The 232,324-nt window shown below is 47.2% G+C and overlaps 13 protein-coding genes across 26 annotated transcripts; 8 read left to right on the forward strand and 5 right to left on the reverse strand.

Moving 5' to 3' along the window:
• Positions 1-315: 315 nt before the first annotated feature.
• Positions 316-9,635, forward strand: LOC129118248 (epoxide hydrolase 1-like). The gene is made up of 10 exons (XM_054629553.2): positions 316-359; positions 1,667-1,690; positions 2,593-2,806; positions 3,610-3,790; positions 4,591-4,821; positions 5,195-5,324; positions 5,646-5,860; positions 7,728-7,836; positions 8,176-8,295; positions 9,236-9,635. The coding sequence occupies exons 1-10, from the start codon at positions 331-333 to the stop codon at positions 9,435-9,437; spliced, it is 1,455 nt and encodes a 484-aa protein (XP_054485528.2). The 5' UTR covers positions 316-330; the 3' UTR covers positions 9,438-9,635.
• Positions 9,636-11,466: 1,831 nt separating this feature from the next.
• MAD2L1BP (MAD2L1 binding protein) lies at positions 11,467-13,797 on the reverse strand. The gene is made up of 2 exons (XM_054629554.2): positions 12,708-13,797; positions 11,467-12,087 (listed from the first exon to the last, which is right to left on the reverse strand). The coding sequence occupies exons 1-2, from the start codon at positions 12,891-12,893 to the stop codon at positions 11,557-11,559; spliced, it is 717 nt and encodes a 238-aa protein (XP_054485529.1). The 5' UTR covers positions 12,894-13,797; the 3' UTR covers positions 11,467-11,556.
• Positions 13,798-14,018: 221 nt separating this feature from the next.
• On the forward strand, positions 14,019-24,765 carry GTPBP2 (GTP binding protein 2). Its single transcript, XM_054629551.2, has 12 exons — positions 14,019-14,286; positions 16,522-16,548; positions 17,149-17,333; positions 17,644-17,752; positions 18,295-18,492; positions 18,769-18,943; positions 19,580-19,799; positions 20,225-20,360; positions 20,771-20,829; positions 21,563-21,734; positions 21,985-22,149; positions 22,533-24,765. Exons 1-12 carry the CDS (start codon positions 14,104-14,106, stop codon positions 22,728-22,730), a joined length of 1,827 nt encoding a protein of 608 aa, XP_054485526.1. The 5' UTR covers positions 14,019-14,103; the 3' UTR covers positions 22,731-24,765.
• Positions 24,766-26,839: 2,074 nt separating this feature from the next.
• POLH (DNA polymerase eta) lies at positions 26,840-36,428 on the reverse strand. 2 transcript variants are annotated; one of them, XM_054629550.2, is made up of 10 exons: positions 36,156-36,428; positions 35,923-36,057; positions 35,589-35,830; positions 35,176-35,345; positions 31,868-31,971; positions 30,906-31,025; positions 30,163-30,286; positions 29,467-29,532; positions 28,643-28,806; positions 26,840-27,857 (listed from the first exon to the last, which is right to left on the reverse strand). In XM_054629550.2, exons 1-10 carry the CDS (start codon positions 36,290-36,292, stop codon positions 26,990-26,992), a joined length of 2,130 nt encoding a protein of 709 aa, XP_054485525.2. In that variant the 5' UTR covers positions 36,293-36,428; the 3' UTR covers positions 26,840-26,989. The 2 variants fall into 2 exon arrangements, with proteins under 2 accessions (XP_054485525.2, XP_077031809.1); XM_077175694.1 differs by having other exon boundaries at positions 36,152-36,290.
• A 36-nt stretch (positions 36,429-36,464) lies between these two features.
• On the forward strand, positions 36,465-65,887 carry XPO5 (exportin 5). Of its 4 annotated transcripts, none has more exons than XM_054629543.2 (33): positions 36,465-36,703; positions 36,953-37,074; positions 37,696-37,768; positions 38,337-38,474; positions 38,784-38,966; positions 39,985-40,026; positions 40,867-40,893; positions 41,185-41,370; positions 42,052-42,128; positions 42,574-42,673; positions 44,080-44,163; positions 44,569-44,694; positions 44,917-45,007; positions 46,590-46,718; positions 47,453-47,568; positions 48,338-48,493; positions 48,905-48,946; positions 49,551-49,658; positions 50,922-51,121; positions 51,756-51,855; positions 52,723-52,904; positions 57,640-57,740; positions 58,659-58,755; positions 59,289-59,425; positions 59,984-60,081; positions 60,522-60,568; positions 60,745-60,839; positions 61,683-61,745; positions 62,233-62,315; positions 62,928-63,035; positions 63,216-63,353; positions 63,517-63,681; positions 64,186-65,887. In XM_054629543.2, exons 1-33 carry the CDS (start codon positions 36,599-36,601, stop codon positions 64,324-64,326), a joined length of 3,660 nt encoding a protein of 1,219 aa, XP_054485518.2. In that variant the 5' UTR covers positions 36,465-36,598; the 3' UTR covers positions 64,327-65,887. The 4 variants fall into 4 exon arrangements, with proteins under 4 accessions (XP_054485518.2, XP_077031807.1, XP_054485521.2 ...); XM_077175692.1 differs by having other exon boundaries at positions 49,569-49,658; XM_054629546.2 differs by lacking the exon at positions 39,985-40,026.
• Positions 65,888-67,106: 1,219 nt separating this feature from the next.
• Positions 67,107-70,627, reverse strand: POLR1C (RNA polymerase I and III subunit C). Its single transcript, XM_054628659.2, has 9 exons — positions 70,505-70,627; positions 70,351-70,422; positions 69,957-70,064; positions 69,290-69,422; positions 69,066-69,185; positions 68,710-68,862; positions 68,397-68,546; positions 67,748-67,864; positions 67,107-67,422 (listed from the first exon to the last, which is right to left on the reverse strand). The coding sequence occupies exons 1-9, from the start codon at positions 70,571-70,573 to the stop codon at positions 67,304-67,306; spliced, it is 1,041 nt and encodes a 346-aa protein (XP_054484634.1). The 5' UTR covers positions 70,574-70,627; the 3' UTR covers positions 67,107-67,303.
• Positions 70,627-75,865, forward strand: YIPF3 (Yip1 domain family member 3). Its single transcript, XM_054628660.2, has 9 exons — positions 70,627-70,758; positions 70,835-71,041; positions 71,118-71,224; positions 71,828-71,873; positions 72,169-72,261; positions 72,592-72,723; positions 73,240-73,353; positions 73,822-73,945; positions 75,360-75,865. Exons 1-9 carry the CDS (start codon positions 70,678-70,680, stop codon positions 75,479-75,481), a joined length of 1,026 nt encoding a protein of 341 aa, XP_054484635.1. The 5' UTR covers positions 70,627-70,677; the 3' UTR covers positions 75,482-75,865.
• Positions 75,866-80,404: 4,539 nt separating this feature from the next.
• Positions 80,405-86,817, forward strand: LRRC73 (leucine rich repeat containing 73). Its single transcript, XM_054628662.2, has 6 exons — positions 80,405-80,972; positions 81,442-81,602; positions 82,656-82,778; positions 83,963-84,063; positions 84,610-84,793; positions 86,380-86,817. The coding sequence occupies exons 1-6, from the start codon at positions 80,701-80,703 to the stop codon at positions 86,448-86,450; spliced, it is 912 nt and encodes a 303-aa protein (XP_054484637.1). The 5' UTR covers positions 80,405-80,700; the 3' UTR covers positions 86,451-86,817.
• A 1,281-nt stretch (positions 86,818-88,098) lies between these two features.
• Positions 88,099-128,326, reverse strand: TJAP1 (tight junction associated protein 1). 2 transcript variants are annotated; one of them, XM_077175695.1, is made up of 12 exons: positions 128,145-128,326; positions 127,095-127,169; positions 105,361-105,455; positions 103,208-103,261; positions 100,939-101,097; positions 97,878-97,906; positions 97,060-97,221; positions 96,383-96,449; positions 95,893-95,922; positions 94,554-94,661; positions 93,776-93,859; positions 88,099-92,098 (listed from the first exon to the last, which is right to left on the reverse strand). In XM_077175695.1, exons 5-12 carry the CDS (start codon positions 101,062-101,064, stop codon positions 90,782-90,784), a joined length of 1,923 nt encoding a protein of 640 aa, XP_077031810.1. In that variant the 5' UTR covers positions 101,065-101,097; positions 103,208-103,261; positions 105,361-105,455; positions 127,095-127,169; positions 128,145-128,326; the 3' UTR covers positions 88,099-90,781. The 2 variants fall into 2 exon arrangements, with proteins under 2 accessions (XP_077031810.1, XP_054484632.1); XM_054628657.2 differs by lacking the exon at positions 95,893-95,922.
• Positions 128,327-138,316: 9,990 nt separating this feature from the next.
• DLK2 (delta like non-canonical Notch ligand 2) lies at positions 138,317-148,826 on the forward strand. Of its 2 annotated transcripts, none has more exons than XM_077175700.1 (6): positions 138,317-138,612; positions 141,061-141,162; positions 142,712-142,775; positions 145,185-145,315; positions 145,899-146,043; positions 146,619-148,826. In XM_077175700.1, exons 2-6 carry the CDS (start codon positions 141,090-141,092, stop codon positions 147,394-147,396), a joined length of 1,191 nt encoding a protein of 396 aa, XP_077031815.1. In that variant the 5' UTR covers positions 138,317-138,612; positions 141,061-141,089; the 3' UTR covers positions 147,397-148,826. The 2 variants fall into 2 exon arrangements, with proteins under 2 accessions (XP_077031815.1, XP_077031814.1); XM_077175699.1 differs by lacking the exon at positions 138,317-138,612 and adding an exon at positions 138,755-138,911.
• Positions 148,827-149,479: 653 nt separating this feature from the next.
• On the reverse strand, positions 149,480-173,219 carry ABCC10 (ATP binding cassette subfamily C member 10). Of its 3 annotated transcripts, none has more exons than XM_077175698.1 (22): positions 173,088-173,219; positions 165,452-165,648; positions 163,168-164,536; positions 161,693-161,920; positions 161,338-161,494; positions 160,505-160,644; positions 159,973-160,052; positions 159,663-159,834; positions 158,579-158,677; positions 158,172-158,361; positions 157,716-157,793; positions 157,140-157,331; positions 156,705-156,840; positions 156,131-156,326; positions 155,061-155,404; positions 154,740-154,909; positions 154,298-154,458; positions 153,630-153,883; positions 152,790-152,935; positions 152,239-152,336; positions 151,935-152,047; positions 149,480-149,956 (listed from the first exon to the last, which is right to left on the reverse strand). In XM_077175698.1, exons 2-22 carry the CDS (start codon positions 165,610-165,612, stop codon positions 149,821-149,823), a joined length of 4,620 nt encoding a protein of 1,539 aa, XP_077031813.1. In that variant the 5' UTR covers positions 165,613-165,648; positions 173,088-173,219; the 3' UTR covers positions 149,480-149,820. The 3 variants fall into 3 exon arrangements, with proteins under 3 accessions (XP_077031813.1, XP_077031812.1, XP_054485204.2); XM_077175697.1 differs by lacking the exon at positions 173,088-173,219 and adding an exon at positions 166,726-166,862; XM_054629229.2 differs by lacking the exon at positions 173,088-173,219 and adding an exon at positions 166,207-166,371.
• ZNF318 (zinc finger protein 318) lies at positions 172,982-205,329 on the forward strand. Of its 5 annotated transcripts, none has more exons than XR_013181425.1 (11): positions 172,982-173,450; positions 178,481-178,626; positions 183,433-184,066; positions 185,263-186,687; positions 189,124-189,223; positions 189,976-190,262; positions 193,451-193,654; positions 194,127-194,226; positions 195,222-195,340; positions 195,738-204,076; positions 205,018-205,329. XR_013181425.1 is itself a non-coding variant. In XM_054630407.2 (10 exons), the coding sequence occupies exons 1-10, from the start codon at positions 173,082-173,084 to the stop codon at positions 198,480-198,482; spliced, it is 6,129 nt and encodes a 2,042-aa protein (XP_054486382.2). In that variant the 5' UTR covers positions 172,982-173,081; the 3' UTR covers positions 198,483-205,329. The 5 variants fall into 5 exon arrangements, 1 of the variants encoding a protein (XP_054486382.2); XR_013181426.1 differs by having other exon boundaries at positions 195,738-201,647; positions 203,932-205,329; XR_013181427.1 differs by having other exon boundaries at positions 195,738-201,647.
• A 5,819-nt stretch (positions 205,330-211,148) lies between these two features.
• FAM98A (family with sequence similarity 98 member A) lies at positions 211,149-228,282 on the forward strand. Of its 2 annotated transcripts, none has more exons than XM_054629753.2 (9): positions 211,149-211,411; positions 211,607-211,685; positions 214,603-214,751; positions 216,230-216,364; positions 219,229-219,413; positions 220,833-220,913; positions 222,221-222,337; positions 224,741-224,908; positions 226,411-228,282. In XM_054629753.2, the coding sequence occupies exons 2-9, from the start codon at positions 211,633-211,635 to the stop codon at positions 227,161-227,163; spliced, it is 1,641 nt and encodes a 546-aa protein (XP_054485728.2). In that variant the 5' UTR covers positions 211,149-211,411; positions 211,607-211,632; the 3' UTR covers positions 227,164-228,282. The 2 variants fall into 2 exon arrangements, with proteins under 2 accessions (XP_054485728.2, XP_054485729.2); XM_054629754.2 differs by lacking the exon at positions 211,149-211,411 and adding an exon at positions 211,433-211,501.
• The last annotated feature ends 4,042 nt before the right edge of the window (positions 228,283-232,324 follow it).

Consider the following 232,324-nt stretch of genomic DNA (forward strand, 5'->3'; position numbering starts at 1 on the left):
GGGCTCTGTACGGGCGGGTATAACCCAGCTGGCCTTGCTGTGGGGACGCGGTGCTGCCGCAGCCCGAGCCGAGGAGCTCAGGGCAGCCTCGGCAGGGCCGCTCTCGGTGTGTTCGGCATCCAGCGGCACCGGGGCACTCAGGGCTGTTCCTGCTGCATGCAGGGCTCGGCCTGGACGGAGCTCGGTTTGCAGCTGCACACTCGGGCCATAGGTGGCACTGAGGGACGATGTGGTTGCGTTGTCCCCGAGAAAACGTCACTGCGGAAGAGAAAGCCGGAGAGGAGAAGCTGGGAGTGTGTCGGAGCAGCGGCCAGGCAGGGAGCAGCAGACATGTGGCGGGAGAGCCTTCCAAACGCATGGTGAGATCTCCTCGGCACGGTTGCAGGGATCCAGACTGGGCTCCCCGCGCCCGGGGCTGCGTGAAAGCGCCGGGAGGGTCGTGGGAGAGTGGGAGGAGGAGCTGAGGTCTCCTGAGCTCGAGTGCGGAGAAGGTGCTGATCCACTGAGCCTTGTTTGTGTCAGAGAGCTGCTTCTGGCAGCTGGCTTTGTTAGAGCGGGGTTTAGTGCTGCTGCCTTGATAGCTGCTCTCACACCTCTGCTCACCGACCTCCCGGATGTAAGTGCAGGGGGATACTCCTACCTGTTGCATAAGCTGTTTGTTCTTAGGAGCCCTGGTCTTCCATGCCTGGAAGTGATTTAAGGGAAAAAAACCCACGCATAGGCTGTTTCAGCAAGTGTGAGCAAATTGCCTTGGAGGTTACTGAGATATCCAGTACAGGCTCCAGGTTCTGCACTTCAGACAGCAGAGGGAAACAATTCTAGGGGATAACAAACACTCAGTGAAGTTGGTTTTTCATGGATTAGCAAGTCTTTTTCTTTTTGGCATTTGTTTTGGTTTTTTTTCTCAAAGTATTATAATTATTGTACCAAAGAACTCCCTAATGTAGCTGCCTTCCGCAAGGCAGAGTAACAAGACTTGCTTCTATTGTTGCTAGATTTTAGATTGTGCTTTTGTACCAGAAGCTGCTAGGCTTAGTGAACCGAGGAGGATACTTTCTTTTCCTAGCAGACAGGGGAGACCTAAAGGCTTGATATCCAGTCAGGAGTAGCTAGAAGTGTCAAAGGTACAGCAGCTCCTTAAACTCTGGACAGGGAAGGGTCCACAAGCATCTGCTGGTGCCAGCCCTGCAGCACGATCAGCACCACGTGGCTGGGAGCAGAACAGCCCTGGAGCTCGGAATTGCCCTGCTGAGGCTGTGCACCTATTGCAACACAGCAGTCAAAGTAAAGGATTTTCTTGGCCGAAGTTACACAGCTGCACACAGGATGAAACACTGCAAGGACACCAATGCAGCTGTTTACTGCCTTTCATCTAAGTTGTGCTGAAGGAGGGAATATTATGGCAACAAATTATCTAGTTAAAGCACAGCCCAAAAACACTGTCTCTTTGTACAGAGGCAGTGCTTTGTGAGCCCCTCTCTGCCTATCCTATCCAAAGAGTACAAAAAATAATGGCAGATGTTGCCAGGTGGCTGAAGAGCTTGTGATCACATCCCTAGGAAATGAGTGGTGCTGGCAGGGGGCATTTTTTGCACCATCCAGAAGGGTTGGAATACGACAACACTATCAGACTGTAAAGATCTTTCTGTTTTTTCCTTTTTTATAGGGAGAGCATCATGTCCCGGATCAGGTGAGTGGAATAGCTGTTCTATGCTGCAGTCTCCTCTTTTGGTTACAGCCCTGACTGGGGCACAGTGTCATCTCTTCTGTACTCTGGATGACAACAACAACAAAATCTTCACTCACAGCCCCCTTGCAGCCCCCTGCAGGAGCCCCCAACACCTCTACTAATCCCCAAGGGAAGCTGGGGAACTTGAAACACAAGTCAGAGGGGTAGGAAGGTACACTACATTTAGGACTGCATGTCTGTCAACTCCAGCTCTGGCAGCTTGGCTCCCACACCTCAAGTGTGGCACCTTGCTGTTCAGAACAGAAACAGGGGCACCAGCAGACCTCCTTACTTGAGAGCTAGGGGGGAGAGCCAGGATTGCCCTAAGAGATGATTGACTCTGTAGGGCAGCTGTGTACAAAGCACTGGCAAGAGGAGCATGTCCAGCGCATCTAGCTTTCTTCAGCAGCTGAAGACTTCTGTTTCTCCTCCTGCTTCTCAGCCCACTCTGGGAATATACAAAATCAGTTTTTATTACTGGACTGTTACTGTCCAGTAATAAAAGTCCAGCTGTTACTGTCTCATTCACTGCAGCACCTGCCTCTAAGTAGCTTGGCCCATATCCTATTGAACTTTGTCCCCCTGGGCATCCTGGTTCACAAGGAAAGGGACAAAGTGGACTTGTAATCAGCAAGTCCTGATCAGCAAGGACTTGAGACCCCTAAGAAGCCTTGGTAGATAGAACCCTGCCCCAAATCTTACCTGTGATCTTCAAAAATAACAGAAATAACCAGTCCCTGCTGACTGCCTGGGATCTGGAGGTTTTTGTCCCTGCTCAGCCCCTATGGATGTGCAACCAAGCCTCAGCAAAAGTCCCTTTGACACTGCTGTTGTTGAACACAATCAATTTTGTGTCTCCCCAGGCCTTTTGACTACTCTCAGAAGAATGCAGTCCTGGTCCCTGTGGCCGCCCTGGGGGTTGGAGGGATGCTGCTCTACTGGCTCAGATCTGGACGCAAGATCAAGACTATTGACATGGGTGACGGGTGGTGGGGCGCAGGAGAAAGGCCCCCCAAAGGGAAAGAAGACACGAGCATCCGTCCCTTCAAGATTGAAACATCTGACAAAGAAATCGAGGTACAGCTGCCTGGGGGGTAAGGAGGGGCAGAAAGGGGAGGCAGTCCATCACCCACCCACCCCACTGCCTCAAGGTGATGCCTTGGGGCTGACAGCAGGGCACTTCCATGTGCCAGGGCAGCTGCCCGGCTCCATTAGATGATGCTCTGGCTCACCATTCTTTACAAAGGGGATTTGAGCTCTGGTACATTGCAATGTCCCCTAAAGACTTTCTGAGACAGCAGCCCCTCTGTGCAAGCTGGGGCTTCTCCTGCAGAAAGGCCATGCTTTGAGCAGCAGACTTCACAGTGGGTCTGTGGATGGTGGAGCAGGGAAGGAGGGCATTGGGACAGCAGTAGAACCAGTAGGAAGCCCCCAGGACTGAGGGGCTTCCACAGAGGAAAGGGCTGTAAGGCTGAAGAGGGATGGTGTCTTGACTGAGTCATAGCTCCTCCATCCCTGCATGCCTGTCTCTATCTCACCAAGCAGCAGCCAGCAGCTCAAGGTGAGATTCTTATTCTCCCAGCCAGCAGTGCTGCCAAGCTCATAGCACCAAAAACCCTGAAGTGAGTTAGCAGCAAGCCAAGAATAGGACCCAGTTCTCCTGGATGCCCATGGGGAACTTGTAACCTGTAGAAAATTGTATTCCACATACAAACAATTCAGATAGTCAATTAGAGTATGGCACTTCTGCAGGAGGGCTTGTGGTGTCCCAGAGAGCAATACAAAAGCCAGCAGAGCCAGGAGAGCCTGTCTGTGCCTGCCCTGGCACAGGGCACATGGCAGCAGCTGGCCAGCCTGGCAAGAAGGGCTCCCTTCCACAGGATCTGCACCAGCGCCTGGATCGGTTCCGCTTCACACCACACGTGGAAGGAGCCGCCTTCCACTACGGCTTCAACTCCAGCTACCTGCGGAAGGTGGTGGACTACTGGAGGAATCAGTTTGACTGGCGCAAGCAAGTGGAAGTGCTGAACAAATACCCCCACTTCCACACCACCATTGAAGGTGAGGGGGCCTCCGTGCCTTGAATGGGTCTCACTTGGAAATGCACAGCAAGACGGGGGAGATGTAAAAAGTGATGATATTTGAGATAACCTATGCATAACAGCTTTGTGATACAAGTGAAATACAACTAGTGGAAGGCTCTATTATTAATAACCTTATAGGGATTAAGTTCATTACACAGTGGGAATAAGATTAGGTCTGCTTCAAGATGGGCTTCATCTGGCTAACCCATGCTAACTAACGATGACGTGCTCTTCGGTGATTGCCTTGAAGCCACCTTTGAAAACTGTGAAATTTAGCCAGACTGAGGCTGGAATATCCCTCCCCACCACACAGTAGTTTACCTAGGTGAGCTTAGCCAGACCTTACATAAATTATCTCTAGATTAGGGTAGAAAGACTTTACATAATTGATCTCTATGTTAGGCTTCTATCATGCCCTTTTTCATGTTTCACCTTTAATTACTGTAATGTTTTTGCATGTATCTTACCCCCATTGTGCTGCGCATTCAAGTGCAGTTCTTACTTATATACTGTGAGTCCAGTTTCTCAGGAGATGGATGCTAATCTCCAGTGACCCCAATATCTGTGGCTGGGGTCAATATCTCTGTGTGTATGTAAAAAATAAGACAACCAATACTATGCCAGGCATCCCCTTTCAGCCAGGTATGTTCTTGCAGCGGGCTGATTGTGGAACTTCTGCTCTATATGCCACTTACAGTTTTGCCGCCCTCCTTCTACAGAATACCGAGCAGAAACTGGTCCCAGAGCTTTAATTTTTCTTTCTTGGATGTGTGGCAGGGATTGATATCCATTTTATCCATGTGAAGCCATCCTATGTTCCTCATGGTCAAGCTGTTCAACCTCTGCTGATGGTCCACGGCTGGCCCGGCTCCTTCTATGAGTTCTACAAGATCATCCCTCTGCTCACGGAGCCAGCCAAGCATGGCCTGAATGAGGGTGATGTGGTGTTTGAGGTCATCTGCCCCTCCATCCCAGGATATGCTTTCTCAGAGGCCTCTCACCAGAAAGGTAAGCAATGAAAAGGCTCTGTTGGAATTGCAGTTTTTGGAGTAACAAACACCTCAACTATCCCAGGCAGCTCTGGGCACTGCAGTTTGTAGTGCAAATGCCTGGCTCTTCACTAAGGCCCATGTGGCTGAGGCTCTGGGGCTGGCTGTGGAGATTTGCAACACAATGGTAACAGGAAGTCAGGTCTGATTTTGTTTTCCACTGAATTTCTTTCATCTTGTGTTCACTTTCTTTCCAAGGAGTGAGGCAGGGCAGCATTGCACACTGTCCCTTCCCACAGCCCCACACACACGTGCATCAGTCAGGTCACAGTCTTTGGCCAGGGGAGGAACACTAGGACCAACGGTTCTCCTGTGTTTCCCTTTACCTACAGAGTTTGACTCCATAGCAACTGCTCGGATATTCCATAAACTGATGAACAGATTGGGCTTCAAGGAATACTACCTACAGGGAGGGGACTGGGGATCTCGCATTACCACTAACATGGCCCAGATGCTGCCACAGTAAGTAGCAAAGGAAATCAGTGCAGAAAAGCTGCCTCCAATTCCTACCCTACCTTCTGGCTCTGTAGTCCTACCTTCTGTTTGCCCTGCTTCTCATTCTCTTCTGCTCTGTTTCCTTCAGGGACAACCCCATCCTGTATATTCAATTGCATTCATATGCTTTGTACTGATTTTTTTTTTAAATCATGATTAATCTGAAGGGCTTTGTGTATTTGATTCAGTCCAGTGTTTATCTCACAGCTGCAGTCAGACTTATTTTCTAGAAAACTTGGAGACAGAAAATTGTTTGATTTAACCCTCTATTCCTTAACTTACTTTTAGGTCTGTGAAAGGGCTTCATCTGAATCTTGTTTTCATCACCACACAAGGTTTGGGAAAGATGATTCGTACAATGCTTGGGGCTTATGTACCGTGGCTTGTAGGCTTCAGCAGGGAAGATGCTCGACGTTACTACCCTTTCATGCAGAAAAATGTATATGATGTCCTACGAGAGTCTGGGTACCTACACATCCAAGCCACCAAACCAGACACTGCAGGTAACATACCTTCTCTGTATCCCTGTGAACATGCTACACTAATCACCTGGGGTACATGAAAACAAAGGGCAGCCAAATTTGAGAAGCAATGACTTCTGGTGACATGAGTGCAAGACTCATGGCAGGAATGAGTTTATGGGGATGAGAACTGTATAAAATGAAGCTAAAAGAAACCACTCAAGAAAAGATGGAGATTTCAAGTATATCTTTTCAAGGTCTTTTAAATAGCACACCACTTTCTTTGAGAATGAGCCCATTTCCATAGAGTCCTTCAAAAGTAAAACACAGGGTTCTGAAATTGAAGCTTTGAGAAGTAAATGGGGGTGAAAACAAGAAAAATATCACAAGCAAAGAGGTGCAATGTGAAAGTTTCAAAAAGGTAGACAAAGCTCAAACACCTGAAAAGCCAGAATGCTGACGTCCTGGGGCCAGTGGATAAGGACTGTGAAGAAAGATACAGCTATTTCATAATGCTAAGAGGAACTCTTTGCATCAGTCCCCACTAGAGAGGATTCTGGGGTATTGCTTTATTGAAGTCATCTCTCATCAGGAAAGACAGCAGAGCTCTCTCAGGCTGGTGTCAGATTTGGACACCAGAGAACAAAGAGTCCCCCATCCCAGCAATTCACCAAAGGAGAAGCAGCTCAAACTGGAACATCAAAGAATGCCTAGACTATTGCTTGAAGTGATTGCAAACCCCAAGAAATAAAAGAAGATAAACAATATACCAAGTGGGAGGGAGTTGTTGTGGTGGTGGTGTTTCTGGTTGCTTGGGTGTTTTTAAGGGCCAAAAAGTAAAGGGATTCACAAAAAAAAAAAAAAAAAAAAAAAAAAAAAAGAACATTAGTATGTTTAGTCTCTCTCTGATCAGAAATCTGACAGAATTTTTTAAGCAAGGAGAATTGATTTACAGGGGATAATATCATAGGGAAATCGTGCTTCAAGAATCAGCTTTGGCAGAATCAAACAGCTGTAGATCCACTAACTTATATAAGTAATTTAAAATAATGTTTTGTGGAGGCTCCTTCCCCAGAATTCTTAAGAAATTGAACTGCCTTAAGAAAAGAATTAAAACTAGTCAACATGAGAATCCAAGCACAGGAATAAATCCACAGGTTCCAGGGGAGGGAGAGAATCACAAAAATCTGTGCTGACATCTGTACCCTTTAAGAAGATCCTAACTTCTCTATGAATAAGTTAATAATTAGATGTAAAACTGACAGTTATCCAAGCTTTGGTTTATAAGTGACTGGTTAATAAAACCAGCCAAAAAAAACTGATATCAACAAAGCTCAAAGGAGTTTAAGTGGGTTCAAGTTTGGCTGCTCCCATATGAGAGATTCCATGAGTCAAGGGTAGTGCTCTCAAAAATCAGCTGGATCAAAGATTAAGGCAGTTTTGCAAACTCTAAAAAAAAAAGAAAAGCAAAAACACAGAATCCATTATATTCGTGACACTCTGATGTATTCTTGTTAGCCCTGTTTCATAAATATATTTTAGAATCAGAATACATACCATACTAAGCAGGATAATGCTCCCAAATATTTTATCTGAAATTTCTTTTCAGACTGCCATCTCTTTACATCTGATTGTGCTCCTTCTGCCACACATCACCAAGAAGCCAAAGGAACTTCCCTAACTCCCAGCTTCTTTTGTATAGGAATTATCTGAATTTGTAGTGCCCTCAGATACAGCCAGAATTCCTCTGCAGGGAATTTGTCACGAATAAAGTACTATAAGGGACAGATAAATACAGACTCTCTGCTGAATTCTCTAGAAAACTCTGAACTCTTCATGAAAGTCTAGTTTAACTTGCACTGAAGTATTGCAATGCCAGGCAACTGCAACAGCTCTTCTCCTCACTTAGGTTGTGGACTGAATGACTCCCCAGTGGGGCTTGCTGCATATATTATGGAGAAATTCTCAACCTGGACAGACAAATCGTTTCTGAATAAAGATGATGGAGGCTTGGAAAGGTAAGATGTTAGGTTATGATGTTATTTTGTGAGAAGTCTCATTAAAAGAATGACTGGTGGGAACTAATATGAGGATACAGGTAAGATACTAGCCTGTCAAAGCTGAAATTTAGGGAAGAAAGGCTGACATGACAAGCACCAGTTTAAACTTAGGGCAGACTGCCTGCACACTACTGCTTCAGCACCAGGCGGTTTTGCTCTGAACACACAGGTGCCAGCTAATCTGCTGCTTCAAAATAAGTGGAGATTAAGAGGGACAGCAGTTCTTCAGGGCATGAGCCCAGCATAGAGCACTGAGGAACAGCTTCCAGTTAAATTTCATCCTCTCTCTCTCAACAGCAAATACTCTCTTGATGAGCTTTTGACCAACGTGATGATTTATTGGGTGACATCCTCCATTGTGTCCTCAATGCGATACTACAAGGAAAACTTTTCCAAGGACCCAAGAATTCATAACAGGTAATTATGTGGCAAGTTGCAAGGCAAATTTGCAAATGAGGTTGAAACATTTGCCTGTATCAACAGTTAGATCACTTACAACAGCACATTTAATTCTGAGAAAAATGAAAGTCCAAATTCTTACTTGCTTTTGATAAATATAGTTAAGGGTCACTTTTCTTTTGAACCTATAATGCACACAAGGTAGCTTGCAGCCAAGACAATGCAAAAGACTTAAAGCACCAAGCAAAGTCTTGTGTTCAAAATACAAGTCTATATACTTATTCACCAAACAAATGTGACTTGTAGCCCAGTTCAGTGAAAACAAAACAGAAGATCATGGGCACACCTAAGAGAGAAGTATAAACTGAATTAGGAAGGCTACTGCTTGCTGCAGAATAAGCTAAGAACTACAAGAGTTAAGCACAAACCTGGGGTAGCAACTTGAGCAGTACTTGAAACCCAGCACCTTGTGACAGCTGGTTCATTAAGATGATGCTAAGAGAGGCTGACCACAAAATGTTGCTGAGCAGACAAGTAACTGATCATCTGAACAAGAGGGGGGAGTCTTTTTCTTGGAGGACTGAACCAGCCCCTTTCCTCTCCAGGGAGTCATTTATTATGCATTTGGTATCATATTCTAAAGCAAACAGGAGCTGGCTCATTTCTCAAAGAGGTGTGGTATCTTGCCATGTAGCACAACACTTACGAAAGTTAAACTCAGAGATGGGGAACATTTCAAGATCAACCTGTATGCAAACTTGGCTCTACTTTGCACCTCTACAGATATCATCTTCTAAAACTCAGTGATACCTGAATAGAAATTAAGCTCCTCAGTGGAGTGCAGATCAGGGGGTGCACTGCACAAAGTGGGGAAACTTCAGTGAATGTGTTCCCAGAGACAGAGGTTTTTATAGACTTCCCCCAAGACTTGTTTCAGCAATTACCTTATGTCTTCCAGGGTTAGCGTATACGTTCCCACAGGGATTGCAGCTTTTCCTCAGGAGATTGTACATGTACCACGTGTCTGGGCAAAGGATGTCTACAAGAACATTGTCACTTACACTTACATGCCACGTGGAGGCCATTTTGCTGCCTTTGAGGAACCAAAGCTCCTGGCACAAGACATCATGCAGTTTGTCCGAAAAGTGGAACAGCTGTGAGCCTGCTGTTGAGATACATGCATAGAATGGAAACAAGTGGTTCTACCAGTGGCAGAACCTTTAGACTGGATTTGTTTAATCCCTCAAAATAATCACATATAGAAGCCAGCATTTTATTTTGATAATAATTACAGTCCTGATTTTTAAAATCAATTTGTAATGTTTTCATAAGAAAAAAAAACTTAACAAAAATCCAAAGAGCATCTTGTGTTCCTTAGTTCCCAGCACCCTATCATTGCTGCATTCATAGTTCAAGTATAACAGAATATGTAAACAGTTTATTGCAGTAACATTGCACTCAGCTGAGGAAGAGAGGTGAAAGGAACTGGCCAAGGCTTCTGTTAAACACTTGGGCACCTGCATTCTTAAACATGTGTTACAAGCAGCTTTGGTGGAAGCATAAAAGGTTTTGATCTCCTGAGCACAAACACTCCTACATTCAAGTTATATTTTTCCTTCAAGAGGCCTGAGATTCCATATTCAAGTGGGCAGCTGCACATAAGGCAGCTTTCATCACTCCAAGTTTTTCCCCTAGAACAAGCTTAAGAAGCAGCTACTGCACACTGTAAACATATATTAATGGATACTACAGCAGAGAGGGCACTCTAGTGTTCTCCAAGCTCAAAAATTCCAAATTAAGTTCCTACTACTTCTATCATCTCATTCCACCCAAAAGGTCAAAGTTAAAATATGCACCAAGTGTAGAGGTTTACTTCAACCTTCATCCTCTTCACAAAGGACTTTTACCACCCCATTGTGCATTTTTGACTAGTAACAGCAAGTACCCTCACTACCAAGTAGGCTCACCTTTCTCTTCAAGTGGGATGGAGTTATTTCAAGCTACTGAAAGCTCATTGCAGCACAGATAATAGCCCAGCTGACTGAAGACAATTCCAGCAGATATCTAGTTTAACACACTGCTCCCAGGGCTTTTCTCCCTGTCCTGTTCTGCAGTAGACACCAGCCCAGAAGAACAGACTCAAGTTCTGACTCTAGGTAATACAGTCTGACTAAGAACACGAATTTGGTAGGTAAAAATAGTGCTAAACTTGATCACATTCCCCTGATTTCTATGCATTTCAGAAACGTTTAAGTCGAAGTTTCTTCCTTGAGTGAGAGTAATCTTCCATTATTGCAGCAGCACTTCTAACTTTCTCTGAAGAAGGTTAGCAAAGAAACTGCTTACTTTTAATCTTATATCTAACCAAATTTCAGGGCTGTTAGGCAAAAATTAGTAAAAAAAAAATAAATTGTTTACTGCTACCCTGCCTCCACAGTACCAGTCTCTTTCCATCTCCAAGACAGCACTAGTTACAATATCTTTCAGTTGCTTACTTTGGAGTGTTAAGGAACAGAAAGTGAGTTATAGGAAAGTGTAATTTTACCAAATAGATGGACAAGCACTTGAGTACTCAAAGGAGGTGCACACCACGGCAGCTGAGGCAGCCTCGGGAGCTGCGGCTGTTGCTTGTAGAGTTGCCAGAGGGCCCCTTGAAGCGGCTCCGCCCATCTCCACAGCAGCCCGGGCAGCTCCAGCCCTTTGCAGAGGAACTGCCTTCATCCTGCCCCATTCTTTACTAGCTGGGAATAAATCCCTCTTCGGCAACAAGGTTACCTTTGTGTGCCGGTCCGGTTTTGCTCGCTGGTTTTCCTGCTGTGGGGAGCCTTTTAAGGACTGCAGGATTTCCTCCCAGAGTTATTTTTCAGGAAGTAACTTCACCTAAGACAGTCTATGGGTAACATGGCAAAGGCAGGGTCAGAAAAAACGGCTATATTAAAACTCAGGAGGAGATTGTATGGATCCATGTCAGCAAGCACTCAGCAGGGAAGTTTTACTCCCGACACATTAATTCATCCCGGGTCATAGATCAGGTCCCTAAAGAATTAATTGTTGGACCTCTGTGCAACTGTGCCTTAAAGTGGATTTGCCTTCAACAACAACTCAGGAAATAAGGACAATAGAGGAGCACAGCAAGATACAGGAAGGCAGTAGACACCATGAAGAAAAAAAAAATTCAGGCAGACATGGTTCAAAAATACATGGTTACATTTGCTAAAATTAACACCTAAAGAAAAAAAAAAGTATTCAATATTCCAGTTAAATTTCTATGGAAACCATTCATTCACTAAAGCCTTTGAGGGTCACTGGTGCTTGGAACCAGACATAGTCCTCCCAAGCAGGTGCTGTGTGCCGTGGAGGTGAGGCACTGACGTGGAGGTCTCCATCACAGGACAACTTAACAGTCAGCTTCCTCCCTCGGCTCGGCACTTGGTAGTTGAGCTTGGGCCGGAACCACTCAACACCACAGTCACGGTGGCCCTGGACCAGGACAAGAGTGCCTGTCACAGGGAGAGCCTTAAGTTCACTGAAGACATCAGCAACAAACAGGCGGTGAAAGAGCTGGCGAACACAGGGCGCGGTCTGGAGGCTCTCTTCAGCAGAGCCCTCACAGAACCCCTCCAAATTCAGCTCATAGAGCTCCTTGGGGTTCATGACGTTGCCTCCAAGTAGGAAAAGAACCCGAGGAACCAGCGTCAGACTAAACATGACTTCCAGGTGCTGGAACAATCCCTCCAGCTCCGTCAGCAACTGCTGGCACTTTCTGCTCGCTAGGCCCAGGGAATGTGGTTTCTCAATTCCATCTCCACCCTCGAAAATAAAAATTCACATTAACACATTCAGTTATGAACATATATTATACTCTGCAGAAAGCAGGGCCCATCCCAGAGAGTGAAGGAACAAGCAGTTTGTGTTCATTTTGAGAGCTACAAGTACCCAATTGAGGAAGACGCACATCTTTTCCCAAATCAGGAGATGCAAGAAGAACACAAAAGCACAATCCATAGCTACTCAGTTAGAATCTGAATCGCGCTACTGATGAATTCCAATAGAAAGTAGAAGCCCATCTTTCAAAGATCAGCTACCCCTGAAATCTCTTAACAGTGACTTGCTTGGTTTTTGCTTAGAGGTAACAAAGCAGCGACATGCTTTGAGCGAAAAAGCAGGAAACAATCAATTAAGAGCAATTTGTCGGCACTTTCAGCAGCCTGAACTTACCGCTGCTTTTGCCTCGTTTTGAAAAGAAGAGGTAACATTTAGAGATGCAGCCACAACAAGCGCTTTACTTTAAAATGAAAGCACGTTGCCGTGCGAATCCCCGAGCGAGACCAGGAGCTCACAAACAAACCTCAAACGCCACGGCCCTCCCAATCCCTGGCCCAGAGGCCGCCCCCGAGCAGGGGTCGGACCCCGCGGCCGCCGCGCCTCACCTGGGCCGCCCGCCGGCAGAAGTAGGCCAGCTGCTCATAGGGCAGCGGGAGCTGGTTCCGCTGGTGCAAGACGTGCTTCAGAAGCTCGCAGGCGAAGCGGTAGCCGCTGCCCCGGCACACAGCTCCCGGGAAGGCCACGGCCACAGCGGGGCTGCCCAGCACCGCCCTGTCCCCCCGAGGCCCCATGTCGCTGCCGCGATCCAGGCCCGCCAGCGCCGGGAGCGAAAAACCCGTGGCACACACACCGCCCCTAACGGCCGCCGCGGTTTAAATGCCGCCGCCGCCGCGCAGCCTCACGGGAGCGGCGCACGGGCCGCGCCGCGCGATGGGCGTGGTGGGAGGCGGGGTCTCTGACTAGCCCCGCCCCTCCGCTCCCCCGCCCGCTCCCGTCCCGGGAGCGCCCGGCTGAGGCTGTGCCGGGACCTCAGGCTGCTTCCTGCAGTGCTGTCCGGGGATGGCTGCAGGAAGCGGCTCCGCTGTCCTCCGCCCCGCTCCCAGCAGCCCTGGCGGCTCTGCTGTCGTGCAGAGGAGCCGCCTTCGTGCTGCCGCGGGGAGGCGGAGAGTGTGCAGGGAGTGCCGTGTTTGGAAACATTGTGCCTGCCGCCCCATTGGGTGCCGCCTCCAGCACACGGCGAGTGGAGGGCGGGATGGCGAGAGGAGCCGCTCCGAGGCTGCTTTACAGGAACCGCGGCCACCTGTGCGGAGCGCCACGGAGAGTGTCGGTTGTACACGAACAATGATCCAGAGTCGCTCACCCAGGGCATGCGGCGGGGAAAGGGAAGATGTAGTGGCCGTGGAACTGGAGACTGGGAATTGAGGGGATGCGGCGCATAGCTAGAGGTTCTTTTGCTGTTCCGGCCGCCCCCTCGGTTAGATCTTAATGTGTGTTTTGGGATCGCTCTGTGTCGGGCTGCTACCTCTGCGTAGTCATGAGGTACCTCCAATGCCAAACAGCTTCGAAAGTGCCCCAGTTTCCCGAATCCAAAATGACTGATCGCTCGATGTCAATAACCAGGGAACCCGGGGCTGTGAACTGCGAAAGGGATAATCCACGGGCGTTCGCAGATCCCGGCGAGCGGGGCCCGGGGAGCGGTGGCATCCCGCGCGTTGTCAGCCGCGGTCGAGAGGCGGCGCCCTCTCCCTTGGACTCCAACTCCCATCAGCCCCCGCGGATGGAACCCGTACGGGAGCGAGCTGGTTGCGCCGCGAGGCACGCCGGGAGATGTAGTTTCGAGCGGGAGGCGCGCGGAGCGTTCTCGGCGTTGTGGGCGGGCGGGACTCGCTTTCCCGGGGCGCCGCGCGGCGGTCGGTGACGCCGGGGCCGGAGCCGGGCCGGCGGGGCCGGGCGGGGAGCGGAGCGGGCGCTGCAGGGGGCGGCGGGGCCGCGGTGTCCGCCATGGACTCGCGGGTGTCAGAGCTGTTCGGGGGCTGCTGTCGACCGGCGGGCGGCGGGGCAAGCGCAGCGCTGCGCGGGCGCGGGGGGCCCGCGCCTGGCGGCGGCGGCGGCTCGAAGACGAAGAAGAAGAACGGGCGGAGCCGCGGAGGGAAGGCCAACAACCCCCCGTACCTGCCGCCCGAGGTGAGCTCCGGCAGCCGCCGCGTCCCGTCAGCCGCGGAGGGAGGGAGACCAGGCCCGGGGCCGGGGGCCGCTGCCGCTGAGGGGCGGGAGGGGCCGGAGGTCGGTGCCCCCCGGAGCGGGTCGGTGCCACGGCCGGACCCCACAGGTTGGTGGAGGGTCTGGCTGGAGGTGCCGGCAGTGCTGGTGCGGGGCCGTGCCGGAGTCGGTCGGGCTGACAGCAGCCCTAGGAGCTATCCTGCAGCCCCGGTGTGCCTGCCTGCCCCGGGCTCTCCTCCGGGCCCTTCTCGCGCCCCTGGTGCTAGCGAGGTCCCTGCGGGCTCCACCGGAGCCTGTCCGTCAGTCGTATCGCACTGCCTGGCATCTGTCTGTGGGCGCTTTGCCGCCTGCCATTGAAATAGCTTCGGAAAAAAAGCTTTGCTCGCCTCGTAGTTCCAAACATCCCGTTTGCATCTCTCCCTCCCCGAGAGACGGTCTGGTGGGTCTGAGCCCCTTTCCAGCTGCCAGACGGGTCCCGGTGACTCCCTTCCCAGCTAATTTGACAGCTGGTTCCTTCCATAGGGCTGCAGGTGCCATGGACAGAGGGTGCGGCACTTGTCTCTTGCAGCAGGAAGAAGTGGCATTGGTAGTACCGCGGATGTGTGCTCAGCTGGGGCAGTTGTCACCACTCTCATAGAACTGTCACTGTGGGCAGAATGACGTTGGCTCAGACTCAATTGCTTGGCCCCTGTCAGTGAACTTTCTGTAAAATATATAATAGCCTGTGCTGGGAGGGAGCAATTCCTCCACAAGGCAGGCCTGGGACTCTTGGGAAGATGTGAAAACAGCACTTTGCTACTGTTAGATCTTCTCCGCGGGCAGCACTGTGCCCTGTAGCCGCAGTTTAGTTCTTGTTCCTTTCAGCTGGAGGCTGTAGAGTCCCCTGTGGTTTCAACTCAGCTTCCTGTTTCTGGCTACCCTGTGCGGTGTGTGCCCCAGCAAGTCGAGGCTTGTTTGTTTTTCTAGTCTCAAGTGCCTTGGAGAAGACCCACTCCCTTATTTAGATGACAGTGCAGTAGGTGAATGGGTTTTGCTTAGAACTGGAAAGCTGGTAGATGGCAAGAGAGGAAAACCTGCTACAAGTACCTTCGTCTCACAGCACAGCTCTGCTGCCAGAGAACTGAGCTGACAGTTGAGAACTTATGTTGGCCTTTTGCCACTGTAAGCACCGCTGTGGTTAAGAGCTGAGCTGGAAGGCAAGGAGAGGGCTGTTGCCTCTCCTGACATGCAAATAGGTATCCAGAGGAAAAGGAAGTGCTTACTGTTGCCAGCCCCATTTAGTCTGACAGAGTATGTGGCTGCCTGCAGGCTCCAGCCCTTTCTTAGTGGTCCTTATACTGAATCACTGGGAAAAATTACTTAAATATTGTATATCTAATTGTAAAATTAGGTATTCTCTTTGATAAGCTGGAGCCTGTTTTGGTTGAATTGAGCTTGATGAGTACCCAGACCTTTCTGTTACAACCCGATCTGGCCTTCCCTGAGAAAGTACTTCTGAGCATATTGTGTACAGACAGTCCCAATCAGGTCTGGTTCTCCAGAACTTTGGCCAGTGACTAGCTGGCAGATGAGTCATTACTTTGCTTCTTTATGTCTTTAGTCCTTCCTTGCAGAGAGAAGATTCATAAAGTTGTAGAAGGAAATCAGTGAAAAACTAATTGAGTGAGGGAGAGTGTCATTGAGCAGGAGAGGAAGCAGAAGCTTTTGTTCTCAGGGCCCTGTTTATGTGCACATTGGATGGATGGAAGCTGCTGGATAGGGTGGGAGTGGGATGCTGTGTTTGACATTTTGTGGGTCATAGATGGGTGAGGGGGGAGACTTTAAATTATTTGCTGGCCTGTAACTTTTAAAACTGGAATTCTCTCTTTCTCTGTGACTCTTAGACTGGCCCTATTCTTTACTGTCCAGAAAAAAAAATTCCCCCTGGATAGTATTACCCTTGTGCCCCAATCTAGTTTTGTCCTTTGGTGTTCATGATGTGGGATACAAACAGCACAAACAAACAAACCATAAGGAAAGTTCTAGTTGAGTGTAGGAAAGAATGGCAGAAGGCTGGGACCTAACACAGTCTCCTTCTGCCACTTTCCCTCTCTTTGAAATCTTCAGCACCAGTTTCAGAATATATGGGCAGCTGGTGCCTGTAGAAGTCCCTGTGGGCATAGCATCTAACTCTTCTGTCTTGTTTCATTCTCTGACCAGGCAGAAGATGGGAACATCGAGTACAAGGTGAGTCCTTTGAGGTTGCAGAAGGAGGTCTTCCTCCCAGAGGATTATTTTGCAGTGAGTAACTTCACCAAAGACAGCCTATGGGTAACATGGCCAAGGAAGGGACGGAAGAGTGGACGCTACACTAAGGAACTACCATTCATCTTCTGTGTCTCTGTGCCAAGCTTTACCCAGTCTGTGAGCTGGAAAAGCTTGATCTCAGTACTGATTTTTAGGAATCTCTTCTAGTATGTGATGCTTATTGTATTGTTCTTGAGAGAGAGATGCAGATATCCCTGAAAATGATTTGCCACTTTCTTGTGGCTGCTCTGCCATTTGCACTTATTGGTTCCTGGATCACAGATTGGTCCTAGAGTGCTGTCTTTAACCCTGCAGCAGACAGGGTACAGATCCCTTTGTCAGGATGCAGGAAAATTCCTCTACCATATATTTGTACCTTTGTGAAACCCCTTCTCACCAGTCCCATGGCTTCTGTTCAGACACTGATACAGGCTGTGCTTTCTAGGGGTGGGTCAGAGTTGGGAACGTTGCTTCACAGAATTGGGCAATGGGATTGCCTCTGCATCCAGGCTGTGACTAGAACTGCCCTCTGTTAAACAGCTGAAGCTGGTGAACCCCTCGCAGTACCGCTTTGAGCACCTGGTGACCCAGATGAAGTGGCGGCTGCAGGAGGGCCGAGGGGAGGCCGTCTATCAGATCGGCGTGGAGGACAACGGGCTGCTGGTGGGCCTCTCGGAGGAGGAGATGCGAGCCTCGCTCAAGACGCTGCGCCGCATGGCAGAGAAGTACGTGCTCCTTTTGTCTGCAGGGCCACCAGCGTGACTCCCTGGGGTCCCCCGAGCAGCTGGCAGCTCCATCCTACAAAGCCCCTGTATGACTGACATTCCTTCAGTCCTGAGGCTCGTGAGGAAAGTTAGAGGGCTTCTGTCTAGAAGCTTGAGGCTCCTTCCCTGTTATCCCCAGCCTTCATCCCATTCACTTAGCTGTTATCCTAGAGGTGCAACTCAGCTATTATCCTAGTCAGCTGTTATTGCAGAGGTGTAAGAGCTGTTAAGTACAAATGTGTCTCACTCCTTCCTTATGTCTTTGTGGCAGGGTTGGGGCTGACATTACGGTGCTGCGGGAGAGGGAGGTTGATTACGACAGCGATGTTCCAAGGAAGATAACAGAGGTGCTTGTCCGAAAGGTGCCTGACAACCAGCAGGTAGGGACCTGTGGTTTGGCTGTCTTCTCCTGCTGGAGACCTAGAGGCTTTGTACGAGCAGTATGAGCAGCTTCCTTTTGGGATGGGAGCCCAAACCCTAGAGGCACTTTGTCATAGTTTGGGCCATAGCAGATGCTTTAAAGGGCTGCCAGAGGGAGGCTTGATGATAATGCTTCTTATCTCCAAGACTGTGATTGAGGCAGATGTCAGTGCAGAAGATTGCCTGGATCAGAGGTGAAAAATTATTTGGCTTCTATTGCAGTGGTTCTAATGCAGACCCATGTGCAAAAAAGGAAGGATTTAGAGATCTGCTGCAACAAATAGCCTTTTTTGTGATGTCAAAGCCTGATATGTCACATCTCAACTCTAGAGAGTGTATCATGACTGCTGGGCAGTGGTTTGCTGGGAGCAGAATCTGAGCAAGATTTAATTGCACATTGTCCCTGATGTAGGGAAGCTCTTTGAGCTGCATCTCCACTGCCCAGTAGTGCTTGTGCACTCAGTGGTTAAGTGTAATGATTTCTTTGTTCTTTTTCCTGTAGTTCCTAGACCTCCGAGTAGCTGTCCTAGGCAATGTGGACTCAGGGAAGTCAACACTGTTGGGTGTCCTAACACAAGGAGAGCTGGACAATGGGCGGGGCAGAGCACGCCTCAACCTCTTCCGGCATCTCCATGAAATCCAGTCAGGAAGAACATCAAGCATCAGCTTTGAGATCCTCGGCTTCAACAGCAAAGGAGAGGTAAGAGAGAGCGGGTTGCTGAACTCAGAAAGCTGGAGGAGACTAGGATTGCCCTCCTGTTAGACCTGTGAGTGGGACAGGAGGGAAGAGAGGTGGCACAGTTCTCTATATCTTAAGCTGAACCTGAGTGTTTGTTGTATGTTTGCAGCAGACACTGTTTCTTGCACCAATGGTGGATAATCTCTACTTAGTAATTCTGACATCAAAGTGGATAGATAAGGGTTTTCTTTACATGCCTGCTGGGGCTGCCTCTCTCAAAAGCTCCTTATCCCTTAGGTGGTAAATTACAGTGACTCCCGGACAGCAGAAGAGATCTGTGAGAGTTCTTCCAAAATGATCACTTTCATTGACCTGGCTGGCCACCACAAGTATCTGAAAACAACCATCTTTGGCCTCACCAGCTACTGCCCAGATTTTGCCATGCTGGTGGTTAGTGCCAACACTGGCATTGGTGAGTGTTGCCCTGCCTGCATGGATTGAGTGCAACATGTGAAGAGGAATGGAGAATGGGGGGCAATGGGTCCTTGTGAGCTGTGAATGGCTTTCAGAAAAGTTTATTAATTTGTAAGCTTCTACTGATACCTTGTAAGCCAGTGTCTATGAGTGCCTGAGAGGGGAGTAGATCTGGGATCCTCTTACCAGCTGTAGACCACATTAAACTGTACCCTGGACTGAGAGGATTTGTTTGGGATTTGGGGCAGTGTTTCTCAGAAAAGAAAACAACTTTGAATATTCTTAGGGATGCTGGATCCCAAAGTCTCGTAAAAAGGCATCTGGAATTCTCCCACATATATCTCAGACATTTTTGTAACTGTTCTCTGGCAAACTTTGGTCAAAGAATGCAAACAGCTGCATCTTTCTGAAGCAGACAGATCAGTCACAAAACTTCTTGGTAGTTTTTATTTTTCTGGACTGATGTTTAGTTTTGTTTAAAAGAATAACTGTGCTTTTTCAATGTATCATGAAGTAAGCAGTTACAGTGAAATCTCTAGAGTGGGCCCGTGGGATAGCCAGGAGACAGCTATCAGTATAAAGAAGCTACAGGGGTGACTGCTGCTGCACCTACACTCTCACTTGTCTCCTGCAGCGGGCACAACGCGAGAGCACTTGGGCTTGGCCATGGCCCTCAAGGTCCCCTTCTTCATTGTCATCAGCAAAGTCGACTTGTGTTCAAAAGCCACCGTGGAACGGACAGTGAAGCAGCTGGAACGAATCCTGAAGCAGCCAGGCTGCAACAAGCTCCCCCTGCTTGTGAATTCAGACGACGATGCAGTTACAGCAGCACAACAGTTTGCACAATCTCCCAAGTAAGGGACTGTTCCTTTCTTCTGTTGGGAGCAGGCAATTCAGGCTGGGCTGCCATGCGGAGCTGGGGAAGGGTGAACACAGGGAAGGTGACTACATCTTGAACATCTCTGCTCCTTGTCAGGTTTCCTACCTAGGCATTCTCCAAGAAGGCATTTTCTGCTCCCAAGCTTTTTTCTGGGCTCTGGGAGCAAAGGCTGCATTAGAGTTACTTCTTCATGAGTAAAGTGTGTGTTGACAAGGGATTGGTGCCTCAAACAAACATTGAGGCAGGGGTTACTGTGGAGTTGTATCTAGCCTTCCTGCTTTAGCCACTTTCTGGTACAGTATCCATCTTCCTGTGGGTCTCAGTAGATTCAGAATCCCAGAAACCTTCTGGAATTGTGCTGTGGCCTTCTGCTTATTTCTGTCTACTTGTGTCTGACAGCATCACCCCAATCTTCACACTGTCCAGTGTTTCTGGGGAGAACCTGGATCTCTTGAAAGTCTTCCTCAACATCCTCCCTCCACTGACCAACAGTAAAGAGCAGGAAGAGTTAATGCAGCAACATACAGAATTTCAGGTGGGTAAGGGTCATTTGTTTCTAGCACTGATACTGGACTTATTGCTGTGCCATGGGAGAGACTTTTGGGGAATTTGGACACCATGGGTAGAGATGTGGTGAACTCCTGGACTGTTGAGAGACATTAAAAAAAGGACTTGGTCCTTGATAAAAGCCTGATAGGCTGAATCTGTCGTAACCGTGAGATGTCTGTCTCAGGATACAATCATTTCTCTGGTTGATATTTAAAAGGAAGAGCTTTGTTCCTCTAATGGGTAGGTAGTGGGAGCTGGTGAAGCTCTGAGATGGTATCTGATGACCAGCAGAGAGATCACCTCCTTCCACCCAAGGGGCGGGCTCTTTGTCCTCATTCTGGAGTGCTGTTTCATAGCTGTCTATCTAAACAGCTTATTCTTGGTGCCTTGCTGCAGGTTGATGAAATTTATACGGTGCCAGAGGTGGGGACTGTTGTGGGAGGAACTCTGTCAAGGTAAGTGAGCCTAGGCAGATATGTGTGGATGTGAATGGTTGCTGGAGTTCCCACAAGGTTAGAATCACCTGCTGCAGAAGTGGAAGCCGTGTGAGGCTCAGTTCTGATTGTTGCCACTGACTCAAGTGAGAGTAGAGCCCTACAGGGTGTTGGGAAGTGACATGAGCAGACCATTGGTCATGTGGTGGCAAGCAGACAGTCTGCTCTAAAGTTGCTGGATAAGGAATGTGTCCTGAAGCAAGCTGAAAGAAGGCATGCTGGAATCTAGAGTTGGCAGAGGTTAGGCATGATCCCAAGGAGTTGCTTTCTTCCTTCCTCAGGTGGGGGGGAGGAAATGTAAAAGGTAGATCCTCTGATTCCAGCAGGGGTTAACTGCACACTACCTCATGAAAAGGCAGCTGTCCCTCCATGTTCGGGAGCAATCAGAGCAGTCTGGCCATCAGCACACCCACGCTGAAGGAGTGTCATCTGAGGTCTCTCCACCAGAAACAAAGCTGTGGCAGAGCACTGGGGGTACAATGGCCCCCCTCTGTACCTGGGATTCATAAGAGTGCTAGTGTGACTTTCACTCCTGCTGTAAGAAATCCTGATTCTCAGCAGCTTTGTCTCCCTGTTAGTTGGTCCAGGGTAAAGTCCAAAGACTTGGCCCTGGGGAATTTGTTCAGGTTGATCTTTGAGGGTGAAATGTCTTTGTCTCCCGATTAACTGTGTCCTGCTCTTCCACCCTGGGCAGTGGGATCTGCCGAGAAGGGGAGAACTTGGTGGTTGGTCCCACTGACGATGGGAAGTTCCTTCGGCTGAAAGTGTGCAGCATCCAGCGGAACCGCTCTGCCTGCCGTGTGCTGCGGGCCGGGCAGGCAGCCACCCTGGCCCTCGGACCCTTTGACCGCTCCCTGCTGCGCAAGGTTAGTCCTGCTCTTGCCGTGAGCAGGGCTGGAGGCTTCCCTAGGCATCCCCCAGTGGTAGGGTGGGAATGAAGTACAAATGTTTGCAGGAAACTTGCTGGAAGGGGAGGAAATGGCCAGGTTACAAATTACAGTGAGTACAAAGCTGAGAATGGGATGTAAGCCCAAGTCACAGAGTGGAGGTGTATTTGCGGTTTTGGGGGCTGTTCAGAAGCAAGGGGACTGGTCTAAGCCTTGGGTTTTTCTGCAGGGCATGGTGATGGTGAGCCCAGAAATGAACCCCACCATCTGCTCAGTGTTTGAAGCTGAGATCGTGCTGTTATTCCATGCCACAACTTTCCGGAAGGGGTTTCAGGTGACGGTGCACGTGGGGAATGTGCGACAGACAGCTATTGTAGAGAAGATCCATGGAAAGGTAGGCCATGGGAAGAAAGGGGAGGAAGATGGACCTCCCTGTGGGGTTTGTTGGGTTTGTTAAGATTCCACTAGACCCTCTAGTAAAGCTGGGGTCTGCTGGTATTTTGAGTAGCTGTGTCCCTTCCTAGAGCAGACTTTATCCCTTTATCCTGCCCATTTGGTTGCTTTTCCTCCAAACATGTTAAAGAAGAGAGGTGAACTCTATTCTTCAGGGCTTGTGTCTTCCTGTCTCTTCTTATGTATACAGTAATGGGAAGGGCTGAAGCCTTGCAATCTGAAGAAGGCTGCTCATTTGCCTCATCATCTTACCATCCACATGTACCTCTGCCTGCATGCATCAGCTTGGGAGATGGGTCTAAGCTCTCCTGTTTTTCTTTTCAGGACAAGCTGCGGACAGGAGAGAAGGCAGTTGTCTGTTTCAGGTTCATCAAGCATCCTGAATACTTGAAGATTGGAGCCAAACTACTTTTCCGTGAAGGAGTCACCAAAGGCATTGGGCATGTCACTAACCTCCAAGCCATCACCACCAAAGAAAACGGCCTGGAGGAGTCCCTGGGGCCTGGACAGCTGAGCTTCTGACTACCAGTAGGTCAGAGAAATCTCCACTCACCAGCACCTGGGGAGAAGGCTGGAAGCTCCTGTGGCTTTCTGAGCAATGCCTGGAGCTGCTGCTGTCCCGTTCTAGTGTGGATGTCCCTCCTCTGCACTGTGAGATGGAGCATGAGAGAATTTCTTCCATTCAGTGCCATACGTGGGACAAGTTAAGCATGTTCTCCACATCGCCTGCAGCTTTCATTTGGAATAGATTCCTTCAGAATAGATCAGAGGTACCTGCAGACCTGGGCAAGCAAGTATTGGCTTTGTTTACTGTTTGAAATTGCTGGTTGGGAGGTGCAGCAACCTTGAAGACAAGCAGCAAAGGGATGCTTTTCCATCTCTGACACAAGGTCTGGTCCCATTTTTGCTGTCTGAGCACTGAGTTGATAACAGCATTCTCTCAAATGATGCTTCAGTACATCCTTCTGGGCAGGGGATGGAACAGACCATGCTACCCACATCAGGGGCTTGGCTGAACCTCTCAGAATGTGTTCAGGACACTTTTTAACCGTTTGAATCTTGGTTGGCTTTAATCTGCTGTGCGTCCATTTGTGCATTGGTTTAGCGTTACTCCAATCTGAGTGTCTTACTGTTGGACAGATGTCCTGTTCCCCACTCACATGTACACATTTCTTCAGCATCCATCTTTATGACTTCCAGGAAGCTGTGGCTGCTCTGAGTGGCACAGCCTCCTGACATAACATCATGAAGAGAGAGTTTGTACTTGGATCTGTTCCTTGCAGCAGCTGGACAGGAGGCCATTCTGTGGAGCAGAGCAGGGCCCAGGCCTGTGCTGGTGTGAGCAGGTTGTTTCCATGGATGTTCACCTGAAGGTGCCATCTGCACATTGGTAGCAGTGGTTTGCCATGGGCTCCCTGGTGTGGCTGCTCCCAGCCCACCTTGTTCCTCACACGCTTGCCTTAATGTGTGAGGAGGACAGGCTGCTACCTACACAAAACCAGGTAACTTCTGTTTTGACAGTGGCATGGTTTTATTTCTCTTGGAGCAAGAATTCCTTTCTTTCCATTGCCACCAGTGTTTGTTGTCAGAGGGAAGCTGATGTTGCCAGCAAGGACTCTGTATGTAGAGTGGAGCACTCTGTATGTAGAGTGGAGCACAGGTCTCCCACTCTGTCTTGCAGCTCTGCTGTGCAGCCTGGAGGGTGCAGCAGGGTCTGTAAAGCTGTACATAGGCTTTTGGTTTTATTGTTGACTGTTAGACCAAATGTGTCTGCTGTGAGCAAAGGCCTTCAGCAAGCCCTGCTGGTTGTTTGGTGGCCTGCTAGCCCTGACTGAAGAGAAGGCTGAGGGCCTGTGACAGCACTTGGACACCCAAGTGGCCCTTGTGCCATGCTGAGAGCAGTTCTGCTGCTGGGCTGCTGGCACAGGTGCTGCTGTGTGGGGCCGGGGGTCTCTGCACTGGGCGAGGCTGTCATGGGGCAGGAAGACGGGGGCTGCACCCTGCCAAGAGCGTGCTGAGGTGGGGGAAGCCTGGCAAGTGGTGGCATAAATGAAGGAAAGGCAGCTTAATAGTTGCAGGAGTGACGTGTCCCTTGGAGGGAGCACCTATCCAGCTGAAAACTGCTGCATCCCCAGCAGAGAGAAAGGAGTTGCCTGCTCAAGCAGGATCCCTTTTTTCCCCATTCTGGCAGTGGGCTGGGTATTCCAATGACACAGTCTTTTCACTAATGCCTGCGAGAAGGACAGGCCCCAGCTGCCAGCAGGCTCTTCCCTTTGGTGCTAGTGTCACAAAGAGAGTTGGCTGGGGACGGGGGACTCCAGCTCTTTGTACTCTTCTGCACTGGTGTTTTCTGCCCCAAAGGGGGGTGCTGTGACCTTTTCTGAAACAGCTGATGGCTGGTCTCACCTCATCCCTGCCATCTGTGGCATGACAGCTGTTCTTGGTGCCATGCTCTTCATAATTGCTGTTTTGTTGTCTTGAATTTTTCTAATGCTGGGGATTGTCCCTGTTCTCCAAGCATCTATATAAATGTACAGAATAAAGATGTTTTATTGAGCTTGCTGGCTGAGTTGTACAATGAGTGAGGGTGGAGCTGGGCTCTTACCCTGCTGCCCTTGGAGCTGGGTCACAGTTGGAGCTGGCTACCCTTCACCCATTCCTAAGCTTCCTGCGTTCAGCCCTATAAATACCGCCGTGGTGTGGAAAGAATGCACGCGCTGCTGTTTACAACCCTGCGCTCCCGGCTTATCTGAGTAAGCCTGGGTGTGCAGCCTGAGGTGACAGCAGCCACGTCACCCTGAGCACAGCACTTTGGGCTGCCGTGGGCGGGACTTTGGGCTGTGGCAAGAGCCTCCTCACAGTCACAAATTCCCCCAGAGCCTAATTAAAGAGACGCTTTCTAGGGCACACATCTAACCGGTGATTTGTTTCTAAAATAGCTTCGACCTTATCAAGGGGTCATGACTGCCGTGTCTCCATGAGAACAGGTTGTTTCCTTGGGACAAGTAGAGGCAGAAAGGTTTCCCTGCGGAGATGACTTGTGACCAAAAGGATTTGCCTCTTCTAGACTTGTTTTTGTGTCACATAGTGGCATCTGCAGAGTCCAGTCCTGCCAGACACTTAGGAAATGAGATGTGCCACTGTCACAGGAGATGAGACAATCCTGCCAGACTGGTTCTCTTCACGTGAGGACTTTGGGAAATTTGTCACTTTGCAATGTTAGGACTGTCATTAGTGGGAGTGACTTCATAATTCCTTCCTCTACTTATTACCACAGCTGCACACACCAGAATGAATTTCTTGTTGTTCTTGAAATTTCATGACTGTGATGTCAAGTATTAGACTCCACTGACAATAATGCAGCAGCATCCCAGCACAGCATGTCTGCTGGAAGGAGAGAGCAGCTCAACAGCTGCATTTAGGATGATGCAGTTCAGAAAACAGCACATAGATACACAGCTGCAGTTTGCATCAATTATCTGCTGCCTGAAAGGCTCTCTCCCGCCTGCCCAAGGAAGGGAAGCCCGCAGCTGATGAAACTCCCTGAAATTCGATTCCTAACCCCACCCAGAGCTGCCTTGACGTGGCACATTCTTCCCCCCGCCCAAAGAGCCACGTTCAAATTATTGGCAGCAGAGCTTCTGGCGGGCTCCAGGCAGCTCGCAGTGTAGCAGAGCTGAGCCCTGCCAGGCAGCTGAGGGCACTTCTCTTGCCCTGGAGCCAGTCTCACCCTCTCAGTGCCTGCTCATACCCTCCATGATACTCTGCTTTGTTGGCTGTTGTAATCTGTGGAGCTCTGGAGTGGCCACTGTATTGTGGCCTGTGGCTCAAGGAGCTGAAAAGTCATTTGGCAGAGCCCAGTCAGAACAGGTACCTGTCAGCAAGTTGTGTCTAGTATCACTCAGAGTCTGGGAGGAGGAAAAATGTGGTTATGCACTCTACACCAAACAAAAGCTTTCACAGTGTTCTTTGTGACTCTTGGCATGTTTTCTCTCCCTTCTAGCAAGGGCTCTAACAGTAGACTTGTTTATGTCTCAATAGCAATTATTATGAATTAGTGCAGAGTTTTCAAAGAGCCCACCAAAAGGTGTGCCTCTGCAGCAACTACTTCCTTAAATCTTTTATGACAGGAGTAGTCTTCCTTGTGTACTCCTGAGCTGCTGATAAGCATAATGCAATGGACTGCTACACAGAGGGAATTGTTAAACCATCTATAAAATAAATCCTGGGGTGTGGGAAAGAGGGAATAAAAATCACTGTCTTCCAGATGGAGGGGAGAAGGAACAATTGGCCTAAGCTATCACATATAAATTACACAGTAAGGACAAGGCCTGCAACTGCAGCCAGAGTAGAACCACGAGTTGAAGGTTTTATACAGAGTGATTAGACAGGGGTTCAAGCCAAGGCTTAGCTGGAGATTCCCTGGGATAAGCTGCTGCACTTACAGTAGCTGCTTTTATAGGAAGAACAGAATTACTGTGCAGCGATGGCATGCAAATACCTATGATAAGAGGTGTAAGTGACAGTACTGTGCAGCTTCTAGTAGCACCAGGCAGGCAGAGGCAGGCTTAGCTGCCACCAGCTAAACAGGCTACATCTACACAATTCATGAGTTCCAGTTCCTCTTAGACTTGGGGTGAAGAAAATTTACTAGACTTTTTGGCATTAAAACCTGGCAGGCAGTATAAAAACTTTGAACTGTATTTAAAAGCACCGATTCTTTAAAAACACTGATTATTTAAAAATACTGATTCTTTAAAAACACTCAGTGTGGCTGAGAGTTAAGGAGGTGAGGGCTTAAAGAAAAAATCTAAAGTTCTTGTCACACCTTCTTTGGGTCGTTTTGTACTAGATCCTGCTGGAGTCTTGGGCTTGTTCTTTGCCTTGGCAGGAGACCTGGAAGCCACAGCCTTTGCATTGGGAGCTGCTTCTGGAGCCATGGGAGGGCTGGGCTCCAGGAAAGAGCTTTGCAGCTCCAGAGCAAAGTGGTAGTCCATGTGCTCTGGGAACTCCCACACCAGCACGAGCTGGCCACACTTCTCACAGCGCTGCTGGTCCCCTGGAGAGGCAGGAGGCAGCAGGGCGAGCTCAGGAGAGGGTGGCAAATTCTGCTCATTTCCCTCCACAGCTGGCTGGAATTTCAGAAGGGTCCTGGAGCTGGGTGGAGTTGAGGGTGTTTGTGTGGCATCTGATGGCAACTTCTCCCGGCGAAGCCTCTTGTACAGAGAAGTAGGGCTGGCATCGCTGGGATCCTGCTTCACAGGGGACTCCAGGTCACTCTGTACAGAGGCAAATCCAACAGGCAAGGCAACAGCAGCTCTCTCTTGCTGCTCTGGGGAGCTGGGCACAGCTGGCTCTGCAGTGGCAGCAGTGGGCAGGCTGGGTGCTGCCACTGCCTGTGACAGCTGCCGTTCTGCTGCCCTTTGGAAGAAGGACTCAATAGCACTAGCTGGCTTCTGCCGAAGCTCTTTGCTCGGGCTCCTAAAGAACTTGACCCTGGCCCTCCCACAGGACATGGAGTTTTGGCTGGTGGTGGCAGTGCCATCAGGCTGGGCATCACCCGTCAGGAATGTGGCAATGCCTGTAGAGAGGGTGACAGGCTCCGAGAACTTGCTTGCTGAGAGTTGCACTGAAATCAGCGGTGGAGACCTGCAAAGGACAGACCAACATCAGCTCAGACACCAGCCTGGAAAGCAAGAAATCTTTTGAGGTAAGACTTCAAACAACACAAAACATTCACAGACAGGGGAACTGTAGTATCTGGCAAGAGCTGGGACAGATGTTTGCTCGGACAAAGTTAGTATTGCTACCTCCAGAACAGACAAAGCGGGCTGTGCTGGGCAAAGCAGAACCCCTCTTTCCAAAGCAGCAATTCCCAAAGGAAGGGCACTGGAGCAGGAGCAGCCAACTGCCAGCCTGGACTTTCAGTCCACTACAGGCTGAAGCTGCTCTAAGATGAGAGCACGTTAAAGGAGCAGCAGCCTTGTCAGAGTTTAACAGACAGGACCTTCTTGTCTTCACTGCAGAGCAGAAGGAAGGAAAGAAGAAAATGCTGAAGGAGTTGTGCACTTTAATTTTTCTTCCTGCCCCAACGGCTTCCTCACAAAAGCTTTGTCCTTAGGATAGGACAACAAAGCTTAGCTTATTTCTTCAGTCCAGCAGGGCCAGGACAGCCTCACTTCAGCTGGACAAACCCCAGCCAGTGGCAATCCTAACTCCAAGTACAGAAGTGTCTCACCAGATGTGGGGCTCAGAAGAGGCCAGGCTGTCCTACTGCTTAAAGGTCTCTGCACTCTACTGTGAGGGTGCTGGGAATCACTTTTCCTGCCACTCAAATTAACTTGAGTTCCTTCCCAATAGGTCCCTGGCTTGTCCAGTACCTCCCACATCAGAACCAGTCCTGACAGAGGTGTCCCACATTGCCCCACACTCACCATGCTGCTTGGTGAGCCCCAGCCGCATTGCAGGTTTGGATGAGGGTGAAGGCGTCATTGCACATTTTCTGTGCGTCGTAGCGGGACAGGGCACACAGGCGTGACACGCGGGTGTCCCCTTGCTGGCGGATCACCACCATCAGCTGCCGGGCCACGCGGTGGTTCTGCCGGGAGAGCAGAGCTGTGCTTCCAGCGACTCCTGCAGGAAGGGGCAGGAACAGCCGAGGGGACTGTTCCCAGCCTGGAGCCCTGCCCAGCCCTCCGCCCCCTGCCATCTCCCGAGGGTGGGGTGGGACATGTCCTGCCCGGCCTGATTGCCAAGGGATGGGATACACAACAAAAGTGCTTGCACAGCTGTGCCACACAGGATGGGAAGCAGCTAGTCCTTGCTTTCCCTCAAAGGCAGCTCCACAGTTTTTTTGGCCCTGCTGCAGTGCCAAAGCTGGTGGATTGCTCCCACCCTGGCCTGCAGCCTACCGTCAGATAGCAGCACAGTGCTCCCTCTCACAGCCCATGGGCACACCTATGTCAGCAAAGGGCTTGCAAGGGAGCAGCAGTGCAGCAGAAGGAAGGTGCAGTGGCTTTCAGATCCCTTCGTCCTAAAGCATGGGACAAGGACTATTCTTAACCCTGGAGTGTCCTGGGGCAAAACCATCCTGCCTGGCCATGTTCCTGCACACCTCTCTTCTTGGGACACCTCAGCACACAGGCACACATCTGTGGGTGAGCAGACTTCCTCCCCTCCCACATACCACCCTCAGACTCCTGCAAACCACTCATGGTGCAAATGTGCCTCCTTGTGTCCCTGTGCCTCCCCTCCTTACCTGGCTCCTGTCCTTGTTTAGTCTGGACTCCAGCTCCAAGGCCAGCTGCAGGAGCCAGTGCTGCACCTGGGCAAAGTAGGGGTAACAGACAGGTCGGGCCTCTGCTCACAGCAGTACCACAGTACAAGGGGAATGCTGGGGGGGAATCAGACTGGAATGGACAGACTTTTGTAAGGCCCCATATCTGTAGTAGACCTTGACAAATCAGCCCAGCTGAGATTCAACACCGCAGGCAAGGACATTATAGATACCATACAAGCCCTGCATTACTACTAGACTTTGCCAAGTAACCTAGGTTCCCTGTCCTGGATTTCTCTTTCCATCTTCCTACATGGGAAGCATACCCCACCTAATAGCTAAAGTGCATCCTGCCTCTTTCTTTGGGCTAGTTACCTTCCTTCTAACATCCATGCTCTTGAAGCTTGGAACTGTGAATAACTTTCGAACAGCACAGGCCCAGTTTTGCTCATGGAAGTTACAACCAGGATGGACCTCTTTGTGCAAGAGTTTGTCAATGCATTTCTGTCAACAGGGACTTCCAGAGCTCAAACCACCTTCTCACACTGAGCCTCTAGTCTGAGTTTCAGGGTATAATTGTGCAGAAAAGCAGCAGTTTTGCAAGCTAGTCTGTTTTTAGTATTCTTATCTTCTCCAGTGTGAAAGCCAAGCCTTATGCTAGATGTAGGCTTCTCCTACCGCCTTCTGTGTGGCCAGGGCTGACTTCCCAGGGAAATTCTTGCTGCAGCCAATAGACTGGGGCAGGTACCGGTTTTTGACAGGTTCCTCTTCAATTCCTCTGCACAAGTCATAGAGCCAAGACCTGAAAGCCACAGGGAACCGATGAGGTTAAGGCAGCTACAGACAGGCAGGCATCAATGGGCAGCAAGTCAGTCTCCTGCTGAGCCCTGCTTTCAACTCAGTGCAAGCTGTCACTGTCTCTCATCCTCAACTCTAGAGTCACAGCCACAGCTGAACAGGCAGGAGTCTTTCAGGCCACAGCTGCCTGTCAGCACAACTCCTCCACCTCTTCTCCTCAAGTGGCAACAGTTCACCAGTCTGCAGGGCTGTCCAACTGTTCTGGGCCCAGAAATTGTGTTTCTGGCTCCAGCCTGGCCTTGTAATTTCCTCTATGATGAGACTGTCAAGACTGCCCTCTTTCCAGCCTGCAGAGAGCCAGCCCTTTGACCCCACCCTTGGATGCCGTAGAGGAAGGCTGAGGCACTGGCTGACAAGCAAAATATGATCCTGGGGAGGGTGCGTGCCTGGGAGCAGGCAAGACTGGAAACCTGCTGTGGGCCCAATAGATCAATGCTTCCCAAAGATATCACTGAAGTTTTACCTTCCAACCTTTCCTAATCACAGCAGAACAAGGTTCTGTGACTGAAAGGAAGTCTCAATTCCTGCCAAGAGCCAAGTTGTGGTGAGTGGTTCATCATTACCCAGTTTTGTCTCCAAAATGTGTCTGGAGCTCAGTCTCACTGAAATGTGTCAGCTCCCCGATGTACTCCACTCCCAGGATGTCTGTGATAGCAGTGCCAAGCTTGCCTCCCAGGTTACGGCTACGGCAGAGAAACAAAGGAAAAAACACACAGATGAAGCATCATGTGGACACTGTGACAAGTCTCATGGCAGCAGCTGTTCCTAGATAAGGACAGCTAGAAGCTGCTAGGAACTAGCAGGACAAAAGGAACACCTGGCTCTTCTGATCATAGTAAAAGGACACATAGGAGTTGATGTAGGAACTGCTCCTTAGGTCCCCCAATTTTAGTGCTTCTCCCTCAGCTCCATCTGATCCCAAACTATGCTCTGAAGAATGCCTCACATACAGCTTCCTTCTTCTTACAGAGACAGGACCCTTTCCCACACATATCCTTCTCCATCCCTTGCAAGACACAGAAAGCAGAGAGCAGCAGTGCAGGCCTGGAGAGCAGGATTAGGGATCCATTCCTCTGGAGCAGCAGTGCTGGTAACACTTCCCTACACCAGGAAAAGTACTTGTGCACAGTGTGGATGCTAAAAAGCAAACCATATCTGCTCTCTGTGAGGACAGCTGTCAGTCACACATAGTCAACAGCTATGGCCTCCTTGCTTACAGTTGCTTCTGGCTTACACCTAGGCACCCCAGCAGACATCCTGAGCACAGCCTTACCCTGGGAAAGGATGCCCACAGGCTGCTGGTGGGATTATGGACTGTGGTCCGTTCACCAGCAGGGCTGTACTTCCCAAGCACACTCCCCCTGAACTGTCACTCACAGCCACAAGAGATCACTGGCAGCATTCCCTCTGTTTGTTAGGAGCATTGCCAAGCAGTTAGTGTGGAGCTGAGAGCCTCTGCTGGCTGCTGTCAGTGAGCTCCCATTGCTGTGCTGAGGAGAAGCAGCAGCAGCTCCCTGGTACTTACATGCTGCTGACGGGCAGTTGGCTGAAGAGCTGCGGCACAAACCGTGCAGACACCAGCGTCTGCCGGTTGGGCTTGTTCAACCCACAGGCCAGCTTTGCCAGTGTCTGTAACACAGAAAAGGGTGGAAACTCTGTTATTATACACTGTGCACTGGCCTAATGTGACTCTACTTAACAGCTTGTGCTACATCACCTCTAAGAGCTTGGAATAGCTGCTAGGAATATGTGCAGGGTGCACCACTGCTTGCTCTTAGGCAGTATCCACCTCATGGTGTGACATGCATTAGCTGCTTCCAGGCTTTAGTTCTGTGAATTGCTGGACTCCTGCTCCAGGCAGATAAACATCTTTCATCTGTTGTGGTTGCTATAGTTTTCCATCAGGCAAGCATGCTAGAGCTTCCACAGCATGCCCATGGTCCTCCCCCAGGCTATGTCTCTCACTATGCCTTTTTCCTTCATCTTCTGTGTTTGTCTTGCTTTTTCTCTATGTCACTATTTTAATCTTCTCTCTGTGAGGTCTGCAACAGCATAGTGCTGCAAAAGGAAACCTTTAAAATGCAGAATTGCTAGCCTGGAAGGGCTGCTCTCCTATACAGCTTCCTTTCCCACTCTAAGCTACCACAGGGTCAAAAATACACAGAGCAGCTTGAAGTGCACTTAGCTGGGTGTTTGAGGTTTTATTGAACAACTCTAATAACTTTCTCTTTCAGTGCTTTGCCACACATCCTGTAACTAAGCAAAATTTCTTGCCTGCCTATTGAGCTATGGCCTTTATTGACAGCCCATTTTACAGGCTTACATACATTTGAAATCATTTCTAGACAAAGTAGATCCCTTTTCAGATGTCCAATCACTGTTTTTCTTGTCTGGCTGGAGACTTCCAAGTTTACCCACCTCATAAAGTGACGTGCTGCAAGCGAAACCAATCACTGAGACTTCATGGGGAGAAATCATTTACTCTTTCTGACACCTTCTGTAAACTGCACATGCTGAAACAGGATTTGGCATTTCTACAAGACCACTTATATTACTGACTCATCCTGCTGCTTGTCCACAACTCCCGGCTACTTCCTGACTTACTGTGACTCAGCCAAAATCCTGCTGGTTGCTTTTTTTCTATAAACCACAAAAACAGTCAATGAGCATAAGAGGAGCATAAGAAGTGCTGTTTGGTGATTTCAGACTGACTCTAAGCTTTTTCAAGCTCAGAATTTTCAACTCTAATTTCATCTCAGAACTTTCACAGCCCAGGCCCTGAGCCCCACCTGTGCAACACCTGAATTCATACAGCTGTTCCCTCTCTGTAGGCTTCAGTGAAAATGCTGGCTCTCAGCAGACCTTGGACAGATCCCCCCAGGATTCCACTCTGAACATCCCAATTTGAGGGCACCTCATTTAACAAAGTCATTATGGGAAACAGTAATGTTTTCTTCAGCTACATGCATGCCCTTCAGACAACTTCAGCCACGTTGTCTGCTACAGTGTCATCACCAGGTTACTCAGCTCAGGGTGAGGTGTGTTGGAAACTTTAAGGTTGACACCTCACATCTGTAGTCTTTCCTGCACATTTGGCCACTTAGGCTGTCAAGGAGGGCACATAAATGAATTGGCATGACTGGTTCTTGAGAAAGCCATGCTGTTGTCCTTCAGGTGCTTCCTAATTTTTTGGTCTCATTCATCATCTGAGTTCCTGGTGTACTCTAATAAGGTACCTCAATGGGAAAAGCAGTTCCTTGGGAGAGTTTTCTGTAGAAAAAACACAAGCATAAAGCAGATAATCTTCACCTTGAGTTTCAGGCAACAGTTGTTGTAGCTTGAGAATGGTTTTTACTGACACAAATTCCCAGCAACTCGGTGGCAGAAGACCAAATTGGGGCACTGAGGTGAGGGGGGTTGCTTTTCCTCTTTCTGGTGAGTCAGCGTTTACCCTGCTGGCCATGGGGATTTGGGTGATGCTCAGCCAGCTGCCGAGAGCAGCCACAGGAGCTCTTGGTGCATGACAGCAGCTGCAGAAACAAACGGACTTTGCTGACTTTGATGCTGTAGCTACAGAGGGTTTCCTGCTGGGTGGAAGGTGGGCTGGTTTGCTGAGAGCACTCTTCTGTTCTGCAGAAAAGGTTTGTACCCATTGAAGTGAGCTGGCTGTGGAAGCACAGCACAGTGTTCTGCACAGCCACAAGTACGCTGTGGTGATCTCTGCACTGTGCTTGCTGCTACAGATACACAGCTCTTCAGCGATAGCACAGTACATCACAATGTCCTTACTCTTTAAAAAAAAAACAACAAAACGCTGGCATAGGAAATGGAAGCTGGGAGAAGCTGCTAGGAATATCAGGAAAGTTCTCTGTTACTCTTGACTAAAGAAAGCAAAAAGGCAAATTGAACATAGCTTCCACTAGAAATTTCTGCACCAGTGACATTCCTCAGCTAGCTCATTTCTGCCTCACAGTCTCTGCTAGTTTCAGACTAAGCCAGTGCAGAACCAGTTCCAATCCCTGTGTACAGCTGGCAGTAGTACCAGCTGTTTCTGCAGCAGTCAATGAAATATATCTTCCTTGAACTCCAAAGCATCCATTTAGTCTTCATTTTCTTTCCTTTTTTTTTTTTTTTTAAGTCATAGCTTGCCTTTATAAAGTCATTACTGTATAATAAGCCCCTCTTTTGCAGAGCAAAAGGGATGCCTCAGCAAACCAGCCTGCATTTCACCCAGCAGGAAACCCTCTGTAGCTGCAGCATCAAAGTCCGTTTGTTTCTGCAGCTGCTGTCATGCACCAAGTGCTGCTGTGGCTGCTCTCGGCAGCTGGCTGAGCATCACCCAAATCCCCATGGCCAGCAGCGTAAACACTGATTCACCAGAAAGACAAAAAACAACCCAGCTCACCTCAGTGCCCCAATCTGGTGTTCTTCTGCCACTGAGTAAGTGGGAATTTGTGTCAGCGAAGCTGGCTACAGTGACTGTTGCCTGAAACTCAAGGTGAAGATTACCTGCTTTATGCTTCTGTTTTTTCTAGAGAAAACACCTCCAGAGGACTTAAACTCCTTTTATTCCTAGTGAGCTCTCTCATTAGGGTACACCAGGAATCCAGGCAGTAAATGAGGGGATTGCTGACTGCCCAGGCCACAGCTCTGGGGAAACAACTCCTCCCATTTCCAGATGTCTTATAATTTCTCTGAAGGTGTGATCACACATGGTTGCATTCCCAACTTGGTTCATCTTCTGTACAGGAGACTCCTAAGTATAAGAGACCATCTACAGTATGTTCTGACTCTGTAGCCCAGAAGATTCAGGCTGATGTGTTATGCACGTACCTTGTTGTGCGAGATGCCAGCTGAACACCGGAATCCCGTAGCTTCTTCCACTGCCACCCTAATTTCTTCCACAATTACTGCGCCCATGGTCAGCTGCAGGTCAGGACAATCTGGGTTATCGAAAGACAGCGACGCCAGCCACTCATCCAAACCACGCTGCCGCAGCTCCTCTAGAAAAGGGATACAAAAGGGATCTCAAGGGGACACGATATGGCACTTCTTGCTGAGCCCAGCAAAGGGACCCGCAGCAGCCGCAGGCTTCCGTAAGCGCATTCCAGCCACAGGGAGGAGAACGTGCACCTTAAAAGCCATTCACTGCGGAAAACGCAGACCCCATTTACAAGCTCTCAATTGGAAGGAGTCAGAGCAGGCAGAGCGGGCCCTTTCCGGGGGGGGCGGGGGTCGGTGCGTACCCTTCCCGCCGGGATCAGCTCGGTGCGCGCCCTTCCCGCCGGGCTCGGGGCCGGGCTCTGCGGGCAGTCCCTGCACGAAGGTGCTGGGCAGCAGCGCGGCCGCCAGGGGGCGCCCGCGCAACTCGCGCAGCCGGTGGCGCGCGCTGCCCGTCAGGTCCAGGTACGCCTCGTCGATGCTCGCGCGCTCGATGGCGGCGAAGCGCGACAGCACCTGCATCACCTCCGCGCTGGCCTCCCGGTACCTGCCGGGCGGCGGGCACGGGCTCAGCCGCCGCCCTGCGCCACCAGGGAGGCCCGCGCCGCCGCCGCCGCCGCCCCCGGCCCCCGCTCTCACCGTGTGAGGTCCGCCTTGCCCCGCGCCTGCGGCACCCGGGCCAGCGCCAGCTCGGGGCACAGAGCCCGGGCCTCCGACGCCCACATCCCGCGGGACACGCCGAAGGCGCGCGCCTCGTAGCTCACCGCGATGATCCTGCCAAGACACGGAGGTGAAGCGCAGGGCGGGCCCGGCCCCGCGGGGAGCGGGGTGGGACGAGGAGTCGGGGTCGCCAAGGCGGCTCGCCTACCTACCCGCCGCCCTGCCATTCGGTGTACTGCACCACGGCGCAAGGGCGGCCGCGCAGCTGCGGGTCGAGGCGCTGCTCCACCTGCATAAAGAAGCAGTCCATGTCTACCAGGGCCACCACGCGCTCCCGGCCCCGAGACATCCCGCCGCCGCCACCGGCTCCCGCCCGACTGAGTGAAGGATTGAATAACCGCTCGCTCTGTGGGGCGGAGAGCCCCGCCTTGGCCCGCCGCTTTGCGGCACCCGTACTTTCCGCGTGGGGCACGCCGGGAGTCGTAGTTCTCCAGGGTGCGGTGGGGCGTGCGCGTGTCCCCGCCGCGACGGTGCGCGGCGCCCGCGTTCTCTCCGTGTCCCCGTGTCCCCCAAGGCGCATGCGCGGAGCTGCGTCCCGGCCGCCCCGCTCGTCCCTCCCGTGGGTGGCCGGTGGCGCGCGCCCGCCGCCTCCGCCATGTCCGCCGAGCAGGTGAGCGGCCTCTGCGAGCAGCTGGTGAAGGCCGTGACCGTCATTATGGACCCGGCGTCCACGCAGCGGTACCGCCTGGAGGCCCTCAAGGTACGGCCCGGCCAGGGAGGGAGGGAGGGAGGGCGCCGGGCTCCGGCCACGCGGGCACCCCGTCCGCACGGCCCCAGGGCGGGCGAGAGCCTGGGTCGGTCCCGGGCGTCCCGTGAAGTGCCGGGCGCCGTCAGCAGGCGGCGGGGGTCGGGCGGCCGCGTGTGCCCGGCGTGCTCTGCCAGGGCTGGGGCTGCCACCTCCTGCCCCGGTGTGTAACTGCGTGTGCGCTTCCCGGCCCTCCTCCCCTAGTTCTGCGAAGAATTCAAGGAAAAGTGCCCCATCTGCGTGCCCTGCGGGCTGAAGCTGGCGGAGAAGACGCAGACGGCCATCGTCCGGCACTTCGGCCTGCAGATCCTGGAGCATGTGGTCAAGTAAGTCAGCTCGTCCCGTGCCGCCAAGCTTGGGAAGGATCCTAGCCTGCCGCCACCCAGCTCTGGCGTGGGATCTGTGCCCATTCCAGCACCTCCCACCCCCGGGAGGCACTTTCAGGACGCAGGGAGTTTGTTCTGCAGCAGAGGACAGTTGCAGTCCTGCTCTGGATTTTTTTCTTATTCTGTAAAAGAAAGAGAGACTTGCTTTCCGGCAGGTTGGGAAGGTGAATTCACTGAGCTGTAAGACACGTTAACATCAAAAGATGAAAACAAGCACTGAGTTTCCAGTAGGTCTTTGCAGAGGTCTGTCGCTGGCCTCCTGCTAACAAAGAGGCTTTGTATTAGTTCAGTCCTGAGATTCCTTTCTCTGCCGCCTCTACAGACCTGATGCTTTGTGCTTTTGCTGCTGGTTCTGGTGTCTGTTGACCTCGGTGGGGCATGCCCATTTGCCAGCAGCAGTTTTAACTCAGCCCTTTCATGAAGGGATTGGGTGCTGGCAGAGGCAGGGAGGTGGTAGTGTCTCTAGTTTAGGTAAAGAAGCAATGGTTCCTTGAGAATTAAGTCAGAGATCCTTACAGATGTTTTGACTTGGTTTCTTTTTTGTTTGTTTATTTTTAACAGATACCGTTGGAACAATATGCCTCGCCTAGAAAAAGTTTATCTAAAGAACAATGTTATGGGCCTCATATCCAGTGTAAGTACCTGCTCCCGCAGGCTGCCCTGAAATGTGAGAGCAAAAGTAAAAAATACTCCAGTTAATTAGCACAGAGGACCTGAATTCAGTTTTTCTTTTCACTGCTTTTTCACTTTGTGTCTCTAGTTGTTTCAGTGCTTTTCTCTGTCTTGTTAGGTGAACAGCTATGTTACCTCACATGGCAGGAAATTGTGAGGCTTGTATAACATATGTAAAGTATTTTTTCTTTTCTTAGAAGGAAATTCAGTAGCTACAAATGTTCTTATCCTTTGCAAAAATACTAAAGCCGTTATCTTAGTTGTGTTTTCTCTGTTGTTGTGATTGCTGTCATGACCAAGGGACCTTCTTTTGAGTCGAATCCGTCTGGTTCCCAGAGTTTATTAGCTATGGATACTTGGGAGCATAGGAGTATCATCTAAGGTAGTTGCAATGAAGAGCTGCCCAGTGTTGTGTTTTGCTTTGGTTTTAGTTTCTGTGGTTTAGAATGTTTGCAAACACTGTTTCCCAGGTCAGAGTTATAAATGCCTGATGCTTGCTGTTTTGTGTAACTGTCCCCTTTCTGTTACAGGGAACTCAAAGTATCCTGGAGGAGGAAAGTCACATTAAGGATGTGCTGTCTCGCATTGTGGTGGAGATGATCAAGCGGGAATGGCCTCAGCACTGGCCTGACATGCTAAAGGAGCTGGATACCCTTTCCAAGCAAGGGGTATGAAACACAGCTGTCTGGTCTCTTTTGCTTGCTCTTAGTGTGGGGTTCATTCTTCCATCATCCTGAGAAAAATCTAACTCACTCATGGTCAAGTGAGACAGGTTGGTGATGGACTCAAAAATCCCTGTGAGATTAATCTATCTCGAGATGACTAGCAGGGAGAGCAACATCCTTCTGTTTTACTTTCTCAACATGAGACCTCTATCTTCATGCATGCTTGCTTTCTCTCCACATCTTTGAGCTAGTCTCTAGAAATTTTAATGTTTGGACTGTGCTGATGGAGTGTATTTCACTTTGGGACATCAGGAAACTCAGACAGAACTGGTGATGTTCATCCTCCTACGTTTGGCAGAGGATGTGGTGACTTTTCAAACTCTACCTACCCAGCGGCGACGAGATATCCAGCAAACCCTCACCCAGAACATGGAAAAGATCTTCAGCTTCTTACTAACTGCCCTGCAGCAGAATGTCAACAAGTACAGACTCATGGTAAGAGTCTCCTTCCCTTGGGTTTAGTTTGTGCTGGAAGCATTTAGGAATTGGGATGCAGCTGGCAAATTGTTGGGGAAGCAAGTGCAGAAACTGAAATCTGTTGCTGCCGCTCTGAGGTAGGGATCTGCTGTGGCCTGGGAAACTGGTGCTGATCAGAGAGACTGAACACACAAGGCTGATAGCATTAGTGTTGATACTTTGATTTTGCTAGTGTAAATGGCTTGAGTGGATTCATGCTTCATCCATGCTGTTGGAATGTGCGCTGGCAGTAGGGGTGTACAGCTTAGCAAAATGAAGGTGTGGTTGTGGCAGAAACAGGTAATTTGGGATGGTTTATGTAACACACAGTGATTAAGAGATGCCATTCAGGAATTGCGTCTGCTCTCTCATGCTGCAGTCCTACATTTGAGGTGATGCACCAAAATGCATGAGTTTCTCATGTGTCAACATGTTTCTGGGCCTCTGGTCCTTTTCTCCAAGAGCTCAAGTCAGGAAGCCCTTTTTTTGCAAAGTTGCAGTGAAGAATGCTCTTTCTATTTTTGTGTAAACAGACTTCTTTCCTGAATTCTTACCTAGAATCAGAGATGTGCAGGTCAGTCACAATGGATGATGAAGGGGAGTCTCTACCCCCATCTGTTCCTGTGAAAAGGAAGTGGATTTGAGAGTGAAGCACAGTCGAGAAACCAAACTAGAAACTAGTTGCTTAGTCATATCTCATATTCTTTTTTTTCCATTAATTAAAATCCAGAGTTATACTAAATGTGAAACTGGGAAGCAATGAAACACCCTTTTTCTCCGTGTGTTCTGTACACCTTCCTGATGCACTGTCAGGCAGAGCAACCCCCTATCCTGTAGAGCAGCCAGTTTTCTGTGCAGTTCATGGTGATGGGAGGGTGACCCTTGTGTGTTTTGTAGTCTGGTTGAAATGCATTTCCAGGTAAGGTTTGCATTGCAATGCTTGAGGCTCTGAAGTGTGGCTGCTTCCGCTAACGGTGGAATCTTTCTGATTGGCAAGGTTGGAGCACCCCAGGAACAAGAAGTCCTCACCTCTCCACAGGTTAGCAGATCTTTGGGCTATTTGTGCACAGGGTCGTTTCTGAGGGTTGGGTGTTCACCTGTCTGCACACAGACTGGGGGAGATGATGGATAGGTCCCCAAGCCCATAATAGTGTGCACTGCTTATAAGTATGATGGATTAATAGATAAACATGTTTGTAAGGTGGGTCATATATGAGGTGTTTGGGACTCAAGCTGATTAAAAACATCACTGCAGTGAATAGGCCAGACCAAAAGCTTACAGTAGAAAGAAATGCTTGTGGTGTCTTTGCAACTGAAAACCAAATCAAACTGAGTATCTGAGGGACTAGTTTGCATTAGACAAAAAGATGGTACAGGCAGTGCATTGTAGCTGTTAAGTGTCCTAGGCCTCAGAGTCAGGCTGTAAGTTGCTGCTCCAGCTCTCTCCAGCTGCCTTTCTGACCATGAACAAAACACCTTTTCAGACTTGAATCTTAAAAGCCACCAGCATCTTTTCAGAGTCTGGCTTTTGGGTGTAAGATGCTCTTAAAAGGACAAAAGCTTCTTTCCTGGAAATCTCCAGGAAGTACCAAAATGCCTTTCCTCCTTGTCTCCTGTGTCTCCCTGGTGCCTGCTGACTGGAGTGTTACCTTTTGGATGAGAAGGGAATTGTGGCTTAACTTGGCAATTCAGAGTCCTCTTATCTTACCTAGCTGGTGGCTGCAGAGGTGACTGTTGGCTGCAGCAATGTTCTGAGTGGGAGACTGTGATGCAGCCTCTTTTTTGGCTGTGTCCTTGAGGATAAGCCTGTACAGCAGTGGCTGGGTGGAAAGTGGCTGTGCTGTAGCTGTTACTTACCCTCTCTTATTTTCTTTTTCAGAAAACTGATTTGGCTCAGGAACCAAAGGTGAGTGGAGCTACATGAGAGTTAGCTCATTAGTAATTCTTAAGATTTAGGTTACTTAGAACTAGACTTTTCCTAGGCTTTCGAGTTGTTGCCTGCAGTTTCACACAGATGGATTTGTTCACACTTAATACAAACCCCTTGAGAAGAGACAAGTGAGGAGTGGCAGAAGGGTCCAAATCTCTCACTTTCTCAGGGGGGTTCTTGGTACTGTTATTTCAGGGAGTGGGTGGCTTTAGATGGGAATTGCTGTTTTTCTCTGGCTCTGACCTTGTACCTGCTCTCTGTTCACAGGCCCAGGCAAACTGTCGTGTGGGGATAGCAGCACTCAACACTTTGGCGGGCTACATTGACTGGGTAGCCCTAAGCCATATTACAGCAGACAACTGCAAGCTCTTGGAGATGTTGTGTCTGCTCCTAAATGAGCCTGAACTCCAAGTTGGAGCAGCAGAGTGCCTCCTGATTGCTGTCAGCAGGAAAGTGAGTTCTTCCTCTCTGACTCTTCTGGCTCCCTTTTATTATTCTCCTATATAATTCTTTAGACTGAGCAAGGCTATCTTTGCCTTTTTATCTGAGAATCAAAATTCAAATTTAGCTGATTCTGTTAAAGATATTTGGTGTGAATGTCACGCCAGCACTATACACAGAGCAACCATTAGAACCCTCTCCAAATTCTGTGCTCACTTCTCCTTGCAGTTTGAACTTGGAGGTCTTCACTGACCTTTTACCCCCCCACTTCCTACAACTGTGAAGTGGAAAATAGTGTCATCAGCTGTGTCACCTGGCATCTCAGAGAAATGACAGCAGGATCTAAACAGGTGATTTTGACCCATTCATTCACAAGCAGCTGAGTGTCAAGGCTGAGTGTTTATCAGCTGCCTATAAATAACTAGCCAGTCTTCTGTGAATAAAAGATAATGTCTCAGGGTCAGTTTTGCCATTTAAAGTTCCTGTGGTGGGGTTGCTTGGAGACATTTTCTTAGATCAGATACCTTGGAATTTTAGAAAGTTTTTACTTCAATCATATGTGGACTGTAAGCCCCTCCCTAGATGGAAAGAAAATTGTGACTCTCCTAATTTTGCTTGCAGATGGAAATAAATATTTATGTAGATGAGAATAAATAAGTTCTAATTGAAGCATGTGTTGTGTTTTGTGTGTAGGGTAAGCTGGAGGATCGGAAGCCTCTGATGGTCTTGTTTGGAGATGTTGCCATGCACTGCATCCTCTCTGCTGCCCAGTGAGTACCCTAGTGCTGCTGTGATTTCACACAATACTGCATATAAATGGCTTTGTAGGTGCAAAAGATACTGCTGCTTAAGCAAAGGAAGCAGGGACTGGATAGGAGAGAACAAAACCACCATTTCTTTTGCAAAACCTGGAAAACCAGGGTTGTTTTTTTTTTCCAAACCCATAATTGAAAGACAAGGAGGTATAAATATCACAGCTCCCCGACTTTGTTTTAGCCTGAAGCTGATCCAGAGGAAGGACTCTTTCAAAGAGGCAATTTCAGAGGTTTTAGATGCCAATAAAGCAGTACTTCTTGATAATAGGAAAGAAAATCCCACTGTGATACAATCAAATTGCTCTCATCCTCTTTCTGTCTACAAGATAGACAGCAGTGTGGCTGTCAGCTACAGCATGAGTAACTGTGATCCTGTTTTTCCCCCTTCCCTCATTCCCAGGACAGCAGATGGAGAAGGCCTGGTGGAGAAGCACTATGTTTTCTTGAAGAGGCTTTGCCAAGTTTTGTGCGCGTTGGGCAGCCAGCTATGTGCGTTGCTAGTAAGTCTTTATTAATACCAACAGCAAACCTGGCAGGGCTAGTTTTTAGGGCTGGGGCTTGAGGCAACCCTGATCTAAGGTAGGACCAGGGTTCTCTCCCTGCATTTCCAAAAGGCAGAAATGGCTCTGCTTTTAAGTGGGTTAACTGTGTCCTACCAAGTCATAGGAATGTAGAATGGAGGGACCCTGATTGATGCTAGGGCTTTGCTGTCATCAAGAACCATTTCCTATAACCTCTGTAAAATGCTGAGCTTCACTGAAAATTGGTCAGGTTTTTAGCTGACTACTGCTACAGAAAATCTAGTCCAGGAAATTACTCTTCTATTGGAAGCCTTTTAAATTTCCCAATAAAAATAACTCAGAGAGTAGACCTGTCTGTTCTTCTACCAAGACTCTCTGAAGCTGAAGGAAGAAACAGGTTTTGTTCCTGCTGTTCATCTTTGTAATGCTTTGTGTCAATGTTGGGATGAAGATGCAAATTCATACTGTTCATGCCATGCTGGTGCTGAATTCCCACTCCCTCCATTCAGCTGAGTGCTTCTACAGTGAAGAGGGCAGGCTTGTTGAGAGATGTTATTTGTGAAGAGATTGAAGCAACCAGTCTGTAAAAGGGATAGAGCAAAGTAAAGTCTCATAGGGAGGGAAAGAAAAAAAACAAAAACAACCTTTGAGAATTCATCCCTAAAATGAATGGACAGCATACCGAGTGCATTACTGCTTGCAGTGACTCCACTTGCTGTTAGGCAGTAGGAGCTGTTAATCCATAATGAAGTAATGAGATGGAGCTTGCTAATTCGGATTCACTTGGGAGAGGCAGCACTGAGCTGTACAATTTCAGGGATCTTGAGGGCACCAGATCATGTTATAATTTCTGAGAAGCAAAACCTTGAGTTTATGGCTCTGGGCAAAACTTAATTTCCTGACAAACTTCCAAGAAAGTTACTGGTCATGGATACCCATATACTAAATACACAAAATGGAGAAAATTTGGAGAAATTTAGTGAAATTATCTGGGTGTATTTTCCTGTGAAAATCATTGGTTTGAATTGTACTACTTTGGTACTGCTGTGTGGGTTTGACCCGATAGAACTGAAATTGTGACTCATGACAGCAGCAGTGGTTGTAAAATTGGTTTTAATGGAGCTCCACTATGTGAGAAGTCACCTGTTACTCTTGAATGAGGGTGGTGGTGTCTCCAGCACCTCCAGGCTGGTCAACAGAACTTGATGTTCCTCGGGCTATACTGGTTTCAGAAAAAAATCAGTTGTTCAGTGTTTCTGTCTCTGCTCCTTTACAGTCTATGGCCTTGGATGTAGTGCTCCTGCTTTACCCTGAAACATACCATTTGTGAGCCCAGCCTGCCATAAAGTTAGTATTTTGTCTGAAATACTTCATGTTCCTCATAGGGCTCAGATTGTAATGTGGAAACGCCAGCCAACTTTGGGAAATACCTTGAGTCATTTTTAGCCTTCACAACCCATCCCAGCCAGGTATGTAAAGGGCTGAAAATTTCATGTGTGTCTGTGTGTGTGAATGCATAATTGAGCTAGCCTGTAGAAAACTACAGAACTTCAGCTGCTAAATATTGCTCTCTAGGCTTTCCATTTCAGCTGAAGGCCTGGAAGGCAGAGTGTTTTCTAGTCCATTACCACACCATCAGGAGCACTTCCTGACACAGAGAACTGAGTAGAAAATGCAAAATTTGCAACCAGCTCTAGTATTAAAGATTTTTGGCTTTCTGAGAATTTGCAGTGTGCCTTCAATGTGCCTTGGCCTCAACTTAATAGTCAGTATAATTTGCTGTTGCTTTCTGATAGCAACACTTAATGTTAGCAGTGGAAATTCCAGCACTGAAATCCTGTTCTGCTTCTCTCTTTCCTCTCTTCTTCCCCCAGTTTCTGCGCTCTTCCACCCAGATCACATGGGGAGCCCTCTTTCGGCATGAAGTTCTGTCTCGTGACCCTTTGTTGCTGGCTGTTGTTCCCAAGTATCTCCGTGCATCCATGACCAACCTGGTGAAGGTATGTGGAAATCACAGGTGGTTTTGGGAAGGTGCCTGGTGAACGTGGCCTGTGGTCATGGGGGAAGAAATGACATTTTTGTTGTGTTGTGGCCAAACATGAGCTCCAGACTGCTAAGCACAGTTGTTATCTTGCTCCTTGCCTCCAGCCTTTATTTCCTTGAAGCTGGTGTTAGCTGTGATGGTTGACTTTTTTTCCTGACCTTTTCCACTTTGTCTCCAGGTGGGCTTTCCTTCCAAAGCAGACAGCCCCAGCTGTGAATACTCCCGTTTTGATTTTGACAGTGATGAGGACTTCAATGCCTTCTTCAACTGTAAGTTGCCATGACCTTTTCTGCATTCTGTTGTCTGTCCGTCCTTCCTGCTTTTACTCACTGGCTGAGCTTGGAGCCTAGCAGATTGGCTTGGCAGCTTCTATTTGTTTCTCAACTTTTTAAGTCTGGATCTTGGAGTAAATTAAGTTAGGATTTTCCTGGAGCAGCTCATGTGTTTAATTTTAGTATTTGCTGTTTTGCTGGCTGGTCAGATAGATGGCCTAATAGCATACTGGTGTCAAAGCCCATGTGTCTTTTGGTCCCCTAGAGGAGGAAATTAAACAGCCTCAAGTCATGCTCAGGTTAGGAGATGAAGGCAGCTTACAAAAGACTTTAGATGTCATTCCAGAAAGAATCTGTCTTGGTCCTGGTAGGAAGCTTCTGGTTTAGTACCAATAGCTAGAGCTGAGCAATTGCAATAGCCTAATTTAATAAGGATCTTAAACTAGTGCTGGATATTAGTGATTTTACTTTTTCTTTCATCTTCCCAAAACTGAAGTTGGTTCTCACTGGCTGGTGTCATTTGGTACTAACTTGGTGGGTGGGAGGATCCACGGAAGAAATTACATAAATTTTTACATTTTACATTTATGTCTAAAGATTTTAAGCGTTTCATTTTTATTGCTTACTAGATAGTTTTACTTATTGTAAGAAATCCTTTTGGATAGAAAATATAAAGTAGCTAAATGCACAAAGCCAGAATCTGAAATAGTTTTAGAGGGTTAAGTTATATTGAAGACATTACATATATAAGAATATATAACTAATTTGAAACACAAAATAAAATTACTTGGCAACGCAACTTTAATTAACAATGCAAGTTGCATTTGTGTAGTTAGCAGAGCTGGTTCTTTTGTGTGATCTTACACTGGAATATTTTGGAACAAGTGAAATTCTTGTTCTGTACTTTGTTTTTAGTATCTTTGAAACTGAAAACAAGGCAACTGGGCTTTGAGATCAAGTTTGTTTGTCATTAGTTGAATAATCTAGGAAAGTGTTTAGCTAAAGGAAATAATAGTTATCTAATGGTGGCATTTAATCTCAGTATCTCCAGGTGCTCTGTAAGCAGCAATTGTTTATAGTTTGAAGCATATTTTAAATGAAGAATAGAGGCTTAATTGTAGTAAATTTGGTTGAGCATTGATGCCTTTTCCTGGTCTTAAAAAACTCAGAGCCAGACACTGTTAAGGGATAAGGGATTTTTACCTTGGCAAGGTAAAAGGTGCCACAATGCACCTTGGCAAAGTGGTGCACCAATAAGGATCCTTATTAAAACACCAAGGCAGAAACCCCTTATCCTTTAACCATGTCTGGCTCTCAATTTTTTAAGACCAGGAAAAGGCATCAGCATAGATTTTCATAATTCATACTGCATTTTAATTGTACTTTTTTTTAATGTTAGTATGTCATTTTTTAGTCCGCTTAAATCACTTCAAAAATTGCCCATCCTGTTGTACCTGCTTTACTGGTTGTGTATCTGTGCCCACTACACAGCTGTTGCCAAAGCAGAAGTCCATAATGTTCGTGGCTCTGCAAAATTTGCACATCAGCTGGTTTCTTGGTGTGTGCTTTTTCCCTGCAGCTTTCCGAGCCCAGCAAGGAGAGGTGATGAGGATGGCTTGTCGTCTGGACCCTCTAACTGGCTTCCAAATGGCTGGTGAATGGCTGAAGTACCAACTCACAGCTCCTGTTGATACTGGACCCACAAACTGTAGGTTACCTCAAACATATTAGGGATATGGGATTTGTTTTTGTAATTAAAGCCAAGAAGAAATTTCTTGGCCTTTTTTTATTGATGTTGTTGGAATATTTTAAGTGGTAGCCGAGACCCCATGGTAGATTTTAAGGATTTTAAGGTTTTTGCAAGTTAAAAGCAAAATGAAGTCAAACCCACCCCTTCCTTAATTTATCCCTTTGGAGTCTACATATGGAATAAGTAATGTAAAGCCTCCCCTTCTCCTTCCCCCAAATCTCTCTGCAGAACAGGTGCAGCTGTCCCTCTGATACAATTTTACAATTATTTGGGCCATTTTGTCTTTGTAACGTATTTATTACTTTTGTTAGGGAAATTATCTGGCAAATTCCTTGTCATTCTCTTTGCTTTCCCTGCTCTGAAGGAAGGCTGCTTGGTGCTCTGCAGAGTCACACCGAGGGCAGTCTTGCCTGCAGGGCTGAGTCTGGGCATGTGGTCTCCCTTCTTTTCCTTTCTGTGATCTGTTCATATTGCTCTGCACAGTACCTCCAAGATTTATGCCTCAGGAGCCTTCACTTGAATTAAGCAAATCACACGGGATTACCTTAATTGCTCCCAGTGCATCCCTGCCAGGCATCTGCAGGGAGAGCTGTGTGCTTAAAATACTTGAGAGTGCTAAGGTGTTGCAGCACAGGAACTTACCAGGCTGCTGTTGAGGAGCATGGTGAGAGCTCTGGTTCTCTTCCTTTCAGCTAAGACAGGCGAAGGTCTCTGCTCCATCTTCTCTCCATCCTTTGTGCAGTGGGATGCCATGACCTTCTTCTCGGAGAGCGTCATCAGCCAGATGTTTCGAACCATGGATAAAGATGTATGTGTATCCCATGCTCCTGCCTTCTCTCCTGCCTGCTTCTGGGTCGACACCAGTGGGGTTTTGCAGTTCTCTTATCCTTGAGCAATTTGTAGTAGCTGGTTACCTCCATGCAAAACCCAGAATGTTTGGTGAGCCGTTCTCATGAGGAATAATGACCCTTCTTTTGATGACAACAAACTCATACTGTCTTAGTTTTGGACACTGTGGGATGAGAAGTCACCGGAGAGTGCTCAGGTGACATGCTTTTACATAGTGCCTTGCTAGAGGAGAAGAGATTACTTAAGGAAAAATTTCTTGAGTTTATTTAATTATCCTCTTTTTATTTCTAAGTAAATGAGAGAAACTATGCCCAGAGAGTAGGAGATAATTTCCTCTCTCTTGTTCAACAGCAGACAAATCAGAAGGATCAGTTTGATGTAGACTGACTTGATTTTTTTTTTAGATTAAACTGCTCATATACTCATCAATCTAATCACAGTAGAGTAATTATATAGGTCAATACAGTTGGTTAAGCTTGAAATCTGTTGGACAATGTCAAGAGGAGAATTGGGAGACAGACTGAGAGAGGAAATTTGCCTTTCCTAGAGGTGTGAGCAATAGTATGGGGACTAGAGACTGATGTCTCCAGAGTGTCCTATCAACAGTGGCAATGCTGCTGTCTTTTTTGCCTTAGCCTTTTTCCTAGGTTTTGTAGGAAGTATGCTAGAGGTTGAAGTATTGAGTGTTGCCTCCCTTTTTCTTTCCTTTCTTTTTGCTATCTTTGTAGGAAATCCCTGTGAATGATGGCATAGATCTGCTGCAGCTTGTCCTTAATTTTGAAACAAAAGATCCTCTGATCCTGTCTTGTGTGCTCACCAATGTCTCTGCTCTCTTTCCGTTTGTCACTTACCGACCAGAATACCTCCCCCAAGTACTTTCCAAGGTAGGTACATGCAGACCCTGCTAAAATCATATCAGCATTTTGTGGTGTAGGGCTCTTGGACTAAACTGCAGGAGTCAATCCTCTTGATGCTGCTGTCAGGGAAGGACTGTTCTTCATGTTAAAGATGGGAGAAACCAAGACTGAGGCTTGTCACAAGAAGAGTAATGTCAATTAACCCAAATTTTGTAGGTTTTACCCTTAAATCTTAGTATTAATTACATGCTCTGGCCATGTTTTATTTCAAGGCATCACTGTATTGATTCATATTTCAGCTCACTCAGGGGTTCTTCACTGACTTCAATGAAATTGCATTAAAATCCTTATTACTTGTTCCTTGAGCTCAAAGAGACATGAGTTCTAAATATTAACAAATGATACAGTTTTTTTAATTTTTCCTCCCTTTTCTCACAGCTATTTGCTTCTGTTACCTTTGAAGTTGTAGAAGAAAGTAAGGTACGTCTGAATTATTATCTACTAATGAGTTGTAACAGTTGGATCAAATAATATTCTAGTGTAGAGAGCATCCTGAGTCTGAAGACTCTGCTGAAGTAGGCTTCTCAAGTATAGTTCTGCTCCTGAAAAAGCTGGGGGGTCTAGGTATTGCTGATCTCTGTGGTTGACATAGCCTACTAAGCTTTGGCTCACAAACTTAGAAGGGCACAGGTGTGCTCTAAGGCCAGTGCACTTAGTTCCCCAGTCAGTGCTGGCCTTCCTGAGAGTGAAATCCCTTCATTAGCTCTGGGTATTCTTTCAGTACTTGGCATAAATAGATGGCATTAAACCTGCCAGTTACCTAAGGAGTGCCTGGAGTCTTGAAGTAGTGAGTAAGAGCTATGGCATCCTCACTCCTGAAGTACAGCTTGTTTGAACATGGACTGCTTGAATTGACTACTGCTTCAGAGGAAATTTGGTTAGTGCATGATTGTTTGGAGGGAGCAGGGCAGGCATGGAGATGTTTTTTTGATCTATGCTCAACAGTGCAGAAATTTATATGTAATGAATTTGTCTCTTGAAGATACCCTGCATTTGGCTGAACTTTTGTTTTGTTGCATTGAAGTTTGTTGTGTCTGTCCAGGCTCCTAGAACTCGAGCAGTGAAGAATGTCAGAAGGCATGCGTGCTCCTCAATCATAAAGATGTGCCGGGATTACCCTCAGCTTGTCCTGGTATGTAAATGCAGCTGTCACAAAGAGTCTTGGCCTCAGTTTCAGTTGGATTTTGTGGGATCTTCAACTTCCTTGGCTACAGTCTCTGCTTTCTTTGCAGGAGACATTCCTCCTGCACAAATGGCAAAGTGGTTCATTCCCTGTACTTCTTTTCTTCCCCACTGAAAAATTTTCTGCCTGAGGAGTTGAATTGTAGATTGGTGGGTTAAATGTGAAAGGGGTGATACAAGCAGCACTGCATTGGTTTTATGGGAATGTTTGCTGAATGTCCATGATATCACCTGTGTTGGTCTCAGTTAATTCCTTAGCTGAAGACTCTAGCATAGCTAATCACTAGATTTTCTTCTGTTACTTAAAATAATATAGGAAAAAAAGGGGAGCATTTGTTTTCTGGACGAGCTTGAGGATATTAGAAGACAAATACGTTTAAATTCCATGAGCTGTTGTTTTGTTCATTTTTCTGAAGTAAACAGTCTTTGCATCCAACATTCTTTAGATGTGTTTCTGTGGAGTGGGACCTAGGATTATGGGAGGACCATAGGACATTGCTAGTTTAAACAAAGACATTTTTAAAGCATGTTAATTAAGGTAATTTAGAGGTTCCAGTCTGCATTCTGTAATTGGTGCTAAGAACTAATGGGTTGGTTTTTGTTCCACTTTATTGGTCCTTGAGCTATAACTATCTCTTTCCCAAACATCCTCAGTAGAAGAGCCAAGGACCCAGAGTTGCCCCAAAAGATGTTCAGAGGAGTTTGCTGAAGAGGATGATTGCTGATGTTTGTACAAAATTACGGATAGATATGGTGGCAACTGGAGAAGGAAGGGAAGAAGTGCAAGAATTCCTGTGGCACTCATTGTAACCATATGAGTTGTTACTTACCACAAGTAAAGAGATGGATGAATCCTGAGTCTGGCCAAAGAAGCAAGGTGCTTACTGTGAGCAAATAAAAGCATCAGAACTGTTTTGAGGTGTGACACTGCTGTAAGGGATAGAACTGCCTAGGGAGAGATTTCCTCTTATTTCAATCATTCTGGAGAGTTAAAGTAAAATAAATGCAGGATAATGATAGAGGGGTAGGGAAAAATGGAAGTTCTCTTAGACTGAATATGCAGAGAAATTTGAGTGTGAGGAGGAGATGGCTATGTTGAGAAAAGGTAACAGCCATTCTTCTCCAGCTGTACAGGACACCCCTTCTCTACCTCCCCCATGGCCCTCCTCCATACCAGATGCATGATGCTTTTCCACTTGGATGTGTTTTCTAGCCAAATTTTGAGATGTTGTACAACCACGTGAAACAGCTGCTGTCAAATGAGCTCCTTCTGACACAGATGGAAAAGTGTGCTCTTATGGAGGCCCTTGTCCTCATCAGCAACCAGTTTAAAGACTATGAGCGACAGAAGGCTTTCCTGGAGGAGCTCATGGCTCCTGTGGCTGGCTTATGGCTCTCCCCAGAGATGCAGAGGTATGGGTTACTTTTCTTTCTGTTGGTCATTTCTTCTCCAGCTTAGAGCTGCAGGTGTTGAAGAGGTAATGCCCTGCCCAGTAAGGAAATGCACAAACCATAGGAGGGTGGTGGGCTGCCTCTTGACCTCCTCTGCTAAGGGCAGTGATTGCGATAATAGTTCTGCAGTTCAGAAACTGCCAACAGACTAAATGCTGTTTGCTGAAAATTTCTGGGTAAGAGTTGCTTAAGGTAATGAAGGAACATTCCCCAGCATGCTCAAAGCATTTGCAGAAAATAAGAAATAAAAGACATCCTTGCTCATCACCAGGAGAAGTGAAGAAGCCGAGTTCTTACTAAAACTGAGATGTCTTGCAGCTCTGGGTAACTGGGCTTGCACAAGAGTTTTCCCAGAAGGGCTATCTTCATAAGAGATTTGAATCTTTTAGATGTCCACAGCCCAAGAGAACTGATAATGTTTGGAGAGTATACCCATCTCTGATGCTTTTCAGGCATGTTCCCATGTACAGGATGGAGTGCTACCTAGCCTCTCTAGCCTGCTCTGTATTTGTGAGGTGTTCATTGCCAGTGCAAAGCTCTGCTTAAATTGTCTGGTACAAACAATAATCCCATTGCTGTCTTCTGCTGCTGCCAGAGTCCTCTCAGATCCTGAAGCCTTTATATCCTACGTGGGTGCAGACAACAAAATTGCTGATCCAGTGTTGGAAGATCCTAGTGGCCTGAACCGGTCTAGAGTGAGTATCATTACCAGGAGAGGTGTAATCCTTAATGAAAGACCTGCCTCCTTCCATCCCCATTTCTCTTGTGATTGCACACAAGGTCTCCTGATCATGTACTTCTTTAGATTGCAGAACAACAGGCTGGCCTTTGCTCTTTTAACTACAATAAAGAGCATACAGGCCATGCAAAATGACATTATTTATCAGAGTGAAGCAGACTTTCCTGCTCTTTGCTTATAATAGAGTTTGGTTTTGGAGAAGCAATTCATTTGCATGATTTTTAGAAATATGGCACAGTGAATTGTGCTTTTTAAACCAGGCAGTATGGAAAACATTGTGCTCAGACTGGAGCACAGAATATAATTAAATTCATCTGAGGAGATTTGTGTTGAATTTTTAGTGTAAAGTCTTCACTTGAACAGCAAATGGAGTTGCTGTCCTCAGATCTGTAGAAGACACTGAAATGTAGTCCATAGAGTGATTTGGGGCTAATGCAGTTCTGTCATCTCAGAACCTGTATCTGTCCCAGCACTGCATCTTCCCTCATGAAGGACACGAGGAACTGATGGTCTAGACCCTTAATTTTAGCAGCCTGCCTTGCTTCTTGCATGCTCTTGAGATGGTATGCATTGGTGCTTTGTCTGATAGTGAATTCCTAGGCCATCCTGCCATGGCCAGGGCTCTCTGAAGGTGATGGAGTACAGCATGATCATTCGCTGCATTTTCCTGGCAGCAAACTCACCAGAGTTTGTTCCTATCACCCGGTTAGGCTCATTCTAGAACATTCCCTTTGAGATGGGACAATGGTGTGTTTCTTTGAAAGCCTGTTGATTCAGACTGTGATTTGGCTAAGAAATCCTTTCTCCACATCTCTTGCTGCAGATAAGCTTTTGTGTGTACACTATTCTGGGAGTCGTGAAACGAGCTCGTTGGCCTGCTGCTACTGAAGAGGCAAAAGCTGGAGGATTCTTTTTGGGATACCTGCCCAGTGGAACTCCAATGTACCGTAATCCCTGCACTGAGCAGGTCCTGAAGCTTTTTGACAATTTACTTGCTCTCATAAGGTGGGTCAAGTTGATTTGAAATCATTTCTGTTGGCTCTGAAAGCCAACCTGTGATAAATAAGTGGAATGCTCATGGTTTGCCCAGTGAAGCCAGTAGGAATAGTGCTGGTGCCAGTGCCCAAGTACTGTTCCTGACTGCTCACAGTGGGGAATGGCACTGTGCAAACTGGTGCCTTCTGAGTGTTCATTAGCCTGGCCTGCAGGAGGCCATCAAAGCTAATGGGAGCCACTGCTGTAATTCTACCCCCCAGTTAATGATTTCTCAGCTAACATCTCTGCTCTGCCCTCAGCCCCTACAAGGCCACCTCTCCCATCACCACCAGGGCAGTCCCAGCTCTCATCGCATCCACTCACGTTGTTCTCTCTTCAGTGTTAAATTAAGCTGGCTTGGCTGACCGTGAGCAGCAGCCTCCTGAAGCACTGTCTGCTCTTGGAATCAGTGGATGCATACTCTCAGGCTGTTGCTACCATGCAGTGCCTCTCTGCCTGTCACCAGTGGTGTGTCAGTCTGGGGCAGCAGAGAAGGCAGAAAAGGGAAATCCTGAAGAGTGTAGTTCCCAGAATTACAAAGGAGAAGTCTCTCTCAGGGCAACTCCTGACACTGGGAGTTTGCCAGACTTATGGGACAATTTTGTGAGATAACATGTTACATACTTGAAAACTCGCTGCTCTCTCCTTGGCAGGGGCCTTTTGAGAAAAAGTGTTTTCAGATCCACTTAGATTTTTCAACTCCTGGGTTTGTAAGGGAAGGGGCTCTGTTGCCTGAGCTCTGTCTAGTCAATTATGTTCAGTAGTCACTGAGCTCAGGAATGTGCTGCTTCCTGAAAGAAGCAACATGCTGGACTGTTGGGACAAGCACATGCTCTCTTGGCCCACACTGGCAGTGTTCCTCATCACTAAACTCTGTAGCACAGTGCGTGGTACTTTGGCCAGTGACCAGGTAGACCTACAGAATTGTGCTTGAAGTGTTTTTGCCTTTTATCCTGGAAGGCTGAAGATCCTATTGATGAGCTTTTGGGAGAGGTTAGGTAGAGTAGAGTTGTCCTGATTAGTGGTAGCCTCATGCCATTTCTTCCAGTGCCTGCCATGTGTCATATTGTGTGAGAGCAACTAAACCAGTGCCCAAGGTCTGAACAGGCTACAACAGACATTTTTTCCTTGTGCAGTCACTCTTCCTCTCAGAACTTGTGCCTCAGTAAAATCACTTGGGATCTCTGTTGCAACAAGCTTAGGAAACTGTCATCCAACTTCTGTCACCACTTCTGTGAAGAAGCAGAAACTCTGTGCCTGGATTTTAGCACCTCCAAAAGAACACAGGAGCTATGTTCTCTATCCAGGATATAAAGAGGCTCCATGGCTGGTTTGGGCTTTTTTTAAGATAATGCATCTGTGTTGTTCAAGCATCTCACCTGCAGACCAAAATATTTTCTGTATACATGATAGTAACCTGTACTTCACTCAGAGGCATCTGGGCTTTTCTTAAGCTGGATGCTCCAACAGTAACTAATGAGTGATGTATTCAGAACAGTGGATCTTTATGCTTCATATTTTTCCATTGCTGCTGTTGGATATATAGGCCTCTCTTTGACAACTGCAAGCTCCTAGTTGTTCAGTGCAAGTGTTGATGATGATGTTTAAATCTTTTTGGCAAAGCTGGATCTTGTGCTGTGGAGATCTTGTTGTGTTCTTTGCTGACTTCAGGTGTTTTTCCATGTATGTGGTCCTCAAGCCCTCTTTAATATGGATCACACAGGAGAATATGGAATCTGTAGCTGCCTGTCAGCAGGCAGGAGGTATGGGCATATGAGGAAGGCTGCCTGGCAGGAAAGCTGCCTGTTTTTAGGATGCTTCAGGGATGTAGTTACATTACTACCTGGGGATGGATGCTTCTCTGAGATCTGTGCCATGAGGCAACTTTCTGTATGGATAAGCAGCATCCAGTGTTGCCCAAGTGCAACCCTGGGACAGAGATATGGAAGTCCCTGCAGGCTGTGTTGGCTTCTGTGTGAGCAGATGTGCAAGTAGCAGTAGCATGGATCCTGCTGAGCAGCTGGACTGGGCACCAAGTCAGGCACCAGTGTGCTAACAGAGGGGGTTTCCAGGCTGAGCAGGTGCTCTCTGGGTAGTGTGTGGCATTCTGCTGCTGTGTTAGCAGACAGAGGCAGTGAAGCTGTTAAGCCATTGGGCCTTTGCCAGGGTGGTAAGTAGCCTGAAGGGAGGTCGTGGGTGAGATCAAACTGAGAAGAACGAGGTAGTCCAGGTAATGGAATAATAAAGTAGCTTTGAGTGGCATCTTATTGTGCCTACCTGTATTTGTATCTGTGTTGGTAGCTGTGTTAAATGAATTATTTTGAGGTTGCTTTATTAATCACTGCTTGCAGTTTTCAGAGTAAGATTCTCCTGTCCTCTGTGGCACCTCATTTCATTTAGGTGTTTTCTAGCTTCTGGCTTAAAATGTTCACTCCTGAATTTAAACCCAAATCATGATTTTCAGCCACCTTGGTGTATTTCTGCAGTCAGTAGCTGCATGACCCGATTGGTGCAGAGCCTTTATTGTGCTGGGATTTTGCTCATGTTTTGTTGCAAATTAAGTGCTCAGGCTCAGCAAATGCTTTACTTAGACAAAGGCTTTTTTGGAACTCCTGATGATGAAATGCTGACATTGCTAAAGCATTAATGCTGGTGAAAGAATTCTTGGGTAGACATGGATGCTGTAGGCATTTTCATTGTAGACAACTTTGGAAAAAGATTCTTCAGTCATGGACTGTCCTAAAGGACTCATCTTCTGGTTTAGAAGCTGTTCTCTCTAGGCATCAGATACTCTTTCTAGCAGAGCTGTCACCATCACTGAAAATTCCCCAAGTCCTGCCATATCCTTTGCTTGTCTTTTTTAAAGCATAAATGTCTCTTGAAATTAGTTTGTTGTCCTGTGTGTGGGGTGCCCAGGAGTGCTGATAAGTCTCAGCTGGAACATGCCTAGGGGCTACATCATCATACATGAGGGCTGTTGGATGCCTTTTTAACTCCCATAGGGAGTGGGTGGTTGGCCATTTTCTCTCCATTCCTACTGGGAACTTGCTAAAGTATTAAGAGAGCTTGCCCTGTAAGTGGGCATCTGCCTCCCAACTCTCCAACTTAAGAAAACGCTTCAAGGACTCTGAAACAACTAAGGACCATGACCTCCAGGATATGGCTGTCTGGCCTGTCCTGCTGGAGTTAGTGCTCTGTGATTTCAGGGTTCACCTTTGCAATTGCAGTCCCTGCATTTGCCCCACCTGCCTTCTGCCCAGCATGAGGCAAAGCCAACACTGACATGGAGTGGACAGGAGACATACAAGAGATTATTTTAGTGGATAGGTTTCAGGATAGCCTCAAGCAGAAATGTACAGCTTTTTGAGTCAGTGGGGCAGCATTAACCAGTGTGGAAGCTGGGCTGTTCCCTAGCCCTTCTTGGCAAAGCAGAATCAGCTTGTGCACCTTTGAGGCCTGTTGCATGGTATAAGATCCAGCCCAGAATGAGAGTATGAGTCATTAAGAAGTCATTTCTATAGCTCTTTCTCATGAAGTTCACATACTTGCCTTCCTCATGTGCAGTGAGCAGGGGAGTATTTAACACTTGCAGAGAGAAACAGGCTAGCTGTGGTTTTGGAGCTTTCTGCAAAGGCAGGCAGACATCACTGCATCACAGTTGCCAGAATGATGAACATAGACCTTTAAAAAAAACCCCAAAACCCAATAATTACTACATGAGTGAAAGCTGAGACTCTGGAGAACATCCTGAGGTCTGTCCACCCTCCCTTCCCCCAGCCATTCCCATGTACCCCCTGCTTTGGGAAACGCTGCTGAGGGGGAGATACTGAGTTGCCCTTGATCACCTCTAGCAGCAGGTACAATGGCATTGCAGTTTTGGAGGAGGCTGCAGGATTTGTGCTGTGTGCAGCTGGCGACACCCAGAGTGGAGGTCTGAGATCTCAAAGGAGAGAGGTAGGTGAGAGAGACACCCCTGCCGAGTCCAGCTCTGAGTGTCAGTACCCTGGCTGAGAGAGGGGACCCATTTTGGCCTGGATGGCAAGAAGCAGCCACCCATGGCTGAATTGGTGGCCCTTGCAGACAGCTGACAGTGGCCACTTCCTATGATTTGGAACTGTTCCCAGCTGGATGTGTTGTCCAGGGGGCAGGTGTGCCTGCCATGAGTAACATCTCATCAGACTGATGTTCTCACTGGAGTCTCTCCAATCCCACCTGCCATTCTGGGGGCTGTGACCCATCCCTGAGGGGCAGTGTGTGTATTTTGGAGCTGAAGCAACCCCTCCCTCTGCAGGGGCCTTAGGTGCAGAAGACCTTTTGAGATGACAGAATCCGTGTCTTGTCAGTTTTAAAAATACATTCTCGGATCCCTTTGGTCAAGCTAATAAGTTGTTCTCAGCATCATCTGGAGAATTGCTGGGAGTTTTTGCTGCCGGTGCTTGCAAGGGGTGGGATGAACTGAAATAAGTGGAAGGGGCAGCCAGGAGATTCAGGACATGAGGTGGTGTCACTCCATGTCTCTGTTGGGTCAGCTTCCCCAATATTTTTGCAGGTGGGGAAGGGGGATCCCATGCACATGTGCGTGGTCTCACCTTCCTCATCATCTGCCTCAGAAGAGCTGTCCACAAGCTGAAGGAGAGGATTCCACTGTCAAGGGCAAAAAGGGGTTGATTTACATGAGTATAAACCAAGTGCTCTTCTGTTTCAGGACTCACAACAGCCTCTACACGCCAGAGATGGTGGCCAGGCTGGGGGATACATTTGCAAAGGCCTTGGACATGCTGGAGGTGGAGAAGAATGCCATTCTAGGTAAGAGGTTTCTCTTCAGGAGGAATGTGTGGGCAGATTTTTAGAGATATTTGAGTTAGTGATCTGTCCATAACAGTGGAAGTGAAATAGGGCTGGAGCTTCTTCATAGTATTTGCAGCTCAGCTGTGATTTGAACCAGCTGAAACTAAGATATAAATAAGTTACTGGTCTCAGACACATTGGTTTCTTCTGCATGCATTGTAGGGTACACTACCAAACTGCTTATCCCATCTGTGGGGTGATGGTGGTCTCTGCAACATGGCATTTCAGGCTGCAGAGGCTGGAGGGTGCTGTAATTGTCTGCCTTTGAGCAGAATTATTGCTGAGAAGGAGCCCTGAGTGCTGCTGCAGAGACCTGTCCTGGAGGGCAAGAGCCAAGTTGTGCAGTGTGGCCCTGGCATTTGTTTCTAGACAGCATATTAGAAAGAGGCCTTTGGAGCCTTCTTAAAACAGGTTTGAGCTTGTGAACACAGGAGCCTTTGCAGCCAAGCAGAAGTGGGTGGCCCCTGCACATAAAGCAGCTGGGCCATGATCTCTGCTCTCAACTTTTTAATATCATAGTTCAACAGTAGCGTGTATCCTGGCAAAGAATACAAACCTGGAGAGATGAACTATTAGAGGAGCTGCAACAACTGTCAGCTTTGCTGCTGACTGGGTTCTGACAGCTCAAGTAAGTTCTACTTCAGAGAAACAAGGCAGCTGCAACAACCTCAGTGGAAACACCTCTGCTCTGGGTGCAACCATCCTGAACCTGGCTGACCTCTGACTTTCTGCCCCAGGGTTGCTGCACCACTTCGTATTTGGCTCTTGCCAAGAGCTTCCCTTGCTGTTGCCAAGCTGGCTGGGGCCTGCCCATCATGCTCTGAAGGTGCACCGTGCTCTCTCATCAATGTAACTGAAGCTTATTCCTTCCCACAGGTCTCCCTCAGCCTTTGTTGGAGCTTTATGACTCTCCTGTTTACAAAACAGTCTTAGAAAGGATGCAGGGCTTCTTTTGTACCCTCTATGACAACTGGTAAGAGCACCACATCTCAGCACAATGCAGCACTGCACAGCCAGAGCAGCAGGTTGTTGTGGGGTCCTAGCTTCCTTTAGAGTAGACCTTTGATGTGAGCTGTATCTTGCAATACCCAAGTACAAGCTGCAGTGGTGGCATATATACAGTGGTTGTAACCTGCCACACAGACATGGAACAGTCTGGAAAAAGTACCTCAAAATGGTGATCTGCTTTTAGCTCTTCTGCAGTTAGGTAGTCAGATTGGAGCGCTTACCTGATATCCTGATCTAGTTTGTCTCTTTTGCCACTCCTCATTATGTGTCAGGGTACATCAGCACTTGAAAGCAGCTTGTAGTACTTAAATGCTTAATTCATTGTCCCTCTGCAGGTATCCCAGAAAAAGAGATGCTGTGCTGAAATTCCTCTGTAGTATTTGTTTAGGAATGTGACAACTGTGTAGTCTCAAGATGATAGTACTTGTAGCCTTTGCAGATCAGAGACAGGATACTTGTTATCTGGCAGACGAGTAACTAACTTGTTTTTTGTTGAAGTTTTCACATCCTGGGAAATGCAGGCCCCTCCATGCAACAGGATTTCTACACTGTTGAGGGTCTTGCCACCCAGCTCCTCAGCTCTGCTTTCAACAACCTCAACAACATTCCTGATTACAGACTGCGGCCCATGCTCCGTATCCTTCCATCACTGTCTCAGGCCAGCTTGGGAGGCTCTGAAGACATAAATTTAAACCCTGCATTGTTTTCAGTATGGTCAAGACAAAGAAGGGTGATTGAGGAGGCAACCAAACAGGGATACACCTGGTGTGGGTGAGGTGTGATGCTAGGAGGGCACAAGCGGAATGAGCAGTGTGTGGGGTCAGAATAAATGCCAAGGATTTGTGTGGTTCTGGAGGCACTGTGAGAGGTGAGCAGTGCCTTCTGAGGGGCAAGGAGGCTTGGATAGTGAGGAGCTTGACATTAGGATGTGCTTCTCTGGGAGATCATGTGGGTTTCCCAACCTGCTTTCATTTCAGCTGGGAAGTGGGTGCTAAGCACCTTTAACTTTCTCAGCTGAACTCTCAGGGAAAGAGCTGAATAACTGATGTTCTTGCTGTTTAGAGAAGCCACTTGTTAATTCAGGGCTGTGAGAAGGTGGGCTTCTAAGTGCCTGTCCCTTGGCCTCCCAGTGGAATGGGCTGCCTTGGGCACAGCTGGCTGTGTTGGATCTCTTCCTTAACTGGTCTGTGCAGGTGTGTTTGTGAAGCCCTTGGTACTTTCCTGCCCTGCAGAATACTACGAAACCCTTGTCTGCCCCATGCTGGGACCACTCTTCACCTATCTGCACATGGTAAGAAATAGCTTGTTCAGTGCCTGTTCCTTGGCAGCCCTGACTCCTGTAGCAGCTGGCAGCAACGTGTGGGAATGTCTGTCCCTACAGAGCCAGCAGAGACGAGGGCAGAGCTTTGATGCTTAATGATTTTGATGATGTTTAGAGGGGCCTTTAAAGTGTATTGAGCCCTGGCTGTTGCACAGCATCCCATGCTGTCAGTTCAAACCTGTGGACATGAACTCCTCAACCTGCAGCCCTGATAGTTTTTGGGTTTGTTAATGGGGTTTTTTTGCATGTCCTCTCATTTTCATGACAGCTCATCCACATTCCAGCACACTTGGTACCAGTTCTCCTGCCGTTCAAAATGACATTTAAAGCTCTTGTGCTTCTGCCAGCAGATATTGCTTGGGTCTCTTTGCATTGTGTCCAGATTTAATCTTTCCTTCTGTCTTGAACAGAGGTTGTCCCAGAAATGGCAGGTGATCAACCAGCGAAGCATGCTCTGGTAAGCTTCTATCCCTTGGTACAAAGAGGGAAATGGGGTCTTTTATGTGGCCCTTTGCCCAGGGGCAGCCCTGCTAGCAAGGGCTGGAAGACACACTGGTGACTCCTTCCCTGTGTTAGGGTGGAGGGGTACTTAAAGACATTGGCTCCTGTCAAACTAAAACCTGTTCTCCTCAGTGAGGATGATGCTGCAGATGACAACCCTGAGTCTCAGGAGATGCTTGAGGAACAGCTGGTCAGGCTGCTGACTCGAGAAGTCATGGATCTTGCCAGTAAGTGAAATCAGATTAAGTCTCCTGAGATATTTGGGAAGTTTTCCCTGGAGTGGACAACAGGAATTCCTAATGTGCAGTAAACTTAATTAGAACCATCAGTAGAATGTAAAATAACCATGAGAATGCAGATGTGATACAGCCCTGCCAAAATCTTTGCTAAAACCTAGTTTTAGATAATTGAAAACCTTCAGAAGATATATTCTTCCATTTTTTAGCTTTTAGGGCTCCATGGTTTTGGCAACATTCCTGTAGGAATCCAGTCCTGCAGAGAATCGGGTTCTCCCATTCTGTGCTTTGGAACCCTGTATGGGACATGGATTTGTGGACAAGCCAAGTGTAGAGCAGTTTTGTTGCTGGCAGTTGCCATGTGTCTAACCAGACATAAGGGAGGAGTCTGTCCCCCAAAGCAGTCTTCCTTCTGTTCCCCTTCTCCAGCAGAATTTTTGTGTCAGCGTGGCTTTGTACAGGAAGGCTGGGGAAATTGATTCCATGGAGATTACAGATCTCAATCTTCTGTCTCCTTTCTTGACTGGCCTTTTTGCTTTAAGTCAGTGTTCTTCTTGGGTTATGGGTTTCAGATGGTTTTGCACATTCCTGGTTCTCAGTAGTAGGAAGCAAGCCCTCCCACTGTGGGGAGGTACTGTGGGTGGGGTGTTACAGCCTTCCAGGTAGTGCAGTACTGAGCTTTTATACTGGGGTTTCTGATTCTTCAGATTACCTGTAAGAGCTGGGGGAGCTTGAAGCAGCTGTGAGCCCATCAGAGTCTGTAGGATAATCTCTGCATGTTCTGCAGTACCATCTTCCCTTTTCTGCTCCTCTGACCTGCAACTGTTTTTGCAGCTGTTTGCTGTGTTTCTAAGAAAGGTGTTGAACAGAACACTACTGCTGCTGTAGATGGAGATGGTAAGTAAATGCCTACCTTTGCCTTTCCTGCCCTTGGTGTACACCAACACTGTTCCTTTCCTGTTTCTTGAGCGGGAGGCTGGGATGATGCTGGAAGTTTTGCGTCAGGGGTATAGGCTTGGAAAGAAGCCTTCAGCTCTGTCCTGCCCAGGATGCCTGGGAGCCATAGAAAAACCCAGTCTAGCCTTGAAAGGAATGTGCTGCAGGGTTCACAGGTGCCATATTGGAGCAGCTGGTTCTTAAGGTTCTGAGAAGTGGGCTGAGGAGCAGAGGGGGATGTGAACACTTCCCCAAGAGCTGAAGGTAGCCAGTTGCATGCCCCTCCTGCCCCACCAAGGGTGGGTGCTTTTTGCTTGAAAAGAGATGTCCTGGGTAAGCTGTGCCAGGACACTGATTCTGTGTGCTGTCTCCTGGCTCCCAGCTTAGTTCTTGCAGCCTCCCTCAGTCCTTTGGAGGCCACATTCACAGTGCAGCCTTTGCTCTGCAGATGATGAGGCGATGGCCACGGAGGTGACTCCCCCTGCCAACGCAGAGCTCACCGAGCTTGGCAAGTGTCTGATGAAGCAAGAGGTAAGAGGGTGTGCTCTGACTGCCACCATCCTTTCTCTGTACTCTTTGTCACACTTGTCTGCTCTGCAGCCAGACACTGCTGCAGAGATCTAGGCTGCTGGAGTGTTAGAAACATGTATGGTTTCTAAGGGCCTTGCAGAGGCCACAAAGCACATGGGGTTGGGATCCAGTTATAACACACAGCTACAGAGTTCCATCCCTTCTGGGGAAGAGGCCCTGGATATTCAGCCCTCAGGGTGCTCCCTGGCTCTGCCTTCATCCTGGGGCCCAGTTTTCATCCAGCTTTTTTTTTCCTGTACTCTCTGCTGTGGATGCCTCAGAAGCTCTTGTAGAAGCTTTTGTAGTGACTTGAGAGTAGCAGCTGATGGGAGTCCATGAGTGCTCCAGGGTCTTTCCCAGGGAGATGAAGGGAGCAGGTTAACTTAACACTGGTCCCTCATGGTTCTGATGGTGTACACTGGGTGAACACCTTTCACTAGAGCAACAGTAACATGCAGGATTCTCAGAAGCTCCTGCACATTCTCTGGATTGCTTCTTGGCTCCCATCAGGTTTGAATGCTGGAAGTAGAAAATAGTTCCTCTGACTGATTTTCCTCTCTGGCTCCTTTTCAGGATGTCTGCACTGCAGTGCTGATCACTGCCTACACATCCCTGTCCTGGAAGGACACCTTGTCCTGCCAAAGAACCACAACACAGCTTTGCTGGCCACTGCTCAAACAGGTACCTCTGGGAGGAAGAAGGGATTAGTTCTGGCAGGGTTGGAAGAGAAAGCTCTCAATGTTGTGAGAAGTGTGGCTGCTTCACCGCTGGGCGCCTTCTCCCTCAGGAAGAGCAAGCTGTTGCAGAAAGGTGGTTATGTACCAGTATCTTGCTTCAATGCTGACAGTGCTTCTTCCTCAGGTGCTTCCAGGAAACCTCCTTCCCGATGCTGTGTCCTGGTTTTTCACAAGTGTGCTCAAGGGCTTGCAGGTGCATGGGCAGCACGATGGCTGCATGGCAGCTCTTGTCCACTTGGCTTTCCAGATCTACGAGGCCTTGGTGAGAAATTCTGTTCTTCATCCAAATGTGAGGTTGAGGAATGTGAGGGGAATGGTGAAAAGTGATCCCATGCCTAGTGGGTAGGGGCAGAGGAGTTACTGGCCCCAGCGAGGGCCAGGCTGTTACTGTGGCAGAGCTGTGTTAATGGTACTTCTCCATGCAGCGCCCTCGCTATGGGGAGCTGAAGGCAGTGATGGAGCAGGTCCCAGACATCCAGCTGGACTCTTTGGAGCAGTTTGATTCAAAGCTTCTCAACCCAACACTGCAAAAAGTGGCAGACAAGCGCCGGAAGGATCACTTCAAGCGCCTCATCTCAGGTTGCATTGGGGTAAGTGATATCCTGGAGGAATATTTCACAGCTGTATGCTGCAGAAGTGATGGGGTAGCCAGCCTGCCTCCTCTCATCAACCACCCCCCTTCCCAGCCAGGAGGCTGTTGCAGCATGTTCTTAGTGCTTGTTCTCTTCACCCTGGAGGTCCTGAGCAGCCCCTCCAGCAATGGCCTCTCACTGAGAGGTAGCAGATGGGTACCTTGCGCAAGGGTGCCCGGGGAAACGGTGTTAAAATGTTTGGTTGAAGCTGCTGGGTGGACATTGGACTTCTGTGAGGATGGTGGTGATAGAGCCTTTGACATTGAATTAGAAGCTGGGGAGCTGGTATTCTAAAGGTTACCTCAGGCCAGGCCTGAAATTCCTCAAAATGCAAGCACAGGGTCCGGGCCTAGGGATTACTGAGAACCTGGGCTCTGCCTCTGATGTGCAAGCAAGCTGCCCCTGAGCTGTGTGGGGGTATGAAGACAGAAATGATTGATGCCTGCCTTCTGTCCTCTGCAGAAGCCCATTGGGGAGCAGTTCCGCAAGGAGGTTCATATCCGAAACCTTCCGTCTCTCTTCAAAAAGGTGAAGCCATCACTGGAGACAGATGTGCTAGAAAACGAGGATGGAGAGGGCTTCAATGTACTCTTTGAACCCTGAGCCTGGGATGCTGCAACCATCTCCTCCCCTACCTTTTAATTTGTCTCTCCTCATAGTAAGCACATTAGATTCTCCTTGTCACTGCCTCCACAAGCATTGTCTGAATAAAGCCCCTTACGGGTCCTGTTCCCTTCTCTTCCATACACTGGGATGGGGCCTGCAGTGGCATTTGAACCAGTCAATATTAAGCTCTTCCTGTGACTCCTTCCCTTCCATTGGATGAGCATCTTTAGACCTCTGCTTCTCTGCAAGGTGGGAGCTGAGTCCATAGACCTCTTCAGGGTAAAGCCTTCATCTTGTAGCCTCGGGTCACTCTTGCTCCACCTCTTCAGCCCTTGGGGTTTAGGATTAATGCAAAAGGCAGAGTAGTGTGCCATGTGAAAAGGGGCTACCCTAATCTAATCTTCCTCTGGGTGCTAGTAGCCAGGCTTTGTAGGGAACACGTTGGACACTCCTGTCATGCTTATCAGCACTTGTCCCTAGCGGACTGCAATTCTGCTGAATCCGTTTCGCTCCAGGATGCTGAGCCTTGGGCTGAGGGCTGCGTGCCAGGAAGCCTAGCAGTGCTCTAGGATCTCCTGTGAGATCAGCCTTTCTAAGGTGCAACTGCTCTCTAGAAAGAGGCAGACACTGTCATATATATACATATGTATGTATAGATATGATCATACAGCTTGTTCTACCCAGAGCCAAATGGAAGGCTTTTACTTTGTGCCAGCCTTTCTTGGACATCTCTCAGGGGGAGCAGGACATATTTTTTCTTAGTATTTTTTTTTTCATTTTTCCATGCCCTGTAGACTAGAACTTGGCCAGCACAGGGTAGATAAAATCTGGACCAATACCTGAAGTACCTGCAATCCAAAAGGGATCTCCTTGCCCTGTTGCAGTGGAGGTGACAGTAGCCCCTGTTTTTACCCAGTCTGGTACTTCCCAGAGAATTACATGGTGGGGCAGGAGGGGTGGGCTTGATACTGCAGTTTACAGGGGGGAGCCAGGTCAGAAACTGGGTTTTAGATTGTGGTGGGACTCTAATGAAGCCACTCCAGTCTGCAAAGCTGGTTCTTCTTACATGACAAATACTACACAATCTATCCTAGAATTAGCCCAGGAGCTAGGAGGGTCTGTCCAGAGCTAGCTGGCAGTTTTGCCATCCAGGAGACAGAACAAGTAATAAACTGTGGTAGGTGGAGAAGTGATGTCTCCACGTGGACAGACTGGACAAAAAGGCTAGTGTGGGGAGGTGTGGGAGTGCAGATAGGAAGAGCAGGCCTTGGCCATCCACTCACCCTCCTGCCCCTGCTGTTCCACCAGCACCCTCCACTTTCTTCCTAGCCTCAAACTTTTTTAACCTCTGAGCTAACATGGCTCCTGGCTCTAGCAAAGGCTGGGTGTATTTATTGTGTTGTGATATTTTTAACATTCTGTGACTTCATGCTAGACACAAAGGGGTTTTTGTAAAATGGATTTTAAACCTTTTTTGTAGGAATGTTTAAATCCGAAGCTGTCTCTGAACTGGTTGTGTTACACCTGAATGTCAGTAAAGCTATTCCAGTTTCATACACATGGTGTCATGTTTCATTTTTATTCTTTCATCTGTTTCAATAAGATCTGAGGCCTCTGGTCTGACCAGACTGCCTGCCTGGAGATTTCTCAGCATTCCTTATTCCAGTTACCAAAAAGTGGGCACCTTTGCTGGTGGTTAGTACACTGTCAGGGAGGGGGTGAACCATTCTGGACTATATAGTTTAATTAGGTGAGGGGGAAATTGCATTTTTAAAGTATTTATTTGTCACTGCTAGTTTATTTTAATTCTAGGTCCCAGCTTACAGCTTCAGGGGTATGTGCTGTCAAAGCAAAACCCTTTAGGCTTTTCAAGGGTCTGTCCCATAAGCATGTGAAGCAATAGCACAGAGAAATGATAGATAGATAGATAGATAGATAGATAGATAGATAGATAGATAGATAGATAGACAGATAGAGATAACGTGTGATAGGCACATGCAGCATATGCCTGGGTCTGTGGCATGGCATGGGACAGGTTGGGGTTGGAGCCAGGATGCCAAGTGTACCTGCTCCCTACAGCATGTTCACCCTAAAAGGATCTTTACACTCTAAGTAATTCTACCCCAAGGAAACAGAACTTTCATTCTACTTACCTGCTGAGGTCTAGCACTATGGTGTGCTTTGACTTCAGCAACTGGGACACACCAATACTCCAAGACATTTTCAACTCTTAATACTCAACCATGTTGCTCAGTGCCCCATCTAACCTGGCCTTAAACACTTCCAGGGATGGGGCATTCACAGCTCTGGGCAACCTGTGACAACTTGCCTCTATCCTCATTGTAAAAAATATCATGTTCAATATAAACCTACCTTCTCAAGTTCAAAACTGTTGACCCTTAGCCTGTCGGTACAGACCCTGGTAAAGTCGTTCCCCATGCCCCCTTGATATACTGAAAGGCCAGAATAGGGTCTCCCTGGAGCTTTCTTGTTCTCCAGCTTCTACAAGCTCTCTCGGTTTCTTCATAGGAGAGGTGTTCCAGTCCTCTGACAGTACAGCCTTTTCTCTGCCATATTAACTATCCCTGAGCTGGTCTGAAACACCCAGGAAACGGCCATGCTCTGTTCGCAGCTCGTTAAACCGCACTGACCTGCTGTGAAGTGCTTTACTATGCTGCCATCAGTCCTCCTCACTGCTGTTACTCATCTTTAGACATGCTGCCACTTTCTTCTCCATGTATTATGGTTTCACAATTGTGAATGGCACAGGAGACAGCTTTTAAAAAAATGAACCTTTATTTCAGTGCATCTTCTCACTGCGTTTCATTACCAATAGAAAAATCCGGAGATAGTCCTTGGACTCCTGGCAAGCTCCTAACAAGCCTCCTGCCTATGGAAGAGGAATTCCCCTGGAGGCAAGTGCAGGAAGCCCAGAACAGCAATTCAGGTTTCTGCTTTCCCAGCTACAGCCTGGTCACTCCATAGACACAGAGTCCAGCTCATTGAGGAAACGCTGACACTTTCCCATCAGGATCTTGATGGCTTCACTCACCAGCACATCTGGAGGCAAGATACCCGTCGACTCCACAGAAACTGCACAGAGACACAGACACAAGTCAGCAGAGCTATGAGGCAGCCTCAGTCTCCATGCACCTGGCTCCATGCTGCTGTCCTTCACCTTCCCTTACACCTCACAGCAACAAGCCAGATCTTCACAGCCAGAAGCAGCTACCTTTGCCAGCAGGAAGCACCAACAGATTCAATTTCCAGATTCCCAAAGCAAGCAGTTACCCATCGCATTCTGAATGTTTGGATGCTGGGGGTGGGAAGAGGCACAGAGCCAGCCATATACATGCTGGCCAGTCACTGCTTGTTCTCACAAGCCATGTCAGCACTCTGTGGAAAACGGGGCACTTACAGATGTAATGGTTCCGTACTCTTGCCAGGCGCACGAGGTTTTTCAGACCCTCGTGTCGGAAAACTTCTCTGCTGAATGTGTCCAGACGTGCATTGGCTACTCTTGCCACCTTTTTTCCTAAAGGGAAGATGAAACAAAATGGGCAAATTGCAGCAGGTGGGTGCCTTATGGATACACCACGTGCTTACCTCAAACAGGCACTCCCCCCTCACCAAAGGCTGGGAGACACCAATATCAAGAATTAGCATATACTCAACATGAAACTCCAACCTGCCAGGAAAACCCAAACACTAAGCCTACATGCACCCCCTGGAAGGACACAAGAAGTCTCCACACTCAGCTGCTTTTCCAGCTCACTAGCAAGCTCACTACCCAGTGTCACAACTGAACAGCACTGGAAGCTGCAGTCAGCAGCTGCAGAGCTCTGTGGACAGGTATCCAATTTATTTCAGGACATCCCTGTTCATCACCCAACACGTGTGCACATGGCAGCCACTCATCCATAAAACCAGGCTCAGAAGAGCATGAACCATTGATCAGCAAGGCAACATCATGATGTGGTTTTGTCTCTGCTAAGTTTGGCTCTAAGCTCCAATCCTCTCTACTAAAGCTTGCAAGGAACAAGGCACTTAGCACAGGAAAAAAGTACCATTGATATTCTGGATCTCAATGACCCCAGGGGAAAAGCACTTCTGCAACGTCTCAGCTGCCTCATCCTCAATAGGCTGCAGGAGAGTAATGTCAGGAAGCAGTCGATAGCTTGCTGTGGCCACAGGAGAAAACTTGGCATGATCCTTACCTGTATGAAGAGTTAAGAGTGAAGAATGAGAGCAGGCCTCAGGGAACAAGGATGCTGGGGCCTAAAGTTCCAGGGCAAAAGCCAGTTCTCCACCTTCCCCATCACACTGCAGTGCCCAAGCACTCCCATTCCTTGTCCCACTGCCCCAGGAGTCAGGACTCACCTATTCCCTTGACACAGTGCATAAGCACATCTATTTCCTGTCCGGGTCGCAACAGTGCAATGAGAATGTCATCGTGAACAGGTCGGAAGTCAGCATCTGGAAAAAGGTCTGTCTGATTCCCCAAGGGCACCCATGTCATGTGTTTACTGTACACTGCAAAGAGAAGTCAAAAGCATCAGCCAGCTGCTGCCTCAAAGCAGGTCACTCACTTGTACAAGACTGGAGATAGCAAAAAGTAAGTTTAGCAGAATGAAATCAACTCTCCCTGTGAGCACACAGGGCTGAGAAAACAGCCCAAGTCCTGTCTTCCAAGACCAAAAAGAAAAAACAGCACCTATTTTTAGGAGCAATCTCACCTTTATGATTGAAATAGAGTTCATCGGGATCAGATGATTCCTTGGCAGCCTGAGGGTTTCGTTTGCATTTGATTTTCAGCTGAAACTGCAGAGTATCAATTTCAGTGCCTTCCTGATCTCCTGGGAAGAAGCATAGGAAATCACACTTCTGCTCAGTTTACACGACCCTGATTTCCTACTTGGAGAGAAACCTTCAATATTTCTATTCTATTGAAGCTTCTCACCTTGATTTCTGTACTCAAAGAGCCGGGGGTCAGCTCGGATAGGGATGAGGCCCAACCGATGAGCCAGAATTTCATCCTGCACAATGGATGTGTTGTTGTACACAAAGACCTTCTCTACAGCCATCGTTGGCACCTCAGGGAGACAAGAGATCAAGTCAGCCTAAGACAATAGCTGAACTACATGCCAAGAGATTATCCAGCTCAAGTGTCTCTCCTCTCCCACAAATAACTGCCATGCAGACTATTTTGAGTGGTATGTCTGCCAAATCAGGCTATGCAATATACCCTTACACCCCATCTACACACAAACTCCCATCCCCGTTTTTTCACACAATCTATCGCAAGAGATGAAGGGCGGGAGAAAGGGCTTTGAGGCATCCTCAACCTTTTAGTACTTGGCAGCATTATGTGGCTTCTGTTGGGATGGCAACACAGCTTTGTGAAAAAGGCTGACCCGCAGCCACCACCAACAGCACCTAGGACCAGCAGGCGGTATCGCCCATGCTGCTAAAGCCCTAATTCTCTTTGGGCTCCTGGCACACACGCGGAATGAACGTGTGCTTCATTCCAAAACCCGCAGCTGTCCTCAGGGGCTGGCAAGGCTGGGCATTCCACGCTCCCTGTCAAGCAAGTCGTAGGCAGGCACCCCTCAGGTGAGCACGGGTACCTCGGCGAGCAGGATGCGGCGGAAGGCGTTGGCGATGGCGGCGTCGATGCCCACCATGTCGAACTCCAGGGTGTCCTCTTCCTCACGGATCACGTCCACGCGGAACGCCTGCGGGAGCCGCGCACCGCGGGTCAGCCGCCCGCAGGGCCCGACCCCGCACAGCCACAGAGAGCCCCGGCCGCAGGGCCCGACCCCGCACAGCCACAGGCAACCCCGGCCGCAGGGCCCGACCCCGCACAGCCACAGAGAGCCCCGGCCGCAGGGCCCGACCCCGCACAGCCACAGAGAGCCCCGGCCGCAGGGCGCGACCCCGCACAGCCACAGGCAGCCCCGGCCGCAGAGCCCGACCCCGCACAGCCACAGAGAGCCCCGGCCGCCGGCGCCGCTCACCCACCTCCTCGAAGCGCCGCTGGTCCCAGGCGTCATCGTAGCCGGGGTAGTTGCCGGGGAAGTCGGTGGTGTGGACCTGCGAGAACAGGGCACAGGCGGGGCCGTGAGGAGCTGCGGGCGCCGGCCGCCCCCCGTCCCGCCCCGCCGGGCTCGCTCACGTTGCGGACGCCGAACTCGCCCAGCACCACGCGGTCCCGCATCTCGTCCGTGGCCCGCCGGGCCGCCATGAGGGCGATGGGCGGCGCTCCTGGCCCTGCCCGCGGCTCCACGGCCGCCGTCACATCCGGCTCCCGCCCATCCGGGCCAGCGCGGCGGGGCCGGGACGGGCATCATGGCCGCGCCGGGGGCGGCGGGCGGTGGCAGGAGCGGTGCCCCCGCCGCCGAATGGGGCGGCTTCGAGGACAACATGCAGGTGGGGCCGGGCCGGGGGCGGCGGCGGGGCCTGGCGGGGCCGAGCGGGTGCTGACACCGTGTGTGCCCCGGCGCAGGGTGGCGGCTCCGCTGTCATCGACATGGAGAACATGGACGACACATCGGGCTCCAGCTTCGAGGATATGGGGGAGATGCACCAGCGCATGAAGGAGGAGGAGGAGGATGAGGCGGAGGGCGAGGCGGGCGCCGGCGAGGAGGAGGACGGGGAGTTCCTGGGCATGAAGGGGCTGCGGGGGCAGCTGGGCCGGCAGGTCGCTGACCAGGTGAGTGCTGTCCCCCGCCCGGCCCCGGGGCCCCTGCCTGCCCGCCCGGCCGCTGCCCGCTCCCTTCTCTCCGCAGATGTGGCAGGTGGGGAAGAGACAAGCCTCCAGGGCCTTCAGCCTCTACGCCAACATCGACATCCTCCGGCCCTACTTCGATGTGGAGCCCGTCCAAGTGCGAGCCAGGTGGGCAGCCCCGGCGCGGGGAGGCAGCGGCTCCGTGCCTGCAGGAGCCTGGCTGCCAGCTCCGAGCCAGCGAGCAGCAGAGGGCTGGCAGCCCTGCAGGAAGACTCACATATGGGCAAACACATTGTGCGTTGTCCTGCTCGCCTTAGTGAGGTCCCATGGCTGGGCTGGCAGCCCGGTCACCTGGCATTGCTGCTCAGGGCAGGAGAAGGGGCTCTTTTTCTACTTGGCTGCTTTATGTGGCTTCTGTTGGGTTTGCAACACAGTTGTGTTCAACAAGGCAAAGTTTTGTGAGCCTTGTTGAGGAAAGTTACCTTTCCTTCCTGCTGTTCTGTCAATGATCTCTCATCCCTGAGTGGGTTCCTAAACATTTTCATTGAATCTGCCCCTTCTCAGCAAAGTTAACCCACTGACAGTAAGGTTTTCTTTCTTTAATGACCTTGACTCACCCTTTAGAAAGAATCCTCTGTCCCTCAAGGCCTGTCAACACAATAGCAAGCACTGGTAAGGGGTATATGGCATCTTTTACTTATGAAGCATTTTGTTAACTATCCTGTTGTTCTTCCTGCTCCTGTTGTCATTCCCTGTTTTCCTGTGAGGCAGACTGCTGGAGTCCATGATTCCTGTGAAGATGATTAATTTCCCACAGGTGAGTTCCCTTTTGCTGAATCAGACTCCATGGCCAAGTGACTGTCCCACAGGCACCTTGTAAAACTTGCCATAATCCATATTATTAAGGACTGAGTTTCTTAGGTGTTCTTCTCCCTGAAAATGTTTGTAGCTCCCTTCCATGGTTGTTCCCAACCTCAGTGTGCTGTCACCTAACCTCAGGTGATAACCTGGGTGATAAACTCCATCCAGTGAACTTCTCACATTGCCTGTGGTGGGGACCATGATATTCAGAGGCTCTAACCAAACTTTCCCTCACCTGTCTCCTGCTGCAGAAGATTGCAGGCGAGCTGTATGGACCCCTCATGCTGGTTTTCACACTGGTGGCCATTCTTTTGCATGGAATGAAGACCTCAGACACCATCATTGTACGTCGAGGTTCAGTGATAAGTGGTGGTTTGACTGGGCTCTGGGTTGCTGTACTGACACTAGAAAAGGAGAGGAAACCTTTTCTATAACTGAATAAGCATCTTGCTGAAAAGCAGATTGATTTGAGGATGTTGGTTTGGGGGTGGGAGGAAAGATGTACCAGAAACTCTTGACACTGCTGCTGGGAGAGCTTGGAGTGTAGGTCCTGTGGCCCCCTGAATGCTGCTGGCCACCTATTTGATAATTCCTACAAAGTGTCTGGGACTCTCAGGGGTTAATTTGGGTGCTGGCAGGTCACTGTTCTCCCCATCTTGATACTGTCTCCACAGAGGGAAGGCACACTGATGGGCACAGCCATTGGAACCTGCTTCGGTTACTGGCTGGGCGTCTCATCTTTCATGTATTTCCTGGCATATCTGTGCAATGCCCAAATCACGATGGTGCAGATGCTGTCACTGCTGGTATGTACTCATGGAGCTACCCTTTGATGCACATTGGCTGTATGGTGTTCCAGAACAAGCTTTTCACAAAGAACAGGAAAAGTCTTTGTAAATTGCTGGTAACTGCAGGTAACTGCACTGTAATAACCCAGAATTCCAGGATGTTCTTCTGACCTGCCCCATCCCAGGCACAGCAGTAGTACAAAGAGGCAATTCCTTCATGCAGGTCTCCTGCTTTGCACTTCCTCATTTGAGAACCTGGTGGTTAAAAGCCAGGAGACTCCAGTTTCTCTGGGATTGGAGGATCTTTCCTCTGTTTCCCACCTTGTCGTAATCTCTCACATGCCTGTGAATCCTTCAGATCGATTATCTGTGTGTGAGATGCCATTGTTGTTCTGGTTGACTGTTGGGCAGTGAATGAGTGGTTTGTGAGGCTTTGCCATGGTGAAGTGTTGCAGGAATAGGCTGTTCTGCTCTTCATCAATGGCCCTTTGTGTGGGACTGGTGCTTGTAACATGGACATTTTTGTTTTGTCAGGGCTACGGTCTTTTTGGACACTGCATCACTCTCTTTGTCACCTACAACATCCACTTCCACTCCCTCTTCTATATCTTCTGGTTGGTCGTTGGTGGACTCTCTACACTACGAATGGTAAGGGACAGGCAGCCTGGGGTCCTCCTCTTCCTGGGACAGAAAAAGGGAGGGAAGTGGAGTTTGCTTTCTGTTCCTTGGCCTGGTGGTTCATTTCACAGCCAGGCAAACTGCTGTGGAGAAAACTATGCTCCTGCATAATTTGGCCACTGGTGTATGGAGGTGCTGCTTCCATTAATATCCTCACCCATTCTAACAGCTACAGGAGGTTTGTTTACTCCCTTACAGCCCTTGCTGCTGTGGAGAGCCATGCCTGAGCAGCCTGAACTCTCGGCAAGACTGGGCACATTTCACCTACACAAAACAGTGCCAAATTACTCCAAATTTGTTGATGAAAACTGCAAAAAAGACTTAGTGCAGTGTTCCTGCAGATTCTCGCTGCCTGACCTGTTCTTCCATGTGTTCCTGACTGCAGTGCCAGAGGCTCAGGTACAGGTGCCCTGTCTCTGATCAGCTCCTCTCTCCTAGGTTGCTGTGTTGGTGTCACGCACCGTGGGACATACCCAGCGGCTCATCCTGTGTGGGACTCTTGCTGCTCTGCATATGCTTTTCCTCCTCTATCTGCACTTTGCTTATCACAAGGTGGTAGAAGGTAAGCAAGGGAGATACAAAGACATCCTGTTAGATCTGGGGGAAGAGAAGTTGTTTTTTCTCTCTCTGAGAGAAAGGATGGACAGTTGAATCTGCCCTTAGGGCATCTGTGCCAGTTTCCAACTCTAAAATCACTACCACTGGCTTTTTAGAAGAAACTGTTCAAATAGGGCAGCAGGTAAACATTGGGGTAGTTACTGTGCACTGAGTTTTAGCACTTAAGACCCAATTTGTGAGGCAGGACCCTAATTATTTCCGCACAAGTGAAGTGTAACAGCACTGACTGTTCTTTCATGCAGATGTCCAGGCCTTTCCTGAATATTGTTGAAGTCAGGTTGCTTTTCTCTGATCAGGAAATATGTTATAAGTGTTTTTCCTTCTTTGTTTAACATCTTTCTGTATCTTCTACTATCTAGCAGATAGTAGAAGCTGTATCTTCCCCAGCTGATACTGTTAACCAGGCCATGCATGTTCACGTCCTCCTTCTATCTCTTCTTCTTTTCTCTTAACAAAGTCTCAACTTCCTTGAAAAAAAAAAAAAAACACCACAAAGCAAAATTCTTCTCCCACCCCATCTCTAGAGAGTTTCCAGATCCCTAAATATCCCTAAATATGCAATTCTGCAAGTCTCTTCTATGAGTTTAGGCAGCCAGACCCATTTGTGATATTTCTGATAAATCTTCATAATTAGCTTAATAGCATTACAAGTCCTTTTGGATATAAATCTTGTCTTTTCTGAATCTGTTCTTATGGCAAAGGTTCTGATCTGCAGCTTTTTGGCAGATTAAATAGAATAGAATATACTCCAAGCAATTTTCCTCAAAGCACTCCAAAACTGATTATCAGTCTTAAGAGGGTAATTGACAGAGACTTGAGGACAATTGCATTGGTCTGTGTATTTCCTGCCAAGCATGGTCTGTGCATTGCGGTGACAAAAATTCCACATTGCAGCACAGCTGCAGCTCCTGATGTGAGTCTGCAAGTGTATATCAGGATGAAAGTGACTCTTGGTCTAAGAGCGAGATCTGTGCTGGGATGAAGTACAAACAGGATTTTATCAATTTCCCTCAGCAGGGCAACATCTCTGGCAGTACCTGCATTCAGGTCAAATGGCAGGGGACTGGATCTGACACTCTCAAAGCAAAAGGGTCTGTGTTCCTTTTGGGAACATGCAGTTTTTCTGCCCTTTGCACAAGCTCTGATGTGTATGTACCCTGTGGTCTCTGGATGGAAGTGTTACTCCTGTTCAGTTTTTGGGGCTAGATGTCTCCTCCCATTGCCTGCAAGTGCTTTGCCTGTTCTGAGCCTTGCCACCCTCAACCCCTACCTGGACAGAGAGGAAAGCAAGAAGAAATGTGCTATCTATTATCATCTGAACTAACTCTTGCCTCTCTCCCCTTTTTTCTATTCTCCAGGTATCCTGGACACATTGGAAGGACCCAACATGCCGCCCTTCCAGAGAGTTGCCCGAGACATTCCAGTTGTTTCCAATGCTGTACTGAACACAACAGCCAAAGCCATTGCATTGACCCTCTAGTTTTACAGACTTGGACTTGCTTCCTTCACTACTTTTGGGGCTGCATAGGGCCACAGTAACCTGCTGCCTGTTAGGAACAGGACAGAACAGCAAGAAGACAACTTGGTTTTGTTTTCCTGGACCTGTCCTCTGCATTAAGGTTTTGGGCAGCTGAGTGGACTCAGCAGAGGCGAGTCACACCTCAGTGACTCAGAAGAGCTGTACTCTTCCCCCATCCAGGTGTGGGCTATCTTGAATAGAGTGGTTCTGTTGCCTGCATGTTTAGCTGGGATTTCCCAGCACAGTTTGTTCCTTAGCCCTCTTTCCGCTTGCTGATGTAACTCCAGGAGTATCTGCCCTGTTCCTGTCCTGAAGAGGGAAGAATTAAATTGATGTTGGTGCTGAGTGATGTCTTATGCTTGAGCCTGCTTGTCTAATTGGGAGCATGGTGTTTGGGTCTCTGTGCCTTCATCTGTCCTGTCCTAGACTCAAAGCAGGATTCTTTGCAATTTTCTGCTGTCCTTCTTCAAATGTTCTGTGAGACATGTCCTGTTTTGGGCACCTTTTTCAAAGGCATAGTAGTTCAAAAGGCACAGGAACTTCACTTTCTCTGGTGATTTTCAGGAACAGCACAGTGTTTAACCACATGCTATTTCTTGTCATACTCCCTATTGATCCCTCTCTCTTCACTTGGTCCGAGCTGCTATCTCACCTCAGCATCCCTTCTGATCTGGATGTCAGAAATGTATCTGTCCCCACGCTTTCACTATACCCTTTGTCCCTGCCACCCTTCTGCCATGTTGCTCTGTGGGACATGCAGGGCAGCACATTTGTGCATGGTTTTCAGTGGATATTTCTATTCAGAGGCCAGTTCAGCCCACCCTTGTGCTGCTGGCCCTCATGTCTCCCAGCCATGGGACTGTCACCTCTGGGCAGGAGTGGCATTCTGTTCCCCAGACACCCATTCTGCTGTGTGCTGCCTGGCTTTTCAAGCTGAGTCTAGGCCTTTGTTTAAAAGGACTCTTGGGGCCTTGAGAGTCTCTGGCAAGCTTTCCTCTGGTGTTTCCATTTAACAAAGGGAGAAGTAGCAGAGTGTGTAATGGAAATAGAGTGGCCATATTAATCTCCAGTGTATTGATACAGGAAATCTCCAGTAAGGATGGGTAAGCAGAGCAGCCCAGTCTAGGCTTACCTGCACTGCAGTAACTCACAACTGAGTAGTTCAGCCTTCCCTCACTGCTCAAACTTCTATTGGTCTGCTTTCATCTTTTCTCTCCCTGTGGTTCTGGATGTCTGGGGGAGGAAAGCCACCCCTCAGAGAAGGTCATCTTTACACTCAGACAGAAAAAAACCCAGGATATGGCCCTTTCCTGGTGTGCCCACAAGTGCACAAGGCAGTATGTCAGAACTGCACTGTTTGGTCCCTTGTTGATAGTAATGGGAGAGGATGCAGCTGTAGTGGCATTCAGACTAGTGCCAAGGTGCAATGAAAGAGAGGAAGACAGTGCCAGCTACTGTGATCAGGTTTTTCATCTGCTTCAGTTGAAAAAAATGTCACTGGACAGGACTTGATTATTTTCAGTCACAGACCTACTTTCCACTATTTGTTTATTCCCATATTCATAATTTGTCCCCCTTTCAAGAGCAAAAAGCTTCTCTGCTAACACTCACACGTATAACAGACAGGTTTCCTCACTCTCTTCTCCCCTGCTGACCCCCCTCCTTAGGAAACATTTTGTCTGAAGCACTCAGAGCAAGCTACTTGGAGGAATTGTTAATTATTTTGGCTAGTAGTCTCCATGGGGTTTTTTGGACCAATTGAACCACTTAAAGCTCCTAGAATTTCTATTACTTCAAAACTTGACAAAATGGAAATGTCAGTTTGTAATGCTGCTTCTGGTATTTCCCTCTTTATATCTCCGTGGGAGGTTTGTTTCTAATTCCAAGTTCTTGCCCTGGCAGCCTAGAATGGATCTATTTTTCTTGGTGCAAACTCTGGAAGTACTGGCAGGGGGGAAGGAAAGGAGAAGGAGACAATTGTCACTGGAGTAAGTTCAGCTGAGAAAAAAAAATCATTCTGCACCAATCTTGTACCATTGCTGATTTATGACACAATTGGAGAACAGCTGTGCTCCCTCCTGCACTGAGCCACTCAGCTGAACCAGAGGGGTGAAGCTGTGCCCTGTGTTTTCACTCAAAGCACAGAGAGCAGTGAGTAAACTCCTCATGCTTCCCCTGAGCAGCTTGTGTGTTGTGTCAGCTGGGGACATGATCAGGGTGACAACCAACCACCCTCTTGGAACCTGTGGGGCTTGCTCTGCTCCAGTTCTTCAGCCCTGATTAATTCTTTGTGCAGCAGCAGCTGGAAGCTGAACTGTTCTTTACTGCCAGAAATTCAGTGCTCGGCTGAGAGCTTCAGCATTGCCTTTCACTGACAGAGAAGGACATGTTTTTTCAGAGAAATGCATGCATGCTGCAGTTCCAGGGAGCATGCTGAGCACGCAGGCTTAATGAAGTCCTTGTGGGAGGGCATCTCAGTGCTTACTCAAGTCCTCTAGTTAGCAGAACATGCCTTACAACCCTATCGTGCAATACTATCTCTGTCTTTGTTTCCTGCCACAGCTCTTGCAGCAAATCTCAAATAATTTTTGCCCTTCTCCCTTGCAGCAAATCTGAAATAACCCACTCATCGTTTCCCCCTTTTGAATAAAGGTAGCTCTGTGTAAGCCCCTCTATTAAATATGGAACAAACATACAAAGCTGTCAGATTAGAAAGAGAAAGCTATATATTAAAGCTGAAAATTAATATTAAAGCATCTATGACCTCCTCTTCTCCTATGCAGTACCTGAGTGTCCAACTCTTCTTACAGTCTATCCTTGTACTAATGGTCGCCTTAGTTGTGATTTTGGGTTACAGGTGGGCTCTTTATTCTCCCATTTGTTTCCTATGTCTACTCTCACTGTAGTTGCTGTTCATCCACTGTTTTTCTCTGTTTATGTGTTAACTCTCAATGCCATCACTCTTTCTGCCCCTGGTAGGTAAACAATAAATGACCTTCCTCATACCTGCTGCTAACTGCACATGACAAGGAAGAAATACCTAGTTCTACACAAAATAGCATTGCCAAAGTCCCCTCTTCATAGCCCTGTATTAGGTTTGGTGAGCCAAAGCTTTGGACCATTAGCTCCTGTGCCACTTTTTCAATTAATTGAGCATAAAGTAGGTGGGATACTTGTCTCCTCAATGTGCTCTGGCTCCTGACAACAGGCAGTGAAGAGGCACTAGAGCATCTTCATCAATGTTTCAGGACTGCTGCTGCAATGGAAGTGGGACATGTCCCAGGGGCTCTCCTCTGAGCACCTCTCTAATAATAGTCTGTTTAAAAAAGCGTGGGTTGAGTAGTGCCTGGAGGTAATTGGGAGGTGAGTCTGAGTGTAGCCTTCTAGTTGACCTGCATGCAGTAGCAGCAGCTGGGATTTTCTTGCCTACCCCCTGGCTATAATTCTGGAAACTCTGTCCCTCACCATCCTGTAATATGGAGGATCGCATTCTCACCTGGGTCTTTTAATGTGACCTTAGAGATGAGCTGCTGCATTTCTGAAAGCCACAGTACCACAGCTGTACCACATCTGGATGCTTGCAGCTGCTGCTCATATTGCAGCAGAGATGAAGTGCGAGGCCAGTGGTCTGTTCTTGGTGTATCTTGCAGAACAGTATCAAGGTCATGCATCTCTGTGCAACAGAGAAAGAAAGAGGAGGCTGTGTAGGTACTCCAGAGAGCAGCCACAGGTTGCTCAAAGGGCATGGTGATACCCACATTGCGAGTTGAAGCCAAAGTCTTAAAGCTGCTGCTCCCCTTACCTCATCCAGGACCTAACATGCATCCTCAGCTCAGGTGATCTGCTCCTCCATTTCAATGGAGGAAAAGTACTCCATATCCCCCTCCACACCCTATTTTTCTCTTCCCTTTCCATCCCCTCTCCTGGGCCCTGGCCTGCAAACCAAGCAGAGGAGCCTGGTTTTGTCCCAGTGTTACCCACTGGGCTGGAATTCATTTGAGCACTGCTATATGCAGCAGCCAGATTAGTTACGTGCAGAAAGCTGCCTACTTAGGCGGTTTAACCTAATTTCCACATCACTGCCTTCCTTTTTCAGCTCAGTGAAGTTGAAAACGCAGGGGCCCTGCTTCCTATTTCTCTCCAAGTACAGGATTACTCAATGGGGAGAGAGGGGACAAATCCCTGTGATCCATACCTGTGAATTAGCAGGAGGTGGGGTGTGCCCCATATACCTCAGGTCAGGCTGAGGGCAGAGGCTGTGTGCTCAGGGATAAGGAAGTTTGTGGCCCTTCCCCAGCTCTCCAACTTTCACCTCCAGGCAGCTGCCTCCAAGCACTGGCTCTTGCACACTCTGGGCCATGAGGAGCAGATCTGACCTCACCACTAAGTCATGGGTCAAGGATTCAGGTTTAGTGAGTTTAAGTATTAAAGGCAACTGAAGCCATGGAACACCACAATTTCTCGGACCAAGCCCCCAGAGTGCACCAATGGCTTGGGCCCCTTTCCCCAGGTGGGAGTAGGGCTGGCATGGAGAGCCTTTCCCAGGTGCTTCTTACACACTCCCTCCCCTCCTGCACCCCCAGTGTCGGGGACCCAGCCGGGCCGGCCCTGGCCCCGCCGTCTCCTCAGGGCAGCGGGCAGGTGCCAGCGGGCGCGGCCGTCGCCCCTCGCAGGCTTTGAGCGGCGTCGGGGCCCGGAATGCCGGGCGGGATGCCGGGGTGGGATGAGGGATGCCGGACCCCCCTCCACGCCTGCTCCGTCGCGCGGGGAGGCGCTGGCCGGGCGGGGAGGAGGGCCCGGAGCCGGAGCGGCGGCCGCGGGAAGGCGGGGCGGCCCGGCAGGTGCGGGCGGAGCGGGGCGGGGACCCGCGGCGCTGCCCGGCCCCCGCCCGGCGCTGCGGGGCGGCGCGACCCTGCGTCCCGGTGCGGATCAGCCCCGCCGATGGCTGCCCTGGGTCACACCGCCCCGCCGGGCGGAGCGGGGCGGCACGGCGGCCGCCGGTGAGGCAGCGCGGTGCCGCCCCCGGGGCCGCGGTGGGCCGGGCCGGGACTGCCCGGCAGCGGCGGCGGCAGCAGCGGCGGCGTTGCCCGCCCCGGCCCGCAGCGCGCAGCGCGGCTCTCCCCCGGCTCTGCCCCGGGCTGCACGGCCCCGGGATCGGCGGCGCTCCGAGCCGGGGGAAGATGCTGCCGGGGTCTATCCAGATCTCCGGGGAGACGCTGTCGGGGGCGGAGATCCGAGACATCTGCGAGAGCCTGCGGGAGAACTCGGTGCGGCTGCTGTCGCTGCGGGGCTGCCAGCTCTCCGAGCGGGACTTCGGGCACGTCTGCCGCGGGGTGGCCGAGTCCCGCTCCCTCGCCCAGCTCAACCTCAACCTGGGCATCGTCTCCAACATCAACCGCGTCAAGCAGCTGGCCGAGGCCCTGAAGACGAACCGCTCCGTTCAGTCCCTCTTGTGAGTATAGTGCGGCGGGGGCTGCCGAGGGCGTCCCGGTCCTCTCCCGGGCGGGGACGGCTCTTTCGGGGGACTATCAGCTCGGGGCCAGTCCTTGAATTTGAGTCTTGTCGGAGGGAAAATGCCCTTGATGCTGCGGAGGATAAGCCCCTGCCCATCACCTGGCCGGGAGGGAGCCACCTCTGCCCCCGCCGGCTGGGCACGGCCCTGCCTCTCAGTCTCGGTCCTCCAGCCCCGTGGTGGGGCTGCCCCTACAACGCTGGCATCCCCTGCGCCCCTCGTCCCGGCCGGGAGAGAAGGGCCACCGTAGCGACCAGCCCACCCTAGCGACAGAGGCTTTCCAAAGCTTTTTGCCCACTTGGGGTTAGTATTTGTCATCCACCTCATTTTGTCTGCTTCTTCCTCCCTGTCAGGTTAGTTAGCCCCCAGGAAGAAGGCTCCGTAGTAATTTTCCCTTTTACCTGCACAGCCTCCATGGGAGTCCCCTGACAGATGCAGGCTTGGCCCTCCTCAACCCTGCTCTCTCCATCCACCCCTCGCTGGTGGCTCTGGATCTAGGAGACTGCATGCTGGGTGATGAAGGCATCAACCTTATCTGTGGGCTCCTGCCGCCTGATGGGGCCAAGTCTGGTAAGCACCAGGGGCTGTGGGCTGCTCAATGACTGGTGGAGCTTTCACATAGATCAGATGTATGCAGCACTAAATCCTCAGGCCTGGAGGAGGCAGGCTCTATGGTTTGCCAGGGCTAAGGATTTCTTTCCCCTAACTTAAGAAAAGCAGATAAGCCAAGCAATAGACGAGTGGTTCCCTTGGGCAGGTTTGGACTTTCTGCTACTGATCTGTCCTGCTGGCAATTTGGAGCTCAGGGACTAACAGGTTGCTTCTGGTTCATGTCAGCAGCATTTGAAACTGGAGGAGAGGATAGCTTGGACTTGGAATTTATTATTTTGCATTTGTGTGTTGATAATCACTGTAGATAAATATACTGTGCGCCCCTACCTCAGCACTTAGCTTTATTATCAGGGCCTGGGAGTTGTCCCTGTTTGTGGTGCATTCCATGAATGTGTAGTTGCATGGTCACAGCCTTCATGCCACGACTCAGGTCTTTCCAGGGAATGATCTTTGGTGGTGTGAGGCCAGTGACCCACTCAAGCTGAGAGCTGGCATGTGCTGAGGTAATACCACTCCTTCCTTCTGACTCTCCAAAGTGCTTTCCACCTTTTCCCAGCACCTCCTCCTCTGTGTGCGCACAATGCCACTGATGCTGTTATCTCTGCTGGCCACCCCTCTCAGGTGCAGGCTTTGGAGCCTACTGTCCCTGTTATCCTCTCTCCAGCCTGTCACCTCATGCCACCTTCTTTGCCCAATCAGTTGTCTCACACACCCCTTGGTTTCCATTGCGTTTTCCATTGTGTTTGCTATTTAGGGTAAGCAGGATGCAGGTTGGGAGGGCAGATAAATGGGGCAGTTGCAGCGCAGTTAGATGAAGGGCACAGCTGAAGGCAGTGAAATATTTCACTGATCACTGAAATATGTCGTGACAGTTGTCAGAGCAAACCAAGCCCTTAAGCCTTACAGAGTACAGAGGACACAACCCAAAGCTCTTCTGGTGAGCTGAACAAGTCCTCCTGTGACTGCTTTGGGGACCCTAAGGCTCTGGTTTGGCTTCTCTCTCTTCTCCAGGCCTCAAAGAGCTAACACTGAGCGCCAACCCAGGCATCACAAGTAAAGGCTGGGGACGCCTGGCCATTGCAGTGGCTCACAGCTCACAGCTCCGTGTGCTGAACCTGGACTACAACCCCCTAGGTAAGCTGGGGGCCAGGGAGGAGGAGCACTCCTGCCTCTCAGCGTTTGTGTGACCTGCACCAGTGGGGGGCCAGGGACCAAGCTCTGGAAAGGTGGTAGAGGAGGATGGGGAAGTTCCTTGCATAGGTGCCCTCCCTTCCCTAGCAGCAAGTTCACCCTGCCAGGCACCTTCAGCTCTAGGAGAAGCCACAGTCACTGCTCTGCTTGTGTGAGGTGGCCACATGCCCTGTGGGGAGGTGCAGAAAGGAGGCTGTGCCTTGCCTACTCCACTGCCTTTGTCGTCACGTTTGACCCTCCATGTCTCCCTTTTCCCTGAAGCCCTGGGCACTGAAGCTGGCTTGGCAGATGCAGTATGTCCCCGCGCTCCCCCCTTCATCTTCCTGGGGGAGCAGGGAGGAGGAGGAGGAGAGCCTGGCACTCGTTGCCATAGAAACAAACTCTCTCCTGCTCTGCTGCAAGGTGGTGAGGAGGAGATCCGGCCGTGCCTGAGCATCAGGATGACGCTCCCCTCCTCAACCTGTCTGCCAGCAGAGCCTCCCCCAGGCCCTCTTCTCTGACCAGGTACCTCCTCTTAGACAGGAAAAGTCCCAGGTGTTACTTGACAGCAGGCTGGGTTTTGTTCCAAGAGAAGGTGTCACGGTTGTGTGGCATCTTGACACTCGACAGAGAATGTCAGAACACATTCTGAGTCTTATCTCTTCACCAACATCAATTTTCAATGCTCCTCATCCTGCTGCATCCCCCATCAAAGTCTACCCCCTTTCCAGGGAGGCAGTCTGCCAGCTGGTGCAGAGTCCTCTGTCTGACTCCAGCCTTTCCCTAGACTGAAGTATTCAGCTCCTATTCTGTGTCTGGGATGCCCTTACAGGGACTGTTAAAGGCCCTTGCCTCCTTGAGTAGGAAGGAGATTTGGGGAGATATGGTTCTTTGGGGAATAAAACCAATCTCACAGTGTTCCCCTGATAATCAGTGACTGCTCCCATAACCACAAAATGGCGCACCTTTCCTTGTCTCTTTTCTCCTTTAACAGCTTTTTTCCCACCATGAGGTAACAGATTTGGAAGGTTGTCTGATGCAGAAATACTCAGAGGATGTTCCCATGGCAGCCTCAGGCGCATGAGGGCATGTGGCATTACAGAGGGAAGGCAGGCTCTGCTGACATCCCTGGTGTGCTCCTCCCACAGGTGACCAGGTAGCCGGGATGCTCGCTGTGGCTGTGGCCTCCAGCCGAACCCTCGAAGTGCTGGACTTGGAGGGAACAGGACTTACCAACCAGTCAGCTCAGGTGAGCAATTCACAATTACCCTACAGCATCACTGACAGCTCAAGGGCCCAGGGCTGGGGTGTCTGCAGAGGCCCCAGGACCCACACCTGCCTCCAACCACACCCTGGAGTCTACAAGCACCCCCTTCCCTCCCTGCACCCAGGGGGGTTCTTGCTTTCCCCTGGCTCTTTTCTTGGAAGAAATGAGGTTGGATTTTTGGCTGAGAATCAGAACTAAATCTCTGTGGACAAACACAGGCCAAGGTTCAGTTGCACAGACTCTCAGATCTCCAGCTTCTAGTGGTAAGAGGGAATGGACCTGGATGTGTGACAGCAACAGTGTAGAGCAGTCCCTTCTTCTTTAGATAGAGCCAGAAAATCCAAACTCAGCTCTTTCCACAGGAAGATGGGAAGTCTTCAGTCTCTCATAAAGCCTGATGAAGGGAGATCAAGGGAAGGCAGAAGCAAGGAGAGGGGGGCTGGAATTCACAGGTAGACAAAGCACTGACACTCTTTCTGCTCAGCCCTTGTGATGCTTGTCAGCCTTCTTATCTTACTCTCCCCCTAGACCTTGCTGGACATGGTAGAGAATTACCCCACAGCCCTACGGACACTCATCCTGGCAGAGAACAACATTAGTCCTGAGCTGCAGCAGCAGATCTCTGATCTTCTCTCAGAGGGCGAGGAAGAGGAGGAGACGGAGGTCCATGAAGTCACAGCCAGGGAGAAGAATCCCTGGATCTGCCAGAACAGTAAGAGCTCTGGGAGTGGGGGGTAGGAGCTGAGGGGCTCCTGAGGCGTTGGGTGTTTCCAGTGGCACTGACCTCTTGCAGTGGGGTTGGTGAATGCACCTGTCCCTTTTCCCCATGAACTGGAATACATAAAACCTCCATGGAATGCATACAACCTCCATGGAATACATACACCTCCAGGCATGACCTTCATGTTAAACAGCGTTGGCTGCGCCTCTCTTGGAAAGGCAGCCTCCAAGGACAATGCGGCTGCTGCAAAGAGACTAAACGGTACCTCTGAGGCTTTTTTCTGATGCTGCAGAACGAAATCTCAAAGTCTTAAAACTCAAGGGCAGGAATATTAAAGATCTTGGGAGCCTTTGCCAGATATCCTAGCCAAAACTTGTGTCATTCCTTACTGTTTCCAGAACCTCTTTGCAATCTGCACAGCATCAGCTGTTCCTATCTCTACATCCCAAACATGTGAAGGGTTAGCCAGGTGCCACTGTCTGTCTGTTGCGTGTAATGGAAAAAAGGTGTATTACAGAGATAGCTGTAGCCTGTTCTGTGTAGTTTGCATATATGATACTGTATTTTGTCATGCCTACCTTGTGATCCAGGTTTGAAGGTTTGCTTTTTTTTACCTTCATTTGTCCTTCACCCCTCACAGTTCTCATATCAGACTACCAGTAGACAAGCACAACCAATCCTTGAGCCTCAAAACATCTGGATCCTCATCTATTAAACCCAGAAAAATAATTTAGTGACAGTTTGGCCAAGTTTTGGATCTTGCTTACAGAAATTGATTCCTGAAATAGAGATGCCCCTGCAGCAGTTTTGAATGTGCAGAACTGCTACGAGAGATCTCCCTTCCACCCAGGAAAAAACAGGGGTTTTTTTTGGTTTCAAAAGGCTTCTGGATGGGAAACTGGTACCCTGCTAAGTTTCTTACTTGCTATGCAGGTCCATTCTCCTTGCAGTTGATTCACTTGCTGTGGGGAGAATCACAGTGTTCCTGGCTGTGGCTCTGAGCCATGGCAGAGCCAGCAAGCTGCCCTCACCTCCCCGAGGCAGGCAGGGGAGGGCTGCACAAACCCTCCATTCATGCAGTGCAGAAAGTCACTATTTCCAGGCCTCTGCTGCTGTAACATGGCTGATTGCCCACAGCATTCCCTGCTCTTGGGAAGGCAACACCACCACCCTGTGTGGCATTGGCTGGCTTGCAGCCTGCAGCCTGCCCCACCTGGACACTGTCTCTCTGCTGAGAAACACTCGATGAGTGCAGATTTAAAGGCCTGTGCAGGGTTGGGTAAGGGCACGGCTGGGCCAGTGCAACCAGGATCACCTGCATGTCAGGGGTAATCAGACCTGCAGTTCCTCTGGCCTTTTGCTGCTGTCTGTGCTTTCTCCCTCTCCCCAAAAATCACTTCTGTTCTGCTGTGTAGTCAGAGCAGGCCTAACTCCCACTTAATCTCCCACTTCTCTCAGCAGTTTTCTTCCCACCCTGCTGTGTTTTAATTCCTCATCCTCACCTCTGGATCTGGAGTACAGCCCAGCGCTCTCCAGCAGCCCGAACGGCTCATGGTTCTCTCCCTCTCTCCACACAGATTCCAGCTCCCAGATGGTCCTGATGACATCAGGCCTCGGTGACAGCCTCTTAGCAGAAACAGAAATGTAGCTGGGCTACCCTGCCTGCTTCTGCCGAGGAGAGCGCCGTGCTCCGCCAGCCCCAGCCTCGGCTGGGCTCCCCAGCCCTCTTGTCACACATCTCACCTCCTGCCGATGCCTCCCTGGGCACTGAGCGCAGGAGCCTGCTCCAAGCGAGTCTCTACACACGTCTCTGTGTCCTCACACGCCTCGTCGGCCGCTTGTGATTGTCCCCGTCGCCGCATGTGTAGCTCACGCCGCCCTGCCACCCCCACGCCCGGCTGCGCCCGCAGGGCGCTGGCTGTATTTATTCAGATGTGTATAAGAGATGTCCTTTCTATCGCTTGTACTGCTGTCGCGGTGAGACTTTTATAAAGGTCACAGATGTGGTGGCACCACTCGAAAGCGTCCGCCTCCGCCACTGTGCGACCCAGGGAGGGCGGGCGCCGGCAGGGACAGGCCGGGACCAGCTGGTAAGGGCAGAGAGCGGCAGGGTCTGGGGGGTGCTGACAGCTACCGGCAGGGACGGGCAGGGTCTGCGAGGTGCCGACAGCAACCGGCAGGTGCCAGGCGCGGGCAGACGCTGTGGGCCCGACCAGGCCAGGCCCGGCCAGGAGCCGCGGGCCCGGAGCGCCGGCAGGGGGCGCCAGCCCCTCGCCCGCCGCCTCACGGCTCTGCCGCGCCTCCCGACTCGGCGCCGGCCCTGGGGACAGGTCTGTGACAGCCCAATTTTCTGTCCTCCAGGCCCTCCCTCGGGCCAGGAGAAAGCGGGCTGGGCTAATTTAGCTCTGCAGGCAGCTTGACACCAGCCGTGCACACCCTGGTGAAGGCTTCAGCCCGCAGTAGCACCATGCATTGCAGTGCCTGTGCTTTGCCAGGCGTCCTTGCTGACAAGGAAGATCGTGTTTCAAGGCTCAGATTAGGCTGGAAGATTAAATTGTGGTAGCAGCTGCTACTCAAGGGAACAAGGAATAAAATCATTAATTACGGGGACAAAGAAACAAGACACTCTTTCTAGTGTTAGGCTTGCATGTAGCCAGCTCAGAAAGGCACAGGCAGCCTAACTTGGAAGATGGAGGAAAATTCATCACAGCCCTGTGACCTCTGCAGCACCCTTCAACGTGAAAAGGAAACACTTCCAATTGTCTGTATCAGCATCCTGCAGGAACTCTCTGCCTCGTGTTTGGAAGGCTTCCAGACAGGGGTATGTCCAGTCACCCCTGATCCTCCCTCCTCACACAATACTGAATCTAGAATTATAAACCTCTTAGGAACCCCAGCAAGGGGGTATGGTATTTGGTTTCTGAAGTGAAGTGGTACTCTCAGATGACTCCAAAAGCTGGGACTCCAAGAAAACCAACAGCTATTAAAAGGATTAGCTACACCTTATCCTATGCTAGATGAGAATGTAGAGGTCAGCCAAGGCAGATCAGCCAGTACAGCCAGCAAAATACGTGAAATGGGGTGGGCAGAATCTTACAAGTAACACTGAGGGCTGCTTACAGCACCAGCTCACAGATCACAGGATTGCTCTCTCTGGACAAGACAATGGGTGGCACGCACAGTTCAACAAACTTGGGACACTGTACCATGAGTAGCTAGCTCTACACCTTCACATGCTCAGGATCATTCCAGTCCAGGTCTTAGCCACTATCAAGTACAATATAGCCATTGCCATCTACTTTTAAAATAGTTTATTTCTGGTCTTAAAATATACATCAGTTTGAAAATCTCAGAAAAAACCCCCACATTAGTTACAGATTAACAGTCTGGAGTTGGGACACTGGAACTCAGATGGGCTCAAGGCCCCAGAGCCAATACTGCTGGAGGTGGGCAGGAGTGCAGAGGACACAATGCCCACAGGTCAAGAGAGGGCTCTGCTGCTGCTTGAGGCCACCAGTCCCCCTCAACCTCTGCCAGCATCCTAATGCTGCAAAGCACAAGTGTCTGGTGAGATGGTGGGCATATCTTTGCCACCCCTCCACTTCACTGTTTTGCTTTTCAGTCTACCTTGACCAAAAGCAGAGCAAAGCCAGCTCTGTTCAGCATCATCAGCACCAGCTACCTCAGCAAAAGAGTTCTGTCCACTGACCAGCATGCTAGGGTTCAGGGGAGATGGGGCTGAGCCCTGGTGGGCAATGCCTCCCCCACTGCAGGCCACCAGCAGCCTCAGAGCCAGAGCAACTCACTCAGTGAGCAGCCAACCCCAGGTGACATCTGTGAGGCAGGATCTGGCAGCTGCTGCAGATGCAAACCCTCAGCAGTGCTGCAGAAGAACAAAAGAAATGCAGCAGTGGAGTGGCTGATGGCAGCAAACACAAGGACAACCCCCTGCTCCTCCACAACTGGGACAGGGGAGATAAACACTCTGCAGGCTCAGAGGAGGCTCCCACTCTCAGCCTGTCTGCACAGCAAAACACTGCAGTGAAATACTGAGTCCCACTTCCCCACCAGAGGGTGGCATCCAACTCTACAACTGTTCCAGGTGGGAAACAAAGTGAGTGGGAAACAAGGCAGCAGCTCTGCCTAGGGTACATAAAACAACCTACACAGCTTGCCAGAGAGGCCTGCAGCTCCCCTTCACTGGCCCTGGAGCCTCCAGGCCCAAGCTGAAGCCCTGGCTGGCCCCAGCTACAAGCTGCAAGCCCTTTACAGACAGGGGTTTGGGGAGGGGAGCAGGCCCCCCAGACAGCTCTAGGCTGCAAATCTTGATGCAAGCATATGAACAGATGCTCCCTCCTGGAGAGAAGGATGCTCTTCTCCAGCCCAATGAAGAGCCCACATGGTGTAGGGTGAGAGGACAACACAAACCCAACTCAAAAACCAGACAGCAGGCTGAGGGCAGGGTTGAAGGGGCTATGGTGAAGGGAACTGGGCTGTTCTCTGCCCTGCACTCCCATGGAAGCCAAGAAACACCAGACAGACAAGGGCACAGGACAAAATTAAAACAGGAGGCCTGGGCTTTGTAAGCCCTCAAAAAAAATACCTACATCTACAGACCTCTCCCCTTCCCTCCCCCCCAACAAGACACTGAGCACACAAGACTGAGAGGAAAAGTCACACAGTATCACACTACGCTAGGAAAAACACGCAGAGAGCCCTACCCAGGAAGGGAGGCCCCAGAGAGGCCCCAGAGCCTGGAGCCCCCCAGAGAAGGGGCCGTGCAAGGAGACCCTGGTGAAGGGCTGCTGCCGAGCCATGAGGTAGTGCATCTGCAGGGAGCAGCTCCGCAGCACGCTGCCCTCGCATCCCTGCTGGCCCTGCACCAAGCCCTTCCCAGAAAATCCGGTAGCATCCTTCACACCTTGCTTGCCTGGGGCAAAACCTTGTTCTTAAATCTGCAGGGGTTTCTGCAGGCTGGAGGCCAGGATGAGAGGCAAGTGCAGCTCTGATAGCCGAGACTCCTCAACACACCCTCAGTGCAGGCATCAGACCGGCTGCCAACGGCTGTGTCTGTTTATGCGGGGTGGGGGAAAGAAAAAACAATACACCCCAAAACCAAAGGCTTGGAAAGAAGAAAGAAGCCCACCCAAGAGCAAAGCATCAGCACCGTTCAAACAAAACAACAGCACAGAGAACAGGGGAAGAGGTGTGAGGGAGGAGACACACAAACACAAACCCCAGAGCCCAGCAGGCACTGCCTCCCCAAACAACCTCAGCAAGCAGCGCCCATGCCCCACAGCACAGCACCAGCCCCTGTGCATTGCTTCAGTGGGGACCAGGTGCTGAGCCCAGCCATGGAGACACACGACAGTGACCTGCAGAGGCAGATTCTGAAGACCCACCCAGTGGGTGGCTGGGGAGAACAAAACCAGGAGGAAAATGAGACACCAGCAATCCCAGCTCATCCCCACGGCACACAGCCATCTGCTGGGAGAGTCCTCGTGCCCCACTCACAGCCACTGGGGCTCCCAGGGAATCAGACACCACCACACAGGCACTCTGCCCTGTTGGCACAAGTTAAAAAAGAGCAGAGCAGCTGTGGGGAAACAACAAGAGAGCACCCAGGGCCTCAGGTACCTGAGTGGGAAGGGGGATGAGAGCAAAAAGAGGCACAGGCACCAGGACAAGGGGTACCAAGAACTAGCTCTGGTACAGGCACCAGTGTGAGGCTGTGAAGAGAGCTGTGAGTGTGTCAGGGCAGTGGGTGTGCTTCTGCACACTGCGTGTGCTTGTACTGAGGGTTTGAGGTGCCAGGCAAGGGAGATCCCAGCTCTTCCAGGTAGCAAAAGAAGAGAATAAATATAAAACCTCAGAGCAGATTTCCCCTGGGAGGAGGGTACTAAGGGAGGCTTCTCCCTCAGGTGGACTGATGGGGGGCATCCCACAGCTCTGCTAAGCATGGCTGGTTCTTGCTGTGCCTCAGGTGAGAAGGTTGCCCTGTTCCTGGGCTTGTGTCAGACTGTCTTTGCGATGTAAGTGGTGCACCCCCATCCTCTTGGGGCTGCGGTGCGGCCGACTGAAAGGAGGCTTGACCCTGCCTTCTCCGCTTTCCTCTTGGACACCTCCTTGGCTGCTCTCCTTGTTTCCCTGGAGCAGCATTTCTCTCTCCTCAGCCGGGCTCTCAGGCAAGCCAAGGTCTACATAGTCCTTGTGCTTCTCTGGTGAGGGGCTTTCAGGCTCAGCAGTGCCTCCACCGCTTTCAAGCAACAGCTTCTGGGCTTCATCCTGGGAGAAATCTGTACCATAGTCTGAGGAGAAATGGCTCCTGCGGGCTCTGGACTCGGTGCTGTCTGTGTCCACGCTTGAATCCCGGCTCACGGTCCAGCTGCAGCTCTGAGCAGACTCCTCACCATCTGAGTAAGCTGAGGCTGCCCTACCCAGCTCCTGCATGGAGCGGCTGAACCTCTTCTGGAGCTCGGGGGCCGTATCACGGCTGAAAGCCGTGCGGTTCATCAGCACTCGCTCCGAGGTGGGGGGTGCCTTATCCACAAACATTCGCTGCCAGTTAGCCAGTAGGTCCTCCTCAGAGCTGGCAGAGCTGGCAAAGGCGCTCGGGATTTGGGGAGGGCTGCTGAACGGGCTGCTCTGGGAAGAGCCGTGAGCCCTGGCTGCTTTAGGGGACTGCTGGCAGGAACAGCTGGAGGCTGAACGGTGCCCTTCGGAAGCAGGGCTGCTGGGGAGTGTCCGGTGCCTGTCACAGCTCTCATCTTCGCTCTGCACCAGGCTGAGGGAGATGGCCTGGCGTGTAGCATATGTACAGTTGGGCAGGGGGCTGTTCTTTGGGATCCTTACCTTGTCCTCAGAGAACTCAATCACTTTGCGCCCTGGGTACATAGGATGGGGAGGTGAGGGAGTAGGGTATGGGCTTAGCTTCTCGAAGGCAGGCACCTCCTCAGGCACACTTTCCACACTACTCTGTGGCTTGCAGCCACCATTCTGCTGTTTCCCCGCATCTCCTCCCTCCTTCCCCATCTGCCCTGCACTGTTGCAGGCATCAGGAAGGGCTCCGCTCATGTCCACATGCACAAAGACATCCTCAGCCATGGGACAGCTGCCACTGCTAGACTTGGCTGAATTCAGAACCAGAGATTCTGGTTTCTCCAAGACTCTGGCGATGACTGAGGTGGGCACAACATCAGATGGAGCCAAGGTGTGGGCTGCCTCTTGGCCAGGGCCTGCAGACTCCTGCGCACTGTGCAAATGCTTATTCACCATGTCCTGCAGCTCATAGGGAAGCTAGGGAGAAGGAAAGTGACATTAGAAGGGGGCTGCTATGCAAGTAATTTAGTTTCATATAATCTACCTTTTCTAACCAACCTACATGTGTATTTTGTAGTCATTATCTTGACCCTAACATTCACCTACCTTGCCTTCAGAAGAGTATCTTTTTTCAAAGCAAACCTGCCCCATGAGTGACTAACAAGGCTCTCTAGCTGTCACAGCAGTCATGCTTCTAGGCCATGGTTCACAGGCCCCATGTGGCAAAGCAAACAGGTAAAGACAGCACATGGGCTCAGTCTCACATGCCTGTGAGCACAGAGAAAAGGCCCAGCCAGCACATGCACTAGGGGTCTATTGATCTGTGGAAAATCAGCGGGTGGTTGCACTGAAGTGACTGTACAGCCCCCACTGCTGAGATCCACAGTGCTCCCTGAATGCATAATTGCAGCCATGCTGCCTTGGCAGCCTGCCCACAGACCAGGATCGATGCCTTCCTGTGTTCTACCAACTCCAACACGTCACCCCGCTCCCTCACTCTCTCCATTTCAGAGAGACAAACATAGGGCTTATTACCAAAGTTGTTGGACTGGGGTCTCACCAGGGGGTAAGCACTACCCCTCATCCTGCAAATGGGCACTACTGCTCTCCCCACTGCCCTGCCAAGCTGCCCTCACCTGGGTCACCACAGGCAAGTGAAGCACGGAGAGCGGAGGTCCCCAAGCCACTCAGTGGCACAGCGAGGTCTGTCCCATCACAGCCAGAAGGAAACTGCACCCACATCTGGGTGTGCAGGGCACACCGCATAACAGCAGCTGGGTGTGAGGCAGGCTGTGTGCACAGCTGCTCAGCACCAAACTCCCTCCAGTGGCAGCCACGTGGAACACAGTGCTTTGGGGGGCAGAATTCAAAGCTCCAGAGAGGGGGGACAGCTGGGAGAGAGGTCAAGGTTACCTCAGCAGTAACTGATACACTGACCTCAAGAGTGCTAATTTGAGACACAATGGGGGAGGGTGACAAAGTGGTCACCTGCTAAGTTAAAAAAGACAAGCATGTAGTTTTGCTGAGAGGAACACAAGAAGGGACAGAGACTAGAGGTATGGCAAAGAGAGAGCTGGGCTAAGGGCCTGGACGATACTTTCAACTAAAGAATTGATGCTACTAATGTGAAAGGAGATGAGAGCAGGATGAGCTAAGCTGCCCACACCCTCATCCCTCCCCACAGGGGGCAGTGAGTTGAGTTGGCACCAGCTTCTCCTGCTCAGAAGGCCTAGAAAACCCTGAATGCTGCCTCACACATTTCTCCTCAGAGTAATAAGTGTCATCAGGTCAGACTACTGCTGCTTCTTATGAGCAGTATGGCCCTTGCATGTGGCCAGGAGAGGAAGGAAAAAGGATGGAGCAGAGTAAGAGAGAGGTCTGTCCTCCTGCCAGCTACCAGCATGCACCCAGCAGACTATCAAGTTCAAGGTTATTGTGCTCTTTATAACAGCTCCTGGCTGAACTGTGAAATGAAGCTCTCATGAAAGAGGAGCTGGCAGAAGCTCTGTGCTGCCTTCTCAGTAGGAGTGGGAATAGGAACCTCCCCCCACCTCTGAGACTGAAGGATGAGAGGCCAGCAGCCCTGTGGAGAAAGCAAAATGCAGTCAAAGCCCATGAGCCCTTCTTCCCCACCTCAGCAGGATTACTACTCACATCAGCAAACTTGTGGTTCCTGAAGTGCGACTTGTTACACTTGAGCAGCTGTACTGCAAGGTTACAGTCCTGTCGATAGCGTTCCTGCAAGAGAGGGCACAGGTGTGCAACACTGTCAGACTTGCCCAAACTCTTACCCAAAAAGGCACCAACTGACCAGATACTGTTTGAACAGAAGCCAGAAGAGGCATCTGATGAATCGTTCATGAGGGCACTGCCATTCCCTCTTCCCTATACTTTTATGTATTTTCTTACAACTCAGCCACGGTGTCCCTTTTAACTCCAGTCCTTGTTCCTGGCTTATCCTCTGTCAGTGTATCAAGCCCCACTCCCTCTGGGGATTTTAAACATCCCCAAAAATCACACCATTTCTCTCCCATCCCACAGTTCAGCTATATCTAATGATGCAAACAGACTGGAAGGAGTTGAGAGCAGTTAATAGAGACAAGCACTGGATCCAGGAACTTCTATATTAATAGTGTAGAAAAGGCATCAGCTCCCTCCCAGCTCTGGAGTGAATGACCCCTCCTTAGGTACAGCCCAGACTCAAGTCAAACCCTAAGCTCAAAAGAGCAAATACATCAAACTTGAAGATTCATTCTTCTCTGTTCAACCCCTCATACCCTCTTCTGTTTGTCTGTCCCTGCTATCCTGTACAGCTCCTGCACTTCCATACACACTGGAGTCATTCATGTGCTCCTTTACACTAATGACTTTGAACAAAAGGAAAAGCCCACACCTCACACAATTTCACAGCCATTTGCAGACTGACACTTACATTGAGTTCCTCCAGCTTATTGATGGTGGTTTTGGCATCAAGCAATTTATTAGTGAGCTCTACAATCTCCCAGTCCAGCGTCTTGCGGTCCATTTCCGCCTTTTTAATCTGAGATGCAAGAACACCAGGTTTAAAACTCCCTAGCACAGAACCTGGCTTTACCACCCACCTCAGCCCAAGCATAGCACAATGACATGTTCAGCTGGGACACAAAAAAACTTCCAGACAGACAGACAGACAAGGGAGACAACCCTCTTCAAAGGAAGGTGATTCCAAAAGCCAAATGGGACCAGCTGCTCTGCTAGCTACAGAGACAAGAGGTTGAGTCAGAATCTCCTTAACGCAGTATCTCTTCTTGCAGCACCAGCATGTTTCCTCTCCACCTCTGGTTCCCATGGTGCCTCACAAAAAGCTAGTGGTTTTGAGCAATCAATCTCAACCTGACACTGAAAGCAAAGACCTCTGAGATTGTGACACCCAGCCCTCCTTCCTGGGGGGGCTTTCCTAGAATACTGCCTGAAAAGATCCAGCAGTCAAAACTGAATGGACAAAAGGGGGGAGGAACCATCTCGCAAGAGTTTAAGCCTTGCTCTAGTAAGTTAAAGGACCTGTGGCTTCATTTGAAGTTCAGCTAATGTCCTCCATAAAGCAGGGAACCTTGCCTCTTCAGATTCCCTAACAGTTCAGGTACAGGGCTGCCAGAGACTCAGAGGTAACAGCAAAGAGGGACAGCAGCTCAGAACAACCAAGCTGTCGCTGTCTCAAGAAGTTCTTCCAAACTGCCCAAGGGTGCTGTGAGGCTGTGACCAGCAGGGCCAGCTGTGCATCACAGGTACAGCACAGCAACAGGCAAGTGGATAGGGGAGCCAGTACTTCACCAGTATGCAGTCTCTTCAGGCACCAGCACAACGAATAATTGGTAGTGAATATTAACCCAAGAAATTCAAGTTCTAGAACCAAAGAAATCTCATCCTGGGCTACACAGAGGCAATCAGCACCTCAGCTATTTGACTTGCCTGCTCACAGCTCAGAAAGGGAAGGAAAGGGAGCAAACAAGGCTCACAGCCATCCACACCTTATGCAGTGCTGCAGCTTATGGGCACCACTTCCCAACATGTCATGCTCCAGCTGGCTCAGAGTCAAACACTCTTAAGATGGAGCCCTGCAAGCTAGGACCTGCTGCATCTGCGGGCAGCTGCTGGATACCAGGTGAGCCCTTGGCTGGACGAGGGCTGGGGCCCCTCCATCTGAGATGGGGTATGTGGGATTGACAATGAGACCAACAGGCTGAGACACGTAAAGAGGAAAAAGGAAAAACACACAAACGAAAAGACGCAACTGCAAAAATCCAGCTTTGGCTGAGAGAGGCCTGAGAGGTGAGTGCGCCCAGAGTGTGCCAGCGGCAGCGTGGGGAGGAGAAAGAGAAAGAGAGGGGGAGGGAGAGAAAAGAAACAGCCATGAGTGTTATGAATGCACACAACAGACATACACGCACATTGGCTCTGCTCTGACTGCCCCCGTCCTCCCAGGATGACCACCCCGGACACATCCCTGGCACTTTGAGAGGGACTGAAGCAACATGACGGAATACCATGCAATTATGTTGTGAGGAACCAAAGCTCTCGTGCATGACCAAGTACAGGCTCAGTAAATCAAGAAAGCCACTCATGACACCAGCCAGAATGGGTAGTAGATGATCATGGCCAGAATCTCACCCCTCACCCACTGCCACATCTGCTGGGTAAGGACAGGACCCCTTCCCCCATCTGCTCCTAACACAGACTGGTCTCTTCCACCTCATCTCTCTAGTGACTTAATAGGGCACTCACCAGGGCATGCAGCTTCTCCTCCAGGTCTTGGTTGGTTCTCTGGGAAGCAGTGTAGCTGTTCTGCAACCTATAGAAACAAGTTTGTATGCTTGGGAATGGATTTCAGGCACCTACTCAAGTTGGCTCCATAGGTGCCAAGAAAACCACCAACTCCAGAGCTCAGAAAGACTGCTACTAAGACAACCAGGCATATTAACTATGCCTCTCCTCTGACACATGATGGCCTTCAGAACCCAAATTACTGGAGGCAAGATGAGGCTGGCAGGGTGAAAGGATCCTGCAGGAGGGGATGTAGATGACTTTGGAGGACTCCTCTGAGCTATGTCTATGCTCATGCCAGTGACTGGCACTGATTTTTAACTGAGGTACTTTTCAGGTGAAGCAATGATGTATTTTCTTGCAGCCACCAGTGGCTTTTTTTGCATGCATGCTTACATCCAACAGATGAAGAACTCCCTGTCATCAGCCTTTCATGCTGGCAGCATTCCTACCCTGTACCTGGGAAGAAATAATGGCTGCAGAGCCTTTATCTCCCCTAGAGTCTGGAGGTGCACCTTTTCAAGGATGCAGCACACCTTTGATTTGCACAACAGGGCACAAGCTGCTCACACCAGCTGAGGGAGTCTTTGGTGTGAGGGATCTTTCTAACTCTACCCCTCTCATTTTCTTTGTCGTACCTACGGAATTTGTCCTTGAACTTCTCCAGCTCCTCACGGTTCTGGCCCAGTTCCATCTCCAGGTAGTCCTGACCTGACTCCAGTTCCCTCTCCATTGCCTCCATTTTGTTAGTCACGTATGTCAGCCGTCGGCGAAGCTCCTCATTCTCATGCTGCAGTAGCCTGGGGCAGGAACCAGGAGCAAGGAACCACTGAGTGCACAGGGAGGATTCCACACCAGCACCCCCACCCCACTCCCCTGCACCAGGGCCCAAGAGCCCTCACAGGGGCCCCAAGAAGTCAGGAACTGAACACCTAGGAGACTCCAATGCATGAAGCAAGAGGTACATATTTGTCAGGACAGACAGACAAACACTCTTGGAGCAGGGGCAAAGAAGTACATGCCAGCCAGCCAGCCATGGCTCCCAGCTCCCTCTTGGGTTACAGTGCTTGCATAAAGACAGATGAGCTGCACAGCTCCAGTGTCCCTCACTGATGAATGAAAAGCAATCAATAATTTATCCCAGTCCAGGATGGATGAATAGAAGGGAAAAATCCTCTCTCCCTCTCTGTTAAAAACTTAATCTACTTTCTTTCACACCCACCAACTCCTCTGCCTGCACCTGCACTGGGGATCCATGTTCCCTCCTCCTCCAGCGGGAGGGACATGCAAGGCACAGACCAAAGCTCTGCCCACACGGCCCCAGGAAGATTGAAGATCTGAGAGGAGCCTGCAGGGCCAGTCAGCTTCACTGCACAGGTGGCACAAGCAGGATGTGAGGAATCAGCACCCACACAGTTGCAGTATGACAGGCATAAAGGGGGAGCAGGACACTTACTTCATCCTTTCTGCATCCGTCAAAGGTTCCTGCACAGGGAAAAAACAGCTGTGAGATTCTTTTAGAAGAGGAGTTGGTCTCTCACACCGTCCTAAAGGGCAGTCTTGGTTGCTAGACCCTAGCTGTGACTCCTTCTCCCCTGCTCTGACAGTTCATACTAGGCAAGCTTAGAACTACAAGGATTTGTACCCACTGCTCAGCTGTCTGATACCAAAACACGCTGTGTGCTCTGGTTCAGGGTAGAAGACTAGAAACCACCACACAAGTTAGGTAACTTTACCCTACCATGGTGCAATCTCAGCATCTCTTTGGTAACATCACCACCTTAGCAGGTCTTTCAGCTTCCTCCACATCCACAGCTGGTGGGCAGCAGGAATCTCACAGGCCAGCATACACAGGATTCACTAGTCACCACAGCAATCACTTGTGGGGCCCTGAAGCCCCACAAAAATCATGAGTGAGAATAATTTGGGAGCTGAAAAATGTGGCTACCAATTATATGACCCAGACTGTGCTGCAAAAAAAGGTTTCTTTCTGCAGACCTGAAACCAGCCACTGTAACTATACTGGGGTAGCAGAAGAAACACTAAAGGTCAGGAAAGCCTGTAAAAGAAAATGTTGTGGGCAAGATCCCCAGAGATAGCTGGAGCAGGGCCCTGCAGAACAAGAAGGCAGAGAGCAGTGACAAGAGCACACAGCTCAGCTATTCTGGACTCTCTGTGCTACCCCATGAGATGGCTGCTGCCTGCCAGGATGGCTGGGAGATAATTAATTAGCAGTAGAAACAACTTTTTTTTTTGTGAAAGCCAAGACTCTGACCATTCTAACAACGTCCAAACTGCCCATGGATTATTTCTGGTGGTTGATACCAGGAGCACTTCACAAACCCAAATGCAGCCACGCTTCAGACAGTCTATTAAGTGTCACAGTCAGCTCTGGGCTGAGAGACCATGTCAGACAGTCAAGCTGCTAACAATTCCATAAAGTACACCATCCCAGTTCTGGCCCTAAGACATCATGAGGCTGCTATCTTCATTAATTCACACTTTAAAAGAATGGTCTTTAACACCTGCATACACCCTCCTGTTCCTAAGGGCAAAGCATCAATCCATTCTTTTCTTACCTCCTGACTCCACATGGCAATCAGTTAATTCACACAGAATTATCAAGCAACTGCCTCCCCTGCCCCCACAAATACACAAACAGCAGATGATAGAGACAAGGCAAAGGGGATAATGTGATTCTTATTAATACAGGGTAATGGCATTGCCTCGAAGCAGGCTAGAGAAAAGAGGAGAAAGCTTAAAGGACCTGAAACAGCCATCATACAAAGATCAAGTACCCTGAGGCAGACAGGCACAGGGCACACACAAAGCACTAGGAACATCCCAGCACCTCCTGACAATGGAGCTGCCTGCACACACCTACTACTCAGCAGCCTGAAGGGCCTCCAACCAGCAAACAACTGGGAAGTTTGCAGTGGGGAGAAAGCACCAGTTTCTACCTTCCTTAATTCTTGGGGCCAAAGGGAAGCTGGTTACTCCTAGGAAGATATACCCAACCTCTAGCACAGCCATGAGTGGCACCCACAAGAGAGCAGCCTCTGGTGATTAAGCACCCACAACATGAGGCCTGCTCTCAGTCTCTGCCCTGGTATTCCAGACTAGATGAGATCCAGGTAGGGGTTTGGCCTTTGTGAGAGCCCTGCCTGCAAGTCGGTGACCCTGGCACCTACCTTGTTTAGTGCCAGGTTGAAGGAAGGGGAGGATCTAGATGGGGTAGGTCCCTCCTCCCGACTCCAGCATGTTGGAGTGGAGCAGGATCCTTTCTCTGGGTAGTTCGGCTCCACTGTACGCTTCTGCCCAAGCTTAGCACACTGATGGTGTGGCTGTATTAGCTGTGAACAGGGACTGCTTTCATCCCTTCTGCCCTCTGCACTGCTTTTCCATGAAGACAGTGAATGCTGCTGCCCAGAGGATGTCCCTGCCAGCCCCACGTCTGCCAGCTGCTGCAGCTCATACTGACATAGATCTACTACCCTTCTCTCCAAGGAAAGGGGTTTTCCCTTACTGTCCTTCCTCCCAAGGGCAGGTTTCTTTCTTAGTCTGGAAGCTCTCTCAGCTTCCTCAGCATATTTTCTCTGGCCCGAAGCCAGTCCCAGCCCCTCACTTTTCTTTTCTGCTTTTCTTCTGCTTGGGCAGGGGGATCTTTCAGTTGCATGCTTGGTTTTGACCCCTTTTAGGCGACCTTCCCCTTGGCCTTCTGGCACGGAGCTTCTGGGGAAACGGGGAGAGTTCTGGTCTTGTTCTGCTCCCCTGGTCTCTCCCAGTGAGCGCAAGCGGCTGGGACTCAGCACCCGCTGGGTAATCTCATCCAGGAATTTGGAGAACTGCAGTTTTTCCTCTGTGAGCTTCCCCCTGCGCTTGACAGAGCCAGCGGCCCTGCTGCTGCTTTGCTCCAGGGAGCGCTTCTCCCCAGGGCTGAGGCAGAGCTCAGGATCACTGTATTTGCGTGAGCCACGACCGTGGCAAAGCGTCTCTACTGAGCAGGACTTGCACAAGCTCTCAGGGCATGAGCCAGTCATGTTGGTCTGCTTCAGGATCCCTTTGAGAGGCAGGTGTGTAGAGGAGACACGAAACTTCCTCGGTGTCAGGACTTCAGGAGGCTCTTTAAATATAAGTGAGCGTTCCAGGCTTCTGCTCTTGAAGGAGCAAGTGGGATGGTGTCTTTCATCTCCAGACACCAGAACTGTCTCCATGCTACGGCTCACAAATTTGCTGCGGTGCCCACGACTGCGGTTCGGGCACCGCTTCCCACTTCGCTGCCCCATCTTCCCACCACGCTGAAGCGCTGGAGAGGCAGTCTGGCTCTTGATGTTCAACTCTGCTCTGCACCCTGCCACTTCCTTCTCACTGCTGGACTCCAGGGACCACGATGAGGAGAAGTTCAGGTTGCAAACCTCAAACCCCTCTGCCTGCTCGAGCTGGCCTGCCTCGGTGTAACTAAACCCTATTTGCTGGTGCAATGGTGTTAAGCCCTTTGTCACCCGGCAAGTTGTTACCTGACTCTGCTCAGCCAAGATCACTCCATCCTGGTCGTCACGAATGATGGGCACCTCATGTCGGATTTCGCGGTGCTGCGGGGGCGCCTTGCGGTAAGGCTTCTTTGACGGGGCCGTGCTCGACATCCTCCCACCTGCGTGGCTCCCAAAGCGGGTTACCTACCAACAGCAGAAAGGGCACACAAGACAGAGTCACGGCTGCTCCATCCAACCCTAGAAGTGACCCAGCAGGAATCTGGCTCCCCTGGAGTCCCAGAGCAGGTCCCCATGCAGAGTGCTAATAGAGCAGGTAAAGGATGTAGCCACAAGCCTTGAGCAGCAGCTGCAGGAGAGGGAGCAAAGTAAGAGGCAGCTGTGTCCTTCTCCCAGCTAGTGAGAGCAGAGGGCTGGCACATCCTCTCCCCCCTCTACACACGCTCACTCACGTAGCTGTGTGTCCAGATTATATATAGCAAATGAGAACAGACCTCACAGCAGCATATTGATTAGGCTCTTTAGGAAAGGCCTTTTTCAATATGGAAACTGCAAGCCTTACAGGCAGCACTGACAGCTGGAGCAGGAGTTATTGATCATGTCCTGTCACTGTCAGCAGGGACTATGTGGGAGGAGACTTTAGCCATTAAAGAGCCCAGAATTTTTTGGCTTACACTGGGACCAGTGCAGCAGACCACAGGAGATTTGTTAGAAGGAGAACTGATTACTCTGGCAGAAAAGACAAAGACAACCCCCAAGTCACAGGTGGCATCAAATTAGGGAGTAGCAGTTTTGACCCCTTGGTACTTAAGGCGAGATTCTGCAACACAGAATCACAGAATGGTTTGGATTGGAAAGGACCTTAAAGATCATCATATTCCAACCCCCCTGCCATGGACAGGGACATCTTCCACTAGACCAGGTTGCTCAGAGCCCCATCCAGCCTGGCCTCGAACCTTCAGGGATGAGGAGTTCACAACCTCTCCAGGCAACCTGTTCCAGTGCCTCACCACCCCTAGAGGGAATAAGTGCACATACGTAGACATGCAGCTGTACCACTAGTGGAAAGATTAGTTCCTTCACCCTAGCTATGCTGGGATTCTTCCTGCTGCAGGAACAGTACAAGAGCAAAAAATAGGGTAGAAGAAAAGCAGCTGTCTTGTATACAAGACAGCTTTCTTTCCATCTTCTAGGTCTGCAGTTGAGGACAGGAAGACTTCCCTACAAGCAGCCAAAATGTCAACCACTCTGTTGTACACAAGACAAGAAGTCTCAGAGCTATCAAGCAAGTGCTGCAGAGCCCAATTCCAGACTTTTCCCAGTGACAACATATGCATCATTCATAGCTGTCCTATATTTGGAGTAAGTGCCCAATTCTCATTCCCCTTGCAAGACCCTTACACCCAGCAAGCCCAGCATCTCTGCAACCCTCAGCACCTGACCTGCAGACCTTCAAAGTGCAGGCAGGACCTGTGTCCACTCAGATCATCTCCTCTCCCCACTTCCACAAGCAGGGCCACACAAGTCCCTTTTACATACCTGCAGTTGATGGCTGCCACGGGGCCCGTGACCCAGCAGACTTCATTTGCTTTGTATGTAGGACAGTGGAGTTAGACATGGTAATGGTCTAACAGAGCCTTGAGAATTCTCCCCAGTTCTTATCCTCAAGAATTCTCTCCAATTCTTATCTAGCTGCCTCTTTTGATACCCAGACTGAGTCCCCTGAGAGGAAGGCAAGTGGGAGGTGTCTGCACCAAGCACAGAGCAGTCCCAAGCCATAACAGGCTTTACACTTCACAGGTACAATTGCAAACCATCCTTCACTCTGCTATAAACACAAGCTCACAGAAGTTTCTCAAACCTTTCCACAAACACAAACAACTTCCTAGGACTAACCTGTAAATCTCTCCCATCAGAATGCTGGGAACTTCCCCTTGCTGCAGTCATTCCCTCAAAGTCCCTTCTCCTAAAAAGACTCAAGTAGATGCAGAGATCTCTAATATCTTAGAAAAATTACATCCATAATACTGAATGCACATTTCACTGCATCCCTAAGCGAAACAGATAGGTCTGTGTTGTGGTGTTAAACTGCATCAGGTCTGATTTGCTGGGAAGACATTTCTCTTTTTCAAAAAGAAAAGCCAGAAGAAGCTTTGTAAATGGCCCACTATCAAACAGGTGGTCTAGGGGACTCTTCTCTCAATTTCTGCCAGCCTAAGGACAGGAGATGTGCATGAAGATATGCCCAGCTGAAATCACAATCATTTCTCTAGTTCATAAGGACATGAGCACTTACCAGCCTGGGCTCAAATTCAAAGCCTCATGAAGCCAGGACACTCACTCAGATGACCTGAAGAAGAGAAACAAATAGCTGAGCATCCACCAAAATAGCCAGCTTGAAATCTCATCCCACAAATATGTAAGGCATAGGGAATATTTATAGCCAAGGACAACTGGGATGGCCACCTCATTCCAGGTACCTGCCTCAGCCCACATCAGATCTTCTGAAAGAAAATGAACTTAAAAATACCTGGCCACATGGCCCAGCAAGAGCTGGAAAGGCACATGGCAAGGAAATGTAAAGGCACTCAGGCAACTGGAATCACATAAACTCAAAATTCATGAAGCAATGGCTTCAAAGCAACACTGGTTGCAGAAACAACTAAACAAACCTCCTCTAGAATGGGACCCTCCCAGCTAATCTTCCCTGGCACTGCAGAGGGATGCTAACTGTGAAGCCTTCGGAACAGAAGTTTGGTGATGCTAATAATTATCTCACTCATCCTTTTAAGTCAGTGTTTTTCACCCACAAATGAGCTGGCAATTATCAGGCTTTTGTTTAAGCCAAAACATTTGTGCCTAGAGCTGTGATAACCCACACCTCCACAAGGGAGAGGAAGGCAAGCTACCCTCTGATTGCCATCAAGCAGCATATCATCCTCTACCTTGCTGTTAACAGGCTTCTGTAAAATATCCAGCCAACCATGGACACAAAACAGGTTCAGAAACAACATTCCTCTCTGGTCAAAGCCTGGGGTATTTAACTGGTTTTGCCTGGGATAGAGTTAATTTTCTTCCTAGTAGCTAGTAAGTGTTGTGCTTTGGATTTCAGATGAGAATAATGTTGATAACACACTGATGTTTTAAATGTTGCTAAGCAGTGTTTACATTAAGGCAAAGATTCTTCAGCTTCTCGCCCTATCAGTGAGTAGGCTGAGGGGCACAAGAAGCTGAGAGGTGACATGGCCAGGACAGCTGACCCCCACTGTCCAAAGGGATGTCCCACAGCATATGGTATCATGGTCAGGATACAAACCAGGGGGAAAGGTGGCCCACAGGCCACTGCTCAGGAATTGGCTGGGCATTGGTCAGCAGGTGGTGAGCAATTGCACTGTGCATCCCTTGTTTTGTCTATTCTACTTATTTTATTATGATCCCCTCCTTTTCTGTCCCATTTAACTGTCAGTATCTCAACCAACAAAATTTTACTTCTTTCCAAAATCTCTCCCCATCCCACAGAGGGGTAAGAAGTGAGTCAACAGCTGTGTGATGCTTAGTTGCCAGTGGAAATCAAACACAACAGGTACCCATCACTACAAGAACAGAATTGGGTTAATCTGGGTTAGTCAGCTGTAAGGGAGTAGCTTTGTAGCCATCACTCTGCCACTGGCATGAGTAAAGGCTTCAGTAAAGCCTTCCTTTCCCTGAAACACTACTGCTGCTATGTTACTTTTTCCATGTCAGTGGCATGAAGCCCTGGGAGGTGGGACAGGAGGCAGGGTGGAGCAGATATACACATGCAGGGAGAGTCAGACTGAAGGTGAAAGGAACAAGCAGGCAACCAGGACCATGCAAAATCAGGTTCTGCCAAAACAAACTGAAGAGGTGCCCCAGTGCTGGCCCTGCCCCAACAAGCTGTCTGGCTACTTTCCTTGCTACAATGCTGGAGTCGGGTCTCAACTAGCACACGGAAAAACAGCTTCACAACACTGCAACTGCTCTGTGGGGCAAACTGCAAAGTATGATGGGATAAGGAGGGAGAACGTGCACCTCCAGGAGGGATCAGATCAGCATAGTTTGAATCTGCTTTCCATCAACTCCCAGCAGAAGGTGGTTCAGCATCATTGCATAACCACCAGCCACATGGCAGACAGACAGAGGTTTCCAGGAACAGCTGCACCCATGGGTCCATGTATGTTTCCATTGCAGCTGTGCTCAGAACGAACTTGCCAGGGGCCTCCCTGTCTCTCAGCACACTGTTCCTCAGGCTCAAACAGAACTCTCCTGCTTCCTACCCTAGAGGCAGTAACTATGCTACCTGCCATCTCATTCCCACTTATCTGGAAAAAAACCCAGGATTTGAAATCTACCCTCATGATCTGAGAATTTCCATAGATAGTTAAAAACTCACAGGGCTGCCAGACAACTTTCCCTCAAACAAGGACTTACAGATCCAAAGTGACGACGTGTCCAAACATTTCTGGTCGTTTGTCTCCGAATCAGCTTTCTCCTGTCAGTATTCCGCAGCATCTGGCCAACAGCTCCTGAAACATGAGAAAGGAAACTTGGTGTCAGTCACCTATCAGCACAAAACATGGAAACAACCAGGCATGCTCAGAGCAACCCACAGCCAGGTGACAGGGCAGAAGTCAACAGCAAACTGCTGCACCATCAGACTACTATCTAATGCCAGGTAAAATGGCTTCACTGTAAAAGCTCCATGCCTTCACTGTATCCCAGAAAGCACAGCTCTTTTAGCCATCTCTCCACCGAGCAGGATGCCTGTGCAGACCAGTAACTGACATTGGAAAGGCAGCTGTTTTTTCTCCAGGGGTCCCTGCTTCCCCACCTGCATTCCTGTCCACCATCAAGAATCCAGTCACTGTCATTCTGCTCCATCCACTCTTCCACACCAACCTAATTTTGTTTTGCAGACAACCCTGCAGTGAACAGCACAGCAAAGGCCTCCTCATCTACAATACCTGAGCATCTCTTGCTAGCACAGTGAGAATCCCGAGGTGGTTCAATTCACCACACCTCTGTTCAGAGAGGAGCAGATACTCTCTGCAGAACAGATGGACCTTGTGCTCCAAGGCAGAAATGGATATAGGTAATATCCAGAAATAGAAGAAGGCACTAATTCTGCTCATCACACTATTCACAAGTGTCTCTCTGAAGGAGCTTGCTGTCAAGTCCACATTAAGACTACCCTGCAGAAGCTCAATTTTAGCCTGGAGCTACAGCAGGAGGCAGCTCTTCAGCTATTTTAATTAGCACTGTAATACAAGAGGAAACTTAAACTCGTGGTTCTTTTTATCCTTTCCACCTCTCATCAGTAATGCTCCTTAACATTTACAGTCCTCTTTCTACCAGTCTATTACCTGCAGTAGGTCCAATTCTATTGTCTTCTAGCTATTACCCACTGTTGTTCCAGTAGGATTTCTAAGATCACTGACAATAACAACTACACTGGATTGGCTTACAAAGGCCACAAGGCTCACACTGACAAAACACACACAAACTCTTTCTTCACAGGGACACCATGTCCTGGTTACAGCTGGCACAGAGTTAATTGTCTTCCTGGTAGCAGGTACAGAGCTGTGGTTGGGATTTGGGATGAGAATGATGTTGGTAACACACTGATGGTTTAGCTGTTACTATGCAGTGCTTACTCTAACTCAAGGAATTTTCAGTTTCTTGTGCCAGTGACAAGGTGCATGAGAAGCTGGGAGGAAGCATAGTCAGGACAGCTGACCAAGCTCAGAGGGAGCACAGTCAGGACAGCTGACTCAAACCAAGCAAAGGAATATTCCATACTTAATGGCATCATGCTCAGTACATAAACTGAGGGGAGCTGCTGGGAAGGGCCAACTGCTGCTTAGGAAGAGGCTGGGCATTGGTCAGCAGGTGGTGACCAATTGCATTGTGTATCCCTTGTTTTTCTTGGGTTTTATTCCTCTCTCCCTCTCTCCATTACAACCTCTCGCCATTATAATTGTTATTATATTTTACTTTATTTGAATTATTAAACAGCTCTAATCCCAACCCACAAGTTTTACTTTTTTCCAGTTCTCCCCCCCATCCCCCTGGGGGCAGAGGGGACAGTGACCAAGTGCCTGCATGGTACTTGGTTGCCAGCTGGGATTAACCACAACACAGTGACAGAGTGCAGCTGCACAGGCAGCACACAAACCTGACTCTAGCTGACTTTACCAGAGAGCATCCCTAAGTGTAAAATCCACTTACAGGGTAGCTCTGCTCTCTGTGTGATCTGAGAAAGGCAAAACCTTTACCACACACCACAAACAGATGTCATCTCGCACAGAATTGCTTAAGACAGTTCTGTGGGCCCTGTACAGAATAAACAGCCACTTGGCATGCATACAAAACCACACCACCACCCATGAGCATTGCTTTATCTTCAGTAACAAGACAGAGACAGAGGTCCCTGGCAGAGAAAGGAAGGTTCAAACAAGAATGCTTTGGACAAAAAGGGCAAGAACAAGAGAAATAAAAAAAGGCAACATTTATAGGCACCTAGTGTCTTCCTCATATTTGGAAAGCCCCTTGAGGCCTGAGGTAGCCAACACTTTGGTTCTAAGATGCACACAACTTCTGCCTGCTTGTAGTTGCAGCAGCTGAACACTCCCTTCAAAGAGGCAGAGGACTTTTAGGCTTTTCTTCATCATCACCTTTTCTTGTGTTGCCTTTTCTGACCTTATAAAACAGCCTTCTGACCAGTGCTGAGTGTCCCTTCCTCAAGGGAAATACAGTGATTATGATGCAGATGCAGTTTTTTATTTCAGGTGCTGTATCACCTTTCCAGCTTTTCCTCTTAACAGCAGCATTTCTTTAGCACTGCTTTTTATTGAGAAAGATAAACTTGCAATAATGAAAAAATACATTCCATAACACAATCACAGTCACATTTGTTTCTAATGCAACACCACAGAAAGATTTTTTTGTGGCTATCAGAGTCAGCACACTCCAAAAACTTGCAGGTACAATACCCACAAGTAACAAAACCAAATGTCCTGTGACACATATCTGATCACCACAGTTAACCTGGACTATTGCTCTCTGTGGGCCCACCTATATTCTGCATGCCTATCCAATACAGGATATTGGCACATCCTGCTTTAGGAGGTATCAGTATTTCCTGACTAGCTTCATGAAAAGCAAACACAAGAGAGTTTTGTCTAGTTGCCTTCCTGTGCTTATGGACAGAGGAAACCTTAGATTTCAGATGTCTCAAGCCAGACTACCTGAGAAGCTGCTGCAGAAAGCCTGGCCAAGACAACTAACCAGGGAGATGGACAATGCCATAGCTGCACCAAGGGATGTCTGTCCAGGACAGGAAAACAAGCTGTGTGAAATTAAAAACAGCACCTGTAGACTGCTGGTGCCAAGCACAATAGAAAAGGACTGCAAGGTTATTAAAGGGCCCTTTAACATTTAATGAGAAAGATCTTTTCATTCAGAGAAGGCATCTCAAAAGAATGTTCAGATCCATTCTACTGCTGGCTATGTTGAAGCTCATTTTAAAATAAAAGGATGACAGCTCCAAGTGCAGACTCGCATCTCAGTTCTGCCTGTATGTTAATGCTCAGGATTCAGAGCTGAGTAATAGCATTATAGTGACTCTTGGATTAAAATAGAATTTCAGGAGGATTATTGCTCATTCCTGCTTTTCCATACCAATTGACCTTGACTGTTAGGCAGAAACCTCTGTTCTCTGCATGGGAACAATTCCAAGAGCTATCAAGAAAAAGGGATCAGGCTAGATGTTGGACAACAGTCCATGTAACAAGCCCTACTTAACACCTAACACATTTCCAAAGAAAATGAAATCCCTGGACTCCAGTCATACATAGTTCCTGTTGAATGGAAATACCACAGGACATATCATGTATCAGTCACATCCACTGCACCATGCAGAATTCTCTTAAAAATTATCAGAATCACACTTTTCTTACAGTCCTGCTCTCTCCTTCCACAATACAAAGATCTCAGTCCCCATAATTCAGTTGCACTCCACACCCTTAAATGTGCATTTTATTATCTACTCTCTGCTGTGTTAAGAGTAGCTCAGCTTCCCTAATTCTTTTATAGAAGCGAGGACTGGTCAACATTGACCAAGAAATGCTAGCATCACTAACATGTAACTGGAATAGAATGCAACAGCTGATTAACATCTGAACAGGAACAGGACAGGAAGCAAAGGACCAGAATTCAATCCCCAGAAGGAATGTTAATGGAGAATAAAAATACCCAGGGGAGATTTTGACCAGGAAATGAGCACCAGCTTTTTAATACATATAAAACATAGAACCACCATTAATGGCTACACCTGAAATTGCACAAGAACCAGCTCAGCAAAAGGTAATTTACCAAGCTACCTTTAGCACAGACAGCTACACCAAGGGCTAATGACAGCTTCTCATTCAGAACTGCTGACACACCACAAGCGTGTTTAGTTTGTTCAGTGATCCTTCCAACTCTCACAAGGTACTTTAGGCTACAAACTTTCAGAGTCTCTTCATCTTAGCACCCTGGGCTTCATGTCCTTCCTCACTCTTTCTTTCCTGTTCTTTTAAGATTTCCCATGAGAAGACTTCTGGAGTACATTGCTCAGAAATTTAAAGAAATACCAGAACATTAGATAAAAACTCATGGAGATTAGGCGAACTCTCAAAAGTTTCTGGGAGTGTCTGGACCCAGCTAGAAAAAGTAAATCTTGATACTCTAACAACATGTATCTGGATAAAGCTGATACTTCACAAGAGGGAAATTTGGGAGTCATGGCCTTAAACTTTCTCTAACACAAGCAAGGGAATAGCTACCACAAGCAAACATTTGAAGAGAAGTGGAAGAGGGGGATTTCTGTCAAAAATCATAATGCAGGAATTCCTTTCCCAGACCTCTGTCATATCCTGTGCTGTGTAGGAGGGGAAGAAGAGGGGGAAAATTCATACATTGCCTTCCCAGAGCATAAAATCATAAGGCATTTAATTAGGACAAGGTAGAAGCAGCTTAACGTTTTCAACTAATGAAAGGCAGATTCTCAGCCCCTGTAAGTATTCCCTGAGTCCCACACAACCCCCAGCAATATCAGCAGTCCTCTTGTTTCAAACTTTAGTTCAGAAGCTCTGGGCAAACGGCAATCTCCACCTCTTCAGTGCCAGGAACTGAATGTCACTGAGCTGCCACTCTAGCACAGATACAGTAATGCCAGAGAATGCTCCATTGCTGGAGCATTCAATGCTACACTTGCCACAATCCACTCTCCAAAACGTGCCCTCTGTCCGAGGCTCTCAGTGATGCACAGATGGCTGACACACTACGCACTATCTACACAGTGGGACAATGGAGCAGAGCACATTATTTGCATTATTTACAGAGGACAGATGGACAAGTTGCTACAGTGACCTAGCCTACAGAGCATCTGCAATGCTGAGGAGGCGCTAAGTCCAGCCCTAATGCTTGCAGGTGCTGACAAAAACAAATTCAAGAAATAAAATGGCTGTTTACAGCAGTCAGCTTTATTCTGAAATGCTATCACTACAACCACACTTGCAGAGTAATTCACATGCCAGTTTTGTTCCCACAGAGCCTTTACCAGCAAGCAGAACACAAGATGTATTGACTAGATTTATCCTTTTCAACCAGAAAGAGAACTGACATCTGCAGTATTTACTTATTCCTTGGCCATAAGTTCTGTATGTGTGTAAGTCACCACAAATAGCAGGTGGCACATACTGTTGGGAGACAGACCAGGAAAGAAACAGCATCAAAATTGGGTGACATTTATTTCAAGCTATGGATGAAGAACAGTAGCAAAATTCGGCTCAAACCTGCTCAGCCATCTGAGTTTTTTCAAACATTAAACATTTGTGCCAGGTTTTAAGATGTTGCTTTTGCTGACTGAACAGACAGGACACTAACCACATTGCAGGTACTTTTATTGGTAGGCAGAGGACAAAACTTAACATTATAGGGGTCTCACATCTGCTCTAAATAGAAAAAGGCCTCACTTACAAGGAGGATCAACCTACTTTAATTGAACACTACAGCTAAGAATGACCGAGTTGTACAAAGGCTACAATGATCAGTTCACCCATCCTCCACCAACACGCACCACAACAGGCTCTTTCATTCCATGATCACATGGCTGCAGCCAAACATGACAGACTGTTCAGCAAGTAATAAAAAGGATCAGCTTTTTCCCCAAGGTCTTGTCTACATATACACTGTACTAAATTAAATTGACTTTGAAAATAATATAAAGCAGTATAACGCTCCTGGGCAAATGTTCTTAATTCAGTTTAAGAGCACTTTACATTGAAACAACTTAAGTTAAATAGATAGATACAAGACACAAACTAAATTAAGGATGCCTATACAGGAATGCTGCACTAATATAATCACAGCTGTCTCTAATCTGATTAAGTTAAATCAGTCCAACTTCCCTGCAATGGCAAAATCCTTACTGATATTGATGTTAACCCTTTTTTGCACTTTTCTACTCCCAAAGGTTTTGTTGGTTTTATGTTTGGTTTGGGGTTTTTTCTTCCAAAAAACCCCAAACCCACAACAGTGTGGCCTCTCTCACAATCAAAATAAGCTAACTACACTATACAAAGTATATTAAGACACTAAAGGTATTGACATATAAATGTCTTGAAAGTTTTATTAATCCTATGCCAAATAAACATAATAACAATGCTCAGACCAGTGCAGCTTAGTATTTTCTCTACTTTCCTCAAGCAAGATGGAAAAGGTGATCACAAATGCTCACACTGTACACTGTTTTCCATACTCCCACACAGCTTTTGCTTGCTGATGTCCAGCATCCCTGGGGCAGTTCTGGGAAGCCAATGGTCCCCACTTGCCCATTCCTAAGGGTATGGCTCACCAGCAGTTTATCTGAGTCAACTGGAGTGTGGAGTTAGAGCACGTTACCTAACTGCCCCAGGCACAGTCTCACTACTGACCCTCTTCTACCAACATGTTCTCCTGTTAACTGTGGGGCAAGCACAGACACAAACCAAGTCCCAGGTCACAGACCTAACATGCTACAAACTCACACTCTAACATCATCTCTCATCTCCTCAGTTCCCACAGCGTTTCCCCAGGAAACATATCTGTCAAAATTAAATTTCAACAATTCTAAAATTAGTAGTGTTCTTTCCATTCCTCATTAAAAACTATTCGAACTCTTCCCCCTGGATACCAAAATTAAATTTATCTTCACTCTCTTGGCACTCTTTCATCTCTACCTGCTTTTTCAATTGTGTCTCTTCGAGCTTTCCAGTCTTCTTCACATCCATACCAGCAACACAATCATTTCTCTCTCCTCAGGGCCACCTTCCACTGCTGCCTCTGAACTACTATGTGTACAACTAACTTCCTCTTCAGTGCAAATTTTCCAAGTTTAGCACAGAAAGACATCATCAAGAACCTCTCAGAAACCCTTGAAGGGAACTAAATCCCTCATTGGCCTTCAGAAACTAAATTGTGCCACAACTTCGAATAAAGTGGTGAACTGTCACTTGAGTACACAGAGCAGCCCTGAAATCAACCTGAATTGTAAGTTTTTTTTCTTTTTTTTCTTTTTTTAAAGAGCTGTTTTGAAACCCAGACCACATGGCATCAAAGATTGTAGGTATACAAAAGTTTGGCTGCTAACCTACACATTTTTGGTTTTATAAGATTTAAACTTCAATTCTCAAAGGGTTTCAGATATATTTTTGCAATAAACCGGTCTTAAGTCTCAGCTTCACGCTGATGTAACTATACAGTTATGTGGACCCACACCAAGTCTAGGATTCACTGTCACCATAAACACATGCAAAGAAGGTAGGAACAATTTCGTTTCCACAAGTAAGTAGAGGAATTGAGGCACTAGGACAAAAAACCAGTCTGCTGCACTGGTTTTTCATTAAGTTGCAAAGTTAAAGAAAAACAGATTCAGCTGTCATAAGAAAGATCTGCAAAAAAAAAAAAAAATCAGCAAGACAATCTTATTTCTTGCATTTAAAACAAGAATGATCTGGGATAGAAAATAGAGAGGAAAGTGTGCATGAGCTAAACACCTACCTGACAGCAAATGAGTTGAATAGCTGCAATTCTTTATAAGAACAAATAAAGCAGCAGCCCTGATCCAGTAGTAGAACAATATTTGTACTATACTCAATTTTTTCTGCTGCTGGGGTTTAATCCCAGCAAGAATCGTTTTGGTTTAATTAGCTTTTCCCTAGCAGATGGTCAGATATGAGAGGCAGAGAATGGTACAGGCTTAACTGTTGGGTGATTGTGCAGCTGCATCTGTAGCTGAACAGTTAAGCATGTCCAGGGGTCCAGCTGTAGCTTGCATGACACAGGCCATCTCTGCCATTAGCCAAATGTCAGCTTCCTCTTTTTCCAGATTATGTATCAGTCAGAGGCACATCCAAAGGCAGGCAAACAAATTATATGCAGCTTCACCACCATCCCTTTCTCAGACAAAATCCTCAAATCTTCATTATCTGGAAGTCCCCCTTTCTTTGATGACAGAAGCACATTCAGAAGCATTGCCATGGGAACTCGAGACATCCTCTGTGCTATTCATCAGAGAAGACCCAGCACAGAAATATTTTATGATCTCTGTGGCACTGAATACATACAGCAGTCAGCATAATGAAGTAGAACCAGTGACACCAGTGTTGTCTGAGTACAGCAGTGGGATGCTCTTCAACCAAGCTGCCTGAATCTTGCATCACCTACAACGAGCAGTAACTTGCTGTAAGCTGGCAGGGAAAAGCAGAGCAGCACTGAGAGATGCAAAGTGATGTCTGAGGAGTAAAACTATCCAGTCAAAGGGATAAAAGAGAAAAGGGGTTATCACAGCCCTTTCCCAAAGCTGATTATATCCTGGCCCTTTCTCTTCCCAGAGGTTACAAGTGGTATTGCTACTGACTCCTTGGCAAAGCAGGATTCCTACCAGGCACAGAGATCTCCCACTTAACCCATGTCACAGGCACTGCGTACTTTGGAGGCTAAAACAAGTATTCCTCATTGATTTCCACTCAGCCTCTGTATCCAGGCACAATGCTGAGTGTTAGAGCATCCACTCTTGTACACACTGGCAGTAGTCATCTCAACAGGCAACAAAGGCAGAACAAGGAGATGGCTTTCAAATCCATGCTTTTGGCCTAGCAGATTCAGAGCCTGAGCCAGGGGCAGGAACAGGAACAAAACTTTTCTCAACTCTGTCAACAATACAGCAGCATGGCTCCTGAAGCAGCATGTAACCCTGGAGCTTCTTCCCTCTTTTTTGTGGTGTGGTCCTGTAGTTAATCTGCCTCAGTTTGCCTCATTTGTTTCGTTTGGGTTTTTTTGTTTTGGTTGGGTTTTTTTAATGGTTCTCTTAGTCTTCAGCACCACTGAATTACTGAGAGATTTCATTCTGAGTTCAGTCACAGAAATACAACATGGCTTAATCCAGCTTAGGAAAAACAAACAGATCCACCCATCTATCTTTCACTGATGACCTGTGTAAAGCACGCAACTGACTGCAGCTCCTCTCTCCCTGCTCCCCTGGGCTTCAGTCACTCCTTTTAACAGCAGGACCCCAGCCACAGCAGAGGGGACTCACACCTCCACCCCCTGCCCTGCACAGGGAAGCTGCCGGTCACCAGTAGTCATGGCCTGCACTGCTTGTCCTTCTGTACATACTGTAGTGTACCTCCTAGTTCACCTTCCTCCCTTGGAGGGGGATAACCACAGATTCCCCACTTGTGACCAAGTTGGGTTGCTTCAGCTCTTTCCTCAGACGCAACTTCTCTTTGTGGCAGATGAGTCAGAGAGAGTTCCCATTAACTGCCTCCCTCCACATCTGTCATCATTGCTAGCACCAGTGCTGTTCTTCAGCTGAAGCTAATTATGAGCATTAATTGTCTCAGGGGGCAATTGCAGCAAAGGTCCATCACTTCAGTTTTACCACAAGGTCAGCTTCTCCAGTCTACTTCACATCCCCTGCCTGGCATTGCTCTTGTAAAACTGAAATGCCTTTACCACTGTTGTCCTTTGGGATAGCATAAGTCCATATACTATTCTAAGGTTAAGGAAAACCACTCCTTTTTAGTAATGCTAAACACACAATCTCCTCCCCTACCCAGGGCTCCCTCCTGTAGATCCCCCATAAATAAACCCTATGCAGCTCTTCAGAGAGCAAGCAGGGAATGAGAAACAGTTGAGCTACAAGTGAAATCACCTATCCTCAAAGGGGCTCTAACTGAGGACTAATAAACCCCAGATATCTTAAAGAAAGCAAGCCACCACATTCCAGGTACCTTTTTTTGTCAAGCGTCAGACAAGAACCCAAAGAGCCAGTAGCTCACTGCTAAGGTAAGGGCAAAGGCCACAGAGGAATGCCAGCACATAGCCAGGCAGATGTTGCACAGGCCAGGTGTTTGCTCAGTAGTGAGCTGTTCACTCACGCCTCAGCTTCGTGCAGCTGCACGAGCTCAGCTCTGCTGAGTCTGTGACTCTGGACTAAGGAATGTCTCAACTGGACACCACATCTGCTGCCGGCTCAAGGTGCCCAGGATCAGACCAATTCCCAGTTTTACCGTCCAGCCGTAGCAGTGCCTTCTGCTCTCTGTTCCACCAGGGGGAGATCTAGCTACTTGGGAGGGTTACAGCTCTAGCCAGAGCAACACACTGCCGGGATACAGGAGGCCTGGATTCCTACAGCCTTGCAGTCCAGAGCAGGGAAGCCAAAACGAGGACTTAGTGACTTTCTCTCACAACATATTAAAACTCACTGACAGGATGGAAAAAGGCAAATAATCATCTGTACTTCCTCCTTGGCCAACATCACATCTATTTCATTTTTGCTCCCTCACTCCTTTCCTGGCAACTGGAAAGTGTCAGCAGAAGCAGTATGTAAACAAGAGATCCATCTTTGAAGCCATAGCCTGTATTGCATGACAAAGCTGAAACAGGCAGTATGGCAATGATTATACACACTTACATGTTCTATCAGTAACCTGATTTTAGACTTATATTTTGCTACCACCTCCTGTTGCTGCAGGGCATACCGTCCAGCCTGCCACTACAGAACAGAGGAAGGAAAATGAAGATACAGACAACACACTCTCTCAGCATCCAAGCCCTAATAGTCACATATGGAGTCAATGGCAACTAGTTTGAAATGAAAAGCACAGTTTACATGAAACCAAAAGAGAAGAGATCCCAATGTGAATAATTTCCAACTGTTTCACAATGCTATGAGCCTTGGAACAAGTAACATTCCCTTAAACACCTATCACTGAGATTCTGCTTTGAAAAATGACACAGCCTTCTGGAGAGAGGGTGGCATGGACCTCTTTGCAGTGAGGTCTGTAGTGATTCATGGGGTGAGTGTGGCGACAGCTAAAAAGCAAAAACTAAGCTATACAGCCAGAGAACTTCTGAGAGCAAATTCTTTCATTCCTGCTACTACCTAAGGATGGCAGTAGGGAGGTCTTCTGCAGAAGACTAACTTTAATAAGGAAATGACTGGCAGGTCACAGAATTTCAGGCTACTAGAAATTGCCAAAAGGGAAACTGCAGAGGATCCAAGCAAATGGGGTAATGAACAGCCCAGGGCTTACCCAGAACACAGAAGATGATCTGCTAGTACTTCCACAAGCCTCTGTGCCAGGCAAATGAAAGACTTGCATAGAGGACAAGGACGGCTTGCATGATAGGTGCATAGCAAACTAGTGACCATTTGTCAAAACAGATATCATGTCAAGGATCCCAAAATAACAGCTACATCCTGATCTGCCATCCTTCAGCAAACTTCCTGTCCTCAGCTCTTGGGGTACCAGCTAGAAAAAGAAAGATTTTCCAGAAGAAGTTGGAACAGAAACAGAACATTTACCCACTGACTGGGGGAAGCACTCCTGCCTGGGTTAAATCCCAGAGCCATTCCATCTCCAGGCAGACATCTCGTGCACTGAGCAGCGAGCTGCATAGCACGAACCACTCAATCATCTACTGATTGCCAAGAGCACACTGGCTGCAGGGGGGACCAACCAACCTTAATTGGCCTTATCGGTGTAAATTAAACCCTACAACACACCCAAGCAAACAGTCAGTTCCTTTGGAGAAGCAGGCATGAGTTATTTTGCTGCAGCTATAAAGGAAACATTGCTGCTAGGACATGCCCCTGGAGTGACTGTGCCGCTCAGCTCTCCCGGTGCATTCCTGGGGTTGTTTAGCATGGATTCAGCTCCAGCCTTTCCACAAGCAAAAAGTCTGAACCCTGAATGCCATCTGCAAACACAGCCAGACTCCACCTCCTGCATGCCTGCAGGCCACCAGGTGTGGCCAGGAATGGCACAAGCTACACACAAAATACACCTTTGATGTGGAGCTGAAAGCATGTAGCCACGGGGCATGAACAGCACGCCGCCCGCCGCCGTGCTGACTCCCACTGCAGGAATGCGGCTGCAACCACAGGCCAAGGAAGGCAAACACATTGCATTCCTCATCAGGCAGAGAAGGAAAACAAGTAGCAAGCCCACACACCCACCCTGCTGACACCCGCCATGCTCCCTCCCCACACTGCCTGCACAGCCACTGTCAGGACCTCAAGGACAGCTTCAGCCCCGAATTCATTTGTGTGAGGGTGAAGTTCTGCAGGCAATTTCTTGAGCCAATGGGACAAGAGAAACAGAGCAAGGCAGGAGAGTTCTCAATTGGGCACGCAAGCCACAGGGAGAAGTGCTGTCACCCGGGCTGGAAAGTAGCCACAGTCCAGGGCAGGAACAGCTCTGTGCACTAGCCTGAGAAGGGAATTTCTCTGACTCTTCCTCTAAGACAAGGGACAAATATAACACTGAGACCTCTTGAGCTGAGGGGACGGGGCTGAATAAGAAGTTGACTTTGGGCAAAAGGGATGCTTGGAAGGATCCAGGTTTTTCTCTACCCCTAGAAAACCATTCTACCTTAAGTCAAGTAGCTTTTCTGGGATGGAGGCACTTCTTCATTACCCCAAAATCCTTCTGTAAATGCTTGTCTCCACTGCCCACACACACAGATTTGACCTTCACTGTACAACATTCTTCCACTACAGCACTGACACCGGGTCATTTCAGTGATCAAGAGAAGAAAAACTTAATGTACAAATATCCAAGACATCGGGTAACCTCTTATCTCAGAACCTCATCATTTTAGAGCTGCAAAGAGACTCTGTGCTCTAGTCAGAAAAAAACATTATTCCTCCTTCATATGGCACTCCTACAAATCCTAAAGCTTTCCAAAGAATTCACATTCTCAAATATGAAGTTACTCTGAAGGATGCCTCAGATGTGAAACTGTCAGCAGAATTCTCAAGACTATATTGTGAACTCCCCAGATTCACACTGTGAATCTGCACTTACTCCGTGCAACATAACTAAACAACCCACTCCTGAAAACCTTAAAAATTCATCCCAGTGCTAAGGACTAACTCTGAGACTCAATAGCCGGTGTTCTCACAGCACCAAACAGGAAAACCAACACTCTCAAGAGCACTGCAGCAGGAATACATCTGACTTGAACCTAACAGCCACGAAACAGTGTCAGGAAATTCAGAGAGAACCAATTAAGGGCTGAAACACTGTAACCTCTAGGGAACCTCAACGGGGAAAGATCAATGTAGCCATAAGCTCCACAGACATACCCATGCATCTAGCAGGCTGCTGGAGCAGGGATGATTTATAAGGCTTGCGGCCCAGCTGCTCCACACCCCACATGTGCATTTCAAGGCCCTCACAGAGGCAAATGATCTGATATTAAGTAACAAGACCAGACCAGACTGAGGTCCAGTAGACTTTTTCATGCCTGTTGAAATTCAAGGCCTCAGGCTACCTGTTCACTTCATAAACTGCAGTAGCTCCAGTACTTGGAAGAATGAGGCATGGAAGGCCAAATTTACCAATAGATTTATATCCAAAGATATAAATAGAAGCCCGGCAGGATTTACAGATTAGGTGTCTAAATCACTGCATGCAGGAGAATGGGCTTCTCCCCTTCTAACCACTCCATACCTCTCCAACCCCAGCCACCAAAAGAAAACACATTTCAAACAGGACAGAAGCCCCTGCTGTCCTACACATTGCCAAGGGCCATCCCTGTGCAATCCACTTCGATGGCGACGGCACCCGAACTCCACAAGTCTCAACAGTGCAACCTGCAATGGCTGCAGCTCTCACAGAATGTAGGTCTGCCTGTTTCCCAGAATAGGAGCTGCCTCTACAGCCTCTCCTCTCCCTTCCCCCACTACATCTTTGCTTTTCATAGACTCAATACTGTTTCAAGGTACCCTCATCCTGCCACCGGTGGGTGGGTGAGTGGGGGAAAGGGGCCCTTTATAATTGTAGTGTTGCAATCTGCCAGCCCGGCCAGGCAGCCTGTTCCCGCCTGCACTGTATTAAATACCTTATAACTGATTACACCCCCATGGGGCATGATTAGCAGTCTTCAGAGAACAAAGTCTACTTTCATAAGAATAAGAACAGACACGTACTGCTAACCTACTACACAGCTGGGCAGGTGAGGAAACAGGGAAGAAAGGAGGGTGTGGGGGGGGGGGGATGAGTTAACTGTACTAACTCTATTCCTCTCCTTCCCTATCGTGGCTGAGTTGAGATTTCCACTGCCCTGAACAGTAGTACCCCTCAGACCCACACCTAACAAAAGCTCATAAACAAACTGTTGCCCGTAGAAGTCAGGCAAAGTCCTAACCTGGAGGGGCAGGGCTCAAGGCAAAGAGGATTGAGCTTTCCTCTGGGTGACAGCAATTCCTTCACATCAGTTCCCGGGGAAAGGGAAGGGTGAATTCCAACTTCAGTATCAAAAACACAGAGAAGGAAGGAAAGCTCAAAATACGATCACATATCCACGCCCCTCTCTAACCTCTGTATACATCTGAAAGGTCTACATAAGTAACAGCAAAACATCTAATTCAATCTGGAGGTTAACAGCTCTCCAGGTGAGGATTTTTTTCTTGTGGGGAGGAGAGAAGGTAGCAAAGAGAAGGAAAGCCCTCTCCATCTGAGATAGGTAATAGGGATCCCCAAACATACACAGTTCATATGCATTGCCGCAACAAAGACCCAGCTCAATGGAAACTCAGCCAATCTGACATGAAATGACCTACAGCTCATTAGCAAAGTGCCTTCCAAATCTCAAAATGCCCACACAAACAGCCACAAATATATTTGGTGCTATCTGGCCTCCATCTCAGCAGATGACGCCTTTCACCAAGAGCAGTAAGAAATATAAGCCTAGGATCAGCCCTTCCAGCTACTCTCCCCAAACCTCCAACAGAAGCGAGCACAGCAGAAAGCTCCAGGAACATGGTCTTACTTGAGAGAGAAGCCCATGTAGAAGCTTCAATAAAATAGTAAGAAGTCTCCTAATTGTGTTGTATTGGAAACAAACACCTGCTTTACCCAGAGCCCACTGTCTTTGCCCATGGCCCCAAGGATGCTCATGGTACAGTCTGGAAGCACTCACGTTCAGCTGATGCATATAGAGGGGACACCCTGCTGACACATTCCACCTGGATTCTTACCAAACCCACCCAAGAAAGAATTCCTTAATGAGTAACCAACCCAGCTGAAAATGATCTACTCATATGTGCTTTACTCAGCAGCTGGTCCTTCAGCCAGCACACAGATCTCTGAACTGTACTGCCTAGTCCCATCTGTACAGCAAAGCCTCCATATTCTTTTTATTACAGCAAGACTTGAAGGTACCAATTGACTTTGGGCTCCAATGTACTTGCCATTGATATAAAGCATCAATTCATTTAGAGTTATATTACAAAACAGAACGTGCTTTCAGGGTTTGGATAAATGGAAGCTTTCACCATAAACATGAGTTAGTCATTAGAAGCTCCAGGAGGTAATTTAAATTATCGCAGCCAGCACAAAAATAGTTTTCCTTTGGGAGCTGAAGTTGCAAAGCTGTAGTAAATCCAAGTGGCACAGTAAAACTTCTTATAAAAGTTTAAAATTAGTTGTGAAGCCCCAAATGGCCTTGCATATCATTTGATTCTGCTACCGTGGGCTAGCAAAAGGGAAATCACTCTTCACACTGTAAAAAAAACCACTAAAAAACTCTATCATCCTTCAGCTCCTAGGAGACAGAAGAGGTAGGCTTACATTTTGTGTCTCTATATATATGTGTAAAATACGTAGAAATAATAAATCTATAAATAAAATGTTAAACCCACAGAACTAACAATGACTTGTTCAACCCCACACAGTGCTGGGCAGCTATCAATCAGGCTTCAGAGCTCAAATTGGAGCATTGCAATCCAACGCTCTCTCCTGGCTGCTGCACCCCCACAGATAGGCTGTACCCACCCCCATTCCCAGAGTAAATTGCCCTCCACTGCTGAGAAGCACTCCTGCTATTCCAACACTGGTATTCACCACCAAAGCAAGAGACCCTAATTTAGCCCCGCACGGGCCTTCTGCAAACTGCTAATCCCCCCTCCACAGCTGCTTCTCAAATGTACGGGCATGAGCAAACCATAAACGATTTATGGCGCGTGGCAGGAAGGCTCCTGGCTCCCTGCGTAGGCGGGGCTTTGGGACAAGATCATGCTTGGACTAATGTTTATATTGCGAGTTGTCAGTCAGGCAGTAAATCACCTCTGGAGCTGCACAATAATACAGCCCCATCCAGCTGGGGCCTTGATGACACTGAATTCTGTTCTAGCTATTTCACTTACACCTGGGAACCTATTTGCAAAGGCATCATCTAATCATGGAAAAAATAAATATGCTTATAAGTAGAATCTACCAAAATTCTGCAGCCCAGAAAGGGTGATTTGCTTTCAGGAATCAAACCAAACTGGTACGAGACGTGTGCCAAAAATGACTCTCCACATCAGTCATAGAAGAAATTGGATTGAGTGCCTACACAAACATCTAATAACAGAGTGTATCTCTAGCAAAATGCAGTTACCTGAGACAACCCTTCTGAGCAAAGTTTTCATCTCCCACTATCCACATAACTGTAGTGTAAGCGATGCTTAAATTTTAAAAGTGAAATAAAGATATTTTGCATACTTTAGTGCACAAGACACTTTCTGCTCAGAAAAATAAATGCACTTAAAAGCAGGATGTAAGCTTGAAGTCTATTCTCAAGAAAGGTTACTTAAAACAACTTAATTTTAAGCACAAACATCCTGTCATTTTCCACTTTTTTTCCCCCACTTGAAAATGCTTTTCATACAATACACTGAGTGAGAATCTCCCACCGATAAAAGAGAAGGGAGAAGAGTTCTCCATAATGAAAAAATTATAAATAAAATACTCAAGGGGAAAAAAACCCAGAACAGTAGCTTTAACTGCAATCACTATTCAGTTGTGAGAGACCAGATTTCAACTCATCTCCCTAGAATATTTTTAATCTTCCTGCTGGGCAGCAGCAGAGTCATCACTAATGAACACTAAAGCTGCAGGAAGAAATCTGATGCAGGAGACAGAGCAGCAAGGCATCTTTGAGAACTGCAGAGAGCTTGTGAAGTAAGACATATGCAGGTCCAAAACCAGTTACTCTAAGTAGCATATGCCAAAATAATGGTCAAAAACCTTACAGCCACAACAATTATCTAATTATTACCTTGGGAAAATAACTTATATTCTTTTGAAACAAATGCTATAAAGTAAAACTTGCCTAAGGTTTTTTTATGAGTCTATGTGTAATTCCTCAATAGTTAGAGAGACTACCTTATCTGTCCCTTTTGATTTCAGAACCAGTTGTGCATGAGTGTTACATTAACACAGCTGGACAACTGAGACTGTAACACAAGAGTAAGAAAATCCAGTTATAATTCCTATAACATTCCCAATACAAATACAGAACTCAACCAAAGACATAGAAGTTGCTGTGGGACTTCCAGGTCTGAATTTGCTAACCCTTAAAAAATCAAAAATTTAAACCAGTTCTCTCTTGCCACCAGAAGCTGGTCAGATGCTTTCTGCCTAAAAATCAGTCTAAGCCTTGCAGGAAAACTTACTTTCCAATCCTGACCATTTCACTTTAACAGCAATACAAAACTTCCGTGAAAGTCAGTAACTGTTTATTCTCAGCTGTTAGCCCTGCCACAAAAGGGTTAAGGTCATGTGCCCTAAAGCATATGTTGTTCCCAAAGAAGCCCATAGGGCCCATACCAGGATCTTGTGCTGCTGTCTTTGCAAATACACAGACTCTTTCCTTCAGCTCCCCTTGCATTTAGGCAAACATTACAAACACACAGCTTTTTCATATACATATTTTCATGCCACTGCCACCTATCTTTATTAGCCTATACATCAAATTGAATTTATACCTACTTGCAGCACTGATGATTCTCCTGATCCTCAACAGATTGGACATGAGCACAGGACACAAACTGTCTTCACAGACATTAGTACATTGAGGCTCATGCTACAACATACCAGAACTCACTTGAACAGCCTTAAAGCCCTGCCTTTCAGACACCTTACAGACCAAAGTCCACACCAAGACTGCAACGTGGAGAGGCCAAACTCCACACATTCTTTCCCCTCTTATAAACAAAGGGAAGAAGCAGCAAGTGCTCTGCCTGACCACTCAGCATGAAATGACAATAGCTGCAGTCTCCATGTTTATCATAAGACAGTCCTCCTCTAGGAACCACACTATCTTTCCACAGACCCTGCTCTTCACCAGCTTAAAATCCTCAACTACCAGGACTAATCAGAGCAGCTGCAGTGCTTTGTGGATTTGTTCTTTGGTTGGTGATTTGTTGGGCTTTTTTTTCCCCTAATGCAGTTACCACAAAAAGCAAGGTCAGTGAGCAACCTAACATAGCACGTAAGTGATTCAATACCTTGCCCCTGACATAGACCAATACATTAAGGTGGTTTAGTAGCTGGAGCAAGAAGCCTCAGTGACAATTATGGAACACACTGCCATTTCTTCAAAATGTTAAGAGATTGGATTAGGTCTGAAAAATATACCTTCTAAAACAAGTTCTTTAACTACAGCAAGTCTGAACATTTCCACTCCTAAGTGCTTGATCTTTCTGAATCCCGCTCAGCTCTTAGCCTCAGCGCTATTATGTGGTAGTGAATTTCCACAGATTAGACATCATGTGAAAATACTTTAAAATCATTATTCAGTTTGATGCCTATCAGTTTCACTGAATTGCATTCACCTCAACTGAAGAATACATTCCAGCTCCTTTACCCCTGCACAGCAGTCTTCCTTAGGCTTGGCACCCAGCATTGTTGAAAAGCAGAGGAAAACTGAGCCCACCCAAGTGATGCTTATACTGCATTCCAACCATTGCAAAGCTATTCTCACACTCCTACATGGTTTTCCACGCCATTTCCTTCCTAAGAGCAGCTTGTCCCAGGAGGACACTCCAGAGAGGCTGGCTCATGTCATTCCAACTACGAAACATCCTGCAAGCTGCTGCTTTTGGCCCTCTCTGGCTGAGCATACTTGGAATAAAACCATACATGAACATCCTGACAATGAAGAGCACGGTTTCTGAGAATGGAACAAACAACTAAGAGAAAACTATCCCAGAAGTCAAAAATATTCAGGCAAGGTTAGATGTGAGCAAAACAAGCAAACAGCTCCTGGGAAGGCAAAAACGTGAGGTCTCAGAGTGCCCACTTGCCTTGAACAAGGCAGGGCCTGACTTGCACTCCACAGCAACTTCACCATGCCACAGAATACACAGGACAATGGATCACACAGGGGTCTGCTTCATTCTGAAGTCAGAGCTTGAAATACCCTTCTCACTTCTCCTCCACTGAGCTTTACTAAAGCATTCAACACCACAGTATCTAAGCATCTACACACTTATGGGTTCATCCTCGAATCCCTAGTAAGACTGGTGATAGTCTTTTCCAAGCAAAGAATGAAGAGTAAGAAAAGTAATGATCTGAACACAATAAGTCTGTAGCAGAAATGAGGTATCTTTCTGACCATAACATCGCCCTTCCCCTCCAACCAGCTGTAAAGGTATTTCAACTTTAAAAAGTAACATTCTTCCTACTACAGTTACAGACTCAGCCAATCTAGATCTAAGGAAAAGCCCTCAGGTAGGGGAACTGGCAGGGAAACAGGATGGATGATTCCATGCCCTAAGGCATTTGTCCTGTTTGCATAGGTTACACACATAGTTCCTCTGCAGTCCTGCGTAAAAGAATCTCAGAGAGCATGGTATTTACCTGTGATCTGAAATACACACAGCTGGCTTGAATGCCAACAAGCACTCTCTCTCCACAGCTCAGGGTGTCATACAGAAAGGAGATACCTTGCCAACCAAAAACCCTCTAGCAAGGAGATGAATATACCCAGTTTCAGGACCTTAAATTTACTCTCAAAGCATTAATCAAGTCAAATGGTCAAGAAAATCTGCTCTATTATGAGAATTCCAGGTCCTGACAAGCCCAGTAAAAGAAGCAAGATGAATCAAAATGGTGTCAAGCCAGATCCTCATTTATTAGCAGAGGAATCCTACCCTCAATGTCCATCACATGCAGGCTCATTTGAGACCTCTACATGTTGCACTTCCCCCAGCAACACGTAAGGCATAGAGTTCTGTTGTCACTCTGTGCTGGAGAAGCGAGGCCCATGACAACAAATACATAATACAGTAAATTAGTCAGGACATAACCTCCAGAACTGCTTCTTGGGTCTACACTGTAGATGTGGTGACACATGGAAACCTCAGAATCCAGTTTTCAGTGGATTCTCCATAAAACATGGCAGACATTTTAAGAAGTTAGGGAGCTCACCTTCAGAAAAACCATCAGGCTCTAAGACTCACAAGCATCTAATCAACTACCAAAAAATACAGTTACATTTTACTAAAACTTGTTTTCTTTGCTACCTCTCAAATAGCTTGGCTTTCTTCGCCTTTTTAAAAAATTTTATATGCCACAGCAGCTGCCACAAGCCCTTTTTCCAAGCCAGCTCTGATATCATTCAGACCAGCAAGCCAAACAAAAATCATTTGTCCATCTGACTTGATTTGCTTTGCTCTGAGACAAGAAGCAGGCAGACTTGCAGAAGACTACACCTTCTTCAAGGCTTTAGCCTATCTCCCTGACAAGCTATACCATGACTGTATTTAGGGTGGATAGCAGAGATAAGAACTGAGGGTTTGTTGGCTGCAAAGCAAGCGACTTAGCAGCAGCCAACAAACAACTTGAAACAGAGTGGAAAAGCACGCAAGGTCATCTTTAGTTCAGAAAGCTGGTTTGGAGAGTGAAGAGGCAACAGGTCTTGGCAAGTAACTCATCCCCTCTTGACCCAGTGCCTTGTTAATATTAAAGATGAAGATAACCATGGGCTGCCCTTTGGAACTCCACTGGCCCTGCTGAAATGCATTCACAGGATTCCAAGAGCACTGGGTGCCTGGGAAGGAATGAAAAACTCCTCTTGATACCACAGCTAAGACCTGGTAGCTGAAGTGCTGATTTAACACCCAGAAGCTAAAACACACTGTATGCAAAGCACTGCTGGGATGGATATAGGTGCTTTCTGCAGTGATCCACTGGGAAGTGAAGAAGAGAGCAAGGAGTTGTTATAAAGGTGATCTGACAGTGTACAATCAAAAACCAGCTGCTGGGTACCAAACAGCTGCTCCTCTAAACTGGATCTCAACAGTGAGCTCAGGTACATCTGCACCACCCATCACAGGAACAGCTAAAATTTGTGTGGAAACAAATAACCTGACAGAACAGAGGGCCACCAGAACCACCTAACTTTGACACTGCCATTATTGCAAGAGCAGGATCACCAGAAAGGATTTCATCTGGATTATGGCTGGGCAGATCCCTTGTGAATGATACAGACAGCATGGCTACTTTGGCACTGATAGAGCACATTAAAGATTGCTTTCCCAGATGGCATGTCAAGAGCACTGGCTTACATCTTTAACTGAACCTTTCTTTCCAGAAGCTCTTGCTGAATTTCTCAGGGTCACTCCCATTTCACTGACACCCCTGGCCTCTCAATTCTGGCAATACAGGCCTACTATGATGCAGAGAACACCACAAAGAAGGCCACTGTTTCAGGTATGTGGTTTACATGTTCTCAAAAATTCAGGTAGTGATACAAAAAGAACACAGTCTGACTCAGCATTAGATCATTCCTGGCTTTCTTACCTGCTCTCTGAAGATTCAGTGAGGATTCATGGCTTCATTTTATATAGGCCCTTTATCCCAATTCCTTCTCCAAATCTGTAAAACAGAAATGCATAGCTCTGAAAAGTTTTCACTGGCACAGAACTATCTTCCTGTGATGGATGATTCTTTTCAGTGGACAAGATCCACCTGGCATCTCTCAGATCTAGGTCATTCTCAGCCTTGGCAGATTTGTGTATCATTTCCACACCCTGATGCCTACCAATGCAACCTCATGCACACCCAAAAATCTGTGTATTAGCACTCAGCCCTTTACTCTGCTCTAGGCAGAGTGCTCAAGCTCAGAGCCAGAAGCAGTACAGCATTTACTATTCATCTGTTTTCCTTTAAAGTCTCCCCATGTTCCCAGAGGCTGCACACTGGTTCTACAGGGGGAAGCACCCCTTGCACTAGAGAGGATGTCTAGGCTGGCAGAGAATTTCCCATTAACCCTTGCAGAGTCTGACACCAGAGGAATGCTGATTCTTCCCTTCCAACCCGGCCTCTGCCAGTTACACTCCGGCTCTTTAACACACCTGCTGGCCCAGACTTGTTCTGCTTTGCAGCTCCTACTCCCTGCAGAGATGTTGCTTTTTCATTCCCCACACCACCTAACTCTCCATCACTCAGAAACAGCTATACTCTGCATGCACCAGGTTCTGCCTGCCGATCCCGTGCTTGCGCTGCTCCCTGACACGGGTCTCTTCCCGGGAGGAAGGGCTCCGTAACGCCCTGATGGCTGAGGCAGTGGCATCACCACCCTTCCCCACGGAGCCCGTCCCTTCCCTGGGGCCTCGCCGTCCCCCCGCACCCGGCCCCCGCCCGGCCACGGTGCGACCCGCCCGAACCCGCTGTCTTCGGGGAACTCTACAATTCCTCGCCACACACGTGGACAGAAAGGCCCACCCCGCTCGCTGGGCACCGTCCGAAGCCCGCAGAGGCCCAGGAGCGCAGGGGGCCCCGCCCGGGGCTTCATCCCCAGCCGGTCGCGCTCCCCGCTCCCCGCCCCCGGAGCCCCAGCCCGGCTCTGACCCGGTCGGGCTCGGCTCCACCAGGGGTCCCAGTGACTTTGCGGCCGGTTCGGCCTCGGTTCGGCTCCGCCTCGGGCCCGCTCCAAACTTTGCCCCCGCCCGGCCCCGGCCCCGCTCTCTCGCCTCAGGCCGCCATTTTGCCGCGGGGCACGCCGGGTAATCCGGCGGAATCCCCACGTCGCGGCGCGGCTGCGTCATCGGACGGCACGCGCGGGGGGCGGGGCGGGGCGGGGCGGTCCTGGCAGCGCGAGGGGCGGTGGGACGGGACGGGACGGGACGGGAGCTGAGCTGAGCTGAGCTGAGCTGAGCTGAGCTGAGCTGAGCTGAGCTGTCGCCGTCAGTGCCGGGAGCCGGGAACCGCTCCTGCCCTTTCCCGCCTGCCCCGGGACCCGGGAACATCCTGAGAGGCGGCGGGATGGGAGCTGGGAACCGCTCCTGCCCCTTCCCGCCTGCCCCGAGAACTGGGAACACCCTGAGGGGCGGTGGGACGGGTACTGCTGCTGTCAGTGCCGGGGCCCGGGAACCGGGACCCGCTCCTGCCCCTTCCCACCTGCCCCGGGACCTGGGAACACTGAGGGGCGGCGGGATGGGAACCAGGACCCGCTCCTGCCTCTTCCCGCCTGCCCCGGGAACTGGGAACACCCTGAGGGGCGGCGGGACGGGAGCTGTCGCTGTCAGTGCCGGGGGCCGGGAACTGCTCCTGCCCCTTCCTAAGTGTCCCGAGAAACGACCCGACGGCCTGGGGCGTATCCCAGCCTGTCGCTAGGGAAATAGAAACCCAGTCTTGGGAGCAGGTGGAGAGGGAGGCAGAAAGGTGGAGTAGTAAATGGAGATACCCACCTGAAACGCCCCAAGGACAACTGCCTGCTTCTTAAAGGAGAGGTGCTGAGGACAGCGTGTGCCAGGCAAGAGCTAGTGACACAATTTGTGAATGTGCTTTGGAATTTATTTGCAAAATCTTCCACTGTGTTGTTCTAATCTTGGGTCTTTGAAAACTCAGTACATTTTAATTTCTAACCAAATCATCCCATTTATTCAACTCTGAGCGCAGACAGGTACTTTTTCCATTGCTTTTCATGCCCAGTCTGTAGACTTACTCACCCACTGCTTCCATTTCCTGTTATCCTTTCTTTCACAAACATCTCATGAATTGATGATTCACACAGTAAACAATGGAGCCTAGTTCTGAGGACATTTGCCCGGTTCAGAAAAGTCCTGATAGAACTTACATGATGTTCTTCAGGGTACTGCTACATTTACAAAGCCTTCAGATTTACATTCAGGTAGTACCAGGCTCACAGTACTGCAAACTCTGCCCAAATGGTCTCCTCTCTTACACAATAAAAGACAGGTGCTCAGCAGGACCCCAATTCCATGACCTTGGGAATATTGTCCAAAAACGTCTGCACCACACCGCGCGTCAGCCAGGGATATTTCAAGAGAGCCTTCGGTACTTGTGCCCCCATAAATTCTCCAAATCCTCCCTGTGCTGGAGTCAGATAACAAGCAGAAGGACAATGGCTCCAAGAATCCAGGCTGCCCATCTGCTCTGCACTTCCAGATTCTTGCTTCCACAGCGCCAGCTGATGAAATTTTCATAGCTGATGAGGTTTCTCATTTCCACCGGGCCTTGCTGCCCTGGAGCCTTCACAGCTGTGGTCTGTTCAGGTTTCCGTGGGTGAGCACTGATGGCAGCAATGATTAGAGTACTTTGCTCTCTTTTAGTGATTTGTCAGAGTAGGATCTTCAAACTTTTGGCAAGTCTAGGTGAAATAATCCCTGAATGATGAAGAGAGGCTGATTTTCAGATGGTCTTGTCATTGACTGCTTCCATTAAACTCAACTCTTCTCAAAATCAGATGTCAAGGTCAGACCACCAAAGGGAGACAGGAACTCGACTTGGGCAGGCTGAGCACCAGTCACCTGCTCTGAGCACCAAAAAACACTCTTCCCTCAGATCCCAAAGGCCTTGGTTCCCAGTCCTGCTTCCTCTGCACATACATCCGCCTTGCCTTTCCCCATTTCCGGTATGCCTGTGAGCTGGACTCAGCACTGCCCTGAGCCTAGAGCTGTGACATGATGCAGAAGCATGACGCTGGGTTACATTAGATTCATTTGTACAACACCATTAATACCAAAGTGCAGCTCCCTGCTAGAGCCAGTTGCTCGCTAAAGCCTCTGAAGTTCAATTAACAAGCACCAGGTAATCTAACACTTGACTCCCAATAATCCTTTTATTTTAAGGGGCCTCTGGCGGATGTAAAGCCCTCAGCAAACAGTCCTGGAAGTACATTTGAGATTCTCTCAAATACCAGCTGAATTTATGACCCTTAGTGAAGAGCAGGGAGGAATCTCTTCAAAATACTTTCCAGCTGGCAGCACTTTATATAGACCCTTGTAACTGAATAAAATGAACCCCTGGAGGGGCAGGTGCCACCCTGTGGAAGGACAAATCCCTCTGAAGTGCCTATGGTCTTGGCTAGTGAAAAAGGAGATGCCAGAAATAATGTCTCCCCACCAGAAGAAGGCAGTGCAGGCTTGGTCCTCTCAAGTTTTCCATCAAACCTGGTCAAGTGAGGAAGATGGCAGGTGCTGGACAGCCCCTTGGTGGCTGACTTGGAGGCTGTCACCTGCCTGAGAGTTGCAGTGGTGAAGGGACCCCTATGAAACACTTGCCTCCTCAGCTACTTCTCTAACTCCAGTTGCACAGAGGATTCCCCAGTAGACATCAGCTGGGAAAGCCTCATAGGCAAAAGATGTTTCTTGGATGGATGAGCCCACCAAAAGGCCAGAGACTTAGTTTAAGCAGAGTTTTCACTCTGGGATAGGCCAATACAAGAGGAGCTCAGCACCCAAAACTAACAGCATTTCAGGAACAATAAGATCAGTGAAATACTGCCAGCCTGTGACAGTCAAACAAGTCTGTGGATGCCGAATTGGACAGCCAAACACATTCTGCCAGTATGCCTGGAGCATACACCTACCAGACAAATACAGCCAACCCGCCAATAAAACAGTTGCTAAAAACATACCCACGTGTATAGTTCAGGCCATCCCACCACGTAAGAGTGAGGGCTGGGACTCAATTTTGAGTTTAATAGAGATTCAACCCTCAAAAAACCACTGGAGTCTTTTCACAAGCAAACACGTTCCCCAGCATCAGTGCCTGAAGAACAAAAGTGTGCTGACCCAACCCAACCCAAAATGCTGTTTGTCTTATGGGACTGCCCAAGGCACCCACTGTGGCTGGGATGTAGCTGTGCTGGGCACTGCACAGAAAGACAAGCAGACACAATATCCTGCCCTCAAGGCTTGAATCTCTGAATCTTTTGAATCTCTCTCAAAGCACCTCTGTGAATATGAAACGGAAGATGAAGGCAGAACTGGGGAGCAATGACAAAAATCCACCATTGCAGCACCCGGGTGCTTGGCACAGCTCAGTGGTTTCATGCCATCACAGGTTAGAGCAGAGCACGAAGCTCACACTGGTATTTCAGACATACATAGGGGCACTTTCCCCCAGCCTCTGTGCTTGAAGGATACGCTGCCCATCAACACTTGCCCATTACAATTGCTGCCTATGCAAGTCTTCTATATATTTATAAAGGCGTGTGTATAAAAATAGAATTAAATAAATATATATCAGTGACCCCTACTGGCCATTTCTAACTAGCCACAAGAAGCCTCAGTGAGCTCTTGCTGAGGTGCAGTATTTCAATGTGAGGCACAGAGCGCAGAGCCTGGCAGTGGTGTGTTCGTGCTCTCTGCACTCACTTTGTGCTGGCTGCATCACTCCTGGGGGCAGACAGCTGAAATTGGGATTTTCTGACCTCAAGTATTTGTTTGTGGCATCCCACTCATTTCTCTGCTCACCGCCAGCTCCATGCCACGATCCCAGCTCTCGCACCGAGACCTGTACAGGTGCCTCCAACTCTTACTCTGCACAGTTGCAGGGCTCTGCAAGGGAACAGGTATTGGGCTGTGACCTTATTCAGGGTATTTTTTCCAAAAAAACTCAGTTCCCAGCTGGAACCCACACCACAGCTCCTCGAGGTCAGCTCCCTACAGAAGGAGCTGCCCAACACTGCACAGTTTCTCCTCCTGGCAGCCTCACCTTAGCCTCACCAAAGCTCACTGTAAATTCTTCACCCCACTGGGTGCTAAATCCAGCATGAGTGCTGCTGTGCAGCAGAGACTGAAGGGCCCTCCTGGATCAGTGATTTACTTTGGTGAAGGAGTGGAGAGAATGTGCCTGACAGGCAGGATGGCTGCTCCAATGCAAGGCAAAACCCTGTGGGAAGCAAAGGCTGGAGTCACTGTGTCAGCCTCAGACCAAGACTCAAGGGGCTCTGCCTCCCTTCCCCTTCGTCAAAACTTGTTTAGCTTGTCATGCTAATAAAGTGTTTGAAATGAACTGAGTTAAAAGTATGTGGAGAGGAAGGGGGAGGATGCCTCCTGGAGCGTATGGGGAGGTGGCAGAGGGCTAGGTGTAACACCAGCTCTCCTTGGTGTGTGCAGGCAGACAGGGCTTCATCCAGGTTTGGGCACAGTGCTTGCCACGTGCAAGGGGAGGACACTCCACACAGGAGTGCAGAGGTTGGCACTTCACCACGGAACACAAATGGGGAGGGCTTGATCCCCCAAGCCCTCTGAGGCAGAGCAGGGACTCGTGGACTCTATCATGTAGACACACATGGCTGTGTGTTGTCTCTCAAAAAACCCTTCTGTGTGGCTAGCATGCGCCTCCAACTCACAGAGACTTTTTTTTTTTTCATGAAATCTGCAGCACTGCTCTCCCCGTGGAGCTCTTGCTGTTTATAGGGACGGGTCCAGGCAGGCCAGGGAGGAATTACCTTTCCCTAGGACACGCTTGGTGCTTGGCTGAGCACACCGCTTCTCGCTTCACGGGAGCTGCTGAAGGCCAAGGAGACAGTCAGTCTACAATTAGCCTCCCTCCCAACACTCGTCCACATCCCCTGGGGCTGCTAATTATGGACTCCTCTGCAGCCAGGGTTCAAGTCTTTCTAAGCACAGGCCACAGTTTCATGAAATGACCTTGACATTCTCTGCAACAGGCTCTCCTGCCAGGTTTCACTGCAAACACCAAGATATGCCATCCCCTGTAAACACCCAGGAGCAAGCTCAGGAGCAAGCACCAAGAAAGCACAAAAGATTTGCTTCAAGAGTCTTCCATTAAATGCTTGCGTGCTCCTGGTGAGATTAAGAGGTTTCATTGCTAGAGCTGCCAGCTGGAAAGGCAAAGGGAGACTGCATAGCTGGAGATGGGCTTTGAGGCACCCATGGGTGTGTGCCAGCAAAGGGAAAGCCTGGCAGACATCTCCTTCCCACTCCAGCCCTTCCAGAGCTCCTCCTGGCAGCAGGAGGCAGGTGGGGGGAACGTGTACACCCCCTGAATCAGTGCCCTTGGGAGAGCCCTGACATTACCTATTGTACATGCACCCAGAAGGAAGCCAGAAATCACAGGGCAAAACAAGATCCTATACCTTCTCATGAACTCCTGAGGGTTTTTTGAAGGGGGTTTACTCAGCCTTTTGAGCTGTGGGGACACAGGTAAAACCTCTTTTCTCTAACTGCCCGCCATACATACATCACTCTCCTTTCCCCCCTCTTCAAGTCTAGGTACTTTTCTTCTAGTATTTATTCTTTCTTTTAAATTTTTTTCCCCTGGTACCTTTATCTTGTCTTGGATTGAAGTACTGAGGGTGGATTTGAGGAATCTGTATCTCAAAATAATGTGTGACTTAAGCTTACTTTTGCTGCTCCTCACAGCAGGTTTGAAGGCTGTAGGGTACTGAACTCAGGTCCATCACAGTGACACATGCGTTCTCCCACATTCAGAGGATCTGTTTCAGTGGAGCAGTCCAGCAGGCAGTCAGATTTTAGTCAGTCCCAACAGAGCAGCTGCCTGGAGGCCAGTGGAGAGTGCAGACCACCCCTCAGGAAGCAGCAGCCCTGGTGATGAGAACTCCCTGCATCTGGCTCTGGGAGGAGGAGAAGCAAGCTGATGATCAGAAGCTTGGATGGAGGCTGACACTTGGCTTGGAGCAGCTGGGAATCACCTCTCCAGGACATCTCACAGGCACCACCAGGGCATCCACAGAGTTCATCCTGCCTCGGCCTTGCTAATGGTAAATGTGTGCACTGGGTATGTATGGATGATACCTACCCATGCCAGCATCCTTTGTCTCCCAGGACTGGGCCTGCATGGCTCAGGGAAAGGTACAAACATTGCCCTGCACAAAATTACTGCAGAATGTGCCCTTGTGGAAAGCTGCTCCTTATACCATCACCTAGAACTCGTCTTCAATGCCCTGGAGCAAGAGGGTTTATAGCTCTTTGGAGTTCATTCCTTTTTATTCTCATTGTCTATATAAATATCTAGTCAGGTTTTTTTAATGAATGCCTTTTCTTCTTACCCAGTGGCAATGAGTTCACTGGATCATCAGTGTTTAGGATGAAAGTAATTCTCCCTGTCATTCATTCAGATTGCACTTTTTTTCTCATTTTGCCTTATATCCTGGCAGGTCACAAAAGGAGGAAATAAAAGAAGCTCATGCCAAGTCTAGGCAGTGTTCCCAGATACTCTGGGGTCACAAAGACTGTGATATTGGACTTGGGCAGCATTTCTGGAGGCTTTGGGCAAATACAAAATACATCTTGGGGTAACCCAGGATGGCTACTCTTAGTGCAGTACTGGAACATAGGAAGGTGAAACCAAGGGCAGCTCCCATTCCCTGAGGCATCCCTTGCACAGCCACCAGGCCAGGGGAATTTGGTACCTCCTAATGGCATTTCTGGTGGTCTCAGCCTAGGAAGATTTGAAGAGTTTTTAGAGGCTTAAGAGCACTTTTGCCACCAGAGAGCAAAACTTGGGGCAAGGTAACACCAGGTAGAGTCACCAAGACCACAGCTTGTTCTTTTCTCCATCATTCCCCAGATATGCCATCAGTTCCACTGTTGAGTTCATGCATCACTGTCTGCCAGCCTGGCCATGCTCCACAGTGTGGCAGAGCATCAAGATGGTGCAAATAGCGAGAAAAGAGCCAGGAGGTTTTCTACCTTTAACTCCCACCCCCTCCCTGCTTCTCTTTTGCCTGCCCCCTCCACTTCCCCGCTGAAGGCACAAACACCTACTGCCCATGGAAGCTATTCCTAAGCAATCCCGGGCATCTGGGGAATGAGGCTCTGAACAAGTATCAGAGCGTGTGTGTGCAGAGAGTGCACACACATGCACACACACACACACATGCACAGCCACGGTGCTGCTGCAAAGTCAAATATAGACCTCGTGGAAGGGAAACAATGGCTGGGGTTGGGTTACATGGCTGTAGGGCCAGCGAGCTGCTGTTTGTTGTGGGCTGGGGTGGAATTGGAAAAGCAAGGGGGGTGGGATGGGGGAGAACATTTGTTTTAACCTAGAGACCCTGGGCTGGTGCTGTGCGTAGGGCGGAGAGGGTGACCCAGAGCAAGAGCTGAAGAGGATGATCATTTGAGTTGGCAGCTCAGAGGTGTTTGCAGTCTTTCTCCAGCTTCTTTGTGCTGTTTTTCTGCCTTTCTTGAGGAATTAAAGTGAGCAGGAAGGGGTGAATTTCTCTGGGCTTCTGCACAGGGAAGAGTTTCTGCTCTGGAGAAGGCTTCTTTGTGAAGAAGAGGCAACATTATCTGTTTTCTCAGCCCATCTGCTTCTTGTCCCTGATGTCTGGCTGCCTCCAAGGTGCAAGTTCCAGACTCCGGAAGAAAGGGAAGCAGCTTCAGCTGGTTTTGACAGGTAATTCCTCCCTCTGTCTGTGAGTGGTGACCGTGTGTTGGGATGATGGTGGGGGAGGGAGTCTTCATCTAGCATGCATTGGAGGGAAAACCATGACAAGAGGTTGCTCCAGTTCCCACTCCAGGTCCCTGCTTTGTGGGATTTCCTTCACTGGAGGGAAAAGCCATGGAGGGACTCTTATGGCTAGGAAAAAATCCTTCCTAATTCTGATCCAGCAGCTGTTCCATCTGAGACGCCTCTAGGGATGGCACGGCAGGGATCAGAGCCTAGTAGAGCAGGGTATAAGCCAACCACAGGAATCCCTTCAATGCCCACTTCTTGGGTCTGCAAATAGAGCTGCTCTGAATAAATAGTACTGGGCAGTCCACGGACTGACACAGCGAACCTGAGACACAGGATAGTGCCCGGGAATGGGACTGGAGCCCTTTGGTGTGGAGGAAGGAGTGCATCCAAGGTTCATATTGCATGAGTCTCTTCTCCCTCCTCTGTACTCCCCTTTTACTCCCATCCATCCCTGCCTGCTTCTGTCTGTGATACTCACATTCAAAGCCAAACCTCAAGCCACAAAACACATAATTTCCTCAGATATCCCACCTTCTGAAATCCCACCCTGGATTTTGTTCTTCATTCCCCTTCCTTGGAGCTCAGATCTTCAGCAACCAACTTTATCTCCTCAGCCTGGACAGCCCTGACTTGCTGGTACAGCTCTCACCTCCAAGAGAGGCAGCACAGGGAGAGCCAGGTGTCCCATTCTGCTGGCTGCACCCTAGCCCCATCTCCCTCTCTCACAGTGCTCGTGCTGCGGGCGCAGATGCTTACGGATATCAGCATGTGCCGGGGTCCCTCTGCAGGCCCCCTCCTCTCTGCCCATTCAAATGTACACACAGCATCCAGAGGGTTTTCTCAGGCATGTTTAAGCAAGTGAGGTTTAAGGGCACCGGGGCATGGCTGTGCAATGACATTGCAGTGCAGTGCGGTCAGGACCAGGGCAGATCCCAGCGAGGAATGCGGGAACAGATGAGGATGTTGCAGGAGGTGGTGCTCTATCTGACACAGTTAGTGAAGGTAGTAGGATGCCAAGGAGGAGGTGAGGGTGAGCAGCCTACACTCAGTGTTGAAGGTGTCACCAGTAAACCTTTGGCCTCCAACCATGACTGGCAAAGAGGCAGGATATTGTGGGTGTCAGAGCAGAAATGTGGATCATTCCAGGTCCTAGAGCTGTAGTGATGGAAGGAGAGGCTGTATGGTTTTAAACCAAGTACCAGAAGCTGTGCTTTGCCCTCAGCCTCCCCTCTCCTTTTTGCTGTAATCTCCAGACATGGTAGGAATCAGGGCTCAGAAGCAGGCTGAGTAGGGGATGAGAACGGATGTAGAATTACAGGAAGCATTTCAGGACAGAGCTGGTGCACATCTGTCTCGCAAATTTCCGAAGAGCTGATGGAGCAACCTAAGCAGGAGGTTTGGACTTCTCTGTCCCTCTGTCTATGGGGTTATAGAGACAGGAGGAGGAAGAGGGCAAGGAAAGTAACAGGGTTCCTGGCTGACAGGACAGAAGGAAGGAGGGAGGAAGGAGGCAGCTCCTGCAGAGGTAGGCAGGGTGGTAGGCCCCCATTTTATCGCTCAGTCAGGTTGTGTTGTCCAGGCATGCCAAGGATGAGCAAGGAGGGGTCCCTTCTCAGAGCTGGCAGAGACCTTGGCTTTGATGGGGTTGCACCTGGGCTCTTACTGGGTCCTGGGACCTGCAGAGCTACCCATGGCTGCCACAGGGTGCTGACAGGGCTGTCAGGAATTGCAGAGAGCTGGGGGGGACTAGAGAAGGCGAGAGCAGGGAGAGGTTAAGCTTTGTCTAATGAGATGAGATGAAGTGTGAAAGCATCCATTAAGTGCCTGTAGGATATGGTTCTTCCTTCCTGGTGAAAAAGAGCAAACCTTGTGGGATACAGGGGTAGAAAAGAGCTGAGTGATGTGAGCTTGTAATCTAATTAAGGATTGCTAGGACCTTTGAAGGTGACGGCTATGATCTTGTCAAGCAGCAGAAAGGCCATGCAAGGTGAGGAGGAGAGCAGGCAGCTGTTTCATCTGAAGATGTGGCAGCCCAGATCCTCTCCCACGGTTGCCTTATTGTTCCCTATTGTCCACTGAAGTGCTGATGTCCACATCTCGTGAGTGGCAGCGAGAAAAATGCTGGGGACCACAGCTTCTCTGGATGGCTTCTTTTTTGGGGGGTGACTACTACAAGCTGAACCTTTTTTTTAAGGATGGGGCTTCTTAATCCTACAGTGGAGGTGTTTTAGTGGACCCCGGGGACATCAGGGAGGGGCTGCAGGAGGTGGTTTTGGTTATTCGTATTATTTCACATAATCTGAGCGAGACGAAGGCTCGGATCATCGCGCACCTATTTCCGAGAGGGGCGCCAGGCTGAGAGGCTCCGTGCCCCGCGGGACCGCGCCCCAGCCCAGGCGAGGGCGGCGAGCGCTGCATCCCCCGAGCCCCGGCCGGGGGTACCCCAGCGAGGGCGCGCCCCTGCGGGATCGCCGGCCCGGGCACCTCTCGGTGCTCCGCGATCGCTGCTGGGGGCCGGGGCCGCTGAGCCCTCGCAGCCGCGGCTCCCCCGGGGCGGTGGGGGCGGGCGGGGCCGTGCCGGGGTCCCCCCGGCCCCGGCGGCGGGAGCAGGGCAGGGGTGAGCGGGCAGGGGTGAGCGGGCAGGGCGGGCCGGGCCGGGGGCTGCCTGCGGTTTGGGGCGGCGGGAGGCGGGATGTCCCGGGGAGGGAGCGGGGATGTGCAGGCACACGCAGCCGCTGGCAGGCGGCCGGGGCTGCACGGCGGCGGCGGCGGCGGCGGCGGGCGGAGCGGCGCGGCACACGCGGCGGCAGCTCCCTCCGCAGCCCCGCGCCTCCAGCCCCGCCGCCGCCGCACCGGGCATGGCCGCCCCCCGCCGCCGCGCCCCGCGATAGCCCCACGAGCCGCCGCGACGCCGAGGTGAGCAGGGGCCGGGGAGCCGCAGCGCCCCAGCCCCGCCGGGCCCCCTTTCCCCGCCGCCGCCCCGGCCGCAGGGGCACCGGCGGGGCTCCGCGGAGGGTCCCTCCGGGGCAGCCCTGGGGTGGGGTGGGGCTGGGGGAAAGGCGAACCCCCCGTGGCCGTGCCCCTCCGGGGGGCACCGGGACTTGGGGTGGTCCCGAAGCCCCGGGGGGAGGGGGTCGGGGGGACAGGCGCAGCGAGCCGCAGCGGCGCGGCATCCCCCGGGCTCCCAGCCCTGCCCCCGGAGCCCAGCCCGGAGGGGTCCCGGTAGCCTTCAGACTTGCAGCAGTGCCTGAGAGCCCGCGTCCTGGGGATGTCCCTGGTAGTCCCCAAGCGCACAGAGGTCCCTGATACCCTCGAAAGGGAGGTTAATGGACTCGGGGATCGTCCTCGCAGCACCCGGAGGTCTGGTAGCCCCCAGCCCGGCCAGGCAGAGGCGGACGAGTGGGAGACGGAGGGAGCTCCCTCGCCCGCGTTCGTGTGACCCAAAGCCAGGCCTGCCCAGGTGCAAGCTGCTCACTCCTCTCCCGGGCACCAGCTGCCAACCAGGATGCCGGGGTCCGGGTCGAGGTGCACCTCTGCCAAGGTGCCGCGGGAGCAGCACCCACGGGGTGACTAGGTCAGGAGGCCTGAGAGGCTGTGCCTCGAGTGGGGAGCTGTGGGGGAAAATCAGCCTTTGCAATGGGGAAAACACAGCCTTTGCAATGGCATATGATCGGAGCTTGTGCTTCTCACAGTCCTGAAGGAACATGATACCACTCTTGAGCCCTAAATTATTTTATAAGTTTCATAGCAATTGCTTCGCCCTCCCGTGAAATGCAGCAGCTGTTTGCCACTGCCCAGTATTTAGAGGCAGGAGGCAAAGGAGGGTCCTGCAAGCATGTTGTCAAAGGGACTGTGGGGAGGGAAGATGCAGCAATCCATGGTGGGATTTGGCTGGGGCAGTGGCAGTAACATCCTGTAGCCCCTCTGAAAATGCTGCATCCTTAGTTGGTGGTGGTTTGTTTGCTGGAGAGATGCTTCAAGCAACATCATTGCTTTTATGGGCTATTTTGTCCGGTCCAGGGAGGTGAAGCTCTTAGCAGGGACCCCAAAACCTCTTCCTGCAATGCATGTGTATGTGAGTGGGAGGACTTATGTCCCCATCTTAGAAGTCTCTCACACAACTATGGACCAAACATAACCTTCCAGAGCTGAAGAGTCAAGCTGAAAGTGGAATGGCCCCTGTTCATCACACCCACGCAGCTGGGTAGAGTCTGCTCCATACCTTCACCATTCTCTTAACAGAACTGTTTAACCCCTCCCATCTCATTACAGTAATATATTTATGATATCACCCTCGAATTTCCTGCCCTTAACAACCCCAGAAGGCTGGGAGGGAATGAAGCATTTTTGGAAAGTATTTAATGCTACTTCAAGAGGGCAGGAGGCGGTCGGAAAATAGATGGGTGCAGGAACCTTGGGCTGACGGGGCTCTCTGCAGGACAGCTGAGGAAAAGGACCACACCTAGTGAGAGATGTGTGTTCACATTTCCTGCCTGGGGCTGCAGCCCCGCTCTAGTGCCTGTTGATGCACTCTCTTGCTTGGACAGTGAAAGAGGGCTGCTGTTTTGTGCCTGCTCCTCTGCTAGATCCACTGGACTCCCTGCTCTGCTGCAGGGTTTGAAAAGCAGCCTGGACACCGTCAAGAACACTGAGCCCATCTATTCATGCAAATGTGCACAGGAGGACCTTATTTAACACAAAGCTGAAGTGTCCCAGATCTAGGGAGGGAAGGTGAAGGTCCCCACAGCTGGGTGGGTGTTTCTGGGTTTCTGATCTCCTGACAGCAGCTACTGGGGCAGATGCTCCAAGGTGTGCTGTAACAGCCTGACCTATTACACAGGATTGAGTCTGCACTCTAGGTTCTCCTGTACACACATTTTCAAAAGCTTTTTAATTCTTAGTGCCCCAATGCTGACTTAGAGGAAGGAGTCTGGATGGAACAGAGGGGAATGTGGTGACAAGGCTGTATAAAACTGGATGTTTCAACTCAAACTCCCAGGCAGTAGAGAGGACCTGTGGTGTTAGCCAAGGGATTTTCCTGAGCTTGCTCTTTTTCTCTCTGTAGGTGTTCATCTCGGTGGGGCCACACTGACCATGCTCAGGAGCTTCTGTCTCCAGCTCATGTCCTTGATTTGGATCCTCTTGGCCCATCACCAGCTTGTGCAAGGTGAGTCTCTGTAGACATGGGTTCTTCTCTTTCATATCCATTTTTCCAAACCTGTCCTTGGCATTCCTGAAGTCTCCTCAGTTTCCCATGCAAAATCGAGATGTTCTGACTTGGAAAAGCAGAAAAGGCTGCCTGGTTGTTAAATCACCCGGGGTGTGACACTGGAGGCACCTTAGAAACTCTCGCCCACAGGGGTGGAAGTGCCTGAGCAGACTGACAGAGACATCCCTGCTGCTCTCTCCCCATTTGGTTTGGGAACCCATTCACCCTATGAGCTTGCTCAGGGGAAAGAAGGTCCCAAAAGTGAACAGCTAACCCTGGATCCAGTGAGACAAAATCCTTTCCCAAAGATTAGTTTGCTCTATCCCTGCTCTAGATAAGCAGCGAATTCCCAAAGCCATGTGCCAGGAGAGATGGTTACAAATAGGAAAGGTGGCAATACCCAGGCTTGGGGCTGAGCAGTCCCAGGATGCTGCTCCAGCTCCATAGTGACTTGTTTAAAGGAGGTTCTGACCCTGTGCAGTGGGACCTGCTGCCTCACTGCAGCAAAATTGCATGCACAGGGGATTTCTTCCCCTGCTCATTTTCCCAGGCAGCACAAAATGCTGCTTGGGAAGCCTGAGCACATCTCAAGGCATGGGGGCTTTAATCTGTTTCAGTCCAGGCTGGAGGGGCTCAGGTAAGGACATTCACCTCCTGGGCCTGGCCTGCACAAGATTTGCACAAGTCTTCTGGAGAAACCCCCTGCTTCTTGACATCTGCTCTAGTTCTGCTGCTCATGGAGCCAGAGTGAACCAGCTCCTCTGTGGAGCTAAGATGCAAGCAAGTGATGGGGAAGAGGGGAAGGTGGAGATGAAAGGGAACACCTGCACAAAGGAGAGGATGAGAAGTGGCACAGAGAGGCCATGGCTCAGTTACAGCTTCTGTGGCTTTTAAATAAATAAACAGAACTGGATACCTGGCCCCATGTGAGGCCAAGTCCTGCTTCCCTGTGCTGGAAGGGGAGTGCTGGCAGCCAGGTCCCAGAAGAGGACAGGAGCCCCTGTCAGACTGCTCAGTGCCAATAGCTGTCCTTGGAGACAGCGACATCCTGGGAGGTGAAGAACCATTCTTTCCATTTCCATCCTTGGCCCCTTTGTGCCCCTTGCAGTACTTGGCCCTGAGCTTTCCCACCCCACTTACTGCAAGACCGGGGTCCCAGGTGGGTCAGTCCCTATTACACAGGTTGTCTTAATGCACAGGCAACCCCAGCTCTTGCCCAGAAGGGCCCAAAATTAAGGGAGGCAGCAGAGAAAAGGTGGGGAAGATAACCAGAGGCTGGGTAGTTTTAAAGCAGAGCCCCATTTCTCAATAAAGACAGAGTTATAGACAGTGGACTGTGAAATCTTCATTTCTTGTGTGACATCAGTGAGTGAAAGGAAGGTGCCCCACCTTACAGTTCTGGGGAAAGGTAGGGTGAGCACTTGAGGAAACACCCAGGGCCATGGAAAGATCTGGAATAATCTATAGTCTCTGCTTAACCCAAGTTCACATGTCTCTTGTCTTGTAGGGGATGACTGCAGTGAGCGCTGCAATCTTGCCCACGGCTGCTGTGACCAGGATGGGAAGTGCAGGTATGGCTTGTCTGGCTCTCTGCTGCTCCTGACCGTGACTGCTCCCCTTGATACTGTGTCCCTGGTGCCTACACCCCTGCCCAGAGCTGAAGCACCTCCTCCTCCACTCACCCACATCTGGAACCAATGACTCTGCTCTCTTCTTACCTGACACACTCAGGAGTGAGAGATTCCTCTAGCCTTTGCTCCAGTGCCTCCCTGCCCACCATCACACACAGAGCACTGTTATTCTGCTGAGCCCTTTCTGTCTAGAGGGAAGCCTAGGACAGCCTGGCCGTGCCTGGGTGATGGGAAGCAGCCTTTAGGCTCAGATATGATGAGGGAAAGTCATCAGGCAGCAGAGCAGGCATGAGGGTTGGCCAGAGATGGAGGGTTGACTGAGATGGAGGTGCTCTCCCTGGGGCATGGAAGAGAAGGCTTCCAGCCATGCATATAACTGAGGGCCTCAGGGGTCCCCTCTCAGAAGTCTGAGCTGTGGTGGAGATCTCTGGATGTTTTTCATAAAAGGTTTACCAGTAAGCTGTGAGCTACAGCAGCAGAAGTGCATATGTGGTACTTGGCATCCCAGCTCCAGCTGGTGCCCAGATCCTGCAGGGTCAAAGCTCAGAGCCTGAGCCTGCACTTCAGCTTGGGAAGCACCCATATAAGTGCTCTGGGCTGCCACAGACCCACTGCCTGTTGTCCCACTGCAGGGCCATCTGCAGCCCCTGCTCTACAAGTCAGCACCAGGGGGCAAAGGCTGGCTTTGGGCTGGCTGGGACACCTTGGGTGCAAGGGGACAGACTACTCAATGCCACCCCTTTCTCCTCACCAGAGCATGGTCAGTCCCCTTTCACAGGACAGCCCCTGGTGTCACACCACCACTTGTTCTTGCTGACTGCTGTAATGGGGAGTGTCCAGCTCTGGTTTGGCGGGGCCCCGTTTGCGCAGAGCTCTCCCTGAGCCCTTTCAGCAGCTGTGGCTGCCTGGGGGAGCAGGGTGCTGCAAACCCAGTGAGAAAGGCCACATGTCACCATGTGGCAGGTGTCCCAGCTGCAGACCTTTCTGCACGTGAGTTGCTGCTGCTGATTTCAGGCCTCCAGAGCATTTACTGAACCCTGTGGCTTGGCAGTACCTCAAATCACCTCAAACTCAAGGAGACTTAGCTGCTTGCCTTGCCCCCTTCCTGGCAATTTTTAGGTTGGCCAGCTCCCTTTTGGAGAAGTGGAAGAGTTGATAGCACCTGCTCCTTGCAGGTACTGGGGGGTAGGTGTATCCACATCCCTCTGCTCAGGGCTGTCCAGGTATGAATGTAATTCCCCAGAATATACCAGGCACATGGCATCACCTCCAGTCTCATAGAAAAGCCTCTAATTAATATATGTGTGTGTGTATATATATATATATATATATATATATATATAGACACACTTTTTTTTGACCATTTTCCTCACTCCTTATCTCTTTGGAACTACATACAAGTGACCACAGCCAGCCCAGGTTTGAAAGTGCAGCTGTGGCCCAGCCCAAAAAAATTGCAGTCACCACACTTTGTGCTGAAATGAGCCCCAGCCATGAAAATGAACCTCCTTCCTTACTCTAGAAACTGTTTTGTTTTTGTTGGGTTTCATTTTGTGCTGGTTTGAGTATATCTTTTGTTGTGGCTTGGTGCCACCTCCTCTCAGCTCTCATCTTGTTATCACTTGCTTTCTGCCTTGGAGCTGGCAGGTCTGAGGGATGCCTGCCACGGGAGCCATGCAGCTTGGCTTTACTTAGGCATTGCCACTGCCCTGCTCTTCTGGGGACAGAAGGCTCCTTGTGTGCTGCAGGTTTCCCCATTGTGCTGCCCCTGTGAGCTGGCTGAGGAGTCTGTTCTGTGCACCAGCCATAGCAAGCAAGGTTTCACTGCTGGCTTACAGTGCACTCCAGACAAAAAATGATACACATTATAATGCAGAGAGGAGCAGTGAAACACACAGACCTCAGCAGCCTCTTGTCCCTTTCCCTCAGGAAGCTCAGAGTTAGGAATGGGCTTCTCTCTGCCTGTCAGAGTGGCTGCCTGCTGTGGGAGGCACAGGAATTCCTGAGCAGGGGTGTATATAGAGTGGCTGGTTGGAGGAGAGCAGAGGGATGTGGGCAGTGAAAGTGAAGCTGCTGAGCTCTGCTGCTGGCCACTCACCCACCCTGGCTGCAGGGGGTGTCTGCTCCTGCTCTGTCTGCTTGCTTCTTTGGGCAGATGAGACATCAGTACTTACCTCTGGAGGAGGGAGCTAGGAGGTCCATGGGGCCTTTGGGAAGGTTTCCAAGCACTGCCGTACCCGTAGGAGCCCTGCACAACGCACAGACAGCTTTTGTGCAGCCCCTGCTTGGATTTGATTTGATTTGATTTGATTTGATTTGATTTTGGTGCTTTGCCCTGTCCTCGTGCAGGTGTGATCCAGGCTGGGAGGGGGAGTACTGCGAGGAGTGCGTGCGCATGCCAGGCTGTCTTCACGGCACGTGCCACCAGCCTTGGCAGTGCATCTGTCACTCTGGCTGGGCTGGCAAGTTCTGTGACAAAGGTGAGTCGTGGGCTTGACATCCCTTCCTCCGGTGCCCAGCACGCCCTCATGGATATGTCAGCCAGCGTAGCCAGAAGCCACCTGGGTGATGCCATTTTGGCTGCCTGGGAGATGGGATGTTGCCTGGCAGCCACAGCTGGGACCATTCCCTTCCTGCAAGAGGTCAGACTGCTGACACTTGTTCCCTGGCTGTATGGCAAGAGCTGGTGTGACACTGGCCAGCCTCGAGAAATGGAGCAGATGAACTCATTGCATTTCCTGTGCTGCATCAGGACTCCAAGCAGCATTCCCTGCTTTTCCCAAGGCTTCCTGCCTTCAGCAGGTGGCTGGAGGGCTCCCCTTCTCCAGCCCCAGGGACTTGTCTGTACCAGGGGGTCTCCACTGGTCAGACAGTTGGCATGCACTGCATCTTCACAACCACACAGGCACTGCACTTCTGTTGCTGCATGTGCCTATTGGAGGGGTGAAGAGAGAAGCTCCAGCCATTTCTCCATCCCCAGGGGGTTTGGTGGGTTGTGTTTGCATTGAGTTGGCCACATCAACCCTCTTGTCTCCCTAATTCACACCATTTTTTTCCCCTCAGACATACACATCTGTGAACACCAGTCCCCCTGCCAGAACGGGGCACAGTGCATCTACGATCGAGATGGGGAGTATTCCTGCTTGTGTCCAGAAGGTTTCCACGGGAAGGACTGTGAGATGAAGACAGGGCCATGTGAGAAGGCAGGGTGAGACACAGACACCATTAACTTTGGGTCACACACTGCCAAGTGGAGGCCCAGCTTGGCTTGTTACCTGTGAATTTCTGTACAGTTATGGAGTTAAGCCAAAATCACCTTTGGCTTTGGTTTAGCAGCGTGCAATGCACGGTCCCACCAGGAAAAGGGCTTTGTTGCAATCTGAACAGATTCCTGTCCCTTTTGTAGGAGGACAGGAATCTGTTCATCATGCGTGGGACATCCTATCTCCCAGGCAGCCAAACTGCTGTAGGCATGATGAGCTAACATCCATGATGCCTTTGGGGAGCATCAGGAGGGCATGTTTCCTCTTCAGGTCATTTGGCTGAAGACCTTCCCTGGTGGGTGGTGGGGCTGTGCACGGCCAGAGCCTTTGAGGAGCTTTGAGGAGTGAGGCCTCTCACTCAAGGAGACAGAAACTCCTACCCAGTCTTCTCCTAGAGATAGCTGCCCACACGGAGAGAGCTGGACACACTGACCATGCAAGCAGCTCTGTTTACCTGCCTGGGGTAGGGGAAGCTGCTTGGTCTCCAGGGCCGTGACCTATCCTTGCTCTCTCCACACAGGTCTCCATGCAAGAATGGTGGGCAATGCCAAGATGAAAATGGCTTTGCCAGTAACTTCACCTGCCGGTGTCTGGCTGGCTTTGTGGGGGCTCTCTGTGAGCACGACGTGGACGACTGCCTGATGCGCCCCTGTGCCAACGGGGCCACCTGCCACGACGGCGTCAACCGCTTCTCCTGCCAGTGCCAGGTGGGCTTTGAGGGGCGTTTCTGCACCATCAACATCAACGACTGCGCCAGCCAGCCCTGCAAAAATGGGGCAAAGTGCTATGACCGCATCAATGACTATGACTGCTTGTGTCCTGACCGTTTCACTGGCAAGACATGTGAGATCTCCGTCCCTGAGCCCACCTGGTCTCCTCCCTACCACCCTGCCAACCATGAGAATGCTGGAGGCGTGAAAAGCACCACAAGTGAGACGCCGGGAGTGACGCAGCCAGAGCCCATCAGGACTGTGGTCACAGGGCGGCGTGTGGCCAACCACAGTGAGAAGGAGCTGGGGGGAGGGTTGTTGAAAATCTCTGTGAAGGAGGTGGTGACCCAAAGGGACTCAGGGCTGAGTGAAGCCCAGCTGGTGACAGTGCTGGTGTTCGGGGTGCTGACAGCAGTGCTGGTCCTCATCACTGTCCTGCTAATGCTGAGGAACTGGCAGAGAGGCCGTCAAAGGTCGAACTGGTGCCAAAGCCCTTCTCAGGCTGCAAGAAAGCTCCAAGACCAGGAGTGTCAGGTGGGCATGCTCAACACCATCTTGATTGAGCCAAGGAAGACCACAGAGCTGTGAGCTGCGAGGACTCTGAACCAGGCCCTGGCAGGTCATCGTGCTGGCAAACCCCTTGAACTGTGCCCTGCGGAGCCACACCGGCACCCACTGGGCAGCAGGGAGGGGCTCCCAGGGCAGCAAACACGTCAACAAAACCCTGGGTGTTGAGCATTGGTGTGATGGCCCTGCCTGGGTCTGAGCTGTCTCCTGTCTGGCTGGCTCAGCTGGCACTCATGGCATTTGAAGGCAGGGCTGTGTTGGGCCAGCCAAGGCACCACTGTCATCTGATCCAGCTCTCAGAAACAGGACAGGTAGTGCTGAGGAGGGCACAGCCCTCCTGCAAGCCCAAATACTGCCAGACCCTTTGTAACTCCTCTCTGTGACTACGAGAAGGGGATTTATCCTCATTTCTGCTGGTGTTGGGATGCTTCTTCTGGGGCCTTTGATACAGTTGTGGCTGCATGGGTCTCCCTGCCACAGTACTGTATGGGGTAGTTCCTGGCTGTTTCTGGAGGCTGTCATTTCAGATGCCATGTCCCTAGGGAGTGAGCAAACACCCTTGCTCCCTGGCCTTGTGGTTCTGTGAGCCAGTTCAAAGAGACTTCAAAAATCATTGCAGGTCTCATGCCCTTCTTCTGCCCTGGCTGATGCACCCTCCTCTTGCTGTCAGACTTGGGGGTTACAAACACGTTCTGTACTTTCCTCCTGATAATCCAGGAGTCTCTCTGACTCACTTACTAAGCCGTCCTTTCTGGTATGGCCACAAATGACCAAGATCCTTTGCCTCTGCAGTGTGCACTTCTGCCTCACTATTTGCTCTCCTCTGGGCCTGAGCTGGTCCTTCTCATATGTCCTCATAGGTGAAGCTGGAGAGGGACATGGCTGTGCTGTGGCTGGTTCAGGAGCAATACAGGATCCAGGTCCTCCTTTCCTCTCCCATTCACTCTGAGGCAGGCAGCTGGCTCTAACCTCAAATCAGTCACTGCAGCGTTCCTCAATACACCAAAGGCTGAACTCCCCACAGTGGATGTGAGCCTGGGATGAACACAGGAAGCAGACACAAAACTGCCTTCTCCACCTTTGCTAAAGCATGGCTGAGAGGCAGCAGATGGTCAGGTCACTTAGCCTTTGTACAAGATCTGTTCCTGCCTGTGCTGGTCTGGTGTGCAGCATAAGGACCTGAATCTCTCTCCCAGGACCAGGGATTTCTGTGCCTCCTCATGGGCATGAATAGCTAAGCAGTGGGGCAAAACTCCCCACAACCCAAACCCTACTACTGGCTTGTAGGGTTGCAGAGCTGGGTCCAAGGTGGTGTGAAGTGAGCCAAGTGACTGCTCAGGCCAGGAGTGAGACCTGGGAGAGGGGACTGGGGCTTCATCAGAAAGATTATTTTTTTAATACATGGATGGATTATGTACCTTTATCAAATAAAACAAGTACAAGCTCAGAAACAGTGTATCAGAGAATCATAAAACAATTTAGGTTGCAAGGGACCTCTGAACACCAACCTCCTGCTCTCAGCAGATCCAAGTAGATCAGGTTGCTCAGCAACTTGCTGAGTATCTCCATCACTTCCCTCAAGAATGCAAACCCAGACTGTGGCACAGGAGTTGTCCTGCCTTATTCTCCATCTGCAGGGATGGGGATGGCTCCTACAGCTTCAGGGAAACGAATGGCACCTACCCCTGGACAGCATAGCAAGGGTGTGGGCTAGGCATTTCCTTAAGAGTGTTGGGAAGAAGGAGTCCCAGGTGCCTATGGCAAAAGCAAGATCCTAAAACTGAAAGCAGCTGTGGGTTTTGTGCAGCGGGGAGCAGGGCAGGAGGGATAGAGAATTTCCCTTGAGGGAGTGGTCTTCAAATAAACTAGCCTTAGAAGCCTTTAATGCAATTGCATTCTAGCCCCTCCAGGGAAAGGCCTTCTCCACTGAAAACCAGAGGAAAAGTAGCAAGGTCCCTGGGTGCAACCTTCTGGGCTTGGAAAGGTCTTCTGGGAATAGCAGAGGTAGGTAGGGCTGTCTTCATGTAGAGAGGGCACCACTCTTGTATCTCATAAGGAAATAAGTGTCTGGTGAGGAAAAGGGCCAAGGACCTGAATCAACAGCTTCACAAGGATATTACCACTTTATTTTACATTGCATACATCAGACTAAGTCTCAAACTAGGAGTTACTGATTCTTCAGTGAGTAGAAAATCCCTCTGTGATCTCAAAGGGAAGCCTTGGAGGGGAGCAGGATCCCACCAACCAGGCTTGCATAACACTGAACAGCAGGCCACATCTTCCCTATTAAAGGAAAGGCCACAGTGCCATGCTCCTGTCCCTGAGGACACACAACTGCTGCCTGCAGGCAGGAATAAGCCCCTCCCTCACCTCAGCAGCTCCTGGCCCTGAGGAATGCCAGGCACCCAGCTGGAAGGGCTGCCTGGGCCGAGCCCAGGAGGGAGATCATTGCTGCCTGCTGTGCAGGAGGTGCTGGAACAAGGAGCCATCTTTCTGGCTGAGGCGGGCGGGTGAATCCAGCTCTGCCACTCTCCCAGCCTGCATCACCAGCACACGGTCCGAGTCCAGGATGGTGTTCAGCCTGTGGACAACAAATGCCAGGACACACGTTGGTTGGATCTGAGGAGAAGCTCTGGATACTGCTTCCCCTGCTGTTAAGGGTGGCCCAAGACATGGCCAGCATCAGGAGCTGTGCAGGATCTCCCTCTGCGCTCAAGGCCACAGTGCAGTGCAGCTCCCCAGAGAGTCTCTGCTCACTGCTGAAGTGCAGCACCTCTTAGGAGAGCACAGTGATGCCTTCCAGCTGCTGGGTATGGCAGGGCACCAGAAGCACAGAGGGAAGTTCTGTGGGGGGAAGCTCAGGGCATGCCTGATTCTGGGGTTGCACAAAATGTCTCCATCCCCGCAGGGGTTAATGAGTTGCTTTATTTGCCCCAACATTTCCTCACCTGCCACCTCCCAAGGGCAGCAGAAATTGTGCATCAGCTGTTATTCCTCTGCAGTCTAGCACCTTTGCTTATACTACCACCACCACCAGATTTGTACTTGCCAGACAGCCAACCACAGGACCCACTGCACACATATGTGCCTAGGTCTGCCCAGACTGCCAGCAGAGCAGCAACCTCTGGCTCTGGATATGGAACACAGGACAGCAGGAATGTTTTTGCACAATCATGCATCATTCAGTGTGAAACTACAGCCCTGTGAAGCTGCAAATCACAAGGAAGACACTACACAGGATTTGAGCAGGTAAAAGGCATTATGGAGTTCAAGACTCTGGTTACACCTTCATCTCCAAGAGAGTGCAGGCTGCAGCACTGGAAATTACTTGGAGGGGAAAGAGACAAGTCCAGAGTCACCTCCCATCCTGGATTTTACCCAAAGCTGAATGGCATGGAAAAACCATGGATACAAAACAACCCCATCATCACCTCTCTCTCCTTACTGCTCTCCCCCATTGCTCTTCATCCCAGTGGAAAAGGGGCTGGGGCCATCTTCAACTCAGTCTTGCTGCTTTGCCTTCTGCCACTCCTTCCTCTGCTGTTTCTCCTCTTTAATTACTCCCCCATCAAAGGTGGCCTCCCCACACCCAACCCAAACATACACCTCAGCCCACAGTGCCCTTGCACTTCTACTTTATTTATGCCTAACATCCCTAGAGTAGGAACCACATTCCCTTCACACCCCTCCTGCCTCCCTCCTACACAATGTATTTAACAAGACCCACTTGATTCACTTGCCAGGCCCAGCCCACCCTGCCTGTCATCCATCACTCCCACTCCTGTGCAGCAGGACACCAGCCTCTGCCATCTGCTCATTTGATTTTTATTTTTGTGGTAACCTCTGTGCTTTGAAAACACCCTCCATACAATTGCATAACCCTCCTCCAAATGCTCCTCCACTTGGCAAGAGTAAGAGCAGAGAACACCACCTAATGCTCATCCATCCCTTCTCTGCAGTATTCATGTTTTGCCCTCCTCCCTCTGGCTGCATCCATCCACTGATTCTACTCCTAATCTCTCTGATGGGAGGCAATCACTGTTGTCCTGTCCTGCCTGGGCAGTGTCTATCTCACTGGCATAAGGTGCAGGCTAGAACTAAAACTCAAAAGACAGAACCATCCAGGAGCTGGCTGCAGCCCTTTGCTGCTGGCTGTCCTGCACTGCCCTCTACTGAGCCAGGGACACCGGCTCCTCCCCTGTCTCCACATCACCCCTTTCCATAGGATAGTTCTCCATTACTCCTCGCCCTAATGTGGCAGAACCACAAGGAACGATTCACCTGCCCTACCAGCAGGCAGTGCCCAGGAAGAGAAAGCTGTGATATGATGCTTCATTTTGCCTTTTGCTGACACCAACTTCTGGGTACAACATTTTCCTCTTTTCACATCCAGTTGTTTCAGCACCCAGCAGAAAAGGCAAAAGGCAAGATCAAGCTTTGGCACATAAAAAACTTTATCACAGAGACCTCCATGCTCAGCTTGAGGCCCAGGCATGGCATGTGAAGCCACCTCTCCCTGAGAGTGGCAGGATGATTTAGGCACCGAGGTTCTTCCATACCTGTGAGCAATTGTCAGAACAGTTTTGTCAGCGAAGCGCTGGCGGATGGTCTGCTGCAGCAGCTGGTCTGTCTTCTGATCCACGCTGGCTGTGGCCTCATCGATGCACAGCACCTGCCAGGGACACAGAGTGAAGGCAGCTCCCAGGCACCACAGCAGAGCCCCCCTCCCTGGCTAGAGATAGCCTGAGAAGTTAGCACGGGATCTCTGTTCCCATTACACCTTCAACTCTGCACACTCTCCTCTGGTGTCCCCAGGCAGCCAGGTCACCCTCCCCCTTGCTGCAACGGGGGCAGGGCACTCACCTTGGCCTGCGTCAGGAGGGCTCTGGCCAGACACACCAGCTGCCTCTGTCCCACAGACAGACTCCTTCCCCTCTCTCCCAGCTCGCTGTCCAGTCCACCTGCAGGGATCAAGATCAGCAGTCACCTGCATCACCTACACAGGGCCCCAGACAGCTCCACCAGTCCAAGGTTTTCCCAGTAGCACACAAAATCCCAATTCTGCTCAGGCCCAGGCCTTAGGAACTGGAGCCTTTACACTTAGACATGAGCAACATCTGGCACAGTTCCCTTAGAACTAAGGCAGGGCTTATCTCTCAGCTGCTCCTCTAACACCCACTGAGGCCTGATCTCATCAGCAAACTTCTGCCACCTAATCCATCACCTGCCAGTCCATTTGCCTCCAAATGTCAGGTAATGCCACCGGGTCCCACAGACCTGTTCCCACACTGGTTCTAACCTTGCCTAAACCCCTTCCCTACTGCATCCACCTCAGCTCCCTGCCTGAGCTAAGCCCTTTCCTCCTCTTGCAGAGCCCGCACTCATCAGCTGCTTCTCGCTGGTTTCCATCTCACCCATCTGAGTAACAGCATCCCACAGGTGGCACTGCTCCAGCACCTCGCGGAGCTCAGCATCCGTCCGTTTTCCCTGGGGATCCAGGTTTTCTCTGATTGAGCCACTGAACAAAAATGGATCCTGAGGGATGATGGCCAGCCTAGATCTGCAAGCAAGCAAACAAAAGCTGAGGGCTCATGGGATAGGTTCTGCAGAAAAACAAAGATCTGCTACTTCTTTTTTCATGGGGTGTCTTAGAGCAATGTTGTGATGGCCCCGACGAGGGGAGAGAATGATGTATCTGACTTTATTGATATTAGAAGGTTAATTTATTACTTTATTATACTATATTATTCTATACATCTAAAACTGAATCTGCCAAGCACTCAACTGCACACACTGTACTGAATCTCGTGACTGTCACCCGACAGTACCAACACACACACACACACACACACACACACACTCTTGGCCCTGATAGCCCAAGGAAACAAAACACCATGACTTTGCATAAACAATCTTCATGTTGTATTCTACTTTTGCACAAACACAGGCACAGCAAATGAGATAAGAATATTCTTGGGAAGAATTGTGCCTTGCTTTTCTCTGTGAAGAGAAATATGGCTACAATGTCTTAGTTTGCTATGAATCTTAGAGGCACAGAGACATGGGTCACATATTCAGCCTGGTTTCCTTAGCACAACTGTCGAGAAACAACAGAGAGACTCATAAAAAGCTGCCACAATCAGAGAAGAGGGGGCCACAACAGTGAGTCCTTTGCTCCTCACTCTTTACTTTGACATCCAGCCACTGACAGCTCTCAGCCACCATCAGCTACCCTTCACTCTGCTCAGCCATACCTCAGCTCCTCCAAGCCCACTAGCTGGCTGTCAACACCATCAAGGAGAATCTGGCCTGATTTTATCTCCACCATACGGAAAAGGGCCAAGAAAAGGGTGGATTTCCCAGAGCCTGTGCGACCCACAATGCCCAGCTTCTCTCCAGGGTAAACAGTGAAGCTCACACCATCAAGTGCATTAGGCAAGCCTGGTCTGTATCCCAGGACCACCTGCTGGAACTCCACAAGCCCCTTGCTTGGCCAGTCAGCAGAAACCTAAGAGGGATACACAGGTAAGAAAGGGTGTGATAATGATTGATTGTCATCTTCAGCATCACCTCCCCACAGTCTAAGCCCCACCCTTCCCTTTAGATGGTTGCTTGGCTTCTGAGAAGAACCAACACACAGCCCAGTCCTACCTCCAGCCCACTCCTAGGCTTGTTCTTCCATCACAGCTTGTATCTAGCACTCGTTCTGCTTCCCTACTCCTTCCCATCACTCCCACCTTCACCAGTTCCTGCCAGAGATTCAGCCTCCCCAGGAGATACACTAGTAAAAGATGAGTGGTCAAGGTGGTTTCAGTGGTGAGGGCCCTCCACCCATTCACTGGAACCCTGTGATCTCCCTGGGGGGCAAGTACAGGGCAAAGAGCCAGAAGATGGGCTCCTGAGAACACATTTGAGCTTTTACCTGGACAAATTTATCCTGAGGCTCCATAGGGATGTCTGTGGTGTACTCCTCTGTCCGCTCCACACTCACCATCATCATCTCTGTGTGAGTGAAACTGTCAATGAGGCCTGAGAGCAGCTGTGTGACAGACAGGGCATATGAGAGTGCCAGGCCCACAAGTCCTGTGAGGACAAAAGCATAAGCAAGAATGTTAGTGGCAGGGAAGGAGCTGACATCTGGGCAGAAAACAAAAAAGGAAAAGTCACGACTCTGAAGTCTTAGGGTCACACTTGAGGTTGGGGACACACAGAGCAGAGACAGGAATGGAAGTGACGTGCTAGCAAGGAAGCAGGAGCTCTGGATCTTACCCCAGTGTAGGAAAATGTGTAGCTCTGGGCTGAGAGTGGAGGAACCCCTTGGGCACAGCCTAGGAGTGGACATAGATCAGTCCCTGGCAGCCTACCTGGATTTCCCAGCTGCTTCTGGTGCTGGATGATGGCAATCCCTGCTATAGCAGTAACCACAGCAACCCCAATCATCTGCAAGCGGATGTCCAGCCACTCCATCACTGTTTTGCTGGCAAAGAGACAGCGCTGGTTCTGCTCCAGATGCAGCTGATTCTCCAACTCAAACCTGTCAGGCACACAACAGAGGTTTGCATCACTCAAATTCGTCTCCTGCTGCCCTGGACAAAGGGCATTTCAGCCATCCTATAACCAGCCCCACAAGAGGAAGGCCTTGGCTCTGAGCTCTGTCTCTCTGGGTGCTTGTGCTCCCTGCTCACCTCTTTGTTGCCCGCATGGCTCTGATGGTGCTCAGTCCCGAGAGGGTCTCTGAGAAGTGGGTGTAAATGGGAGACAGGGTGATGCTGTGCAGGCGCTTCAGCTCCCGCGATGTGAATCGGTAATAGCGCTGGATGAAGAAGTAGACTACAGCCAGAGGGAGCAAGACCAGACCAATCCAAGGGAGGCCATAGGTCATTATCACCAGCATGCCCAACAGCCCGTAGATGTCGGCTAGGAAGATGTTGAGGATGAATGGCAGGCTGTCATCCACACAGTACAGATCTGAGGAGAAGCGGTTCAGGATGCGGCCTGTTGGTGTGCTGTCAAAGAAGGTGACTGTGGCCTGGCAGTAAGGGAATCAGACAGTAAGAGCCAGTCAGGTGCCGTGAGATCCAACCACAGAACAGTGTGCAGGAGAGCAGCACCAAGGGGAGCAGATAAGGCCACAAGGAGGTGGCCACCACAACCCACTTCCTTACCTCAGCCTCCAAAGCCAGCATCCACTAGCAGCCAAACAACTCACATACTGTTTGCATGGAAAAAGGAAGCACTCCCTCTGTATCGAATGGCTGACAGCTACTGAGAAAGCAGGCACTCAGACACCATGATGGCCCAACAGCAGCAAGGCAAATCTAGCCTCTAATCTGAATTTCCAATCTCCTAATCCTAACTCTAGCCTGAGGACCCAAGGAAGCCAAAAACATCAAGTTAACTGACATATGCCAACATCAGCCCCAGATCTTGCTTAATAACTCCTTCCAATCTCATCTAAACCTGAACTCACCATCCTGTAAAAGCTACTTTGACTTGACTGGCTATACATCTAAGGCTAATGAGTGAACAGATGCAGGTGGGAGCCGTAAATCATCCTTCCATGGAATGAACAGGACACATTTTGAACCCCGCTCATTGGCCCCTTGTGCTGGCTGTGGTGCAGCCCTTTGGAATACAGTCCTACCAGCCAGTACCAACAGAAACCTTAATCTATCTCCCACACCCGTACTCCCAGCTATGAGAAGAATGGCAGCTTGCAGGAGCCTCAGCCTGCTCTGGACTTTGTGCCCATTACCTTTAGAACCCTTTGGAGCAGGCGGTCGTGAATGACAGAGGCAGCCCGGAGAGCACCATAAGCAAAGAGGAACGCCCGAATAATGGTGAACAGGGAATTGGCCCCTGCAATGCTCCCATAAACTATCAGGTAGAAATTCACATCCACTGAGCCATTGGGAGGGGCTGGGGTCTTGTCCAGATCTTGAATGGGGGAACTGGAAAAAAGGAGGAAGATTATGAATCTGCCAACATCCTCCTGACAGTAAACTTACAGACAGGGCACGAGAACCCAAAGAGCATACTCCAGGGGAAATCAGGATACTTTAGCCTGATACTCCTGTTACACACCTTTGGCATGTTGGGACAAATACTCTGATTACTATGCAGCTAGGGGTCTTCCATCAGCCCCAGACAGAAGCCTTTCTGGCACATTATCAGGTCAGGGATTTTGATTCTGTTTGTCAAGGCAGCCACACACATCCCCTGAGGTGAAGTAGTCAGTTTATCTATCCCTGCTCTCCAGGATCTTCACCCAAAATGCACTTAAGGACATTTCCTGCTCCCTTTGGTACCTCTGGACCATATTTACTTACACAAGCCCAGCAGTGGAGAAGAGAAGCAGCTCTGGGGAAGGCAGGGAAGCTGAGCAGACCATCACAGAGGTATTTGCTGTCTGGGATATGCTGGAGATCCAGTATGACAGCCACCAATCCGAGATATTTCTGGATGCTGCAGAGAAAGACAGACTATGTAAAGAGAAATTCTGCTTCTGAATCAGCAAATATGAAGCTGAAGGGGAAGCTGCTGGACAACTTTTGCATAGTCTCACTGCCCAGTACAGTCTTTCCCCTGTCAGTAGCAGAGCAGGAGCAAGTGAACAGCCTTGAGGACAGCAGCAACACCGCACTGCTACAGAGGTGAGTGTTCAAAGCCCTGGCATCTTTCCTTCTGGACTCCATGCAGCCAGGGAATGAGACAAGAGGAGAGGAGTGTCTAAAGAGAGATGTGCTGCTGGGTCACTGCCTCACCTTGCATCAGGAACAGTGAGAAGAGGATTGATATTGCTAAGCAGCTGCCCATTGCCATCCAATAGGCCTTGTACACCTGAAAAGCCACCGCCCCTTCTTTCTTCTCTTCCTCCTTGTGGATGAGATTATGGTTTTGGGTTGGTTCTTCTGCCTCTGTCTTTATGGCCTCTTCCTGTCCCTTATTATCAGGGGCTGTGGGTATAGATGCAAAAGTAAAGGTCAGTTCAGTGTTAAATTCTTCCTGCAGCTGTTCCTAAATGTGAACAGAGCAAGTCTAAACTATGAGGGACACTTTTTTTCCCCTCCTCTCTCCTCTTTCAAGACAGGTGCGCCAACCCTGGCAGTTCTTCATCCAAAACTGGACTACAAGTGGAACAAGAGGTTCAAATACTGCTCCAGACCAATACCCAATGATATGTGGGCCTTCTGTCCTTCTGTGTATACACCACCCACATATCAGCACTGCCACAGCAGAACAAGATGATGGGAGTTCTGCTCTAAAGCCATCAGGTACAGGTTCTGTCTGGAAGGTCAGCTGTGCTGCCCCAGCTACCCTTAAGCTCATTAGGAACAGACCTTTATCCTTATCCCCCTTGTCTGTATCCTTGAACTTGGGGAAGGCTTCAACAAGTGGCAGGATATCAGCTGGTGTGCCTGCAGAGAGAGACATGCAAATTCTTCAGCATCTGTGAGGAGCGGGTGACAACTTTCCACCCTCCCACAGCCTCTTGCTCTGAAATGACCCAGTTTTGTTCCCTCATAATATTCCCTATGTTGTACAGCAACTGTACCATTGAAGGCTCCGCTCCATTCAACCTGTTACTCTTTCTGCCTTATCAGCTCCCCACATCTAGAGCTGTCCTGTTTCATCCATACATACATCTGCACATCCTCTTGCGCCCCATCTTTGCATATATGCAGTGTTCTCAGTGTGCTCTTTTATCACTGGACTCCCCACTAGTCAATCCTAGTCCCCTCAAGCCATTCCAAGACACAGGCACAAGTGAATGCCTGAGAAGACAGACAGTGTACCTGTCTTAACTATCCTGCCATTGTCCATCAGCAACAAGGCATCGGCCTTCTCCAAAAACTCTGTCCTGTGAGTGCAAAGGACCCTGGTCTTATGTTTGAGAACTCCGAAAATGCATTTCCACATAATATGTTTGGCTACATCTGCATCAACAGCAGCCAGAGGATCATCAAGGAGGTAAATTTCTTTCTCCTGGGAGGGGGACAAAAGAAAAAAGGATACAGCTGCTGGCCCTGCTGGAGCAGGCAGTGCTGTACAGAAAAGTCCAAGCATCTCTGTGTGGCAGCACCTTTAGGCTAGCACAATGTGCTTTAAAGACATGCTGCCAGAACTGTACAGCTGAGTGCTTCCAGACTCTTTATATTTGACTTGGCAAGATCTGCCACACAATAATGCCCTTGTTATTTACCTGGTAAACAGCTCTGGCAAGGGCTATTCGAGCCTTCTGTCCCCCACTGAGTGTCACACCATTTTCACCCACCTCTGTCTGGTCACCTGCTGGTAAAATCTGAAATATTCAAGAAAAAAAATTAGAAAGGGACAAGAAACTGCTGGGGACTCAAAACCAGGATACATGGGCCCCTCTCCAGTCTCTGGCAGTAATTTCTAAGGCTGACACCTTACCAACAATTAAACAATGCACCAATCTATGCACTGGTTCTACAGACAACTGGCAAGGTTTATTTATGCAACACAAATCTCTGACACTCCAGAATAGGGTGGTCACATCTTAACTACCTATTGAGAGCAACTTCTGGTCCAAGGTAATTGCACACAGTAATTTTCTGTGAGAACAAGGGCTGTGTCTGCATCAAAATTATGTCAGGGTCCTTACAAACAGCATTGCAGTAAAAACTACCAATTTTCAGAACCTGGAAATAAGTCTCCTCTCAGTTTGGTAGCATAGGTGTATTTTACAAAATCTCAAATAAAAATCATGCCTTTACAGAGTATTCATAGCTCCAGCCAAAATAAACAGGAGCTGCTAAAGCTTGGTACTTCAGAAAATCAGAAATTAGCTTATAAACTGGGAGAAGGCTAGATTCCTACATATACCATATGTACAGCCAGGTTTACTGGCTAATACAGTCATAAACCTCAAATTTAGAATATATGTCAAGAGCACTGACTTAGCCCTTCAAAACCCCAAAGAAGTTGCTTCTGATCCTCCCCCCAAAAAAGCATCAGCTGCTGACAGGTTCTGCCTGAAAAACACAACAGTCATCAGCTCTGCAAGAACAACTCCTTTCCCCAGCATGAAATCTTTTGGCTCAGCAGCAGAAGAAACCACCCAAAGTGCTACAAGACTGACTTCACACCTTAAAGAAGTATGGGCACACTAGGAATGGTGTGGGCCTGGTAATCAGAGCAACACTGTGTGATGGGACATTGGAGCAGCAGTCTGAAACAATAAACACTGATCCCATGAGGCTCAGGATGGATGCAAAAGCCTGCCAAGAAGGCCCAGGCAGGTTTCCAGCCTAGGCACTCACATTTAGGTCCTCAGAGAGGGCACAGGCCTCCAGCACCTCCTCGAACAGCCTGGCATCATATTCCCGCCCAAAAAGGATGTTTTTGCGCACAGTGGTAAACTGTATCCAAGGCTCCTGTGTGGCCAGACCAAATCCTTGCTCCAGGTCACAAACATACACTCGTCCACCTTGTCTGCAAGCACAACAGAAGTGGGCATAAAGGGCAACAAAGAAAAACAGCTGGCAGATCCAAATTACCCACAAGTTGGGATAGCACTGGACAATTCCCACATAGAGGGACCAGGCAGGGAAAACTCTTTAGGCTACTTACTTAATGAGCTCTCCAGTGATGGCTGCAAGCAGAGAGCTTTTGCCAGAGCCAACCTTCCCAACAACGCCCAGGAGCATTCCCTGCAAAGGGAAAGGAAAAGAAGCAACCTGATGTGCTAATGCAGGGTAGCTTGTCCAGATTTCTTGAGCCACACGTAGGCTGTAAGGAAGCTGACTGCTAGGACCATCTCATGTTCAGCAGTGCAGCTGGGTACAGTTGTCAGACTCCTGATACGACAGGACACAGATTTGCAAGGAGTGTTAACTCTAGAGCCCTGCTCTGTTCCCTGTCCAGTTGTCTCCAGCAGCAATAGTAGAAAGCAGAGAGAACTAGTTGATCTCCTGTCTGTAAGGCATGGATGCTCTCTAGTGCCTTTCAGCCTTTCAGTGTCCTGTGCCGCTTGACCTAGAGAAGATTTTGATGCACAGCTCCTAGACTGAGGAAAACATGCCATCTCTGCTCCATTATTTCTAGTTTCCAGTATTTTTTCTCGAATGCATTTTTCTCTATTACCCCCCATGTCCTTGCTCACCTTTCTCACTGACAGGTTCTCGATGTGCAGTTGCAGAGTGCCTGTGGATGAGGGCTGCCTGGTGCTCTCCTCCTCAGCTGGCACCCATGAGAAGTCTGCACATTGCATCTCCATGGCAGTAGCAGTATCTGAAGGGCTATCTACAAGTGAAAACCCGAACAGCAAAGCATTGCTATGAGAATACCAGAAAATTAAAGGCACCTGGCATCACAAATATCATCAGCTTTCTTCCCAAATGCAGAGACCATGAATGAGGCACTGCATGATGCCCCTAACCCAACAACAGAATGAGACTCTTGCCTACTGACTTGTCCTTAAACTTATACATCCCTTCTTCCAACCCTTCTGTCTCCAGCTCACACCAGACACATGTGGCTGTCAGGGAGACACTGTAATGATATAACCTGGTTTTATTATTGCTGAAGGTAAAAGAATGGCAGGGAGCTGGCCAAAGGCAATGAAAGAAGGAAAGGGAGCTAATATGGCTTAGGAGAGGGGCAGCCACTCAAGCCTTTCTGCCATGTGAAGCCATGTTTGTTGGTGGCTTCAGTGTCAGAAGAGCTTTGGTGAGAGGACAGAGCTGCTTGTTCTACTTGGACATTAATGGCTCTGTTGAGACAAGCAGTGGCTTATGGTTGGTAAAGTGGAATGTTATAGCCTTATCTCCTGCTTTCCACAGAAATTAAGAGAAATGTATCCACTCTGCCTCTACCCAACTGAACATCCTGAATCACAGGGTGACAGCCAGCTGCCCTCCAGCACTGCCCCTGGGCGTTGCACCTCAGCTCTCTGCTCTGAATGTCTGCTGATAGCTCAGATTCCTTAACCATTACCTAGGGCATAATAAGCTTCCAGGTCCTGGTCCATGAGTTCAAAGAATTGCTGGATTCGATCCAGGGAAACTTTGGCCTCCAAGATCCCATTCAGCACCCATGGGAAGCTGTTAAGGGGTAGAATAAGCATCCCAACAAGGGCCAATGCTGTGAACACCTGCATGGGTAAGCAAACAGCCATGAGCTGGAGCTAGCAGCTCCCCTGTATCCTCCAAACAGCTTCACCAGTGAGAGCCTGAAGAGCTGTGGAGAGACATGGGCTGGGTTTATTTCCCAGAGAAGATGCCGCAGCATTGCAGTTCCAGCATAGACTGTGTTCTGCACAAGTTTGGAGCTCTCCCTACTACCTACTCACCTTTGTGGCAGTGAGCTGGTGACCCAACAGGACATAGGTGACAAAGATGGCAATGGAGATAACAACAGGGAGTGCTGCCCACATGTACACACACAAAGCATCCAGGTAACTGATGGCCCGCAGCTTCTGCAGCTCTTTAGCCCGGCAGGATTTTATCCTGGTGCTGAAGTGCTGCTCCCAGGCGTAAAACTTGATCACCCGAATGCCACACAGGAACTCTGTCATTAGCTGCAGGCAACAGAAAAGAACATCAGGCAAACAGTGCCCAGCCAACCTGGGCTGTGCCTGGGTGTGCAGCTGTCTCCTGCTAAGGGTCAAGCCAGAGATATCAGGAACCATCTATTGCTAACAAAGGCATAAACCTAAGTGACAACTACTGGAAACTTTGTGCTCATCCATCCCACCAGCTTCTTCATCCACCCATGCTGTGCACAACCAAGAAAAAGGCAAAATATTACACTACTTTCCAAGTGAAAGATAAACAACACAGGTGAAGGGATGTGTGGAATTGCTAGCTCTAGCCTGGATACTATTCACTTGTGCTGACTTGACAGTGCCTTGAGATAACATCTGACTCTCGGGACTGGTCCTGCCCTGACACAGCTGGTCTGTATCCAGAGCCTGGCTGGCTCATTTCCAGAACTCTGGTGTCCCTGCAGGATGCAGTCCTCTCATTTCTGTTCTCAGGTCAGCATATGTAGAGCAAGCTGACTGTGTCTCTGCCCAACATTAAAGAAGACTAACAAGAGACTTTATTCAGCAAACCAGTCTTACAACAGTTGGAGAAAGTTCAGCATCATCAGATACAACTCTAGTAGATGCACCTACTGTTGGGAAAATAGGTATTTTTAAAGCTGCCAACAGTTCTGACAGGGAGTTGACATAAGTTTCATGCTTCAAAGCATGAGTGAAACTGCTGTCCCCTCAAATTAGAGATACAATGCTAAAAGGTGGGAATCAAATGTGGAGAGGAGAGATGGCACTGCAAATAGGAGAAAAGCAGTGGAAAAGATGACTGAGAGTGCCAAGCCTTGAGCCATATAAAATTACATCCATGATCATTGCCCTTGTCCAGACTGAAAGCCACTTCATCACTGATGGCATCACTGGAGCAATAGGATGGATGCAAATCTAGAGGAAGTCATTGGGAGTCTGACCTTTACTACACAGAGAAAAGAAACTTGCAAGGGAACCTAAATTAGCCCAGGGGACAAGACAAGCATTAAAGGTTCACGATCTTATGGGAGGTGAAACTACTTCACCCTGAAACACTTTTGACCAAAGTGTGTGTGTGTGTGTGTGTGTGTGTGTGTGTCTGTGTCTGTGTCTGTGTGTGTGCCCCTTCTGGCATTTTTCTCAACAGCTGTGATTCAATTAATCTGCTTTGGACCATGACTAAGTGGCAAGAAGCCAATGTTCTGGGCCAAACAGGGAAAAGTTACAAACTCAGAGAGACACCCCTGCCCCTCGCCCACCTTGACTCGTGTATCCTTGTGTTTCAGCATCTCCTCGTTGTTCACCATGATGCGGTTAGCTATGATCTTGTTGATGGGCACTAGCAGCAGTGCCAGGGCCATGCCTCCCAGGAAGGCTATCCCCACTTGCTGGTGCAGGAGGTAGAGGGTAATGGCAAGCTGGACAGGCAGGCTCCACAACTCATGGAAGCTGTAGCAGAAGTTGACCAACCTATCGGTGTCCGTGCTCATGAAGTTGACGATTTCCCCCACAGTGAAGCGGGCAAGGCTGGTGCTGCTGACGCGCAGAGCCTTGCGGTAGATGGCGGAGATGACGGCAGCCCGCACCATCAGAGCCACCTTGTTCATCTCATACCTGAACTGGCTCCGCAGGAGAGCGCCCAGGAAGGAGCCAGCAAAGAGCCCAAGGGCATACAGAATCCCATGGCTCAAGGGCTCCTGCCGTGACTCCATGAAGTTCACCAGCAAGTTCAGAAGCAGAGGACCTGAAAAATCCAGCAGACTGTCAGCCAGCTTGAGAAGTCCAAGGGTGTAGAAACGAAACCCGAAGGCCGCGTGAAGGACTGACAGGAGGCGCGCAGCTTTCTGGGCATGGTGTGGGCTGTCTGGAGCACCACTGCTCCCATCACCTCCAGCAATGATTGGGCTGGTAAGAGACTCTGTCTCCTCCTCTGCTTGCTGAAGAGCTGCCTTCTTCTGCCAGCAAGAGTAGAACCGGTCGCAGACCCTGGCAGCCTGGAGCTGGTGAGGAAGCACATAGATGTCCTGTGGCTGGTTCAGCTTCTGCTGGTAGCCACGCTTCATAAGGGGGTTCATCCAGGTGTAAAAGAAGCGGGAGAGCCAGCTCTCACCATCCTCTGCCACTCTCTGCTGGTCAGGCAATGGGATCCCTGGCTCTGAGACGGGCTGGTCCTCTTGCCAGGAACGATTGATGGAGAGGAAGTCTTGCCTGGCAGCAGTGGGGAAGAGGTAGCTGACCACATAGGCAAGCAGAGAGGCCAGCTGCAGACACAGAATGGTGAACCTGGCGGAGGCACCGGGGTGGGCAGGGGACCAAGCTGTCCCCCTCTGGCAGTACCACAGCAGGGTGATGATGGAGGAAGGTAGGGGTAAGAGAGTGAGGAGAGCCAGGGCTGCAGGGCCCCTGGTAAAGCCGTGAATGGATCTGTGGAGCATGAGAAGAGCGAAGCCGTGCACCAGCCATGCCAGGGCAGCGGTGCCATTGGCCAGCACTTCCAGGTACACGGGGCCCAGCTCCTGCTGGGAAATGGTGGCTGGGATGGTGTCAGCAAGGAACAAGCCAGCAAGTATGAAGGAGGTAGCAATTCTCCACCCCCAGCTTGGCCTGCAAGGCACACCAGAGCCAGACCTTGAGGAGGAAAGAGCAGTGAAATAAATTACAGTTGGAATTCCTCTACCTCTCCGTCAGTACTGTCCTTTCTTCCTCTCCTCTTCCCCATGTTTATACATCCACTCCTACTTAACCTTCTGGATACACCTCCCTAGATCTGTAACTTTTTCTGATTGTAAGCATTGCTAAACGACATCAGGTCAATATAGCCCACTCTTTGGTCAACACCAGAGATTTAGATGCTACCAAAGAAAAGCATTTCTTTACAGAAATTTGTTTGCAAACTATGATATTTTGTGGTCAGGTCAGACTCCAATCCTTGAGGATTAATGCAAGAAAAAGTATATTTAACCTCTTTAACACAAATTTTGGATGATGAAATTCCCTGCATCACATCCTTGATTTCTTTGTCAGGTATTTTTTCTAGAAACGTTATTTTTATCACTGTGAGTTTCAGTGATGCTGTACTTGTAAGGTCTATAATCTATTGCCCATCAAAATACTTCATTATCACTGGATTCTTTGTGGCCTTTCAGTATCAGTGAATGTTGTCATGTTTAGAAATTTCAGAAGAGGGTAAAAAGAAAAACAATTCTGCATTTCTCTAAACTCCTTATTGCCTTATATATATCTTCTCTGCCACTTTGGATTTATATCCTCTACCACAATACTCCCAGTTTCCCCAGTCCTCACTCACTGAAAAAGTTTCTAATTACTTTCTGTGATTTTATGCCTACAATCCTCTCTATTCTTTCTGCATTCCTTTCTGTACACTGAATTAAAATGGATGCTGACAAATATAATAGCATTATAATATTGTGTCCTTCCCTAATTACATATTCAGCACGTGATAGGGAGATACAATTTCCAGCCTTTCCACTCCACCTCCAGTCCTGCATAGCAATCAAGAGCCAGACAAGTCAGTTGTCATACCTCGGAGTGCCAAGGAAGCAGGCACTGACCACTGCAAGGATCACATGAGGAATCACGCTTAGTGTCAGCTGGTTAAAGCAATGGCCAACGCTGCCATGAACCCACAGAGGGAGTGGATCTTCTGGGCTGGTCCCACACAAGCTAGCCAGGATGTTCTCCATCCTTTGCTGGTAATTCAGTCTGAGAGACAGGATGTCCTAGGGTAAAGAAAAAGCAGCATGAGGTAAAAAACATAAGAACTGCAGCCCCAGTCGAAGATGGAGTGACGAGTAATTAACAGAGCTAGAAGCAAGTTCCTGGATCATAGTCCAAGCCCAGCTATTGTTCACTCACTATCATATAATCTACTTAAGAAAATGATCAAGGGCCAGCTGAAAATAAATTATCTTGTTTATTCCCTTAAGTCACCCCAGGACTGCAATGCCCTGTGAGTTTGAAGCTTTCTTATTTTCAGGTTGATTTTTTTTTTCCCCATGGCAAGTTTATCCTCTATAAGTAGGATAAGGAAGTATTTTCCCGCCTATGGATTGGCATGAAAAATATTTTGAGCTGCTTAAACAATAACCTATTCATTGTATTTCCATGTTCACAACACTTCCCACCAAGGTACTCCTTGAGGCAGCGTGTAACATTAAACATCCCCCAAACGGCAAGGGAGGATGCTGGTGCCCATCCTGAAGCAGGCGGTACCCGTAAGCTACACCCGACTGGCTCGCCAGCCCTCTCTGTGTGCCGCCCCGCGGACTGAAGCACACCTGGCAAGGCCTCGGCTTTACAGGGATTTCTGCTCACACCAGCCCGTCCCATCTCCAGCCCGGGGCCGGCCGAGCGCCACGGGCCGGGCGCTGCACCGAGCTCGGCACAGCGGGGGCACTGCAGCACCCGGGCACGGCAGCACTCTGGCACAGCGGGGGCACGGCAGCACCACGGCAGCACCACGGCAGCACCACGGCAGCACCACGGCAGCACCACGGCAGCACCACGGCACACCGGCGCTCGGCACAGCGGCCCTGAGCACAGCAGCGGCCCTGGGCACAGCAGCGGCCCTGGGCACAGCAGCGGCCCTGGGCACAGCAGCGGCCCTGGGCACAGCAGCGGCCCTGGGCACAGCAGCGGCCCTGGGCACAGCAGCGGCCCGGCTCGGCTCAGCAGCACCCCGGCTCGGCAGCACCTCAGCAGGGGCCTCCCAGCCGGGCCGGGGGCGGCGCTGAGGCCGCCACGTGCCCGGGCCGGGCGCGCCCCCCGCCGTCCCCGCCGCCCCCCGGGCCCGGTACCTCGGCTCCCCGCGGCGCAGGGCCCGCCCCCTGGCGGCCCGGAGGACGCGGCGCAGCCCCGGCAGCGGCGAGGCGAGCCCAGGCCGGAGCAGCAGGCCGAGCTGAGAGGCAAGAGCGAGCCAATGCAGCACGCACAGCCCGCTCAGACTTCCACCTTCCGGTTAAAAAATATAAATTACTCAAACGAAAAGCTAGGCTCCAGCCATGAACGTGATTTTCCCCAAAATTCCTCTAGTTCTGTCCTGGTGATCACATCCCTCCCTTCCTTCTCCTATGATTTTTGGCTCACAGCATCTGAACTGTTTGCACACTGTGAAAAACGCCAATCACTTGTTTTTAGAATTTTAAAAGTTTAATAGTAATAGAATGGTTATGAAAGTAGTAATATAATTAGAGTAATAAAAATTTGGACAATTAGGATTTAGGACAATATGAGACAATAAAAACAAAGCATTACGGAGAGTCCAGGTACCTCTTTCTGGGCAAAATAAGCCCAAAAAAAGACACACGTTAACAGAGGATTAACCCTTAAAAGCTATTGCCTGTTGCATATTCATACATCTCATACATGATGCATAAATTCCATTCAAACCAAGGATCCTGTCTGGTCAGTGTCAACTTCTTCCTCTTAATCCTGATGGTATCTTCAGGGATGAGGGAGGCAGGAAGAAGTTAGTTTCTTCTGATAATGGAGCAATAAATTCTCTTTCTCTGAAAGACTTAGGTGTCCTGTGGCTGCTGTCTCAGGCGCGAATACCTCATTCCTTTCTTTAAAAAAAGTATCTTACATAGTATAGTTTCTATTTTAACATTATGTTATAACCTAAAACTATAACACACTACTTAAGAAAATTAATACAGCATAACTTTCTACATAACACATATAATATTCATTTTAATATTTGCAAAAAGCCAATCATAAAATGTGCATTTTTCACACACACTGACAGACACCGGATGCACATTACAGACTTGCAGTGTCACTGTGTCAACCAGGACGGGAATATTTATGGACCACTGTGTTACCCAAACATCAGCAGGGATAGCCCAGGCAGTGCTTTTACAGGTATAAATTTACTTTTACAGGCACAGCATTCTTTGCTTGTAAGACAGAAGACTACAAGATGAAAATAACATTACTATAAGAGCACCTTGCCAATAACACATCAGTCTACTCACAGTGGCAGAGCTCTCCTGGCATAGTGAGAGATCATGATGTTAACCTAACACAACCATCTGAATAACACAGGGTAAACAAATCCTCTCTGATTCACCTGTGTTGTGTTCAGTGACTGTCTGGAGCATGAACACACATGCAAGCAGCACCCCCAAATGTGACACTCATTCTTTACTATAAGAGTATGTTGCATTCGGGTGGGGGGAGTAAACGCACAACTTTCCAGATGAGAGAAAGCAAACTGGAGAGGATATCCAGCTCCATCTGCTCTGGACTATTATACAGTAACAGGAGGGTGCTGTAAATGTCACCACACTACCTAGCAATTTTAGCTGCTACTGGTGATTTTTATAGCAGATGATCTGAATGTTTCAACTGTCCCAAACCCTTCCTCAGTGCTCCTGCCAGGGAAAGTAAGCATATAACCACCACAGGTTGAAAACTTTACTTTCAACATGCAGCTCACCAGAGATACAAAAAGCATTCTCTGAGCTTGGAGTGTTATCAGTGCAGTGCTGAGGAAGGAAAGATTCAGTGACCTTCCAGAGAAAACAGAGCAATCTGGCTAAGGGAGTGTGGAATAGCAGCTAAGAGCAAGAGCTCAGTGGCCACACTACTCTCTAATCACAGCTTCCTTGAAAGGAGCATAAGAGTGCATTTTCTGCAAGGCTCTCTCTCCCCCTCCCTCCTTGTTTAATAATCTTTTCTCACATGCCTGACAGCAATCTTTGTGTGTCAGAGTTACAAGGTTGCCTTTACATGACCAAGCTACTCACACTGTATACTGTATTTGGCCAGCCTGCTCTTTTCCACAGGTCATCCAAAGGTTTCTAGACTTAACTTTCCTGAAGAGGCCTTGAGAGTTAAGTTTTATGTCCTCTCTGCTCAGGGAAGCTTCCCTTCAATGAAAATGCTGTGAAAGCAGCAAACTCTCAAAACAGCAAGTAGGGGTTGTGTGAGGTTGAAGCACTGAATTGCACACAAGTGAAGCTGATTTCAGATTTCATGGTTCTGATGTCTTATTTATTTCCAAATGAAAACAAACAAACAAACCCAAACAACTTAAAAATATCCAAAACCAACCAGATACCCTCAAAATACCCACAACACCAACTACACAAGTACTTTCCACGTCTTAAGATACCAGAGAAGTTCTTGGATATCAACAAAGAACAACCTTTCTCCCCTGAACTAATCACCCTCAGAGCTTTTCCATTCAGCCACTCTGTATTTTAGCATTCTCTTTTTTCATGTGCTGCATCCTGCTTGCTCATCTCTCCTAAACTCTTCAGGTTCAAAACCATGAACTTTATCACTTCACCTGAAGGATGGAAAACTTTCACATGCCACAGATTCCTTTCTGGTCCAGACAGCATTGCCTACACTCATATGGGAAAACAAACACAAAGGGTATTAAAAAAGGAACTACAGGAAAATACCAACTCACCTTAACTGATCTGAAATCACTTTGCCTGTTCTGCGTAAGTGCATTTAAATAGCATCACAGCAAGAATTTAAGTAGACATTCCTCCTTTTCCACCTTCCTTTTGGCTATTTCTCCTGCTCCTGAATATTGCTGCCTACTCCATCTACTGCTACATATCTGACAGATTTAAGATGTGCAGGCACGTGGAGTGGTGGCTATATTGCATACAAAGTACCTTGCACACTATAAATAATCATACACCTGGCAATTATTAAAAAAATCAGAGCATTCAAAATTCAAAAAAACCCCACCAACATTAGGTTTAATTTAATCCACCCCCACAGGCCATGCAGGCCAGATTTTATTCACTATTATCCAGAGTTTGTTAATGCTCTAGATGGATAAATCCCCAGTGAGGAAGCACTATCTGGCAAAGGGAGACTGCCCCCCCTTTTCTGATGAGTTTGTTTTGTAACAGATTACTTAATACCAATCCCAGGACTCAGGGAATCAGTGTAGGCTGCATGCCCATTCCACTTCCCAGCTATAAGTAAATATTGAGCTGAAACAGAAGCCAGCCTAGACAAGCCTTAAATTCAGAATTATCAACCTTGTAATTATAGCTGTAAAATCTCTGAAAGCAATTGTCTGTTTGGATGTGTTTTCTGTGCTCCCAGCCAGGACTCTGCTATCAGCTGAACCATCCTCAAATTCCATGACGACACAGCCGAGGAAGGTTTGATTACTCGGCTCAGTCCAAAATTTTTCATGAACACGCTGATTTGCCTGGACCTGAAGGCACAAGATAGATATTATGCCCTGTTTTCCAAGGAAAAAAAATTAATGCCAAGAAGACAGATGAGTATCTTCTACTGCATCTCCTCATGAGAACACCAATTCTGTCATAGAAACACAGAAATTGTCTTTGTTGTTACTCATAGCCAAGCCATTCCACATCAGATGGTTGTCTCATGCCCCTGGATCTAGTCTTGACTCATACAAGAAGGTAAAAAATTACAATTAAAATTTTTCTCTTGTACTGGTCTGCTTCTTAACCTTATGGTTCAACCTGAATTAACTTCAATTCTGATTTCTGTTTACTTGTTTATGCAAAGCTACTCCTAACTTTTCTTATTCTGTTCTTTCTGAATGCCATTTGCTCCCCTTTGTTATTTGGGGCCTAATGAGAATTCAGAGATATCTTATTACCCCAACATTGACCTCAGCATCCAATTAGCTAAAACCTCTCCAAGCAGCAGCTAATTGCAAGTTCAACTATGAGCCTTGGAATTCCAAAGAGGAGTCCAGGAGCTGAACTTCTACCAGAACAGACTGACTGGCACCTCTGTCATCCAGTGAGAGCCTAGAGCACCAGTTGCAGAGATGTTACATAAACCTCTGCAAAGCAGGTAAGGACCTTGCCTAACTTTTTCAATCCCTGAGACAAACTGTAGTGCTTCCTCTTCCTAAGATGTGAGAAGTCTCAATTTGCTCTGCACCATAGGACTCAGATTTCAGAACTGATTTTAGGAATAATTTAACTGGATCCCCACTAGGGATGCTCAGTCCCTTTAAAAACTTAGCTTTGTAAGGCATGTGGTTAAAAGATGATACTACATCTAGTTGGAAATGAGTTTATAAATTGCAATTATAAATTGTAATTGTAGGGCAATGCTCAGTGAGATGACAGGGTGCTAGAAAATGTTAATGAGCACTGGTCAGTCTCCAACAAATGGAATGTTTCTCTTAGGAACTCTTTTAATATCACAACACACAGGGTGTTTGCTTTCTTTCTACCACTTCTCCCATGAGCAGTTTTCTTATTGGTGTGCAGATAAGACACTTGAATGAACTTTCTCTTCAGTTTTTATTATCTGGACTTTTTCACCTTCCAAATGCCACTAAAATCTATGATCAGAAACCAGCAGAAAACCTCCTGTAGACCTCCTTTGGCTATAAGGCAAAAAAGTTAGAAAAAAATTATTTTCTAACATTTTGCAAAGCTTTTAGGTATTAGATGCCCAACTACTGTAGAAAACTGAATTTAAAAATGTTTTGCAGCGTTTCTTAGGTTTGTGGCTTTTTACTTGTCCATTTTAAAATCAAACTATAGTTAAAAACTAATGCTGTTAACATCAAAAACAGCAACAGCATAGAAGAGATGTCCAAAACCAAACAAGTAATTTTTCTCACACTTTTGATCACACGCAGCTATTTTTATTTACTTCAGTTGGTCAAACTGAGTGCTTGATGCAGACACCTGACACTAAGGCATGAAAATATGTTCCTCCTTTGAATAAAGTAACAGAACATATTTGGGTAACAGTATATTCCTTACAGGGATAAGCTACTTGCATGTGACCTACCGCAAAAAAAAAATAGAGGGGAAGTTCCAAAATACACATCAATTTTGTGGTTATCTCAAAGTGTTTTGCTTCTCTGGGTGTCACTGAGTCTGTTGCTTAGGGTAGTTAATTGGAACAGGCTGAGCATCCATTGGTCCCACAGGAAGTAGATTCACAGCCTGCTGCACATCCTCAAAGATGAAGTCCTTATCCCAGGAATTCTTAGTTGAATTAAGGTCGCTGAGGGACACTGCAAGCCTTAGGACAGAAAGGAGGTGAGAAGAGGACAATGGTAGCAGAAAATAAGTCTTTAAATAGCTCATGTGTATTTTTTAATGACTGAGTGCATTTCCTGAGCCTGGGTAGTGATGCGCTCATTCAGAAAATCTTAAAGGGGGTCAGTTTTATTACAATTGTAGTAAACCACTCCCAGCAGAAATATCTTATCAGACAGATCATCATCCTGCTGCTCTTTGTTGCTACTACTTATAAAATAGCATGCTTCAAAATGGTGTGATGTTCGAGCAAATACATTTCCAAACACACAAGCAGAATTGCAGCCAGAAATCAACTGGCTCTTCAAATAAAATCCCTCACATGTCATTCAGCTAAGAACAAATTACAAATCAAGATATAAAAGCTTGTGGATTTTGGAAGTGAAGCTGAAGAGTTTTAGGAGAACCTTCATTTCTCTATCACTTCTTTTGACCGCTACCCCATTTTAGTTAATTGAAAACCAAAACCCCCTTCCTCTCTGGAGACAGCCCCAGAACAGAGTAAGAGAAATTTCAGCCGCGGCAGAAGAGCCGCAGCTGTCCCGGCCGCTGTCCCGCAGGAAGCGCGGTCGGTGCTCAGGTAGGAGAGGGAGGAGGCGGGAAGAAGCCATTTCCTCCCCTGCCATCCCTGCTCCCGGCAGCCCAGAGCACGGGAGTTGGCTCAGGAGTTTTCTGAGCTGGAGGCTCAGCCTCGGCACCCCTGATCGATCAGGCAAGGCTCGCTTTGCAACACACTCCTGCTTGAAGACAACACCACCTATACCGACCAGCTCCGCAGCACCGTGCGTGCGCGTAGGGGAGTGAACAAAACCCAACAAAAACAAGTAAACAACCGAAAAAAATCCCAAACAACAAAAAACCACCAAAGCCGAGCGTGCCCCAGTCACGGCCGCTGGGGCGCGGAGCGAGGCAAAGAGGAGCCGCACGGCCGAACACAGCAGCAGCACCTCCCAACTCCCACCCGACCGCCGGCCGCCATTTTGTGAGGGCGTCCCCAGGCACCGCCCCCCCCCTCCCCGCCCGGGCTCCCCCTCCCCCGCCCGGCTCGGGAGCGCGCAGGGCGGCGGGGAGCGCGCACGCCGGGGGGGGCCGGGCCGGAGGAGCCGCGGGACCCCCGGGCCGCTGGCGCCATCATGTACCGCTCCAGCAGCGGCCGTTCCGGCCCTTCGTCCTCGTCCTCCTCCCACCGGCTGAAGGAGGGCGGCTCGTCGGCGTCCCGCGCCTCCCGCTTCAGCACATCGGGGCCGGGGCCAGGCCACGGCCGGCCTCCCCCGCCGATGCCCGCCGCCGCTTGTGCCGCCGCCTCGCCGCCGCGCTCCGCTTCGCCCCGTCCGCCGCCGCTTCGCCGCCACCGCTCCCCATCGGGCCACCGCGGGCCCTGCCGCCGGTCCCCGTCGCCGCACCGCAGCCGGAGGTTGCCGTCGCCGCCGGGAGGAGCGGGGCTCGGCGGGCCCCGGGGCCGCCGGGGCAGCGAGCACGGAGACGGCGGCAGCAGCAGCCGGGTAAATACTGCGGTGCACCCGGGGGGCTCGGTGCGGGTCCTGCCCCCGCCTGGGCGGCTGTCAGAGCCCCTGACCCGGCGCGGCCAGGTCCTTGCAAAATTACACCCGCCCGGACTCTCCCTGTGCTGAGGGAGAGCGACAATTTGCCCCTATTCCTTAAAGAACCAAATGGGGAAAAAAAAAATTATTTCTATTTTAAGTGATGTTTTCCCACTAGTTTCCATTGCGTTTTTATTTGTCTTACTGGCTAGAGCCATTTTAGAGAAGGTTCGAAGATGATGCTGTCTTTTCGCTAAGGCAGAGGATGTCATTCTCCTCCATTTAACATATTGGGTTTAGTGTATAAATATCGTTTAACTTACGGGAATATAACTTTTTAGACAGCATGTTGAATGAGTACTTTGTCTGAATTCTTCCTGCTGTCACGGCAGGCGTACAAAGAGGGCTCTTATTGATTTATGTCTTTGAGAGGGATTCTTTGGTAGGCACCGCTTTGTAGCTGGGGCTGTACACAGGGTCTCCCAGTCTTCTCACTTTGTCTTGGCAAAGTCTGATTTGGGCAAGCGAAGCTCTTTTTTGGTGTCTGTGGTGGATGGCATCTTGGATGCAGACACCTTCGTCATAAATCAAAGTGTGAAGTTTTTTTTTGGTTTTTCTTTTTTTTTTTTTTGGCGTGACTTTTTTTTTTCTTTTTGCGGGATTGGCTCACCTAGATTTTGTCTTCTTGCTCCTTGGTGCAGTGATTGTTTTGTCTGGTGATTCTGAGCTGTGGTGTGTAGAAAGTTCATTGTGCATTTGTGCTACCGTGAAGAAAAGATTTCCGTACTGGGGTACTCTAGGCAGTGGTTGCATGGTCACTCAATCCAGCACACATGCAGTTGCAAAGAACGATGTACTCGCCTTTCCCTCTTGCTTTGCAGTATATTCTGCCCTCTCCCGTGTGCTCAGACGTGGATTTGTGAGTGGCAGGGTGGGCTGATGTGAGGAAGCAATGTAGCTGAAAGTCCAACAAAAGTGTGTTATCTCCTGGTCCATTGCCTGATGGGACTCTCCCAAGGGAGAATGGGGATTGCCCTTTATCATGGTGATACAAGTTCTTACCGGATTTCTTTGGAGCCGCAGCCATAGAAGAGGTCACGGGTGATTGTAGCGGCATTAAAATTCAGGTATTGGTGTTATTTCTTACTGAAAGGTGAGTTGCCCTGGAGATGCAGGAAGATAATGTTATCTTGGACAGTTAAGCCAGGCCAGGCTATGAAACTTGCCTCTGGCCATTTGTTTTCACCTGGTATTTCACCCTTATCTCCATCCTCTTTAGTTTCCTTTGTGTGCCCTTGCAAATTGCATTACTAATAACATCCACGATGAAAATAAGTAGTTTTTAAAGAGGAAATGTTTTTCTGTCTGATTCATGTCAGTTTGTGTTGTGGCTTGATGGACAGTTGCATGTTCACGACTGATGGGTGGCAAACCTGGGATACAGGACAGAACTTTCTTAAACTGACTTCATCACTCAGTCTCCCATTTCATTGTATCCACGATAGGCTGTGAACCCGTGCTGGCTGTAACAAAACTTTCAATGCTGCTGACTGTGTTGGTAGTCCGGACTTGGAGAAATTTGATCTAGGAGTTTTTACTAGAAGCCTCCCATTCCCTCTTTGATTGGGAGAAGGCCACCAAAAATGTCCACTTTACACGAACATTATTTTTGACAAACGCTGCTCTTCTTGTGTTACTTTACACCCTCCTGGCTCAAGTTAAATCAGTCATCTCAGCAAATTGTTACAGATTGATGATTTTTTCTTGCCTGTTGAAACTTCAGAGAATGATTGAAAAACTATTTATCCTAGAAATTAGGCGGCATTAGCAGGTTATTAGCAGGTTAGCTAATGCTGTACTGATGAGCCAAATGGATTTTTTGTTTATTTACAGGATTACTGCATTTAAGGAAAGCCCTTCTGTAGGAAGCAATTGTCACAGTAAGAGATCTTGAGACAATTAAATAGAGTTCTTCAACCTATATTGTGCTGACTCTTGCGTTTGGTAAAGCCCGCTGTAAGTAATTCTTAGAGTGTAATATCCACATTTTTTCCATGGAAGCTTTTGTTCCCCAACAGGTGTTTGACTGAGAACTGACACTACTTCTTCTTCAAAGTGATGTTAGAAAGCATAAAATACGTATTTAGGTTTGTTTTATTTTTTAAGAGTACTGTTTACAAAAGTAGTGTTAATTAGAGAAAGATAAAAGCTGGGATTATGCTGTCATTTTCCAACGAGTGGCACTAAATGTGATGGAAACAGAGCAGACAGCAGATATGTTGGGTTATCATGACTGGTCAGGGTAAAGTTTTAATTAAATTTTTAGGATTTTATGACTTAAGACTCTTCAGAAGCTTGAGAATATGAAATGTGCAGATGTGGGAAGTTACACAAATATATTAGTAAGTGGGATTTTGGAGCTGTCACTGAGAGGACATGAATTCAGAAACCCGAGGAAGAGGAATTTAGGTTGCAATGAGGAAGGAGGACTTGAAAGAGGGGAATATATGCATAAGGGTGGGAGATGTAATATGTAGAATGAAGACACTGATGGGATAAGGGCATGGGGTTGAAATGGAGAAAATAAATTTGAGTACAAGTTCCAGGTCATTGTCCCTATCCTATATATGAATTGAGGTATGAAAGCAGCAGCCTCAGAGATTTCTTACTAAATTTTCTTATTTCTGGGAATTGTTTTGGTTTGGTTTTTTTGTTGTTGAGATTTTTAAAAAAAATTATTATTATTTGTGAGATGGAGTACATGCATTTCCAGGTTACAGCATTGTTGCACAGTTTGTTGTGCATAACTGGGATGCGGGCAGTGGAGCCCTGTATTGGATGTTGTAAGTAGGGATGATGTTAGTTTCTTAATAGCTGAGGAAAGCTGTGGTGATTGGAAGAACGTGGAGTGACAGCAAAAGTTTGGGGTGAGTACTGAGAAATGTAATGGAGGAGAGGAAGGTCAGGGCTTTACAGTGAGAGATTTTGGCAGACTTTCATTTGTTCTTGCAAGGCTGACACATGCTGCTTTTATTTATCCCTGCTGACCTGCGTGCTTGTTCTTTTTAAAGGTTTGTTTTAGCTTCTTTGCTTTCTTGTAAGAAAATTGGCTGAGATTAGAGGACTGGAGCATGTGGGGTCAACAGAGGATGGAGAAATGACAAGCAGGTATGCCACCTGTTCAGTAATATGGCAGTGGTAACTGTGGTTTAGGTGGCAGAGCAGGAAGGAAGAAAAATGCAGTGCAGTGTACACATAGGTATGACTAGTGGTAGTGTTCAGTGCTCCAGATACAAAAACCTTTTAAACGTGGAGCTTCTCCAGTTTAAAAAAAATATTAAAAAAATCATGAAGTTCAAATATTTACTGCCCTAACTGCTGTCTCTGGGCAATTTGTATAGATCAGTCATAAGCAATCCAAACATCCCAAACATTCTGAATGTAAACTGTTTCTTTCCTTTGCTCAGAATTTGTTCTGAGATGTAATCATCACTTCTCTGTCTTCAGTGGAGGTGATTGTCATTTGTATGTCCAGTCTTGATGATGAGAAGATGGCCTTGAAGATAGTAATTTCTTGAGGCAGCCAGCAAAATTCAGTGTTACAATGGGCACAAGTCAGAATGTGTTTGTATGAGACACATGCACCTTGAATATGTTGTTTCTCAGCCAGGCTGTTGCAGGATCAGGGCTGGACAATTGTGCTGGACAGGGCAGTTGGTCTTGAAAAGTAATTTAAGTGTGTTCTGATAAATGCTGGGATTCAACTTAGTGAACAAAACAGAAATCACTAATGTGTTAGCTTAGAATAAAGCTATATGCCCAATGGATTCTAGTACAGATTTGTACTGCAAGTGAATTTTATTAGGTAAACTTGTAAAGCAATTCTTTTGCCTTTGTTGGAGATTATGTACTGTTCCTTTGGTCTCTTGGAGGATTGAGCTGAACCTGCTGCATGCTCTCAGGGTGGATGTGGACACTCAGTGCACCTGCTGCTTGCTACTGCAGTTTTCAGCAGTAAAAGCGGTGTGCAGTGCATGACTGGTTTGGCAGAACTGAAGCTGGTTCACTGCTTCCTGTTAGGCAGAATCTATATTGTGTTGGTTTAAAAAAGCAAATCAAGTATCTCTGTCTTTAGGCAGTCTCACCTGTTTTTTATGGAACTTCCCTTAACTCTGATCAGTTCTGTATTCCGGTGCTATATTCTAGAATAATGTGAGGCATAACTAGTTAAACATAATTTAACAGTGATGGTGTTTTGTGTACTGTGTATGTGTACAAAGGAAGGTCTGTGTAGAGGCAATGAGCTCAGGTCTTCTCTGCTGTAGGTTTTTCCAAGGCAAATTTATTTAGTTTACTCTGGTTTTCTTTACCAGCTTTAAATAATGATAATGGGAATTTTAGACACCTATAGAAGGTGTTTCTAGTGCCATTGGTTTTTAGTATTATGTTGTGCTTATCTGCTGAAAGCAGCATGAGGTGAGGAAAACTGTTAAAAACATCACTGCTAGGAAAATCTTTGTTTACACTGGTTCATGTTGTTACTAAAGTTGTAAAGGGCCAGAAATCCAGACACTTTATTCAGAAATTCCTGGCACTGTTTTTTTATGCAATATTTATTTAGCTGCTTCTTCTCTACAAAGAAAGGAGAACAGCAGTAAATTTGGAACTTTGTGACTTTCTCTTTGGTTTTACATCTTCCAAAATGGGGATTTATGAAATGTATTTTTGAGTTGAAAATTTTTAGGTAATTTCAATATGGAGCATGTTGTTAGCACGTGGGATGAGAAGTTAAATGCAGTCAACACCCTCCCCTTTATTTAGTAACTAAATAGAATTGAAGTATTTGGAACAGTTGTTCTTCTAGTTTGATTTTTTAAATTGAGCCATCTCCCCAGGTTGAATTTATTAAGCAGAGCAGAATCACTTTCCTTTCTGTGGCTGAGATTAAAATCCCCTGATTGATGGGCTTGCACTCTCTCTTCAATTTACAGAGGCGCTCTCCGAGTCTCCGCTCTGAGTCTTCCCTGGAGCACAGTTTGCGGATTACTGTTGGTAATGACCGCTATTGCATTGGCACGCCGGAGCGAAGGAGGCTGCCTGATAGACTGGGCTCACCAATTGATAACCTGAGTGACAGGTATGCTCCTCTGCTCGTGGGGATTCACCTGGGTGAAACTGCGTGGGAATGGCTCTGTTGGATGAGATCAAACATCTCACTAGCCCACTGAATGCCTAGGGAATGAGGGTAAGCATGTAGTGGTGCTTCCCAGGAATATTTCCCCAGCCTCTTGCAAGTTGTGGTACAGAGAATTCCTGAACAAAAGTCTCTGCCTGTGTAACTCTAAACAGATAGTTCTTTAATTTTGTCAGCTGCTTCTAAATCCCATATAAACTAAGCATGCACATGATATATTGCAGAAGGGTATGTGATGTCAATCCCTCCAGTGCTTCCTTCCCCTTAAGGGTGGATGTCACATTGAGACACTTCATTTGACATTTCACTGCTTCTGCCACCTTCTGTTTCTTATGAACCTACCTAGTCCTTACTGAAGGGAAGGTTGTTTAGTATAAAGATAGTGTAAAGCTTCAACTTCCCCATTTAATTGTCTACTTTCCTGATTTTTGAGACTAGTCTAGAAGAAAACTCTAAAGCAGCTTGAAGGAGATTATTATTTTGACTTTAAAAACCTTGCAGAAGAGAACATAGTCAGACAGTCTCATACATTATAAAGGAAGTGTTAGAATTCTTAGGATCCCTTGACTGAAATTGGAGAGAAACAGTTAATGGAGAGAATTCTTTTGTGTTAAAATACTTCACTGCTGTGAAGAGTGAAGTGTAAATATTAGAAATAGAATTAGGAACTCTTTGCCTTCAGTAGGAGAACCGGTATAATCTGGGGAAAGAAAATCAGAAAACTGTGCAAATAATTCTCTTTGTTTTGAATTGCAAAATTAAAGATGGCATAGCTTGTGCCCTGGAGCATACAGTTGAACTTTCAGGTCAGGGATAAGCATCCAGCACAGCAAAAACCATTACCACTTCCATTTTTGATGCAAATATCATCAACTGTTAAAAAAAATATGAGAGAGAGGGAAGTGAGCAGAAGAAATGAATTTCCTGTCTTTCTCAGGTGTAAAGTTAAGTTTCAGCAGGTGTAGAAAACCAAATGAGACTTTGGGTTTTGCTACTGTCACTTTTATGCCTTTACCTCAGTTCTCCTGGCATCAGTGTTTGATTTGTAAATCCCCTGTGCAGTCTGCAATCTTGTAAATGAAATGAGTGTGTATGCTCAGGGAGAGTACAGTGGTTGGAAGGAAAAGGAAGTGATATGTTGGGAACTGGCACTTCTCTGGCAAATTAGGTACATTTGAGGGGGCAGTGGATGGTGGTGTTTGTCCCATTGCTTCATGTTCTCAGGTGAGATTTTAGATTTAACCTCTTCTGTGGTGCTGATGCATGGTTAGAAATAACATCAGGTATAGTGCAGTTTATTTAATGTAAGAGTGAGAAATCACAAAAGTTGACTTCTCTATTACAGAACCCATAGATGCGAAACAGAATGGTAAGAATAGACTCCAGAGAAGGTTTAAAAGTGACAGATGAGTTAGAATGAGAAGAAGATAAAGTGAGACCATATAGAGTTTAATCATTAAATGACTTCCTTGTATTTGTAGTGTAAGTATGCAAGAACTTCATGTTGTTACATTTGGTTTTTTTTGTCTAATCTGTGCTGGCTGCGCTTTTCTGAGTGTTGCCCGTTGTCCAGAAGCTTAAAGTATGTGACAACCAAGTCACCTGTTAGCTTTTCCTAAATTGTCTAGGTACTGCTTCTGAATTCTAAGTTTCTTCACTGCTAGCCATTTTATTTGTTTTCAAAAGACACTTGGGTTTTGATTAAGAACATTGTTTATCAGGTATTTTTCATCATGTATTTTTTCCCTTCCCTGAGAGGCTGCCCTGGTACTGGGACACTGACTTTGTCTATCACTGGGCTGTAAAATGGTCTGTTACTGCTTCTATCACATTTTTATTTTGTATGTGGTACATTCTTACTCTAATTAAAAAAAAAAGACAAAAGAAAAAAGTGTTTCCTAAAGTATTTTGATGTAATTGGAGCAAATAATTCTGAATTTAGTTATTCTCAGCTATTTTTGCTAACTACTCTACTTTGATATTTCAAGCAATCACTTTGACACATTATTCTCTGTAATTTACAAGGCCTTGGGATGGTAGAGAGATTCGTTAGTCTATAAAGGAAATAAAATACCAAAGGAGAGAAATCAGGGAGGCTTTTAGAGTCTCCTGCAGCAGTATATGTTCAGGATGTCTGAGGAGACTTTCTAAGGGTGTTTGTTCCCATGCAGGTCTGTCCTAAAACATCTGTAAGAGCTTGCCCCATGTTTCTAGGGAAGCTGGTCTCCTGCACACGTCTAAATAGGCACACTGAATGCTGCTGGACTGTGAGGTCAAGGTCACCTAAGCAGCTTCAGCTTCCTGCTTGGACCAATAAGTGTTTTTTTTGTCTTCCACAACCTCAATCTGTCAAAGTGAAAAATAAATCTTTTTCTCTCTCCCCATCTTCCATCTGTACAGCTCTCAGTATTTTTAAGACATTCTACTACTATCTGTGCTGGCACAAGCTCTAGAGAGCATCCCACCAATTCTTTCATCTGAGGTTAATACAAAAGATAGACCAAATCACTGCAGAGACTTGGTCTGCATTAGGCTGTGTTCTGAAATAGCGTTTTTTTGGCATGATATCAAGAGTAACAGTTGGCTGGAACATGAACAGCTCATCTGACTCCCTATTCAAAGACTGTGTATTAAAGTGGAGTCCTGTGGATTGCTGACAGCAGAATACCACTATTTATTTCTATTTCTGTGTATGTGAATAAATATGCCACAAAGTAAATTACCTTACACTAGTTGTAGGTCTCTGAGGCAGCATGTGTGTGTAGCCTGTGGTCTGTTTTCCATCTCTGAAACTGCAAATTCCAGTGATTCATGGATTCTTTGTTGGTGAAGGAATTGGGATGGTCACAGTGGTACCACCTTGTATCCTCTCTCGAGGATGCAGTAGCTAGTAGTGAGCATCACTGGCTGAAAGCATGCAAACCAGTTAAGAGGGATGTAACTATTGGACTGTATGCACAGAAAACATGTTTCAAAGAATTCTGTAAGGCAAGAAATAATTTGTCCCACAGCTGTATTTAATTTTCAGGTTTTAAATTTGCATTTTAGCTGTTCAGAGTGTATTTGGAATGTCTTGCTAGTTTTAAATACAGTAGATTTGCTATTCCTTTCTTTCCAAAGTATGATTAAAAATTCCCGTGCTTTGTCACTGCAGTTAGTTTGAATTGTAGGCAACAGCTGTCAGACATGCATCTAAATAATTTTATTTGCACAAAAATCAGCTGAAGGTATATGGTGAAACATATCTGTTACTCCATCAAGTGTGTTCATGCAGCTTGTACAGGTTTAGCAGGCTCTCAGAAAACGTGCCACTGGAAATAGACATACCTTTATGTAGGTGGTGAAACCAACATTTATTTATGAAATTTAATTCAGCTATTTGTAGATGTTTTTGTGCTTTTGGAGGAGGTGGATATGTGTAGTTTGCTGAAAACTGGAAAGATACCATGTAATACAATGGGTACAGGTGCATGCCAGATTTGTTTTATAAGATGTGTTGGACTGATAAAGTACCTAATAAATGCTTTGCAAATGATGCAAGGTAAAGTGAAGTTTTGTGTTGATTTTGTTCTTAAATATGCATGTGTAAACTATGAAAATACCCAGGAAAAAGACCTTGTCTGTGCATCTCTGCTATTCTTTAGTCTGTTGTGAAAAACTGGGGCTGTAATTTATTTGCAGATTTTTTTGACGATGTCTTCTGGCATGACTTGATTTTGTCCCTTCTCAAATCTATGGAGGGACCTTTTGGAGTAGGAGGAGGTGATTTTTGTGGATTCAGGCCATTATTCATAGTTTATCTCAAATTGATTCACTCAGGAAAGAGTCTTCTGTCTCATTGATGTCACTTAGGGAGCACATTTTCTTTCTTGGACGATCTTGCTAGATTTTGAAATATCAATAAGTAAAACCAGCAGATTGTAGCTTTTAAAGTGGTTTGGTTTGTTTCTGCCTTATCTGAAGAGAAGTTGCAGAAAAGTTTTTAGGCATCAAGGAAAAGGCCTTAGCCAAAACAGTACCCCTAATTGTAGGTGTCTGTAGGAGTTGGTCCAAAAGTAGATATTCCAAGAGAAGAAGCTGGTTATTCTGATGTTGTGACAGTTGCACCATCCACTGTAATAATGCAGAGAGGCTGGCACAGAAGAATGGTGCCATTACACTAAATCTCCTTGGTTTATAGATACCAGAAACTGTGCTTCTTTTTAGTTATGGGGTTCATGTGATTAGTGACAGTGCTGTCTGCATATCTGTTGCAAAAGTAAATGTTGGTAGAATTTGTGGTCCTTGTCCACAGCTGAAGATAAAAAAAGGATCTGGTTGCATTTGCCAGTGTGAAACTGAATTATACCTTGAATAATTCATAGGAAATCTGACCTTGGCATCTGACCGGGAGAGGCGAGGAAAGGGATTGTGGTCTGAAATATGATAGTAAGGGTTTTTTAAAATGTGTAGTCTCTCACATTCACAGAAACTAATCCATCCTATCAATTTTTCAAGGCTCTAATTCCTCAGTATGAGTTGAATTGTTCATGTCACTGCATTTGCAGGTAACTTCCTAGGAGGGATGTACAGTACCATTAAAAAGAATTCTCCCTCTCTACCCTGCATTTTAAGTACATAAAATGTTGGTTCTGTTTAGTAAGAGAGATGTTATTTTGAAACTGGTTTGGAAATTTCTTACCCTTGAGTAGGAGTAAGACTTTATTTAACCTGATTCAAATACTTCTGTTCTGTGTTTCTCTCACACAGGGATGATGTGGCTGATGGTCCAATATTCACTAGAGGCCTCACGTGTCCTCGCAGCCTTGAGAGATACCCAGCCCATGAAGATCAGCCTTTGAGCCCCTTCATCCCGAGGCACAATGAGGACTACCGCAGCCGAGATGTTTTCCTGCACCGCTCAGATTACAGCCCGCACTACGGCCGCCGGGAGGAGCTGCCTCGCGCATCTGACAGAGATGGTGACAAACTGAGGAGATCCCCCTACCCGCTGAGGGCAGAGGAGAGGGGCCGAGAAATAAAGCGCCCACGGTATGAAAAGGATGAGAAGATGCATGGTGTGAGCGCAGAGCATCAGGGTTTCTCATCAGGAACGCGGAACTACCGCAGGCGAAGCCGCAGCCGGAGTAGAAGCCTGAGCCCGTCATACCTGAATGAAGAATTCCGAGAGCTTGACCGTGCAAGGAGGAAAAGAGAAGAGGAAGAGCGCAGCAGGAACTTGAATCATGATGTTTCAGGCACTGGCTACACCATCCCTGGCTTGACTAACACACTACAGACTTCTGAGCCTCGCTATACATACAGGCCTGAAGAAATCCCACCCATGCCCAAAAAATCTATCTTGAAGAAACGAGTAGAGATGGAAGTAGAGTCTGCTGTTCAGGTTTGGTCTCTTTATGTCTGTCTATGTGCTTCTACTTTCCAAAACAGTTACTTCATGAGACAGAATGTTAGTTTGCTTTCCAAAGTACGAAAGCCAAATCTTTGTTTCCCTTTCCTTAAGAGGACAGGTATCTTTCTGCAGGGCTGTAAAAGTTTGAAGTGCTTTAGAAACTTTAAATGGTTATGGCATTTAATCAGGAATCATATATATATATACACCCCTATATAAATATATATATATATATATCTATACACACACACACACACCCATATATATATATAGTCTGAGACAGAATAAAATGTCTCTGTGGAAATTCAACCCATGATGCAGAGATCTGGGCTAGCTTTCAAAGAAAAACTGGGTCTCATAGTCTCATAGTACCACAGGCAGTCAGGATATTGATTGAAGCTCTTCCCCTGTAGCAGTGTCTCTTTCTTGTCTCTTTATAGACTTAGAGAACTGCCTAATGCTTCTTCAGTACCTCTGTTTGAAAACTTTTAAATTTCTTAATTTTTTTCCATTTGAACTATAGGCTGGGATCAGGTTTGGAACTATAGGTTTGGGACTTAATTTGTACCAAACCTATACCAAATTTGATTCTCCAAATTAGAACAATGCACAGATAAATGTCTGTGACTACTGTGATAAACTGACTTTTTGTGTTTTAACGCATCACTTTGATTTGCCTGTTTTACTGATCAGTGTTGGTTTGATAGTGACATACTTATCTCAGGAGTGCTCAGATACTGAGCATCCCATTCCATACCTATTACTGGAAATGCTCTTTAATATGGCATTAATTATGAATATCTGAAGAAGTGACTGAGAATAACCTCAATGCGGTAGTTTTTATCTGACTTAAGGTATTGAAATCCTATGTGACTATGACTAAACTCAAAGCATATCCAAAATGATGTAACAGGGTTTCAGTTTTTCATTTTCAGTTCTTATGCTTGCAAAAAGTTTGAAATATAGTTGTGATTTTGTGTGTTCTCCGAGATAAGCATTCATTGTTGGACAGGGCATTCCAGAATCATCGGGCAACTTGGTTTGTAATCTTCTGTGTTCTCTTTCAACTGCATATTGTCTCTTCTAACACTTTTATTCAGCTGTGAACTGAAGGAGAAATGAACATGTTCCTTTGTTCTGTGAGGTGCATAGTGCCTTAGAAGTAAATAGTATCTTCTCTCTTTCAGCCCGAGGGCTTTTCAAGCAGTCCAGCCCCCAGCAAGGATCTTCCTCTTCTTTCTAGTCAGTCTTCTTTGCCCCAGAGCAACGACGTAGCTCCTTTTGCTTCTGAAGTGGAAAACTTTCTCAAACGGTTTAACCAAGGCTCTCTTGTGGAGGCTTCAGACAAGGAGTTGCATGAAGGTTTGTGTGAGTGGAACCCACTCTCTGGGCCTCCCAAAGACACTTTGATATTTGAAGAGAAGTTTGGAAGCTTCTTAAGTCACAAAGAAAAAGTAGAACCCAAGTCAGAGCCCACCGATCGCCATACTGACTTCCTGCTGCCTCATGAGAGGGCCAGTCAGGATGGCAGTGGTTTCTCCCGAATTCTGGGCATGATGGCTGATTCTGTCAGTGCTCAGGAGAAGAGGAGGCGTAGCTTTCCTGACATTGAGGACGAAGAGAAATTTCTTTATGGCGATGAGGATGAAGAGACCAAAATTGAATCTCTCCCCATAGAGAAGCCCCCAGTGAGTTGTGGCAATGAGATAATAATACAGAAAATGAGCCCACCTCCTTCTCCTGCTCCAGCTGTCAAGATGGATCCTTTAGAAGAGCCAAACGCAGAGTACGCAAAGATCCACGACTTGCTCAAAACCATTGGACTTGACATTGGTGTTGCTGAAATTGGCAAACTGGCTGTCCGTACCCAGGAGCGCCTTCATGGCAAAAAGCTGGCGTCTCGTTCTCCGGATCGCCGCTCCTCGGAGGCTCGCAGGCTGGACACCTGGGAGCTGCGCCGCAGCCGCAGTGACACTCGTTCTCCTGAGTCAGGCCAGCAGCGTTCAGCGTCGCCTCCCGGCTCCTTCCCGCAGCCCAAAGATGCGTCCTCTCTTCACAAATCAGACTATGCTAAGAGCAACCCAGTGGGACAGGAGATACCTCCACACACACCAGAACAGCCTCTTCCTTCTGTCTCTCTCATTCCTTCAATTCCACCAACTCCTGCTAGTTTGCCACCTACACCTACTTCTGTTTCCCAATACCAAATTCCCAACTATTCCCACTACACTGCTGCTCAAATTTCCCAAAACTATCCCCCTCCCACAATGGCTCCTCCAGGATATGATGCATATGGGCACTATATGGCATATGCAGCCCCTGGCTGGCCCATGTACCCCCCTGCCCAGCAGCCTAATCCTACGCTACCAGAAGCTCACGGTCTTCTTACTATGGCCATGTCAGCGAACCCCACGCGTCCCAATCTCCGGGTGATTGAGACAGTCTCTCTGGGAAAGGATGTCCCTGATGTAAAAAGAGATGGTTCTGTGCTTGTTCAAGTCCCTACCACTCCTTCTCATTCCAAAGCACCCCTTCGTCTGTCGTCACACTCTCTGAAAAATACCACAGAAAGGATGTCGGATGAAAAAAATCGGGCAGCTCAAAAGCAGAAGGTATGTTAGCTATTCTGATACTTCAGATTGTGTTGGATTGCATGATTGGTGGGGTAGAAGCTTTTTCTCTAAAGGTGCACTTTTTTTTTTGGAGTTGCTTCAGTTTAAAAATAGTTCGACCTAGTTTACTCCCATGAAATATCCCTAAGCATTTGTCTGTAATATTCAATGACTCCTGTAAAAAATGCATTTTTAAATCTCCCAAAGTTGCATGCCATTGGCTATGACAGAACAGATGGAATCAAATACAAAGTTTAATTTCTTTGAACAAGCCAAAATCTTAGAGAAAACACATGCTGGCCACAGTTTGGCTTTATTTTGCTGAGATTTAGATATTGAAATACCTGAAGATATCTGGGGATATGTAAAAATCTGAAGGGACAGTGTAAAGAAAATGAAATGGCTTTTTTTACTGGTGTTCAGTGGCAGAACAAGAGGCCACTGAAACACAGGAGGCTCCATCTGGACATGCTACATTGTACAAAATACCACAGTTATATCTGTATTAGGCATTCTTTAATACATACTAAAGGGTATCATCATTCACCATCACATAGAATCTTCCCTCTACATTTATATTAATTCTCTTACAAAAATCACAAAACTAGAAGAATTTAGGGGAAACTACTTGGAGGCTCTGACTCCAAGTATGACTCCAGTTTGGGTCATATGTATTAGTGTTTTCCTCTTCTAATTATCTTGGTTTGTACAATAATTAGAAAGTAGTGGGGAAGAATGTATTTTAAAATAGGAAACTGTAGTTACACAACTGTCAAAGAACTGGATGATTCCCAAAAGTTGTTTCAGTTTTCAGACTGGTGTCCATTTGGTCGTTGTTGTTAAAATAAGAGCATAGAATTATTTGGGTATGAGAGGACAATTAAAAATCATCTCGTTCCAACCCCACTGCCACAGACAGGGACACATTCCACAAGACCAGATTGCTCAGAGCCCCATCCAACCTGGCCTTGAAGACTTCAGGGCTGGAGAGTCCACAGTCTCTATGGGCAACCTGTTTCCATGTCTCACCATCCACATTGAAAAGAAATGCTTCCTTTATATCCAGTTTAAATCTACCCTATTTTAGTTTGAAACTGTTGCCACTTTTCCTGTGACTACAGACCTTGGTAAAATATCTACCGATTTTTCTTTCAAGCCCCCTTTAGGTATTGAGGCTGCAATATCATATTTTATTATAAGAGCCTTTTCTTCACTTGTATGAAGTGCTAAATCAGCAAATAAGTGAGCTTCCACTTCTTGCAGGAATAATAATTTCTTCAGCTAACACAGCTGAAATTTTGTTCTTAATGTAATTTAGTACTTTTGGAAGAGCTCTCTTGGCTTATGGTGTGTGCTTTTCTCCTGCCCTGACATACCTTGGTAGCTCATCTGTGCATCTTGGTAGAACTTCTAAGGCTTTGTCTGCACTACAGAAATCTTTGTCTAGGGCTTAGTCCACTGGTTTTTTGTTGGGATGGTTTGGAGTATAAAAATTTGCATGTTCCACTTGATGCCCCCATACTGCAGAAAACTCAGAAGGAAAGAATGGTGCTTTGATGATAAAAAATAGCATACAAAGCCACAATAATAATAATAAAAAAACTTCTTATGTTGTTTAAGATGTAGCTTAACTGTGTTGGTAGAACTACTTCAGGAAGGATTTGGGGATCCTGCCAACATTGACATTGCTGTGGTAGAAGTGATTGTCTAGGGAAGTCAAGATCAAGATGACTTGTTTGTTAAGGGAGGAGCCTGTAGTAAGCTTTAAGAGCCTTGTGAAGGTAAAAAAATGGGATTTGTCTCTTGAAGAATGAAGCTGGAAAAGAAACTGAAAGAACTTTTCAGGTTTCATTTTAGCATATTGCTTTGTTTCCTTCTATGAGAATCAATGAAAACCAGTGAAAAAAGGATTTGTGAGCTCCTCATGCCACAGTTTTTACCTTATTGAACAAGAAACAAATTTCATCCTGATGTTTTATGTCAGATTGAAGCAAAACCTAACTAACAGCTAAAAGGAGCCAGAGTCAAAGCAGGAGGCAAGGTAAAGGGCTGTGTAGGCTGATGGAACATGCCAGCTGTAGAGATTCTGCATGAGTTTTGAACAGCCATTTGTCTTTGATCTCGATTAGCCCTGTAGATGATAGTCAGCTGAGCCTAAGGGCCTTGGGAAGTGTTGCAACAAACAGAGCAATTTGGAGGAAAACACTGCCCAAAAGAAAAAAAAATGCCTACAAACTGGGTTGAAGCATGACCACACAATACAGTTACTTTCAGATACAGAGGGAGAGGTGTGTTTATTGTGTTAAAATACTCAAGAACATTTTGGGAATACTGAGCAGTGTTCTGTGTCTGGAAAGCTGAGGTCTTCCTGTTATTCTTGCAAGACTGTTTAACTTGGGAAGAGAAGAAAATCCAGACACCTTCCAATTTATTTAGGTGATAGAAGAGAGAGAAAAACTGAAGACTGATCGAGAAGCACGGCAGAAGAAGCTTTACTATCTCAAGACTGAATTGGACAGGCTTCGTAAACAACAAGGTAAAGTGCATTACCACCCTCCCAGCCCCTGCTTCTTTTTTCTCCCCCACTGGCATGTGTCACAAGTCTTGGTATCTAACAGGAGAAGGAGAACCAAAATAAGAATTGTCCATAATGTATTTTCATGCTCCTGGCAATGCACAACTCATGAAAAAGGAGTGACCTAGTTACTATATTAAGATCAATTACATCAAAATTTGAGCAGACAGTTGCTCTTGCATCTTCTTGCCTTGATAAGCTAAAGGAATTGTACTTTATGCATTTTAGTGCTTCTTTAGAAGAAGTGAGAAATAGTGACTGAAGATGTTATTGTGCCTTTCAATTTTTCATGAATCTTATCTGGAGATGGAAAAGTCCTCTCTCAAGAGAGCTAACTTTTTGTGTCTTTAAAACTTGTTTGGTCCAAGTAAATACTTAATTCTCTCATCTTTGGAAAATGATACTTTCAGGTTAGAACAGGCAATTTAACTTTTGCTTGTTTGGCACACAGGGAAGTAGTGGTGCTAAATTTATACTCGGGAGAATTATGGTGCCTCTCTTAGGGTGTGTATTATGATAATCCTTATGGATGCACATCATGCAGATTTAGTGATGCTGTACCTGAGAGTCAATTCCATCTTTACAACTTTATAGTGAAGATTTAGCCTTAATATTTTGTATTAGTATTTTACTTGTTGCTGGAATTATTGTACAGATCTAAAGTCAGTTTTCCTCTTGCATTTCTGACTCTTCTGCTTCCTTGATTGGCTCAGGCGAGATGTTGAGGAAAAAACGTCGTGAGAAGGACGGACACAAAGACCCCTTGTTGGTTGAGGTGAACAGACTACAAGAGAATATTATGAAGGAAATTGCAGAGCTGCATAAAGAATCTGATGCAGCTGACAAGAAGCAGTCTGAGCTTGACAAAGTAGCACAAATCCTGGGGATTAACATATTTGAAAAACCCCGGAAACCATCTGTGGAAACTAAAGATTCCTCGGAAAAGAACAGCAAGTCAGAAAATGCAAAAGTTGTAGAGAAAACATCTTCCTCCAACAAGGTAAAGTCTTCAAGTTTGTGTGCTAATGATTTTCCCACTAAGAGAAGAGGGCACTGGGCAGACAGCTGGTCCCAGATATTTATTAAAGGATCATTTGGTGTCATTTGTTACCACATCTCATACACTGGCTTTGATGGTGCATGCAGGTGAGAGTTGATGTATCAGTGTATATAATGTCCCTCAGGTTTTGTGCAGTTCAGCACCACTTACTGTTGTTGATATTGCTGAGGTGTTGGTTAAATTGAACAGTATCATGAGTGTATATAGCTATTTGGTCTCAATACCATGCCAGGGGGACAGACTTCTTTTTTCTCTATATAATTTCTGTCATGGCCTTTCAGACCATATAGGAGTGTTTATAGCAACAAAGCTCTCTCAAGTTGGGAGCATTGTTGGTCTTCTTACTTGGTAATAATAGTAACAAATCACAAGACTTAAAGATGATGGTCAGCATAAGATGTTTTTTATGTACACATGTTCTCTCTTCAGAAATGTCATTATGCATCAGTATGGTCTGTCTGGTGTGGTCTGTACTACTCTGGGCTGGATGTACCAGCATTCCAGAAGATAGTTTTACTTTGAAAGTAGTATGGATACTACCATTTGAGAGGTTATGCTTGTATTCAGGAAATCAATTATCTTGCTTTTCAGATGTTTATTCGAATATGTAACAGAAATAGCTAATGCGAAATTGTAGATTAATTTTGTGTAGATCTTAGCATATATATTTTTTGCAGAGAGGAAAACATTAGTAGGGTAAGAGATATAAGAAAAACTGATATGGCACCTCATCAATTTATCTGAAGGGAGGATGTCAAGAGCATGGAGCCAGGTTCTTCTTCTCAGTGGTGCTGAGCAATAGGACAAGAGGCAATGGGCAGAAACTGATGCACAGGAAGTTCCAACTGAATGTGAGGAAGAACTTCTTCACTGTGTGGGTGACTGAGCACTGGAACAGATTGTTCAGAGAGGTTGTGGAGTCTTTTCTCACTGGAGATATTCCAGTACCATCTGGACACAATCCTGTGCCATGTGCTCTGTGATGACCCTGCTTGAGCACGGAGGTTGGACCAGATGACCCACTGTGGTCCCTTCCAACCTCACTCATTTTGTGATTCTGTATTTTCTCCAAAGCCACTCAAATCTGTTTATCCTGTAAAATTTTCTTTATGCTTTATTGTGGTCTGAGAACTCATTAGGTATCTTTAATTTAAAGACTTGCTTTTGTTTTTTTTTGTTGTTTCTTGAAACATCTCCGAAGTTTACTGTTCACTTACTTTAACAAATTGTTTTCTTCAGTCACCACTTCATAAAACTAAAGTAGGCAAAAATGTTTAAGTCCTACATTGCATTAAGTTATATTGTTTTCTTTTCTTGAGATATGGCATGTGTGAATATACTTCTCATTATTTTAATTTGCATTGTCTGTGTCGTCCAAACCCGTAATGACTTGATCTCCTTTTCGTAGTTCCTTATTTTAACATGGAAAATTGTGAGTTCTGGACAGGAGCATTGAGTATTTTCATACATATGTAGGCACATAGGACATGGCCTTCAGCCTCTACAGAGCTACAATTCATGTTGTAGTTCTGATTAACTTTTTTCATGAAAAGAAGGATGGTGCTGGCCTTTCAACACTGAGGTTGGTTGACTCTGCCAACCTGAGGGCAAAAGCTTTTGCCTTTCTGCTTATTTGCCTTTCTGCTTATTTGCAAGGCACCTTGTGGTCCCTTGCTGCTGACCCTGTGTCTGTGTTGTAGTTATACAGTCAATGCAGAGGTAAAGCCAGTGTCACTGTGCTAAACAGACAGATCACCCTGTCTGGGCTCTAAATAGTAGCAAATTATAGAGGCATCTTTGAGCTGGGGTAATGCACAAACTGGAGTTAAGAGTGGACTGTCACCTGTCTGTCTGAGAAGTATTGTATTTTTAAAGTTTTGATTGAGATAGTATTTTTATAGGTCTATGTCTATAAATAACATAAACATTGATGCTTGTGTGACATTGTGAACATCCTTCCATGCACCTCCTGCAGATCATAAGCTGATCTCATTGTTCAAGAGAATGTCTGCTATGTTCTTGCTGACAGAATATGTGCAAATATTCCTGAGGTCACTTCTTATTCTGCTACCAAGAACTAGAATATATTGGGATATGGATATCTGTGGGGTGCACAGTGGCCTGGCTGTCTCTTCATTCTTTGATTTACAGTGCATGTTGTGGGGGATGGTGTTAAGGAATTTAAAGTAAGGCAGATGTTATTTGACAATTTTGAATCTGCTTAAATAAATTTGTTCAGTGCTGGTAGTGAATAACTTGGAAATCATGCAACCAACTCGAGTCTGCTAAATTAACATGCTGTTCTTTCCAGACTGCCATGCAAAATGATAACATTTTGGACTTTATGCCATTGAAAATGTAACTCAGAACTCAAAATACATCTAGTAGTATTGTAATCTAAATTACCAGGGCTCATTCATGGTATATTTCAGGTAATATTTGTTTTGCTACAAGTTTAGTTTGGTATTAATTTTGGATAGAGTCCTGAAATGTCTGTATATCACTATATGGCGTCTTTCTGTACAGATCAATGTAAGTGCAAACATCACATGTTTAAATCAGAAGATCCTTCGCCCTATATACTTAGGTAATTAACAAAACACCATCTTTCTCTTATTATTAAACAATAAGTTTTCTGGAGAGTTTAGGAACACTCAATCTGATAAAACTGATGGAGTTAAATACTTTTAGTCACCTGATTTTTGCTTCCTTTTCCATTCTGCTTTCATCCAAACTACTTTTACAGTAACTTCTGAATGCCTCTAGGGGAACTATTTGAGGTCTTCTGGGCACTGTTTGGCTAGTATGGTAAACTGGAACTGTTATGTGAAACCAATAAAGTGGGAAGGGTGCATGCCACAGGGAATTTGTTCATTTGGTTCCTTGATTACCTGCAACCATCCAGCCATTACATCTGGGACCCTTATTGGAACCTCTTCACTGCAGCCACGCAGCATCTTAGTCGGCAATACCAGCTCTCTGAAACAGTGGAATTAACCTGGGCGCTGAAAAGCAGGTGATATATTTTTTTTGTGTGTATGGCTTCTGCTGGAGGCAGGTTCTGAATTTTAGAGCATTTTGTCTGTCCTGCCTTGTCTTAGAGAAGTGTTTCCTTCTGTTCAATTTAGGAATCAAAAACTACTAATGAAAAATCGAGAGGTAGAAGCCCGAAGCCAGCAGAATCCTCTTCACAGTCCTCCAAACATCCTTTCCAGTTGGCCAATATTTATGAATATTATGATGCAGGGAACCACTGGTGCAAAGACTGCAATACCATCTGCGGGACCATGTTTGACTTTTTCACACACATGCATAATAAGAAACACAGACAGGTATGTTGCAGGCTTCCTTCACTAAGTGCATTTCATATTGCTATGAATATTAACACTAAAACATACATCACAGAACTACATTTTACAAGAGAACCTGAAGTAATAACAAACCGAAGAAGTAACTTATCAAATTCTTTTCCCCTAATGTTGGACTTGAGCAGTTGTACAGCTACTGGTGTATTCCAAATAGTATAAATGGGGCCTGTGTTCAGTTTGCTCAGGTTTGCCGCTTGTGTTTCACATGTTTACCTGTTCTTTGCAGTCATTTACATTTTACACTTTTCACAGGTTATCTTGTCATTGTAAATTGCAAAGTGGGAGGGAAAAGCGAGGGAAATAAGTTGTTGTAAATATTTGCACGTTGATTTTAATGTTCAGTGTTCTAAAAGGATATTAAAAAGGAAAAAGACAAGTGTACTTGCCTTGCTAGTGTAATATATGAGCCTATATACCTCTGTCACTGTGCAAATAGACCCTGGATCCTTACAACAGACCTTGGGCTTCGAAGACCCAGAGTGAGACCAAACAAGAGTCCATAAAACGCATTGATAAGATAACGGTTCCTGCCAAAGGTATGTTGATTTTTATTAACTTGGCTATCATCCCTCTTTGCCCTCCAGCAAGTCCCACTTGCTCAGAGAAAGGAATTTCCAAAACTTTACCTTGGTATATAGATACTGTATTATTAGGAAAAAGGCAAATTATTTAGTTTCTTGACTGTTCTTGTGTAAAAGGTCTTGAAGCGAGAGTGTAGGAAAAGTGTGGTTTGTTCTCATTTTAGAGATTAGTTTTTTATTTTGAATACCAGTTGTCTTTCAGTGTAGTTCTGAAATAATTTTTGCCAACATATTAGAATTCAGAGCATGACCACAATAGTTGGCAGTATTTGGGTAGAGCTTGCACAGTATTCCACACAGTCTTGTAGCAGACTTTTTCATTCAGTACATTTTTAGCAGAGGTCTCCCTGAAAATTGACCAATGAGTACTTGTTGTAGTGCAGATACAGAGAATCTGAGACAGACATTTGGAAGGAGCTGTAACTGAGTTGAAAATTAATATAGGATTTAAAATATGAATGTCTAAAAGGCCTGCCAGTGATCAACTCATTTTATTAATCTGTTACATATTTCTGGTAGTGCCCACTAAAGAAGAATCTGCAGTGTCTTAGATAACTGTAGCAGGTTCTGTAGGCACAAGGGTGCAATCTTCCTGAACTTCAACAAAAATATTTGTGTTCTGTTTATAAACCAGGTATTTAGTATTTGAGCAGACTATACCAGAAAGATGGAAAATAGATCAAGGCTGTAGGAAATGTCAACCTACTTGAATACTCAGTTACCTTAACATGATGCAGAGCACTTAAATCTTGAACTGTAGTAATAAACTTCTTCACTTTGCATGTTTGTTCCTGGTAGTGGTGGTTCCTATGATACTGTAAGGAGACCAGCATTAACTCTTCCAAAAAGAACATTGCTTGAGGTTTTGCTGTTGTTCTTTGACCAACTTTGTTAAGAGCTTGGCATTTATTAGGTTTTGTTTCTCTGATAATTTTCTTTGGCCTTTTCAGGCTCTGAGTTTCTGATTCCCATCACTGGATATTATTGCCAGCTCTGTCATGAATTTTTTGGAGATCAGATCTCAGCAGAGCAGCATGTGAAAAGTCATCCCCACAATGAGAAGTATAAGGTTGGTAACTGATGTGCTAGGAGAGAGACATTCCCTACCCTAGCTTCTGTTTGTTCTGTCTTCCTTTGCTGAAGAATGACATTTAACTTCTTGGAGTATATGTATTTGGTTATCTTCACTACGTTCTACTGAACTAAATAAGCAGAACTTCCCACTACACCAGTACATAGAGATATTTTATCTGCATGAAGCTGAAACAGTGTGTACTGTAAAGTGACAGCACTGCTGCAAGCAGTTTGTAATACCTCAGTTTCTTGGTAGGAAAAAGTTCCCTGGTCTCTTAGTGTTGAGATAGCACTTACTGAGCAAGTCAGAATTGTCAGAGAGCTGCATTTATTTATTTATTTTTCATGGAAATGAAAATTGGTGGCTAAAATGTTGCTGTTTATTTCCACAGAAATACATAGATGAAAACCCACTCTATGAAGAGAGGCGAAATCTAGACCGTCAAGCTGGATTGGCTGTGGTTCTGGAGACAGAGCGCAGGCGGCAAAATGAGCTGAAACGGAAACTGGTTGAGAAACAGAAGGAAGAGAAGGATGAGAAAACCCCAAAAATAATAAAGAAGGAGGAAGTAAAGAGCAGCCCAGAGTCAGGAGAAGGGAATAATGAAACTCAAGGCAAAACAGATTCTTCTGGGCGAAAAATGGGTATTACGGTAAAGCTAAAGAAGGAAGAGAAGGCAGAGGAGAAGAAAGAAGAAAAGAAAGAAGAATTGAAAAAGGAATCACCAAGCCAGACCTCCTTTGGGAAATTCAGCTGGAAAAAGACTGAGAGAGAGGATAAAACCCCAGGAGCTGTTGCAAAGGAAGAGAATACAGAAGGAAACAAAGAGGAGAACAAGTGTCAATCTGTGAAATCCCATATAAAGCCCATTGAAATCAAGCTGTCTGGGAAAACTGTTATTCCACACACTAGCCCATGGATACCAGTTGTTTCTACACCAACACCAACAAAAATTCTTCCCAATTTACCAGTCCCCACCATGATTTTCAGGAAGTCCAATACTCCAACAGTTAGTAAACCACCGCCTTTGAACACCTTTTTATCCATAAAATCCTCTGGAACTACCACCAAACCACTGCCAGTGGTAAAAGAAACAAATGCAGATCTTCTGCTGCCTCCAGATATCATATCAAAAGCTTTTGGAGGAGAAGAAGTAATCTTAAAAGGCTCAGAGGAGGATTTGAAAGCAGCAGAGAAAAATGAGTCTTCTCAGCCTGCAGATAGACTACCTCCACCTCATGCTCCACCAGCAGTCCAGCCAGCAGCTCTCATCCCCGCAGATGAAGTAGCTCCAGGTGTGTCAGAAAGTGACCAGACAATGTTGGCAATGCCTGTGAGACCACCACCACCTTCAACTGCTTTCAGTGAACAAGCAAAAAAGATAGAGAAACGAAATTCTTGCTTGGCCACAGCCAATGCTAAAGATCTCTATGATATTTTCTACAGTAGTGGTGGAAAGGGTTCAGCTGACAGCAAGCTTGCAAGTTCTGCACTTCCAAATGGAGAAAACCCTAACATAACAAAACCTGCAGATTCATCTGCAAATTACAGAACAAATAGTAGCTCATCCTCGTTGAAAGAGGATTCTGAGACTGTGGATTCCTCACAGTGTAATAATCAAGTGACAGGGAGTTTGGTTCCTGTTGAAAATCAGGCTGAAATGAGCAAGAAATCACTTCAGCCTCACCTATCAGAAATGTCAGTCACAGAATTACCAGGAAAAAAAACTGTTTCTGGCATCCAGATGCCTGCAGAAAGTGGACTTGTTGATACAGGAGGTGGAGAGCAGGCAGGCTGTCTGGAATTCTGTGATCTACGGAAATCTGAGGTCCAAGAGAAGGCTGGACAGGAAAATGGAAATAAAACTCCAGTTACAAACACAAATGTTCCTGGTACCTTGGAGACAGAGACAAAAGACTGGGAAATAAAAGCAGTAAAGCCTAAGCATGGTCTACACACAAAGACTTTGTTACCTGAGACACAGAGCGAAATTAAAAGTTTGGGAAATTCCCATTTGGTAAAGTTAAATGATAACTGTAGAACTCACTCAGAAACTGATAGTCCAGACTTGCTCTGGGGCACTTCCAGAACTAGTAATGGAAAAGAACAGATAGTCACAACTCATTCTTGTGCTGAAAGTAGTTGGGATCTATCAAATACTCCAAATCCAGAAATAAAATCTGGTTCTAATGAGGTTGATGCTTCAGAATTGACAGAGGGACAGACAAAAACTAAAAGTACCCTATTAGAAGCTCAAGAAAAAGTTAAATCTAAACCTTTGGGCCATACAGTGTTAGATAACCAAACCCAGAAGCAGGGCATTGAACAGTTAGTCAATACCTGCTCGAACATTGCTGAACTCAGACCCAATCTAGAATTAGTAGCTGAAAATGAAAAAAAATCATTAGGACACACTGGATCTGATGCAAGATTAGATAATTTTCTTTTCAAGAGACCATCAGAGGATGTGAAACACATGAAGACTCCCTCCCAGAAAGCAGATCTTGAGTTGAAAAGCACTGATTTAAATCTGGGAGACAATAAGGTAAAACATGAATGTTTCAGCATCCTTTCAGAAGGACTTTTAAAGGAAAATACAGAAGAAGTCACAAAAATAGAAACTATTGCGTCCATTAGGCTAGAGTCCAGTAAAGTTAAAAATGTGGGCATTGACAGAACAGTGAATGAAACAGAGATTACTGATTTTACTACATTGACTTCTGATAGTTGTGAAGATAAAATTTGCACACGGATTTCTCAGAAACCTATGCTGCAGCCTGGATCACAGACCTCAAATAGTGACACTACAGAAGTGGTCATGCCAGTTCTAGAAATGCAGGGCATTTCTCCCACGTCTGAGATACTTGTGCAAGTGAAGGAGAGCAAAGGTGGCACTGTTGAAATGCTGTCTCTGAGGTGTGACAGAGGCAGCACAGAAGGTCAGGCTTCTGGGTGCGTGGAAACTTTAATGCCTGGGCTCAAAGAAACACATGGGAAGGTGGGTGGCTCAGGAGGCAAGGGAATGTGCACCATCCTGAGCAAGAAGACTGAGCAAACAGAAGCTCCTGACAGTAGTTTGGAAACTACAATGAAATCAGGAATTTCTGAAAGCATAGCAGAAAGCCCAGTGGGTTGAAGTAAACCCAGCCAGTCCCAATATTTGAGGAGCCAGAGCTGGGATTATGTATATGGTTTTTGTTTGTTTTTCTTTTTGTTCCAGCTGAGAGTTTTGGGTGTATTTTGCATTCTGTGGTAAGACTTGACTAAAGTGAAACGTACATCATAAGAAGGCAGTCACATACTTTATTCTGTACATAATTAATTGTGTAAAATGTTTTTTCATGTGAATTTTGTTGCCAATTTCTTTTCTACACTCTGCTATTAAAATGGAATCTCGTTTATAATGCGTGCGTCTTCTTTATTTTGGGGGCTTTTACTCTTTGACCATTCCTGGTGAAAGATTTCCAGCTCACCCAGTTTGTGTCAGTAGCACCGTGAGTAGCCCAGCTGCTGAGACAAGCTCAAGAATAGCAATTTAGAACTGAGGAAATGGAGACTTGCAGAAGAACTAAAACCCAAAATTTCTTTGAACTGTAATGCATGGGTTTGATTACTTCTGTTGTTTTGAAATGCAAGAATGTGTTCAGAGTCGATTTTGTCTGTTTATCTGTCTCTGTGCTTTGTAATTCCTGTTGTATTACATCTGTACTTAAGGTGTCTCAGTGTATTGTATAAGCACATGTATGGATGGCACATCACTAAGCAAGGGGAGAAAATCTGTCCCGACTGGCTTTTGGAGAAGAAAACTAATCGGTAAGGCTCTGTGGCCTGACACCTGGACCAGACATATTGAGGTCACTTACGTGATTTGAAATGGGCTTTCTTTCATTTTATTGTGATCCAGTAACTATTTGTGTTAAATCATTTAGCAGCTGACCAGCTCTGAAGAAGTAGAAGATCAGAACCCTGGTGTCAGGAATTGGACTCGCTTCATGTGATACAGACACATGCATGCCTACCCTGAATGGTCCTTGAGCTATTGAGTGTGATGATTCTCATTTGTATAGCTTGTAAAAGACTAAAGTATTCAATGTGTTTCCTTGGATAAATATAACATTTTTATTTGTAAATTGTTTAAAAAAATAAACATATGGAGGTCAACAAGGCTTTCTTCTTGGTTTTCTTTTTTTTCCTTAACTCAGTAAAAGTGGTTTTTTTTTTCAATTAGTTTCTGACTCCTGTAGTAGTTGATAAAATTGAGAAACTGTAGAGGATGAAGATACTCAACAGTTAGCCTGCTCAGTAAAAACCAGTTTATTTCCAGCTGAAGTCAATGGTAGAACTACTGTCAACATCGTCAGTGGAAGTCTGCTTGGAGTCCTGAACCCTGTGTAAAACCAGAGGTGGGGCATCAGGGAGGGACCCCAGCAGAGCTTGAATTTCTGTAATCACTGCCTGCACATGGACCTTTGGAGAAGGCAAAATCACCATTTGTCTTCGTTTTCCATGACTTGTATGTGTGGAAGGTATGAAATGTTTCTGAGTCTTGCAGTGTTTTCATACAAGAAATGTAAGAACTGTCTAAGCTGAATTTGGAAATCTGGTATAAATGGTCAAGTCAACAGTAAAAAAGTAATTAAGAAAGGAAGAGAGTTTTGAGAAAATCTCTGAGCTGGTTTTATGATGTTAAGCAGTTACTGCATTGAATATAGGAAATCTTTGTTAGTATTGTTGCCCTACTTTCATCAGATAGCTGATTGACTGTCAAAACCAAAGCAAGCAAGGTTTGAAATGCTTTGATAGTTTAAAATGGAGTTGGGCAATGAGTAGAGATTGCTTAAATCCTGATTTATAAAAAAGTCCTTTGTAGTTGCTTCTTGGTTTTATCCTGTATTTTTTATCATACACTTGAGTTTGTTTGTTTACATTTGACAGATAAATTTTCCCCCTTGTTTTCTTTCCAATTTTTTCAGTAAAGTGCTTGGTCTCTTGTAAATCCACAGAGGAAGAGGGGAATTGATTTTCTTACCTGCCTCGTATTGAGAGATATAAGTGCAGGGAAGGGAAATATTAAAGGGAAGGCTGAATTTTTCTAGAGTTCTGCACTTTAGATAGTGTTGTTTTGTAATACACACATGCTTTCTGGTTAGTTTCCTTCTGCAGATTGGTTTTCATGAAGGTTTCAGTGCATACACTGGCAAACAGCAATCTGGACAGTCTTCAGACAACCTTATTTAATGCTGTGTTATCTGTGTATACCTTAATTTTTAAAATTACCTTTTATTTTTGAGGAAAGGACAATATAATTCTGTTATCCTTGTTCTGTGCTCTACAGTTGCTTCTACAAGTAGTGGTTGTGGTCAGTGCTGAACGTGGCTGGCCATGAATGGAGAGGAGCTAGTGCCAAGGGCAAGCAAGAATTTTGCAAAGGAGAAACTGGAAGTTGTTACCCCATATATGTCTAAAGCTTTCCAGAATATGAATTTTCCTGTGGTCCAAATTAAATACTACTTTTCTTCATGCCCTTTAGTCTATCTCTGAGAGGAGGTAGGGCTCTTTATTTCTGGAAGGAAGATTAACTTGGTCTCTTTTGGGGAAGAAGTAAACGGTAATCCTTGAACCTCTGGAATGGCCAAGAACATAATAGGTGGTGTAGGTGATGACATCTAGGCAGATTGGCATACAAGAGGCATTAACGCTGTAATTTCATGAAATGGCATGTATTTTTATTTATGTATTTTTTCTTTTTTTTCTTTCTTTTTTTCCTGTTTTTTTTCCCTGTGGTTTCCAGAGGCTTGCAGTAAATGATTTATCCACTGTGCTCGTTCCCTGTGCTGACAGAGCTGTAGCATAGTGCACTGACTGGGAAGCCTTATTTCTAGGCTGGCCTTGGACTCTTCCAGATCCTCAGGAGGAGGGGTGAGTTAATGGGGATTTACTTGTCTGTTTGAATGGTGCAATACATTATCTCTCCTTCCTGATATACTTCTCTAAAAACTGCACAAAGCACAAGAAGTTACCTTTTTCCTGGTTTTCAGAAAGCTTCTGATAGGAAGGAAACAAATATAGTTTGAATGTTTCTATCTTTACTTCAAACCAGGCACAAATACCTAGTAAATTTAAAGAAGAGTGGATTAACTCTTAAGTGATTTGATGTTGTAACCTTTAGTTTGTCATGATGGAGGCTGGCACATCCTTTCTCCTGGATGAAGTTTGTTGGAAAACCAAGCTTGATTAAGAAGCAGTGGGAGAAGAGAGATAGAAAAGCTGCAGTCATCCTATCAATCTGTTTTAAGGCCAGGTGGGTTTTTAATTCATCTTCCAGTCTCTTTGAATGTACGTTTGGAAAGGAGAAGAAATCTTCAAATGTTTTAGGCAAAATACAGTAATTTTTCCTGGGGTAGTCAGTTGGGTAGGTAAACCTTGCTTCTAGCTTGCTGGAATCTTGTCTTTGACTAAGTTTTAACTAAGCAGTAGATAGGCTTTAGGGGGGATTTTTTGTTTGGTTTAGAATTTTAAATAGCGTGTGAGCAGGGAAGAAATGTAGCAACAATCATTTTGTTACTAAATTTTTTCCAAATGTATTTGTGCTCTAGTGGTAAAAAGTATAAGAGATTATACTTTTATATTAGTAGATTAAGATATGAGGTCTCTGCTGTTTTACAGAATTATCATGCTGTTTCTGGAATCATCATCCCTGGAAGTATTCAAAAGACATTTGGATGTGGCACATGGGTCAGTGGTGAACACAATGGTGCTGGGTTAATGGTTGGATTCAAACATCTTAGAAGTCTTTTCCAATCTTTGTGGTTTTATGATTCCTTAATTTTTGCCAAGGGTGGAAATAAATGCCTAATTCTTATCTAAGAGAAGCTTCACAAAGAACTTAAACTTTCTCATGGAAACAGTAGGGAATGTGGGCAAAGGTCAATTATTTTTTTACCCTGGTAAACCCCAAACAGTTTTTAGAAATACCTGTGAAAGTAAGTGATGGTAGCAGCAAAAAACCACAACCATCCACCAAACCAGTGCATCCCAAAGCATGACAGAACTATATTTCTTTAGTGTAGAGAGCAAGAGGAGTCACTTGAGACAGGTTTTCATGTGGTGCCTGATGTAATACTGTGCTAGTTTATTATTATTATTATTATTATTACTATTATTATTATTGTTATTATTATGTTCTCTCAGAACATTACAAAAGGTTAAAGGGAACAAAATTATTCTCTGAGACAGACCTCAGTCCTTTTGTGCCTGCTGGGTTATGTGCAAACAGCCTACGTGCCAGCAGTGTGGGAGTACAAAGCAGCCATAAAATTTATTTTACTTGACTCCTCTCTTCTGTCTGGCATGAAGAAGAGGGAGATGCAAGTTCTGGTTGCTAGACGATCCTTTCTGTCAGCTATTTTCAGACAATATGGATGTATTCATGTTTGTAACCAACTTGAGCAGAATAGCCCAGCTGCAGGCTGTCTTAGAGCAGAAATCCAAGGCTCCACAGTTAGAATTAGTTTCTGGGTTTTGTTTTCTGATCCCACCTCCACCTCTTCTTGGGCTGTCATCTTGCTTGTGATGAGAAGGCTGATTACTGTATGTTAGCATTCTAGGCTCTGGTAAAATGAGTCAAGCTGCTGCTACAATTCCTGTGAAGCTGTCCATCAATGGTGGATGCAGACAGCAGAGCCATTAGAATTGGTTGGGCAGGTGGTGGTAATAGTTGAACACCTGCAGGAAATAAAAGCTGCATCAGAGCTGCTTCAAGGCAAACAGTATTCCCTTTTCCAGCAGCCTGACTGAAGAATCTTCATTTTACAGACAGTAGAGCACACAAGATAATGTTTTCAATTCTTAATCAAATACAGTTTTTCTTCAAGAAGCTGCTTTTGTGGGGGAGTTTCAGCCAGAACCTAAGTAACACTGAAATACTACAAGCCATTTGTGTTACCACCCTGTTTAATTTCCTTACAAACTTTAGATGAATGTAGAAACAAAATAATGCTTTAGGAGCCATGGTAGCTGTGGTGGATGAAAAGCCCTGTAATAGCTATCTGGTAGAGAAATTATAGGGATGGTCTTCATATCAGATCTCACATTAAGCTGTATTCATATCCTGTCAGAGATGAAAAAAACAGGAATTAAATGTAAGTGCCAATAATTAGATGAGAGGAGTCTTGTAGCTAGGCACCTGCAAGATGGGTATTTAGACATGCTTGATTAGTGGAGAAAAAAAAGTCCATTAGCAAAGGAATATCTGTCACTGCATTTTCTCTTAAGAACTGAAGGCTTAATGCAATTAAACCCATTTAATGCGCTGCTTTCCAGGTACTGTTTAAATTTCATGTTCTCTGCTAGTTAGTTTCACACGTTATATTGCTTCACCAAGGTGAGGGAATGGTTCAAAATCAGTGTGTCCCTGTCATATCCAAGCTAGGGTTACAAAAGTAATTCACACTTCTGTTGTATGTATTCAGTGGAATGAAGTCATGCAATGGATTCAGTTTGGCTGGGTGAAAAAAAAAATCCCATATTTGCATTGCTATAGTCCTTCATCATTCACATTTGATCTGTCTGGCATTTGATACAAGATACAGGCATGGACAACCTGCCTCAAGCTGCTACAATGTCTACAGAAGAGACCTCATCCAAGATAGTAAGTGTAATTACTTCTCCAAGAGTCGAATTTGTGCTTCAGAATACAAGAAAGGCTTACAGGTTGAAGGTTTATTTCAGGTTTGTAAGATGAAACCTTACGCTTTATATGTTTAGCATCCTAGACTAAAGCATCACATACATGGCTTTTAGTTATCCTACTTCCTACAAATCCCTTCTCCTAGTGAACTGTCTACCTTCACAGTGTTCATTGACAGCTGTTTTCATTTGTATTATGCTTGTCTTATGACCTATCCCTGAAAGTGGGGTAACTGAGGTTCTTGTTAATAATACATCCCTTGGGGTGGATTAGAGTGAAATGACACTAAATTACCAGTGTGTATATGTATATATCTGCCAGGTTTATTTCAGAGCAATTTGGTTGTCAAGGATAGGTGTTATGTAGGTTTGATTATTATCTGTAGAAACATAACAATACAGACACATAAAAATAACATTCAAGAAAATGTATAAAGAAAAGAAAAAAGAGAGAAAGGATAGGTGAAAGCCTCAGAAATTAGTTTGAGGGCACTTTCGGGGTCTCTGTGGTTTATGACACCTTCTAAGACATGACAGCTGCCTCTCATGACAGCCTATTTTATGCCCTGTCTTGAGGGATGAGCATGAGGCCTATGTGTGAATGTCCCAATGCCTCCCCAGCTACCCCACTTCCAAAGGGTCTTTTTATCACCCTTTTCCCTCATCTGGCTCAAACCCCAGCTGTGCCCCCTCTGCACCTGAGCTGTGATGATGCACATCACAGCAAAAGCAGCCAAGTGGCTGACTGTCTGAGTCATTGTCCATTAACATTCCAGTCTAGCAGCTTGACACATTCCTACCAGACCAGCTGTTTAGCTATTGAAGGGTTTTGCTGCAGAGGGGAGGGAAACAATTAAAAGGGCCTAAGATTTGGGATTGTAACAGTCAAACCCATCAGATGCTCCAGCAAGTGGGATTTTAGGATGAACATCTTTTGCTGTAACAAGTCTTTCCCTCTTTGTATTTTGGATTACTTTCCACAGGAGCTAAGAAAATGTCATCTTGAATTACCAGACTTCTGGAAACCTGTTCTGAGAAGGTGAGTGCAGATTTGCATGACTGGAATGGTATCTTTTGCTCCTCTCTTGGGAGGGCACATTCTTTTTCTTAATATTAATGTGACTAATCAGTGAAACTTTCTCTATATTCTTACTGGTTAAACCTGCTGGTCATGGGTATATCTCTAATTTAAGTTCTTTTGCCAGCATCCAAGAAGACTCTGTATGTGTGGATTCCTTTCTCTCGATTAAATAGTGTTATTTTTAAAAAAAACATTAAACTTTTATGAAATTATACTCATTCCTGAGTGTTGTTGGTTTAAAAATTATTCTCTAAAGAGGATTTAAAAAGTGCAGTCTACTACGAGGTATTAATAGTGACAAGAGAGGGTGCTGGATTCTGAAGCTTCTTGATTCATAGGGCCTTTCTGTATCCCTTGGAAAAGCTGCTTAAAATAGGGAAAAAGGCTTTTTGAAGCTCCTGTCTCTATACTTAATTTGGAATCTTGCAGCTATTTTTGAACTCAGCTACCCTGTTAAATTATTCATGCAAACTTCTTTGTCATGTGTTCACAGAAGTGCCTTGTTAACTCTTGTCACAAGTATTTCATCTCAAGGGAAGTGGTGTTGTGTTTCACCAACAAAAATATCCTGACAGCAGCTGCCAGGCATGTAAAAGAATAAAGACAGCCCGTGCTTATTTTTTCCCCCAAAGATTTATTATAACTGTTGATTATTCTCGAAAATCGTGTGTGAGAGATCACTTTACAGTGTGCAGATAGACTCATCCTGCTTTCTATATGACTAAAACCCCACAAACTAGCTTGTTGCTGCTGCTCAAGGAAGAACATTCTAGAAATTCTTATTTTTGCCACACAAACTTCACACAATCAGTCATACCCATGAGTATAATACTAAGTATTGAATTGTCAGCTCTTAGCCTGTTGTGTTATAGATCCACTTTCTCTTTCTCCTTTCTTAATTACTGCTGCAGAGGCTGACTGATAAACTAATTACTATAGCACTGATATCCTTTGGCCAACAGAGGTGTAATTCAGGGTGGATTCAAACAGCCTGCCTAGAAGGGATGGCCTCTACTTTAATCATAATTAAAACATCAGAGCAGCAGAGGTCCAGCTGCTCCAGAAAATATTCAGGAACATGGTCTGTACAGCTAGTGAAAAAAATATTTTCCACACAAAGGCTGCATTTTAATCATGTTCTTTAGCAGAAATGACCTCTTGCCTGCAGTAGAAGTGTTGGTTAGAGTTGATAAACCTGGTAGCCCAACAGAAGTGAAGCTGCCTGCATCTTTGTCTCACCAGGTCCAGGCAGCATGAAGGCTGTGTGTGTACTCTCAGTAAGCACACAAACACACCTGTGTGTGTGCACATGGCCAGGCACACAGACAAACACATAGAAAACCAGAAAACAGCACTTCTGCAAATGGAAACAGGACTAATGCCATTTATCAGTAGAAACTGCTTTCTTGTAACTTGATTGGAGGTCAGGTGTTGCCATGCCACACCCCCTAAGCACCAAGCTTGTCCATTCCCAACTGCCCCAGGTAAGGGATACATGTGCAGCCTTTTTTTTTACCTGTCCTAGACAGCCCCACTTGTCTGATGGCAACAATACAGGGGGAAAACGGAACTATGGGGAGAACAGAGGACATCTAAACCACAATAACATAACTATACATCACTAAAGCTTTTCTTAATATTCACACAATAGTTAATTTTTAATTGTGAGAGCCAATCATCTCATCCATCTATAACAGAAGCACCCACTGGCTGTGGATCTGCTCAATAACCAACCTTGGGCAGTCCCCCTGCCAGCTGGCCCTGGTACCCTCTGCTCTCTGATCCTCTCAGGCAGAACCTCATGGCACAGCAGTAAGGACTGAAGAAAGTCCAGAGAGATGAAAGTAGTCAAAAGGTGGGTGAGTAGTAGGGGAAGTGTCATTTGTCATTGTCCTGCTCTTGGTCTTTCATGGTATCTGCTTTCCTTCAGTATCACCAGCAGGCCTTTTGGCTAACCAGAGCATGCTCTGAGCCAGAACTGGCATTCCTCAAGAGCTGGCAAATCCAGCTGGCAGACACTGGGCTTTTAGCTGCGGCACAGAGGCTGGATTCTGTTGCATCCACACACTGAAGAAGCTGCAGCATCCTCAGGGAAATTAGTAAAAAAAATTGATTTTGATACTAAAGTGCTTAGCAGCACTTCGCTACTCTGCACCTGGTAACACTCATGTGTGTTTCATGCTGTTCTGCAAGTACAGATTTCATATTTCATGTCTCTCTCATGGGATTTTTGACAGCCACAGAGCCAACCTGAGATGGGGCAAGACCTGAGGTGGGGTGGTGTAAACTATGTGAAAATAGTTAGTCTGTAATGAAATAAAGCCTGCCTTAGAGTTGTTGGTTTTGGCTAGCTTTCCTATGGAAGTGAGGTTTAAACCATCAGGGTGTGTCTTCAGTGACCTGGGCGAGTTCAACAAGCCTCCTCCACACTGGTGCCAGGTACTTTTGGTGCAAAGCTGAAGGAGGGGCTACAGCCTTACTTTATTAACTGTGAGAGAATATGCACAGGAGGAAGTAGTTTATCTTCAGTCAGAGCTCACAGCATCTCAAACACCAAAACCAATCAATCACAAAAGGCAAGTACACACGAAACCAATTGTCTTTGTTTAATGACAATTGGCATCCAAGCAGGGGAGCACCTCACACCTCTCAGAATAAATATATCTCAGGCCATACATGGGCTGCCAACTTCCTTAACCTGTACTAACAGCCTGGGAGCACCTGACCAATATCCACCACACACAGCCCCATCCCTCCAGGGCTAAAGGGGCCAGGAGGGGTTTACAGGGGTCCCATGAAGAGGAGAGCAGCAGTCTGGGCTGGTTTGCTTCTCCCCATAGGAGAAACCAGTAGTACCTGGCTTTTCCAGTGGTGGCACAGTGCAGGGAGTCATGTATGGCTCCAGCCAGGACATTGCAGTCCAGCTGCCTGAGGGACACTGGACTCCCAGTCCTCCAGGTCTCTGTGAGTGAGGGAAGTAGGTGTAACAAACCTACCCCAGGGAGAGAACAACCCAAGGGGAGCTGAGCTCAGTTCTGCAGCTTGACAAGTCTGCAGAGCCTTGTGTAGCCTAAGGAAATCTACCCCAGTTACAGCCCTTCCCTGAGCCAAAAGCCCAAGTGGCTGCTGCTTTCAGAAGTAACCTGTCTGCAGATTACTCTGCATCTCACTGTGCAACAGCAGACTGCTCAAGACAATATAATTTTGTTCAAGAAGCACTTGTACTCAAAAACTGTCCAGTGTCAAAATTAATTTCTTCTAGGGGGGCCAGGATGCTGTACAGTGGCCATTCACACCTCCCATGCCTCCATAATTTGTGTGGTGAAAAACCTTATGTAGATAGGAAAAGAAAAAATCACGACTGATAAGAGACAATGACAAAGCAAAGCTCTCATTCCTGTCCCCAGGAGAAAATTGTAGCTGCCTGCTCCAGGTTAGCATCACACCTCCAACTGTTCTTCTCCCCAGCCACAAAATCCTTATGTTTTTCAAGAAACTGCTGGTCCTCACAGCACAGAAGGGACATTAAAGCAGTTACGGAACTGAGTGATAAGACTGGAGAAAATGCCTTCCAAACTGTCCCTACCCTGCAGTGTTGGCACAACTGAACCAAGAGAGAAATACATTTATTTGTTTCAGAAGGCAGATGTCATCAGCTGGGTGCCAAGATGAATATGACCCTTCTGTGCCAATGCTTATCTGAGCAGTAAATATAAGATGACAGCAAATGTCCTCATGAAATTAGCACAAAATCCTTGCTTCTCAATGTGTGCAGATTCAGGAGTGGACACAGGAACAGTGTCAATGTGTCAAAATGAATTATTTCATGTACTGCTTGCTCCTGTGAATGCTTTTAAACCCTATAGAAAAGAAAAAAAAAGGTTCAGAAATAAGGGCTAAACATTTTCATGACCGTGAGCAGCTGAGCAGGGTCAGACTGGACTTACTGCCCAGATTTGTACACTTCCACCCGTGCAAGCACGGTGAATTCAACCATTACATAAAAATAAAAAAACCCCAAAAGCAAAACATCAAAACAAAAACCAAACAGAACCCCCCAAGTCAACCAAACAAGCAAAAGGTCACAAGTTTTAAGCAGCAGTGTTGAATTTGTGAGGAAAATCCCAATTGTCCAGATCTCCAGTTTAGACTATCCACCCAGGCAAGGCTCCCAAGCACAACACCTGAGATGCTTTGAATTGAAAATGAATGGATTAAAGGAAAATCAGGTCATTCTCCCAGCCCAGCAGTGATTAAGCAGCTTGCCAGAACTCTTTATTTCTTTTCTTTTTAAAAAACTGAAGCAGGCTGTGGCTACACTGTACTAACCACTATACAACTAGAAGCAATTACACAAAGCAGAATGCTTGCATTATTCCTTTGACACTAAGCTTTTAGTCTTTAGGAGGCAATTTTCCTCCAAATGTGTAGACTGACACGTCTTTAGTAGTAGAACTGGTGGCTAAGATCCCTACTCTTTATCCTCCTTTACCTTCAGGCTACAAGATCCTTCATATTTTGAGTGCAGCTTTTCTGCTTTGTGCCTGCCAAGGGCAGTTTCATGAAGAACAGGACTCCCTGCAGCACCAGCTTGCTGCTGGTGACAGACTGGGATCATTTTTGGCACTAGTGGTTTTGGCTTTCCCTAGCATGGTGTAGTCATCCCAACATATCCTTTTATCCGTGCCTCCTTTCCTGCCGTGCTTTCTGTGGGTCTGCTGTGTCCTGGGCAGGCGGGCAGGGCTGCAGGGAGCGGGCGGGATCATCCCCTGTGGCCCAACTGAGCTCACTTTCCTGGGCATGGATCTGCACCGACGTGCACGGCTTTCCCTCTGTGAAAAACGCCAATCACTTCTTTTTAAAATTTTAAAAGTTTAATAGTAATAAAATGGTTACAAAAATAACAATATAATTAGAGTAATAAAAATTTTGGACAATTTGAAATAGGACAATATGAGACAATAGAAACAAAGAGTTACGGACATCTGAGTACCTCTTTCTGGGCAGCATAAGCCCGAAAAAGGACACACATTAAAAGAGGATTAACCCTTAAAAGCAATGGCCTGTTGCATATTCATACATCTCATACATGATGCATAAATTCCATTCAAACACAGGATTCTGTCTGGTCAGTGTCAACTTCTTCCTCTTAATCCTGACGGTGTCACTTGCCCGAGCGAGGTGGGAAGAAGTTAATTTTTTTCTGATAATGGAGCAATAAATTCTCTTTCTCTGAGAGATTTAGGTGTTCTGGGGCTGCTGTCCTAAAGGACACTGTGGGCCCTTTCTTTAGAAAAAAAAAAGTATCTTACATAGCATAGTTTCTACTTTGACATTATGTTATAACCTAAAACTATATTTAACACACTACTTAAGAAAATTAATACAGCATACCTTTCTAAGACAACACATATAATATTAATTTTAATATTTGCAAGAAGCCAATCACACAATACGCATTTTTCACACCTCGGAGCATGCTGAGCAACTGGAAAGAGTGAACGCTGTTACACCTCTCCCCTGCCTCCCGAATTTAAAATATTTTTTAAGGAAGCCTCCCCAGCGTCGCTTCCAGGAGTTTCTGTGGTCGGGCAGGCTCAGCCCGCGCAGCACTGCCTTCAACGCCCCTGAACGCCACGGCCCGGCCGGGACACTCCTGCAGCCGGCGCCGTCAGGCCACGGAGCAGAGGGAGAAACGAGACCCGCGGATTCCATTTAGTAATTGAACTGAAACGGCTTCCGTTTATTGATTTTATTATTTTATTGATTTTATTCGGCACCCGGCGCCCCTGGCGAAAGGCTGTGTCGCGCGCAAGGCATGCCGGGATTTGTGGTCCTGGCCATGAGTGGGGTCCTGCAGGGTGGGGACGCACTCTCGCTCCCTGGCGCGGTTTGACCCTTCCGCCGCCCCGTCCTCTCCCCGTGCCCCGCCCGTTGCCGCGACGCCGCTGGCCGCAGCACATTCCTGCGCGGGCTGCGCGGCGGGGAGGGAGGAGTCCTGCTTCCGGGTCTGCCCGCGCCGGCGCCTGAACAAAAAAGTGAGATTCTTGGTTCGTCCCGGGCTCCTCTCCCACAAAACCGGCCCGTTCTCCGGCCTCGCACCCGTGTCCCAGTTTAGCAATGGTGCTCCGCTCGGCGGATAGGCGGAGACCGTCGCGGACGGAGGTGGCGCCCATCAGGCATCGGTGTTGGCGGCCCTAGAGAAGCCGGGTGAAGAGGGAGGCCGGGGGCCTGCGGCGCCGCGCTCCCCGCCCTGAGATGCCAACCCGGCAGTCGGCGGCGCAGCTGCGAGCGTGGTGCGTGGGGCCCGGGGAGCCGGGCGGGCATGGGCGGCGCGGGGACAGGGGCTGCGGTGCCGGGAGCGCTGCCTCGCCGCACAGCACGGGGTGAGAGCTGAGTCTCCCCCACGAGGCTGGGATGGGCGAGAGGAGGGGGGAATGGCGGGCGGTGGGAGTGCGAGTACCGGTAGCGCTGAGTGCCGTGTCGCGCAGGTCCACCCGTCGTGCCCCGCCGCAGGATGGAGTTCGAGCTCCTGGAGAACGATGTGCTGGAGTCGCTGGAGGACCTGGGGTACGTGTCCGGGTCTGGGGGTGCGGGGCGCTCCCCGTGCGGGCCGGGAGCAGAGGGCGGCCCCGGCACGGCGCCGCTGTCCGCACCGCACAGGCGGGGCCGCCCCGCTCCGGAGGGCCGCGCCTGGAATGGCCCCTTTCGGTCAGAGCCTCCCCCAGAGCCGGGCTGGTGATGGTGCCCCATGGCAGCTGGGCTGGCTTTTAGCTGCACGGCCTTGTCCAGTGAGTCCCTTCTCCGTGCGAGCTGATCCCCCTGATTCTTGGATGCCATCTGGTCTCTTGCTGCTCTGTTCTGCACAGCGGCCCTAGCTGAGGGTGGGACAGGATAAAGAGATACGTCAGACAATAAGAAAACTTTCAGGCTTCATGGTTTTTTTTTGAGGGGGGGGGGAAAGAGTAAAAAGAATTGCAAATGAGCAAGTGTTTTTCTTCTTTACATTTTCTCAGGGTAATATAGCACAGGAACCTTTTGCTGTTACTGACCTGTTACTTTGTCAGAGTCAGGAAAGGTTGCATAAGTATGAAAGGGAGAGCGTAGAGAATACGTCCTGCTTTAAGCTCCGATGTCTGTAAACTGTTGAGAGTTCAGAGGACAGGCAGCTACAATTTCACTTCTCCTGCTGGTTGCATGCAAACAGCTGTATTTACTGACGTTGGCCCCATTCCCATAAATCACTGTGGCTAGAGTCATTATGCTCCAGCAAAGATTGTATTTCCAGGCTAGGTTGGTGGTGATAGTTGCAAAGCTTGACAAATAGGCTTCTGTCTTAGCAGGTATTTCTCTGACTGAAATGTGAAAAGGCAGCTCTGCCACAATGAAAATATTGAAAATTATTGATTTTATTGATTTTAGTGATTGGCTTCTTTTTTCTGTCATATGTTTAAAAGGATACTAGTGGCTTGAAGGGATTGTGATTTGTGCAATTATAGACAGAAGGTGTTGTTGACTTTTGGCATAAATAAGTAAAGCAAACAGTGAAAGTAGTTGAACAAGTAAGTTATATGAAGCACAGTTGGCAATAGTGAAAAAAAGAAAATCTGGAGGATGAAAGACACGAGACCTCAGCAATATTGGTAACAACTGGGAAAACTGCTGCATGTGTCTAAAGGACTTCTGATCCTTGGTGTCTGGAAAGACTGGGGTGTTTGAGGCTTTCTGCTTTGGCAGTAGCTCTGTGGTCTTCATGGTTCAGCTCATTTTTTCCCATCAGATACTGAAGATATTCCTAATATATCACTTGATTTTTTTTTTCTCATAGAGAGAAATGTTAGAGAGCTCTCATGTTAGAGAGCTGTTTTTTTTTGTAATTGTGCTCAGGGTGTTCAGATGGTGGCCTCTTGTCTTGTGCATCAGTTTGTTGAACTGTTGAAAAAGCAAACAGATGGGATAGCACAATGTTACCAAAGAGAGCATAGCTCTGGAACACGTGCCATTGGCAGAAACAGAAGGAAAATGCTGCTTGCAGTTAGGAATCTGCAAGTTGGATTATTGGCCAGATTGATGTGTAGCTGAAGTCATAATTATAAGAAATAACACACTCAAGATATTACCTCTGTTAAAGAAGAGGTGCCTCTGGAGGTTTTGAGCAGGGACTTAAATCACAGTCCTGCCAAAGCACAAGGCTTGCCATTGCTTCCTTTCTACTTTGACCTATAACTGGATGCTTCTGTTCTGAGCCCCAGCTGTTCCCAGACCTACACATGTAGACCTGAGATGTCTGTGGGATGGGACTGGAACTTGCTCTGATTATCCTCTTGAAGTGTCTAGCTTGCTGTGGTCATGCAGTAGGGCTTTGAGATTACAGCTTCCCACCAGCTGCCAGTAGATTAACTGTGGCACCAATCGAGCTGCTCTGTGAGGTAAAAGTTATTTTTGAGTGAGGCTTCTTCATCTTCCTTGGCTGAAGTAACAGGCCACTACAGTAAAGGCCAAATCCTTTGTCTGTGGTATTAAGCACAGGAGCAGAGTGAGGAGAATTACATTTCAATTTGAGATGCTTTTTTATTGCTGAGGTTTGCCAAGAGTTGCCTGGACTCGTTGGATTGTTGTGAGGTAGTGGGTGACTTTACCTGGAAGTTTCCAGGAGAGATTTCATTTGGTTATGAGCACTCTTGGATGTCTGTCTCTTTTGGGGGCAGTATATCAAAATAATATTGTACATGTTTTTCCTAAAATACTGAGGTAAACTCTGACTTGAGCTTCTACCTGGTTGATAAGGCAGCCTTCTCCCTACTCTTCATTCTCCCTCTGAGAGATTATCAGTACACAGATGTCCTAAAAGCTACGTTTTCTAAGATCTCATCTATAAACTCATGCTTTCTTACACTAGGTCTGATTTTTGGCTTATTTTGCTTATGCAAAGAACCAGTTCCATTAATTTTTCTTGTGTATATTTAGGGAGGTTGGTTTTCCAAGAGATGATATTTTTATGCAGATCACTTTTGTAATATTTCTGTCAAAGGCTTTGTTTTGTAAGGAGCCCTTTCATACATGATAGGAAGTGACAGAAAAGATGCACTTGTTCAGCAGTAATTATCCCACATGGAGAGCTCAGGAAGGATTCCTGAGGACTGCAGTTGCCCTGGATAGGTCTGTTGTCAGTAACATCTTCGGGAGGTGGAGGCAGAGAAGTTGCCACTGTACATGGTAACATTCTCCAGGAGGAAACCTCTGATGATGATATTTTGTGGCACAGTCTCTGTGATGGTGAGTTAAGGTGCACACAAATTCTGAGTTTGCTCTGATGTTTTCAGTGTGGTTCTTGCTACAGTTCAGTCCAGGAGTCACCATTCCATGAGATCAGCACTGCAGATGTGTTGTGGTTGTAGCTCTCAATATGTATCCAGCATAGAATAAATCTGTCCAAGGACACTGCTCACAGCAGAGATTAATAAACTGTGCTTTTGTTTTCCCTCAGTTACAAAGGTCCCTTGTTAGACGACGGAGCGCTGGCTCAGGCGGTCTCCCATGGAGCCAGCTCCCCTGAATTCACCAAACTCTGTGCTTGGCTGGTGTCTGAGTTACGGCTCTTCTGTAAACTGGAGGAGAACGTGCAGGCAACCAACAGTAAGTAGTCACAACTCCAGCACAAACATGCACTTAGTGTGTGCTCCTGCATGCCACAGAGATTAGGGCTGGCAGGGCTGGCCATATCTCTTGTACCAGGGAGTGTTGCCTGCACACTGCCAGATTTTGGATATTTTCCACGTCAACTTTGCCTGATGAACAGCCAGTAGAGATTGAAACAATAGTGGTGATCAAAGAGTCTTTCTTCTGAAATTAGCTTTTTATGTTAATTTTTCAACCATATTGTTTTTTAAAGTTCTTAGATGGATTTAGGGAAACATTAATGCTAGTTGGGTTTTTACTAGATTGTGGGAATACTTTTATTTCAATGCTTCTGTTTGTAATTTTGATGTCAGTAATACTACTGTTCAAGGTAACATTCTTATGACTACAGTAACCATATCTTCTTTTTAATGTTAGTTCTCTTAACTCTGTGCTTGCTATGAATTTTTGGGAAGGAGCCTGAAAATGATTGTTTTTCATTTTGGTAGAGGAAGCAAACTGTAGCCTTCAGAAAAAAAAAAAAAAAGTTAATTTTGGTCAGCTAGTCATGACAATCTACAGATTAAGTTATTAAATTGGTGTGATAACCCACATTCCTGAGTATCTAATATATTAACTCATAATGCCTTTATGAGCTTAGCTTTATATTTACTCAGTGGCCAAAGGTTGCTGCCTTTTACCTCAGCATCTGTTACTTTCCTTTCTCTCTGTTTTTGACATATTCATTCTTTCTTCTTTGAGTGTATTTCATTTCATTTCTTTCTCTGTAACAGCACAGTATCTGACCCCTTCTAGTAGTACAAGGTTCCTATTCTTTGTTTTATGTAAAAACACAATCCAGAAGTCTTCCAACACCTATCTTAAATTCTTTAAACACAAGTGACAAACATTTTAGCTGGAGTACCATGAAGTCCTACCTTCATTTTGTATGTCTTGAGTTTAGGAATAACAGACATTTGGGGGTGAAGTCTCTTTCCAAAAGATAAAAAAATGTTATTTCTCATCACTGTTTTTTTTAACCTAACAAATTCTGATTAGTTTCAGTAATTTTTGACAGAAATATCAGTCAAAAGTTTGGGTTATGTGACTTCCTTATTTTTAAAGGATATTGATATGAAATAAAATCAGTTGACAAATGTGAGCTTACAGAAAAAAGTGAGAACTCGTAAGCCACATTTATTATTCACAATAGTTTTTAATGTCCCCTTTCATTTTAGAAGTTGCCAGTGTCTGTCTGTTGTAACTTGGAAAAGCTGTCAGTGAAACATAATTTTATATTAATGGAGCATATCATGGATCCAAATAGGTTGCAGTGTCTTGGAGGAACCCAGGAAATGCACTTGGCCTCCATTAAAAATGGGACTTAACTTACTTTGCTCGAGTTGCTATTTAACATTTTCTTTTAAAATAGCTAATTCATTCTAATCATACCCCCTATATATTAGCAGTGAATTAATTATTCTTTTCTTTCTAAGGTCCAAATGAAGCAGAAGAATTTCAGCTTGAAATGAGTGGGCTGCTGTCTGAAATGAACTGTCCATATGCATCATTAACATCAGGAGATGTGACAAAACGCCTTCATAATCAAAAGAACTGTCTCTTGCTGCTTAGTAAGTTAAAAGGGTGCTTGCAAGCAAACCTGATTTTCTGCAAGATTTATAGTATTGTTTCTTACACTTAATGAGATACTGGTTACTTTATCACAATGTACTACACTGTAGTTACCTGAAAATATGCATTATTTTTACTGTCATTTACAGCATCAGAGTATTATACTTGTGGGTTTACCAGTCAATATGTACCCAGTATATGAGGGAAAATAACATAACCTTTTTGACATTCACGAGCAAAAAGCCTGTCCTATCACTTCTCAAAAGACACAACAAAGAGGGAATTATTTGAAGACTTCTGCCAGAATTTAGCCACTGAACTCTACTTAGCATGGTTGTAAAAATGACGACTAACATCAGATGCATCATAATTTTAGAGGCTCCCAGTGTGATGACTTGCAAGGTGCAACAAAACTTGCATTTTCCTACACTGACAGCAGTCAGAATTGTTATGAAGGAGAGAATGTTTTATCCCAGCTCCCAGTTCTTTTGATCAACATCCTTAATAAATAGCTTCACTGTTGCTTTCTGCTGATTGAAAGGAAATTAACATTAGCAATGGTGACGTCTTTCCTTTTCCACTTGTCAGATCTCAATAGCTGAATTGTTTGCTTTTCCTCCTTATGAAATGTTAGAGGAGAAGAAATAGTACTTGAATTTGTAAAAGGTGTGTCGTATTAATTCACATTACAATAAAAAAAATGTAAGCTTGAGTTAGAAACTGTAGTACTAATTTTAACCTAATTTTAAAATCAAGATGTAATGTTTTATTTGCTTCCTCGGTTGCTGCTGATTCTTTAACTTTTCAAAACAGAAATTTAGTTCTGCCTTCTGAGATACAAGAAATTATTTACAGAGTAGGTTCCTGTATTTCAGCAGTAGGAGAAAGATGACTAGACTTAATCTGAATATTTCTTATAGTATGTTTAAAAATGTCAGATGAAGTGAGGTAGTTGTTTCATTTGAAATAGTTTGTTTGAGCTACAATCTTCTCTTCAGCTTGTTTTCTGTAAGCCAAGCCATTCAATAAATTTGGCTTGTTTGTGACACACAGTTTACCCCTGAGGTCCTTTGGGATGTACATTTTGGTAATATAAGGCCGCGTTCAGGAGCTGAACTCTGGTATCCCATCTGGCAGGAATGCTGTGTTTACTGTCAAATGTGAAATTGCAGTAGTGCCAAATTCCTTTTTAGTGTCCCACCATAGCAGCATACTTTCTTTAGCTGTTTTAAGTGAACTTATTAGGTATCCTCTTCTATGTGAGCCATAAAACTAGTTTTTTTCAGGAGAAACAGGATAACCCTCTAGTGAAATGTCAGGGTATTTTACATTTTAATGAAATGCAGCACAGTTTGTCGTTTGGAAGATGTAGCAGTATTGCTGGGAGATGAAAGCACCAAATAAACCCAAGTAATTAGGATTGATTGTCCTAATGTACAGCATCACTAGAATGCAATGTTAGGCACTAGCATCTGCAAAACAAAAAGTACAAGAGATTCAGGCTGGTTCAGAAAAGTTGTGCAAAAAAAGAATGCCTATCTAAAGAACATTCATCTTAGTGATAGACTTTAAAATTTCTGTCATTGTTTGAGGAAGTTAGAAGATAGCTTAAATATGAACTCTAAATTTGAGACAAAATTCTCCTGCTAGTTTCTTTTCTAGTAGGCCTGAAAAGTGTAAATAATTGAAAGTTCAATGTGAGAAAAACCTGTATAAAGTGTTGCTGAAGAACTTACAAAGGATGCTTCACTGTTTTACATATTCTAAGAATTTTTTTATTTATAAGGTATTCTGTATCTTCAGTAGACGACATTCTAGAGATCATTAAAATGCTGTGTTCTTTTCTTAATCTTTTTATCTGTCCCAGTTTTATAAATAATAAGCTTCTTTTGTATATCTGTGGGTTTACTTCCCTGCTCACAAGTGTCTGCAGTATTAGTTTTTCTTATTTTTAGAAGTGTTTATGTATGTTATTGCTATGGTCACTCCCTATGATTAATGAGAAAAGTATTGTTAAACTTGTGCTTTTTTTAAAATTCAAACCTTAATCTTGTGACACCCACAAACAAAGGCTGTTTATATAATTGTAAATTTATATCACTGTAAATAACACCTGATGCTGAAATTCTGGGCATATACTGTGTTCAGAAATTGTGATTTAGATTTTTCTCTTTTTGTTTGGTGAAGGAGTTACAATGTAATGGTAGGCTCTCACAGTTCTGATATTGAAGAAAACTTCAGCTATTCTAGCTTCTATTTCATCAGTTACAGCCTTCCTTTCTGAAGTTATTGTAAACATGAATTCTCAATAGTACTTCTCAGTGGGATTATTCTTCCACTCTATATTTTGTGTGGGGAAGTAGAGGAGATTCATCTGACATTTCACTTCTCACTACTCGTTACCTTCCTTGTTTCCTAGAGCCTCAAGAAGTGCTTGCTTGTCTACCCTAAAATGCACATCTCAGTCCCTCATCATGCTTGTTTCTATGTTCCTAATTTCCTGTCTTTACTGGGCAAAACCTGAAGGAAAGGAGCTGTGCTCTGTTGAACTCTGGGATTAATACTTGCTGGAATCATAGGGATTTTTTCTAGGCTTTAATTGTACTAAACCCGTCCTCTGTTTGTTGTGTTTCTAGCACTGAACTCAGTAATTGTAAATATGAGTGTCCTTGAAGATACAAGAAAATTTAAGATACAAGATATCTTGAAGATACAAGAAGTTTTGTAGATACAAAATTTCTAGCCCTCCTTCTATCTAAAACAGTCAATTTGCACATTTGTTGGTTGTAAGCACTTGAGTTTTCACTGGCTCTAAAATAACTCTTTTATATCTGATGGTCAAATCTAACTTTTCTTACCCCAGCATACCTCATCTCAGAACTGGAAGCTGCCAGAATGCTGTGTGTGAATGCCCCTCCTAAAAAAGCCCAGGAAGGGGGTGGCAGTGAAGTCTTTCAGGAGCTGAAAGGCATCTGCATTGCTTTAGGCATGTCCAAGCCTCCCGCCAACATAACGATGTTCCAGTTCTTCAGCGGAATTGAAAAAAAAGTAAGATCCAAAGGAAGAAAATTCTGAATATTTATGATGTTATTGTTTTGATGGAAAATAGTGCTGCTACCTGGGTGAGATTTGCCTCTTGTGAAACTCCAGTGTTTGGATTGTGAAGGAGAGTTGAGGTGTTTTACTGCATATACAAAGAGTCAGAATTTTGAAAATTATTTTGAAGGCTTTTTCCATGCCAAGGCATGAGGTCAGGGACTGTTGCTATCATTGCTTTTCAGGGTGACTGCTCTAGGTTTTGATGCCACCACTTGTTGCAGAAGACATAGAAAATGCTAATCTTAGGCCTCAGGAAGAATGTTAAAGAGAAATGTTTTTCAAGAAATACACCTAAACAAATTTGTATGGGAACCTAATGTTTTAAAGATGTTTTGGTTAAAAGGTGGTGTAACAAAAGTAAAACTTAACACCTTCTCCCTAAGACTTCATAGTTTCTTGTGATTCCATTTATTTTTATTGCTTGCATATGTGTGTTCTCCAGGCTTTTGTAATTAAAAAAAAAAAAAACAAACTTCTGAGTAACTTTTATAAATCAGAGAAAATAAATGGAATGGACTGTTCCAAGGGCTGGGGACAGAAAGCTTTTAAATCACATGTAGTGACTTAATTTGCAGGATAGGGGAGACTAGAACAGCAGATAGGGAATGGCAGAAGACAGCCCTTAACTTTAAAGAACAGATATGGGTCCCTTCCAGTGCAGAATATTCTGTAATTACAAAGCTCCCCAAAACAGTGCTCTTTGAAGGCACTTAGGTTTAAAATCTTAAATAAATTTGGCTCAGTATAATTTGAAAACCAGGTCACTGAATGTGTTAGGTCACATGCTGGAATGAACAGGTTGGTGGTTTTTTCCCAAACTGCTTTGGAAGTTTTTGCCACTGCCACTCCATTACTTCCCCCTTGAAGTCCTAAGAAATTTTGAGATGGGATAGATAATTTGTGTCCGATCTCCTAAAATGCAAGATAGTTAAAATTTCATACTAAAGATTTTTCTCCTTTTGATTATAAAGAGGGGTCCTTCTTTGGATCATTTTACATTTTACGTCATCTTAAAATAAGCTTTTTGATACAAACGTGGGTTCTTTTATGGATTAAAGAGATGATATGTAGAATAATCCTTATGGCTTCAAGAGTAGCAGTACCTCATGGTGTCTTTGTTTTTACTGCTGATCTATTCTATAGTCCCTTCTCTTAATTTTTAAATAATTATAGCTGAGAGTACCAGAAATCTAAAAACAATTACTTTCCAGAAGAAGTGTGCTTGGCTGTCTGTTCCAGAGAAAATAACTTGATATTGGAGGTTGCAGTGTCATGCCTTTCACTGTCCAACAGTCCTCTCCTTTAATTAGGATCTTGAAAAATGAATTTTTTTAGCCAAAGCTTATATTTTTATATGTCTCCTAACAGCTGAAGGAAACTCTAGCAAAGGTTCCACCTAATCACGTTGGAAAACCTTTATTAAAGAAACAACTGGGACCAGCTCACTGGGTGAGTAGTTGCAGGTATTAGAGCCCATTTCCCTTTTCCAAGTGTACAAAGTATTGATCCTGTGTGTTGCAAAATGATTTTTCTCTTTCTGAAGACAAGAAGATAATTTCTTGCAGTATAATGTATATGTTGTTGCAATAAATGTACAGCAACTGCTAAGATCTTAGACTCATGAATCTCTAGGTCCAGGTGCAGGCTAAACTTTTCCAAAATTAGAGACCTGCAGTGGTGGTGCTGACCAGCATGCTCGTGCAGTAGCTTAAACCTTCCTCTTCTGCCCTTTACCAGCACTGTCTGTGTGACCTAGTCCTGCTGAGATGGTGGCATGTCTGCTTCTGGGGCTTCTTTTTAGCTAAGCTGTGGGTCTGTTCATGATGTCCCCCTCTTTTTGTCACTTGGAGTAGTCTGCTTCCTTCACAGCCTCTCCAAGAGGCAGTGAGTATGCAGGTAGGAGCTGGGAGAGACATTGTACACCCAGGCTGCAGAGCTGTGATCTTTTCCAGCTGGGATTTGTCACCTGCTGTACTAGGAGCCTGGTGCCTGGGTTAGTCACTGCTGCTGCACCAAGCTCAAAGCTATGGCTGCTGCTGCAAGAATTCAGGTCTCTCTTGTTTCTCTAACTTCAGGCTGAAGCACATCTTCCCCCAGCAGTCTGCTTCCTTCAGTGCTTGTATTGTTGAGACTGAAAGTGGGCCCTGCTGCCCTCCCTCCAGCCAGGCCTCTTTAAATATACATATTATTTCTCTAATGGTGCATATCTCACCTGCTGCTCTAACTAAACCACTGTCTGCTACCAGCTGTTTCTCATGATTATTTTTTTCTATAGGGCACTTTGTTGTTTTGGCTGTATGCAGACTATGCTTCAATCAGGATTCTCTTGCAGTACTGTACTTACTTTCAGTCCTTTATCTTTGCTCTATCTTTATCCTTAAGCTTTCTACTTTTTAAGAAGGCACGAACATCCTGTTTCTTAGGAGTTACATATGCCCTTGCTTCAGCTTGTTGTCTATAGTATCTTCTCACCTTTGTCTCTCTGTCCTGGTGGATGTTGAGAAGTGCCTCAGCAGTGTGTGCAGTTTTTGTGCTGTTAGAAATGTTAGAAGGCTGAACATGAGCCATGGAATCTTCAGGAAAGTAACGTCAGCAGGCACAGCTTGGCTGTGAGTCCATTTGACAAGGTAGATAATTGCAATCTTAAGACATGCATATTATCTCTGTGTTATTATCACTGTCTCTCTCTTCCATCCACATAGTTTATGAAGTAGAAACACTTTAAACTATAGATTGTTTGCAAATTTTTGTTTCAGGAAAAAATTGAAGCAATTAATCAAGCCATAGCCAATGAATACGAAGTCCGAAGAAAACTGTTAGTCAAACGTTTGGATGTTACTGTGCAATCCTTCGGCTGGTCAGACAGAGCTAAGGTACAGAAAGCTTGCTGTGTTGTCCTGGTTGATGGTAACCCTTTATAATAAGTATCTCTGGAAAACTGCATCATTGTTTTGTCCTTCATGAGTTAGAAATAATCATGGGAGTTGTCTGGCTTTGTTTTGATTTTCTAGAGAGGTTTATGACAATGGAAGATGAGTAAAAATATTTTACTTAAAACTGTTGGATTCTAAACCAGTCTATAAAATGAGAAGTCAGACTGTGTGTAGCTACACACCAAAACCACTGGAAAAAGTAGAGGTTACTGATCCAACTGTGTTCTGGGTACCATAATGTGAACTATTAAGTGCTGTGTCTTGTGATGGTAGAAAAGCACCTTCCTGTTGACCATCCCTTATCTTACTTTGTGCTGTCCACAGCAATCAGATTTCCTTAACTCTAAGCGTGTGTGCAGTCACAACTCCACAGATGCACATGAGAAAAGCTGCTAAGGCACTACTTGTTCTTACCTTATAGACAGAGTAATGCTTTATGTGCCTCGTTTGTCTTTGAACTGTGCAAGTGGCTGTGACATGAGATCTGTTCTCTGTTGTGTACATGATACATATTCTGCTTTTAGAAGTAATTACATGATTTCCCCATTTCCTATGTCTCAGAAATTACAGGATTTAAAAAAATAGTACATACAATTTAATTTCCAGGACTAAACCAGATCTGCAAACATAGTGTTAAGTATACTGCTGACAGTGTTTGAGACAGTTACTAGTGCTAAACTGTGAAACATAGAATCACTGAGTGTTTTTTCTTGATAAGTGTTTTTTCAAAAAGCAGCTATACTTTAATAATAAACTGTGACCTTGTTTCATCTGAGTAGGACTTCTACTGGTGTACTCTCTATTAAACCTTGTATTGTTCAGGCTTTTTAGTAGATGACTGAAGAACTCCCTGATGGTTTAAATATTTTAGTAATGAATAAAAATGAGCAAAAGTGAGAATTATGTTTTAAAAACAGGGATTTCTAATTGTGTTACAGCTTTGGCATCTTCATCCATGTGGTTTTGTGTTTTTTCCTAGGAATTCTCAGATACTTTAGAACTTGACTAGTTACACAAAATATTTTCACCAAACCCACAAATATATGCATTTATATCTATTAAAATGCAAATTTTTTTTTAAGCATAACAATACAAATTTGGAGAACGTTGCTGTAGTATTCCAGACACACAAAAGAGTTTGTTTTAACAGTAACTTTTAGAAATATGATAATTTTCTTTTTATTTGAAAATTATCAGAATATAATTGTATGACTGAATAGCCACTTCTCCAGATAGTGGAAAAATCAGGTAAAAAAACCATTGCAGTCTACTATTAGGGATTTTTTTTTAACTTAAAATTCCAAGTTTCACCTAAAACAGTATCACAAGACCAAATTATTGTGCTCATTATTGTGCTCAGAGCTCAGTCAAACTTAGCAGGGAAAAACACACTAGTACTAGAAAAACGCACTGGTGAATGCTTTTGCTTCTCCTGCCTTTAGTCAGTGCCATATTCCAGTTTTCTGCCTTTGGATGGAAAACAAGATTTTTTAGGATTTTAAAATGTGCTTTTAAGTTTTTGCACTGTTAAGATATGTTGGAAAACCTGATTTGCCTGTCCCCACTGCCATCATCTGCATTCAGATGGCAGTGTGGCTTATCTTAACTGCATCACACACTACACTGTTGATGACTGAAGAGAGATGTAACTTGTGTAGTAACTCATGTGTGGTAGCACAGATTTCTCCTGTGTCTCAGCTGGAAAACTTTTGAGGTGTTCAAGAAAGCCAGAGTGGTTAATGCTGAAAGGCAGTAGAGGAAGAGACATTGCATACAAGGCAAAGTTGAGTGTAGGATCTCATTTCTAGCTCTGCCTGGCCTCTTGGTGCCTTGTTTTTGTGAAGAAGCCCACTTGAGTGAAGAGTGAAATGAGTTAACAGGGCTTTTTCTGCTGATAAGTGCTGGAGATGGGGTGATACTGGCCCAGCTGGAATGGGTTCAGGTCAGGGTGAAGGCACAGAATGGGGTCTGGAGCCTAAACACAGATGTGTTTCACTTGCAGTGTCTTCTGGATTTTAGCAGTAATTCATGTAACTATATGGCACACTTCTGTTGTGTGTTGGCCTGGAAGTAATTCAATCTGATGTGTATGTTGAAATTGTCAGCTCTTTGGTGTCTTGGCATTTCAGTCAGAATTGTGTTTCCTATTTACTTAAGAAATTAATGTGACAAATGCTAGTTTGATTGAAGTAATCCTCAGTTATAAAGTGGTTCTCGCTGATTTTATATTAACTTTTTGTTCTGTTTGCACTAGTGGCTTGTTATTCAGTGCTGATTTGATTCTTTTCATGAGATGTCCCATTGCTTTAACTGACTGGGTTTTATTTTTCTTTGCTCCGACAGAGTCAGACAGAAAAACTGGCTAAAGTCTACCAGCCAAAACGTGCCCTCTTATCTACTAAGTGCACTATATCAATTGCAAATCTCTTGGCAGCTCGGCAGGATCTGTCCAAGATTATGAGAACAAGCAGTGGATCCATCCGAGAAAAGACTGCATGTGCCATTAATAAGGTACCTTTGGGAACAAATGTTGTGTTCCTTTTAGGAATATTTAAGTAACTTGAATGTAATAATAAATCCTACTTTTTTTCAGGATTGTAAGTGAATTTGGAAATAAAGGATAAGAAACTTGGTGTTTATGTATTGCAGATAATGCATCAGTGGATTATGGATAGTGCAGTTTCAGCTTTTGAGGTTCACAGTGTCCCTTCTTTGGGGCAGTAAAAATTGCTGAAATACCTTGGATTACTTTCAGTGGGAGTAGGCCTGCTCTGTTTTACCAGAATTACTGAAGCCATTACCTTGTTGCTACCTGATTCTGTCACCATATCTAAAATAGCATCTCCATAGTAACTCTGTTTCTGGTCTGTGTAAATAGAATGCACTAAAATCACATTTTAGGCAAGACCCCCACAAATTAGATTGCCCTGAGTACATAAATAGATTACAGTCAAGTGTATAGTTCTAATAATGACACAGGAGAAACATGACTTAGACAAAACAATTTTGCTTTGTTTCAAAAATTATGATTTTACAGGAGTAATAGGCTCAAAAAGTATACATGCTGAACTTGCAGCTCAGTAGCTATGTACAGCAGCATACTTGGTGCTTTAAAATTGTGATGATAGGTGCATGCTCTTCTACCTTTTGAGTACCAGCTGTACCTCTGGTAAAGTTCTAATTGATTTAGGAGGGAATAGTGGTGTGATTTGGCCACAGCCCATCCAACCCAAATAATTTCTGCACCTTTTTAGTGTTGTTGGTGTGAAAGAAATTAAGTAGTAAGACAGGTTGACCCTATCATCAGACTGTATGTCTGCAGTACTGCCCTGCTGCTGATGTACAATCTGTTAACTTATCTCCATTATCAATATTAAAAGTTTTCTAAGACAGTAGCATAAAATAGCAAACTAACCTACTTCCATTAAAGTTCCTTTGTTATATTGCTTCAAAACTTCAGGCAGTACAAATGTCCTGTCCCATTTTGCCTTGCTAAATTTTAAGGTCACACCATCCTTAGACAGGTAAAGACCTCTAGAGTTTTGTTCCACTCTGATCAGTGCTCACACCTGTCTGTTGTTAAGTTTCTGCATATCCTCACTGAAAAATATAAATTTTTGCCCTTTATTTACCAAGTCAGTGGCTTCTACAGGAACTCAGAGCACTAGTTAGGAGAGAGAGTGTGTTACATTGTACTTGTGCTTATTTGAGTTTAGCACTCTGCACTAATAAAGAGTTAAGTGAAAGACTGTTGGGGCTGCCCATGGTGGTGTGCCTGCTGTTTGAACACAAAGCACTGGTCTCCTGACATGTCTTGTTAGCAGTGCTTCAAGTACTTGATAATCCCTGTTTAACTTTTATTGACTGGACACAGAGGTCTGTCACATTCAAACACAAAACTTGCCTGGATGTAAAAACCTTGGAGTGGGTGCTGTCTGTGGTGTGTCTCAGTCGATGTGACTCTTGTGTGAGGTGTCACAACTCCTATGGCAGTTTTCCCTTTCCCTTTGCAGGTGCTAATGGGCAGAGTGCCTGACAGAGGAGGAAGGCCCAATGAAATTGAACCTCCACCTCCTGAGATGCCACCGTGGCAGAAAAGACCAGAGGGTGGCTCGCAGCAAGGCGGTGGCAGAGGAGGCAGAGGTGGCTACGACTCTTCCTACGGAGGGCGGGGAGGTTACGACCACGGGGGTCATGACCGAGGAGGAAGAGGAGGCTATGACTCATCGTACGGAGGGCGAGGAGGTCACGAACAAGGGAGCCATGATCGAGGGGGACGAGGAGGACGTGGTGGTTATGATCATGGTGGCAGAGGAGGAGGAAGAGGAAACAAGCTTCAAGGAGGCTGGACAGATGGTGGAAGTGGTGGCTACCAGGATGGCGGCTACAGGGAGAGCAACTACAGAGATGCAGGTTTTCAAGCAGGTGGCTACCATGGTGGTGGTGGCTACCAAGGAGGAGGCTATGGTGGCTACCAGTCGTCTTCTTATTCTGGAAGTGGCTACCAGGGGGGTGGTGGTGGTGGTGGTTACCAGCAAGACAACAGATACCAAGATGGTGGGTCCCACGGTGATCGAGGGGGTGGCCGTGGAGGAGGGAGGGGCGGCCGTGGCGGTCGCGGTGGCCGAGGAGGTCAAGGAGGCGGCTGGGGGGGCAGAGGTGGACAGAACTTTAATCAAGGAGGGCAGTTTGAGCAGCACTTCCAGCATGGAGGTTATCAGTATAATCAATCTGGCTTTGGACAAGGAAGACACTTCACCAGCTGAGGCTGCTAAAAATTTACACTTCAGCAGAGCTCACATAATAGAAACCTGGTTTCAGAGGCCTGACTTAAATGCTGCTTGATTAGTACAGGTTTGTACACAGCAGGTAGAAGCTCTTTGGGTGGGATGTTTTGCCTAGAGCAAAGCACAACTTTGTGTAGACCTCTCCTCCCCACCCACCTCTGCCTGTCTGAATGAAAGATATTGTCACTACCCCCTGCACCCTAAACATCAACTAATAGACATGCTTTTTGGATGTTGGACAGGTTCCCTCTGCTCAAAACACTTTTGTTCTAAATATGCCAGCTGTGTTTGCCTTCTATTTTGATTTGGAGAAATACCAAGACCTGTCCAATTTGTCTGTTATAGTATACACTAGAACTTCTGCATTTTTCCCCCCAAATCATTGTTGAGTTACACGTTCTAAGCCAGTCTGGAGTGTTGCTTTTCTTCTTGCTGACCTCTTGTTTCAGTCACGATGCTGTTACAGTGCGTGTGTGCGCACACAGGGAACTCTGACAAACGGGGTTTTGTGTTATCTGAGCTCTACTATGGATGCCATGTTCAGTAGCCTTATCTCCTGCTAAACCACGTTTTCCCACCTGCTCAACAATGAAGACTGACCGCCGCCAAAATCTGCAAAGATCATTTCAAACTAAGCTAAATTGTGAACCGATAGTGTGTGTAGGCCTGTAGTTAGGTGTAGCAATTCAAACTGACCTGCATCCATCCAAAACAAGTTGCTCCTCCTCCAAACCTAATTTTTACTTGAAATCAGCTAGAAGAAATGACAAACTGAAGTTTATTTTATTTACAAGTTAAATACCACTGGCTCAGCAAATCTAGGGCAATTTGTTTTGGGGGTTGTCTTTTTAAAGAAATGCACTACGGCCTGGGAAGATTAGTTCCTGCCTGGAGGAAGCCCTTTTATTATTGCTGCAGAAAACAAAACCTGGCTGAGTTTGGTGTTCTAATGTTTGGGTTTTTTTCTTTACTGAAAGCCACATAATGCTTCTTGCTGGGTTTTTTTGTGTACATAAACATTGTCAAAAAGCTGTGAAAGAAAATGGCTGAAGGTGTGCTGTTGTATAAAAGGTGAGCAATAAAAGTATCTGTATGTTCTGTTTGCTTTAGTTTCTTTTCCTTGATAGTAAAAAGCAGTTGCTACTGTGGCTGGGAATTCATGGGGATTTCTGTCTTCTTCATCTCTTCTTTTATTGTAACCTATTTTATATTTTGTAGTTGTCCCAGCTGTACCATGCATTCTGCCCTTTGAGGGGCTGTCAGAACAGCAGCAGGTGGGAGGAACTGATCTTCAGTTGCTCTGACTTTGTTCTGTTCCTCCCTCTGACCTGGTGTAGCAGCTCGTAGTACTCTCTTGCTGTGTAAAGTTATGCTTAGGCTCTGTGAGCATGTGTCTCGTAGGTTATGCTCCTGCATGCCATGTGAACTTGGTATGCTGCTTCTGGGAGCTTCCTGATGCTCTGCAGCCTTGTGGAAATGTAGGTTCGTGCTACCATGCTCAGATCACTGTAGCAGAGGCTGTGATGATGGCAGAGTCTACCTGTTTTTTCCTTGGGGATGAATCCAGATAGATGCAGGCAGGAGGCTTACAGTAATGCATGAGTATCTGAGAGAATCTCTCTAACACTGGTGTTGCTGTAATTCAAGGTAGTCGTGTAAATAAGCTAAAAAACATAATTTAGAATTGATTTGCCTGTATTTCATGCCACAGTCAACCTGAAAATGTTTGATTTATTGCAGCCACTAGATGCTGCTAGTGATTCACGGGTTTGGAAGGAAAGGTCCCTGAGAAAGGCACTTGGGAATCTGACTTAATGGCTTTTCTCCTTTAGTGTTTCAAATAAATCTAACAAGCCTGATGAGGGAAAAGCTTTCTGTATTGAATTCAGGTCTTTGAGAATCACTGATACACATCTATCTGTGCCTAACACCATTCAAATTATCAGCATCTAAAACTGAATGTTGCTGCTACACAAAGGTTTATCGATGATCTCTTAAAACAGCAACGTCTCCAGAGATGGTGTCTCCCCTGTAATGCTTTGTCATAAGCATTAGCTGGTGATGAGCTGCATTCCTGCAAAAATAATTAGTGGGTTTTTTTTAAGAATTAGGGTTCCTACAGTGGGGTCAGTCCTGGACTAGCAAATGCAAAGAGGTTGACAAATTAAAAAGAGCCTTTTGCTGGGAATGTAATCTTTTCAAGCTGACAGCTTCTGCTTTTCTTCACACTCCTCAGTGTAAAGAGGATGGTGCTTTCTGTCAGTGCATTAAGAGTGCTGTAAACTTGTTCCTAGCAAGAGGGAACTCAGGAGGCTCTTCAGAGAGTCCCTGCTGGAGTTACATCAGTGCCTTCAGAGATTGCTTTCTGTGCCAGAACTGCCAGTTCCTCTGCAAGGCTATAGCTGTTGCTGCAGTGCAGAGTCTCACCTTTGCACACTGTGACATGGTGAATTGATGCTGGGGTGGGGTAGGAGCTTCCCCTTCCTCCTCCCAGATAGCTTTTTCTCATCTAAATACTCCTCCTCCTCCTTCTTCTTCCAGGACTTAGGCCAAGTCCCAATTTATTCCTGTTTGAGGGGGAAAGTTAAAAAAAAAAATCAGAAGTCAAAACCAGGAGGCTTTACTCTTCCAACAGGAAAGAAAACACTTTGCTTCTGCCAGCTGTTGTTGTTTTTCCTTACTCTATTGTTTCCTCCTAGTGTGCTGTGACTTCTTTGTTCCCCAGAGAAAACAAGCTTTGTGTATATGGAGAGAGCAGCTTTGATTAATGAAAGCAAACAGCCACTGCTTTGTTATTCTCTGTATGATGCTCTGATATTTACAGTTTTCCAAACATGATTTCTGCACTGCTGCACTGGGAGGAATCTCTTAAATAGAAGCTGGGAGAAGTGAGATGGGTTGTGGATGTTATTAGACTGTGGTGGATTGGATATGCATGTTTGATTTCATTGTGCATCATGATCAAAAGCAGAACTCCAGCAGATTAAAAAGGCAAGTAAGCAAGCCAGGGGAACAGTGTTCTTCCTCTTGGCCTTCCTGTTCCTTGCCACTCTTCTCCCACAAGCTGTAGGCATCTTGTTCTGTTTTTTCCATCTGCCTTTTTTTCTCTAGCAGCTTTTGTTTCCTAAAGGCTTCACTTGCATTGCCTTTCCATTCCCTGTGTTAGGATCACTGTCTCTCAAGCATTGTCACTGTGCAGTAACATAACTATGGGGGGAGGGGGGCACACTTGCTTCCCACATCAGGTGCATTACTACCTGACTTGGAATACCATGATGCATATGCACTGTAGTCATAGTTGAATTTTCCTTGCAGGTCTGAGGAAGAGATAAAAATTGATTTCTTACTGTGAGTAAAGGAGTACCACAGCCAGGGAAAGTGGGTCAAACTGAGCTTGCATTGTACATAACTCACCCCAGAGAGCCTTTTGTCTTGTAGCTATTCCATGAGTAGTTTTCTCTTTAGCTGGCTGGTAATTGCTCTCTTGATGAGATTCTTCTACTTCAGCAGCCAAAATCCTGAAGTGTGTAGCTCCATGGTGATGTGCCACGATGGCTGATGGCCCCAGAGGGGCTCCTCAAGCTATGGATTTGGCTTCTCAGCCAGAGCCTGTGGGTAACCTGCCTTAAGGCTTCAGCTGTCTGTCTCCAGGAGACTGTCACTTGCATCTGAATTGAGGAAAGTGGCAAGTGCCTCAACCAGCCTCAGGCTCAGTTAGAACCTAGAGGCTTACCAGTCAACTGTCTAAGATAGAAATGGGGAGAAGGGAAGCAAGATTCATGGCAGTAGATAGTTATGAGAAGTGGTTGGAGCTTGACAAGTCCTGTGGTGTAGGAATATTCCCTGACAGGTTATGCACCTAGAAAATGAAAATTAAACTACTGAAGTGGAAAGAATGCAGTGGGGAATAAGGATTATCACTGGGATCTCATGGCTTTTGAGTGTCCAAAAGGCTTGTGTCAATTCTTGTGGTACTGGAAGTTGATTCAGCTCCCTGTGAGGTTAATGAAGACCTGCAAACAAAAGCCCTCAGGTACCATTTTGTTGCACATAATTTAGTCTTAGTTCTGCCACATTTAGACTGCAGTAGAGAGTCCAAGTGTTGTTGACTGTTAGGCTTGTGATTCTGCTCTCTCTGAACTTCTTATTTCCCTGGACAACAGGAATGATATGGATGTATCAATGCATTTTTAAGGTGTTGAACATGATTTAGCAGTCCCAAGCAAGCTGGCTAGTGCTGAACTCCAAGTTTGCTTTATCAAACCCCAAGTTTGCTTTTCTAGCAAACCCTTAGACTACCTAAGTCATAGCAGTGTTGTGATTGGAGAGCAGTATGCCAAGGTGTTTCCCCTGTGTAGGCTCTTGGCATACTCATGTCCTAGCTTGGTTCAGGTTATGACTTTTCAAGGGGACAAAGTCTGAAAAAGCAAGTGCTGTTACCAGCTGTAAACATTGCCTTCTCCCCTCCTTGGCTGAAAATAAGTCACAGTTCTAATGGCTTGACAAACAAGGGAAGAAGGGAAAAAATATTTTTCCTTTGTGTTTACTTGGTGCTTTTTATAGCTCTGACTGCTGTCAGTGTCATTGTTTCCCCTTTATTGTCCAGTAATTTCCTCTCTTGTCCACGTGGGTCTTTCCCACAACACAGGAGAGAAAAACAAGTACAAAAAGTAGGAAAACACTATTGTAAAACCAAAGAAAGAGGGAGTCTGCCTGTGCTGTGGGCAGGTGGAAGGTCATAACTCGTTTTCACACATGGAGCAGAGATGAAGGTGATAAGACCTCTTTAAACTTTCCGGCATTAGCTCCACTCATGGAAAAAGCAGACTTTTTGGCTAAATTTCATACTGCCCCAGCAGTAGCCTTTTGCTGATGGCTTTTCTGTCTCCTAGGACCAGATTGTCCACAGCTGTAAACAGCACTTTAAAGTGCAGCGCACGGATTTTCCAATGAGTTTACCCCGTTGGCTGCAATGCTTTTTTTGAAAATCCAGATCAGTGCTGATAACTCAAAAACTTTTTCCAAACTTGCATCCATTTCTGCAATGACCCTGCCAGCTCTTTTGTCAAGGCTTTCTTGAGAAATACTTGGAGCTATTTTTTGTGCTATATGGATATTTTCATCTGTTAGTAGGCTGATG

The sequence above is a fragment of the Agelaius phoeniceus genome, chromosome 3 (assembly GCF_051311805.1).
Source record: "Agelaius phoeniceus isolate bAgePho1 chromosome 3, bAgePho1.hap1, whole genome shotgun sequence".
Taxonomy (NCBI): domain Eukaryota; kingdom Metazoa; phylum Chordata; class Aves; order Passeriformes; family Icteridae; genus Agelaius; species Agelaius phoeniceus.

Bases quoted from the DNA above. Each gene is read 5' to 3' on its own strand.
- XPO5 (XM_054629543.2), top strand. From the start codon at position 36,599: ATGTCCGCCGAGCAGGTGAGCGGCCTCTGCGAGCAGCTGGTGAAGGCC. The intron at 37,769-38,336 runs GTAAGTACCTGC...TTTCTGTTACAG, and splicing joins TTATGGGCCTCATATCCAGT to GGAACTCAAAGTATCCTGGA. The intron at 63,682-64,185 runs GTAAGTGATATC...TGTCCTCTGCAG, and splicing joins TCATCTCAGGTTGCATTGGG to AAGCCCATTGGGGAGCAGTT.
- LOC129118248 (XM_054629553.2), top strand. From the start codon at position 331: ATGTGGCGGGAGAGCCTTCCAAACGCATG. The intron at 360-1,666 runs GTGAGATCTCCT...CCTTTTTTATAG, and splicing joins GAGAGCCTTCCAAACGCATG to GGAGAGCATCATGTCCCGGA. The intron at 4,822-5,194 runs GTAAGCAATGAA...CTTTACCTACAG, and splicing joins AGAGGCCTCTCACCAGAAAG to AGTTTGACTCCATAGCAACT.
- POLR1C (XM_054628659.2), bottom strand. From the start codon at position 70,573: ATGGCGGCCCGGCGGGCCACGGACGAGATGCGGGACCGCGTGGTGCTG. The intron at 69,423-69,956 runs GTACCCGTGCTC...TGTCTCCCTGAG, and splicing joins GCCGCATCCTGCTCGCCGAG to GTGCCAACGATGGCTGTAGA. The intron at 69,186-69,289 runs GTGAGAAGCTTC...GCTTCTTCCCAG, and splicing joins CTTTGAGTACAGAAATCAAG to GAGATCAGGAAGGCACTGAA.
- GTPBP2 (XM_054629551.2), top strand. From the start codon at position 14,104: ATGGACTCGCGGGTGTCAGAGCTGTTCGGGGGCTGCTGTCGACCGGCG. The intron at 17,753-18,294 runs GTAGGGACCTGT...TTTTTCCTGTAG, and splicing joins AGGTGCCTGACAACCAGCAG to TTCCTAGACCTCCGAGTAGC. The intron at 21,735-21,984 runs GTTAGTCCTGCT...GTTTTTCTGCAG, and splicing joins ACCGCTCCCTGCTGCGCAAG to GGCATGGTGATGGTGAGCCC.
- POLH (XM_054629550.2), bottom strand. From the start codon at position 36,292: ATGTCTCGGGGCCGGGAGCGCGTGGTGGCCCTGGTAGACATGGACTGC. The intron at 30,287-30,905 runs GTAATGATGAAC...TGTGGCTTTCAG, and splicing joins CATTTTGGAGACAAAACTGG to GTCTTGGCTCTATGACTTGT. The intron at 28,807-29,466 runs GTAAGGAGGGGA...CTCTCCCGGCAG, and splicing joins TAAACAAGGACAGGAGCCAG to AACCACCGCGTGGCCCGGCA.
- TJAP1 (XM_077175695.1), bottom strand. From the start codon at position 101,064: ATGTCGAGCACGGCCCCGTCAAAGAAGCCTTACCGCAAGGCGCCCCCG. The intron at 97,907-100,938 runs GTAACAACTTGC...TTCCCTGTGCAG, and splicing joins TCTTGGCTGAGCAGAGTCAG to GAACCTTTGACGGATGCAGA. The intron at 97,222-97,877 runs GTAAGTGTCCTG...TTCCTGCCCCAG, and splicing joins ACGGATGCAGAAAGGATGAA to GCTACTGCAGCATGAGAATG.
- ZNF318 (XM_054630407.2), top strand. From the start codon at position 173,082: ATGTACCGCTCCAGCAGCGGCCGTTCCGGCCCTTCGTCCTCGTCCTCC. The intron at 173,451-178,480 runs GTAAATACTGCG...TTCAATTTACAG, and splicing joins ACGGCGGCAGCAGCAGCCGG to AGGCGCTCTCCGAGTCTCCG. The intron at 186,688-189,123 runs GTATGTTAGCTA...CAATTTATTTAG, and splicing joins GGGCAGCTCAAAAGCAGAAG to GTGATAGAAGAGAGAGAAAA.
- YIPF3 (XM_054628660.2), top strand. From the start codon at position 70,678: ATGGCCGCGCCGGGGGCGGCGGGCGGTGGCAGGAGCGGTGCCCCCGCC. The intron at 70,759-70,834 runs GTGGGGCCGGGC...GCCCCGGCGCAG, and splicing joins GCTTCGAGGACAACATGCAG to GGTGGCGGCTCCGCTGTCAT. The intron at 72,724-73,239 runs GTATGTACTCAT...TTGTTTTGTCAG, and splicing joins TGCAGATGCTGTCACTGCTG to GGCTACGGTCTTTTTGGACA.
- FAM98A (XM_054629754.2), top strand. From the start codon at position 211,441: ATGGGCGGCGCGGGGACAGGGGCTGCGGTGCCGGGAGCGCTGCCTCGC. The intron at 214,752-216,229 runs GTAAGTAGTCAC...TTTCTTTCTAAG, and splicing joins GAACGTGCAGGCAACCAACA to GTCCAAATGAAGCAGAAGAA. The intron at 222,338-224,740 runs GTACAGAAAGCT...TTGCTCCGACAG, and splicing joins GCTGGTCAGACAGAGCTAAG to AGTCAGACAGAAAAACTGGC.
- DLK2 (XM_077175700.1), top strand. From the start codon at position 141,090: ATGCTCAGGAGCTTCTGTCTCCAGCTCATGTCCTTGATTTGGATCCTC. The intron at 142,776-145,184 runs GTATGGCTTGTC...GTCCTCGTGCAG, and splicing joins GACCAGGATGGGAAGTGCAG to GTGTGATCCAGGCTGGGAGG. The intron at 146,044-146,618 runs GTGAGACACAGA...CTCTCCACACAG, and splicing joins GGGCCATGTGAGAAGGCAGG to GTCTCCATGCAAGAATGGTG.
- ABCC10 (XM_077175698.1), bottom strand. From the start codon at position 165,612: ATGGAGAACATCCTGGCTAGCTTGTGTGGGACCAGCCCAGAAGATCCA. The intron at 156,327-156,704 runs GTAAGTAAATAT...CCTTTTTTCCAG, and splicing joins TTCTCCACTGCTGGGCTTGT to TTCCCCCATTCAAGATCTGG. The intron at 155,405-156,130 runs GTAATGGGCACA...CCTTACTGCCAG, and splicing joins TGCTCCAAAGGGTTCTAAAG to GCCACAGTCACCTTCTTTGA.
- LRRC73 (XM_054628662.2), top strand. From the start codon at position 80,701: ATGCTGCCGGGGTCTATCCAGATCTCCGGGGAGACGCTGTCGGGGGCG. The intron at 80,973-81,441 runs GTGAGTATAGTG...TTACCTGCACAG, and splicing joins CGCTCCGTTCAGTCCCTCTT to CCTCCATGGGAGTCCCCTGA. The intron at 82,779-83,962 runs GTAAGCTGGGGG...CTCCTCCCACAG, and splicing joins CCTGGACTACAACCCCCTAG to GTGACCAGGTAGCCGGGATG.
- MAD2L1BP (XM_054629554.2), bottom strand. From the start codon at position 12,893: ATGGGGCCTCGGGGGGACAGGGCGGTGCTGGGCAGCCCCGCTGTGGCC. The intron at 12,088-12,707 runs GTGAGGCGCGGC...TTTATTTTCGAG, and splicing joins TCTGCCGGCGGGCGGCCCAG to GGTGGAGATGGAATTGAGAA.